This window comes from Antennarius striatus, chromosome 2 (genome assembly GCF_040054535.1).
Source record: "Antennarius striatus isolate MH-2024 chromosome 2, ASM4005453v1, whole genome shotgun sequence".
In the NCBI taxonomy this organism is placed as follows: domain Eukaryota; kingdom Metazoa; phylum Chordata; class Actinopteri; order Lophiiformes; family Antennariidae; genus Antennarius; species Antennarius striatus.
In genome coordinates this window covers 22,876,422-23,117,256 of record NC_090777.1, presented here as the reverse complement: position 1 = coordinate 23,117,256, position 240,835 = coordinate 22,876,422, and the positions used below count along the sequence as shown (strand labels likewise).

At 45.9% G+C, this 240,835-nt stretch overlaps 3 protein-coding genes and 1 long non-coding RNA gene across 12 annotated transcripts; 3 read left to right on the top strand and 1 right to left on the bottom strand.

Moving 5' to 3' along the window:
* The first annotated feature begins 58,627 nt into the window (after positions 1 to 58,627).
* On the top strand, positions 58,628 to 195,228 carry plxna2 (plexin A2). The gene is made up of 32 exons (XM_068326421.1): positions 58,628 to 59,287; positions 79,551 to 80,883; positions 84,977 to 85,159; positions 118,406 to 118,540; positions 136,831 to 136,931; positions 144,218 to 144,341; positions 146,204 to 146,357; positions 147,822 to 147,918; positions 149,187 to 149,301; positions 150,134 to 150,334; positions 150,412 to 150,508; positions 150,613 to 150,812; positions 156,082 to 156,233; positions 157,846 to 157,963; positions 159,505 to 159,641; positions 160,135 to 160,302; positions 161,274 to 161,367; positions 164,831 to 165,070; positions 165,357 to 165,500; positions 165,619 to 165,853; positions 167,441 to 167,583; positions 168,771 to 169,039; positions 176,566 to 176,632; positions 176,803 to 176,949; positions 177,561 to 177,720; positions 179,762 to 179,865; positions 184,323 to 184,422; positions 186,828 to 187,018; positions 187,100 to 187,269; positions 187,351 to 187,563; positions 187,855 to 188,005; positions 190,249 to 195,228. The coding sequence occupies exons 2-32, from the start codon at positions 79,684 to 79,686 to the stop codon at positions 190,342 to 190,344; spliced, it is 5,706 nt and encodes a 1,901-aa protein (XP_068182522.1). The 5' UTR covers positions 58,628 to 59,287; positions 79,551 to 79,683; the 3' UTR covers positions 190,345 to 195,228.
* An 11,918-nt stretch (positions 195,229 to 207,146) lies between these two features.
* On the top strand, positions 207,147 to 220,277 carry cd34 (CD34 molecule). The gene is made up of 8 exons (XM_068306016.1): positions 207,147 to 207,404; positions 215,665 to 215,745; positions 215,856 to 216,076; positions 216,200 to 216,277; positions 217,529 to 217,640; positions 217,740 to 217,792; positions 217,912 to 218,079; positions 218,798 to 220,277. The coding sequence occupies exons 1-8, from the start codon at positions 207,329 to 207,331 to the stop codon at positions 218,987 to 218,989; spliced, it is 981 nt and encodes a 326-aa protein (XP_068162117.1). The 5' UTR covers positions 207,147 to 207,328; the 3' UTR covers positions 218,990 to 220,277.
* A 4,738-nt stretch (positions 220,278 to 225,015) lies between these two features.
* On the top strand, positions 225,016 to 234,028 carry LOC137604331 (uncharacterized). Of its 2 annotated transcripts, none has more exons than XR_011037455.1 (5): positions 225,016 to 225,364; positions 226,392 to 226,474; positions 228,471 to 228,520; positions 233,144 to 233,221; positions 233,896 to 234,028. It is a non-coding gene; the product is annotated as an uncharacterized lncRNA (long non-coding RNA). The 2 variants fall into 2 exon arrangements; XR_011037449.1 differs by having other exon boundaries at positions 225,020 to 225,364; positions 226,409 to 226,474.
* On the bottom strand, positions 233,954 to 240,482 carry LOC137604272 (C4b-binding protein alpha chain-like). Of its 8 annotated transcripts, none has more exons than XM_068328329.1 (14): positions 240,331 to 240,482; positions 239,573 to 239,663; positions 239,270 to 239,458; positions 239,059 to 239,158; positions 238,879 to 238,952; positions 238,623 to 238,802; positions 238,355 to 238,534; positions 237,870 to 238,049; positions 237,433 to 237,501; positions 236,999 to 237,046; positions 236,606 to 236,663; positions 235,501 to 235,561; positions 235,259 to 235,381; positions 233,954 to 234,905 (listed from the first exon to the last, which is right to left on the bottom strand). In XM_068328329.1, exons 1-13 carry the CDS (start codon positions 240,367 to 240,369, stop codon positions 235,289 to 235,291), a joined length of 1,362 nt encoding a protein of 453 aa, XP_068184430.1. In that variant the 5' UTR covers positions 240,370 to 240,482; the 3' UTR covers positions 233,954 to 234,905; positions 235,259 to 235,288. The 8 variants fall into 8 exon arrangements, with proteins under 8 accessions (XP_068184430.1, XP_068184420.1, XP_068184450.1 ...); XM_068328319.1 differs by having other exon boundaries at positions 235,285 to 235,381; XM_068328349.1 differs by lacking the exon at positions 240,331 to 240,482 and adding an exon at positions 239,908 to 240,281 and having other exon boundaries at positions 235,285 to 235,381.
* Positions 240,483 to 240,835: the final 353 nt, after the last annotated feature.

The following is a 240,835-nucleotide window of genomic DNA, read 5'->3' as shown; positions in this document are numbered from 1 at the left end:
GACGGAACAAAAAAAAAAGGAACTTGGGAAAAAGTTTGAGCAGTTGAAGGCCACTCATCCCATGAAGCGGCCTTTTTATTCAGTATCTTTTAATTATGAGTTAAATACATGAAGGTGACTCACATCATCAACGCAATATGATGTGAAGGTCTCAGTATTATCTTTGGGAAGGTAGAAATCCGCAAAGAAAAGCACCTTTAGTTTTTTCTGTTGGAGTAAAGCGGAGGTGAAACGTCTCCAGGGACCTGACAGACTGGCCCGACGAAACTCTGGGATAATTATTGACTTAAACATCCCCACCAAAATATTTAAATCTCCTTATTTTCTAAGTTGATACTCCCGCAGGAGACCACGCCACCAGTGTCCGTCCCTCACATCCTCAATCCCTAGAGGACTGAAGTCTTTTTCCAAACACAGGACGGCAAAATGACTAATGAGGGATTTATCTACTTCCCTCCTTTTGACTTGTGCACTCCAGCTCCTCTTCTGCTCCCGCATTAGCATAGTTTTTGTCCACGGCGAGATCATAATCCATTTGCGTGTCCTTGAATGTAGCACAAGGAAACCACCAAGTCTATAATTTTATGTCAACAGCCCCCGAAATCATCCCACTGTTCGGTAATCCAATTATAGCTATTCTTCATCTTGATTCAAATGAGGATCTTCCCCCTCCGCCTTACCACCAGATCAGCGATGTGGGGGGTTGTTAAGCATGTATTACACACTGTGGGTGGTTAGCCACAAAGAAACAGCAAGACCCCATCAGACGGAATATTCCACTGCACCTTCATTACCCTCTGGACCACTAACATATCCCAGAGCTAATGAGAGAAATATTTCTAGGCTGGAGAGAAATGATGTGTTTTCTGGGACCTGGACGCAAATTGACTGGGAGTTGAAATGTTCTCCCGCTAGTTTACGAGTCGTCCTTTTGAGATCATCTCCAAAAAAAGAGCAGCTGTTATCTCAGTCACAACTGTAGTCAACATTAGTTTTAAAAGACAACATCAATTACGATGTGTAATCCAAAGCCCCACGCGAGAATTCTGAGAGGGACGGAGAACTCTCTCCGCAATCATCCCAAATATCTTTGCACTCTTCATCCACTTCCTCTGTTTCTCTTCCTCCCCGCTTCATTCACCCCCCGCTCCCCTCTTCAGAGATCGTTCTAATTGCCCCTGATGAGGACGGGGACTTCATTATCCACTCTGCTACAAATATGAGGTGAAATTGGTCCTCCGGTCCCATAGGAGGTGCCCTGCTCCAGCTGGTCTGACTGGAGGAGGCTCTTCTGGCCCAGAGTGGAGACCTTCATGCAGAGTTCCATTCATTTACACGATGAAAAGTGCATCGCGGCCCAATTTCAAAGGCTCTCCAGCAGATTATTTACAACTGCTCATATCTATAGTCCTGCAAGAAAAACAGCTGCTGATTGAAATCTCTCTGTTCCATAATCATGAGCTGATTAACATGTGTTAATGACTTCTGAGATGCTAATTGAGAAACGGGGTTTACACCACAAATAAACAATGCATCCATCCAGCAGAGGGGAGCTGGTAGCTGCACATCCCACACGGCCCGTCGCTCCCATCAGACGTAAGTTTAATAAATCATGTCGTCCTGTCAGAGCGACTGATAATTATCTCGGTTCACACTCTGAAAAATTTCTAAAGGATCCTCGAATGTTTCCCTCTTTCACTCATTACAATTACGGCTGTCTCCTCTCTCATTGGAGCAGATTAGCAAGTCTGAATGTGATGCAGTCGCGGGGAAAAAAAAATAATGTAATGTCGATTGCTAATTGAAAAATTAGAAAGTCAATTAGAGGCTGGAGATCTAATTAAACCGGAATTGAATGGAAATCTTGCTCCACACCCAATCGCGCTCTCACTTTCTCTCTCTCTCTCTCCGATGTATAATCTCCTCCAGGCTCTGATTTGCTTGGTGAGCGAATGCAGCGCTCCTCTGTGTGTTTGCTACAATGCAATTGGCTTTTCTAGCGGCGCAATCTGACAGATTGATTTGGATTCAATCACAGTCCCTTCCCTGGCTGTGAGAAAGATGAAAATAATAATGTAAAGTCATTACGTGGACGGGAAGTCTCCAAACAAAGAGGCACCTTCCTGTAGCCCTCCCTCCCTCAGAAGGCCTCATAGAATAATTTTCTAATTCCAGTTGGTAGCTTTACGGTAGACTCCCATGTGAGCCGTCACACCTCAGACGTCTTACTTAATGACATTGCGGTTATTCTTTTAGGAGATGATAGCAAAATGAAGATGTCACTCACGGCCAGCGGGTACGTGTGCGCCCGATTTCGCAGCTCATCAGTTCAGCTGTCAGACCCGGAGGTGAGTCGAGTCTGTCTTAGGTTTACCAAGCCTTCCGGTTACATTATTGTTTACCTGATGGGGGGGGGGTGTGGCTAATTATAAATAACAACAGCCTGTAGCAGCAATAGATCAGTGAGACTGACACGCTCCAGGTTCTGATGCGGGGGCGCAAGATCTCTCCAACCAAGAGCTTCTTCTGTCTGATTGTATATTTGAATGCAACACGTTCTGGGCTCTCTTGCTTCTGCTGACCCCTCCTGGATTCATTCCCAGCCCTGAACATTTTTTTTTATTTTTCCTGCCTGGAGATCCATCAAAATGATTGATTGAGCACCGGGTTTGAATATCTGAATAGATGGAAAGTGAGACACTTATCTAACCCGACCACACCTCGCCGATGCCGCGTATGAAGCGATGATTCATAGGAATATGGGATGTACATATTAAAAACCTGCTGCTGCTGCTGTTTGTTTGTTTGTTTGCAATCTTGAATTCTGAATAAAAGAACAAATTTAACTTCATGTTGTTGGAAGCAAGATTCCTGGTCGCCAGTGGATGAACTCTACTGACCTTTAACACCTACCTATAACAGAAGAACACCAAGTTCTCAGATAGGTATAGCCTATATAGAAAGATTTAGCAAAGTCTATACAAATACCAGTTTGGAGTCTTTTGATTATGGACCCCCACTTCTATCCCTGTGCTTCATTAAGTTAAAAACCTCTGCAAACAAACTCAATAGACATTTGTCCACTTTGGGCTTGGCTCCAGTAAAGCCATTTATCCCCTCTCATTATCTGAGGCATCCTCTCTCACCAACAAGGAAGGCAAGGACGACCGTCCTCCTTCGCCTCTCGGCTCCGTCTTCTTTTTGTTTTGGGTTGTCACCGGGATGCTGAAGTAGGAAATACTGGATTTTCTCTGCAACAAGTCTTTATAATCCCTCTTGGAATCACCTGAGGTGACGACTCGGACTCTTCTTTGGTAGTAGTATCCACATTTGATTGTTGTATTCTTGAAATCATCCTCAGATTTGGAATAGAATTTTCTTTAACATCTCATTATTCTCTTACCCGATCAGAACCTTCACGCTCTCTTGTTGTCAAATCATTTGTGATCTTTCAGACTTTTACAATCTCTCTCTTTTCGGTTTCAATATCCCCCCCCCCTCCCGCCCTCATCCTTGGGTCTGCATGCATGTATATGTATGTGAAGTGTGTTGCGTTATGGAGGATTTTTTCTTTGGTCTTTGTCCTTACAGAAATCGAGTCCTAAATGGATTTCTAAGAATATTATACATCCGTTAGTCCCCCTCTTAGGCAGATTGACTCGTGGAAAAAAAATGGTGTAATAGTACTTTAAGAAGCCATTAGGGAGTCAACAGTAATAAATTATGAACAATACTGTAATGAGCCCAGTCCCATAGAACTTATTAATGATGACTGGTCACAGACACTTAATTTAAAGCATTAACTCTGATTCATTTGTTAATATTTATCAGAATGGGGGGGCTTGAAGGAATGTTATTAAGCTCGGAGCTGAAATTACTTCTGCTGCGTTTTTCCAGGAGGACCGTAAAAGGAACTCTCCTGCTTGTGAGCTCTGAATCTGACCTAACCCCCGTTAGCATGCAGCGAGGCCCGGAGCAAATAGGAGAGTGTGAAAAGGAATGAATCGTCTCTAAGGGTGTGAGCGTGACTTCCACAACCTTGGTAAAGGTCAGAAGGTCACAGAAGTGACCTTTGGGCAGCCTCTGGCGGGGGCAGGCTCTCCGGCGTTCTTGTAGTCCCACTGAAGGAACATTCACATCATTTGTGGAGCGCGGCGGGGGGAGCACAGGGAGGGTCTGCGATGGAGGCAAAACAGCAGTGGTGAGGGGGTCGCAGTCTTACTCAGTCTGCCTCGACTCCCCCCGACCCGCTTTGTCCCCGCAGCTGTCCGTGACAGGGCCTGGAGAGAGGGTCAGGGGGGAAGTCACTCCCATCTGGTACAGTTGGATCAGCATGGTCGGAGACGGGAGGGTTGGGGGTCATGTGTCCCTCTGCATCAGTGACAGTGATGACACCCGCCCCACTGGGGATAGCCTTTCTGGTTAGCTTCAGAGAAACAGGCTTTACTTCCCTAATTTATATTTATATTTTTATTTTTCATTCAGATCATGAGCCTCTGATTATTACAATATCTGCTCCTGCTGTTAGCGTTTAGCTCTTAAGGTGCTAATTATTACTTCAAATGATAATTCTTTCATGTTCGGTCACAGACAAAATACACTATGTTTGCATTTTATAAAGGTCAGCATCAAAATGCTCCTTCATATGTGATGATAATTTAATTACGGGCACAGCGCTGCTCGTCTTCATCCATCCATTTGAAGGCCTCGTCTCTGGTCCGACCAGCTTTTTTCCCCCACATGGACATCAAATCCTGCAAAGAACGCATTTTTTTACCACCCGCCGCTGAAGATAATGGATGGGGCGAGTTTGTTTTATGTAAAAGTGCAATAATTAAACCATAAATAAAAGGATAAAAAAAAAAAAAATCCACTTAAGATGAAAGAGCAGAGAAGAAAAATTAATGGACCAGCCTCAGTTTCTTCCAGTGAAATAGCTTCTGTACAATAGAGTCATCCGGCTCTTGTTCACCTCTACTAACAAAAGAACTACATTTTATATTCGCACAATAATTTTCCAGACTTGATTACATCGTTCATCAAGAAATAGACTCAGTTTAAAAGTTATTTTCTGAAAGTTGAAAGGTGGCTCAAAACCGGATTCCACCTGCAGTGCTTGATGAAAATTTTACCGCCTAATAGATTTATTGTCTTGGAGCAGCTCAAATTGTGACGCCTCCCGGTCCTACGGGAGGTTTGAGGTTTGTGGAGATAATCGGCCGTCCGGGTCAACACTCCTGGCTCCCCTTTGTACTTCAAACGGATCCGGCGTGCGTTTGATGTATTTTTATGGATTATTGTCCAGTTTGAAATTACATTCCGTAATTGGCAAAGTATCCTCCTGATGCAGCAGCAACTATACCTGAAATTGTGTGTCTATCATAATTAATCTGAGGAGTTATCATTAATAAAGAACTCTCTGAGGCTTTATTCGGGAGATAAAAGAACCACAGCCAGAGTTACACAACGGATCAAAAGGAAAAATGAGATATGATATGTCTCTGTGCCGGTTTGTCTCAACCTGCGTGTCTAATCCCTGTTTCGTGGCTGATGAGCTGGTGGGTAATTACTTAATGGGGCCGGGGGGGGCATGATTTCACCTTGTTTCCAGAGGTGATCCTTGTGTGAAGGGCAGAAACACAACCTAAAAGGTGACACAGATTACTAATTATACCCAGTCCTTGTTAACTGCAGGGTCGGCGAACCGTGCAGGCCATCCTGCCCCCTCTCTGCCCCCCCCCCCCCCGCCCCCAGCTACGTAGTTCTTAATTACAGCGTCATGGAGACTGATTACTTGGCAGGACTTGTTTTACATGTGTTATAAAGGGAACAGGAATTATAGTAGGTTGGACACTTAATGCTGCGTTTACATCATAGGAACAGAAGAATTTGTTCAAAGTGCATAAAGTACATGAAGAGAAGAGATAAATCTTTATTTTTCAGAATCTTTATTCTACTTTCAGAGAGTGCTTTCTGTTTGGACGCTGCGTCAAATCTACGTCTGACTTCTCTTTGTGGCCATTCCAGTAAATCAAAGTGAATAACTGTGATGAAAGTGAACAAATGAAGTCAAATAAAACCGGGTCACACGTCACTGGAAGGGCATCAAATGGGCACTGGAATGGAAATAATTTTTTCCCTTGTGTCTCAAAGAAAAAGGGGGAAAATAAAAAGCCAGTCAGAAAGTACGTTGTCATTTTGCCTAAAGCGCCGCTAACAAAATATAGGTCTGCATGGAAGTTAAAACGACAGCAGGGGGTCATTCATTTTAATGTCAAAGGACAGGTCTTTGGTGGAAAAGCGCTGAGTGGGTAGAAAAAAACAACAGGAGATGGAAAAGTGGTCTCAAAACCTGAATTTGATTAGATTTCTTTTGAGTGGAGATATTTCAGAAGTGAGGGAAGAATATATTCTGAGAATTAATCCGTCATTTTTTTCAGGGAATTAAGTAAAAATTAAATTAAATTAAATTAAATTAAATTAAATTAAATTAAATTAAATTAAATTAAATTAAATTAAATTAAATTAAATTAAATTGAAATATTTTATCATTTTAATCCATTTCTTACTTGTGATAATTGTGGTCTAACTCGATTGGACTGAATAGTGTAATATTCATAAAGAAGGGGATTTTGCTGATAAAATCTGTGGCCTAATGGTTTCTTTTTGTGAAAATAAACATATTTTATTACAAACTATATTTTAATACAGCTGCAATTCTAATTAAAAAAAGAGTCTTGACATTTTGCTGTTTGCACAGTCTGGATGTTTATGAAATTTTTTCACCAATCCTGAATTTCATTTCAGGATTCACGTTCCGCCGGTCTCCACGGAAATCCGAGAGAGTGCGAAAAAAAAACCCCCCACAACATCTTTCCATGTGCTTATGTAAGCTGATTCCCACCGGAGCTCATTTAACACTTCTGTCAGTTTGGAACAGCTGCCCCAGAAGCACATCTGCTCCGAGTGGACCAACAACTCCCCAGAATAAACAGCCCAGAAGTTATTCTCACTGCAAACTGTTGAAAAACTCAGGAAAACTATTAGGAAGTATTTATTTTTCCATGTTCCACTGAATGAAGGAATCTTGTCCACGGTTGCCCTGGAGACCACAAGGATGTGAGGCTCATCAGAGCGAGAGAGAGTCTTTCTCCGGGGGGACCATTAAGAGTCAATGGTCGCCATGTTAACTCAAGACGCCTCACTTCTCCTGTAAACATGTAACACAGGTTTGCGTGACGAAGCACACGGGACGGGTAAACGCTTAGTATTACCTGTCCCACTAGCGAGCATGTAATTACACACATGAGCCTGTGGACATGTTCAGACTCATGTAGTAACAGCTTGTAGGAGACGGTAGTACCATCAGTCTGGTTCGGTGAAGACTCCAGAACAGACGTGATGACTGTCTTTAAAAAGACAGTTTATTTCCTTTTTCTTTTCCTTACTTTTCCTTTCATGCGTCCCTCTCCTCTCCACCTTCCAGTATTTTCCACGTCATGTCAGAGTTTTGATTCCAAACCGCTGTTTTTTTTCTTGCTTATTTCCTGTTTTCTGTATGTTGTTTACTGATAAACAGCCCTGTCAGCTTGTATATCAGACAAACAACAGCAACGACAGTGGCTTCAGGCCTTGGCCCTGTGGGATGGTCATATCTCTAACCCCCCTCCCCTCCCTGCCCCCTATGGGCCCCTGTAGGCCTGGCACATGTGTGACATATTTGATTCATTACTAATGTGAACAGATGTTTCTGGTCCATCAGGTCAGCTCCCGTCACACTGTTGTGTTCCCGCTAAAAGCCCGTCCACACAGAATGAAGTGATACATTTACAAGAGAAGGGGAAAAAAAATATTTGCGACCACGAAAGGTTGACAAACATCTTCAACATGGCATTGATACCAATGAAAAGTAGAAATTCAACGTATCTGTGGTAGACATGTAGAAAGTCAACATTTTAATTAGCTTTATGATGAATTAATGAGCATCAAGTTGTGTTTCGAACAAAGAGCTTTGCCTTGGCCTTCATGGAGATTGTTAATTTGATTGGGAACGCGTGAACGCAGCAGTGAAACCGAGTCTCTCTTGATTCATTACCAAATTAATGAATAACTGGCATTTCTTTGTGATGCATAAGATCTAATGATGCTTGCAATGAAAACAAACGCACCCCTTTGATAGAAAATCCATTTATACAACGGCGGCCATTGGTAGGTCAAGATCATTATTTTTTTTTAACAGGATAGCTCAGCGGTTTTGTTCTTTGAAAACAGCAAAGTGAGGCTGACTTTGTGTTTGTGTGGGAACCCGAGTGTCCATCTTCATTATCACCTGGTTTGGATCCACAACCGGCCCCAAGTGTGAGAATACCGGACCGCCGTTAATCAGGGAGCAAGAGCGACTGAGTTGTGGGATACACGAAACTAAATGTCATCTCTGTCCTTGGTAGCGACAGGCTACGCTAAAAAAAAAAGACTATTAGACAATTATACATGCAGAGAATATCAGTTTTCACTTGAAAAGGATAATAAGAACTGTGGCTGAGATGTGGGGGCTTTTGTTCTAATGAGATGGAAAGGAAAGGCTTTACAGCTCATGGTGAAGGTCTAATTAATCAGTCTCTGTGGCCGTTTCCCGCAGCGGTCCAATCGGGTTTCAGCCGCCGGAGCTTCAATCTCACTTCCATTGTTGGAAATAGCCCCATCATAATAACACGACCGTGGATTGATCGCCGCTCGGCTCTGAAGGGAAATGCACGCGGTGGGGAATAATAACTCTGGATGGGACTCAATAGAAATATTTTATGCAAATGGTGGATTGCTAATCATTTCAAATTTATTCCGATTCGGTGGTATTTTTCCATCAACAGGAAGCAGCTTGACGGCAGTCAAATGGCGTTTTTATATTTACCCGTACTCTTGCAAATGAAGGAGCAGGGGGACCATCGATTTCTGTCTGAGGTGAGAACGGCTGCTGAGAGCTATCTGGTCCTCAGACATAAAGTCTGCTTCCCGTGGCTAATATAACTCAGCTGGGATGGAAACAGACTGCTGTAATAACACTTTACATCTGCCGCTCTGCAAGGTCCCACCACCATGTTTGGGTTTGGGACCAATAATCTGATATCAGGCGATACTAAACACAAATAGGAACATGACGAAGTTGTTCCTCTGAAGTTTTTAAGATACTGGCTAACGCTAAAATATTCCACTGTCCTGGTAGGACTTGTTCTAATGTAGCCACAAGAGGACACAAGCCAGTGTCTTATTGTGCCAGTCCCAAGCCCGGATAAATACAGAGGGTTGCATCAGGAAGGGCATTCAGCGTAAAACTTTTGCCAAATCAAAGATTCGAATCAAACCTATGACTTCCATCCCGGATCGGTCGAGGCCCGGGTTAACAACGACCGCCATCGGCGCTGTTGACCTACAGGGATTGTTCTGCGTGTGTTAGAGGTGACAGGATTGGATCAGCACTCCCTCTGGATTGTGAAAATCTCGGTTTAAGTATTCAAGCAACTTCCCGAAAGTACGAAAGAAAGGAATATGAAAGATATGCAAATCAGATTTTTGTTTAAAGATACTTCTAGAAATGTGTGAGTCAATAGATGAACCACATAAACAGGATTTATAATTATTAAAAACAGGTGTTTGAATTGGATTCACCTGCTGTCATGATGACGCTGACAAACACAAACAAACCAGGTTACGTCGATGACTTTTTTATTTCTCTTTCCAATTCTCTGGTTCATAAACTCTCAGTTTTATCTGCTTACCTGCCATACTTTTCCATACTTTTCCTTCTTACTGGCGCAAGACGACAAAATTCCAAACAGGCTAACAGGACACTGTTATCAAGGCTTTCTCCTTCAAGCGTCCTTACCTCAGATCCTCTCCTGTGCCGTCTGGCTAAAAGCTTGTGTCAGTAAAAGTTTTGTGCCTTATTTTGCAGCAGCTGGTGATTTGACCAAAAGCCACCCGGCAGGCTTAACACCGCAGGCCTCATTAATGCAAATCTTCCTTTAACAGACTGATTGGAAATTTTCTCCTTCCACTCCACGGCGAGGCTGTTGGAAACGCTGGAACAAGGTGAGAACACGGAGAGTTTAAGTAGACGGGGCACGGGATTTTAAAGCCCGGGTGTGGATCAAGCCGCCGGTGCACACGCAGCCAAATCCTGCGAAGGGATGAAATTAGAAACGTGGTGCTGGTTTGGCGTGTGCATTTGAAAGCATTTGCTGCATTGCATTTGGAATGACTTCCAAATATCTGAGGGTAATCATTGCTTGTGTCGCTTGGGTTGGAAGTAAAGGAGAGAATAATCATTTTAACAAAGGCGAAGATGCCCATTATTTCGAACGTGCTAAAATTAGCTGCTGTTACTCAGTGCGCTTGTTGTTCTTTGTCTTCCTTGTCACTCCAAGGCTCTTGGAAGTTGGCCCATCATGCTATTCAGATAAAGCTCACAGTCACCAATTAAATTGACATGGCCCAACGGTCGCGCTGCAAGTTTCATAACAAGGCGAACGCGAACATGAACGCTTCACGAACGTGTTTGGTAGTGATTTAGTTTGTGTTCGTCTGATTCTAGAACACGTGCAATGAGTTCACATGACCTGCTGGATTCATAGTCATTTAAAAGGTTACACCCACCTTCAATATGTGCACTTCCTGTTTTTACTCCCCTCTTTTTTCGGTCCATTTTGAACTGAAAATTTCAGAAAAACTGCCCCCCCCCCCCCATGGCCTAATGTGGTAACTTTAAACAAACATCATGTCCACACAACTGAATCCCAACGCAAACGCTCATTACCGTTTGTCCCGCCGTGACTTTAGGCGCCGCGCTGAAGCGTGTCCGCATTGTGTTTCTAACACATGGATAAACCGGCTCCTCTGGAGAGCTCAAATTGCGAAGGGAAGCAGAGAAGCGCCGTCACATGACTATTTTAGGTTGGAGGACGCCCTCCTAGCCACCGCCGGTGTCCGTCGGCCCCCGTCACTCCGTAATGAGGGGGACTCGGCCGAGGCTGCAGGTTAAGATTCTGCCCGTCTCCTGGAGGAACCATGTCAATATGGATTAGGGGACTGAAGTAGCCCTGGAGGAGAAAAAAAAATCCTCTCCCATCTTCAATTACAATAAGCAAACAGCTCACGGGAATGAAAGGCAGGGAGGGAAGGGAAGGGGGCGGAGGGGGAGTCGAAGGGGATGCACTCCCCCAGTGACGGGTTCAAACCACACAGGACAAAGTAAACATTATTAGCTGAATAACATTTTCAATTAAATATAACCTGCGAGCTAATGGAACGCCAAGTCAAAACTTAATATGAAAAATAACGTGCAATTACATCCTGGTCCTCAGGACGGGACGGCCCGGAGGATTCTCTCCGCAACCTGAAGGTATGTCTCAAACTACCTCTGTTGAATTCAGGACACAGCAGGAACGTGCTTTTTCTTAGATTACAGTCCCATTACCGGGTCCTCTTCCATTCTGCCGCTACGCTATGGGCTATTACCGGCGCCATATTGAAGATTGTGCCCCTATGATGTGTTTATGGCGCATTACAGTGCAGCTACACTAGTCTGAACATCTGAACTGTCTCCCCCTGAGTGTTCTGAATGATAGAAGGAGAATGAAAGGGTTTTATGACACGAGTCCAGGTGCTGCGTCTGAAGCGGGTGCTTCCCATCTGCTTCCACCTCCCGCTTGTTCTTCTTCTTTTCTTGCGTTCAGTTCGGTTAAGGTTCTGAACAAACGTCAAAGAAGAGTTTTTACCATTCCAGTTCTTGGCATTCGAGCAGTTTGTCATCCCCGAATAGACGGAACGCCGTTTCCACCGGGATGTGCGATGAGCACCGGTGGAAAGACATCCTGTTGGTGCGTCGAAGCGCAGCAGCGCCGTTTGGGTCGTAGCCCGAGCTAACGGTCCGGCGCCAGCCTCAGAATGACCCACAGGATTCACACGTTAAGGTGTGTGAGCACCTCTGTAGGGACGATGGGTGGAGGGGTGCAGGATGTTTGGCCTCCACCTACTTTAACTGTTTTTTTCTGGAGCGTCATTAATATTTTAGTGCAACAGGCCCTGAGCCTTTAGTGGTGTATTAACACCATAATTACAGGTGCTAATACGGACTCCCCAGTGAGGGGCAACCTGTGTCCACAAAGTGTTTTGGATCAATTTTTTCTGCTCCTCAGCGTTAAATGTTGAGGTCTTTGGAGTCAAGTGGACGAACACCCACCAGTCTGAAAGACGACCTCCCTCCCGGGTGATAAACAACTTCCATCAAAACGTGACAAATGATTTCAGCACTTCTTTATTACAGCTGGGGAAGAGCTGCGACTCTGTTTAAATTGCCCGTGCCCCATGAAATGAAGCTGATAGATGGCAGTCCAGTGGTTGTGGTTCTGAGTAGTTCTGGTGGAGGATGTCACATGGTTTGTTTCTGCCGCTGACATCTCTAAATGTCTTCAATCAGGCGGAGAGGTCACGCAGCCATTATCTTAATCGCTCATTATTTACATCCATTACACCCATTCCACTCACACATACCTTCAGTATATTTCAGCGACAAGAAATTATACCGCAGTGGGTTTGTACAAAAAGATTATCATTCATTTTGCTTCAATACCAAATATGGTGTTTCCTGTGGCGGCCATGGGGGAGGGCGCTGCATTGAAGGCTGTAGGCGGGATTCCTGGACGCCATGTGGGGGGGAGATATGGTTGTTGCCACCAGCCACCCCTCCAGTCCTGGAACAGGCCACATGGGCGCGGGGCTGTGGGGCCTTGATGACATTATTGGCAGGTGGTGCGTGAAGCTGGTCGCTTCTGTTAGGACCCTGACGGCAACACGTCTGACCAAAGTGAAAGACTTTGTTCACTAACCAGAGTTACAGGGAGGAAGGTGTGTAAAGATGTGTTTTACTATACAAGAGGAAGTTCCTTTAAGGTATTTGTGAAGGTGATGGTAATATCTCTGCAGCTCCAGATAGTATAATAATATAATATAATATAATATAATATAATATAATATAATATAATATAATATAATATAATATAATATAATATAATATTCTTTATAGTTGTTTTTTGAAGAACAGAGCGTTTCTCTATATTCCCTCAATCAGTCCTTGGCACAAGGTTAACCTGTTCAAACATTTGCAGCTTCTAATTCATGTCTCAACACGAGCCGATCGGACGATTCGGGCCACTATTGATCCGGCTTTAGCGGCAGCTGGGCTTCATCTGGTGCTCCAATACTAAATTTCATTTGTTGAAAGAATGATTTTGATGTTTCCACGATTTAGCTTTCTTTAGAGGACAAACTGATATGGATGCTAACAGTGGACACACGTCAGCAGATGTTCATATTGACGGCTTGTGACGACAGTAAAACAAAGAAGAAGCTTTGTGAGAAAGCCTTCCTCAGTTTGCTGATTAGAGTTTGTGTTTCATTCGTAATCCTTCTCGCATATTTAAACCAACGCTCCGTCTGATCGATGCGACTTAATGCTGGAGTGTGAAAGATTTTCCTGCCAGGAATCTGTCACAGATTTCTCCATTTCTCCAACATTTATTTCCTCTCAAGACGTCGTCGCTGTTCCATCAGATACACTTTATGAAAGGTGCATTTTTCACTGGAGAGAGCGACTCCTCTTTTGAAGACTCCTTTTGTCAACGAAACCCTCCAAAAACGACAAAAAAACAAAAACAACCCTCCATCCAACAAAATTAAAACCCTCTGACAGGATTGCTACTGCTACCCATATGTTTTCTCATAGATCTCCACTCTGGGGGCTTCTTCTGCAGCTGTCAGCCTGTCATGGAGTCCAGGTGAAATCTTAAATGATGGACAGGAACATCCCGGAGGACGGCGACGGCATTAACGGCGACTCAGAACCAGAACCCGGATCCTCATCCGGCTCTACCTGATGCTCATCAGGACGAAGACGCGGGGGCGCCTCGTAAAATATACCTGCAGATGTTCGCTTGCTCTCCTTCCCTGGCAGGTTATCTGGAACAGATTGCATCTCCTTAGCGCCGACACATAGGTGCTGACACACAGACAGATGGGCTTCTCGCTGCCCCCTTGGTCTCCCCCTAATGGCGTCAACGAGGATGGATGGACTGATGGATGGTCATCGCCCGGCCTGCTGCGTATTTACTCCCAATCTATTCGTCTGGATCTTGTTTACCCTTGATGAATAACTTCTAATCGTGTCTGATCCCGAGCTCGCGGCCAGAGCCAAGACGAGTCAATCCTGCTGCTGGTTGACTTTCCTTCATCATATTAGTGCTAAATATAGATAATCAATTTATTTCTTACCATGCTGGAATATTTCTGTCACGTGACGCAGCTGCTCATACTGGAGAATGTAGAGGCAAGCATCTTTTTCAAAGATGCTACTTTGCATTTCTACGCTTCAGTGTGTTGTCGGCAAGCTCAGTGTGTGTGTGTGTGTGTGTGTGTGTGTGTGTGTGTGTGTGTGTGTGTTTCTGGCAAGCTGCTGTGCCAGGCTGGAGAGGGAGTCAGGAACAGTTCCACAGATCCAGGCATTAAACTAATGTGCAGGGATCAGGGGCCAGCGCCTCGCAAGCTGTCTCTTTGGCTGAAGGCTGGAGCAGGAATGGGCAGCGAGTGTGCGCCGGAGCCGGAGATGGCACGCAAACCAAACACCTGCCCGAGTTTTTCCCATTCCAGGCCCCATAAACACACACTTCCGTCCACCCGCTGTCTCCTCTGGTTGTGATTAGCGCCATCAACAATGGACGCAGGTGATGAGATTAGCGCCTTGATGGCCAGAGGGGCCGTTGAGGATCGACCCGCTGAGAGTGGAATCATGGAATTGTGCAGGGATGCGGTTTTTCCCCAACACACGATGCCACTTGTCACGATTTATCTCTGATTTATCTCCTCTTTGAATGGATGAAATCACACCAGAAACATTTCTAGACTCTCACATTCAGATATAATACCATCTAGATGCAGGCAGGATGAATAACTCCAGCTGGAGAGACTGTTATTTTTATTCCCAGTGATGAATTCCTCTCGATGGCAAAAAACAAGTTTGCCTGATTTTTGCTTCTGAGTGGTTTTTTTTTTTTTCCCTTCATTTCCTCGACTCATCTTTCTGTCCCTCTAATTTTGTGTCTGATCCGTCTCTTCAGCTGCAGGCGTGAAATAGTAGGGATGCATTTGTTGTCACACCGCTGTCAACTTTTAGCCTCTCGATTCCGAGAGTGAGGAGAAAAAAAAGATAATAAAGCCCCGGATCTCCCTCGGGCTTGAAGGATCGAGACTTTTCAAAAGGATGTGATGCAGAGTTTATTTCCACCGTCAGACGAGGGTATCGATATGCAGGATGGAGATGATGTGGTTGCACTCATACCCTGATGAAATCTGCTGTTAGATTTCCCCCCCAGACTCTCTCTCCCGTCACGGATGTCACAGGGAACGTCATCAATTCCGCGGCTCGTGAGAGACTTACAAGGTCTCCTCGTCTGGCATTAGCAATTATCGCCGGCGCGGAAAAGGTCAAGAGATGTTTTTCAAAATGCGACCCGGGCCTTCGGCTGACGGCTTCGCTGAAATGTTGTCATGTATTTATCGGTTTTCAAGTGAAAGCAAAGACCAAAGTAGGAATTCTTGACATCCTGACGTTTTATAATCAAGTCCCTCCGTATCTGTCCTCTTGTCTCACGGCGTCGTCTCTGGTTTTTTCGCAATTCCACATGAATTTCCAAGTGTTCTTTGTGTTGGAATGTTCAAAAATGGGATAATCGGAACGGGGGGGGGGGGGTTTAAACGGTGCCGCTCCTATGTTTATTCTAACACACAGTTATTTTTAATTTCCGTAATTGGTGGTAGATTTCATAGATGCAGCCTCTAAATGACTGAACTGCTAATTATACAGACCTTTGGGGAAAATATGATATGCGGCAAGCTAGAAAATGAGTTCCCCGTCTTTGCTGGACATTTAATTGTCTTTTAGGTTGATAACAGAATATCGCTGATGTGCAGGAAACATTAAAGATCATTTTAATGTCATCTTACACATCATAAAAGAAATGTGTGTTTCAGTGTTTCAGGTAACATACATGTTGGATAACCTTTAAGTTGCTTATCAACATTTTTTAATTGCATTTGGCTTCACTCAAAGTCTTTATCTTGTTCATTTAGCTGAGACTGTGCCATTTGTTTGGGGAGGGTGAGGTTAGTAGCCCACTCCTCCGGTTGGATTGTAAGTGTTAGTCCTAATGTGAGCCTAATTCATTTCACCCCTCAGCGGTTCGGGCCTCGCCTCATCCATCTCACTTAGAAACTGCACGGCCAGCCAAATGCCCGTTGTATAAAGACATCAGCTTTATTACACTGTCCAACACAAGTCGGCTAAATTATTTATCTTATTTAGTTATGGAATCGCAAGTAACTGCAGCAGTCTGTCCCATTCGCTGAGGACGAATAATAAAGATGAATAGGGAATTTTTTTTTTCTTTTTAAAGGCCACGTCTGTGGATATCAGATGTTGTCTGTAGACAAACTGTGATTGGGCTTCCTGTTCTTTTTAATTCAAACCATTCAGAAAAATAAAAAATAAATAAAAGGATGTTACAGCAGAACCGGAGTTCTGCTCCCATCAGCGACTCCTTAGGAATATTTAAGGAGGGAAATGAGACAAGCCCATCTGATATCTTTGATATACAATGCTTGCTGGGATATGTTGTGTATTCACTCCATACCTATGAATGAATTCCCTGTGAGATGTGTGCATTCCTTCCTCTACAGATGCTATCAGTTGATGTCCTATATCTTAAAAGTCACGCAGCTCCCTGACATCTGCTGCCGCTGAGTGGAGACGACTCCCAGAGATCCACGCTAACGTCAGCTTTTGTTTTGGGTGCAGAAACGTGTTGAAACAAATTAGCGTCTGAAGTTTCTGGCCATCCGAAGTCTTGGTTTACTGTCGACCGCCGCCACCCCACCTCTCCATCCTCCTCCTGTAACACCTGTGCTGATGTAATTGGCTTTGCTTTTTTACTTCTCCTTCGAGCAGGCAGCAATTACAGCCACACACAAGGCCTCACCGAAGAAATACACAAACACAAACCCACTCCTCCACCGAGCTGGTGAGAGAACCTTTGAAAAGACATGACAAGAAGACAAGACTGGAAATAGAAGCTGTGGGGAAGTTATGAGTGGCCTCCGATTCAAAAGACTCATGAATAAATGCTATTTTAAGAGACACTCGTTGAGAATTAAGTGTTCGCCACTTTAGACGGATGGAGAAAATCTGCTTTTAAATAAGATATTTAAAAGAAAAAATACAACTATTTCGAATATTTTCACAGCCCTGAATGAAATACGGTCATTTGAGGAAAGACTTTAATGGGCAAAATGGTTTGGAAGCAAACAACAAGAAAAATAACCCAAAACAAGAAGCTTAGCCTTTGGGGGAAAGTCATCAAGGCTCCTAAACAGATTAAAAACAACCCTACTTTAATTCACTGGGTGGAGAAGAGCTGCATTCTCCTGAAAGAACCTTCATCCAACAGTATTTTTAGGACAATCAGGAGGAGGTGTGAGCAATTTCAGTCAGAGGACAGAGGAGGAGAGAGGAAGCTCTCTGCGTTGTCTTTCATCTCCCTCTCCGTGTGATTAATGCCAGCTAAAAGCCCTTTTGACCTTTCTGATAGATTTATGGACTTCACGGTACGATAACCGACTGTTTCCTAGTGCATTCATTACTTCTACATTGATATTTGTCACTTACCGGTTTCTGAGGTGGCCTTTCCCTTCTACATGAGTCCGTTGGTTCAGAAGTTGATTGGTTCACACCCCCTGCCTCTGTCTCGTCGCTGGGAGGTAGCATTACACCTGGAATCACTTCCACTGGTTCCATCCTGGAATGGCTGATCTTTAACATAACCTCCTTTAGGTTCTACTTTAAGCCAAACGGAACCACTTTTGTCACAAATTACAACCGATATAATAATAATAATAATGTCATCATCTGCTTAGGTGTCCTTTTGGATCCCTGATGCTGTTTTTCCCCCTCAGAGGGGATATGAGACGCACCTCATCCTAAATGTCTTCAGCCCTGACTCGTCCTCATTGCCAGATGATTGTTTTTGCTTCCCGCCCACAGCTTGCACTCTGCGTTTGTATGCAGCATTGTATTTTTTTCGAGTTGTGTTGGTTTTGCATTTATATCAGGTTAGAGTTTATCCTGTATTTCTGTTGTAAATTCCCCTTAGAGGTGGTTCCTACGTTTATTTTCTACTTTGCCCTTTGTAGTGGATTTTTTTTGCTGACACCTTGTGTATTTTTGAATTTTACCTGAAAGGGGATTTTCTGTTGGACTTTATTAAGAAATTTGTGTTCTGTTTTCTTTTCTGCATCTTCTGTGAACATTCCGTAACATATAAGTAGTAGCAGCTTATTCCCCTTATTCTGAAACCATAACTACAGTTTAATTTATTCGTGATGACTAAACATTAATCGTATATGTTGAGGTTTGAATCACCGGTTAAAGTTGCGTTGAAGTTACACAACGACTCAACACTTTCAGTTTAGATGATCTGGTTCTTAGACTTTTCCCGTTGGTTCTCCGGCTGCTCCACTGCAGCATCAAACGAAGACGGGGCGTAACACTTAAGATTAATCGTCTGTTCTGCTCGCCATATTGTCAGAAAGCTGCTCTTATTGTCGAAAATGGGGCGTAACACATTAAGAAGAATGATCGCACGATATGTGGCTTTGTTATTCAGAATCTCTCCAGTGAATCCAAACTTCTGTTGTTAATGATTATGGAGTTCTGTTTTCCCTTTCAAGAGGGGGCGTCCAGTTCATCCTGACATGAAGAATTCAAGTTGGAAACTCACTGGTGAGCCTTTCTTTTCTGGATTTGGAGCCCAAACTTTCCCAAACAGGAAACCTGTGCTGGAAACTAAATGCTAGTTGTTGTGTTATAATTTGAGGTTGATGTCTGACCTCATCTTCCTTGGGCAGAATGGTTCCGATGGCCTTAAACAGCTAAAGAGGGCTTGCTCAGCTTTCTGCAGTCATCAGCGGTGGTTAGTGTCATGGTTCTGTGGGGATCAGGGGCACCGCCTCAGGCGACAAACAGACACTGCATGATTTACACCCATTATTTTCTTCTATTTTCCAGTGAGACATGAAGATGGAAAAAAAAAAGTCCTCCCTGCACAAAATATCTCACACAAATGTAGAAGAAATAGCCTCTTATTTCTATGCTCAAAAATTCAAAAATTAATTTCCTGGGAAATAAAATAATATAAAATAATATAAATTTTTTTAGGACTATTAATAAAATGAAGATGATAATTTATGACACACAGTATTTATTTTATCAGACAAAATAACCGCAACTTCATTTTGAGTTGATTTGGAATTTGCCATTAATTGAGGTGTATTTCAGGCAAACATCTTAACGCTAATTTAAAATGATGACATTTTTAATGTTATCAACAATCCTGATAAGCTGATTAATTCCTTCCTTTTGTCTTCATTGCTGTTTAAAAAAAAAAATCAATCAGTAACTCATCCATCAGCTAGCGTTACAGCTGTGATCAAATTCATTGAGTCTCTCTCCAAATAATCCATCCTATCTATGAGAGCAGAAGTCGGTGAGATAGGCTAAAATTTTACAAGATTGAGTGAACACAGATTCCATTTCACGAGGCTGCATCAGTCGTCCCTGAACCTAACAGGTCCGGACAGCTATGTTTCTGTCTCAAGTGAATGTCCCGTCGCCTCAGACAAACCTATCTTAGAATTTGGATGACGTCTAGCTCTCAATCTTTGTGAGTAAGCGCAGCCAGGTCCCAGGTAGACACCGTGAAATGGGCATGGCTCTGGATCACGGCGCAGGCCGGCCAGCCTATGCTACCCGTAGCCGGCCCATTTACCACGGCCCATTAGTACGACCGTGCTTTGCTGGCTCTTCATCCCCGCCATTCATTCATCCTGCGACGCCGAGGGTATTTGACCACACTAATGTTCAAGGTACTCCGCTCGGCCCAGTAGGTAGCCGTGGCGCTAATAGCCCGAGGCTCTGCAAGGCTGGTAATGACTACAGACCAGGCTAGACATGCAGGATTGATAGCTTTGATTAGATGGGGCATCTTAGGGAATGTGATGCTTAGACTTATTGATTTGTTTTGTATGCAATATCAATCATGCCGCCAACCACATATTGCAACATTAAGGATGCCTGCCTGACAAATTTGTTATGAACCACCCGGCTACTGTCGTTTAATTGACAAAACAGATGAAACCCTATCATACAATATGAGAAATGAGGATGATGAATGACGTCGATGAGGCACTGGTCATTACGATCATATCAGTTTAAGAAGCTGGCTGGGTCTAGTGCTACATCAGCCACTGGAGTGCTAAATGCGCTGTGATATTGTGTACTTGTGTAATGTAGTGTACGACTGCCTGCTGTGCTGTCTGCACATGCAATATATATGTTGTGTGACTGAGCTTGCTGTAATGTAAGGGCCACTATTTCTGTCATTCGGTGATTTATTGCCCAGCTAGGCGCCCTATGGCCTGGCTGTACCCCCCCATTCTCCCTCTTTGGGGTGCAGCAGTCACATCACATCGAAAAACGGCCCAATATTACCCCGCTTCGCTTCGCTGATGCCAGCTGACACACCAACGCGTCTGTTGACGCCATGGTCTCATGTTGGAAACCTTGCCGTCCAAGTATCGGAGCAAAAGGTTAATGTGAAAATAGATTAAAACCCCCGAGAGTAAAGTGGGACTATGTTTCACAAATCTTTACAAGTACAGAGCCACGCCGTACGTGAGGTGTAGGCCTCGCTGTTAGCTACGTCCTCACCGCGTATTCAAATGTCAGATCAGAAAGGAACTGGGGCGATTCTGTCTGGAACAATGGAGGACCGAGGCGATGACAATGCTTTTCCTGCTCACCCTACTCCATATTCTCAGTGAGTCACTTCCTGTCTGGAAGTAGTTTTAGCTGGGTTGTGCTGATTAGAGGACAAATTTGGCCCCGGAGCTATCCACGGTTGTACGAAGTTGACAAGGCGTGAATGCCACCTCATCCTTTGACCAATTTTCTTCTGCACCGACACCGGCGTGCGCCTTCAAGATTACAGCGATTCTACCGTTTAATCCCCCTACCTGTCATGGAATTTGTGTGCATCACTCAACAACAGTAAGAGACCAAAGTGGGGCCAAGATACATTTAATAACTGCATAAGTTCTTTTATATATGTATTAAGTGCGCCCTCGTAACTCGCGATTAATGCGTTCCAGGAACCACACATAAATAACAAATTCCGTGATATAGCGACAAACAATTTATTCGATTATTTATGGTAATTTAAACGTTTATGAACCCTCTCCAAACTGATATTAACCCACCTTCTACCTGTGTTACCCTTTCCCTCACTCTTATCGACTTTTTAAAGCACTTTTGTGTCTCACGGAAGTGCGTTGCATTCAGAGACTCACAGACTGTGGTGCCGTCAGCTAATAGAATGCACGTATGGTATCATGTGACTACCTACAAAAATCTGTGATGAGGTGAAATCACGAGTGTTGAGTCGAGTATTCCAGACATTCCCGTCCCTAAACCAGGACATTTCACATGCACCCTAATCGGCCTATAAATTATTTACCCTAATAGGGAGGAGCTTTCAGGTCAGCACCGTTAACAGATGTACATATTTGATCATCTGCAGAGAAACTTTTGGTTTCAAGCTTATCTGATTGCAAAAGTATTTAATTTGCACACAGATATAAAAGCGCCTACATCTGGAGGCTTGTGTTCATCCTGCGAATGTGTTTTCCTTGTGGCTTAATTCCAAACAGCAGAAGAAGACGAGGCCGTGCATTCATGGATATATTCTGCCACTTTTCTACTTCAGTGCCTCAAGCAGTGGGAAAAAAAATATGATTAATGCTCCTTAACCACACATGTTCATACTTAAATGTTATCATCTCCGATGATGCCATGTTAAATAATTCAACGTTCTGTGAATTATTAATGGCTGTTCTACTGTCTTGGTAAATGACGATGTAAATGTCACACGTGAATGACTTACTCGATCAGAATCTGATCTTGAGTGTAAAGACATTAGTCGGTACTGAAATGCGGGGGTAATTGGATTGTTATTATTCTTTCTGAAGATACCTTTTTGTCCCAGGAGACGTCAGACGCCAGGTAAACCCTTCTTTTTAATCCTTAAAGCGAGGCTATGGAGGATACAGACTGATGAGCTTCACTTTTTTGTTCAGCTTGGATTCTTTGACCCCGAGTGTTCAGCAGAACCATCATCTAGCAGCAAGCAGGCTAGTTGGAATTATTACATCAATCAGTAGTGGGTGGTCAGGGCCAGCAAGGCCTTCTCTGCCGGTCTAACATAACCACAAATCATGATATTTATGATAAATGTTAATTATATTTTAATGCATTTTCTTTAAATAAATATATTAAAATATGTGTATAAATATATAATTATACATTTGGATATAATATGACATAGGCCAACACTGGGTCAGTGTTGTATTTTTAAGTTAGAGAGGTTTTATCCAATCAAAATTCAGCTAGCTTGTGTTGCCAGGTTGAATGAAATCTGCCCAGGACCTTCAGAATCTAGAATGCAGGTTTCCCTGCACTGTGAGTGAACGGGAAAATATAGTTAATAGACAGATGCAATAGCCAATCAGATCACGAATTGGTGACGCTAAGGCCTCATAGCTGGCCTCATGTTCACCTGACATGTACGTGTCCTGTGATTGGATACTCACTCTGAGAAGGCGGTGCTCTGCAGACGCTATGCAGACGCACATTTGAAGAGAAGCTATAGTGAGACAGGGTCCGATCCCTGAAGGAGCTAATCTGTTGTAGCTAACCTGAGCTAGCTAACCTGTTCTAGCTAATTTAAACTAGCCAACCTATTCTAGCTAATGGAGTGTTCTTGAGGAAAGAAAGGAAAATGGATTTTGTGTTTAAATAAGCCTTTTGAACTGCTGTTTTGGTGAGTACAAGAATTTTATTTATATAAGTTTTCATATTTAATGTTCTTGTAATTCAATTTCATTTATATCAAATCAATTGTAAAGAAATAAAATGACAAATTTTTATTTTTTTTAAATGCTTGCTCTTCTGCAATAAATAATGTGGTGCATTTGCGCAGCTGTGTGATTGTAGTGGAAATACACAAAGAGGCTTGTTTCCCTGATGGAAAAAAGCTTGTTTTATAGAGATGATGCAACATCTAGTAGTGTGTTAGTGCACAGATAGTGTACCATGTCTGTGTTTTGTTTCTCTAGCTGTGCTGTCATAAATGATGGTCATTTCAGTCGGTTTTGTCAGTCCTGAATGCTACATAGGTGGCCATGCTGGGAGCAGCTTATAGTATTAATGGTTGTTTTTATTAAAATTTGACTAAGGAGAACATCACTGAAGGCCTAAGTGTGAAATGCACAGCCCAGCACTGACATCAATGAGCCACCTCTGACAGAAATGTTCCCCTATTGGTAATTCAGACAGGAAGCCAGTAGTGAAACTCACCTATCTTTCCTTTGTGGACACATACCTCTGATCATTTAAGGTCTTTGGTAAGTTCATCAAAATGTCATCACCATGTGGTTCTGGTCATCAGGTCATCTGTTGACATGGGTCCTTGGAATTGTAGGCACATAAAATAGTTAAAACAGAATAAAACAGTTTAAAAACAATAAAAAATGATAAAACAATAAGCAGTTTTTGAGCTAAGCTATGGTAAGTGACGGCTGATGCTAAACAACAAGAAGTATTTTTCTTGAGTATTTATGTAAAAAAACTGACAATTAAATAATTCATGACGAATGATGGTCACCTGGTTAGCGACATGCTAACATTTCACCATGCTCAACATATTAGAAACTTGGTGATCAAGAACTGAACTGTAAAAAAGAGAAATTTGTGAAGAAAAATGATTGGATAGAGCGACCGCATTATAGAATTTGAGGAATTTACTTATTAATATAAGAGAACAAATTACTCATTGTTGTTTTATCGACATTGTTCTTTTCAGTAAATGTTCACACATTTATTTAGTATTAAGTCTCTTCCACCTATTCATGACTTAGTTAATTTATAGCGCACTTATCCTGCCAGCTAGTTTCATTACATTTTATTTGCTATTGTTCTTTGTGAAACGTTCTAAAATTATTAAAAACTAATGTATTTGTCTCATCCAGCTCACCAGAGGACACATAATGCGTTTGATAATTACTGCAAAGAGCCATCTTAATGATCTGTTCATTATACTCTCTGTAATATTCCTTAACAAACAAAACAAATGATTTGTAGCTCGTATGGCTGCTTTCTTTTTAATTATATTTGCTGAAACCTTCACAGCTGTGCCGCCGACAGACAGATGTGGACTCGCGTTTGTCTCGCTTTGCTTTTTTCCACCTTCCTCTGCATCATACTTCACGTTCAGACCTCATCTGGGCCATTGTTTCATCAAGGGGGCTCCACTAAAGTGGTTATTTTCGCGCTGACTCAGCACGCCATAGGTCAAATGTCTCTGCTGAGCCGCATTTTGGAGGCTTCAGCTCCCAGGTGTCGCCCCCAGCCAAACAGCCACAGACTAGCCACCGGGGGCCACATAACTCGTGCCGCCGACAACTCCCAGACATCTCTGTAATTTAAGACGTAATTCCCTTTTCCTAGGAGCTATATAAAATCTATATTGCAACCATAAACAATCTGGGCTTTCCTGTGAGCCTCCCCATCCTCCGCTTTATGTATGCAGAGATGTTATTGGAGATGTGCAACGGCAAGCAGTTCTGTTTCCTGAAAGGCCGAGCAGCAATAAAAGAGGGGGAGGTGAGATTGCACCCCCCTTGATGGAGCAGGATTTTAGACTTTTTTTCTAACCTGTAGTGTGAATTTAGTTCATTTCTTAGACTTAATAAGCAGAACAATTGACGTGTTGATTCTGTTTCATTGAACACATGTAACTTATAATCTACAGGTTGAACTGTTTTCTCTTTTCAAACTTGTTATCGCCACCGCCGCTGATCCGGTTGACGCTGTAATGAATATATTTATATATGATGGCCAGGGTCCTCATTATTTCACCCGCTCATTGTCTCATTGCGGAAGCATTTCTAATTTTTTTTAACTTTTTTTTTTTTCTTCCTCTTAGAGCAACGGATCCTGATCCATGGACCGTAAGTGAAATAATCATGTCATTATTTTTTCTGGTTATTTATCATTTGCCTGACAGAATGTCATAAGCACTGAGCTTCAGTTTTGTAGTGTTCTGCACTCCAGCTAATTATACAGACACGAGTCTCCAGCTAGCATAACGACTTGCTCATTGTGGCAGCTCCATGTGTCGGCTGCTGCCGCCGCAGAGGCTCCAGGCATTATCCCACTTCAGCCTGCCACCGGTGTCTCTTCCCATTCCATCTCATTGCATTAGTCATTAAGCCCGGCACTGACACCACCCATCATATCATCGCCTTAATCACATCTGAGCTCCAGTGTGTACATATGACCATATCATTAACAGGGACTCTCGTCCCTTCCCCGGCGCTCCGCTCCTTTCTACCCTTCCTTCCTGCTCTCCTTTTATTTCCCGTCACAGATTTGACCCTGTGATTCATCCATCACAGACGCTTGTCCAGCGTCGCCGCGGTGACAAACGACTTCATGGTGATTCATTCCATGATCATTTCCACCAGCTCATGCAAACTTATTCATTCTTTAGGGGCAGGTAGTTGGGGTGGTAGGGGTAACTAACAGAGATGGAGTACAATGTGGGTTCCCCCCACCTTAACAGACTTCTGCCATTAGCCCCCACCAGAGCGACAGATATGATACTGGTGGTATCTCCTCTCTGCTGGGGTAATGATGAGGGAAGTCTGGCCAGACACACTGATAGTAGAAGTGTGTGTGAGTGTGTGTGTGAGGAAATATTCTGAATTTTGTTGAGGAGGTGATTACATACACACACGCTGTCAGCCGTCTAATAAAGTCTGGTAGCCCCGGATTTTGTTTCACGTTTGTATGAATGCTCTCCAATGCAGCCACAGGGACATGTCTGTGTAAATGGAAGAAATACTTTTTAAAATTTCCTATTAAATAAAAAAAAACAAACTCCAAATATATATTTATCCCTGCAGAAAAATGCAATGAAACATTAGAAATAGAAGCTAAATGACGTTTTTCTACAGGTCTATGTATGCAACGCGCCGGGCCATCCATCTTTTAAAAAAAAAATTCTTTCCACTTTGCTCTTTCTGACTAAGTGATTCTAATATATGAACTGACAAATCTAATTCAGGCGACAGAGTCTTTTCTCTCTCGATGCTGGAATGCTCTGTTTTATTTGCTCTTCACGCCCCCAAGACGTTGCATTTGACTATTTTTAGCCACGCAGCCCTTCAGACGCCGTCGTTCCTAGACGTGATGCATAAAAACGGCTTTCATCCGCTCATAAAAGTGTCGAGGGGCAAAGTGCAATTTCATTCGGTTGTCTCTTCATAATGCGTTCATAGTGCAGCCCGTATTTTTTTGTTCGCTGTATTGTGACGCAATGCTAATCGCTCATCGTTCCTTAGCTGTGTGATCTTCCTTTTAGAACACATTACAAACCACAATGGATTGCATCGATGGTGGAGGGGGGTGGGAGGTGGGGGTGGTCTGATTGATTAAATGGACAAAAGCCTTGACATTTTATCACTGGAGGTTCTCTCTTTGTCACGGCTGAAACAAACCAGGACGTCAGAGGCTCTCATACATGAGACGTTTGTGCTCCACAACAGATCCATACATTATTGTTTACATCTGTTTTCATCATGAAGTCCAGCAATAGAGAGAAAGACCAGGTGCCGCAGGAGCATCCCGGGCCTTGGTGGTGAATCCCTGTCATATCCATAATATGCTCCATTATACGTCCTGATTGATAATTGCCAGCCTGTGGGTCCTTCGGAGACGCCGTGGTCGGCACCAATCACTGGTTTATATGGGATTAACAAAGCCGGAGCTGCTGGTAACTGACAGCTGCCCAGTCCCACCGGGGACCCACCTTAGCAAGCTGATGGTATTTCTGCACATTAAATTTTTTTTTTCCCCCTTATTCCAGCAGGTGTGAGTCGGTAATGAGCTTTGCCAGAGTTCTCATGTCTTCAGAGGGGATGATGGGAGATCTCTGCTCAGCACCCCGACAAGATAATACTGCAAAATCAAATATAATTACAGCTGCGTGTCAGCGCCATCAGAGGCGGAGTGCGGCGGCAGCGGTGAAGGCTGCAGCTAACGACTATTTTCATTGTCGATTACCGTGTTGGCTCTTACGGGCCCCGGCGATGTACTGAAGTGGACGTGTTACATGAAATCGCGTGGCATTTAGGTGGCCTCCGCTTTTCTCCCAGCATGGCGCAGCGGGAGTTAATAACCTTTTTGAAACGGCTTTCAAGTAGAATTATTACCCCTGCGATAAAGGAGTTGACTGAGAATAATTAGCGACAAACAAACCAGCATTATTATTATCAGTGTGCGGATGTAGATGGCGTCCTTCATCGCCTTCATTAACATTCAAAGGAACTGAACTCTGCCGTTAACGCTTCTCCTGACACGATCTCTGGAATGAATTACATCTAATGTGGCAGCAAAACAACTATTTTTAGCTAATCTATCAACTTTAAGTCTATTATTGTGGTTAATATGCCTAACATTACCATAAATGTTCCCAACAATGTTTAGAACCTATACCATATGTGGAATCAGTACGTAAGGAAGGAAGATATAAGCAATAAAATAAAAACACTTCTGTGGATTTTATCTACATCAGGGCTTGTTTATCAAAATTTACAGCTTTCAAGTCTCTATTGAAAGAAACCCCAGAAGCACAGACGACATATTGTGACCTAAGAACAGTTTCTTCCTGATGCACCTCTTCAAGGAAAGTCGGCCTTAAGCTGCCCGCTCATAAAAACATGCAATAACGCTGAGCGGCGCCCAAGCCGCCGCATCCCGGTGCAGTAATGGCTCCCATCTCTTTGTAGCATTACTCACAATGAAATATACTTCTATCTGGATACGCTTTTAGTTCAACTGGAGTTCTTTTAGCCGATGGCTCAGTAAAACCAGAGGCTGACACTGAGATGGAATTCGTGCTCGTTGGAATTCCCAGAATTTATACATCTTTTGACTTTGGTGTCAAAATGAACTTGGAATTAATTGAAGTCTAACGTATGATTAACAAGCAGTATCTGTTGGTAAACTCACAAATCTCTGTCACAGCAAGGTTTGACAAGCTTGTGTTGATTTATATTTCAAGTTTGACGTTGTCTCCTCTTCAACTTTTACTTTGCTTTTGCAGGAGAAAAAAAAAGTAATGAAACCGTCTGACGTATGGAAACCTATTGTTGGTCAAGTTTGACGAACATTGTTCATAACCTGGGAAAAAAAGTAATTTCATCCTTGTTTTGATGAAACTTCCTCTTGCCGGCAATGGTGCCGCAGACTTCATCCACGGATGCAATTATCCGGCTGGCCTCCTGACTTAAAGCAATATACGGCAGGAGGATGGCAGCAGGTATTAGAAACACACCTTCCTCCAGGAAGTTCTCTACTGTTTCTAGAGTACAAAGCATTGGGTTGCTAGTTTGTGTTGATACAGAGGGTAACTGTTACAGCTAACAACTGCGTTATGTACAATCAACCCACTTTAGTGGACTTGGAGAGTATTCTTAACCAGATTCCACCTTTATTTCTTAAATAAACTCCATTTGGTAATTTTGGCTTCTTTGATGGTTCAAATGGAGATTCTCTCTGGCCTTTATAAGATATTTGTACTTTGTTGTATTTCTATATAATTTGGTGTTTGTGAGATGTTATACTTATTTTGGTGTGTCGAGTAGGCGGGGCTTAACCCTGCATACTCAGTGGATCTCTGCTGATTTTAACAGTCCCTAACATTTTATTCATTTTATTATTTCATTTTATTCTTGATTTTAATTACATGGTCTGTGTGCATGAACTGGATTCTACTAGTGAAATGCCAGTGTGGCTTTCTGAATTCTAATGAGCGCGACTTTGGAAAATCTCTTTTAATCTCGGCACGAACGCACGACATAAAGCAGCAGGGATATAAGGAAAAAAACTGTTTCACATCTAAGAAAGTCGGGCTAGCCTTGAACCAACCAAGTATCTGTCTAGTAAATACAAATTCTAAATTCAATGACCTCAATACAAGTGACAGGTCCATCCTATTAAAAGGTCTCTCCCCCCCTGTCTTTGTCTCTGTGTAAACAGATCTTTAAAAGGCGATGAGGTCGCCCCGGCCTGCGCTGCTTTATCTGCAAAGTTACGATTGTCTAGAGAAGATGGCCCCGGGCCATTGATTTGTGATCCCTCATATGAACACAGGCACAAACAAACACACCCACCCTGTTTCGGCTTTGTTCCCCATCTTCTTCAGGCCTTCTTAAAAGGTTAGATCTGGCTGGTGAAGGTTGCAGACGCGGGCGAAATATGAAAATGGGACATACACATAAGCGAAACGTCTCTTCACAAATACAAAACACATGTAAAGAATATCTAACTAAATCTACGTCAAAAAAGTAACCACAGTAATTACATCATTTCCTCCCATGGCCTGCTATTTCCTGTCAGGCATCAGAGGCCTGACTGTGTCAAATCAATGTCAAATTTGAATGTTAATAGAATCTTAAATTATTCACAATGCAGTTGAGCCCATTTGAACTATTCCCTGACTCCAAATGACATTGTCAGTATAAATATATGATGGAGAAATAAGGGCTGAACTGAGATGTGTGCTCAGTGGAGAGGAGACGAGAATCTGTGATGATGGCGATAATAATTCTGATCATCTAAAATGATTTTATTAAAGCACTTTCAATAAATTATATATGATTGAATGTAAGGACGACCAGTAATCTAGAAGGAATTACAGTTTTATGTCTTTATATACATATACTGTATATGGCAGCTTGCTGTATATTAAAATACAGAGATTTGATTTGGATCCGACAAGTAAACATGAAAGTTATTTTGATTCAAATATCAGTCACTCCTCAGCGGTACCTTCATCACTAATCCGTCTTCTTATTACAGTTTGAGCGACTATTTCTCAATAAAAAAGTTTCAAAATAAGCAAGTTGTTCATCGTTCGCATGCTAAAATAATCTGTGTGCTGAAACTTTCTTTTGGAGTCACGCGGCGCCGGGGCCACGGGGTAGACGGCACCTTTGAATGCAGCCGCTGTCAAATTCATCAGTTGGACTATGAGAGCTCAAAAACACAATATCACAGTGACCTTTTGTAATGCTATTTGCTCCAGCGCCATGTCTGGGCTGCTGGCACCCTAAGGTGCCAAATCCAGTTAGCATGCAAAGTGTAAATGCTAATACTGGGAGCTAACACTGCTACGAGTATCCGAGCTGCCGCGCTAAAAGGTTGCAAAAGTGTTTTTGAATGTAATCAGATGTGGAATTAATGCTGAAAAATCAGGAGGTAGTGGATGTTTGAAATGCAAAATGAGTACAGACAATAAGGGCGCGAGGTGGGGCATTTATGGGGAGTTATGGGGAGGATGAAATGTCATTTGTGAGGGACAGCAGCAGATTAATGCGGACCCCGAATAAGCTGGTGGCAACATCTCTGAATATGATTTATCAGAGCGGAGAGGAAGAGCTGTGACTTTCAGTGAATTACAAAGAAAAGCATTTATCACTTTTATTAGTCACAAGTATTTGGTTTTGCTATTCAGCCCGGAGCCATCAAAATAAACACGGCCGAGCAAGTCTGAGAGATTGGAGGCCTAATGGCGGCGGCAGAGAGGCACATTTTGATGTTCCAGATGTTTTATGATGAGACATAATGGCTTTCATGAAACAGCAACTCGGGCTGTAGCCAGGAACTATTAAACTGTCTATAAGCGCCCATTTGAGAACAACGTACCACCACGGAGAATACTAAACATCTATCACGTAATTAGGGTGGGGGTGGGTGGGGAGCAGGCGGCTCTGTGCACCATATGTAAAATCAAGACTTTTGTGAAATCCTAGATGTGTAGGAAAATTACAGCAAATGGTGATGGGAAATGACAGCTATCATCATTCTCACATCCATCTGCTGGCATCACGGTTGCACCAATCGCCGGGCCCGCTAACGATAACACACAGGCGAACCACCTGCTCACGCTCACGCCGCGGGCGGGCCTCCGCCGATGGCGACCCCGGAGCAGAAGTTCGAGCGCTCGGCTCACAGCAAATATGATGCAGCCCTTTGTGGTTCATCCAACCTGTGCATTGAATTCTGGGAACTTTCAGCCCAGATGGTGCATCCCTTTAACTTCCCAACACGTCCTTGTTTTAGTTGTCTTGACCTTGACGGCATTCTCCCGCTGTTTCATATGCATGCTTTCATGCAACCACATGTCCCTGTTAATAAAGCCGCTGCGCTGTCCCGTCTTTTTTTTATTTTTTATTATTTTATTATTTTTTTTGTTGCTTCAAAATATTTGACAGGCTTTGAGAAACAACAAAGCCCCCACACTTCAATCAGGGAAATAAAGCACACACGTGCATGGGATCGAGGCGTGCACGGTCTCACCAATCGCGCGTCGAACGCTCGGGATGCAGGAAAACAGACTCGGCCCGGTCAAACGCTGTCACGTTCAGCCGGTGTGTGGCGTCCCTTCCCTGCGGCGCAGCCATTTAATAGAAGATCCCCAACTGTGCATGGTCAAATATTAGTTTTCCCCATCCTCTACCTCTTCTTCAGTACATAACTAGAGGGGTTCACTCCCCCCCTTCCTCCCCCGTCTCCCCAGCTTATCCCCAAACTGCTCCTGCGCTCATTACCTCTGCAGGATTGATGTTTTCTTTTCATAAAGCGCCGGGCTGATATCCCTCGGATTTAGAATTAATAAAATATGAAGGACATTAATATTCCCAGCGTTCACGTTTTTTCTATTATTACAGGGGGTGCTGGTGACACACCTGCTCCCCCCCCTCCCCCTCAGGCCTGTCAATCACCCTCCAGGTATGCCGCTGCCTCTCTGCCCCCGTCGGGTTGGAGGTGAGCGCCGCTGACAGACTTCAAACAGCCCCTCAAGGACATTAAAGGGCGGGCCCCTGACACGGGAGGGGCGCTGCTCTGAATCTACGATCTGTTTGTTTTAATGTAAACTGTGGGAAATAGCTTATGCTAACACAAAAGCTAATGCTACATTACTTACAAGCTGTGGTCCGTCTTGGTGTGACGTTGTTGGATCTCTGGTTGTTTCTTATCTCGACTTCACGGCTCATCGTTTCTCCTCTTTCCCCTGACGGTGTGTTCCTCATTGGACGACTAAGCGATGTGTTTTTCGTGAGTCCGTACGCCGCCAGTCGTGTTCGACCATCAGGCAGACAGCGGGCTCCAGCCTTTCTCACAGGCCGTCCGGCGCTGTGGCTGGAGGTGGGTTTGTCTGACAGTCTTTAAACATGACAGATAAGAGGGAATAATTAATTTATCAGAGCAGGCCAGACTTTAATCCCTGGTGTCCTGGTGATAAGGGAAGGTTTCTTCTCCCCTGATCCCTCTGCCGATAGGGCCTTTTTTTTTTCTTGGTGGGTTTCCGTTAATAAGCCTGTCAAAGAGCCACAAGACTCTGGGGTCCGTCCCTACGCAGGTTATCTCGCCTGCCACGCGTTCCCGTCTCCTCCCTGACAGCCGACAGCGACCGGGACGCCGGGCTTTTAAAACCCCAGGAAGCCAGGGGCCTGTCGGCTTCTCAGTGAGGCGGCCCTGTCATTTAAAACCTGCTAATTCAAACATCAGGTGGGTCCAAAACCTTCAGGGAAGTGAATGCAGTCCTAATGGAGCACATTCTTTTACAATTCTCTTTTAAGGCAAATAAAAACATGGTTATGCTGAGAAAACACTTGTTTTATAACCATACGCCGTTCTCTGAGCCACACTGATTGGGTTTATGCAAGTTGAATTACGTATGTTTTCCACCTTCTATAGCATAAAATTGAATAACAGACGTAGGACGATGAAGCCGACTCTCACCATAAATGTACAAATGGTCACAGTAGCTGCGGGGAAAAAACAGAATTTACGGTGTAAGCAGATTTTACTTGGAATTACTCAAAAATATTACATGCAGATGACTGTTCATCCTGGAAACATTGCTCTGTTGTCCGCAACATTTCTTCCTTTAGGCAGAGCCATTTGAATGAGGAAAGACTAACAATTAAATGTTTGGGATGCACAGAGAATGTCCTCGGCATTAGAGATGCAGCGGTGATAGCGGCTTGTTTGGTTTTTAATTCGGAGGCTGGAGGAGCAGCAGAGGAGGACGGGGTCTCATGGGAGCGACGGCGTCTGCTAAGCCGCAGCAGGCATGGTGGCCTCTGTTGCTCTGTGGTCCTTCATCATCATTTCCCTAAAGCCTCACCTATTTTGCAGGTTGACTGGATTCATTATCATATTGTGTATGGGTCACGAAGAGCCCAATGATGTCGCACCACCCAAGCAAATGTCTATTCTCAGGTAATGTAGTGGAGTTATACTCCAGATTGTGGGGTTTGGTCTTAGAATAAGAACATATCCCCACCTTAGATGTCGTGGCTTTATAATTTTGACCCTATGATGACTGATTTTCGTATCTCCGATATTGCGTTTTACTATTGATCTTGTCGACCCTGCTTTTTATCTTTGAACCGGCAGACCGGTTTACGCACCACAATCAGGCCAAGGTCAGTTCTGAATGATTCACTTTGTTTCGCTCTGCCGGTCCGTCTCCGTCTATTTGTCTGTCTTCTTGCTAACCGGAGCTCTTCAGCTTTTTCGATCTGTCCAGACTTAAAAAAAAAAAAAACATTTAGCCAATGCCTCTCCTTATCTCTCTCGGTCTTCTAATCTCCTGTGAGCCTCAGGAGTGGAGGCAGAGGGCCTGTCATTGTTCGGGGATGTGAACCTGCAACCCTTTCAATTTCACCCCGTGCTTCAAAAGCCCTTCTGCCTGGACGAGCTCACGTCCAGGACAAAGGTGCCATTTGCTTTTCATTTCCTCCACGATAAGAGAGGAGAGAAAGTATTGTATATTGTAATGCTCTCTCACCTTTTTGACATCAGCAAAATTGAGGTGCAGGCAAGGGATCAATACAAATTAAAAGCAAATACAGAAAAAAAAAGTCAGTTAAGAAGAGGTGCTACATTACCATGTTTGGGGATCTATGGGGTCTGGTGTCTCTCAGCCAACCTGTTTGTTCAAGAAAGGACAAGGAAAGAAGTGGAAAGTTAAAAACCTTTGAATTTTCATTGATATCTCACTCAAACTTCCTAACTTTACCATCTGCATGCCGCAGCTACCTTCTCCAGTAAGTCATGTTGTCATTTCTCTTCCGTCCTGGTTCGACCAGAGATGCAGCTGCGTCGCTATTGCAGCGAAGAAACAACATTTTTGCGCTCGCTGCTTTTATTCTTGCCTTTGTGCAATGAGGCGAGCAGCTGCAGTTATTTGATTCCAATGTTGATTTATCATAACATCCTATTTTCCCCAACCGGACATTCAACTACTCACCATTTCACTTTCCTCTCCTGGCATCATTTCCCCTTTCCTCTGCTGCATTAGGAGAAAGCTGCAGTGTGATATTCCGTCATTATAGCAGCAATATCTACACAACATTAAGCAAATTGCATCTGGCTGGCAACATGTTCCAGTGCCTAAGCACACCTCAGGCAGGTGGCCTTGCATCCATCACAAGCAGCACTGCCAAGACTGGTCGGCAGAATGAGCAAAATGGCTCCTTGTGGTAATTGTGTTTCCAATGCAGTGGCTCGATAATGTAGCATGTATCCACAGGGATGGATGGAGATGGAGAGAATTAAGATGCAGTGTTTATTTTAACACCGAGACTGCAGCTTCGGTTACTCCAGGTGGAGATACGGAGCTGCGGCGGTAAAACACTGGAAAAAGATATAAAAATCCTCACAAACCCTGGAGTAATGGTATAATCTGTTTATGAAATGTTGTCTATGTGAAACCGCTACCTGCAGTATCAAATTTAACATGAACTAACCTCTGAATACATAAAGAAAAGGCCCACGGTGTACAATTTGAAACACAAGTTAGCTACAAATGTACGTAATGCAAAACAGCAATTAAATTCTTAATGTTCCACGTGGTTGAAGCTTGTGCAAGGCCAAAGTAAAGTGTAACTCAGGCAGTAGTGAAGTCTGTACTGGATGAGCAACATACTAGTGGTGTGGCGATTCATTAGCATTACCATCAATCAGTATTTTCTTTTTAATTTAAATATATCCATAATCATCCTCTTGGTGTCTCATTAGCTCAAGCCTGTCAGTCATATTTGAGTAATACATGGCACATGGAAGAAAGAACTCCAATGTTAGACTTGAAATGAATTGTCTATGCTAATGCTAGCATTTTTGACAGAGACTTTTGACAGATGTTTTGATTATGAATTCCTCAGGTGGGCAATTTGCATGGGTAGCGTCTTTAAATTTAAACTCAACAAGTAATCACATCCATCCAGTAGCATCTATCGTCACTGTTAGCCTATCGCCTTGCTGCTGTCTGTTTAAAGATCACCATCTGGACCTGATACTCATTCATGCTGCTGTTATGAGCACCTGTCATGTGTCAGTCTCAGCAGAGTCATCAGCCACCAACACCACCAGTGTCTGGACTGCATGGGGTAGATGAGTGAGCGATCTCACGACTATTTTGTAACTTAGCAATCACAAGAGGCAATCAACCAAAGCTGTGCCAGTTTAGGTGGTGTCTGTATTCTATTCCCACATTATTCTAAAGGTGAACACATTGTGACCCAATGACAACCACCCACAGATGCAGTGACATTTCCACTCTCTGTGTGTCTGAGCGGAGCCGTGGGATTACCATCAGTACAAATTAAGAACAAATAAAGGATGCAGGAAACAGAAAGGAAAGATCTGGATCTATTATTCTCAGATTTATGGCCCACTGATCCATAGCAGATCGGGTCAGTGAGCTAGTGAGTATGCATTCTAGCAGCCTCATTGCCGAATCACCTGCCAGTCAATAACCTATTTAATTTAATGTCACAGCCCATATGGCAAAAGAATATTGACAAGCTGGAGAATACACCTTCAAGAGGCCCCCGGCTGCAAGTTCCAGATAAACTGCATGTGAAAAATTCAATCTTGCTTCCATGGATGCCCCTGAGTCCTTACAAATTATTAAAGCCCCCAATAAAGTATGGGGAGAAACTTACAGCTAAACAGCTAACGTCTGTGGTTGGGGGAGGTCACTTGTGCAAAGACAAGCTGCTATTCCCTCAAGTCGACCTGTTCCCAGTCACTAACTGGCCTTCATGAATCTTTCACAGGTGGGAGATGACATTTCAACTCTGACAAAATAATTGCTTGAGTGTAGGGTTGTCACTGCATTCCATGGTGTGGACTGACATTTTGAATTTGTGTCTGTTGTTTTTCTTTAAACCTAAATTCATACATTTTGAGACTGGTGGCATCTCCACTTGAAGTTTCTTCCAACTTGGCGTAGAAGCCACACAAAGAAGCATCTTTGTGCTCATCTCAGAGACTTTGTTGGCTGGATGACATCTGAAGGTGACTCCCTCTACAAGTCTACATTTCTGATGCCTCTGTCTTGTCGCAGTCAATAAGCCATTTAATCTTGGTGCTCAGCCGAGTCGATGCAGCCGATGCCGTGTCCGGGGCTTATGCTAGACAAGACAAGGGTTCTGCCCAGACCTGATAAACCATTTTCATTTCCTTGAGCTCCTTTGTCTTGCATTTGGTTCAGAGAAAACAGCTTTTGGCTTGTTTCAATCATGGATGCCTCTTTTTAATGAGCTGCTTTAATCCTGAGCGACGAACGTGGCTCGCCTTTCAGCGTGACAAAAGTGCTAGATTAGAGGATTACTCACATTTATGTATTCATGTACTAATTTATGAATCCAAGACATTCTAATAAACAATGAGGGTTGGGGCTTGCTTTAATGTTTATATCAAAAGCTTGTGTTGCACATCTGATGTTGCTAACATGGGTCATTCCTTTGGGATTATTCGCCGCGGTGTGCTTCTGTTTTCACGCTCATGTATTTGTTGAAATGGCAGACTTACTTATTTTTACTTGCTGCTAGTATAACTATTGAGGATGACTATCATCATCTGTAATTCTGCAAACAAGAAGTTGTATCTCCAAAATTAGAAAAATAAGAGCGATATATATCACACTCATTACGCTCCTTTTTAGAAATATACAGTATGTGCTAGTGTCTATTTATATACGCATGTGGAAAAGAAGAAAAATTTCATCGCATTCTGCCTGCTTGTTTGATCAGATTCCTCCTCTGCCCGCAGACATTTCATGCAGCAGATCATTAATGTTGCACCGCTAAGCTAACTTTTCATGGAGCCATACAATTTACATGTCATTAGAGCGGACTGACAGGACGAGCAATAATAATTATTCAAATTATTTGTGAATGGATGAATAAAAATTGCTTTGAATGAAATATACTCGTTTTATAAGGATTTGTATGTTTGAATTTGATTGAGAATACACTCTTATTTTTTAAAATATACTGTATATCGTTCTTGTGTCTGTAACATGTGTGTTGTAATTTTTGAGTGAAACAATCAGTATGGGGGTGTTGGGGGTGGGGGTGGGGGTTGTTGGTGTGCAGGCAGTGCAGCGGGACGCCTCCCAGGCTCCCCTGGATGTGACCACAGAACATCTCGGTAAATGTGGTCAGACAGATGAGTCTCGCCTCAGAGCGCAGCCTCCCAAGGGCAGAGGGACATTTTCTGGGGACAATATGGGGACCGCAATGAAAACACCCCCCCCCCCCAGCCCATATAGACACACACATTGCAGTACTGTGGTCTTTTTCCTTGTCCTCTATTTCACACTCCCCTTCTCTCTTAGCTAATTTCCATGAGTCTGAGTGCTGCAGTAAATGCCTTCTGCCTTTTCATTCTGTTACAGGTCAAAAGATTTGACAAAGTTCCAAAAGCCCAGTGGCGCAATATGAGGGAGCGAAATAGAACAAAATGTGACCGGGTTGTACAAAAGAAAATGATCACAGAAGTGAGGAAGCGCAACGCCGAGAAGGTTTTCTGAAGGTTTTATAAGGAAAGCGATAGCTGGACGGACAAAATAAAGCAACCATCTATGATGCTAAATGATCCCACTTCATATACCTTGATTAAATATTACCATATGCCTGTGGAGGAATTTATTTTTGCCAGATGTATTTCCTGTTTATCCCCCTGTACTGCGTCGTCACCCCTTTGAGTCAGGCTGCGCGTCTGTCACTGTGGATTGGTACGTTAGTCTGTCTGACAGATGAGTCCTTCCCTCAGAGCAGGGACTCTCTCTCTCCGAGGAGGTGCAAATTTCCGCACATCCTAGCATCGGCAATCATGCATAGTACCTTGACGAGAGATAGCCCCCCCCCTTCACTTGATTGACTGGGATGCTAACATGAAGCGAAGGCTATGAACACCACGGGCACAGGAACATAAAAACCGCAGGCGTCCAAGGCCTGTGCTCGACACAGAGAAACACGCTTGGACACCTATAACGAATCACAGCACATTAAGAGCTCATCTATATCCTCCCTTCTCCTGTACTTAATAATGGGAGTAGCTGATATCCATGGCTGATCTCATTAGGGTATGTCACAGAGCAGGGGACAGGTTGCCAGTGAAGCTGCACTGACTGGGTATTACAGTTGATTACCCAAACACAAGACACTCCATCATGAAGAAAGATGCCTCACCGGCCACTTCAGAGGGAGGATAACGTATTCAATCAAGGTTTTCCTTGGCATGGGCAGAAGAGGGTCAGACACGATTAACTTTCAAGGGGTCTGGTGAGAATCAGGGATAAAAGCACCCAATCAAGTCGAGCTAATAAATTTTCTTTTCCCCCTTGTTGCACTGCTAAAGCCAGTTAGCGGTCGATCCAATTAAGGCTTTGGTTCAGACCTGGTATTGTCCTGCAGGCGAAGAGCAGGGGAGCAGGAGGAGATCTCTGTGGAGGGCTGTCGGTCACACCGGGATTGTTTGACAGTCAGCTTTGATTGCTCCATTGCTCTTTGCGGGATTCCTCCATAGGTGGCTAACAGGCTCAGTTAAAGACAATCTCTCTGGCTGTCCTCCCCCAGTGGGGACAAGCACAGCTTCCCCCCGGGCTCAGCGGGAGGCTGATTGGCTGAGAGACTCACCTCGTGCCGGCGAGACGTGGAGAGGAAGGACCCGGCGGTCCAGCTGTTTGATTAAGAGCGGGAAGCCATGCGGAAAGACCTAATGTCTTAATTGGCATGAGTGGCGACGGACGTTACCTGACGAGACTCATTAAGCAGAGCAGGGTGAAGAGGCTAGCGGCGTGGACAGTGAGAGGGGAGAGATTTCAAGCCATCAGCGAGACCCCTTAGCTGCCTTCGCTGACACCCGTACCACTCCGTCTGACACAATCGCATAATGAGCATTCAACAGTAATTAGCGACTGTTTACAACCATGTACGCCGCAAACACAAAGAGAGACAGGATCTTTGAGTTCTAGGCAACATGGCCATTTTAAGTTCTGTCACATGTCTGTGACTATAACCCTCGTGAGACGGCTACGTCAACACGCACAAAGAAATAATTACAGACACATGCGTGTCTACACAAACACAAAAGTCTTCCCCCTCGGGCTGGCCCGGCAGACGCCAGCCGTTGTTGAGAGACTCGTGTTCATCTGCACAAAGTGAAAAATGTTTCCTCCACTGCCTTTTTCAGTTTGTCCTTTCAGCATGTTTGAACCAATCTTTTCCAGGTCGCTTCACCCAGTAAAGTAAACTCGAGTCGTCCTGTGGCCCCAAACATCAACATTTCAGGATGAGGACATTCTCTTGGTTTTCAGTGTTCTGCCCCCGTATCTCTGCCCTGGGGTGGCAGCGAGAGAAGTCACTTAACTTCGTCTTACTTAGTCAGTTTGTCCGTATATTCATGGGTGTACCAATAGAGCATGGCCGCCACTTTGTTTGTGTCATCGGCTGCGAAGCTCCTCCATTTCTGTTGTTGACAGAACAATCAGTGGAAACATTACATTACCGTAATGCTGCTGGTGCTCCGTCCTACCGCTGTAGGTCATAAAAAGGACGGCTTTTATCGATAAAGCTTGTTTAATAGCCAATCTCATATCTGCAGATTAATGTATTCTGTACAAAAATTGCTTTGATTTACTCAAAGGTTGTCGTAACACATTGTCGGCTTTTAAACAGTGAAAGTGTACTTGAGGAACAAAAAGAGGGTTTGTGTTTTTTATGTACAAATCAAATTAGACATAGACATTTTTATTCATCTTTCTACTTTTTTTTTGCCCTATCTCTCTTTTCATGCAAAAAGAGAGATAGGGCTGACTGCACATCAAAACATTTTCGAATGTCAATGAACTCACAGAAAAGTGTCCAAACCTTACAAGGCGTCCCAATCCTCAGGTGGATTTGAACCCAAGACCTTCTTCCTGTGAGCCAATAGTGCTATCCACTCAGCAACCATGAAAACCAGTCTGTATAAATTGTTGTTCAAATGATCGCTACCTCAGCCAACCTCTGGCTCGTCATTTAAGTGTGAGGCAGCGACATACGCCGCCTACATGTGCGAGCCGAGCCCCCACCGTGGGCAACACTCATTCTGCAGGGCCAGTTTTCCTGGTGGGCACGGATTCCTTCAACTGTCCGCCCACCAAAACTCATCATCTTAATTGTCCCTTTTGTTGATGCAAAATTCAATTAAAGTGGCGGGGACCATTTTGAATTGATTGTGAATAGATTTCCCTGCTCGGCTGTCTTCATCCATGACAGCTGGAGGAGAGTTGATGTACTGTATTAGACAGAGTGTGTGTACGTTTGGGGGTGGGGTGCGTGGGGGAGGGTGGACTTGAAAAATGGTTTTGTTGGAAAAGCGACACACTGGTGACAAATTGTGTCTGCATTGCCCACCCTCTGTTTTTTACATAACCTTGCTGTTAGTACATTGCGTATCTGTCTCCTCACATTTACTGTAGTTTTGTTCAATTGCTCACATTAATTCCTCACTGGTAGGGGGGGGGGGGTAAAGTCGAAAAAGCACTAAGAAGCCCTTATTTTTCACATGGTAGCACTTGCTACTCTTTTGAAAGCATGGCTCTGCAACTTAAACGTTGAATGATGATGTTTTTGGTCCCTTTGACCTTGACTCACTCGTACACGCAGCCCAGCCAATATTTAATATGTTGCATTTCCCAAACCCGTCTCTTGGGATGCCACCAGCACTAAGCGCCTGTGGAGTCAGACGGGTCGAGGAGGTGGGGGTCTACCCCTGTCACGCTGGGCTATGCGGTACTAAAGCACGTCTTAGCAGCCAATGGGGTCGGATCAGTAGAGTCAAATGTCGAACTAATGTCAACTAATGCGACTGAAATGTATAAAAAGAATAAAACACATAAAGGGTGAACAAGACTCTTGATCTGCTATGTTCCCATCAACGACAGAGAGGAAATGAATTTGACTGCTCGGTATTGATCAGTTGAGTGTACTACCTTCCTGACTTTGAAATGCTGGACATCCCTTTCCTCTCTCCTGAATTGATTTTTGTCTGAACCCAGTTGGAACTTCAAAACTTCATTGACCTCTAGTCCATTATTATTGTTACTCACAGGCCTTTCCCTTGAGAAAATGATCTCAGAGAACGCTGCCAAAAACACTTGCCTAATTACCATTTTATCCATGGTTTTCATTCTCCAAGTTTTAATGTAGATTTGAAATGGATTGATTTTTTTTGTCTCTTTTGAAGGTACTTTCATTTGCTAACAGTCAGATGGACATATGGAAACCTTGGGCCAAATTCTGTGTACAAGATCAAATTTGGATTAAAACCCAGCGGGACACATTCAAACATGTTTTCGTATAAATTACACAAACCGGTGATACATACATTTAGAGCTGGCACACTTTCCCCTGCTCTTTTACCCTTTGTTAATTACAGGCTTGGCTTCACAGCAGGGGGTTAATGTAGAAGAGGAAGCTGGAGGCTGATCCACACTCTACCATCCACAGGCCTGCTACCTGGTGCGTCTCACAATCTCCTCTCACAACATAGGCCATCAATTCTAGAAAATGAATTTACCAGCTAAAGGAGGATGGTATTAAATGAATTTTCTTTTTGGGTTCCAAATGATAGGGAGAACTATAATCAAGAATGTTAAAGCAGGAAGACCAATCCGTACAAGCGGGTCGTACTATGTTTTTCTTAACATCCTGCCATTTCCCTGGACATCAATTAAGTTATAAGGTTTTGGTCACATCTGTCTAAAAGCACAGCGACATGCCTTCGCTGCCAGCTAATCATCTTACTGAGCCTGTTCTGTCCTAATTGAACTATTTTAATTAAACAGAATACTTCTCAGTATCATTGACTTAAATTGACTTTATTTTGATGGTTTTGATTTTATTTATCTGGCATATTAAACAGTTGACAGAACCCAACACCACAAGTGTGTATAGTGTCTGAAGGCGGAGACTCAGAGACAACCTGAGAAAATAAGATCCACATACCTGCAGGGTTTGACACCAGATATAACAGAAAATGTTCATCATCTGATTTATTTTTGGTCGACTGACCTTTTTTCCAAACATGTAATATACATTTGCACAGTTGCACATTATCTGTATGGATGCTTCATGGGTTTCCTCCACAGATGGACCGAAGCACCCCCTCGTCAATTTTATTAGCTGAATGCTTCCTAACACAAATTAAGGCTTTATTAAATCCTAGTCTCTTCTTTAGTCTTTTTATCAAGTCTTCGATGTCCACGCACATGTCTAAGGCTTATGGAATTGTCTGCACTTGGATTAGATGTGGCATTCCTAAATAGAGGGATTATACCATCACTTCTCTGATTTACATCGCACAGGCTTAACTTATTCTCACATCTCAATTAATCAAAAAAACAACGTTCTGTTGTAGTGATTGATTAAAAGGTGCAGAAAAAAAACATGAATTCAGATGCTGACTTTGCTGTGATGTAGGACATTTGTAATTGTACTCATGCACAGTAAATCTCCCGCTCTGTTCACTGGAACACAACAGTCGCATCTCGCCTGGGAAATACACTCCATTATTGCTTTGGATAAATAAATAAATTTAATTACATCCCATGTACTGAATAACTCGCCCCACTCTCTCTCTCTCGGCTGTTTCAGGGTGATTAATGCCACGGAGGGAGCAGTAACCACGGCGCAGGAGAGACTCATTGACATTAAAGACATCCTCATACCTGCTCGTGTTGCAGCTATCAGTGATGGAGTCTCTCTGACATCACAGAGTGAAAAGTTTCTAATTCCATCCGGGTTTATTGAGGTGTCAGGTCGAGGCTGCCGTGAGCTCAAACTCCAATGGCCTTTCTTGACCTGAACTTCCTGTCTCAATCAGGGAAAGTGATTGCCTGGCTGACTGCTACCTGCCGTCGTCACTTTGTAATTACACTTACTTCCATTCAGAGACACATGCCAGGCAGCTCTGACTGGGAGTTGACAGCTCCCACTGTGGGACTAAGAGGCTGGGCATCGATGAGGGACTCAATGAGGAGGGACTACAACAGGCAGTCGAGTGATGTTGTGCTACCTCTATATTTATTTCATGACCAAACGACACCTGTCACTGAGTCTCACCTTTCCATCATCTCTTCTGGGCTTTCTCAATACATTGTATTAAACAATCGGTTTCTCCCTCTGAGCTTGTTAAGTATTCATGTCAGATGATTCAGAGGAAGGCTAGAAGTTGTGTGAATACCGCCGACGGGAGGGGAAAAGTGGCAGTAGAGCAGCTCTAGAGATGCAGTTATGCTGCTGTTTCCCAAACAAAGCACCGGGAGCTTAAAGTGGTCCTGCCCAAACAGCTGTACCACTTCACAAGTTCCACCAAAACGGTCCATATTTACCCACCCCAGTTATCAATAAGTTAGTGGGGTAGAATGGAGAGACTGTATTGCTTCCTGTTTAGAGGAAGATGTTTAGAGGAAGACCTTTCTACAAAACCTTGTCATTTTAAGTAAAAACTGTGGTGGTGGCGGCAGATGACTCTACCAAGACATTGCAATGTCAGGGTCTTAAAAATTTGTATTCCAACAAATAGGTTGGCGGCTGGTGGTGGCGGCTCATCCGAGTCCGCTGAGCCTGATCTTTGCCATGGTGACGTCACCTATGACTGTGCCACCCCTCTGATGGTCTTTGTACTATCTAATGAAATACATATATCTTAGTGATATCCACTCATTGTTTCCCAACAGCTGTTGACGTGAAATTAACCTTTCAGGCAAACGGTTTCTCGATTCTGACAGAAGCATTGGTTATGGTGAAGAAGTGACAGTTTGGAGTTAGATGGCAAACGCTGGGTAAACATCGCCATAATAACGCATGCAACCACAAATAAAACATTCAGCTGGAACGCTCAGGAAAATAACACACAAACCAAAAGTGACGAATCACAGCTGAATGCCTTGACAATGCCTAATTTATCTGTCATGTCTGCGGCATATGCCTCAATTAGAAAGTAATTTTCTCCAAATGTCATTGTTCAGCTCTCTGGTCCATTTTTCTCCCTATCCGCGGCGGTTCAGCCCCAACAATGCTATACATTAGGTGCATTATCACTGGCTCCAGGGGACGTTTGATCACAAAACATCAAATCCGGGTTTCTAGCGGACTGCAAGGAAGAAATTTGGGCCAAGGGTTATATATGATGATGGGCCATCTCACTGAATGGAACCCAATATGGAATGACTTTCTTCAGGAAGTGTAGAAAATGGCCATCAGTGCTGTGGGCCAGAACAAAGAGCTTCATCGTGGTCTGTTACACTGGGAATAATGAGAAATCAAATGAAATTGCAGCAAGGAAACGGCTAAAAGCGGGAAGGAATGGTCAAGGTTACACAACAGCTGGAAATGTTTTGAAGAAGTAGCTTATTTCTGTCGTTCCTATCAATAATTGCATCGACTTCTAGAGGCATCGCATTTCTGCAGGACAAGCAAACACGCATGTGCTGTAATGAGCTTTTTGATTAAGAATGAAAATTTGCCGGCGGGGGGAGAAGAAGAAAAAAAAAAGTCTCGCTCAAGACTAATTTCTCTTGTGCCAACTCGCTACACCCGCCAAAGTCCACGGCTAATGCTAACAGGCTGCTGTAGCCAAGTATCCTCCTCCAGCCCAGCCAGGAAGTCAAAGACAAGCACTTTTGTTCATTGCAGATGCATCTGTGTGCATTGTTATTTAAAATGAGACGGCTCAGTCAGAGCTATTTATCCTTTGAACATTCCCTCATGCAGCTGCCGTCAGTCGACTTTGTGCTCCGAGGATATGAATTCATGTCTGGGTGGAAAAGTGAGGAGAATTGCCTAAAATTGAGAGGAGGCTATTGTTGAGAGGGCACTAATGGGGGATGTGTTCCTCTGTCACTCCTTGGATAAGGTCTCTGCCATCAGCCTCATGGTTAACACGCTCTTTTTGTCACACCTCAGCCTTGTTATCTATTACCTCCCCCCTTTCTATCTCCATTTCACCGCCTTTGTGTGTCTGCGCTTCCTCTCCTGCTCCTGTCGTACGATTGGCCCATGTGCAGAGTTCATTACTCTCTTCCTCGCTTCATTACAGCCTAAAGATGGGCTGTCATCACCACTGATGGCTGTGCATTAGTGTTTCTCTCTCTCTCTTTCCCAACTAGTATGACAGGACACCCAGCGTAGCGCAGCAGGGTGGCAGCGGCATGCGACATTTGCATGTTTTTCTGGTCGATGTTACTATTTCGGCGTTCGTCACCAGAACCCCCCTTAGAGTCATTATCAGCAGAGGCAAAAGTCACCTGCCTGAGAGACATCTGAGTAAATTGAGCAAAAAGGATCCAAGAGGGAGGAAGAGAGGAGACGAGGAGCGTTCTAATTAAAGCCAGTGGTGATTTTGGTGGTTTTTGTCTTGGTGTTTTGCCTTGAAGCTTCAGGGGCCCGGTAGACTTCCAACGGAGGTGTATTGGCGACTCGCTGGGGCTGCATGTGGAGATAATCAGACTCTATTCAGATGAGGATCAGGGAAGTTTGTTAGCTGGAATCCTCAGCAGCCTCTCTATGCCATATAAACACCAGGCATTCCATCGCCTGGCGGGGAGGCCGCCGCCAGCGCCGTCGCTTTTGGGGATGACGCAGATGAAGCATAGTTGCTGATTAAATTACAGCTTTGATCAAGTTGTTTTCTTTTGAATCACTGTGCGAGTCGCAGCAGCTCCGCATTCTCCTTTGGGTAATCAGGATGAACAGAGCTCAGAATAGTCTTATGACAAGTCATCGGGCCTGATTGAAGGCTTTAGAGGCGACATATCAGTGAAGGAGCCTTAAACTCTCAGTATGAATGCACATAAATCACATATATTACAAAGGTATGACATTTCATTGGAAAGAGAACGACTTAGTTTATCTTTTTGTGCTTTTATAGAAATACAGTGCAGCCACTTTCTGTTTCTGTCATGCTATTAGCGCCTTCACTGACCTGTAGGGGGCGGTGTGGGAGTCTCAATCCTCAAAGTGTCAGACAAATGAGAGTAATTTTGCACCTGTGTGAAATATACCCTTTCATCTGGGGTATGTTCAATAATACATGCTACATTGATTTCCAAGTGTGGAAATCATTTTGCTGCTGTTGATGGCATTTTTAAAGAGACATTTGTGTCTTAAATCTTTAATGAATATGCAAATCGGGCATCTTATCTCCTCTTTTTTGGCTACAGTCGTCAAAGCCTCTGCAGACCGAGGAAACCTCTACTCGTCGTGTTTTAGTAAATCAAAGCCGGCAGTGACGTGATGCTGGATGGTGGTGGTGGTAAATCTGCGGTTCTACAGTCCATCTGTGGCAGAACAAGGAGGTTCCTGTGTCATTACCCACTCCACTGCACTAACATCCTCAATTAACAGCAGCCAGATACTGATTACATGTTTGCAAGATGCTGCCCTGCCTCCGTAACTCTGCTGGGCTTCACACTGCTGGCTGAAAGCGAAGGTTTGGGCATGTATGTAAAGGAGGTGCACCTTTGGGTGTCACTCATCCTGCAAGGGAAGTAAAAAACAAACAAAACCTGACTCAGGAAACAACATAATGTGTCCAGGTGTAAAGGAAGTTACGGCATGTTCCTCCCCCCCCAGCTGCATATGGGGAGCATAATCAGTTAGCGTTGACCTTGACTTGTGCCATTAATTCAGTGAGTAAACTGTCAGCCTTTCCCGCCAGCTGTGCTTCAGATTGTAACTTCCCTGAAGGTTAAGCACTCCTTGTAGGAGTTTTCACTTTTCTTTGAGGGTGGGAGGGATGTGAAGCCAAATATCTGTCAGTCTTCATTACTTTATTACTGCTCCGGAAAAACACGAAGTTACATGAAACATGGCATGACTTTGGTTTTTCCAACCAGCCTCTAATGTGTGAATTGCATTTTCCGTCTCAAACTTTTCAAATTGAATTTGCATCACTTTTATCACGGCATCTGATGCATATTCCATTTATGGGCATGCAGCACTGATTGGAGCAGTTTGTTGGGATTTTTTTTTTGCTTATGTGCAAATGAGTTACTTTTATTTCTTAATGTGAATCCGCCGGATCAAGAGAATCAAATCTGATCCGAGCAAAAAACCGTAACCGACAAGTGATGCTTCTCATGTGAATGAGTTGAGTTTGACACCTGTGTTTACTGGAAATATGAGCGATGTTCAGTTGACACCCAACACCACTCCGAGTCTTGTTTCGATCATGGCTGTATGAAAGCATCGAACTGAAAGAGACAGAACCACCAGAATCCAGGCGAGCGAGGCTGCACCACGTTAGGTATCAATGGGATAGAAGTAGGTGAGCAGCTGAGCTGCAAAGCCAGGAAATTCAATTAGTGCCAAGCGCCTGCCTGCATTCACTTTATTATGTAGGGGCTAACAAAGTCCTCCTGCTTTGTGAGATAAATGAAAGGGCTGCTGTCTTTTGTTGGATCCAGCAGACGCTGCCTCAGATGCCCTCCGCCCTCCTCTGGTCTGCTGGGGGTGAAACGTGAAGCACTCAAATATTTCTGAGTTTTGCTTAAGAGAATGTCTGACCCCCCCCCCCCCCCCCACCAGCCGTAAAATTACATTAAGGGTCCTCTAGTACATTAACCAGTGGACAAATCAAATTGCCATTTCGAGAAGAGGATCGGGGTTAAATGAGCCTTTCAGGAGATTTGGACCCAGGCTGACTTTTTAAAAGCTCATCAAGCAATGCACTTATCCTTGTGGCGCCCTTTGGACCTCGGCACCTTGGCTCGGTGTCTCTCTGTTTGCCAGGACGCAACGTCTTACACCCCTTTTTGTTTGCAGTGCGACAGACCTCAATCAAATAAAGCGTCGTTGATTGAAGCAGGGTTTAACCCCCCCCCGCTACACTCCCCGCGTGACGTGGATATCTCAAGTGAAATGAACTGGAAAGGCTGCTGTCATGAGATGGCAAAGGAGATGCGGCGCGAGGAGGGAAATGGATTGTCGTCAGACCCAGATCTGACTTTTGATAACAGGCGAGCCGGCCTTTGTGTGAGCGGACACACTTATGTGCTGTTAGCAGGGGCAGTCATCCTCGGAGTGGATATGAGTCGTGTGAACCGTGAAGGGCGCAGGTTAGCGGAGGTCAAATGCTCACTCGCGTGTCAGCTATGTTGCAGAAACTGGACTGCCACCTGCTAAACGGGAAAGATTATCTGCAGATAACTGATATGAATGCATTTGAAGACCACATGTGTTCCTAAAGCAGAGGTGGCCGAGTGTGTTTTCATCCGTATGATGCATCCCTAGAGACACAAGGGGGTATTGCCCTCTGATTTTAATGCATATAGAAAGACATACACTGTTTATATCCATCTTTATGCATTAAAGATGGATATAAATTGGACCAAATTGAGTCCAACTTCTGTGGGACTTTTGATTCCTTTTTTTTCCCAACTTCAGGTTGAAAACATCATCATTTTATTTCCCCCCAAACAGAAATCTGCATTCGACAGATAACACCTCCACCGTTTCCCAGGCGAATCTGAGATGTGTTTTTCCAGATGCAACAGCAGTCTCTTATTTCAGCGGTGGTCTCAGCAACTAATAAAAGCTCCTCTTTTAGATTTTGCTGCAAGGGAGAAATGAAAATTCCTCTATCAAAAGAAGAGATAATAAGATTCATTTGGCAAATTCAAGAAAAGTGCTATATAATTCGTATAAAAATTCTTCTCTGTTGTTTAGTAGGAGCAAAAATGACAGGATTGTTGTGCAGAATTTTTTTTACATCAGCCAGCTTGCTGGTTTTCATGTATATAAAGGAAAGCATGGGTCAGCGCCACTGCTGAAGATTGCAGTCTATAACCGAATTAGTGAAATCAATCTTCTAAAACGAGATCACACTCACGCCCAAAAATACCCATTCCATACTTTTAGCGTAATTTCCCACACAGTTAAGTTAATTTAGAGGTTCTGTACTTTTTGCTGTGAACAAAAATCCTACTCTAACTGTGCAAGACTTCTTATGCCGTCCCAACTGAAGCGCCCTGTGATATTTTTTAAGCTTTGGGTTCGGTCTTTTGCCCAAGGACGCTTCAACATGCAGCTGGAGATCAAACTACGTAGGTTGGGATTGGCAGACAACGCCTTCTCCTTCCTGAGACGCAGCCCTTCAAGTGACCTATGAAGGAAAACGTACCTTTATTTGAGATTTAAGACTTTGGTACATAATCAGTATTCATATTTTTGGCTAAGATATCCATTTAGTCTAATCAGATTTGGGGTGCTTTACGCTATTAGACATTTCTCTTATGTAAATATCATGCGGTTTCTCTCGCTGGATCAATAAAACCCTTCAGAACGTCAGCTGGACCGGACCACACACAGCGTTTCTCCTCGCTCAGATGTATTTACGTCTGACTTTGGTTCCTTCCAGCTGCTCACATCTGTGCGAACAAGCAGAGCTGGAGCCGTCGTGAAGGCTGTGAATGGCTCTCTTGAATGGCTGTTGCCTGGCAACCTCAAAACTCTAGGTGATTGAGGATGTCCAGTTCCTCTGTGAATGGGTTGGGTTAAGTGAGGAGGAGGTGAGTTGGTTGTGAGAGCACAAAACAGTGATGTCTATTTAATTTCAGATATAAATGCTGAAGCTTATACATTTCAGAAGGGACCTCAGCTTGATAAAGATTAAAAATACGAGGACATCTCCCGTGAAAGGGAAGTGACGCAGCGTGACCAGCAACGATGGTCAACAAAACAAGCGGTGTGTTATTTTTTAAAAAGAACAAGCAGACAGCAGATATAAATGCATTTATAATCAGAAAACAAAAAATATGGATCATCTGGCCACTGTCATCCAATCATAGCTACAGGCCTCCAGCATCAACCTATCATGTTGCTGCTGTCTTTTTCATCTGAGTGTGTAGATGTCCAGTTTCTCAGGTCATTCACTTTTACATGGTCATCATCTCCGCCATGCGCTCAGGCAAAGCGTCATGTGTTTTGGTGAAGCCTATTTGCGTCTGGCAGCTCTGCACATCGTAGCTGCGTCTTCCAGACCAATTAACCCGCATCTGCCGCAGGTTACGGGTCTCTATCCGAAGTAAGATCTCCTCATCGTTTACGTCTGCATCCATCTGGCTTCTCACCTGGGCTCCACCTTGTGTGATCATTAGCGGTGGAGATATGAAACACCCACATCAGCTGTAGGAGTCAGTTTCACCTCCCTGGATGTTCACGGATGGCCTCGGGGATCATCACTGATTACATGGTTACCTCCTAACTTCCTCCTACCATCGCTATTGTTGTTACTTTCCAAACTTTTGACTCTCCATCACCCTCTTGTGGGTATATTGATGTCTATGTAAAAGATGCTTGGAAGCATGAGGCCATTCAGACATACACTTTTTGAAATGGATTTGTACAAATTTACAAACTGTAATTGAAATCCGTTTAAATCGTTCATTCAGAGCTTGCTAGAAGAGGTAGTACAGTAAGCTGTTGATGGGGGGGCGCTAATGTATTCCCGTATCATTTCTTCTGAAGTCTATAGGCCTACAGCTTGTTGTTTTTGTGTCTAACTAAGCTGATTTATGGATGTTTTAACTTTAAAACTTCCAGAACACAATCCCCAGGAGGAAACGCTCAAAGTCAAACAAGCCTAATGATATTAGTTTTCGGGTTAGCCACGAGCCATCGTGACTAACAGTTTCCTTATGTGCTTAAAAGCTGAGGCACAGAAGTACCGTTGCATACACCACAAGTGTGTTTATGCTTTTTAGTAACGTGTGATACACAGTGTCACCGTGACACCGTCCTACCGTACAGCCAAGGGCAACTCATCCTAATTGCTGCAAGAGATTCAATTATGATCCAAATCTGTCTTCTCCACAGGGGGACAGGAGGTGCAATGGGACATTAGAGATGGATAATTTACTTTACTGTCAAGAGATGTACAGTACCACTACTTTTATCCTCTACAAAATACACACATGCTGCTGTGCGTGCATCAACACGCTGCAGAAACCCCAACAACAGGAAGTGCTGTAGGTCTCAAAGCGCTGCATACTCCCATTCTCCTCGTTTTTTTTTCGTCTTCTTCTTCAATGTCCCATTGTGTCGCAGCTCCATTAACTCTATATTTCTCGCCGGGAAACTAGCTTCACGCTACATTAGCAATATGGCCTTATGGATTTCACATTAAATGACTTTTCTTCAGAGAACCCCAAAGATAATAAATACACTCAGGAGGGGTGAACGATATCTAAACATCTGACGCTTTCCTATCTGCGGTCTCAGCCTGATTGGACCAAGCAGCTTGTGAAACAGCAGTTGTGTTTTGTCACTCAAGAATCAATCAGTCTTGGTTTGCAGGCAAATCACCACTTGTGCAGGAAAGACATGATGGAACTGCAGCTTATTCTGTCCATCAGCTGAGAACGGGAGAGAGATTGAACGGCTCTCGACCTTCAGGAGTTCACGTTGGCCCTCGCCTAGTCGCCGCTTTCCATATAGAAAGCTTGATTATCTCTCTTTACATCTGTTTGCAGAGTAAAGAAATTACTTGTAATTTGCTGTTCTGGAAATCTGTTCTTTGATCGGCTGATGGAAAGGTGAGCACAACCTCAGCTGTGAGTAGGTAATGGTTTCCAGACTGGTGTTTCTTGAGATCCCAGTGCTGTCTAGTTTGGGGAAAGAAGGATGTTAAAGTCTGGGATGTTTTCCAACAGGTTTCTGGACCGGAGTCCTTAGAGGGTGAAATCACCCTTTGATGGCGAGGTTCACCACCTGGATTTAAGCTGCAATTAAAACACTAATTAAATGCCTATTCTCTCTGCTTTTTGGTCACGATGCTAAATAAGGAGCTGTAGCAACGGTGCTTCCACTCCACTCCCTTGAACTTCCGCAGATCCAACCTCCATGTTGACATGCTCCATAAACATTTAACTGCCATCTTTCAAGTCAGAGAGGCAATATTGGTGTTTCTAACAAGTTTTTTTAGGAGTACCAACATTGCAATTCACACTGAGAATGAATCTGGTAATTAGCCACAAGCGTCTACAGAAATAAAGACGAGTGCAAATTGTCAGGGGGGCAGAGGTACAAGAAGGTGGACTGAATATTCGTTTCTTGCATCGCTGCCACATTTAACACAAGCAAGATGATCGTCGGAAATTCGCGTCAGCGGAACTTTCTTCAAAGATCAAGAGGAGCAAGACAGAAACATTAACGATAGACTTCTGCCAGTCGCACAAAAAGACGCCGTGCTTAGCATTTCTCCCTCATCCTCCAGAAAGTAGCTGCGACAGCATTTTTCTCATAGACATTTCCTCTGACCACAACATTATGTTTGCCTCACATGGAAAGAAAAGAAAAACACAATAAAGCCTGGAAGAAGTGAGGATCCGTGCTCCTGGAGCCACCTTTGAAAATCAGACCAGACTCCCTGCCATTGTCGATGTTTGGCGGGGGTAGCCTGCACAAAAACAGCAGCTTGACTGAGGATGGGGGGGTTGGGGTTGGCCAGTCACGGGTCCCCTGTGGAGTAAATAGTGATGCTAAGCAGGTATAAACTCAAACTTTCCCAGGAAAACCAGCGATCTCCCACCCAGTCCGCATCGATGTGCTTGTGGAGGACGTGAGAATACATTTGTGGCTCTCTAATGACGGAGTAAAGGTATAAAAAAAGTAAAATAAGCAATTGTGTAATTAAAGGGAAAGCAAAGCGAGACAAGCACGCATTAATATCGACCCTATAGGAGTAATTGCATTAGCGGTAATGGAGGATGGATTATGAGAGAGTAAATAGGGAAACTCAGCAGAAAAGTAAATACTGGGGTGTTCAAATGATGCCGTTGTAAAAGCGCCTCAGAATGTGCGATGCATTAGAACAATGTTGGTTATAAGGGTCATAAGGGTCCTCTCTTTGTCAGCACGCCTTCAAAAAGTCTATCGGTATTCTTTTCCTCCAAGCAATGGGGTTGAAGGAGCGCCGTCAGCTCCTGACCTCCATCCCAGGGATTAATTTCCATTCTTGTTTATTTATGCCTTAAAAGCATAGCTGGAAATAAATTTTGAATTGCTGCACGTTTCAGTGCGTGTCGGGTTACACCTGCTTCTGCCTGCATTCAGAGAACATTTTAAAGGCAGTCCTTTGGCCAAGACGTCCATCTTTAATATCCGTTTTTTATTGATAATGATGGCCGAGAACTACAGGATGCGTTTGGCGGTGCTTCACAGCCCCTTCGACTGTAAATAATTCATGATTGAGAAATGAAACTTGGAATTAATCGAATTTGAATTTTAATCTTTAGGAGTGGCGAGGAGCGATTACAGGACTTAGCCGGATGCTAGCGTCAATCCTGCTGTCGGACAGACTCTCTGCTCCTTCGGCTATCTCCTGTCGCGTACTGATGATGAACGTGGACCTCGTGGTGGAAAAAGATGAGCGTGATGCAGATTTCTTTTGTCTGCATGTGTTTGAATTTAAATGAAGTCCAGACATTAGCCAGGATTTACCTCCATCACCTCCACGTCTTTATTTCCTGCCTACGGCACCAAGGACAGGAATTATAGAGTTAATGACTATGTCAGATTGTGATGCTGGCATTTCCCTATTGACATCTCCAATCCCCTTTTACACTCCATATCTGGACATGCCATTAACCGGGACCCCTGTGAAAGGCCAGGCTGGATTAAGGTATTACCACGATTGTATGTTACCTTTCGGGCAGGCAGGATGCCTAAATCCCCCGTCTGGAGCAGATCAGACTTCCGGTAAGGTCTCATCAGTCCCACCCTTCTGCTTCTCCACCCTCCCCTCGTCACACCCAGGAGCTGAGGACATGTAATGCTGGAAAATAATGATTTTGTCCTCCCTCTCTTCCCTCCTCTCATCCCCGATTCGGAAGTGGCTGATTGAAACGACGTGGAGCTTTTTCTGTCAGGGAGCCCAGAGATTTCTGTCTGGCGCCCAGAAGCAAATGTCAGATTGGCGGCAATCCGGCAATATTTTGTTGATGTATCTGGCAGAGTCCCCCACCCCCACCCACATACATCTGGTAGGACAAGTCTACTGTTCTTATATCTGCTGCAATCCAGGAAGTAGCAGATGCCGGATGGCGGCTGGATGTGTTGTTTTCTCTCTCTCAGTTCGAGGGGCTCACAAGCCCGAAAATCAGAGTTTAGTTCCGCAGGCGGAACAGCAAACCCATCCGACGCTGCCAGTTGTTGGGATTTTCCTCCTCTTCTTTGCAAGATACTACGGATAAAGCAGATTGTCTTATTTTCTCCGTGACTCTCATGAGTCAGAAAATGTGTTTGTCATTGTTGCAGAACGCACCCCCCCACCCACCCACCTACCCATGAAGGGTGAGGATATCCAAGGTCTCTTGTTAGTATGCAAAACAGCGCCTCAGAAAAAAAAAAATTGCACCGTGTCTCATTTTGGATTTGCAAAAAATGGAGAAGAGATGAAAAAAAAATATGCAGGACATTACTGTGTTAAACAGTTTGGTTCTGCTTAATGGTGACTCTTATGATTTGGTCAGAGGGGGGCGGATCAGGGATGATGGAGACTTGTGGAGGAGCTTGTTCCGGGGGCTGCCTGCTATGCTAAGCAGGGCCCACTTCATCGGAATGAGAGGTCATCCCCAGAGGAACGTGGAAATGCGACTAATTAAAACAAAATGCTTTATCAAGAGCCTCGGTGACGTGAGCGGCTCCCACTAAAATAAATAGCCGGCAATTTCCTGAGATTCACATTCTGATAAGCGTCTTATTAAAGCAGGCCATCGATCTAATGCAGCTGCTCTGCAATATGCAATCTCCCTTGTCATCCTCTTCACGGCCGTCATCCTGTGTGTGTGTGTGTGTGTGTGTCTGTGGTCGTCCCGCGTGATCGAGTGATTAGCGGCGCCGCAAACTGTGAGTTCACCTGTTTCGTGAGGCGTTTTGGATTTTGCTCACCTCGCAGTTAAGCAAGAGTGTGAATTAGTTTGCGCTCTGGGCACAAAGTATTTAATTGTTTTTTTATATCATCATTATTCATCTTCTCTGACGGCTCAATTGTGGTGCTGATGTGTTGAAAGATCGACCATCTGTACTTTTTGCTCTCTCTCTCTCTCTCATCTCTCTCTTCCCTCCTTCTCCGTCTTGCTATTTCTGAGCCGCCATGTTCCCACTCTGACGTCTAAGGCCACGGAGTCACGGCGCCAGGCGGCGGCGGCGGCGGCGGCGCGTGGAAGGCCTCCAAGCGAGGACGAAAGAGAAAAGAAAGGAAACAATTTATGACAACACCTCTTCCGGCAAACACATCAGAGCCGCATGCAATTACCGCGTCTCCTGAGATTCCATCTCTGTGGAAATTAATTGCCATTTTAATTTAGTTTTATCGCCGACAAATCCAGCCGAGCTTAAGAGATACCTCCGATGAGAGATGCGTGTTTGGACCGCAGATCAACCGCGTTACGTCCAATCGTACATCAGGGCGGCTGGTTTTCCCCGCAGAGGGGTTAAAAACAAAAAAGCAACCTCTTCATAACGCCTTCGCTACAATCGACCCTCTGACATGCCTCCGCGCTCCGGATGAGGTGATCAGCCAAAACTGGCACGAGTGCGATGATGTCATTTCAGCTCTACTTCCTGGATGAAATATATATCCTTTATCCTACGACTCCGTGAAGATTGCGATGATTTGGTGCATGTAAAGGGTCGGTTTAGTTCGGACACACATGGACTGTTAGAGCCGGTGGAGATGGAACGGGAATAATTGGAATCTTACAGTATGTGTGAGATTGACAGTTTGTTTTTTTCCACACAAATGTTTCCTGGCATTTGTTTTTTCTCTCCAGTGATTTCTTCCACGGTTTGGAGGACGGGGGGGGTGGGGTGGAGGGGGGTAGTTTCAGCGGAGTCGACAGGTTGCCACGTCCCCTCGTGATGTTTCTACCGTGGCTGCAGGAAGGGAGCGTTAAACGCATCGACAGACGCCTCTTTGAAACCGTCCAACTTAGTATGAAATCACCGCATGCGAACACTTTGATCAGCAAATGGTCCAGCGGAGCCCCCCCCCCATCTCCCTGCATTAGCATCAGGAGTCTCAAAACCCTAACACACACACACACACACACACACACACACACACACACCTGATGATTGCTGATCTTCCAACAAAATAAGCTTTGTGCTTTGACCGCATTACCTTTATCTACCGTCACACCTGCCCCCCCCCACACACACCCCCTCCACACCCCCATCATAAATGCAGTAATTAACCTCCTCACCCACCTTGAGCTTTGAATCCCGCGAACTTCTGCCTCACGCCTTGTTGTTTCACAACTTTCTTCATCGAGATTCCAAATGCCAGGATCGACACATCTGACCTCTGACCTCTGATGACATAAAGCAGCTCATGCTCACACTGTGCGTGTGTGTGTGTGTGTCCTTTCAATCTTCTTCTTCTTTTCCTTTCAGCTTCTCCCTTCGGGGGTCTTCACAGCGAATCAATTGCCTCCATCTAACCCTGTCTTCTGCATCCTCTTCTCTCACACCAACTACCTTCATGTCCTCTTTCACTACATCCATAAACCTCCTCTTTGGTCTTCCTCTAGGCCTCCTGCCTGGCAGTTCAAAACTCAGCATCCATCTACCAATATATTCACTATCTCTCCTCTGGACATGTCCAAACCATCTCAGTCTGGCCTCTCTGACTTTATCTCCAAAACCTCTAACATGTGCTGTCCCTCTGATGTGTGTCCTTTCAATATGAAACTCAAATTCCAATCATTCAAATCTGAGATTGTTCCGAACATGGCCGCGAGCGGTGACTTTAAAAAGTGTGTATTTGATCGCTCCTGTTGCCAAGAGCTGACAGAGATCCATTTGAGAGGCTATGGTGGAATTCCAATATGGACGCCCTCCAGTTATTGACCCCAGCTTTAAGTGGGCGCTGTGCTTTTAGTGTACTTACACTGGTTGCTCCACATCTTCTTCCTCCTGGCAGTTTTGCAATACTTTTGATGCCCCCCCCCCCTCCCTGTGTTATTGATGCATCAGAGGATGTGGATAGCCTACTTTTTGTCATAACCCTCTGAGGGCATGGATGCAGAAACATAAAGGGTCGTAGCATTGCGTACCCATTCCAATATCCACCCATTACAGTGATGAAGGAATATATAAATACATTTTAATGTTCTCTGTCACGAAAAGGAAGATAAAAGTTACTGGTTGCGAGCCAATGTTGATGAAATATTTATCATATATGAATAAAAATGACGGACATGATCGGCAGAGATGTTGTTTTGTGTCATCCGACTGAAATAGACGCAGCTGATGTTCAAAGTATGAGCAGGAACAGAAGACAAGATGCATAAATATGAATTTTCCACGGAGCACTTATGGATGTTTGCTCCCATGACGTCACCAATAGAGGCAAAACTTTCGGGATCGGATTCATTTCCGAAACTGGAACGATGTGGAGCCTGCTCGGCTCTGATGCTGAGCTGAAGGATGATTTGAGCCACGGATAAAGATGGAAGTGGAATCAGAAATGAGAGACAAGCTGAAGTCAGATGGCGAGGAGACAAGTCGGCGGTTTGTCCCATAGATGGCAGTGTTCTAACACGAACAGAGTTCAGCGCGTCCTGCTTACAAAAACTCCATGATGGGGTCTTTTTCAAAGACATGAGAAGCAGCATTCAACATTTATCTGATTAGTGTTTTTAAATACATTTGGTTGGGAAGATTTTTTAAAAAAAAATTTTTAAATTGAAGATTATTTAAATGAAAAATCCATCTTAACTCAAACATGTTGGAAACTTCATGCGTGTATTCTTAATTCTAACACCATCAGTTTTTAGTCCTGCGTTTTAGTCAATGCAGCTTTACAAAAAAATCTATATTTTCTTTTTCTATTTCAGTCTGGAGGCTTGACACGACGCTTTAGGAAAGAAGTGTTTCTTTAACATTTCCATTATTAATTATTGGGGCGGACGCGCTCCGTGGCGGGGAGCGTGAGGGGGCTGGCTCTGAGCGCGCAGTTGTGCCACTGGCAGCGCACTTCCACTACTGTATGTACACTGATGGAGCCGCTAATCTGTGTCAGTCCGGCGGATCCCCGTGAGACTGCCGCGCTGCGGGTCTGAAGTGGCGCTGCGAAAATTTAACGCTGTCGGACGATGATGGCTAACGCAGCCCGGCCGTGACGCGCTGCACACCGGTGAGGAGGACGCCGTAATCCCCAACTGGAGGAATGTGCCGTTCCACCGAGATGGTCTCAGTAAAGTAATATTTGGAGATCTGGTCAGACGGCGAAGGCTCGTCTGCTAAGTTTACGCACTGAATTCGTGATTCATTGGTTTTTATTTTTCTTTTTTTTTTTTCTTCTTTTTTTTTTACTTGAATGAACGAATCCGGCTATTTAAAGGCTTCCCCCGAGACGAGGATTTTTTTTTATTTATTTATTTTTTTGGACGAACCGGTGAATGTGGATTCACCGCAACACCTCTGTAAACGCGTTTTGTTTTTTTTTAACCTATAATGTTTGGAAAAATTTGGGGTATTTTTTTTCCAGTGCATCAGTTAAAACCCTAGAAGAACCAGCGTTGCGCAGGACTGGAGGAGGGGGGGGGAGAGAGAGAGAGAGAGCAGGATAAACCGGAGATCCAGTCTGAATGAAGAGGTGAGTGACGGTCGGCGCGCCGGGTTGAGGTTGATCTGCCTCGCAGAGAGTAAATATGTGTTTAAACCGCACACCGCTGCCGTGTGTTCCACAGTGTTCCACGCTTGTTGCGTGGAGGGCTGATTTCCGACACTGCGGGGAGACATGTGAAGAGAGACGATTTTTTTTTTTTTTTTTTTTTTTTCCATTTTCAGGTTGCAACCCTCTCATGAATTCAAACATCCTGCCTCAGCGTTTCAGAGCAAATCTAACCTGGATCATCATTTACAGGTGAAATAAAACTCACAGCTGGACGCATCATCCAGTTGGATCTTCGTCCTCCATCTACAGCAGGATTTACATTACAGCCACTTACTCCATTCCCATTCATTACAGTTTAACTGCCTCCTAATTCACCAGCATTATCGAGTTACACTCGATGTGATGCATCCATTTAGCGTCGTTCTAGCAGACGAGCCTTGCGTCTGGAGTATTTAATGAAGTTACTTGACATCACAGAATTATTTCTTCACAAAAATCATCTTATCCAGCATCCACAGGGTTTAGATTTTTTTTTAAAAAAAGAAAGAAAGCTGTTTCTGAACCTTGGTTAGACATTCTATTCCATCTGAGCGAGCAGAGTCTAGTTTGAAATGATTGTCAGTCATTCTGGGTGATCATGTGTTATTTTCAGGCGGTGGATTCAACACCTGTCGGATATCCCCCCCACCCCCCAGTGTTAAAAACAAAAGCCCAAAAAATTGCAGCATGGATGGAGGATTCGGATCCAGTCTAGACCTCGTCTGTCCCCTTCCAGCTGAGGCACCTACAAATCTTCATTCCCTGACAGACCGCCGGCTCTCCGGCAAGGCCCCCACATGACAATGACCCCTAAAGAAAATAAATGCCGCCTTAAGTAGAAAATCGCTTTGCATTTGCATAAAAATAACTTGCATCTGCCACGGTTGATGGGTAGCATATTAATCCCTCTGCCCGTTCAATCAAAGCCGCTTCCTTCCTGGAGAAATCTTTTTTTTTTTCAGATATTTCCAGCATCTGAAGCGTGACCCCCCCCCCCTCACTCACATCATCGTTACAAAATCCATCTCAAAGAGAAACGGGGGTTTGTTTTGTTTCCACAAGGGTAGGAAGGGCATGCCTTTGGAAGAACAAACCAGCACTCAGCATTAGTTTGATTATCACACGCTGATTATATTCACCTAATTAACTCCAATCTAGCCTCATGGAAAAAAAAAAAAGAGACTCGGCTGATTATGTGGTGCCGCCACCGAACAATCAGCCCCCACGACCAGCAGCTGGTGAACGAGACAAATATATAGTCATCATGTGCTAACCCGTAGCAAAAGGACAGGGGGTGAACGACTCCGGCGTCGATCGTAAAACGGACGGTTTTGTTCTCTATTTTAAATCATCAAGGATCCAAAGCGTTGCTGTTTATAATTTTGCTCATGGATCACTTTGAAGCGGCGCCTTTGAAGGCTCCTCGCCGATGAGGAGCCTCCTCAGAACCACGACATCACATGGTCGTCCGATCGATGAGGTTAACCTAGTGCAGCTGGAGAGGAACGGTTCTGACCGGACAGACTTAAATCAGGCTTTGAGGTTTTATATCTCACTGCCTCCAACCCTCCCCACACACCACCACCGCCATCCCCTCTCTGTGGGTGCCTGAAGTCATTTTGATTGGATTGGAGTCAATTCAAGACTTATCATTTCATCATTTTATCCCAGGCAGCACATTCTGGCGTTCTTTAATTGTGGTGTTTCATCTTGACTTTGGGAACCGAGACACCTCTGAACTGGTCACCTCATCTTTTGCCCCCCCATCCACCCCCTCCATTTGTGACAAACTCTACCGATTGACTCTTGCAACTCAAGAGCGTCCTCTGTTGATGAAGAGCGGCGAGGCCAGACGAGGAACCGGAGTTAATTAAGGGGCCAGAATGCGAGCGCTTGACCTTTTTCCCATTCTGCTAATTCCACTCAACAATTCCGATGGCGCTGCTAACTATTTTTTAACCGCATCATTTGCTGCTGAATTACTTGTTACGGCCTCCTCTGTGTGCTGTGTCACCATTAGCGTTCGCACACAGCACATTGCTCGCCTCTTCTCTGCAACCCCCCCCACACACACACACTCCCAACCCCCACACCCCCTTCCCTTTAAGGCAGCCAGACTCACCACAGTTTAGCTTGAGAGATTTTGACAAGTCGCTACGCATGCAGGCGGAATCCTTGACCTATTTCTTAATGAGTGAATACTGCAAACGCGCTCAGTGGCCGTGTATTCCGCGTACCCCTCCCTTGCTTTTACAGCAACACCCCCCCCCCCATTATCCTAACTGTCTTTTGCGTGCGCACACACTTGCAAACACGCAAGCACATGCGGATAATGGTGCTTCTGTGAGTTCACTGAGTCATTCTCCCACAGATATGTAGGTCCTCCGTCGCCCATATATCTGCTGGAGTCTGCAAATAATGAGTGTTTGTTTCAATGAAATTGCCCCCCAGCCCCTTACCCACCCACTATGGGTTGTTTATCTGAGCGTCTCAAAGTCCAGCTGTCACAACAGAGATCTCAATCTCTTTGACCCGCACACTCTTCGCCCCGGTCGGCCTTGTTACGTGCGCATTCGCGCCCGGAATCCAGGTTCCATGGCGGCTTGCGTTTGCACCAGTGTCGGCACAAGGGAGACCTGGATCGACGGTGACATTGATCAAGTGGAGTGCAGCCGGGGAGCACATTTAGTCTTGAGAGGGTTCTGGCTCCTGTGGAAAGCGAAAGATCACAACCGCCTCTGTCTTTTCATCCACGCCGCAGTCTAATTCACTCATGTCTGGCGTGTTCATTGTGTCATCTGTGGATGAATTCAACAACACAAGTTTCTCTCCCCTTCTCTGGCGTTTGGAGAACAGAGATAGTCTCTCTATGCAACAATTATGGCAACACATGTTCTTCGAAGCCGTCGCTGGTTGTACAAACGGCGCTGAACCGATTGGTTTGTCTCTCCACATCTGGCTAACGAAACGGAACCGAACTTCGTGGCAGCGGTTGTACTGGTGCAACAGTATTGAGCGAAAAGTTGACGTTGAGGGAATGACGTCGGGCAGCTTGCCCGCATTGAGTGATATGGACCAGTCTCTGTTTTCACAGAGATCCTTGCTATTACTGGGTCTGTGTTAGAACACATTTGACGACCATGTCCTTGTGATTTGTGTCTAAGAATAGAATCCGGTGATCCGTATCCCCTCGTAAAGATGTGGATGAAATAGATCTTAAGGCACGGCGCGCCATTTCCCCTACCGCCCCTGAAATAAACAGTATACTTTATTTATGTTATTTACCCTGTTTGTCTGGACTCATTCCATCTCTGCTTGGTTTGAGAGACTTTACTGCATTTTCTTGTCATTTATGACCACATTAGCTTCTCTCCTCTGCTCTCTGTCGGGATGGGCACTCAGGCGTTTTCTAACCTTGTCTCCTGGGGTGTTCGTTTCTCCAGACACGCTGTAAGGGTTTTCTTTTCTTGATGGCCAGAACTGTCGCACCAAAGTTCATTTGTCCGCTAACGGCATTAGCCATTGGCTGCTTTGATCAAATTGCTGTTGCGCCTCATTTTTCCTTCATGTTTTCAAGGTGCTAGCTAAGAAGCGTCTTCTGCTATTTTTTTTAATAACATATAGTCATTTATTACTGTATGGACACTGACCTTGGAAATGTCCAAATTCCTCTCCATAGCAGCCCCCCCCAACCCCCCAGGCGGGAAATGCCACAGCATCACTCTTCGATAATTCCCTTATAACAACAGATGCTAGAAAAACACCACAGGACGACATTTAACAGCCCAGACATGCCGCTGTAGCCATTTTCATCATCTTGAGTAGTTGTGCTCACCGCCTTCAGCGACTTATTGAATCATGGAAACCGTTTTACAGCGATGACTACCGGCCTCTGCATTGTTAAATCGCAGCTTTCCCAGTATGAGCAACACGTAGAACCTACTGCAAAAATCAATGCCACTCCTTTACATTTCATTTTTCATGATACACAAGACGACGTTTTGTACTTGAAAGAAAAACAGCCACCATTTCTGCTGTAGTGTTTACTGCACTTGACCCCCCTACCACCACCACTATCACCACCCCCCATCCCTGTCGGGGATGTTGCTGTGTGTGGCTCCAGCCAATCTTACCCGAAGACCATTGGGGAGCGATTAAAATTTGTCCCTCCACCATGCAGGTGCAACAGTGGCCGGTTTGGATCTGTTGAGGGACGCAAGTTAGCAAAGACCCCCAGTGTGGCAGCTTGTTGAAACAAAGCCTTTTGTAGGACCACTAAATCCAACAGATGGAGACACGGACAGGAAATGAAACTAGAGCGAAAGGGGAATAAAGGAATTTAGCGGCGCTAGCTTTAGCGAGCTACTCCTTTGGGAAGCCTAACACCCTCACAATGCAGCACTGGCAGAATTTAACTGTTCTGTCGTTGACATGCTGCGAGAGCGACTCTTTGCCCTTATGCGAGTGAAGAGGGGCGTTCTCTCCAGGGCCCGAGAAGCCTTTATTAAGATGTTAATGGAGCTGCCTTCATGACACATTTCCATGGGATGGGATCCCTTGCCTCCGCCATTCTGAACAGTCTCCGTCTGCCAGCAGCAATCGTCAGACTCTCCACATTCCCCTTCCCAGGTGCTCTTGCTCTTTATCTGATCCTCGCTGTCAGAAGCCATCCTGTATTTTACCATGTGTAACAAAATTATGAGATGACTCCGATAAGGGCGGCAGAGAAACCCGCAGAATAACAAGTCTGGCTGTTTGTTTGTCACCAATCATCACACGCTTTGGAAGTCAGGCCGTCACCCCAGCCATCCACGAGGGCCGCTGTGCTTTCTAGCCCCAAACGCCGTCTGCCGGGTGCTTGTATTTTCAGGACACCACCTTTGTTGCTTCCCCTTCGTCCGCCCAAACACCTTCAAGTGGTCCTTCTGGGTGCAGCCGGCGCAACAACAGAAAGACAGGAAGAAAGAAAGACCTCAAGCTCAACATGCAAATGCATCGACTCGCTTCATTTTCCCGTTCTGAAAGGAACTGGATGCTTTGTTTCACCCGTTTGTCTTTTTAAGAAAAAAAATCTTTTCACATCCATTTGAATGTAAGTCAGTTTTGCTTGGTGCCGTCAATAATCGATTAGCCGGTGTCACTGGAGGGGGTGTGGTTTTGTTTGGTGGAGACTTGACAATAAGTGAGCAACAAAAAGCAATGAGAGAAAGAAAGAGTGGGAGGGGGAGCTGTGCTAGACGCCAAGGGGCAGCTGTCAGGAACAGATGACAGTGTGTGTGTGTGTGTGTGTGTGTGTGTGTGTGTGTGTGGTGTGTGTATTTGTGTGTGTGTGCTACCTCTGCATGTGTGTTTTTCCTTTCTACTTTGTTCAGTTGTGTGTGTTAGTGTAGAGTGTGTGCCTGTGTGGACGGTGAAGCAAACAGGTGAACAAGACATGCAGTGCCCACACTGCCCCCTGGTGACGCGGATGCCCTTTCCTGCCACTGTCGCCATGGTTACCGCGGAAAAGGGGTGCACGCATTGATTGTCTAGTCCACTCATGTGCCATAGGGGAGCTCAGCCAACGGCAGCAGTCTCTCCTCGCCGCGGTAACGCATGCAACTGCGTTCATGAGCTCATTATGGACACCAGCTCCACGAGCAATTTCAAAGCGGCGTGTAATTTTCTTACAAGATTGATTCACGCTTGTATTTGCTCATGATTTGTGACATCCAGCAGCCTCCTGTATTTACATCCGCTCAATCCTCTTCATGTATTTATTGCGCTGACTTTCCTTCCTGCCAGAATGGAGGAAACCCGACACTGTAATTGTTTGCCGGGGCTAAGCGGCATGTAGATACCTGCGCCTGTGCTCGCTTTCATTGTTACCACTCTGCAGCCGAGCATCACCTCATCTGGGCGGAGAGCTCTTCTCGACGTGAGACGTTAGCCTGAAGTCATTCCCTTCAGCCCTCACAAAGGAGAAGAAGAGAAGTGAGGGGAGAAATTTCGGCCTTCCAAATTCATTCCCGACTGAGATAGCGAATAGATTTACAGACAAGGTTTTCTATCTCCAGGCTTGTTCCTTCACACGCAGGCTGCTAATAAACTTTTTCCGCTGTCATACACCAAAATAAACCGTGTTTAATTGATGAAGGAAGCCGTCGAAATTCCTACAGCTTGTAAATATGAGATGTGCCCCACTGTGGTATCTTATGTTCCTTTAATGCTAGCAAAAAAATGAGTTGCCTGGCACTTGCAGAACATCAACATGTAACTCTAAAACATGGAAAGTTCATATTTTTTTTAAACTTGAATGCTCGGTCAGGCTGTGACGGTACTAGGAAGGAAAGATTTTTGTGGATGCTTAATGAAAAAAGTTTGGTTGAAAGCTAGTGCCGCCATCCCTCAAGTACAGACTCTTTACTTTGGCCCAAGGTGATTTATAGAATCCAGGCCAGGGGAAATGAACTCCCCCTTGGGATAACAGTTATGTTTATGTATGAACACATGACTCTGGTCCGCACACTGGAGCCAGAGTGGGAAAAATAGGGATGAAAGGTACTTAAAAAGGGAGACAACTTGTCATAGAGCCCACACAAAGTCTATGAGGGTGTGTTAGCCTCTCCTCAGGCGTGAAAACCGTTAACTCCTCCTGTATGGAATTACTTTTACTCCTTATTCTGACCTCAACCTGAGCTTCGAGATTGCAGCTCGATACACAATAAGAATAGAGCTTTATGGAATGTGTGGGAACAATAAATCCTGTTTTCCCCTCTGAACATTTGCAGGAGTCTGTCTTATCAAATGATATCAACAAAACGGCCATTGTGAATCACGCTGCACAAACGGAGCTGCAGTAACACAGCTCCTGCAGAATGACGGGTATTTGTTCCTGCCAGCCAAACATTATCAAGATGAATCTATCAGAGGGGGGAAGTTAGATGCTGTTGTTTCGCCGCTGCTGCTTCCTAGTGCCCCTCGCTATCAAAGGGAAACACTGCCTGTACTCGGCAGAACAGCGGGAGCTCGCCCAGACAGACGCATTGTTCTGCCCGCCGCCGCAGCCGATGAAACGCGACGCACGGCGGCGTTCTTCGCGTAACCTCTGGAAATCATTGAGGTCGAGCAAAAGCCGCGTGATGAGATGTCACGTCGAGGTCGTCCCCTCTGCAGAGACGGAGGAGAGTAAATGAAGACTGTTGTTTTGGATGTGTCAGCTTAGCCAGAGCACTACAGATCCTGGCGTTGTCACCGCAGACGCTGATCAATTATGACCGCTCTGAAGCTTTTAGCCACGGGAGCTCGTGGTGGAAGAAAGGAAGGGATGTGAGCACAGAGTAGGGAAAAGGCAGGAGAATGGACAGGTTTGTACTTGAAAGCAACGATGGAGCTGCCATTCTTGCCTTACCCTGTAACAGTTTGGGATTTACACTATCGGAAGCTAATGGCGTTAACCAGCTGATGCACTCAGGGTGAAGTCATTGTATTGCTGCTATGACCTTGATTTTACCTTTAATTCTATATTCATCTCGCTGAGAGAACAAAAGCAAAGCCGTGAATTAAAAGGGAAAGATTCCAACTCGTCGAAATAGGCGTTTCTGTTTACCGTTAAGTACTTCGCAGGGGCCTTGTTGCTCCCGCCGCCGCCGCGAGCCACCTTCCACATTTTGTAGAGAGCATGTTCAGCCTGACAGGGGTGAATAGGTGAAGGGAATTTGAATTTCATTACAAAGCACGTACGTGTTCCAGGCGTATTTGCTCTGAACATAATGTTGAATATAAAACATTTGCTTTCGCCGGGATTCCTTAATGACTACAAATAAGTTTCAGTAACCACCAAAGACGAGTGAACGGTGCAATGAAAGGTTCACCCCCCTCACTGCTCATCTTTTCTTTTGGAGAGATTCCCATAAACGGTTGATTCTTTGCTTTTTTAAAGCTGGTGATTAAGTGTCATTTCCTCTTCATCTACCGTCCTCCATTCTACCCTATCTGTGTTTTTTATTTGCAAGGCAGTGGAAGAAGGAGCTGACTGGAGGTACGCCAGAGGGGACGGGCGTGTCGGTTTAGATGCTGGGAAGTGTCAGTATATTTTCATGTTCACCTGAATTTCGAGACCTCGGCCTTAAGATTAGAAAATCCAGCCTGAGGAGGAGGGGGGAGGATGGGCTTTCTGAGGAGCGTCTCAACGTCAGGAATTCATCGCGCGCCAGTGATGACGGGCGTGATAAAGGACACCTTTCCTTTGCTTATTTTGCCAGCGTTTGTGGGTTTGGTCTCACAAAGCGTCAGGTTGTGTGTCTGCTTTCCCGACTCCCCGAGGCAGCAGACGTGTACAGTAGCTCTGTGTCAGGGTAAACAAACCCCACCTTTCTTTGAACGCTGCTCAAATAAGAAGCGAGTGAAGCTAAGAATGAAAAGAACGCAACTGCAGAGAGAATGACGGCCCGGATGGTTTGTGATCATCCTTCACAACCTGCAAGGAAAGGAATAGAAACTCATTTAACAGAAACAATACTGACAAATGAAACCAAACCATGCAAGTGTTCAATAAAAATAATGTTTTCATCGAGACTAGGCTCCTATACCGACCTCATCGAGGTCAGGGGATAGTCACGTCCCAGGGAACACAAAACAAGGAGAAACTGGGAGGTGTTAAGTCAGTAAGAGAAGAGGAAGTGGAGGGTGCTGTATGCCGGGCACGCGGTTAGATAAAGGAAGCACCGGCCCTGCAATCTCATTGGCTTCTGGATGGACGGGGTGTGCGTGGAAGCAACAGCGAGTCCAAATGTCCTAATTACCCCAGTTCAGCGCACATTAGCCACCCCCCCCAGCTGCTGCTATTTATGTTAATGGTGAAATGCTGAATGGGAATAACCCCCCCCCCCACTCAACCTCCTCCTCGTCATTACTTTTTCTCCAGGGCAGCAAATAGTCGATTTTATCATTCTTCTCCTTCCTGTTATTGCACTTTTCAGAGTATGATTATATATTTTGCCTACTGCTGATGCAGTTTACGGGCAGTGGCGGCGGCGGGGACTGTTTTCCTTGGCTTTAATAGCGAGCGCCAAGTCATTTACCCGGTGTTTTTTTGCCCCCCATCTCCCAAATAAAAAAATGACATATTGCGGTGTTAGAAGGAAACACACAAGGCTGCCCACCGCTGTGTTTTTGCTGACTTGTAACGCAGGCCGTCATTTCATCACATCCTTCGCTGCGGCGTGCTTATCATGGAGAGGTCTCAGTCGGCATTCTCATTTATATGGAGAGGGGCCTGATCACTCGCCAAAGCCTCATTTTACTGCTTCACTAAACTTGCAGCCAAGTATGATCACTTTAAAAGCGGCAACTCTCCTTCGGCTTCATCATCTACGTGTGCGGTCTGAGGAAAAAGTTAATGCGAGGTAAAACCACCGCCGAGCAATTTAAATGGCCTCGGTTCGGGAATCGCTCATACTGACCAGGAATGGGAACGCTCTATTCCTTGATTTATTTCTAGTTATTATTGCTCTGTCTGTTAATGTTCTCCATCGCCCTCTTTTTTTCATTTAATCCCGCTTTTTCCCTCTTTAGTCCTCCTCTCTTCATCTTTTTGTCTTCCTCTCTTTTGGCGCTGTGGGATCTGCCTCGGTTTATTAACAATGAAACAGATGCTCGTTTTAAATCGTCTTACTAGCAGAGATTAGTCTTTGATCAAACTTAATGCTTAGACACTAACTTCTGCATTCAGAGCGGGGCCATGCCAGAGAAAGTTGACTCGGGCGACGTGGAATTTCTTAGGAGCATCCAAGCCAGATACGTGGAAGTTTTAAACGTGGTGCATTCAGAATTATAGTTAGTTTCCCACCAGAGATGGATTTAGATCATTCCTGCTGTGAATCCCAATTTATTCCCTCCCTTCCAAACCGAGTTATGCGCATGTGAGTGTGTGATTACGTCGACGGCATGTCTTCCGGAGATCCAAGGTCTCCGCCGGGCGCCTATATCAAGATGTATAACAAGAACAGACAGTCGTGCGAGGCTTCGCGGCACCGTATAAAAGATGCTCTCCAGTGTGTGTCTAAAGAATATGGATGGCCTGACTATCTCTGTGTTAAACCTACAGAGGAGAGCTTTGGTCTATGGGGGCGTGGGGGGGTTAGAGTAGTGGACAGCTTGTAGTAGCTCTTCATATGGCTCTGACAGCCAGGTACCTTGTGTAGTATAAGCATTGCACATTGTCACGGCGTCACCTCTATCTCATTCCAGACTACTTGAATTGTCTCGGTTCACGAGAAAGGGCAGCGCAGATTTACCGCAGGTATATGACTGGAATGAAAGAAGGACAAAAAGCAGACTGGGCAAATAATATTCTGGGCCACCGAGGTTTTTCTGTACTGCTCAGTTGTGTAAGGTCACACACTATAATCTCAAGAAGTCCATGGGGCCATTTCAATTTTCCTTCTCGTCTCTGTGACTTTGAACTTAATGAATCCTGGACCTTGTCTTCATCTTATCGTTTGGTCTTCTTTGGATTTCATCATCGTTGGACGATAATGCTCATAGGGGATGCCGTCTTCTTCTCTCATGTGTCGTGCAGTGCAACACTCAGCCTTCACTGATATAGTGAATAATATCGTGCAAAGCCTTTACGGTGGAGCGCACTATTTTTCATCGTAGACTTTCGAGGTCAGTGTGTAATAAATGTGCTTTGTAGTACTTTGTGCATGTCTGCTGTACTCCAAACTGCATGCTTGTTGATTTTCAAGGAATGTGCCTTTTCTCTTTTATATTTTGGAAAGAGACATGAAATAATTAGAGCATTGTTGTTATTCTGTTATGTTTGGCAAAGTTTAAAACGGCCTTTCTAAGGCTGTAGCGTTGATAGAAAGGTGCCGACCGTGGCGACTCTCAGGACACAAGCTCACAGGAAGTCAGCCAGTGCTGATTTTCCACCGCATCCCAGCCAGCTCTGCATCCTGTACGGGGTTCACACGGAGCGGTACCGGAAGCCATGCCTGCGCCCTCCAGCACTGATAGTCGCCCAGCCAAGCAGCCAGCTTGCTCTTTGAGCTCCGTCCAATCCCATCCTGTCCTGTCCTGGCATGGCCCGGCAACGGCTGCTGCTCTCCAGAGGACGATGACACTGCTGCTCGCCGCGCCGCTCATTACTGCTTTATCATGCATATTCATTGCGACTCCAACTTCGACTTCCATAAAAATGCGGCGTAAAGTTTTCTCTGGGATGCGTTTGTGACAGCAGTTTTTCAACTTTGCATCCCTGTAGGATGGAATTAAATCATTTCTATTTATACAGCATTCAAAACCAGTCGGTGCTCCTCTAGGACGCTCACAGCCTAAACAATCAATCTGAGGTGTAGTCTGCTGAATTCAAATAAAAACATTTCAATTGCAAAGAATATATATTCTGCAACAAATGCAGTCAAACATTAGATCTAAACTGATAAATGATTGGACAGAAAAACAAGATTTCTGGAAACAGCATAGATGACTCCTCATTCTCACCCCCTCCCTTTCTCCCCCCATCCTATTCAAAAGGTTAACTGATCATTACTAATGTTTCAGCTCAGAAAATCCATAAAGCATCCACTAGATCTTTTCACTCCCGTCCTTCTGTATTCAGACATTTTTATCATGTTGTTTAGAATCTTCTGTTTCTACTGGATTGACTTAACTGCTTCATCTCTGGAAACTAGAGACAGTTTGATGGTTGGATGTTTTGCTCTGGATGTTTTACTATATTTTGTCCTCGGGGCGCAAATGTTTAGCTGGAGTTTTGGGGAAGCTTGGATATAAAATATATCAGCAGTCCCCAACTTTTTTTGTGCCGGTTTTTGTGCCACGGACAATATTTTCACAGACTGACCTTCATTTGCTCGATAATCGTTAACGACGCCAGGACAGCTGTAGTCTAATAATAAATAATCCGTAGTGTATTTATGTAAAATACAGACTTAAACAGACAACAGACAACCTTTTTTTCTTTAATTAATAATCAACATTTCTGTAAACGAAATCATTGTAAGAAAATTATATAGCGGTGGTCATATGACAATGAATGAATGAATATATTAAAAACTCGATTCGACTGCACAGATGAGGTTTATTTTGAAATATAGCGACTTACAATTACTGCATTCAACTTAGGAGAAATACTGATCAATAAAGGGGTGAACAAGTCAATCAAATAATAATAATTACAATAATGAGAATTAGTGGTTGGGGACTGCTGATCTAGGGGTTACGGGACACAATGACACCTGAAGTGTGTTCCGTATGTCCGGTCTACTCAGCAGTTTAGTTTTCTTTACGGTCACTACAGAAAATCCCGCTTCACAAAGACAGGAGGTTGGAAATGGAAGCTAGTGTAGCTCATAGTGTGGCCAATAATTATGCCACCAGTGGTCAGACATCTCAGTTCAAATAAATAGAACTGAAGTCGATATGCATTTTGACAAATTCGATCAATTTTTTGACTTATGGCCATCTGGATGGGAAAAGACATTGATTATCTAAAGGTTATAGTTTTCCTGAAAGCGGTCGCTTAAAATCTAGCCTTTATTCAGCCTGTAAAAATAACTTCTGTTCTGTGTTGTCTGTACAGAAAGCAGCATTCTGCTTACAAGGCATGAATCCCTCTGAGTGAGTAATCACCTCATTTCCTCACCACATGCTGTTATTGCCTCTCATCCAAACGCAGATCGGGCTAAGTAAGTCGCCACGGACTTGATTTTGTGGCGCTTTATTACCCACGATGATGCGAGTGGAAAGCTTTCCACCATAAAACGGCCTGATTCTCTGCAGACATCACAAACACTCGGTTCTGTCATGGAGTCTTATCTACGCGACTGTTTTAAACGCTTACGCCTGCTTTTGTGGCAGTAAATCACAGTCACGAGAGTGAGATAAGGTAGAACAGTGTGTCTGCGTGGCGCTACTGTTGACCCTCCCGACACGTGGACTTTGAGCTCCAACTGGAGGAGCCTCTTCGACGACCGCCGTCTCTTCAAAAGGGGAAACTGACTGCAAGCCGAGTGCTTGTTTATGCTAGCTTGCTGTGTTTGTCAGAAGGTCAGTGACGGAGCGTGGCCAGCTGTAAACATCATTAGCCCAGAGGAGAGAATTCCCTAGAAAATTTCCTGCTGGACTGAATGAACCCAAAGAATTGACCTGGCAACGTATGTGATGATTAACAGATGAGTGCAACACCTGAAAGGAACATAAACCGATTGATAGGACTTATTTATAGATTGAAAACGGAATGTTTTCACTGTGTTGGATAAAGAAGTTGATTTTATTTGGAATTAGTCTTTAGTAAATGGCTGCGGTTGCATGTCTGCAGTGCGTCGAGTTAGATCCCAGCCCTGGTTTGGGGTATTGCACCTCCTCTCACTTGAAACAACACACATATAATACCCGACCTGTCTACCCCATCCCCTTTAAGCCCCTGAGGTACTAACAATGATCTTTTACTTTGTTTTGATGGAGGCGCTGAGCAGACGAGTCTGTTTACTTCTGTGTTTTCCACTACCTGGATTTTGGCAAATTCGTGCGAGCCTCGTTTCATCCTCTCAGCTGGCTTGTGATTACAGAGCTAGACCGTTGCTATCTCATACTGTAGCAGCAGAAAATGAAGGGATTACTTTGACTGGCAGCATTCCAGTCCCTTTTTTCTTCCCCCTGCTGCTAGAGACTCTTACATAACCGCTTTTAGATTCTCGCTGGGCGAAATAACTGCTTTTGTTATAATGAGCAGATATAGTATGCATTTAGACCAAAACAATGGTGCTATCCACGTTGTTGTGTCACCTCCTTCTCTCAACATGTCTTCGTCCTCGCAACGCTCCGTCTCTGATCACCCCCGCCTCCCTCCCGGCCGTGCCAGCCGGGTGGTGTAAATTTGCTCCAGATAATGGTGGACATACTGAGCCAACTTCTGGAGTTGTGGCTGCCGCTGTGGATGTAACGGATTGTTACCCAGCTGGACTAATGGCTACATGGCTCACTTCCTCCCTTCATTCCTTTTTTCTTCCTTCCTTCCTTCCTTTCCTTCTGTGCCCACCATTCCCCCACTGTATTATCTCAAAAAAGCGAGGGCTCTACTTTCCATTGTCGCCGTCGCTCACTTCCTGTGACCATCATTCACTGCTTCCATCCTCTTATCTCACTTTCTGTCTAGCTGTATTTTATTGCTCCTCTTTCTCTTTTCCTCTTGCCTCCCCTTTCCTTACACCTTCTTTGCATCCCGTTGGCAGCAGCCGCTGAGCCACACTCCAGTTCAGCTCCGATCTCTGGGAGACAAATGACGAAGTGGGGGGGGGGGTCATTGGCCATGCGGGGGTTATGTATGGCTGCAGAAATGGAAGATATTTCTCTTGTGTGATGCTCTTCCTTCGTCCACCTTTCTTGAAACGGACATTTTTTTTCCAAAACGGGTGTTTGATCTCCAACATTTCTCTCACTTGTTTTCTAACTGTGGATTTAACCCGATTATTGGACCAAAGCTTCAGTTCATCAGTGGCTGGTTTGGGCAGGCACACACAGGAGGTCATAGTCCAGGGTTTGTTTAGCAGAGAGCAGCTCAGTGGGGAGAGTCCATCGATAAAGAAAGCACATCCATCACACACCCGTGCACGCCGACAAACATTCTTGTAACGCTGGTGCTTGCACGCACACACACAAACATGCAGACGTGCACCTTTAGTAGTGCTCTCGCTTTGTGGGTTAATGTCATCTGTATCTCTTAACCCGCCCGTCCACATCACGCCCAGCCCTCTCGTTATGTTCAGCTCCACGGCGCATTAATGACCGCCGGTTTATGTAATCTCTTTGCAGCAAGGGCTGCACGAACTGAGCCGTTTGTTCTTTCCATTCCGGTCTGCTCCACATGGGATGCACAATTGACTGCTCTTTCAGACCGATGCCCCTCTGGCTGCCTGTTTGCACCTGCTACCTGGTGTACCAGCCAAGTTCTTCAGTTGGCCAGGTCCGTTTGTCTGCTCCAGCAACTCTTAAATGTGTCACATGTAGCCCCGAAGAAGCAACCAGAACAAGACAGCGGCCAGCGTGTCCCACATTATGACATCTCATCTAAACCCAACGCTGGAGTTTAGAATGACGTTGGTGTGATTATTAGTCCCATAGTTATTCAAGAAAAAGTATTAGCTCAGCAGTTGATTTGGTAAGATCTATATGGAGTCAGTCAGACCCCTGATTGTGTTCCAATCAGGTGAGACATCTGATGCCGTGGCCTGGTGTGACATCCCGCTCTGTTTGTTTTTTCCTCCCCCCCGCCAAGGATTCCCCCCTCATCTCTCGCTGAGTTGCTTTACAATTCAGATTTATGGAAATGCCTCCTAATAGAAAGCTGCTTCCACCGGATGACAGACAGCGATGAAAAGGCATTCGCAGCGTAGGCGCTGGAGGTGGGACTGCCTGAAAGTTCCCGACTTAGGATTCAACCTTCCAATTTAATAGGGAACGCACGCGGCGGCGCTCCGAGTCCTATCAACAGAAACAGGGAATGTGCAAAAAAAAAGAAGAGGTGTTATAATTTCCGTACGCCGTGCAGCACTCGTGTCTCCGTCTATGTATACACATGCCTTTGATTGGCGGTGTGGGTATTTGCTTGTTCAAGCTTGTACAAGAGTGAATACGTCTTTGGCGGCGGTGGTGGCGGCAGCAGCTGTGGGAGGGGAAACCAAAAATCATTAGAATAACAATGCCATTGTAATCTCTCTCAGCGGATGTCATAGGTTTTTAGGCGTAATACCAGCGTGTGTGTGTTGCTCAAACACACTTTGAAGTGCCTGAAGAGGGGAGGGGCTGCGGCGGAGACGGGGTTAAAAGGAAAGATTAGACACACGTGGCCATGTTTGCATTCCGGGGTAAGTCGAGAGTTGGTTAATTCCTTGTTGTGATGCGATGGGGTTTTTTTGGCCGGGTGGTGGTGGTGGTGGTGGTGGTGGGGTCTTAATGATCATGTGTTTACATTTACTGGAGTAATAGCTCCTATAGGTGCTGAGAGGCTGCTATCTTTGGGTGCAATCCGGTAAAGGGTCATTGAAGGCCTCCCTGCTGCCATGTATGTCCTGTAATACAGATATGACTATTCAACAAAGGGTGCTCTCTTCATTCACCTCAGAGGATTCACTTTATTGTGGATAAGTGTGCTATCATTTGCAAAGCGGCACAAAATTATAGCGCTCGGTGCCCAGCCAATATTATTTTTAAATATAAACAAAAGGAAATTGTACAGCGTTTGGCATCGACGGTGTCAAAGCAGCAGCAGCAACATAATGAGGGATTTTAAATCATAGAGGAAAGTATTCAGAATAAATTCCTCCCTTCGACACCAAAGCTCAGGATGCCAGACAGTGACATCATCCAGTTGTCGGAGGTCTTATGGTTTCCCGGAGTGTTATCCCTCTTCTTTTCTACTGTATCATTTCATTGCGGTGGCTGAAAGTAAAAGATGGATGTAGAAAGATTTGTTTCCTGGAAGCTGATGGATGGAGTTGGCACCGGAGCAGAGAAACCCATTTCCTATTGAGACAAAAGAATGTATAAATATAACTCTGGCTCAACAACTGGAGATGCCAACGAGTCCTCTCATTATCTCTTCTCTTGATAGCAGCAAAGAGAGAAGAGTAATGGACTAACCTCTGCTGCTAATCGCTTTTTTATAGGCTCCTATAGAAGACGCTCTTCCTTCAGGGAAGATTAAACTTTCTATTTTTGCGGTGTAAACGGCCATATCAACTGAAATGCTCACCTCAAAACGAGCGAGATGTCAAAGCTTACTTTCCTCGACTAGCTGGTTTGCAGTTCGTCGTTCCAAAATTGTCTTTTCGATTTGTGGCTCCTCGTTTTTTACTCAAGATTTCACGCTTTACATTAATCGAGAAGAGAATAACACATTAATCCAAGGCATGAAATTACAATATCCCGTTTTCTTTTCCTATCTGACAACAATTCATTCAGCACCATGAACGGATTTTGGTTCACGCTCTTTTATCTTTTTGCGGTACAATTGCAGTAAATATGAATTCCAGAGATCAAGCAAATTTGACTGCATTGTTAAGAAGCTTAGCACGAGAGGACAAAAAACAATCTAAAGAAGACCTGCTGCCTCTGCCAGGCTGACAGAGGTTTGGCTTCTCCCCCAGAGGCCACTTCCTGAAGCCTGTTTTCTCCTGATCCAGCTTGCTGGCTGCTGCGCTGCCCTCAGGCTGTTGTGTCCACAACCCTCAATGCTGGCTTGCATAGCTTATCATTTCACGTTTCCTCATGTCTGGCCTTGCCTATTCCCTCTGCTGCTCTTTAGCATTATTTTGTGAGATAATCAGCCGCAGTGCAGCTCCATTCGATCTCGATTGGCTCGAACCGCTGCCCACTTGGCCGGGAAGTGAAATCACCAGGATTTCAGCACAGGGACCTTCAAATCAGCCACAGAGATGGAGCTCAGGCAGCCGGTGGGACGGGTTTGTTTAACAAGCGCTCTGAAGCAGCCTGGCTCAGTTTTGTGTATGGAAAGTTTTCAAGATCACAGCTTACATTTGTGAGACATCACCAGTGTTTTTCTGTTTCTCTTTCTTTGCATTTCATGAATATCCCCTGATTGCCGTCATAGCAGTCCTTAAACTTGAATGTGGAACCAGGACTTTCTGACGGACAACTGTTCAGTTGGTGCTATTTTAGGAAATATTCACAGTTTTTATGCAGAAAGAACTCAATTTCTAAAGTTGCTGAGTTTTACTTGCAACCGAAAGTTGAAAAAGCTCTTTCCGTTCTCCCTTGCTAATAAATCTAACACAGTCATGCCCTCGTCTTTTTCTAGGTCAGTCGGTAACTACGTTTGAATCATTCCTGGTTGTATTTATATGTTAATTTCCTTCCCGGTGATTCTGACTCCTGGTAAACAAAAGAATGACTCGCCTTTGAACTAAAGAGCATGAGGGGCGATCCGTTGTTGTTCTTGTTCTTTTCAAATCCGACTCCTCAGAGAAGTTTCTGTCAAGGGCAACAAAGAGGTGGTCGTGCAATCACCTTAAACAAAACCTTCATTCCCTCACTCACCAAAAGTGTTTGTGGAGAGTTTTATTTACACCCCCTTTGCAGCCGTTGTCACAACATGAGGCATTAATGTGTATATATCTCCCAATGTCTGGGGGAAGACAAGACGAACAAAAACGAATGGAAGAAAATATGGATGGGAGTAAATGCTCTATAAACGTACGATTAAGGGGTGTAGCAAGAGCTCTAAAGGGCAGAAGACTGCAGTTCTTGAACATAAAGCTGGCTCAGCAGGAGCCTGATTATACCACCAAAGTGATCCACTTTGCACATCTAGCATGTTCGACCTCAAACAAAGGAGCATGGTGGTGCTCGGGCAGCTGAAAGTATGGGTTGGGTTTTGGCCCTCGCTGCTTTTGTAGAGGCAATGGCACTTTTATGACCACGCTCATAAAGTGCCTCTGGGATGGAGCACCCCCCACACCTCTTTTTGCACACACGCCGGGAACAGCTTGACGGGGGCCACAGGACCCGTGTTTATGGACACATGGATCAATATGTTCTCCAAGGGTCTATATTTAAGTCTAAGCCTAGTAGCGTATCCGTTGATCACAGGGGAAGGGTGGGAGGGCAGGCGTACCACAAGATGGCCATTACCAGATTTGGAACAAGGTCTATGAAAGGACTGTCACGGTTCAAAGGGAATCCCAAATCGGCTCTACGCGGTCGATGGCGCTGCCTGGATGTGCAGCCTCTCTCCGCCTCATCCTTGTTTCCTATTTTCAGTTGATTTTTTTAATTCATGGGTCTGTCATTGATTATTTCAGCTGCATCTCTCACCCTACATTCTCTGTTCCCCTCATTTCTGGAAAATGCAAATCGGGAGCGTGACAAACGATGTTCGGCCATCTCCGACACATCCAAACCCCCACCTCCGCCCGCCCGGATTCCTCCCCCAGCTCACCTCCTCCAGTTCCACAGTAATTGCCCTTGTCGGATTGCTACGCCTAATCATACTTGATTTTGGGATGCGCTGCCGTTGTTTCCACTTGTTAGCCTCTCACACTGCTTGGTTCTGATAGAGCACACTGATAATACTGAGGGAATAGAAGCACACACGCAAATATAAACACGTGTATTCCGTATTTTATGAGGACGCGGCGTATAAATCTGATACACCAGCTGATTCATTCAAAGATGATTGTCGTGCCGCCAGTGATTAATCAATCTACGATCTGATCATGTCAGCAGGAGATGAGTCGAATAAAAGGATAAAAAATGAGTAATTAATGCATTTGGATTCTGTAAAACAGACCCATTAAAGACCAGAGAGCGATGGGAGGGATACGGCTCCCAATTTGTTCCCTCTTTGTTCTAGTAATAAGATCCAGACTTTTCTTTCCGATAGACGAGATAATTAACTCCCAGGGACAGGCTGTGAACAGCTCTCTTGGTTTATGGCACGTGCAGCGATTTCAACAGCCCGGGTTTAGCAATGTTTAAATCACAGACTTCACTGGATGTGTGTTTTTAAAGATTGATATGGAAAGGAGCCGTAAGATATGGAGGTGTGACCTGTTGGATCGAGTAGAAGCTGGACGGCGAGTGTGAATGTAGAAGCTGGTGTGTTCATATATATGGTCTGATAGTTATAGTTGGATTTTTCTTGGTACTGTTTAATTTTTATATTCACAACTTTGAATGCATGGTAATACTTTGGCTCAGTGTTAATTCAGGATTATGGCTAAACATGTACAACGAAAAAAAAAAGACCTCGCAAAACTTAATCGATTGAATTAAAGCATAATGAGTCACTGCCAGGTGTCCAAGGCTTTATGTGACAAGTGAGTTGAGTTGGATTTTGTTCTGTTCTTGGAAATCACTTGCTCAGTGTGTGACGGCGGCGTCGGAGGGTGAGTCATGTCAGGCTAATTTCCGTTGCCGTAACCTTCCTCTCTTTCCTGCCTTGTCCCGCTGTGGCCCAGCAACTCCTTTGGAATGTGCGCCATAATTATTTCCTCCTATTGTCTCTTTAAATCTCCATTCCTCTTCTCTGCAGCTCATCGCCGTGCTGTGGATGAATATTGACCTTTTGCGGTCGTGAAACCTCTGAGAGCCCTTTTCCATTCGGTCACGCGTGTTTCCACTTGTAGGACGTGTGAGTCACGCCATCATATCTGACATCTCGTCTTGTTTTCCTTTCTAGAAACATGTGAAGAACCCTGTGAAGGTCTGACCTGCAAGCAAGCCTTCAACATCAAAAAGGAGACGGTCTCCTCCCTTCAACCCTTCATCCGTTCCCTTTGCTTCGTCAGAAGTTTCCTTGCAGGCCCGTAAACATGGCGGGCCGGCGGGCTGCACGCAGAACTTTATCGCCTCACCCTAAAGTAGGATCTACCGCTATCCTGTTAGGCTTTTGGCTCCTAGCGATTCCCTCCTTGTGCGGTGGGCAGACATTCACTAGTTTCCACCCAGAACGACGGGACTGGATCTTCAACCACCTGACGGTTCACCAGACCACGGGGGCGTTGTACATTGGAGCAGTCAATCGTGTCTACAAGCTTTCAGGCAATCTGACCCTCCTGGTTTCCCACGATACAGGCCCGGAGGACGACAACAAGGCCTGCTATCCCCCTTTGATTGTCCAGCCCTGTTCTGAGCCCCTTGTCTCCACCAACAATGTCAACAAGCTTCTCCTTATTGATTATTCCCAAAATAGGCTGCTGGCCTGTGGCAGCCTCTACCAGGGTGTCTGTAAACTCCTCAGGTTGGATGACCTCTTCATCCTAGTGGAGCCATCCCACAAAAAGGAGCACTACCTCTCCAGTGTCAACCAGACCGGGACCATGTATGGCGTCATTGTGCCATCACAGGGCCAGGATGGAACCCTATTTATTGGCACGGCAGTAGATGGGAAGCAGGATTACTTCCCGACGATCTCCAGTCGAAAGCTGCCCCGTGACCCCGAATCGTCTGCTATGCTCGACTATGAACTGCACACCGACTTTGTGTCTTCCCTCATCAAGATTCCCTCAGACACTCTGGCTCTGGTCGCTCATTTTGACATTTACTATGTTTATGGCTTCTCCAGTGGGAGCTTTGTTTACTTCCTGACTGTCCAGCCCGAGACCCCGGAGAACAGCATGTCATCAAGCGCATCGACCAGCGACCTCTTCTACACGTCCCGCATCGTCCGCCTCTGCAAAGACGATCGCAAGTTTCACTCCTACGTCTCCCTCCCCTTCGGCTGCGTGAAGAACGGCGTGGAGTACCGGCTGCTGCAGGCGGCATACCTTGGCAAGCCGGGCCGCGTTCTCGCATCTTCGCTCAACATCAGCGCCCAAGACGATGTGCTGTTCACCATCTTTTCCAAAGGCCAGAAGCAGTTCCATCGCCCGCCGGATGACTCAGCTCTTTGTGTGTTCACCATCCGAGAAATCAACGCTGTGATCAAGGAACGCCTTCAGTCCTGCTACCAGGGAGAAGGAAACCTGGAGCTCAACTGGCTGCTTGGGAAGGAAGTGCAGTGCACCAAAGCAGTGAGTATTAAAACCTGGTCACGCATTCACACAAGCATTTTAGACATTTTAGACGATATTTACTTACTTACAATGTGAAATGATCCTTTACAAATGTTTAGGGAGTGTCAGTCTTGAGATGAGAGAATCTATATTCATTTTTATACCTTAAATGAACAAAATTCTTCATCAGTCCTACAATTTATTTATTTTTTGGCTCTGCAGTTAGCCTAAAAATCACAGCGTTCAAAAATCATCAGAAAATTGAACACAGCAGTCTTGGAGGAGTGGTTTTGACTGTTGCTTGGTATACTCTGTTATCTAATGATACTCACACAACATGTAATTATGTCAAACTGTTTTGAAGCCGATATCAGGAAACATCCTTTTTAGATTAAAACTCACTAAAAGATGATCCTAAATGAAAGAAAATTTATTTTTCTCAGCTGCCATCAAAGTGATAATACTCTCCTTGAAAGCAATCCAAATAAACACTCTTCCTTTCGTTGGGGAGGAAATCATAGTTGTTTGGGGATTGTGTCCCTTAAGTTATTCCGCTTCTGATGCTAATATAGATCACACAACCATTCTATTCCTTATGAAATCCCCAATTATGCTCTAACACAAGGCCATGTATCTGCTGCATGTTGTCAATTAGAATTAAGCGCCTTCATTTTCCCTGTTCCCTGGAGGATAACAGTCCTTTGTGCCTTCATTCCATAATTGAATGAAGAATTCAGGAATATTAAGAATTAATGCTAGCTAAACGTTTAGCTTGTCAGTCTGTATGTGGTTAATGACTGTATATGCAAAATAGGTCCGTGAAAGCCAATTGTACATAGTTTGTGAATGTATTTCTAGGATTTAATGATATCCCTACCCTGGCAATGATGAGGACCACTGATCTGCTTCCTTTGTTGCTAATCCCACCAGGTCAATCAATTGACCATTCTTATTAAAATCAGTAAAGTCCCCATTAGCGTAAAGTCAGGGGGAGCAAGACGTTTTCTCAGAATCATTCTGAAGGGTTTTATTGGGTCTGTGGAGGAGGCATAAGAGGTTGGAAGACGGAGGAGGAGGGAGATACGCTCGGATACGTATCAGTGACAATCCTGAGGTTCAAATTAGAACCTCTTTCCAGTCTCGTCAGACAAATCCCCAATCATCTCTGTGTGCTCTGTGGAGTGCCAGCCATTACTCGCAAAGCTGCACCTCCCACTGCGTTTTCTATGCTTGCTCTGCCAATAACATCCACCTCTCCTTTCACATTATACACAAAGAATACAGAAGCTTTGTGTGTGCAGCCACGGAGATAAGACAATGTAAAATGCAGTTCTTAAGACCGCGTCCTCACGCTTATTGAGAAGCCAATAAATCCATAGTATAATATGGATTATGCAGATAGATGTCAATGGATGAGGAACTCTTAAAGCCTATACAAATTACATTTAAGAGCCGCTGTCAGCCGAGCAGACAACGGATGCCGTTAAATCCTCGGCTAAAGCAGCATGACTGTCTAAAAGTGCACACGTTTCACATCTTGCTTTAAAACAAATAGGCTCTTGATTTATGTTCTCAGGATCTTTAGAGCATCTGAAGTCCATCAAAATTGGTTTGTGAGTCCAAACTAGACAAACCAGAGAGGCACTTTAATGCCCTTGCCATCGGGGTCGCAAAGGATATAGGTTTACCGCCCACCGACGTAACCGCAAATCAAAAACCGCTGGATAAAATTTAATTATAGTTCACACAGGCTTTGCAAAGGTGTGTTTCTTTTAATTACTTTCCCCAATTTACTTATTTTCACATTATTATGCATATTTGACCTTTTCAAATATTTCAGTCTGCTTGTGTAGTTATAGTCCATTTAGTTTTTCCACTAGCCGGAGCGTCTCAGTCCTTGGACACCAATTTTGTGGTTTGTTAACTGCTTACCTCCATCAAGTTGAGACTAAAACACATATTAGTCCTGGTGCCTTTCCTCTGGTTCATCGCTAACAGCAGGTAGCCGGCGAGCTGAAAGTATAGAGCCTTAATTTTGCCTCCAGCTCGCGTTTTCCCTCTGGCAGACGATGCGCTGTATGTACGCTTACATGTAGGCCGAGGCTGGGAATGGAACCCAGGATGAGCCGGGGGATTCAGACACAGCTGCCAATCAAAGATTCATCACCCAGCCGTCTACCATCTGGAGATTCACACCGTCTCTCCAGTCGCTCCCGAAGAGGAGAGCCTAGATGGGATTGTGCTTGTCTCCACCCGGCTAACACCATCATCCCGTCTTGCTTTTTTGCTCTCGCCCCACGGACTAATTAACAACTCATGAGAGCAAACGCTTGCTAGGCTTGATAACACTGATGTACCCCTGGGAGGGAAACTCTGAGAGCTGATATCCTGTCACATCTAATTCATCCTTCATTTCCCACATCGTGTGGAACCATTTATGTCATTGTTTAACAGAGTTACGTGACGCTGACCAGGATGACAACGGTTATTCAACATGACGTTAAAAATGGTTCCATATTTTGAGTCATTTAAGTGGAACCAGTGTAATTCAGATGTGAAATAGACCGAGAAATGTCAGATCTACATTTCTTCATAAGGTTTGCGATAAGGAAAAAGAAGAATTAGCATTAAGAAAAAAAATATTCAACCGCTTGGAGATCAAGGGGATTTGGGAGCATACATCATCTGAACCGGGGGCATCTGGTTGTGTTTTAGAGAGTGGGTGCAAAACACGGGCTGATACATAATACGTGGTCACAGTGGTTGGGGTCTGGCGGGTCCTCCTCCTCATGGAAAAAAATGTGACCCAGTTAAGGTTAAAGAATATTTGAGAGGGGAAGTCTGAACTAGCCAGTGTCCAAAGGGTTATGGTGAACTTATAAAATAGTGATGATGATGATGACGATGACGATGATGATGATGATGATGATGATGATGATGGTGCAGAGTTCAGTTTTAAGGTCCATGCATCCTCAACTACCCGCAACAAACTCAGATTTACAAAACCAAAGACATTTCACTCCACCCTTACCGGTCCCTGTAGACTTTCCTGGTTTATTTTTATTTTGTTGAACAACACACGCGTTCAAGGTTATTTTTAAGCTTTGAACTTATACGGTAATGCCACAGCGGCAAACGCTTACCGACAGGTAGCTACACGTAGCACACGGAGGAAACTCTCCAGATGAAACAGAATTAAAGTTGGTGGAAATATTTCCTGACAGCTCTGAGAGAACTCTCAGAATCACGCTGCTTTATTCTAAATGTCTCGGTATGAACCTGGACCGTCTGCTTAGCCTTTTACATCTGGAGAAGAACACGGAATTCTAATTGGCGCTAGCTTCTGCTTGATTTTGTTGCCGTTTTGGGATATTTAAATAATCAGTGACGCCTCATGCACAGCTTTTTTCCACTAATAGAAGCTTCTCAAGGTCACTGCATGCAATTTAATAGATGTTTTCCTCCTGTTGTGGTCATCAACCCATCCATGATTCTCACCTTTTTGACACAGCGAATGGATCTGATCGTTCCCTGTGAGCTTCACCTTAAACCAATCTGACTTTTATGAGGACTAGAGGACAGGAAGTTGTCTTTTCCTTGAAGATGCTGTGTTTGTAATGCGGTATACGCCGGTGGAGGTGGTTATCATGCAGCCTGAGTCCTCCTGCAGAGGTGTGATGATAGGTCAGGGTAATGAGCCACCGCTAGAACAAGGTGGAGCTCAATCAGGCGTGGCTGAAACATGTCTGCCAAGTGGAACAGAAAGGCAAACGTTTGTCTGGTGGGGAGACTCGCCCACACACGCCTCCTTCGCCACCGCGGTCTGACCTCCCCCCCTCTCCCCCGACTCACCCCCACCACCGCCACCCGTTCCGTCCGAGACACTCTGTGACACTGGCATTGTTTCCACACCTCTGACCTTACCTTCTCCCTCCGTCTCACCCTGTCACCTTCATCTTTCCTTCTTCCTGAGTCGTCCTCACTCTCCCTGTCTCTGGGTGACTCAGTCTGTCTTACTCACCACCTCAATATAAGTCAAAGGTCTTCAATCTCATGGTCACCTCACATCATACTTCATTCTGTTCCTTTTATTGTCTTTGTCTGTCTACAGCCGGTGCCCATCGACGACTCCTTCTGTGGTCTGGACATCAACCAGCCCCTGGGGGGTTCCCAGTTGGTGACTGGGCACACGCTCTACACCGAGACCCGGGACCGCATGACTTCCGTCACCTCCTATGTCTACAATGGCTACTGCGTGGCCTTTGTGGGCACCAAGAGTGGACGTCTGAAAAAGGTGAGTTGCGAGTCAGTTCCTCTTCTCACGCCACTGTTAAACACCTTCTGTTGGAGTTTAATTCTCAGTTCATGACTGCGATGGCAACTCGGCCGGCCCAGCGGCTCGTGGGATAGAGTCGCTCTGAAGTGGTCTCATATTGGTACAGATGGATTGTGGTCACGGGGAAACTTATCTCCTTCATATTTAATGCCTGCTGTCAGAGCGCCTGAGAGAGGTAATGGCGATGGCTACAACTCGAAGTAGTGATCATTACCTGTTCCTTGTTAAGTGAGCTCCAGTGTTGCGGTGTTGAATAACTTGCACCGGCCCATTAATTTTAACTGGCACCTTTCTCCTTGCGGCGAAAGTGTAGAGTGGGCCCGATTGCTAAACCGTCTGGTCTTGGTTATAGAACCCAGATGCTGCAGAGGGTTCGGGGCCGCCGGCCAGTTAATAACGATAGATTCTGCACCTCACCTGCAGGAAATAAGGTATGAGATGAGATTTCTCTTTGACAGGATTGAATTGCGAGCACAACGTGTGATGATGTGATGTGGCTTTAGATGATATGAAAACTGAGATTCTCAGTCAGAGGATTCCATTATTATCGGATTGATTTAGAACAGCTGTTAGACTGGCTGTTCCAGACATCACCCCAGACTGCCATTGCTTTGTCTTAACAGTAGATCAAATGCAGAAATGTTAATGATTTGTTTGATTGTAGTTGCATTTTAGGTGCATTGCATCATTGCACAGTATTCAAACAGCTGGTTGAAGGATTTGCATGTGGTCTCTTACCTCCCCATCACGTTGGGCCATCTGCTTTAGGGAAGCAATCATACGGTCACCCCTCCCCAGCAGAGAGCTGCAAACACTAGTTAGATCCCTCTTTTAGCAAGTCATTTGTTCTTTCAAAGTCTTCCCGTCTGGGTTATTTTGGTCTCCATCTATTCATAATTAAATCAATACACTAATCAGGCTGTGGTAGGGGGAATATTCATTCAATGTAATCCCTTGTTTCAGCTGGTTCATAATTTAACATCGTTTCCTACTTGGTTATATTCGATGAGACAGTAAAGAGTGTTTTCGATGCCTCCACGCTCTTGTTTGTAGCTTCCGTGTACTTAGGCTGGCTCCTCAGAGGGGCATGACTGTAACCACAGTAACGCCAAGATGGGGGAGGAATCAACCAAGATATGAGCGAGGCACATAGTGAATGGGTTCCACGGTCTATCAGCCACAGCAGAAAAACCTAGTCGGGCGCTTGGAGACTGATCCACGTGATGAAAAAATAAGACATGGAAACAGCTTCCAGTAGCAGAACATTATGGTGTAGTTTCTGTCACAACAATTAGCTATCTTTTCAGAATGGAAGAGCCAAGATAAGAAGTTTGCTTTGGAATAAACACTAGCCTTAAAAATAATCTTCAAGGTAAGAGATAAAACAAGTTTGGAGTCTTCTGCCGCTTCTGGGCTAAATATCGACCTGAGTTATTTTATCGCTCCCACCACTATGCAAAAAAAAAAGTGCATGTAGGTGTGTTATTGGAAGAGAACCAATCGTGATTTGCATGCAGGCAAATTATTCAAAAACCATTTGAAGTCCACTCAATCTGCACAATGGGCAGAATGACCACAATTTGCCAACCCACTGTAGCAATCTATAAGGTTTCATAGACAATGCTCCCTCCCTCAGGTGTCCAAAGGAGGGCCCAGGGTCAAGGTGACCCAATGGGCCCCGGCTTTCTGCAGGAGCTTATCAGCCTCCTGCAGTTGTAAACCTGGATGCTGCAGGGCTCCTTGAGATTTGAGCATGACACAGCTATGGGGTGACAAGATGCTTTGCTGATGATACCGTTCTGTACTTCCTTCGTGCAGACAGATGGAAAAAGGGTGAGGTTTCATGGTTAAAGGGGTGATCCGTGAAGACCAAAAAGAAAAAAGAAACAAAGTATCAGGAAGAGGCAGAGCTACAAGAAGAAGGAGGAAGCTACTGGGTGACAGAGGAAGAGACAGTTGAATTGGGAATTTAGTGCCTCCAAAGATTCCAGGGCTGCACCACTGCCTGTAATTGGATTGGCTCCCTTCCCAAAGAATCCCCTCTTCCCTGCCCCGCTTCCCCTCTCAGTCCTGCTCCTCCTTCCCTCCCCCATCCCCTCGCCCTGCTGCAGACTTTCTCCTGAATGTGCTGATGTTTCTTTGGGCTTGAGCGATGGCGTTGGTGGATACAGCCGGCCAGTAGGCCGGTGGATGTGTTGGAGGGGTTAAGAGGGTTAAGGAGGAAACAGATGCTGACTTGAGGAGAAAGCATGTATGGTGTAAACAGTAGAGTATATTATATTAACATAATAATGAGCTATATGAGGGCAGATGGAGTGTTGCTAGCTACCGTTGCTATCACACAAGAATCATGTGACAAATGTGTCACCTGAGTGTCACAAAGCCTTCAGAAAGTGGTTGTGGACTTTTTTTGGTGACTCCCCTGGAGGCGATGATTGATCGTGGAGGGCAGCAAATGCTCACCTCAGCAGAAAGCTGCTTGGGGGGCAATCAATATCACAGGCTTTTTCTGTTGTTACAGTGAAACCAGTTCCAATCAGGACCCAGAACTAGACCTTCAGCCCATTCTTTGCTAACACCAGGAGATGCTTCACTCAGCTGGTCGCCCCAGCTCTGACTTAATGTCCTATTTAAATTCCACAACTGGATTTACATTGATACTGATCGGCCGTGTATCAAACTCACCACCAGCTCCATCCTCAACGCTATCACTCCTATGTACTCGCAGACTGAAAGACCGCTGCAGGCCCACGCCGGTCAAATTATAGATATACAATCTGCTACGCGGTTTATTCTGAATACACATTACCCAAGAATTGCATCATCTAAATTAGATTTGGCTGTGTGTGGTTCACTTTGTGCTTAAGCGAAGTCGTATTCCACATGGGGACCGGGATTGGTGGGAAGTAACGACGGCATTAAGGAGGAACAGCGGGGAGTGCTTCCTTTGATATAGATGGAGATGGAGGGCACTGCTGCACATGTAAAATTGGATGTTTCTAAGGCATCGAGGCAACGGAAGAAAAGGAGAGGTTAAAACTGGCCAGGGAGAAACGCAGTCAGGATTTCCCCTGTTAATCAGAGTCAATTCGCAGACAGTGAGAATGAATGTCTTCCATCATGGAGCAGCTGGGGTCAAAAGCTGCAGAGCCAAACACATACATCACCACGCAGCATCCTCTGTGTGAGTGCTGAGTGAACACCAGAAGCTCACTAGTGATGGTTTGTATCAGCGGTACCATGGATGGGAAAAAAAACAAAAAACATCTTGATGTTGTGAAGCTTTCAGCCTAATTAGCTCCTCCCATCATGCCCCGGTGAACAATCAGGAATTAGTTTGGATAATGCCCCAGGCGGCTGAAAGGGGACACTTGAAAGGGGCGGTTCAGGTGCTTAACCGGACACGTCCTGTTTAACTAGTTAACGTGGCAGATGTCAGTATGGCTGACTCACCTGGTTCCCGTTCTGGTTCAAGTGGGTCGCGCAGGCGGTATTGGAGTGTGGGTAAAGGTAGCAGCTGATACCGGGGCGCTGTGTCAGGGACATAAAACGCTCATGAATGCAAGCAGCTGCTCTGACAGGGTCCTGGTGGACGAGTGGTCAGCCAGCGGTCTGCGTTCCCTCTCGGTGAGACTCAGAGGGTCCGTCCTCATTGGCTATCCTCAGAAAGAATGCGATCTGAGACTCTGCCTGTCAGCACCGATGGCGTTCACCTGCTCGACTCTTTCAGGCGCAGACTGGCCCAGATTTCCACTTGGAGGTGGTTCCCAGATAGGCCGGGAAGATTTGTCATGACTCCAGGCTCTAGAGTTAATCTAGCCCACCTGGATTGTCAGGATGGTAACAGAAGAGGGAAATTTGGGAAGGAAAGCCTAAAAGCACAAAGAATTAATCATTTTTAATGGCTGTACTAAGCGTCTCCATTGTCACTGCTTGACATGCATTAACCTTCAGCTGACAAGAAGAAACACAATTAAGAGCGGTACTTGTTGTCACAATCGCCACCAGGTAGAATTCACTTCCAATCATCACGCATGGAAATTATTATTTCTCACTGAATGCGTTCTATAATAAACTTCACATGGCTTTGTTTCAGATTGAATGGTGTGGTCAAATTAATCACACACGCGGGAATTTAATTGCATCCTTTAGGTAGAACATTTTGTTTTTGTCTGTTAAGTTTTTTTAATATAAAATGAAAAGCAAGTACAATGTAAACTATTTATAATTGCGACTAATATTTCAAAGTAAACAAAATTACGGCAGCCGATACGTTTCCCGATGTCCCGATTTACCTGCGGTATTTTTTAATTACGTTGAAGTATTACAGCCCCGGTTTGCCTGCCCCGGTTTGCCTGCCCCGGGCAATGGTGTTAAGCATGCCCTGCAGAAAGTGCTTTTCGGAGTAAAAGAACATTTTTCCCTGCCAATACAACCTGCAGCACTTTCTGAATGAAGCCATCGCACAGCTCTATGAAGCGCTCTTTAAAGGCTCTTTTTTGTGCTTTGTGAAAAATACACTCTGATCAGCAGGTGGTCTGAACCCCACTGAATATCCATGAACCACTTCAGTAGCGCCAGAAGCTTCAAGGCCTCAAAATTATCTCTAGAGTAAACTTCAGAATTCTAATTTTAAATGCTAATCAGAAAAACGACGTGCGTTGTTGGTTTTTAGTTATCATAACCTTCCATCGCCCGGCTTGTTCATCCGGTTGCGTACCGGTGGGGTGTCTCTGTGACCTCTGAGAACCCGGCCTCCACTTGACCCCCTCCTGTCTGGTTCTTAACCCCCCCCCCCACCCCAGATAAAGAGTCAGCTGCTGGAAGTTCCCGGCCTCATCAGCAGGCTGTGTCCTTCATGGCTTCAGAGTAGAAACCTTTCTCGGCATTGCTAAACCCTTCATCGTGATGAGGCCGGTGGAAGACCGCCCCTCACCCCCCGCTGTTGCATTCAACCAAGCCTTACATCTGCTTTTAACTTCTCTGATTTACTCTCTCTATCTGTCTTTCCCTCCATCTCCATCTCTCACTCCCTCTTTCTTCTGGTAGTAGTGAGTTAAATGCAGCCCCACTCCTTTTCTCCCCCCCCCCCCCAGTCCACTCTTTCTTCTAGTTCCTTTCTACATCTCAGTCCCTAACTCCCACTGTCTCCCTCCTTCCCTCCCCTCTTCAGACTATTATAGTGACACAGCCTACCCTGCAGTGATCTCATTAATCACGTTCAAACAGTTCTCTGTTGCTTTCTCGCCTTCTATCAGTCTGCCTCTTCATTCTCTCCGTCTAATTGCTTGCTCTTTTCTCTGCAAGTGTCTCGAAGGAAGCGTTTTTCATTATCTAACAACTGGAGACAAATATTCTTACAGTGCATACATTTACGTTACAGATGGATTTTATACGTTTCGGCTTCATTTAGCCGGGGGATTTGCTGCAGCGTGGATCCATCCTGATGCAGACAATTCCCAAAAGGCACAGAAACAGAACCCTTTTTTGTCCAGAAAGATGTTCTGCTCGCAGCTTCTTCTCATAGCAGACAACTTGATTCCTCATATTAGGTTTGTTAGTGGCCGTGCCTTCTCTCCTTCTCCTTCTGCAGAAAACAAATTACCCTGTTGAGTGTGTCCCATAATTGGACTTAACTTCATGAGTGAGATTAATTAACCCATAATTGTTGATTAGAGGCACTTTTCACCAGAGACTACATGTAAAAAGAACATTGCTGCAAGCCCAATCAGCGTATTATCCTGCTGATTGGGCGACAAAATTAGTTGAAGACAGACTTATTTACTTTTCTGCACAAAAAAATTTCATGTTTGCTTTTTCTTAAGGGGGAAAAAAGGATAGATCTAGACTTTGCCTTTGCACTGCTGCTCACAGATGGAGCTTGAGAAATGTAGTGTATCCCTGTGGCGGTGGACTGTGTGGTTTTCACTCATGTTGGAATCAGCGGTGTCATTAGGAGTGGGAAGCCACATCCAAGGCCACTGACTACATAAATCTATGTCTCACTGGTTTCCCAGAAATTAGAATTGTGAAATAAAGACAAAATTTCCAAAAATCTTTCTCCTGGTAAAGAGTGTCATTTCTAATTCACGTGAATACTATTTGTTGCCCACTAATCTTGTAATCGGAATCTTTAATATGCAATAAAAACACAAGGAAAAGCTGCACAGGGAGGCCGACCAATGTTCCTGCTTAGTCTGCATCCAATGTCGGCACCGCAAGTAGAACATTTGAAATTCATAGAAATTTTTATCAGCTGTTGTGATGCAGTTATTGATCTGTTTCTGTGAAAGCAGTACTGCGCAGGAGGAGACCTTGTTATTTTTTTCTCACCTGATGGACCAGTCACTTGGAGAGCTCCGATAAATAATGAAGTTTCATCAAATCAACGAGGAAAAAGTCAGATGAACTCTAAGTAACTCTTGACTTTTGTCCTCTGAGTCGCCAGCTGGTGTGGCGTATGACCGTTTTTTCTTCTTCATCTTCCTAGCCGACCTTGCCGAATCACATAGACTAGACAAGCGACGGACAGGGAACGAGTAAACATCTTTAGGACAGGAAGAAAAACACGGAAATAGATTAGCCAGCAACGTCTGTCAGAGTGGTTGACTGGCTCCGTGCCAGGGTTTATTGATTCGCCTTATAAAGCTCCTGAATGGGCCAGATAATTGTGATTAGCCAATTCATTAATGCTGGCTCTCAGAGTGGCCCACAATTAGATAAAAAGAGGGATAAGAAGGGCGGATTGGGAGCGATCGCAAACTATTTCTTTGTAAACTTGTACAGAAACTTGTACAGAAATCTTTTTGAAGCGCTTGATGAATCTTCTCTATTTTACACAAATCGTAACGATCCTGCTCATTAGACCCGGCTGTGAAACGAAACAAGGCAAAAAAAAAAAAAAGGCATTGTTTATGCGTTTGATCGCATGCATAATGATTCCAGATTACCCGAGCAACCAAAACAGCGTTGCTCTCATCTACTTGGCAAATGCGAGCTTCGTTTTTCAAGAGGGTTTTCAAGTGGTGCAGCGCCGATAGATCTCAGAAATGAGAACTGTTTGGGCTTTGATGATATACTAAACTGTTGTCTGTGTGAAGGCTAACTGAGTGTGACAACGACTAATGTTCCTGTCTGCCCGGCCGACAGCTTTACTGCTCCTCTGTCTCCTACTTCATAGGAGACAGCAGCCGTTATCAGGGCCCTTGGAGTTAAGCTGGTCCGCCTGACAGCATTGTTTAATGTATATCTATGATCACGCGGTGTTTACTGGAAGCTCTTTTTGGCAAACGATTTGCCTGATGTATGCTTTTTAACATTGTGTAGTCATTCTGTTGTTATCTATCATGGATTTATAATAGTAATATGCTGTATTACTTCTTGTTCTGACGCTAAGTGTCTCGTCGATGCATCCTCCCTCTCATTTACCTCTGTAGCCTGTATGCTGACGCTCCGACAGCAAACGATGGAGGCGAGCAGGCCTTCATCATTTTCTCTGATATTCCCCTCGCTACCATTCCCTTTGTACTCGCTCTGTCTCCTCCTCTCTCATTCTCACACGCTCTCCGAGTCTTGTGCTCCTACCGGAGGGCTGTCAAGTAACTCCAGCCTTCAGTCTAATGAACGGTGTTACGGTGCTAATAGCATGTGATAATATTCCCAGCAACTGCTAATCTTCGCTCAATCAGCCTTTACCTGCTCCTCACTTTCACGCCTTGAATGCAATCATACACGCCGGCAAGGCGTCTCTTGCCCCTGACAGCTGTATGCCAGGTCTTGGCCTCACGCTGTCATGAAACAGAGCTGTCAGCCTGAACTCCCTCTTAAATCGTGCATCTGTCCAGCGACGGCGGCTGCAGGCTTAATGGGATCAGACAGTTGCCTCTGCGTTAATATAACACTAGTTGTGTTCGGCAACCTCGCCGTCTCCTTTTTTCAACCTCAGCGCTAATCCTTAATGGCATCTTTGTTTCCTCAAAGAAAAGAAAATCAGAAATTACTGGAGCATTTTCTTCCTTATTTCCCCTTGATGTGACTGAGTATATAGATGTAGCTCATTTTCAGTATGTTACTGCCAGACAAGGAAGGTCTTGACCCTCAGTGCACTAACCGAAGCTCAGCGTCAAGACCATATAATACCATTGCACACAATACACTGACTGGTGACATTAAAACTGTGACATATAGAGATATATAGAGTGTGAGAAGCCAGGGACGGTGGTTGAATAGCGATGTAGACGAGAGAGGAAATATAGTCCATGCAGAGTATGTGATATGTCAGAATGTATTGGTTGGGTAGATCGTTTGATAAGTTCCACAGAACAGGAAAATGGAACGACAGAGTTGCTAGCGAGGGAGAGAGGAAATGTCTGGCCTCCACAGCAGTGTGTGCAGTTGTGAAAAAGGCACCTGCATCCCCAAAACGTCCTTGCCGGGCCACAGAGAGGGCGCAGATGAGGTCACGGTATCAAAGAGCTGTAGGCCTCTGCCAGCCACGGGTCAGCTGAGCCTCCGCTGTTATTCATTAAATCCTAATGGTTAGCAGTTGGGAAAACATTATCCGGGCCTCTGGTAACTTGACTAAAGGTAAGGGTCAAGGCCGGAGGCAGCTCTGAGGCGTCCTCTTGCTCGGTGACAGGGGTGCGCCGTGTCAGATCGGATTAGCGGTGAAGGCGGGGAAGTGATAATATGATGGAATCACTGCACAGCGGCATACCGTCAATGTTCCACCTACAGTATTTACCCTCATTAAAAGAGCGGCTAAACATTTCTGTGGGGAGTAGCGTGTTACTAAGAGTCATACTCGGGTGTTTTTGGCTTATTTTGCAGCCGCGGTTTGGTGCTTTGTGGAAGCAGCTGTTGGCTCAGCGGGGGTGGGGGTGGGGGTGGTGGGGTAGATAAAGGAGGTATATCTGTGTGTAAGTCTGGGTTATTAGCAGACTGAGATAATGACTTAGCAGAAAAACACGACAAACTACTTTAACGGCATTCCGTCAGTTATATTTAAAGACGTGAAGATGTTGTCGACATCATTTCCATCTCTTCCCTCAGGTGTTTTACCTTGGGGGGGGGGTTTAATCTGTTTCTTTTTGACATGTGTACGCAGTGACTGAAGGTTTGTACACATGGGAGTAATATTTTTACATGCTTATTTGTATGAGGGAGGTGCGCAAAAACTCCCTTGATCACACATTCAAAAGACCATGTGTTTCACTCTATTTCGAGAGTGTTTCATCACGCACAAATTCATGCATACACACGATCAAACCCACACCAGGGAGGGGGTGTGGAGTTGGGGGCGGGGGTGGCGTTTTGCCTTCCAACTGATTAGGAAACGAGAAACTCTTGTGTCATGAGTTTTCAACTTAATAAGCCAAGATTGTTGCGGTTGGGTGAACATTTGGGTATGTCTTGTTTAGACTGGATTGGAGTGTGTGTGTGTGTGTGTGTGTGTGTGTGTGTGTGTGTGTGTGTGTGTGTGTGTGTGTGTGTGTGTGTGTGTGTGTGTGTGTGTGTGTGTGTGTGTGTGTGTGTGTGTGTGTGTGTGTGTGTGTGTGTGTGTGTGTGTGTGTGTGTGTGTAAGAGAGAGAGAGAGAGTCATGGGTGTTTGAATCAGAAGGTGTGGTAGATCAGATGACTGCGTCTGCTCCCCGGGATGCTGGGCTGAAAGGGGATAGAGCGGTGTTTGGGTTCCGCCATGCCGGGCCTGTCGTCCTTTTTAAATAAGACACACTTGAACAAAGTGGAGCTGATCAGATTAGCGAAGGCTGATCGGGTTTCTCAGCAGGTTCTTGGCTCCCACTGTCTGAACATCATGAGTGGCAAACGCTGTTTAAACACAAAGCAGAGCAGAGGGACCAGAACCGAAGGGAAAACCAACACAGGTGGTGTTGAGCTCTAGTTGGGAACAGATGATGATGGAACATGGTCTGAATTGTGATCAGGCTAACGTCTAACATCTTGGTTAGGGTATTTTTTTCTTTAACTTGTTCTTTTTGGATGTGGAGAAAGAAAGAAAACCACAATAAAGTGGACCTGTGGGACTGAATCAGATACAATGGCAGCAGGATGAATGGTACCACTGAGTTCTGCTGTGTTCTATTGTTAACTTTGCTCCGAAGAGGAAAGCATTGCTTTTCTCTGGCGCTGATGAACCCACTCTCCAAAGACCAGAGGAGGAGAAAAACAAGAATATCACCAGAAATCCGGTGTCTGGATTTGGTTCTCCGTTTGTTTTTTCTCTGTCATTCTTCATTTTCCATCTACAAGCGTTCCTCGTGTCTCTCCTTCCTTCTCGCTTAATCCACTTTTCATCATCTTTGTCTTCCTCGTGTTGTTTTTTCTCAAACGCCCATCCCCTGTCCCGCCTCAGCCATTCCCTGTCCATCTCCCTCTTGCTCATTCTCCGTGGCTTCTCAGCCGTGATCCATCCAGGCCAAGCCACAATCCCTTATAAGGCCAGTGGAAGCCCCCATCTGGCCTCTTATTTCCATATCGGATCTGTAGTAACAGACAGGGTTTATACAGGATGGAATGTGAGGCTGCCTCCTTGTTGGCTGTGCCACAAACCTGAGTCTGCTCTGGGGCTCGACCTGGTCACGTCCCCTCTCCTTCTGTCCGTCTCCTCCTCCTCTATCCATCTTTCCTTTCACCTCAATTTCCCCACATCTCCTTCCTCTTTTGTCCCTCCACTCTATTCCTTCTTTCTCCCATCAGTCTGTTTATATCTAACCACCTGAACGCCAAAACACGCACAAACGCACCCTCGTCTTTTGGCGGCGTCTTAGGAGGAGCACGTGTTCCGATGACGGCTGTCGCTCCGTTCGTAGCGAATTTCGGCGAAGCAACCGCAGACAGGCAAACAAAGGACTAAGCCGCATCTTAGAGCGAGATAAAAAGAGGAATGCAGTAAAGCCATATAGTACAACTCTGTACAACAAACACGCTTTGAGCGGGCTCTCAGGACATCTGTGGTAGGCTTAGGTTATATTTAAAGCGCTCATTCTTCCTTTCCATCCCATATGTGCTGATTGATTACAATTTGATGTTTCCACTGTTGTTTTCCATCCATTCTGAGCTTTAATATGTAAAGTGTTGACTTTCTTGTGCGTGCGGTTTGGTTTCTCATTGTAGAGAATGTGTTTCTGATTAGGCCCTTTCTCCCTGAGCTTTCAGGCGATGCTTGGCAGCAGGACCTTTAGTGTGACTCCAATCTGGGGTTTAATTGTTTTAAAAAACTACCATATTTGACTCCATTTGTCTTTCTATCCTTCCATTTTTCTGTTCTCTGTCTCTCCTTCACCTCTACATCCATTCCATCACATCCTCTCTTTGTTCGTCTCTTCTCTCCCAGGGACTGACACAAATGGAGGGATAAAGGGATGAGAGGGGATCTCATATAGCCTATAATGCCTATCTCCGTGGGGATCTGTGTAGCTCATTAACCTGTGATAGTCTCCACATTAAAGAGGGGCACCTAGTTCCCGAGGGCCCGGCGGGGAAATGACAAGTCCGGTCTTCTTTTCCTGATATTCCTACATAAGGGAATCATCACACTGGCCTGGCCTCTTCCGGGCTACACTTGCGGTACTTCCTCTGCTTCTTAGCCATGTCAGCCGTGTTATGATGTGACATGGATATATACTACACGTTGAAATAATAGAACCCAAATCACAAGAGGTTTTCCATGAATACCAAGTAACCTTGCTTATGGATTTAGAGGAAATCAGTAATATACCCAGCAGAAAGTCAGCCCGAAACAGACGGTAAGCCTCCGGTTCAGAGGCAAGTCCCAGATTAGTCAAAGTCCTTTTCAGAGCCGGGGCAGCATCATCTGCATTCGGGGTTACGCATTGAAATGTATACAGTAAGTAATTGTCAGTGAAAAAAGCTTAAATCTTATTTGGGCGATGCGTCCCAAATCTGTGTTCTGGTCCCCCGGCTGGCTCTGGTTAATCTGCTCGGAGGGATGGGTGGTGGTGACTGTGTGTGTGTGTGTGTGTGGGGGGGGGGGGTCGCTCAGCTTGTCTCATGTTCATCCGTTTCCCTTTGCAGTACAGAGGAATTCAAAGATAAGCAGAATTCCAATGCCCCGTGGCAACTGGCCACCAAACAAATAAATGCTATCAACTTTTTTTATTATACGGGGAAATGAAAATATATGCAGATGGAAGGCCTTGCTATTTATCTTTGTGAAATTCTCCTTGACTTCCTCTTCCTTTTTTGTTTTTCTCATTTCCTTCTCTCTCTGTCTGCCCTACTCTCTGTTTCCCCTCTGCCTGTGTGAAGATCTCTCAACCAGTGGTGCTAAAGTAAATAAGTTGAACTGCATCACTTTAATGTCAGAAGCCATGTTTTCCACTACAGTGATCTCTTTGTCTGCCGCTGCCTGTATTTTTCTCTATTTTTGACCTCCCTCCCTCTATTCCTCCCCCCTCCACTGTCTGACAAGTGGATGTTAGGGAGTTATAGCGACCTGGAACAACCTCTAGATTCTCCTTCCACCACTGAGACATTTTCGTCTCGCCTTCCTCTTCTGCTGTGTCTGGCAGCTTTTATTTCCTCCGGTCCATCTCTGGTGCTAAGAAATATTAGCATATTATTGCTGTGATGATTTTCATGATTCGCAATTAATGGGTATTTAATGGTTCCCGGGGTCCCTTCATGATGTGGCTAGCCTAATCCAGTGGAGACCATATGGGCAGCGTCCCGACGTATTCCGGACCCAGAGGTGTATTCAAACCGGCGGGGAAGCAGAGCAGGACGTATTTAAATCCTGATGAGCCGAAGGCTTTATTTGAAACCAATGGAGGTTTATTTCTTTGAGATCCCCCGGGACCGGCACAAGCGCTGGAGGAGTCTCCTCTTACAAAAGGTGGATTAATGATCCACTTGGGACCGAGGTGTGAAAGTGGAGCTTTTCTGAGCTCCAGCCAAGGTGACCATAAAACAAGACCACCAAACAGCCGGATGTTCTCATACACACAACGTGGTGATACCGTATGAAACATCAGCAGAATGAAGTTAAAGCATCACTTGACACGCTCACAGTGTTGGCGTAGCTAAATCCTTGAGGATTTAGTGTTTTCCAAACGCCCATAGATCTTATTTCCATGAAGGTCGAATCTCATCAAACAGGCTTCCTTTTTTCTGAAGTCGGGGGACATTTCAACATCCTCAAACACAAAATCTAGGGTTACTACAAAAAAACCCATCTCACCTTGAAAATGAAGGTGTGGGTGTTCTGGATTTAAGCCGCTGTCTATCTGGATACAGTTTTGAGTAAAGTCAGAGCTGGATTCTCCTTCTTTGTCTCAGCTGTCTCCTTCTATTCTTGAAGTGAACCTCATTCAGCCGCTCTGTTAAATTCAAAGAGTTGTCAATAGATCTTTAAATGACAATGACTGTATTTTTAAAGAAGTTAAATTGGCTCCATTCAGAAGATACAAACATCATTCGTTCCGTTGTCTGGTGACCTTTCATTCCCGTTAACCGTCCTTTGGAAGCCGTCAGGCTTTGTCCTTATTCCTTCTTTAGAAAACTCTTTCTAAAGTGATCCAATTTGGAAATTCAATCTTTCTAGGATTAATTGCTAAAGGTCAAGCTACATGTCCGGAGCGTCTAACAAGTCGGCAGTCCACGGTCAACACCTGAGTGGAAAGCAGCCAGAAAAGCTCTTTACTCATTACACTTCCTGTCAATGGAAAGAAGATTAAGACCAACTAAAGACCACGTTTCCTCAATTCACTCTTTTGCATCAACATGATCCACTGAGGCTTTTAATGCAATGCAGCAGGGTTGTGGTGCTAGAGCATGGGTAAAGTTCTCTCTCCTTTTCTTTGTCTCTTTTCGTGCATGGGTGCATGATTGCCGGCCGGTGCAAAAAAAACTGCTGATGCCAGCTTTGTGTGTCCCTTTCCAGGTAATGGCCTGTAGCAGTACCGCAACCCGGGGCCTGCCATAGGAGGAATGACATTTACCGCCACCCTAACTAGCTCATTAGTCTGCTTCACAGTCTTTGTCTCCATTCACTCCTCAGATTAATGAGAATAGCACTATTTTACACTAGCTGTTGTTATGCTGCTCGTACATTTTAGAACTATCAAGATGGAGCGCTCCGATAGTTTTTGGAAACGACTCGATATCGATCTTGTTTTAGCACGAGTGCTCGTTCTGCCCGCCTTGGAAGAAACAATTGATGAGCGCGTTGGATCTTCGCGTGAACCGCGGTTCATTGTCTTCTTGATGAGATATCAGCGCTACATGCTTACCTCCGGTAAGGTGATCTTTTAATCAGGCCTCATCCAGGAGACTGATTGGACCGATTGTTCAGCACTCAGACTGTTGATATCTGCCTTTCACACACACACACACACACATGCACAAACACACACACACACCTGTGTACACGCACCTGGGCACATTCTCATTATGCTGCTTCTTCGCTTGATTGGAGGATCGCTGTGTGATGTTAATACGGGACACACTCAGTCTAATCCTTCGTCCGGATAGAGGGAGAAATGGGGCTGGAGCAAAAGGAGGCAACGGCATTGAAATGACATGCAAATAGCAGAGATGTAATTAAAACCTCAACATAGACCTACCCAACGGCGGCGACTGCATTCAGCTCCCTGCTGCCGTTGACTGACATGGGGAGCAGCACAATGAGATGTTTGCTTAGAAGGCGGGGGAGCGCGGCAGTTACACAGGGATATATACACAAAAAGCAACGGGCTACATGCTGAGAAGTTTATCCAGTCAGGCTGATGTAATGCCCCAGACCCAGGTACATCCCAGTGCCTTTGTCCTTTGAGTTGTTTTCTTATTGATAAGACTTAAATTACAGAAAGTCGACAGGAAAACTAAAAACCTACAAGTCTTCTACCTACATTCGATACGATTCCCCTTCAAAAAAAGCATCTGTAAACGGTGTAGAGTCTATATCAGGTCAATCCTTGGTGACAAAAGCATTGTACAGTCAACCCTCAGTTTTCGAACATAATCCGTTCCAGAAGGCTGTTCGAAAAGCGAGTTGTTCGAAATCCGAAATTATTTTTGTCATTATAAATTAATGTTAATAATGTTAATCCGTTCCAAGTCTAAAAAACAACTTTTTCTAAGTTTTTTTAAAACTATTTTACACCATAAACTGCACTGTATACTGTTTACCATAAATAAAAAAAGGTAGAATTAGACACTTTTTTATTTTAATAAAAGATATCCTATTGAACTTTGAACATAAATGCGCTACGGAGGAAGCATCCTGGGCACTCGAGTTCGCTCGGCTCCCGAGTGAGTCGCGTTCAGGTACGCTTGGCTTCTTTTTGGTCGAGTTCAGAGACGTAAAATTCTCGGATTTTCTGGTCGAAAGCCGATTTGGTCGAGAACAGAAGCGTTTGAAAACCGAGGTTTGAAGATTATAGGAATGAGCAGTGACGTCATCTTTCAAAAGAGTTGTGTTTTTGTCCATTTTAAACGAGGCCAGACTGGCATCAAGTGATTACACTGAAGCTGTTTGTTTCTGTGAACCGCGTTAGAGAGATAACATCAATCTGTAAAAGTACATTAGCGTAAATTTCCAAAGAACAGAATCTTTGTGTGAAGGTCTCATCACATGAAACTCTTGTCTGCTTGGCATCCATGGTTATCTGGAGGCTGTAGCGTCGGTCGGCGCACCCCGTCTGCCTGTTCCTACAGTCGGATCCCCCCCTCGTCTTCCCCTTCACTGATGGACTGTGTCGGTATTTGCAGGCTTGTGTGTGTGCATCATCACAACACCGTCAATGCAGCGGGTTGAATGGTAGACAGTGTGTGACTCATCGTGACTTATTTGGTTCCTCCTAGAAGAGCCATTCAGAAGAATGACCGCGGGCGAAGTGCGGCGGCCTCTGCGTGTCTCTGCTCCGAACAGGCATCAGACGGCGTTACAGGTTCCCACAAGACGCGGATTAGACGGCACATACTCCGCACCTCAAAGCAAACACTCCTTCCCGCTGTATCCATTTCAACATCCGTCCTGCTTGCTCTGGTTCAGACTTTTGTAGAGGATAGCTGGGAGTATGAAACAACCTGGATGTCTGTGTTTAAAACTCTACCGCGCTGTCAGGTTGGTTTAAGAAGACGTTCGGGAATGTTCTGTTATTTTGACCCCGCTGTGCAGCAAAGAGACATGAATCATTGTTGGCGCTGCTGTTTTCTATATTTACTCTTGAACAAGTAATGAGGCGACACTAAAATGCAGCTTGGGGACCAGTTGAATGAAGATTTTTCAGCTTCCCTTTGACTCCCGGCGTGAGACTGTTTTAAAGAGATTTGGTTTCAGTCCCGAAGATGCCCATTTGGCCAGAACCTCACACTCCACTCAACTCCCTACAAAAACCCACAGGAGAGGAAGTGTCCTCACCAACTAAATATGCCAGCTGTGGCCAATCACAGAGCTCTCTCCACTCCCAGCTGCTATATTCTGCTTTAATTGGTCTGGATCTCTGCAGCAGTGCCTGTCCGAAGAGTTGTACAGTCCTTTTTTTATGAGCTTTCAAGTCAAAACAAAAACAACGTGACTGCGCGCTGTTTTTTTAGTTCACGGCCTCCCCATCATTAAATCAACTGCTTATTTCAAACCGCTTCTTCTTTTTTTTTTTCCCCATACTGCTTTGTTAGCTCTGTGTCTGCTTGTATTTTCAGCCTAGTAGTCTGCTTACTTAATGACAGCCTTGCTTTGACTTTCATTGTGTAAGTGTGTGTGTGTGTGTGTGTGTGTGTGTGTGTGCGCGCGCGTGTGTGTGTGTTTGCACATTTTTGCGGCGTTACGAGACGACAAGGGTTGATTTTTGCCCCGGCGGGCTCGTTTTTGGGGGCTTTTATGCGGGTTTTGGGGCCCGTGTCAAACAGCACCAGGTTGTGTGAAGTGGGCCTGGAGTCGTTAACATGTACGAGAGCGGATCGACATGAAGGGGTGCACCCCGTCACAGATCTGTCAGGCCGTCTGGGAGCCCCCCCCCTGCCCCAAACACCATCCTAGTCCGTCAACAGGCGGTAATCCTACTGACACGCGGAAGGGATGGCTTGCATGCACGTGCACATGCATGCACAGACGCGTACACACACTCACACTCGTGGTATGTCCCGCACTGGGTGATGAGGCCTCAGGCACGGCGGGTGAAATTCCTCCTTCATCGCTGTAAAGTTTGGAGTATGTTCGGCGTTAGAAATGATGCCTTCATCGCCTCAGATGAGCAGACCGCAGCCGGCGGGGCCAGGAAGTTCATGTGTAATTCATGAGGGACAGCTGTCCAGGGTCGGAGAGCGACGCCAATAAAGCGCCGGGGATAAAGTGGGATGTGTAATTAAATCATCTATCCCTGTGTCGGCGTGGTTACCCAATAAACAAAACATAGCTCAATTCCAGAGACGCGCCGATTTTATGTTGGCAATGTTCATTTGCATTGCGGCGCTCTGCGCCGGAGCCCATCCGAATGAAATTTAACCAAAAATATCATTTCTATGTATTTAAATTTCCACAAGACGGACATGTTTACACCGAAAAGTAATTCATTTTCCAGCTGTGCTGCATGTTTTCTTGTTGTTGTTTTTTGTTTTTTTTTTTAACATTCTGCGCCTGAAAGAACAAATTATCTGCCTCGACGAGATCAAAGACTCGACAAGGATAAGAAAGCCTGACGCTTTAATTAATTAGTACATTCGTATACCTTAGTTACTGTCTGCTGTGGCTGGTGGAACGTCTCTGGGCCTCGTGAGACAATCATCTCCTCTGCGTTGTTTGTGTTGTCGTAGCCGAGCGACTCGAAAGGGTTTGCCCAGATACCGATCGACTGGCAACAAAGTCGATCGGTAGGTGGGGGGGGAAGGGGGGTGCTAGGCTGAGAGGGGCTGAGGGGATCAACAGGAGGCAGGGGGGGCGGGGTACGCTGGAGGGGGAGGGGCTGTGGGATGGTCTATGTCTGTCTGTTTGGCTGCAAGCGGCGTGTCAGCTGAGCTTGTTCCCTAAACACCCCCCCCCACACCGCACAACACACACACACACACACACACACACACACACACACACACACAACCACATTTCACCTTCCCAGCCGCTCCACCCAATCAGTGATGAACGGATGGTTTGGCAGAGGGGCCGGCACGCAGCCGGTTAGTTCCGCCCCACAGCGACCTGCTTTATTGGGCCTTCATTGGGGATTATTGTTATTGAATTATGGAGAACCCCCCCCCCAAAACCGATGTCTGGAAGGAAGCGGGGACGGCAGGCCTTCACACCACTACTCATGTGTGACCCCCTCCCTCCTCCGCTCAAACCGCCTCGTCCGCCACACGCCCCCCCAACCCCACCCACCCTACCACCCCCCCTCCCCCCTCAGGTTGGACGCGTCTGCCTCTCAGCCAACGCCAGTTACCATCAGATACCTTACATGTGCACACAAAAGCAGGTGAACGAACGCACACACACATGCACACACACACACACACACACACACACACACACACACACACACACACACTTGGATGGCAAAGGAATGCTCCATTTATAGTCATTTGCCTTTTGGCTGGCAAGAAGAGAGAATAAATAAATATAAAGTGTGAGGCTGACGGATGAGGTGTACGAAGGCCATCATATGGGGGGGGGTTGTGGGGGGTATTTCCATACTGCTTCCTGTCTGTTTACCTCAGTCCATCCCTGTCATTGCCCACGAGACTCAGCATTTCCTCACACCCATCTCCAGATACCCCCCCCGCCCCCTTCACCTACCCTCCCCCCCTGCTATGCTGTCTAGCCTCAGCACTCCTCATCCTGAACCCTCACCCATGTCCATGTGTTCACAGGAGGGGAACAGACCCAGACACACACACACACACACACACACACACACACACACACACACACACACACACACACACACACACACACACACACACACACACACACACACACACACACACACACACACAGATCCATGCCTTTGTAAGGACTTGGACGTAATGCCCCTGGAGGATTACAGGAGGTGATCCTGGCCCCGCTGATGTCTGGGACCTGTGTTTACATTGTGGGTTTAAACAGCAGCACGGGATTGGTCGATTTGTGAAGGCGTCATGGCGACACGCCCAAACCGAATTCTTTGCAGGACTATTCATGGGATTATCGTGAAGTAATCTGGTTAAAGACACGCTGTTGGCTCAATCTGAGGATTAATTTGACATCCACAGGAAGTAGTTCATGATACCCTCCCTTACCCCCCCCCCTTTAACCCCTTCAACACAGTTAATTGACTTTTCACATGAGATGGCTTACCGAGGGGATTTAGTGACCTTTGACCCCTCCCACCCGGACTCGCTGTCCACCTACATGAAAGAACACACATCCTGCCGCCGCGGGATTCAAACAGACGACCCTGACGGGACGGATGTTGTGTGGCGATAACGTTCAGGTGGACCCAGGGTTGCTGGGATACGCCGTGCCCGGATGAAACTGAACCCGACGCTGCTTTTCCTGCCGTCTATATTTTGTACCACAGCAGCATGCAGTGGGGGCACTCTGGCCCCCTCGCCATCTGCAGTTGTTATGCATCAGTCTCTTCCCTCGCGCTCCACGCCATAGGTGGGACGGGGCATAACTCAATTTGAATGCACTTTGACCTTTCCTGTTTAACAGTCCCTGCAGGGAGTGTGTGTTTGTGTGTGTGTTTGTGTGTGTGTCTGTGTGTGTGTGTGTCTCAGGAGGGTATCGTCTGTCTGCCCAGTCCTAAGACACAGAAGAGAAAATGCCTCCCCATGTCTGCCAAAAACCGTTAACCAACCAAACACCCCATTTGTCCTCCCTCCTCCTCCTCATTCTCCTCTTGGTTACTTCCCACATATGGACCGAGTTATTTAGCCTCTTGTTGTAAGGGAACAAAGAGAGTGTAAGCAGCGGTCAGAGGGGGGGGGGATGTGGACGCATTATATCAAACGTGCTATGAATCCTTCCCACCAGGCCTCCTCTCATTCCCAGACCCCCCCCCCCCCGTTACCCACCCTCCTCTGCATCCAGAGATGGAAAAACAAGCTGCTGGGTTTGTGTTGACCCAAACATTTGTGTGGTTTTTACAGTAAGAAGAACAAGTAGGAGAAAAATTGGGGTGGGAAGGACGTGAGGGGAGAGATGGGTTTTTTTTCCAGCGAGGGACAGAAAGCCCAGTTGTGGGATAACAGGAAGCCAGAGAGTTCTGGGGGGTGGGGGTGGGGGGGGTTCTGGACCGAGGTGACCGAACACGGAGCCGTCTGACTGGAGTCTGTGGTCAGCGGAGGAAAAAGACAAAATGCATTGTTTGATGTGGGTCTCAAAGCGTTTTGGCGTTCGGCACCTGAGCCGCCGACTCAGCTCGTATTTGAGTGGTTTATTCAAATCAGGGGATCCATTACGGTCCGCTTTGAAATTTCAAATTAAAAGTGATGGACGTTTCGTGTCCGGGAGGATGATCTCATCCTGTGGCGATGGAGAATAACCGTATATAGTAACGCGCTCCCACTTTTTGGATTTCATGGTTGTTTTCTGGCAGGGTTTTTTCTTTTCTTTTTTTTTCGAGTGCAACAGAAACCTCGTTGGCCCCCGCTGCTAATGCTAGACATTACCTCACAAAAGTGGATTTACACGGAGGAAACAGCAAATCCCCCAGGTAATACAAGCACGAATCAGTCAGGCTAGACAGTAGGAAAGATCAAGCTTCCTCCCCCCTCACCCCAACTCCCACCACCCCCCACCCCTCAGTGTGGTTGCTTCCCCCTTTTGTACTTTCACTCTCAGCATAGCTGGAGTGTCAACGTGGCTGCAGAGCTTGTTGTGAAGGGAAGAATGCAGTTGTCGGTTAAATTCCTCGTGGTTGCTCAGCTTGCAGGGTGATGAACGGGTGCAGAAATGCATGCAGCAGCCCCCCAGTAGCCGTTATTTTGGGGGGGGTTTTGTCGCTGCTTCCTGCCTAATTTTGAGCTCTACTACACACAATACATAGCATCAGATTGTGTCTCCTCCCTTAGGGTGTTTGCACATCCCTAATTTTATCACTGCACACACACACACACACACACACACACACGGGGGCACAAGGCTGGCTGCTGACCGGCACTAATGCCCTAATGGTGCTGTCCTACATACTAGCTATGTTAGACCGTGTTGGCAACTTCATTCAGCCGCCCTGAGCCCGAGGCGGACGGCGAGGGTGGGGAAACGTGATCGAATGAGAAGGCTGACTTTAGGGCGCCACCTCAATCCATCGCCGGAGCAGCTTTAAGGAGACATTATGCTTTTTGAGGAAATGAGATGTTAATCTTTTTTTTTTTTTTCCCTTCCTGAATGGCTTCAAATAAAATTCACAGTCTTGAGAGGGAGTGGCGACGAGGCCCGTGTGAAGCCGTATCGGTCTCATTCCAAAATAACAGATTTATTTCAGGATGCCAATGAGGGTTGTCCAACACAAGTTGAATACAGGTATTACTAAGTGTTGTCTGTTTGGTAATTTCCAATATTACCGTAGTAATCGATCTGGAAACATGAGATAACTCAGCTGTCACACCGTCACCAACTCCACCCACTACCTGCCAGTCAAGTTCCTAACCAATCACTGCGCCCAACCAATCACAGCGCATCTGCCAGAAGGAATCACATGACCAATATGGCGTAAGGCATCTGCTATGTTAGGAGAAGAAATAACTATACATGGACTTCCCAGTTAACATAATTTTAGTCATAACTGTTCCAACAATTTTCAATGTTTTTGAGCAGAGTCCAAACAGCAGGAACGACACAGAACACAGTAACGATTTCTGAGTGAAACTAGCTGGCTAACACCAACAGTCTGTCCAGCTATGGTTTCCGTTTGGAATGGGACCATCCATGTAGTATCCAAAATGTTCCTCGGGCATCTGACAAAAAGGGTCTTTAAGTAACTACATACAGTTCTGTTCATGTCGTCAGCTAACAGAACTATCACTTCTCTAAAATGTCTTTTCCACTTGCTCTTTTGACAGCTGCCTTTTCCTTTAACATTAGCTCCTTTCCCAATCTCACCATTAGTTACCTTTCTTTCTCCAGTTATCCTGCTAACATCCACTTACGGCTTCACAATGCCCGCCCAGCGCAATACATGATTTGCCAACACAAAGTCGTTACGACACCACGTTGATTTTTGACTACGTTGAGTGCACTTGGTTTATAATAATAATACATTTGTTTTAATATGTTTGGTATGAAGTCTGATTTCTATACATATTTCACATTGCACAATGTCATTTCAGGTTTTTCCCTTTTTGTGTCATTCTACACTCCCAACAAAAGAAGACGCTAAAGTACAAGAAATAAAGAGTGAATTTGAGGAGAAAATAATTTAATACTAGTGAATTTATACGTCTGTGTAGCAAAGCAATTGTAGTTGTCAAGAAATCTTGAATTCAGGTAGTTAAAAGTACATCGACAAGATAAATGACTTCAAAAATAATCTCTGAACTCAGCTCAGCGACTTGACAGAAATTACAACCAACAACTTTACTTTGATGGAGGCGTTATTTAAGCATCACACAGGAAAAAGGCGACGCCTAGCTAATGGTAGCTGGAATTAGCCTCTGGTTGCATGTAAAGGGAGGCTGCAGCGTTTCTCCTGACAGACACTTTGACACGTCCCAGACATTGCATCGGTGCGAGTAACAAAGTTAATGATGACAGTCTCTGCTTGGCTGCTGGGGTTGTCAGGTGTGTGTGGTGTGTGTGTGTGTGTGTGTGTGTGTGTGTGGTGTTGTGCGTGGCGGCTCATTGTCACGCTGCCGTGGATTACCAGGTAAATTGAAGGTTTAACATCCGTGATGACATTAGCAACATCTGTTTTTCCTCTGACGACAAGTCAAAATGTGTCCCAGGTGTTGACGGCTGAGTCGTTGCTGAAGAACTCAAACTTTAAAATGTGTGCATGGTTGTTTAAAAAAAAAAAATAAAAAAAATAAATGCTGCGTGTGCTTTAAAATAAAGTTGTGGTTTTTTTAATGTAGCTCTCCCAAAATGTGCTGGCGTGCTAAAAACCCCGCTTGGAGTTTTCCCAAATGCAACCTGCAGACAAACTGAGGAAGAGCGTTTTTGCCATCCTTTTGCCTTCTAGCCGTTGGCGTCAGCGTTAGCGTTGCAGGTCGGGCGAGGGGAAGGGCCTCCGTTCATCCGGTCATCCTTCTCCCCTCTCCCTTTGCATATGGAGGAGGGAGGCAGGAGCTTTGCGGCGTGATAGAGGTGTGTATTGACTCAGCCAGGCGATGAGGATGGAATACTAATGGGGTTAATAGAATTAATGGCGCTGTCACCCTTGCTTGGGGAGGACTGCCAGGCCTCTGCCTGCCTGTGCGTTAGCTGATTGCCTTCTGCTTGCCGTAGCTTCACTCCGGCTGCGATTTTTTTTACTACGCCTCTCCGTCTCCGGCTCTTACTGTCACCCTCCATCTCTCCACGCCATCGCCTCCCTTCCCCTCCTCCCTCCTGGCTCCCTCCAGGCTGGGTCTTGCTATTTCTCACCCATTCTCCATTCAAACAGATTAAAGCTGCTTTAATATGGCACTGTAGTCACAATCACCCTTTGTTTGTTCGCTTATTGATTTTATAAAGTGCTTGTGATCTATAAGTCTTTATATTCCCCAGTGTCCTTGCTAGTCGCCTGATTTGTGTATGTGTGTGTGTGTGTGTGTGTGTGTGTGTGTGTGTGTGTGTGTGTGTGTGTGTGTGTGTGTGTGCACCTGCCTGTGTTTGTGTGCTGTTATGTGTGTGTGTGTGTTCATATTTGTGTGCTGCTCCTGAGGCGGGCTGAGTGTGTAATAATGGAAGGTTGACATTTAAAGGAGTGTATTTAGTGCCACTGAATTAGCATACTTTAACTGGCTGGTCTATTCCTTCTGGAGAGAAGCAGGCATTAAATCCTAACATGAGATTGGTGGGCAATTTTAAAGAGCTTTCACAAAGATTCATACGCTACAAAATGTTCCAGCATCGCACACGCAGACCAACACACACACACACACACACACACACACACACACACACACACACACACACCAACACAATCTCGGTCCTCTCCTTATTTTACCCGACTATGTCTCTTCGGGTTTTTTTTTCCCACACTGACCCGAGTGCATGCTGCTCGTCTATTCTGCATGCACAGCGTTTTTTTTCCCTCTCTGCATGAGTTATGAGGGAATGGATGAGGATCAGGGAGGATGCACGTGGGCGTGTTTGGGAAAATTCCTTTTTGGCCAATGCATGTCGCCGCTGATGAACGTCATTCGCCAGGCCTGTCGCTATTTGGCATGTATCATATGCAAAAAGGCCAACGTGGCGTACCGAGTGATTTCAGCGGCGGCGTGAACACGCCTGTGTTTGTCTGATTATGTATTTATGTTGTCATAAATGTACATAGAAATGTTGAGACCACAAGTCATTTTTCACAGTGTTTTCTAATTAGCAGACGAATGAATCAACGCTCGGTTCGTTGCTCTCTCATATAAACCGATTCGCCCGAAAGTCATTCTGCAGTTTTATGCGTGGACGACATTCCACACCAACGCTCAGACGTACTTTACAGAGCGGACGAATAAATGTCAGCCGGGCTCTGCAGGCTTGGCTACATTATTTATGCACAGTGAAGCAATTTTTTTTTGGTTCCATAAGTGATTTGCATTGTAAAACTGGCCTTATGGATGCAGAGAAAGACACGAACATTTATCTTATTGTTTGCATAATTGGGCCATACGTACGGAAACACAATCGCAAGCTCATTAATATGTATAGTGCAGAATCAATTAAGGCGCTGTGGTAATACAACAAATTAAACAAAGGCTTTGGTCATCAGATGATTGCATTCACTTCTTCACTCCAGGGGTCACTACGAGTCAACCAGCTCACCTCCATCAGGTGTTTTCAGTGGTGGAAAACATGTAGATTTGAACCCAGAACCTTCTTGCTGCGAGACAACAGGGCTACCACCCGTTTTAAAACAAATAATTTAAACCACAGCGCTGCACAGGTTGCAGTATTTTTTTTTTTACCCCGTGACAGTAACACTCCTCAGAGGAGCATTATTATCTTTAGAGTCATAATCTATTAATAAGGAATGCATAAACGTGCTGCACTTAGTATTTAATTTAAATAATTTTTCATCATTTTGCATCATATTTTCTGTACGGTGCCTCATTGACAGGCAGCTCCGCTATGGTTAACATCTGAATGTAGTTATTCCAGAATAACAAATCTGACAGAATTCCTTTGTTTTTGCAGAGAAAGCAAAATAAACATGATCGCCGGCTCCACAGGCACAATGTTAATGTTGTACTTTCACATAAAAAGCCGTTGACATATTGAGATAAATCATCTTTAACCAGAGGCCCGACCCGATGCGTCCTGAGAGAGAGCGTTTGTGCAGGAATCCTGGTGTTTTCCTGATGTCGCCACTTGTTAACACTTGGAAAAACCAACAAGCGAAAGTCCCACGGAGGCAAGAGACAAAAAAAAAAAAAGAAAAAAAAAGATGGACTCTCACCTAACAAGATCAAATCTGAGCTGACAACAGCCATGACATCTCAGTTTTCATGTTTCCCTGCACACGAAACACGCAAACGCTCGCTTTCGGTTGATTCCCCGCTGATCTCTTGACCAAGGGGGCGAGGTGTTACCATGGCGACGCTTGTTTGACACGTCGGGTTTTGGCCTGCTTTTCTCGCGCTCGGTGAATAAGGTCGGGCACCCACCCCCTCACCCTCCCCACCTCCCCCATCGGTAACATCGCTGGTTGCATAACCCCCGTCCCTCATAGTTCATCCCGTTTTCTTTCCCCTCCCCCCCACCGCCTCCTACTTAGATTCTGTTGGCCCCACAGAGGTTAAAGGTTCTCAGCTTGGTGTCCATCTCACCCCCTCCTTCCTTCTGTCTCCCCCCCCCGCTGAAACCTCCAAGAGGGTCGTATGCTGCACAAAGCCTGCTGGGAGCTTGTTGTTTAGCAGTAGCAGGAGGTTAGAGGTCGTGACCTCTGTCTCCGTGGAGCTACGAGCGCCTCGGTTGGCGTTCTGGGGTCGATGTGATGTCATGTAAAAGAGGGCGGATCATCTTGACCGCATATGACTGATCCCTGTTCTGGAATCCCAGTCCGGGTCAAAAGACGCTTGCCCACTGGGTCAAAAATCTTTCTTGGGGGAGTCAATCATCCCCTAGTTTTATCAGAGTTGGCCCCACCCTCTGCCTCCTGCGTCATGTGACCTCAGTTTCTCCTTCTTTAGAGAGCAACGTTCTCCCTAACAATACAATCATCAACGGCACGTTCGTCCGCCGCTTGGAGACACGTATCCGAAACCCCTTAACCCCAGCGAGAAAACATACAGTTGGGGAGGGGGGTGTCATTAAAGCTCAGACACATTACAAAAAAAACAAAAAAAACAATAATAAGGTGGACCTGATTGAAGTGTTTTTATAATTGTCGTTTCCTGTCTGAAATCCCGCTGCCTGTAATTTACTCCAACTTATTCTTACCCTGTCAATCTTGTTCCACGTTTAAGTCTCACAAATCCCGTGGGAGAAGCTGGAACAATCCGAGCTAATTCTCCCCTCACCCGAACCTCCTCTGCGCCGCTTTGCGATTCACGTATCTCTGTGATCTACTTTGAAGCGTGCCGAGGGAAAAAACAGGAGGTGTGATATTTTCTTCTGGTTGAGACTGTTTGACACTTCGGTAATAACTTATCATCAGTGCTGCGGCTGTGCGCTGCTTGTTGTCGTGTGATCGGCCTGTCCCTTGCTTATTTATTCTTATGAAATAACTATAGCTTTTCTGTCTTCTTTCAACCTTTGAAACTTATTTTCCTTTTGAGAGACATCTCCATTATTAGATTTCAGGCTTTTGTCGAGACGTGTTTGTCGCTCGTAAGGTGTGATTGTTAAACACGCCCGTGAGAACATGTGTGTTTTGTTTGAATGCGTGTTTTTGTTTCATTCAGGTCTGGTTTTCATCGCCCCGGATTGAAGCGTTAACGCCGGCGTGTCTCCATGGGGAGTAGCCTCGGCGTCGAGTCCTTTCCCGCCAGTTTTCATTCCCCGCTGCTCAACACGTCTCCTCGTATCTATCCATCACGCTTTATCAGCGTTCCTCAAGCTGTCTCTTTATTCGGCGGGGTCATCACGTAAAGGCGGACGTCTTACGGCTTCGGTTAGTTGGTGTTACCAAACACTGGTTTAGCACTATTCAAGTAGAAACAGTATTTTGAGGGCTAAGCAGAAAATCCCTCGTACCACATCCCTCCATTTCTGGCTCCTTCTGAACTTTTTTTGGCCCGGGTCCATCGCCGGCGCTCTAGTCTTGTTCTGGAGCTAACTATAGGCCTTGTATTGTGCTGCTTGGCTTAATATGTGTGTGTTTGGGCTGATTACAGTTGAGGCTTGATCTCATCCCACCGCAGACCCCTAATTCATGCCGTGGTCTCTGGTTTCTATTTGGACTCGGGGGGCAAACATGGGAAAGTGCTGATATAATCATATTCGGTGGTTGTGAGTTACGGTATGTGACTGAGAGAAATGGCCGTGTTGCAGAGCTAAAATGGAATTGAATGAGTTTTGGATGGAACTATTACGGGGACGGCTGTTGTAAGATTGGTTGTTAGGGCTCGGCTTAATGTGATGCTTGTTGAAAATCAGTGCTGACGAGCCCGGCGACTACTTGTCGGGTGTTGTGTCTCGTATTTCTGTCCAGTCGGATGAGTAAAGATGTCCAGGAGACAGTTCCTTTATGCAGAGGAAAGACTTCTTAATTCCAGAACTTGTCATCCTCTCTATTGATTCATAGCTCGGGTCATTTTCAGAAATACTCTCCCGCAATTTAGAGAGAATTGCACTTCCTTTTCCTACTTTTTAACCATTAACCATCCATTTTACTTCCCTTTTCCCTTCTTTACTCCCTACTTGTCGGTCGGCGTGATCCTCTCCTCCATCACTGCCAAGCGACCTCTTCAGCCTTGGCGTGCCCGACGGGAAAAGGCACGTAAGCGCGTATAGGCAAGCAGGCAAACATACGCCTTCTAGGAGATTATATTGTACGACAAGAACAGGAACAAAAGAGAGGGCATGCCGGGCTGCTGGCACCCATCACACACACATATGCACAGCACTTTCCTGCACGCCGCTCGCCACTGACACCGGAATTCTTCAGCCTGACACCAGTGATGGATTAGATGCATTATCGAGGCGGAGAGGGCCTCCGTGTTTTCTGCCAGGGGAAGAAAGTGAGAGAGAGAGAGGCAAAGAGAGAGAGAGAAACACACACACACACACACACACACACACACACACACGCAGATGAATAGTCTGCAGCCATTCCACCTGAAGTAAAGAAATACAAAAGCAGTCGACTACATTTCACGCCGCGCTTCCTACACGGATAAATGAACAGATAGGAAGCATGAGTCTGGTTTGTACCCACTGCTCTGCCAGTTGATTTGTATCTGTGGATGTGTGTGTGTGTGTGTGTGTGTGTGTGTGTGTGTGTGTGTGTGTGTGTGTGTGTGTGTGTGTGTGTGTGTGTGTGTGTGTGTGTGTGTGTGTGTGTGTGTGTGTGTGTGTGTGTGTGTGTGTGTGTGTAAATGCTCATGCATGTTCCTGTATAGGTTGCACGTGTGCCATATGAAAGGTGTTTTTTGCAACCATCGTCAGGGGAATGGACGATGGATCCGTCAAGGCAATGTCACCCTTTCTATGTCTCGTTAAAAGATGTATTACCTGCCTTCTTATTGAACCACTGCATTGGCCATAGATCTGGAGTTCAACCTTAAATATTGGATATGTGATACAGAAGGATTTGCAATAAAAAATAAAAACCTGGCCTTCACAAAAGCCTCCCACATCACGGATCCCTCCTAACAAGCTTCACTGGCTCCCAGAATGCCGACAGCAGTCTGTCACCTGTCATCCGGGCCGAGGCATCTGCCAATCTCAGCATCAAATTCAAGACCATTTACCGAGACCAAGAATGGTCCCATCAGGCATATTTGATCTGATAAGGTTTATCAACTCGAGGGCAGTTAGATTTATTTATAGCCACTTCGCTGTTTGACATCTTCTGTCTTTAGACCCCTTGATTCAAGGGAAGGAAAATAACCCCGACTGTCATTTTTCAGTCCCTCCAACTCGTGTCTTTATCTGATGGAATGAACCGGCAAACAGAGTCCCGTCTTTTCCTTGGTGGAGACTCCTCATCTTGGTCTCCATGAGGGGTTATTGCCCTGAGACGAAGTGAGAGAGAGAGAGAGAGAGAGAGAGAGAGAGAGAGAGCGTTTGCGGCGGCGGTGGCCTTTCCGGGAGTCTAATCCAATGTGTGGGATCAGCCGAGATAAAGGCAATGCCTATCACTTCCAAGACTGTTGAACTGGATTAGTGTAGATGCGGGAGATAGTTGCCAGACGTAGGAAGTTCAGTGTTTGCTGCAGACTCTTTTCTTCTCCCTCTACTTAGTACAACATGTATCCGACTTAAAACATAGAGTCTTCCCAAAATCAGCTCCGATTATACTATTCTGGAACAGGGTGTAGGTGGAAGACCTGCAATTTGACTTAATCCCATCCTGGTACTAGGTGTTAGCACGTAGCGTGGTTGTACTCCGTGGTTTTGGTAAAGGCTCCCATGTGTGGGTTCCAATCTGCTCTGCCAGCTGACATATGGTGATATAATAATGTACACCTCTCACATGGATCTGTATTGGTGTTGGCAGACACCTGTAAACATGTGCGTCCTGTTTCAGAAATACTAACCTCCCTCAAGGCAAAGGTTAGAAAATAGCTTCGGTCCAAATCTGAAAAGAAAGCAGCTCTGGTGTAATCGTTAGCAGCTGTGGCCATTAAAGGTGAAGCATTCTTTAAAAATTGAGTGGCTAATGTTGAACAAACACAAGCTTGTAAAGCAAAGAATGAATCAGTGAATCAGCAAATCAACCCTCAGCTCTGTTTTGCCTCTTAAAGATGTGTTTATTCTGGACTATTTTCCCTCTTATGCTATATTTAAACACTCGATTTGCGTCTCGGCTGCTCCACATGCAGCGTTTCATGGTGCAACACAGAAGTGGGTCATTTTGGGAATGGTTTCTTTAGGGGGTACCGGTACTTTGGGATTCTCCTTCTATCTCAGGGCAGCAGCATCCACAATGCACTGCGACGCCCCGCATTTGATGCACTTTTACCCCGGCTTTATTCAGCACTTTTCACTCAGCAAATTGCTTCACACAGCCTTACACGGTTGGGGATCCAGTGTCTGGCATGGTGTTCAAAACCAGCGAGACCAAGGGAGAGGAGGGAGGGAGAGAGAGAGAGAGAGAGAGAAAGGGAGAGGGGGCAATTTGAGCCGGAGTTTGGTCAGTCTTCAAACGTTTTTCCAGGGTGCTTACATGGTCTGATCAAAAGCGCCCCGCTGGCTCGGGCCCTTGTAGCCACGAGGGGAGGCCTCTGATGCTGCTGCCACCGCTTCCCCCGCCGGCCAAACCCCGCTGCTCGCCGCCCCGTTTAGGCGCGATAGGTACCGCCACACAAAGTTGGTACATAGAAACATGAAAAGTTCCCGTTTTAAATCATTTACTTTTGAGATGTAGCAGCTTGAAAACATTGCCACGGTCAACAGCAGTGAAATGTTAGTCCAGTGGTTTGAATTTGAGGAAGTAAATATGGCGACTCTGCGTGTGTTCCAGTTCTTATCAGCAGCTTTAGACATCCTCTGACTCAGTGGTGCTGGGGGACATGTGTTTGTGTCCTCAGTTTCTCCCAGCATCTTCCACAATCATTCTTTGTTTCTTGTTTTCTGGCTGTTTTTCTCTGATATTTATGGCAGCTTTTTTAAAAATGTATTTTTTATTAACTACAAGGACTGTGGAGCCCGTGGGGTGCATGGTAAATGTTTTTCACCACTCGCATTCGTCTTCGCCTTTCTTCCCCCGTTCCTCAGAGGTTGTTGAAGGAAAGAAGGGGCGGTTAATAGATGCTGGTGTTGAAAAAGGGGGGACTGTGTTAGACCAGACCGATCCCAGGGCAGCTCTCGGGGGCGCCAGGAGGTCGTTCCTGTGGATGTGTTCTCCTGAAATAGAAGAGCGGTATTGTCAGGAGGGCCTGAGGGATGGCGGGGTTTGAATCCAACCTGTTAGCGACCGGCTCGCCCAACTTGATAAATAATGCAGGGTTAAAAAGGGCAGAGAGGGGATAGGTTTGAGCACCTGAGAGACGAGGCGAGGGTAAAGCGATGCTCAGGAAATGAACTTTTCGAACGTGAGAACTGAGTTTTTGACAGAATTATTTTTGGTCCCAGGGTTTTCATGTCCCTCTGCTGGGGGTGATGGCGCCCTGCGAAGTGTTCCGAGTAGACCTCCCCTGCCTTGCCCGCGTCCTCACTCCTGTACCGTGTTGTAAGCGTGAAGTGTTGCGTGTGTGTGTGTGAGTGAATGTGGCACGCTTTACAGTCACCGTAGAGGCGCTACACCTCTCTGTGAAACACATCTGGGGCGTAAGTTTGTTTCAGCGCTTCTTGGAGAGGGGGTGGGGGTGGGATATCAGTTGTGTTGATTTCATTTTCTCTGTTTGACCCATGAGCCGAAGCTGTTGGAGAAAAAATGGATGACCTGTATATACAAAGGTAGAAGAAACAGACGGCGTTAGCGGCCGAGAAACACAAGGTCATTGATTATTTATCTCTTTGTTTACACCTCCTGATTAAAGGTGTTTGCCCAACCCCAGGGTGACCTGAGCATGTTAGTGCGTCACAAAGTGTTGGGCGTGTCTTCTCCTGGTCAGATGTGAGTAAAGAGGCTCCCGGACGGCAGTGAGAGACCATCGGATGGAGATCTGATTCAGATGAATTGCCGGCCTTCGGGTGAAAGGTGGGGGTCAGGTTATCTCCTACGTGAACTTCCTGCTAGACTGCTCACATGACCCCACGCCAGCACGGTTATTGAAAAGGACGACGCTGTCCACCATGAACGTATTCGCTGAGGTCTCCCTCAGCGCTGGCGTGTCGGTAACACGATGAAGACTGGCACGGCCCCCACTTCCTGCCTCCCTCCTCCTACATATGGTTTTCACATATGTCTTATTTTCAGTGTTTGGATTAGCCTGCCAAGGTCAGGCGTAGGTCATCCGTGGAAGGCTCAACCACTTGGAGCCCCGGCCCTTAGCGGTGCCGCCTGCTGTCGTGGACTCAGCCAACCCTCAAGCTTTGATGGCAAAGCACTGTGGGGGTTTTTTTTTTTTGCTTTTGGTGGATTTACATCATATTTCTTTTACTTGACCATCAAGTAGTTTGACACACTTGCACACACAAAGCCATGTGTGCGTGTGCGTGTGCGTGTGCGTGTGTGTGTCCCAGCTGATCTCCGTTTGACGGACATGTGACCTTGACATTCCCCTCCGTGATGCTTTCTGTTGAGTCCGGCTGCTCTTAAGTGCTGTCACCGTCTGAATGGATAAATGAACGCTCTGCTGGAAGGAGGCAGGCGGGGAAGGACAGATGATAGAGCCATCAGCTTTTATGGGCGAAGGAGGGCCCACTGACATGTGACATCACAGAGTCATCTTTCACACCCGGCGTAAGGATAACCCGCGCTGCCCCCCGCAAGATTTACCGTCCTGGTTATATATTTTTTTAGCCAGCAGGATTAGACGAATAAAGAAGAAACAGAGCTGGCGTTGCCCTATCTGGGTCACGTAGCTCGTATGTCATTAGATATGTTTTCCCACTGTTTTTGCAGTTAGGTGGTCTTGGCCTGGAGTTCAAAGCTTTGCTGCAGGAATACATCATTCATCAGGAGAAAGACGGAAGGAAAATAGAGCTAAGGTTTCACAAAGGTTTAATAATATCAGCAAATAATTCTTAACAGTTGTTGTAACCCCATCCAGAATGGAATCAGGGGGCCCTGACATTCACCTTGTGTCATGATGTCACAGATTTTTTTAAAAAATGCGTTCAGAAATCAGTTCCTGTTTTCAGTTCTCCAACCGTCCTCTCGGAGGATCCCAACCCATCGGCGTCTGCGCCGAGCTACAACGATAATGACGGATTGTTTTTCGCCAAAATGATTTGACCTACGTTGCTCCCGTCAATCACTCTTTGTTTTCTCCTTCTCGCAGTCGCGCCGATATAAATAGCGCTGGTTGACCTGTTCTGTGTTCTGTGCTTCTCAGATCCGCGTCGACGGACCTCCTCACGGCGGAGTTCAGTACGAGACGATAACGGTCATCAAGGACGGCAGCCCCGTCCTGAGAGATATGGCCTTCTCCCTGGACCGCAACTACCTCTACGTCATGTCCGAGAGACAGGTACGCAAACCGTGTGTGAGGAAATGAGTGTGTGTGTTGTGCTTAAATGTCAGCGAACAAGTGTGAATGTGTGTGTGCGCTCCGATGGGGCCCCACCTCTCAACATTACTAACACCACCACCTTCTGCCGGCTATAAATAACCCGGGTGGCGCAGCAGGGGACGTTGTGACAGCGTTTGATAATGAAGTAGAACAATGAGGGCAGGGAGGGAAGAAGAGGAGAGACGAGGAAATAACAATGTAGAATGAGAGTGGAGCGAAAAGAGAGAGAGGAAGATGAAGGGCACTCGCCGGCTGACTGGCTGAGGAGGAGGATGAGGAGGGATAGTGATGAGGGGAAGAGGGACAGCTGGAGGAGCGCATGACTTAGACGAAAGAGAGACGCTGGGAGAAAAGGGGAGACGGAATGCAAGGTCATCCTTTCACACTTCTAATGAAGTGACACAGCATCGCTGGGCGGGTGGGAAGCAGCCGATGGCCGTCAACGCAGCCGACATACTAAATAGGTAAAGGAGGCCGGCGGGGGGGGTGGGGGGGGGGTGAAGGAGGAGACAGGACGCTGGGACAGAATGGGGGAGAGGAGCGGGTAAAGGTGATGGGATGGAAGAGGAGAGGAAGGAGCAGTTATGGAGGAGGGTGGCGGCGCGGCCGCCCTGGAGATAGATGGGCTGTCGGCGTGAGGTGATGGATCGCTGCCCCCTCGCTTTTCTCTGATTTTAATACATTCAGTGGTGACCTGGACGGAGTTTACAGGTCGACGTGGTGCGAGGAGGTTATTGAGACAAGAGCGAAGAGGAGCTACAAGCACCGCGCTCCAACCGGTGTGACTGTGATGTCACCGCTAATGTGGTTCTGGTTTGCGTCGCCATAAAGCCGGTGTTGCCTCGTCCTTAAAGGAGGTCGTGAATCGATGACTCCGGAGGTGTGACATTGATTTAACGAGTGAAGATAAGTTTGCACCGAGGCTAAAGTCCGTCTCAAATATTATGACTGAATCCTTTATTTCCATTTGTTCTGCAGGATGAAACCAGCTTTTGTTGTGGTTTTGCTCTGTAGGAGCTATGGAGGGTCAAGACACACACACACACACACACACACACACACACACACACACACACGTGACTTTAACCGTTAGATGTTAATTTTGCATAAACTACATGTAACTATAGACATTTCCTACATTTATTGTTCTCCATAAATAAAAACCTCTTCCCTCAGAATCCAGGTAACATCGAGCATTCGGGGTGAACAATCTCTTCGGCCTTTGTCTCATACTTTGCCACAGCGTCACCCTCCTCCCCCCCTCACACCCCCAGCTATACTTGAAGCGGGGACGTCACAAGATTGATCTAGTCTGAGCTCCGCTTGTTCCCATGTGTCGGGCCGATGCCATTCCAGGCCGTCCGCATGACGGCGGGCTGAGGGAACAAAGACGGGATGATATCAAACGGAGAGCGGGACTGATTTGGCTCCGGTTGCGTTTCCTTCGCTGGGTAACAAAGAGGCCTTCTGTGTTTGGCACAGCGGGAAAGAGAGAGCGCAGAGATGGGTAGACGCTGAATGAGAGAGAGAGAGAGAGAGAATAAATGAACAGGAGAGAGAGAGATATTTGCTCGGCGAGGCCGTGCTCCAAATCTGGTCTTACACTCTGGTCCTCACACCCGTCTGTGTGTGTTGCGGCAAATACCGTGGGATGTGCGAGGTCTTTGTAAACACAAACACATAGACAGGTACCCCGCCCCCCAACACACACACACACACACACATGCACACACTGTTTCATACATGCAAACGCATTTGCGAATATACTAAAGTAACAGCTCTCCAGACACCTTCCTCCCATTCAGCATTCTGAAGGAATCTCTGTAAAGCTTCTGGAGGCTTTTCATATACATATACTGTATAGTTACACACACACACACACACATACACCTCCTGCATATGTATAAATTCTTCAGATGAATCCCCTGCCTGCCTCAAGTTCCACCATGTCGGAATACTTTCTGCTCTCTTTGGTTCCAATCATCTCCTTCCTCCTTCTCCTCGTCACCTCCAAACATGTTTAATAGCTCCCCATTTCATATTCGAGCCACGGCGATGCCCCGTTAAACTGCGCTTTTGTCTCGTGGATGTAATGACAATAGCATCCACCATATTAATGATGCGGTGAGATTGACCCAGCGCAAGCCAGCCCTCTGGAACTGATGAAAAGACCTGGCTGGTTGACTTCTCCAACAGCGGTTGTGTGTGTGTGTGTGTGTGTGTGTGTGTGTGTGTGTGTGTGTGTGTGTGTGTTCCTGAAGGGTGCTGCATCATTGCTGACAACTCTGAGATACATAACACTTTTTGGTCTCATCATTTATCTTCAGACATCTGTAAATACCAGCTCTGATCCTTCTGTAGAAAAACCTCAGGAACTCGCTTGTGGCATCATCTCGGGGTTTTCACGAGCCCCTTCGAGATTTCTGTCTTCCAACCATGTTTAAGACTTCGGTAAATCAGCGGAGCCGCCGTGCGGATTTCTGGCAGCTCGTATGTTTGAGTCACGCTCTGTGAATATCCTATGTGTGTGTGTGTGTGTATGTGTGTGTGTGTGACTGCTTCTATATTTAGACCAATAATCCGGTGATTTTGGCGGCGTAGCAGATCCAGCCTAAAAACTCAGTCATGGGGAGGATAAAAAAAAAAAAAAAAAAAGGTCAGAGCTGTTTCGATTCAGTCGAGCTGCCTTGAAGACACAAGCTCACCCACCCCCATCTGCTCCGTCTGCATCATTCGAATTTTGAAGACATCTCCCTGCATTGAATATTGCATCAAAACCTGCCGATTTCAAACTGAAGCAGGTGTGGCATGTGCTACGTGCTACATGCTACGTGCTATGTGTGTTAACAGGGGGTTTTAGACTGTACCAAAACGTTCTATTAAACATGCAAACTGATGCTTACAGCAGGTAAGAAGGGTATTAGCGTACGAATGCCGTCCGGATCGGCGCTAACCCGCTGGAGGTTTTGCCAGTTCATGTAAATTCACTGCGTTGGACGTGAATGAGCGTCGGGCCTCATCCCCGCCGACTCCTGCCTGTCTTCTTCCTTTCTGTCCCTCATTCATTAGCCACCGCTTGTTCTTCTCTCTTTCTTGCGTTTCCTTTTTTCCAGGATGCAAAGGGTCCTGACGCGTTTCTTCTCAACTCAAACCGACCTTGCAGTCGCGTGTTTTCATGCGTTCAAGGGAGGCTCGAGTCATAGTCGGGACGTGTGATGTGACTCCTCCAGCCGCATTCTCTTTGTTGTGAGGTTATCAACACGCTGCACAATGGTGACGAATCCGGTACAGAACGGGGAAAGGGGGGGATGGGGGTCTCGCGGTGCCGGCATTATCGACATTCATACGAGGCTTTTTCATTTCCCATTGAGGTGGTTTTGCACCGTTACGCCTGTTGGCGCCCAGCGGCAGCTCTCGTCACACACGATTGAGAACCGGCCACTGCATTATGTCTGTCGCTTTGGTCATCGGCCAGAACGCCCAACCTAGCCTGTAATGTATTATTCATGGGGAACAATCGAGATTTAACATCTGAAAGGGGTTTTGAAGTGATACCTGTGGCGCTGCCTTAATTCTTCCTGAAAAAGGTTTTTGAAAACACCTTTGAGAAGGGAAAAAAAAATCAGATGAGAAATGTTACCTTTTCATCACGTCTTCATTAAATCCAAAGAAAAGAGCCAGGTGTTGACTTTGTAACGGAGCTCAATGGTTTTTATGTTTTATGGCTGTGGCACACAAGAGTACACAATAGCCCTTAAAAGGTTTAATAGTGAAATACTGGCCGTCTAACTGCCAATTCTTTATCAGGATAAGTGTGAAATTCCTGCTAGCATGACCAACTGAGGGAAACTGAGCTGGCTTGTAAAACAGACTCGTCTTTCACGGGGGGAGAGACACACAGTCCTCCCCCTATGGAGGCAATCAGCCATGTGCTGCTGTCATTCTCCAATGCACGCTTGACTCTTTAGCAAACATTAAAACCCCCGCCTCATCCTCCATCCCCGTTCTGCCCCCCCCCACCCCCCCCACCCGGCTCCATGTTAGGAACTGCAACATTACAGCTCAGAGATTATCAGGAAAGAAAAGAAGACCTTCTTTCCCAAGCCCAGCAATTTCTTCCAGGTGCTCAGCTGTGAAATTTGAAATCCATGCATGGATTCTTTCTTCTTCTTTTAACCCTTTTTTTTTTATTATGAGGCCTATTCTCGACCTGTTATCCCTCGAAACAGCCCCTCCATCCTTTCCCCAAGAGTTTTCTGCTTATCCCCACCTCCACCATCACCTTTGTTTGACTGGTGTGGCTAGATTGGGAGGAAATGGGTTCAGTGGTTATCAAGACAGGAGGGAAATGGGATTCATTCACACCTAGTTCAGGCTCAGATTAGCTGACATGCTACTAGCTCATCGTTATGCAGGGCTTTCGTGGGTAGGACACGCTGGTTTCATGTGCTAATGGGGACCGAATGCGTGATGGCACATGGCCAGGCTTTCCACTTGAGGTGTTGGCACTGGCAGCGGCATTGGTTGAAGTCTTTTGTTTCCCAGTTTTACTGTTTCATCCTGCACACAATTAGATTGGACTGAGTCATGTCAAGGCCATGTGTTGGCCTGCTTTCTGAAAGTCTAACCATGGAAATGCTTGCATCCTTTCTCTTGGGATTGCAGCAACAATCTGGTCACGAGGTTCAAGAAAGGTCACAACTCCAGGGCGAACAGAAAGATTGATGCTTGTACCTACACATGAACCCGGTCTTTGGTCGCATTGTTTGTTTGTCTGCCATCGAGGCCATCCGACGAAGGGATCCCTCCCCGGTTCTTGACCCCTGTCTTTCTCCAGGGTGGTTTAGCCTGCAGCTGCACAGCGAACAAGACCGTGGCTTGAGTATGAACTCTTATCCCTGCGCTCCTCGCCAATCTGTCCACAACTCGGCTACCCTGCAGGACAATCCAGCTTTCAGCTTGAGAAATCCATCAGCTTGAAAATCTGTAAGGTTCCATGTTCTTCTTTCTTCTCTCCAGTCTTTTACCACCATTTTCATGCGGTTCGAAAACACTGAAATGTTGAACTAGTCTCTCTGGTACTTGTCTTCCCTCTGCCTGCAAAATACAATAAAAGAAAAGAAAGCAAAAGAGAGATTTCTCTCCCACAAATTCCGAGATGTTCTCTTATTCCCCTGTCGTATTTGCAGTTGCGTTTTCAGTCACACAAATGTGAGTTAAGATATAAATGAGGTTTGTGTCAAGGTGGTGGGATTAACAACATGTGAGTCGGCATGAACTACATCAGTGTTTACAGGAGAGAAGTGACCCGAACAGAGGTTTTCGGTCATGCGTGAGGAAACCATGTGAAGCCATGTGCCAACATGTGAACCGCATCCAGCCGAGCAGTCAGGGCCGATCATGAGAGAGTACTACAGCTGGAGTTTAGCTAGCTTCTGTTTCCGACATCACAAGGGCAGACCCCGCCCTGTTGGATCGTCCATCGTGCTTTATCTGGGATCCGACGGTAGGGTCAGTCTGGTTGGGTTGAAGGCCATTAAATCAATCACATGGCTACTTCCTCGCTCAGGTGTTCCATAGGTCTCAAAGCCTCCTCCGCTTTGGAGCCTCGGACTGAGGTTCTTCTCAGATTTTGTTGACAGCTTCTACTTGATATTGACATCCGGACAAATGAGGATAAATTCTCGTGTCAATACACACATCCAGCGTTATTGATGATGCCATTTAGCTTTTCATTCTGGAGACAACACCTTCCTCCCTGAAGCGCTTTTCAGGCTCTCTTAATAGTGAGCTTTGTGTGTTTCCTTGCAGTAATTTTGTGTAGTTTGCTTCAACAGTCTTCACCTTAAACCTTAAATATATATTAGTGAAACCTGCAGCATCGTAGTAGTTTATGTTTTCAGTATGTCTATCCTGTCCCTGCTGTGTGTCTGCGGGTTTTATGACATATTATATTCACTTAGCTTAAAAACCGTGACACTAAAGAAGTGCTCTGTGGTTTAATTTGTGTTCACTTAATATGTTATGTGTGCTGACTCCCAGCTTTGTGAGGTCAGGGGGTCAAGGATCACCCGAGACTATTCATCAAACCCGAGGGGGGGTCACGCAGGAGGTCGGGTGGAGATGGCCCCACCACTGAATCATGTTTTTATAACTTCCATCTGGTCGCATCTCGTCCTGTTACCCATAATCACTCCCCCACCTTCAGCTACGTTGTAGTCATGTTTTACATCATTTGGATGCTGAGGTCCCTTCGCCACCTCCGTCCCGGTCTACCTAACAAAGGCGACTCATTTGCATCGGTCCCAGCGCCGGCATTGTTAATTGACTTAAACCAGGATTAGTGTTAATCAGACTTTGTGCCCTGGAACCATCGGCCAATCCTAACCTCATTATTTGATAGCAGCACACGTCCTGTCAGCTTCTATCAAGCTGTTAATTAATAGAAGCCCGTGTGCCCAGGTCCCAGCGTGAACCCCCCCTCCCCATTCTTCCCTCCCATTACTGGGTAGTGCCCTCAAAGGTCAGCACATAGTAATGCACTATACAAGCTGTGAAGTCGATGAATAGGCAAATAGACTTAGCGGGACGTGAACTCAGACCGAAAACAAGCAATGAATGGCTTTGTTTCCCCGGACTCCTGAATCCCATGCGTGATACATGTTTGGGTCTTGCTTTTACGATCACATCCCTGTCTGCACATCCCTTAACACCTACCTTTAACCACCCCCACCTCCACCCCCGCAGGAGTTTCTCACTGCCCCCCTGACATAATATGAGATAATGAGGAAAAGGATACCTGATCCTTAGACTCCCTGACACCCCTGTCTCTGTCTGTCTGCAGTTTTTCCCAGTCCACCATTAGCCAGCTGACTGTTGGTCCCACAAAGGTACCCCCCCTCCCAGGAGAGAAAAAAATCCATTTTTTATACATGGCGTCTCCACTTTTTGATGCGCCATCGAACCACGAGGGATTCCAGTAGAAATTGAATGGCGGCATGTGGGCGAGCAAGAGACGCAAATAATTACTAATACTTTGAGGGGAATGGTGAAAACTTAGAGGCGGTCAGTTTCAGGCAGAGAATCATCGCTCTAAGCCTCTTGAGCTGAAAAGCAGACCTTGAAATTGGTTAAAGCATCTCTCAGTATAGAAACAGTGGCCTTCATCTCCGATTCAGCTCCAGTTTTAGTCTTTCTGCACTGAACGCAATTCAGAGAAATTAATCTCAAACCCACAAATGAAACAGGAGATATACAAAAATGTACACGCACATTCAAATCTGCTTTTCTTCCACAACCTTGCAGCATTTCATTTAAACAATAACAGTTAATAAGCTTAGATTTTATTGAGTTACTGAATGGCTCACAAATTTGCTGTGAGCCCACGCCGTGGAGTCGGACGCCGTGAAAAATAAACGTGATCTGATCTGTGCAAACCGTTCGAGACGTACGCAGATCTCCGAAGCCAAAGTTAAAAGTCTGTGCATGAGATATCAATATTTATCTGAACTTGAGATGCACGCGCTGGTAAAACCATGTTCAAATATGCAAATTCAAATTCATTCATTCATTCATCAATTTATTGTCTTGACCGATTCAGCTGGAGCCTATCCCAGCTGGCATAGGGTGTGAGGTGGGGAAAACTCTGGGCGTGACGCCAGTGCACCTCGGAGCCACACAGAGACACAGACAACACTCTCACTCCTATGAGCAATTTGGAACGGCCAATTCACCTGACGTGTATGCTTTTGGAGGTGGGAGGAAGCCGGAGAACCTGGAGGGAACCCACGTAGACACAGGGAGAACATGCAAACTCTGCACAGAGCGGGACTCGAACCTGAAACCGCCTTCTTGTGTGGTGACAGAGCTACCCACTGCGCCACCGTGCTGCCCTAAATTCAAATTCAAAAACCTTATTTGTCCCCAAAGGGCAATTGAAAGCACATTAAGCAGGATTTTGGTGTAAAAGTGCAAACATACAGTGTAAACATAAACAGCGTAAACGTACACAGTAAACTTAAATAATAATTAAATAACATCATAAATACACTGTTTATGTTAAAAAGTAATTCAAAACCTAGCTAGTTAAAAACCTAGCGAGTTACTTCAAAAACCTAGTTTAGAACCTAATTAGTTCAAAGCCTAGTGGGTCAGTTAGTTACTTAGTTCAAAAACTAGTTAGTCTATAACCTAGTTAGTTCAAAAACTAGTTAATTCAAAACCTAGTTAGTTTAGAGCCTAGTTTTCTTAAAACCTAGTGGTTTAGGTAGTTCAAATGCATTTGTATCCGTGCGTGGAGTGCAAATGTAACACAAGTTTCTGTCAAGCCTTCCTTTCTCCTCACGTTTCCTCTATGTGCTTTGCATCTTTTGGGTGTATGTTCACACTCGTGTTCATCCGGCGAGCCAACGACGCCGTCCAGGAGCCGTTCTGCCAGAATGATCAGCTCTATAATTAAGAGCTGTGAGTACATCAACTACCTTCACACTCCCCCTTCTCTCTTTCCGTCTCTTTCTCTGTCTGTCTGCCTCCATAATGGCACAGCGTTTGTCTGATCCCTCCCTGCACCTATGCAGAATGCTCATGGCATTTATTGTGAAAGTAATAGCAGTGCTTCACTTCTCGTAATTGTAGGCTTTAATTGCAATAATTATTTACAAGCCTAATTAGAGCTCAGAGAGTGTCAGGGAGAAGCGTGAGTGCTGGTTGAAGGAATTGCGACAGGGCTTGTCAGGAGCCAGGCGAAGAGTAAAGTGAATAGATTGGCAGTGTTTGGTCTATAATTGGGGGAGGCAGTGTCTGCGAGTCTCACCGCCTTTCCCCCCGTCTCTTTTTGTGTTTTTGTGTCCTTTGCCTCTCTCCTCAGTGTCGAGACGGGGCCACAGTCACAGAGTGAAGAGCGGTCTATAATTATCTTTTTAATATACGATAGCTGAGTTCACAGATCAGCTCAAAGTGTGGAGGTGAAGGTTTTCGTTCAGAGGTCTGGGATTGACTGACGGGTGGTTTCGTCTGGCTGCCGGACGCTCCTCGTGCGCCATTGTCACCGACTCCATTGTTGCTCTCGGTGCTCCAGCGGGGCCTCGCTGCGAGTTTGGCAGAACCTCCGGAGGATTTTGTGTGTGTGTGTGTGTGTGTGTGTGTGTGTGTGTGTGTGTGTGTGTGTGTGTGTGTGTGTGTGTGTGTTTTGCAGTCCTGCTGCCAGGTCTGCAATATGCTTTGTGTCTGACGCTCCGGAGGCCGGTCTCTGTCAACAAGCCTCCTGCAGGAGAGGTGCTTCTTTTTGATGGGCTGCACCCCTGGCAGCTCAACCTGCTCTTCCTCTTCCTCTTCCTCTTCCTCTCTCTCTGCAGTTACTTGGTTTTGTGCGACACATTCCCCCCCTTTTCCTTTCCTCTCCTCCTCTCCTTCCTCTTTCTTCTCTCCTGTCAGTACAGCGTCCGATGGGAGGACTCAATCCCACAATGCCGTTCTCCTCTCCCCCGCGGCTCACTTTGACAAAGCTGTCAGCCTGAGCTCCAGTGATGGATGTAGTATTGTACTGCGCCTGTGTGTGTCTGTATCTGTGCATATGTGTGTGTTTATGTGCTGCTGTGTTTGTCAGCTGGTTTATTGATGGCAAAATAAGTCTGGAATCCTATTTTGTACTCATTCTCTTGCAGAAGAATAATATTCACACGCATCAAAATTTATGAATTGCACAGAGTTTGCCCCCCAGATCCTGTTTTGTAGGACTGTGTGCATGTAGGAGCACATGATGAAGTCCACACATGTGCACTGCACACGACAAATATTAGGGAAAAAAAGCGCTTGTTGCTCTTTAATAATAGACCAGATACAGAAGAAGATTCATCTGCGTCTGCTGGGACGCGCAAATGTAGACGCACATTTGCGCGCAAGGGGAAGATGAAGGTGCTATATCTCTGATGCAATATTTGAAGAAGATATTAGAAGGAGCAAAGGCTAGATCGGTACGGTGATATAAACGGCAGCCTGTTGGAGGATCACCCATCTTGGGGACTTGTAAATTGGATATTTGGAGCCAGATAGGGCCGCAGAGCGACGGCGGAGGGATTCACGGATGAAAAAACACGCATGGAGAACGTTGGTAGTGGACAGAAACGTTCACCTGAACTCCCAATAGCGACAGAATCTGAAGTCTTTCTAGACTTGATACGTGTAACCAGAAACGCCGCGTCCCTTGGACTGGATAAATCTTTATTTATTTAGCGTCTTATCCAAACTCGACTGGGGAGCGGTTCATTTGGCTGCGCAGGAGCGACTGTCTGAGAGATGACGAGGAGAAAAGAGACGGGGGGGAGGAGAGAGAGAGAGAGAAGTGAGCCACAAAGGCAGTTTGAGCTCATTATGTTGATTTTTTACTCTTTCCTTTTTCTGCCAAACAAAAAAACAGCCTGGCACTTTTAGACACACCGCTGGAGATCAGTCACCGCTCCTCTCCTCCTCCTCCTCCTCCTCCTCCTCCTCCTCACCTGCTTTCTTTACAGGCAAATCTAATATTTCTCTCCTCGCTGCAGGAGCGCGTTTCCCCTTAGCTTCTGTCGCTATACTGTATATCTGTCACGGAATCAAATTGGATTAAATCATAGGCGCTATTATGAGGTCTGAGGCGCTATTTCAGCTCCACTAACACTTGTAGACTCTTATTAATGCGTCGCAGCAGAAGCCCAGGTGAGGACTGTTTTTGTGCGTGATGCGCGTGCACGTATGCGCATCCCCTCCATTCCTACATCGAAATGTACGCGCACGCAAGCGCGCACCTGTGCGTATGCGCAAACACGCACCCGGTTTGGGATTACGTGGAGTCCCACGCCACCTGATCCGAGATACACTCCTCCTGCTCGGTCTGTCTGGTGGACACACACTGACGCACGCACACACACACACACACACACACACACACACACACACACACACACACACACACACACACACACACACACACACACACACACACACACACACACACAGCTCTGAGAGCAGTGGGGTGGAACCAAACCCTTCATTTGTATGTACATCATGTACAGCATGAGAGAGACTGAGACAAAGAGAACAAACATGCTCACGTGCATCTCACTAACACACACACACACACACACACACACACACACACACACACACACACACACACACACACACACACACACACACACTCTCCATAGATGCCCGTCTACTCTCCCCTCCAAATCAATACCCCCCATTGGTCAAGAGACGTCTACATGCGAGCCAGGGAGGCAACCCCCCCCCATCACACACACACACACACACACACACACACACACACACACACACACACACACACACACACACACACACACACACACACACACACACACACACACTCATCCCTACTGATGTTTGATGGCCTCTGCTGCTTTCTTATTAACTCCTCACATGCTGACTGAAGCACACACCTCATTACGGGAAGCACTGACAGCCTGGATCCACCGAGAGCCCAGAGATGGATGGATGGACAGACAAGCAGACAGATAGGCAGGCAGACAGGCAGACGGGCAGACAAGCAGACAGATAGGCAGGCAGACAGGCAGACGGGCAGACAAGCAGACAGATAGGCAGGCAGACAGATAGGCAGACAACTGATGGCCGAGCAGCCTCCACCCCTTTCACCGTTCCATCATTTTTATGTTTTTTGTTTTTAATTTTGGCTAAAGATTTAAGCCCATTGCTAACGCTAATGAGTATCTGGTGACTTTCTTTGCACATGCACCGTTAGCGTTTGTGTGTGTGTGTGTGTGTGTGTGTGTGTGTGTGTGTGTGTGTGTTGCGCGGCTGAGTGGAGGCAGGTCACCGAGGTTTAAATTCTGCTTGACATAAAAAAACTTGACTCTACTTAAATGCAGAAGGAAGCAATTAGCAGGTTGTGTTTGCAGTAAGTTATGCATGGAACCTCTTGGATATACATATGTAGGGTGTTAGCGGAGCTAGCCGTCTGCATGTTCATGACGTGAGTTTAAAACGTGTCTCTGTGTCGCCTCTTATATCCATGTGAACACGCTTCCACGTTAACATGTTAGGCACAGCTCCCCGTGTCCGTTTCTTAAATGTCAGCGTGGGCCCCTGCTTTGGAGGGGTTTGGGGGGGGGGGGGCAACGTGGTCAGGTAGCATGGATGTAATTTCCTCCTTTTAGCCTGACCAAGCAAAAAGTCCAGCTCGACTGGGAACTGCAAACGGGAGTCGATCCAGGAGAGATGGGGAGATATGTGGAAAAGAAAAGTGCGAAAGAGCTGGGGGGGGCTTTCGTATCTCCAGAAGCCATCTAAACATCTTTACCCAGATTGCATTTGGGAGTATGGGGGTGGGGTGTTGGGGGGCACATGGTATCAGGAATGGAACAAAGGCTGCGGAGGTGTCCGTAGCTGCACTCACGCCTGAGTCGAGGTTAAAGTAAAGTGTGAGGTTATTAGTTAGTGAGGTTACAAGAGGTGAAGATTCCAGGTCTTTGAGGTTTAGTTTAGTTTAGTTTAGATTACAGTAATCCCTCGCGTATTCGCGCCTCAAGATGCACGGCTTCACCTCATTGTGGATTTTGAGTAGGTAGTCACGTGATTCCGTACACGCATTCCATTGGCCGACAGCATCCGGAAGTGCGCTGCATTCCGAGACTCACAGAACGCAGCGCACTTCCGTGTATTAAAGAAACGCTTAAAAGCGCTATAAACAATCTGTAAGAGCGTGGGAAAAGTTCATACAGATAGAAGCTGGTTTAATATCAGTATGGGGAGGGTTCATAAACCTTTAAATTACAGTAAATAATAAAATAGTTTGTCGCTGTATCATGGAATTTCGTGATTTGCAGGTGGTCCTGGAACACATTAACTGCGAGTAACAAGGGATCACCGTAGTTTAGTTTACTTTAGTTTACTTTACTTTAGTTTAGTTTTAATGCTTGGAGCTCAAAGATGTTCAGAAAATGTTTGTATATCAAGAAACCAGAGCGACCAAACGCACAAAATTTGGTCGAACCTCTTCTCCTCGCTCAAAAAGAGTGTTGAAGTCATACATTATTGATACCCCCCTGACCGAATCGACCGGGTCGGATTATTTTTTTCATCCTCCTCTCCGGTCGATTCCCTTCACTCCGCTCCCTCCACCTCCTCTCATCCCCTGCGCCTCCTCCCTCCAGTAGTAAGGCTTAACACACACACACAATATGTGAGCATCTCCATCCTCCACTTTCATTACTGCTCCTGTGTGTCCAGTCCCACAGGGTTGAGGAGACGGGGGTACTCAACCCCCCGGGGGTGAGAGAGGGTCAATAAATACCCCCTTAAATCACCCGAACAGAGTCTCCAGACGCTCGTTTTAGCCTTATGTGCTTTATGCTAGTGGAATATTTGGATGAGTCTGCTAGCATGTGTGTTCTTTATTAGTAGTGCCCCCCCCACCCCCCGTAGACGAACATTCACAGCTAACCCCTCCCACAATAATGGCCGTTCTTCACCTCAAATGTCCTGCAGAACATGTGAACTCTATTATTACCGCGTTAATAACATAGTTATTGTCCCCGGGTCGGCTTTAACATGTAATGACCACCCAGCTCCGGGTTCAAACGGCGGTCAGGACACACACGGCTGACCTGTTACCACACACACACACACACACATACGCACACACACACACACACACACACACACACACCTCCCCCTCCTGTCCTGCTTGGCAGCTCGTCTCCTACCAGTCTGCTGCTCCTGATGAGATGCCAGGGACCAGGCTCGTCCGCGAATGAGGGGATATAGGAGAGAGGGGGGGGGGTGAAGCCCTCATACAGGGAGGGGGGCTGACGTACTAATTCTCTTTGGCACTGAATTTTAATTTTATTTCAAAAGGCAGATTGGATTGTGATAGCGAGGCGGTGGGACACCGATCTGGAGGACGCCCAGCCTGTCCTCCATCCTGGGTTCTAGTCTCCTAAAATCGATGACTAATAATATTCCCAAAGGCTAAATAATCAGTTATTTAGAAATCCTCCGCAACGCAAAAGGTTGCGACCTTCAGAGGAAACGGTAACGCGTCCCATTGAATTCTCCTCGCATCCATTTGTCTGGCGTGAGATCGGTTTCAGACGTTTCTTTCATAAATGTAATGCGTTAAGGGGGACACACAAAAAAAAAAAAATCAATATTTTGCATGTCTTCACAAAACTTGTTTCCCTCAAACGCCTTGTCAGCGCGCCCTCTGACATCTGCAACAAGAACAAAAACAAGCCTTTTCAAAAGCGGTTCGTCGTAGCGTGAAAAGCGAGCAGCAGATAGCGAGCGTTTCTCTCCAGGGAGGAATTCTGTTCTTTATTTTACCAACATGATGGCGATGATTTTTTTTTTTTTTTACAAGTTGCTGTTTTGTGCATGTGTGGCTTTAATTAATGACTGTGTGCTCTTGGAGTGTGTTTTAAGTCGTCGCCAACGCTCCCAGTTGTTGTGGCGCCTTTTGCTCTGCTCAGCTGGAGGGATCGGCGCTTGTCCACCCTCTCCGTCTCTAATCGAGTCGGGTGAGGGTCTCTGGAGACCCCATCACCTCTCTCCTCCAGGCTGGGCCGGTGTGGGACGGATGGCGGCTTTGCTCAGATCTTGTTGGTTGGGGAACAGAGAGAAAAAGAGACAAAGGAGGTGTGACCACTGTCCTGAGGAAAAGCCTCAGCTGGATTTGCTGGATTTAAGAGGAACCAGTCCGTCAGCACAGGAAACTCTGCCCACGGGGTCGCTGCCGGGGCAACGGGCTGGGCGACGCGTAGCGTTCACTAGTATTCATTCATCCAGAAGTGTTCCAGACAAAAACAAGTTTGACGTGGCACAAAAACGTATCATCCTACGACAAGGAGAGGCGTCCTCAGACCAGATCTGGAGCTGCTTACTGTCTGCGTTACGTCTGCGTTACGTCTGCGTTACGTCTGCGTTACGTCTGCGTTACGTCTGCGTTACGTCTGCGTTACGTCTCCTTGTCTCCCTGAACCCAGACAGAGTCTCTGACCTCATAACCAGAACCACTGGTTGTGAAATCCTTACTCTATTATCCTTGTTCTGTCCCTTGACACTGAATTGTGTCCATGAAAGTTGCACGCACACACACACACACACACACACACACACACACACACACACACACACACTCTATACATATAGGTACACACCCCTACGCTGTCTCTCTCTGCTGGAATGGGTATTGTGTTCGTGATCGATGTTCCTCATTCCAGTGACGTGGTAGCCTGGCTAACTCTCATTAAAAATGGATAGGGTGTGTGTGTGTGTGTGTGTGTGTGTGTGTGTGTGTGTGTGTGTGTGTGTTTGTGTGTGTGTGCGTGTGTGTGTGTGTGTGTGTGTGTGTATGTGCACATGTTTAAGAGGAGGTGTCGTTGGCAGGAACTCCCAGAGGCGCCAGCTGTTTACCGTGCGGGGTTCTGAAGGTTTGGGGGAGCGCTGGCGGTGAATGTGGGGGAGTTCCTGAGGTCAGAGCCAGGCCTGTTGCCTTGGCAACAGCTTGCAGTACCGCTTCCCCTGCACTGCAAGTGACAGTGGGATTTTTCTCTGTTTTATCCTCTGGCTCAGCATGGGGAGGCACATCTGGCACCGCAGAGACCGGGGCCTCGTCAGAACACAAAGGGAGCGTTTCCACCGCTCCGGCTTCCTCCATCCTTTCTTTTCTGCTTTATTTTTCTTTCCCGCCCCTGCATCCCTCTCCATCACAGAGGTGTGGCGAGCGTAGCCACGTCCCCGAGTGAGCGGGGCCGAGGTTCCCTAATCGGAGTCACCATTCACAGGTTCACAGGATAGAAAGGTAGCAGGGCTTAGCTTCTTATCCAGCTCTATTATCTAAAGTAGACCCACAGTGGAAGCTCTTGTGGGCTGCAGGAGGCGCCAGGTTGAATCTGTTCAGGGGAGTTTAAAACCCGTTTCACTTCCAATCCACAGCTGTCAGCTGCCCAGGTCGCTCCAGTATGGTCGGATACCCCCCTGCCACCCCCACCACCCCCACCACCACCACCACCAATAAGGCCATCCTTATTAGCATTCTTGTAGCAGAGCGCTGAGCTAACTCAGGTCATCTAAACGTATGACTGAGATGAAAGTTTGCATGTCATCTGTCTTTGTCCTGTCTTTGCACTTTCGTCATGGGGTTGTGTGTTTATGTGTGCATTCATGTGTGTGTGTGTGTATGTGTGAGTGTGTGTTCCTGCTGCTGACACACAAACACACACACATGCATGCACACACAGTGGGAGAAGGGGCTTCATTGTGCAGCCCTGCTGTGTTGAGTGACTGTAGCGTGTGCTGGGCAACAGCTGCTGCGATCGCCGACGACCCCCGGCCCCCGCCCCCCTTCACCTCCACTCCCCTGGCCCACGCTGGTTTATACATCAAACGCACCCCTACAGGATTATAATACAGTATAGTCAATACAATTCACCCCCCTCCCCCTAGTGTTTTTTGTTTTTTTTAGGTTTTGCTCTATATCAACTGACAGCAGCCTGTATCTGTCTGTCTGAAGACCCCCCCCTCCCCAAAAAAAACACGACTGACTTTCCCCCCCTGCTGGCAGCTGTCTCCAAACTGTAACCCTTTCATGGCGCTGGGCCTCTGTGAAAGTTACGCTCTAAGGTTTCACTAGCCTTGCACATGTTTCAGGAAGGATCTAAAGGGATCCAGAGGCTTTTACACACACGCACACACGCACACACACACACACACACACACACACACACACACACACACACACATACACACACACACTCTTAGCGTTTCCATCCAAGTCCCGTTCCTGGTGGGCTTGTTTGTCATCAGTTGCAGCTTCTGCTGCTGATGTGACCTCGTCTGCAGCTCATTACAGCATACCACCTGTTTGTCCCGAAGCTAGGCGACACACACACACACACACACACACACACACACACACACACACACACACACACACACACTGTCAAGGGGACAGGGGGTTAATCTAACACGAGTGTCCGCGGCGTAGCCGCCTGCGTTCGGCCGTCAAACTGCTTTCTTTGTCCCCGGGGCCCGTCTTGCCCTCGCCTTGGGGCGTCGGAGCGGGCAGACAGGTGGACGGGTATTGAGCTTTTTGAAGAGCAAAGACAATCTGTAGAAAGAAAATCCATTAGCTGGAACAGACAGAGGATTTTTCACAGCAGCTGACAACTTTTTGCGAGCGATAGCAGGAACACGATGGATCCATTGTAATGAGAGAAAAGCCTCTGACGGACATCCAGCTGTTATCTCCTCCTGGCTGACAGTTAATTCCAGCTTGTGGTGGGAACCGCAATTAATATCTTGCATATTTTATTTTATTTTTTAAAAACCCACGGGTTCGGTGTGATTCGCACCTTTCATTCACTCAAAGGAGACGCTCATTAGAAATCGATCTGAGCCTTCAGGTTTGACGGACAGGACTGAAAATGAATCTGAAATGCACTTTTTCATTGTGTCACCGTGTGTGTGTGTGTGCAGGTGTGTGTGTGCAGGTGTGTGTGTGCAGGTGTGTGGCGAAGCAGCTCCTGTGGGACGCTTTAGGGCGAGCAAACACACACACACACACACACACACACACGCACAAAGTGACCTCTGATCTGCATAAACAGACTGAGGGCCATGTGGCGGCGCAGAGCCTCTTCTGGCAGACACACACACACACACACACACACACACACACACACACACACACACACACACACATACAACTGACGACATGCCAGCTCAGCTGACGCTCAGCTGAGGAGGTGTGTGTGTGTGTGTGTGTGTTTTTGTTTTCTAATGAAAACTGTGCAGCTTCATCTTCAGTCATAAACGGATGTTTTCTTCTTCGTGGAAACAATCGTTTTCTTGCCCCTCCATGCATCGTGGGTGTTTTTTCACAGGTACACAAGATGCCCCCCACCCCCACATCCCCTCCCCCCCACTGCAGACAAGAACTCATTGATGGCAGAGGAACAGCTTCCTCCAGCCAACTGATCCCACCTGCCTCTCTGGCTTTAGATAAAGGTGACAGTTGTCGGTGCAGTTGACCACGGCGCCGGGACATGCGGTACACCCCCCCCCCCACATCAGGTCGACAGAGAGCTTTAACCCAGTCGTGAAGCCTTTAAGGGGAAGGATTGTGTTCTGTAACGGTTTATTTGTTCTTAAAATACATCTGAACACACACACACACACACACACTTTTTGCATCATGTGATATTTATCATTCCCGCCTCTCCGTGTGCTTTCAGGTGACACAAGTTCCCATCGAGTCGTGTGAGCAGTACGGGACCTGTGGCGAGTGTTTGAGCTCGGGGGACCCCCACTGTGGCTGGTGTGTCCTGCATAACATGTGAGTAACACACCACTCATCACAGTAACACAGGACAGTTAACACACACACATTTTATTAAACAACTCACAAAAATGGTTCCCCCTCCACTAGGAAGCCAGTTTTCCTCCTCCCTGTATATTTGAGGTGTGTTTGATCCGGGGACATGAAGACGGTGTGTGTTCATGGAAATGAAAAGTTGTGCTTTAAAGGTGCGGCGCCGCTTCGACCCTCCTCGCCGCAGCCATGGTGACCGCTCTGCTGCTACAGCAACATGGCTGGATATTAACAGGAAATGAATCCTCTCTGCACGCGTATAAAAAAAATATAATAATAACCCCAAAGAGATGCGTTATTCTACCTGGTTCTCTTTTTTTGCATGTTTGCTGTGCATGGGTCTGAATCTGTGGACATCTACTGTACATGTCATTGTAGCTGGGATTAAGCCCAGAATCCGTGAGTGACACCTGCTGGCCGCCGTTTGTTACTGCAGTAGAGTAAACTTGTGGAAAGCCTGGAAAAAACCCACATAAAGGTGTGAAAAACGCGTCTACCTGAATGCATTGTTCTCATGAGACGATCGATTGAAGCTGGATGAAAAGACGCACCGGGACGCGACACATTCCGCTTCGTCTCCATCCCTCCTCCTTTGTTTATCCGACGCTCTTTTGCTCCCGTCTGTCGGAGCCGACATGTCTTGAATCCCCAACATGTGACCCCCCCCACCACCACACCGCCCCTCCTGAATGCAGCCCCTCTTTCATTAAAGGTATGGCTGAATATTTGTGCGTGTCACAGCCCCCGCCGCAATCATCATTATCGTGATGGCGGCCCCTGCAAAGTGCACTTAAAGTAATTTGCATCACTCCAAAGCTGGGACAGGACAAATAATTGCCTAGCAACAAGGTAATTCAGCATTCAGTGCCTCGAGAAGTGAGGGAGGGGCCGGCGAAAATCTCTGTCTTCTCCCCTGCAGTTTGCGTGCCTTCACACGGGGATGGTTTACCTCGGCGTTAGCCTCTGTGCTGGGCTGTTAATCTGATGTGGTTGTGTAGGAGTTAGGATTGGAATAATTCAGGTTTATATGAGTCGGGAATTCTCTAGTAGCTTCTGCGGTTTTGCTCCCTGAACAGCAGCTGCGAGGGAAGAAACAAATGTTTGAGAGAGCTCGTGCACACGGGTTCGATTTTTGACTACATGCAGGAACACTTGTGCGAACTCCTATACTGTATCGGGGGGAGGAAAGGTCGGCACCCCCCCCCTCCAATTCACGTCAGATCAGCCATCTGTTGTGTCGACTCAACAGACCCTCGTGCCACCTGTCCCTGGTCCTAATACCCCCCCTTTCTCTGCTGCGAACCCCGCCACCGGCGAGGTCTGACCCCTGTCGGCCGCTCCTCCTCCTCTTCCGCCTCCTACCGGACCGTACGTCAAATTAAAACATTCAAACATCGTAGAAAGAAAAAGATTGTACCCCAGAACGAGGCTGAAAAGTCAACGTGTCGAGAAGATTGACAGAAACAGCGTTTGTTTTTTTGTTTTTTTTTAATCCGCCTTGACATTTCCATACCTGATGTCGCCAGACGAGGCATTAATGGCACGCTGCTGCCACTCACGGCGAATGCGTCTCCCCTCCAGGAAAATTAAAAGAATAAAACACAAGAGTTACGGCGAACATAACTCCGGCGTTGTCAGTTGGAATCCAGATGGCGGCTAATGACAGCTCCTCAGGCCGGACGTAGATCAGCGACGACAACTTTCCATCCGGCGAGGGGGGGGGAAAACGTCCCGCGGAGGAAGCAATAGCAGAAGAAGAAGAAGTGGAGACAGATAGAGAGAATAAAAAAATAGTGAAGACGCATATTTACGCACTGGAATGGTAGCTACTCCTTCTGTTTGCAAAGCATTCTGGGATTTTTCTGCCAGCCCTCCATTTGGAGTTGACACCTGAAGATGTCCCCTAAAGAATCGTGTCACAACATCCTCTGGGGGGTGGGGGGGGGGCGTTGGTGAGGCCTTCTTTCCCTCGTCTCATTCCGTCCCTCATCATCTGTCTCCTAGCCGTTGTTGATTTATTAAAAATCACCTCCCCGCCGTCGTGTTTGCGTGTTCCTCGCCTCGACGCTCACCTCCCATTTCGACTCTCTCCCCTCTTGAATAAGCTCCTCCACACTCCAGAGACGGTCGGCTCGCCACACATAAACACCCCTGGCTTTGATCACCCCCCTCCACCCGTTCCCTCCTTTCTTTTACAGCTGCCATCCACAATATCCATCCTCTTTTCTTCTCCTCCAAACACAGCAACACCCCCCCCACACCCATTCCTCTTCCTCTTCCTCTTCCTCTCCTGTCCTGTGTTCATGCGTGTGCGCTCATTGAAGTGCGCTAGTCCACGGTGGCTAATTGGGAACACAGGAGGACATTAGCTTGCTTGGCGATGATGATGAGGGAGGAGAGAATGCGAAGGAGGCGCGGAGCCGGCCAGGAGTGGCGTGTCTGCCTCTGCCGTCTTTTTCCTCCTCCCTCTGATTCGGCGTGGTGTGAGACTCAGAAGTCCTTTAATTACCAGCAGCTGCCAGGCATCGGCCGAATGCATGAGGAATGAGGGGGGGGGGGTGAGAATGAAGGGGAGAGAATGAGAGCGTTTGATGTTGCGAACACATCGGCACCGACAAAACCCAGCCGCATTTTTGATTGCAGCTCAGAGCGAGCTCATCATGTCGAGCGCTCTTCAATCCGGTGAATGGCTGTTCCAGCCGTCTGCTGACCACCATCCAGAAACACGGAGCTCCCTCTCCCTCTCTCCCTCTCTCCCTCTCCCTCTCTCCCTCTCTCCCTCTCTCTCTTTCTCTCTGTCTGATTAGCTCTCTAATCACTCCTAGAAGAGGCTTTTCCATCTGAAAAACGTCCCGGATCGCTCTGCCGTGCCTCCATCCACCCGGCTCTGATGAGATTTGTTAGGATGAGCCACAAGAGTTACTTTTTTTTCCTCCAAACGCCAAATTTCATCAATCCGTATTACAGTATTTTCCGCTCTAGAAGACACATCTGATTTATAAGGCGCACCTTCACTGGATGTCCTGGATGTTTTTGGGAAAATTAAAGGCTTTTAGTTGCGCCTGATAGTGTGGAAAATACTGTATTTATAACAAGTGACAAATGATGCGTGGTGTAGTTGTGTGACGTGTCTGAGAGAATCTGGTCAGTGGGTCAGAAGTCGGTGCTGTTTTGGCGTTAGCTAGAGGCTAACCGTGCAGCGGTGGATGAGTCAGATGTAAGCAGATCAGTGCCTCACTCACACACCCACACACACACACTCACACACACTCACACACACACTCACACACACACACACACACACATACAGCTCGTACAGCTGCTCCAAAACAACGTTGCTTCCTTTAAAGATCCATGACTCTTATTTTGGAGGAATTTGAGACAGGAAGTAGTCATTCATGCTGCTTCTTTTTTTTCTTTTTTTTTCTCTTTAAACCAGAAACTACAGATTATTGGTCGCCGTGTTCATGATGCGTTCACGTTCATCGCCGTGACGCTGTAACAATCACTTCTAATTTAAGCGGCGGCATCAGCAATTAGCCTGGGCCCGTCCTGGATGTCAGACTGCGTGTCTAATGGCCGACTCATCGGCCGCAGCCAGCAGTCAGACGGGGCCGCATCCATCTTCCCAATTGGGCTTAATGAGATATCGATCACGAACACGCGGGTCTATCAATATTTCCATAGATTCCGAGCGGCGCTTCAACACGGCGGCTACACGATGTCTGAAATATCGCAGCAGCGTCACGTCGGAGCAGAAATTCTTCATCACTGCACAGATTCCTCTGCCTCCTCATCCCTCTCCTCCTTTTCTCTCCACTCAGCCCACGCCAGCTTCACAAAGCGTTATGCAGAGCGGCGAGCATCGCCTCCATCTCTCTCTCTCTCTCTCTCTCTCTCCTCTTCCTGACCTCTCTCGGCCTCTCATGCAGAGACTGACACACTCGGGTTTGCATAAAACATGAGCCTGCACATGAGTGGGCCTCTCTATGTTTGCCTGTTTTTATACGACAGTAGCTTCCAAATCCACGAGGAGATGAAGCGAACAGGTTGTGTCCGTCCTGCGTCCCGTCGGCGGCGCCCCGCGGCGACATTATCAGCCGCCACAGGAGCACCGTGAAGGGCGGAGACGGTCGGTTTTTCGGCCCCCGACGTGAACTTTGTGTTCCAAACTGAGCTCTCGACTTGAGCTGGTGAAGTTTTTCCATCCCTTCCTTCTCACTCCTCCTCCACTCCTCTTCCCTTTGCATCTCCTGCATTTAAATGGATGTTATCACGCTTGAAGGAGGCTGCCGGAGAAACGAACGCCCTGCATCGCTCATGATGAGGACGATGCAGCACCAGGAGGGAGGAAGACGAGGATGCATAATGTTTCCGTCTTCCATGCGTGCAGCCGGTCTTTATACATGTTTGCATTATCGTGATCATTAGAACGACTTCCTCCAAACGCAGGAAATCATCCAACATTCTCCAACCGCTTGAGAGAAGGATGGAGACGCAGGCGGCGTTCCCCGCCCGTCTGGCTCTCCTGTGCCGCCGTGGAGGCTGGGATGTTTGCCCACGCTCCTGGAGGTGCTAATAAACGTGTGAGAGATTCATTACCAGGGACTGTATGCTTTTATGCATATTAATGTATATGTGCACACTCAGTGTGAATGTGTGTCTGTTTATGTGTGAAAGTGTGTCTAGATGTCCATCAAAGCTTAGAGACGGCCCGTATGGAGGAGGTGAGTCAAGACACAGGTATCGGCAGAGCTGACCCTGAGTCCTGACCTCTGTTGTCAACGGAAACGGCATCAAACATGTTCTTTTCTGCTGGTGTAATGATGGAGGTGCGAGCAGACGCAACCACTCGTCTGCGCGTCTGCGTCTGCGATTTGTAATAAAGAAATGCGTGCATCACATCCTTCATCGCCACGTGTCTGCGTCAGCGCCGGCCCCGCCCCCTCAGGGATCGAGTGATGCTGCAGGAAACGTCCGCCGAGATGCCGAGGGACAGGCCAGGACCAGACAGGAGGGCGGCGTTCAGGAGGAGGAATATGAGGCAGGCAGGATTCTAGTCAACACTCAGCTAATGAGAGAGGCAAGGGGTCAGCTTCTAACTACACAGAGATAATGGCCATCTCCTGAAACCATGGCAACAGCAGCCATCCTCCGCTCCCTCCCTTGCGCTCTCGTCTTACTTCACCCCTCTGAAATGGATTTTTTTTTTTTTTTAAATTACAGCGAGGGAAATCAATGCTAGCTTTTTGTCAGTTAATGACCGTCCAGTTTTTTGTTGTTGTTGTTTGTTTGGTTGGGTTTTTTTTGCATCCGCACCCATACAGCTGGGAGACATGCATAAAACATGGCGCCGCCGCCCGACCCTGAAAGAGCACACGTAAAAATGTCATTTTCTGCTGCCGCTGAGGATGGAAAGGAAGTGCCAGACGGAATAATGCCTAACCGAAGAAATGTGTACTTACCTCCACCTGAAGAAGAGTGTGACAAAGAGGGAGAGGCGTGCAGAGAGAGGGGAGGAGGAGCGAGGAGAAGGAAAAAAAAAAAATGGGGCGAATGCGGCGGGCGATGGATTCAAATGTGCAAAATGAAGAGATGGGAAGCGAAAGCGGGAGCATCACGTTGAAAATGTAGAAAGGATTCATGACGGGGCGTGTTGGGGGGGGGGGGGGGCAGGTAATCGCTTCAGGAAAGAGAAGAATCACGCCGCTGCGCTAATTCTACACATTCCTGCTCTTTAGACTCCCTAGAGATCCTGTGTGTGTGTGTGTGTGTGTGTGTGTGTGTGTGTGTGTGTGTGTGTGTGTGTGTGTGTGTGTGTGTGTGTGTGTGTGTGTGTGAGTGTGTGTGTGTGTGTGTGCGCGTGCGCACCTCATGTTTGTTCATGTGAGGCTGCTTGAAATGGCTTGAACTCCTGACAACATAATTACACCCAGAGGCTGAGGATGAAGATGTAGCTGAGAGGCAGTGTGGGTAACAGTATGATCTGGGCCCTAACGCAAACACACACAAGGACAGACACACATGCACAACCACCCCCCCCCCCAACAGCCCCCACCTCCCCCAGGGGAGTGGAGGGGGGGTTGTAGTGCCACATGAACAGCGGCTGACCCATCAGAGTCCAATTAGAGCGTCTGTGAGCAGACAGTCAGTTAGCCGGACTCTTACCACCGGGTCTGGGTGGAGGGGGGAGTGATCTCCGGCACTCGTCTAATAAGAAGGAGGCGGCGGCGGAGCTTTAATGAGGGGTCCGGTGGATCGTGGCGGCACGCGGCGCTTGATTTGGCGCCTGACCGATCAGATCAGTCATGACTGGACGCTGTGAAACGTGCGTGACTGTTGGGTTCAACCTGTCAGAGCTTTGTAGCTGTTAGTTCAGTGCTGGGGGCCACCAAACAGCGTCCCGTGGGCCGAATCCGGCCCTCGAGAGTTGTCCATCCAGATGGCACAGGTGTTTCTAAAAGATTCTGTTGTATGGAATGATTCAGTTTATTTATTAATCAGTTCATACATCTCCCATCATCATCATCATCATCATCATCACACACACCATGGGTGTGAGCATGACTGGTTGTTTGTGTTTCTCTAATTTTTCTTTTTAGGTTAAATTTTTAAAACAAATCTTGTTTGTGGCCCAGCAGTGAGCTGGCGTCTCATCTGGGGTGTACCCTGCCTCTGAGCCAGCTGAAATGGGCTCCAGCAGATCCGAGAACCACAAGGAAGATAGGTGGCGCTAGATCTTCTTGAATCCAAGAAAAAGGATGGATGGATGGATGGATGGATGCCATCTTCATTTCTATTGTTATTACATCATATCTTCTGATGATTTTTAACCCTTTAAAGTGTGTCTAGACGTGGGAGGAGGTGCTGATTATGCCTCTGTTTTACTGGTCTTCACTGGTTTTACTGGTCATGTGTGTTTTGTAAAACGGTTTGAAGGTTCTGTGTCGTAGATCGCACATGTTGTTGAGTGTGTGTGTTGACGTACGCCATATGTTTGGAGATAATTGTGTTAACAAGGACACAACTCATCCAGACTGACGTCACCATAAAACCCGAATCAACACAACAGACTAATAAACAGCAATAAATCTAAGAGAGAAAAAAACACGCCTAAAAACATGTGTTCCCAAAGTTAAGACGATCAATCATGCATCCAGCAGAGGTGTGCTTTCGTCCTGTTTAGTTTTTTTTATGTTGTTTGTGTTTACCTCTAACCTGTTTACCTGTTTGTCCTTGTCGTCCTGCAGCTGTTCTCAGAGGAACCGATGTGAACGCGCCGACGAGCCGTACCGATTCGCCGCCTCTCTGAACCAGTGTGTGAAGGCCACGGTTTACCCGGACAGCATCGCCGTGTCGGAGCCCAGCGTACCTGTGAGCACACACACACACACACACACTTACACACACACACACACACACACACACACACACACACACACACACACGCCAGGAGGTTTTAAGTGATACCTGGTAGCTGTTTGTTTCGTCTTGATTGTGCTTGATGCATAAACATTAGTTGGGGAGGTTCAGAGGAGCTCTGCATGGGCGTTCCAGCTGGCATATGCTCACTTGGTAGAGAGCAATCAATATGTGTGCCAAGACCAGTTTGCACTGCTGGGTGTGTAGGAGTTAAAGTTTCCCGAGTGCAGCGAGCGACTCCGCTCCTGCGAGGTTGTGGTGAATGCTGCACAGGCACTCGTGTCGACACGCATGTTGAGGTCAGCGCATCCAAAAGACACACAAAGAAAACACACTTTGTTGTGTTGGGACATCCGTAGCGGCTGTCTTGGTCTAAAAACAAAACGTGCAGCACGGGTTATTATTGCTTGTAAAAAAAAATTTTTTTTTAATTCTGCTTTCCAGCACCAGACCTCTGACGGAGGTCCGGTGTGCAAAACAGAATTTTATCAGATGGGATGTCAGCGGTGGTGGTGATTTCCTTCTGATCCTCTTCACGGGAGCGCTGGGAGATCGAGAAACACAAAAACAGAAATCTTCTTTTTCTTCTTCTTCTTCTTTTATTTTAAATTCTGGCAGCAATTAGACCGGACCGGTACCGTCAGGGAGGATAGGAGAACAAAAAAGAAAGCAGGCTTAACAGACTGAGATGAGCTTATTTTCTAAATCAGACTGTTGTGTGTGTGTCAGTGTGTGTGTGTGTGTTTGTCTTGACAGAACGATGAGAGCTAATTAATAGGAGAGGTGAACAAGAGGCAGTGATTGCAGTGATTGCTGCAATCAACAGTCTCTCCGACTCACCTCAGAGCGAAGCAACACAAACACGGCGAAAAGTAAAAACAGGAGAAGACGAGTAGCCCCTCAAAAAAACATAAATATAAGAACTCATCCGTCCTCTCGATGGGTAATCCGGCTAACGAGATAGGCAGCATCATCGGCCGCCGAGGCCGTCGGGGTCTCTTGAAAAAGGCCCCGCAGTTAAGCCGCTCGGCCCATCGCCGCCGCCCCGCGGCGTTTAGTGAGAGGCAGATAAAACAAAGAGAAAACTTCAAACGACGCGGCCCCAAAAATAACCGCTAATGGAACAAGGCTCTGAAATGTCATGGTGATAATTATCCAGGCTGCCTCTGTAGAGCCGGATCACACGCCCCGTGTGCAGAATACGCTTTATTTATAGTCGCAGCAGCTGAGCGCTCCGGCACCGGTGTCACCGCTCTCCGGAGGATGACTTCAAACGCCTCGGTGTGCATCTGCATGCGTCAGTGTGTGTGTGTGTGTGTGTGTGTGTATGGTGGGGTTTTATGTATCTTTGTGAAGGGTGGAGAATGAGGTATCAAAATTTAAAAAAAAAAAAAACTGCCCCAAACTGCTGGACCTCCATTCCAATCACAACGTCGGCTTCTGGGATTCTTTAGGTTGACATCTAAACGTCTTCCTCACGATGGCGTCGATCAGATTTTTTTGAAAAGACGCAGCCACGCTTCTTGGCAAAGCGTATGGGCGTCTCTGGTTTCTTTTTGCTCCTTTTGCATTCTATTTGGAGCTCGTTACTCTTCTGCATTCCAGACACAGTGTTTTTCACATCTTCCCCTCAAGACGATCAGATCTCATCTTCGCCACGGATGAAAGCAACGCCGTTCGTTTTAGAATGTGTGATCACAATTCCGTTCAGGTCTCCTTTTTTTTTTTTTTTTTTTTGCAATGTGGCGCCAAAAAAACTGCAGGAAAAAAAAAAAAAAGTTGACGCCGTCCGTTTTTTGTCCCGTTTCCTGCAGCTGCTGGTGAAGGTGAGCCACGTTCCAGACCTCTCTGCCGGCATCACCTGCTCCTTTGGCAACCTGACAGAGGTGGAAGGGCAGGTCAACGGCAACCAGATCCTCTGTGTGTCTCCTGCTGCCAAGGATGTCCCGCTCATCCCCACCGACCAAGGTAGAGAAAACACACACACACACACACACACACACACACACACACAGGTACGAGTGGTTCTCTTCTAAAACGTTCCTGTAAATTCCCGGGAACGCCGATATGATCGCCTGATCGCATCCTGATCCTCCTTTATCCATTCAACACTCCGACTTTCACGCGCGAAATCCAAAAACAAGCTCCGCCCGGGCTGCTGCTCGGTAAAAATTATTCGGTAGAAGAATTCGACTTTTAGGTTTGGATAATAAAGACACGCTAAGATGCTAATCAGCTCCGACGTACCTCCCTAATCATCTGGTGACCTTTCCGCCGTTTCTCCACAAATGCACAGCGGCGGATCCGCCATTTGTTTATTTGCAAACACATCTGTCATCTCGGACGCCCACACCTGTTGTCTGACAGTAAATACCTGTTGTTTGCCAGCCAAGATGGTGGCAGGGCAGCGAAACCAAACACACTGAATAATATATTACGTGCCGGATGTGGAAATCGCTGTGTTGTGTGGGTTCGGTACTCCTCCTCCTCCTCCTCTTCTTCTCCATAAGTAAATGACAATGCTGTTTGCCCAGAGCTCCCGGGGGGGGGGGGGCGAGTGCATCAGGCTCTAATATTAATGTTCTCCCTGAGGTAAATGTCAGCTCTTCCTCCATCCATCTAGTCATCCATCTAGTCATCCATCCATCCATCCATTCCTCTATTTCTTCTCTCCTCCTCTCTTGGCCACCTTCCCTGTTCTTCCCTCTCTCTGCTTACACCAGCATTCTTTTTTTTTTTTTACTCCGGATCCATTCCCATGGGACTTCTTCCTCCTGACCTTCCCACCATCCTCCTCCTCATCACCGATCAGTTGCACATCGATAAGAAATGAGGAGGGGAGAGGAGAGGAGAGGAGAGACTTCAGCGATGTGAAGTTTTAAAATAAAGACAGATAGAAGCTACGTTTCTGCACCAAAGGAGGAAAATAACCTCCTGCAGGAGGTTTTGTGTGGACAGGAGCCACTTTGTGCTGCTAAACCCTGCGAGACAAATGTGTGATGGTAGAAGTCAACGATGAGCCGAGGCTTCCTGCTGCAGCCTGGTGCGAAACAGATCCCCATTCCCAACAGGTGCTGCAGAGAGAACAGGGCACGGAGGGTCATTCAAGCCTCCTACACACAGAATGTCATCGGAAATTCAAACACACACACATATGTATGTAACACACGCACACACAAACACAACTACACACACACACACGCATATTTATGGAGTCTGTACCCTCGTGGGAAGAGATAAGACGCTGTTTCCTTACAGAGAACAGAAGCACAGCCAGAACTCTCTCCACCAAAACAAAATCTGACTCCCTTTCTCACGATGGTGTTTGCTTGTTAGATAATATTTAATCACGTCTGCCGTTCTGATGTCATACAAAGAGGTGTGAGGATGCATGAATGTGCAAAATGTTTCCTCTCTTTTTTTTTTTTTTAGATTGGTCAGGAGTGGAGCTGAGGCTCAACTCGAAGGAAACCGGTCAGATGCTGATCAGCACCGAGGTCAAGTTCTACAACTGCAGCGTGCACCAACTGTGAGTACACGGAAACCTGCACGCCCCGCCCCAAACCGGACAATCAATGCACGGAGAATTCATTACAATTCATCCCTACCTCCCTCTTAAAAATAGCCCCGGTAAAGAGTACAGGGTAACGTGATCGGCTGCTGCACCCCGAGATGGTTTTTTTTTTTGGTGCTAATAAAGCATTCAGCATCGAACACGACAGTCGCCAGTCGGGATGTCACGCTTCTCTTCACGCCACATCCGTCCCCGACTCGTGAGTTAGTGGAAAGCAGGAAGCCAAGGATGCTAGTAACACTCACAGCATGACATGTTATCCTGATGCTACCCCCTTGACGTCAGAAACACAAACTGCTCCTCAGCGTCGCATCGCCGTGCGCTGTCTGCCTCACACGGAAAACAATTACCAGCTCTCGCATCAGCTCGGCTAATCGGCCAAGACAAACAGGCTTGTGCATTTTGCTGCACATACACACACACACACACACACACACGTCCAAATGCACAAAGACAGATGCATGCACTTGAAAAGGGCACGCGCCCCATCCCAACTCTCTCTCCCCACACCCTGCAGACTGAGCTCGTAGCGAATCAGACCTATTCTTCTGAATTAATGCGCTTGCCAGAAATCCTTTCCGAGCTGTTGCGCTGATGAATACTTCACAATAAGCGAGTATCGTAGTCTTATTTCAGAAAGGGGGGGGGGTGGATGGATGATGGTGATGTTGTGTGTGTGGGGGGGGTACTGCAGTAAATGCTGTCATTTAAAAGTGTGTGTTGTATTTTCTGAGGCAACATGCTGGTATTATCCACCCATGAACCCGACACACACACACACACACACACACACACACACACCGCTGGAGTGTTCTGAATAGAAGAATGTTTCCTTGGAATAATAAAAGTTTGAGTGCAGAACTTTTGCTTTTGCACTGTTCTCACTGCTGTTATGGGATGTCGTGTCCTCTGGCCTCTAGCGTCACGAACGCACAGGCATTAACATATCGTACGTGCCAATACGCCCACACGCCAACTAACAGATGCTAACAGATGCTAATTACAGCGACTCCTTCGACAATGCAAGGCTAATGGTGTTTGAGGGATCAAGCTGAGGGAGAAGCTCCACCTCGTAGCCGTTCGGTTGCCGCGCCGACCGCAACAGCAGGCGGTCCAGTTTGGGGTCGGTAATCATTTCCTCCATGACTCTGCTGCCTCTCCTTGACTTTCTCTCTCTGTGTGTGTGTGTGTGTGTGTGTGTGTGTGTGTGTGTGTCCATGCAGGTGTCTGTCGTGTGTGAACAGTGCTTTCCGATGCCACTGGTGCAAATACCGCAACTTGTGTACCCACGACCCCTCCAGCTGTTCCTTCCAAGAGGGACGAGTCAACGCCTCAGAGGTGGGTGGCAAACTGTCAAACACACAGAAACGTAGACGTGTTTTTCATCCTCTTCTCTCCATCTCTCTCTCTCTCTCTCTCTCTCTCCCCCTCTCCGTTTCCTTCTGCTTGCATCCTGCTCTGTGTTCCCAGCTCCGTGTCGGCCTCGGGGCATGTCTTCAGAAAAAGACACCCATCTAAGCCCTTCCATTTCCGAAATTGGCGTTTCTGTCTCGGCGTTCTTGTTCTGTGCAACAGCAATTAACACCGTATTATCTCTGCGTGTCTTAAGGACGATGCCTGATCGCTCTGATCCAGTCAATCAAGGGGGCCAGTGGATACACATTGCTCACAATCTGCCCGTGCATTTGCTTTTTTGCTTTTTTTTTTTTTTTTTCATGCTTTTTTTACTGGCTTCTGAATGCCAGTAACATTCAGAAGCCAGTCAAACCTATGACTGGCTTCCAAATGCACTTATTTTGGATTTGCTGCAGCAGAAGTGTTGTTTTCTCTTTCCTAAACTCATCGACTTCCACTAAAAACAGCAGAGCGTGCTAACAGCTCCTGTGGGTGATAAGTAACGGCGCACTGGATGCTCAGTGGGCATTACTCCTGCAGACTTTAGCTTCATAAATACATGGCGCTCGCAAACAACTGCATTAATTAGAGCGGCATCATGAACAAAAGCTGGCCTCTCTCTTTATGAGCACTAATAGCGTCTTCTGTGTTCCGATCCTGAGAGATAAGGCTGCGTTCAGGAGTTATGGATGTGGAGGCTTCGCTTTAACCTTGAATTTATTCCTCACACTGTGACGATAACGTGCGCTTCCCGCCCGGTCGGCGTTTCCTCCAGGACTGTCCCCAGTTGGTGCGCTCCGAGGAGATTCTGATCCCCGCCGGCGAGGTGAAGCCCATCACCTTGAAGGCTAGGAACCTTCCGCAGCCTCAGTCCGGCCAGCGCGGCTACGAGTGCGTCCTCCACATCCAGGGCGTCAGCCACCGAGTCACCGCCCTTCGCTTCAACAGCTCCAGCGTCCAATGCCAGAACAGTTCGGTAGGTCGGGCGTAATACATGCACCAGCTTCTCTTTTTGGGCTCCTCTTTCACCGTCATCCTCCCTCTCGCCTCCAGTATCTGTACGAAGGAATGAAAATCAGCGAGCTGCCGGTGGACTTCTCCGTGGTGTGGAACGGCAACTTCATCATCGATAACCCGGAGAACATCAAAGGTAAAAGGATCCTCCAGCGCTCCATGTTTTTTTTTAATGATGTTTGCATATGTGTGTGTTTTAATAGTGTGACATTTGCGTTGATACTTCCTGTCTTCCCACAGTGCACCTCTACAAGTGCGCGGCCCAGCGGGACAGCTGCGGCATGTGTCTGAAGGCGGAGAGGAAGTTCCAGTGCGGCTGGTGCAGCGGCGAGGGAAGGTGCACCCTGCGGCACCACTGCCCCCCCATCAACCCTTACACCACCCGCTGGCTCAATCTGTCCACGAAGAATGTCAAGTGCACCAACCCACGCATCACTGAGGTCAGCTCCCACAATCCCATTGGTCCGTCCCGCCCACCCACACGTGCGTCGCTCCAATCGACATGCAATGATCGGATGAAACGTCCGCTGGTGTTTCAGCTCTCCGGGTGAAAGCTAACAGCTTGTGAAAGCTAAATGAGCTGAAGCTAAACGCAAAAGCTAACAGGAAGTGTTCTCAAGATCGCAAATGGGCGCTGCTATCCTGAATTGAAAATTGTTTCCCACTAGAATAAAAAATGAACCTTCTGCCTACAGATCTATAACCTGTTCTTTTCTTTTCCGTCTTTTTCTTTTTGCGTTTCTTTGTCTAACTGAGAGAATATTTGTTTTTGTGTTTTTGCAAAAGAGGCAAAAAGATCAGCAGCATACACACATGCATATGTATGTATGTGTGTATGCTTCTACACCTGTGTGGCTGTGTGTGCTGTGCTGACAGGTGCACACTCGTGTGACATTTGCCTTCAGGGCCCTGAGAAATACACACACAAACACACACACACACCCGCGTCTTTGACACCTGCCTTCCCTTTGTGCTCGTATTTGAATGTTTTTTGTCCTTTCACAAGGTTATTACAGCGCTTTGAAAATAACAGTGGCACCAGAAAAGAAAGGGAACCATTAAATAAAAAACAGACACAAAAGGCTGGAAAAGTTTGGTGATTCATGAGGGGAACAATGGCAGCGACTCGCCTTCTCCCACTGTTTTTTTCCACACTTTGCATCAACGCTATTGAACGGCTGGACTTCCTCCCATCTCGGCAACGCCGGGGTCGTGACCTGGAAGTGGTTATTTGTTTTCCCATAAGTAGGTCTCTGCTCGCTCAGGCCACATCCTCGTCCCGCCTGGCGGGGTTTGCTGTCACGAGGGAGTCAGACCAGGAGGACGTGCTATTTAATTAGGCTTTGGTAATGCACCAGTGCATTGTGGTTAACCTCCCAGACCCCGCTACCTCCACATTGACTCATTTAGTTTCTCATTTCCTCCATTCCCACATTCTCACGACGGACTCCGGCCAATTAAAAAGTGAAGTTAACCGCCTGCTTAATTGATTAGCTGTACTGTATGCAGATCAGGCAGAGAAATAAAGCTTCTATAGATTCTGCGCTGCAAACTTGAAGTATCAAATGAACAAATTGAATAAAAGTCCACTTTAACTTTTTTTTTTCTTTTTTTTTTTTGGCAGCTCTAGGTGTAATATACCTTGAATTTCAGGATCTATCTGTTATCCAGAGGAGTATCGATTCTAAGTTCTGGCCTGCTTTAACTTGACAGATTTTTGCCCTGAGATATTTTGAGAAGCGTAAAAAACAACATTCCAACTATCTTCAATATCTGCAGAAAACATCAAGTTTATGTACCAGTTTGACAGACTGATGCCCGTCCTCTACAACCAGGCAGGAATCCATGATACATCGATGCCGTTTAGCCCACCTACAGTGTCTGAGTGGTCTGTACCGTGGTAGAAATGTTGGGTTGAATGGAAAAAATGATCCCCAAACACTTTTCAATAAAATGCTAAATATTGATGCAACAAGTACAACATTGCAGAGGAGCAACAAAAACCAGTTAAATGATGGTCGGTAAGGCTTTACGAACTTGACGGGGCAAGAGTTTTTGGCGTGAAGTAAGACACAAAGACACAGAGTGGGGGAAGTAAACCCTTAAAATGTCTGTAGGGGGAAGACGAGCCGCCGTGGGTCGTCTGAACGCGGGCCTGCTTGCAGCAGTAGGAGGTTTTCATTTGCATGATTCGCACCGGCGCGTACTTCCGTATAAACGCAGACGTGCGGTGGAGTCGATGTTTGTTTGCGCCTCGTCCTACCCCCTCCGTCTCTCGGTGATTACGGTTTCTTTAAGGAGGAGGTGTCTCGCCGGTGGGCTGAATTTTTTAATAAATTTGGTTTTGATTGTACGCGGCGAAGCCCCCGTCATGTGCTGATTTGTATACATACTAGCACATTAGTCGATGTGCCTGCCACGAGATCGTCCTTTTTGAATAATTAATGTTTCTATTAAGTGCCACGATGCCTCCCACCACGGGCCATTAATATTGAAGAGATGTAAGCCCCCGCTAAACAGCAGAGGGAACGACATCAAATAAAGCTGGGAGTTGGTTGGGCAAATGAAAGGCATCTCCTCGATAGACTTTGGCTGGAACTTCTACAGCAGAGGTTTCTTGTGTCCCGGTGAGGCTGCACATTCAGTTGTTTCCATAGGATTCAAAAAAAGGTATGCAAACCTGTTATTATAGTGAAACACCACAGGGATACATTTCATTCCAGACTGCGGTACACCTGAACTCTCCTCCCCTGCAGGTCCTGCACAGTATGATCAAACCGGCCAATAGAAAGTTCAGAAAAATGAGTCTTCAGCCAGACAGCATGGAGTGCAATGCCAAAGTACCCTCTCCATATGCCAGAATGTCCTCTTCAAACACAGTACAAGTATGCTAATTGAGGGAAAACACAGTTCTCCACAAATACCCCCCTCCTTATCTAATCATTGCTCCTCTTGTTTTTCTCCTCTTGGAAAAACTACTTTTCATCAGCTCCCATATATTGTGGCCGACTTCAAGATTTAAGGCCCCCATAAAGTATTTAGGATGTAGTTTATTTGAGAACAAGCGATCAGTGGGGTTTTTATCAAGCCCATTAAATACTACTCACAATTAAATGTGACATGCTTGAATTAGTCTGAGCAGAGTCCAAAGACAAAAAGATTAGCTGTAAGCTCCTAAATTGCATCAAGGGCTGTTTAATTTCTAAAACAAAATATCCTGCTATGACACGAATAAGAATATCGCCTCTGAGTAGTGCGGTCTAATACTTAGAGAACTTCTTTGGAGCTTCAATAAGATTAAGCTCCAAATAATATACAGGGGAAGTATTGGCGTTGCACATTCTGAGAAAAGATTGCACGATTAAACCTTCTGAGCTCTTCAATCGTCTTGGAAAAATGTCGTTGGACTCTTCCAGCTATACCGTAGCTGCAGCGACGTGCTGGGCTTGCATCGCCCGGAGGCAGCTGAGGCAGTGTGTCGCCTTCTGCGCTCGGTATTGAGTTTATCCTTGGCTGCATCAGCACAACTTTCCCCACCATTACTTCAGCTGAATAAGTCAACACTGCGCTTGACAGACCTCCCCGGGCGGTTCAACTCTGCAGCCCTTTCTCCGTGTCACCATCGCTCTAGTGTTGCTCGGACTAGCAAATTTTCTTCCCCAAGTACGACTGTTGTTTTGTCTTGATTGGAATCTTAATTTCCAGATTCCAAATCATGAAGCATTTCTTGGGAAACGTTGATGTTTCGGCGCCCAATGCTCCAGCCGGGCAAATTATTTCAGGAAAAGGTGGAGAGTGGAGTGTTGTGTTCCAACTGATGGACGTTTTGCTTGGAATCACCCTCAGCTGTCAGTTTGTTGACGCCGGACTGGCTGACACGTTGCTCGGGGAGCGTCGGATGGGAGCAGTGGGAGCATATGCATGCAGGCCTCCTCTTCCCCTTCCCTCTAAAAGTCTGTCTGTTAAGACAAACAACAAGCCGGTGCCCGGAGGAGGTGGAGGATGTGTCACCTAGCCTGGGGGAGACGAGATGCCGAAAGACAGAGAGGGGGAAAGACGGGAAACAGATGAAGAGTAAGAGGATGTTGGAGGGGAAAGATGAACAAATAAAGACAGTCTTTAAAAGCGATCTATGGCACGTTACAACTGGTCATTAAGCTCGATCGGAGCCCAATGTACAAGGAGGGTCTTTTATGGATGGAGTCTCTGTGTTTGCGTAAGACTTGCAGTCTCAGGGACAAAGAGCGTCGCTTCTTCGTCGTTCCTCCTGGCCCATAGACGTCGTTGTGTGAGCCTTTGAAGTGAGATCATCGTGACTCTTCCACAGGGGAGCTCAATCAAACGGGTTTCTGGATTAGTCTTGTCTTCTTGTGCTTGGCCCGCCCGTGGGAAGGGCTCAATCAACCCCCATAGGGTAGAGGGAGGAGGTCTCGCAAGGATTTAGCACACCCATCTGTCGCCGTCACTGCCTCACCTTTTCTCGTAGTGGCGTCCACTTCCTCTTCCTGATTCATTCGGTACCTTTCCTTCCTCTGTTGTCAGAGTTCCCAACCTCCCCGCCGTTTGTCTTGTATTCTCCAATAACCTCCTCCTCTGTTTTGTTCTCTCTCAGGCCCTTACATCTCTTACGTAACCATCGCTAAGTCTACTCGAATAGCTGCTGCCGTCCCCTGACATGGATATATTTAGCCATTATGCCCCCCCCCCAACCCCCCCCCCCATCTATACTATGCAGGCCCAAGCAGTGATAAAAGATTCATGTATTCAGACCCTTCAGGCACTGCAGTGACACACTTACTTTACATCCAGAGCAATTAATGTCCACTGAATCTAGATTACAACGCCGGCGTCCCAAAGGGCGACCACAATACCCTAGTGGGTATTGGGGGGTGAGGGTGGGGGTGGGTTGGAGCAATACTCAGAGGGTCCCCCCCATCACAAAGCATTTTGCGGCTCAGTAAGCGGTCACAACCGTCGGTTTTGTTATTGCCTTCTGCTTGCATGACCAGTAATAGCATATTGATTGTTTGCAAAAGCACGATCGGCTCAACACGGCGGAGTTACAGTCACCTCCTCCCATCTGCCCTCCTCCTCCTTAGCGTCCTCCGGCTACTTTTACTTCACCTTCTGCCAAAAATTTCCTACTCTGTTGGTCTTTCTTTATCTCCTCCTCCTCCTCCTCCTCCTCCTCTTCTTCACGATGACGTCGGCGGGGCTCTGCAGCATCGTGCCACCCTGTGCCAAGGTCATACCGGGCTGCCATATTCTATTTTATGAGTAGGTGATCCCCCAATAAGCATTAATAGGATCCCTTCTTAAATTTATCGCCCACGGTGACGGCCATAGATTTTTCGTTGAGGTCCCTCGCTGAATGTTAATAAACCAAATCCCATTGTTTTTAAATTAAAGTTTCTTTTCCGGGTTTTATGGTTGTATAAATAAATTTTTATTACGTGGTTTTTGTGTGATGCTTTATTTAGACAGGAAGGGAAACATAAAATTAGCTAATGCTGTGCGGTTAGCGTGCACTCGTGGCGCAATGACTCATGGCGTTGTCCTGACATCCTGTGGACTCGGGCGCTCCTAATCGCTTTAACAGCCACCTGGACCGTAACGGCTGTTTTGCCCCTGAGCGTCCGGGCAAACCGGTGGCCCGTCGTGATTTCGCTGTTTTCTACTAAAAGTGCTTTTGCATTTCATGCCCTGCAGGTGACCCCAGAGGCCGGACCCCCGGAAGGAGGCACCCGGGTGACCATCCACGGCACCAACCTGGGCCTGGCCTTCTCGGACATGGTGGGCAACGTGGAAGTGGCGGGGGTGAGGTGCACTCCTGTGGAGGACGGATACATCATCGCCGAGCAGTAAGCGCTAGCGTCATGGCTTTAAAGCTCTTAATGAGAACTATTAAATCCGATATAAATAATAATAAACAAACTGGATGAAAGGTTTAACAAACAAAATAAGCTTTTCCACCGTTTTCGCCGTAATGAAGACTGGAGCCGGTCCAGACAGCCAGGCCCCGACATCGCTTTCCTTCCTCCGCAGCGCGGCAGCCCTGTTCCCTGTCTTTGTAGCTCATCTAGTCAACAGCAGCCTCACAACAGCTGTGTGTGTTTACTTTTGTTTACCTCCCTAATTGTCCCACGCTGTGCATGCATCACGTCAAAGTCTGTCCCGTTCACCCCGAACTAATGAAACACCGTCAGCGATTCGCAACGTGCCTGTCTCCCTCTGGACAAAACACACACACACACACACACTAAAAACACACACACACTCCGAAGGATGCAGGGTAAGTAGCTCAGTGCCTTATGGGCTTTTACCCTCCTCAGCTCACACGATTATTCACCCCAAATATCTATTTATGTATAGATTTGAATGCCGCTCTTCTTGTGGACACTGAGTCTTAATTCAGTCACCATGCTTTCTACTGCGGACTGGATCCAACCAAAAAAATTCTTATTTGTTTTATGTTTCTACTTCAGAGGATTTTGTGAGAGCTTCTTATGCTTTGAAAACACACACACACACACACACACACACACACACACACAGGTTTTTGTTGTTTTTTTTTAGCCGAGAGAACGTAGACTTCCAGCGGACTGCTGCCCCTCTGCAGCATCTTTGTGGTGCATTCTCATTAGCGACGACTTCAAGTAACCCTCAGGTGTTACACAAAGAACCAACCACTCTGTAGAGATGTGGAATATACGATGGGATGTTCACTTTTGAAAGCCAAACATTTCTCCATACGTGTCGGGATCCTGGTGGGGAGGTCTGTCAGCTCCATCAGCGAGCAGATCCTCCTTGGGTCGGCGTCCTCCACGGAGTTCATCCTCTGAATCCCTGACAGTCATTTGTCGTAATTCAGATGATCAATGCTGGAGGAATAATACGTCTCTGCTCCACTCCTCCTCTGTCGCTTCCATCTACCTCGCCACATATTTTATCTTTCTTTCCATGCTGTGATTGCTTCTTGTACTTTATTACTCCCTGGCACCGGCAATCAATAGACGTCCTTGTTTTATTATGTCATTTGATCTAGTCACCTGCAGCGCGGCGTGACACCTGATCACATAGAATGATAAAGCAGTATTGATCCCGCTGTGTGATTTATATTAAGAGGGAACACGCTGGCACGGCGCCGGTGCTGTCAGGAGCACGGTTGTTGGATGTGAAATTTACTTCACTCACATTGGATGTGCCAACTGAGGAGGGGGGGGGGGGGTCTCATTTGAAGACATTGAAGAGGGGCGCCTGTTGAAATGAAATGAGTGAGACAACTAAAGAAGGTTCATTTGATAATGGAGGACCAATCGATTTCAGGCAGAGAAGAGTTTCGATTACTTTCTCTCAACTTCTCAGCGCTTCCAGTCGTTTTTTTGTTGTTGTTTTTTTTTGTTTTTTTATTTAAGAAAGGTGGAACCCTAGAAGGTTCCATTTGAAGAAATGCTTTGTCGTTTTGTTCCGTAGGATCGTGTGTGAGATGGATCCGGCTCATCCTGACAGCAGACCCGGTCCGGTCCAGCTGTGTGTTGGGGAGTGTCGGCCGGAGCTCAGGACTCGCTCCTCTCAGCTCTACTCCTTTGTGGTAACGACTGCAGTCACACAACAGAACAACAGCGTTAGAGGCTGGGATGCAGGGAATATATGGAGTGGAAGGGGTTCCTGGGAAAGTAATTGTTTTTGCTCCACAGGCAAATTATGATGTGTGAGTTGCCATGACGATGTGCACATAATTAAGCAACGCAAACAACATGCTTAAGAGCTTTATCAGGAGGCGTAATGATCTCTGTGCTGATGGTGTTTGTCATTATTGAAGTACGGCCTCTCCTCCTCCTCCTCCTCCTCTCTCTTCATCTTTTTCTTCTCCGCCTCGTTGTTCAGAATATTATGCTTTCACACAAAAAAAAACAGCCAAATGAAATAAATAAATCCTGGACACAAAATAATTAAATTATTTGTCCTGTTTCAGCAAAATTACCGGTATGTGGAATTCATATCATTTCTTAAAGTGAATCATGAATAAAACCATTCAAGGGGTTGATACTTTCACACATAAGACTCCCAAGTTACTCCCAAATAATAAATAAATAATAACAATAGTAATAATAAAATAATAATAGTAATAATAATATTGGAACTTAATTGTTAAATTTCTTTCTTTTTTTTAAATTAATTTACTTGTCTAAATCTGAAAAAAGTAGAAATCATAAAAATTATTATCAGAATAGCTGATTTAATTTTTATTTAAATCATCTGATCAGCTTAATGCAATGAAAAACTTGAGCCAATAAAACAAAACTGTCCAAATCGGGGGGAAAAAAATCTGAATCCCGTGACGCAGCTAACTGCACATGAGAATAATCTACCTTTCTGTTTGCGGTGTACGTCTGATCACACCTTCACCGTTAGCGCTCCCCTTACAATTAGCAGCAGCTGCTAATTACTGCTGCTGCTTTCACGCTTTTGCTCGCAGGTTTTGTCATTCCTCTCGCCTGCATTTACGTTTCCTGTGGATTCTTCTTCGCGCTTCGTTCTCGACTTTTTCTCGCTCTGAACCGACGGCCTTCCTTTCCGGCTCGCTGTACCGGAACACCTGAAGGAAGAGGGCCGGGCTACATGACGGCGTTTACACTTAGTTCTTTTTAAATCGTCGTTTTGTGTTTGTCCTCAACGAAGGCGAGCGCGGACGCCGATCCGTGTGCGTCCTGCTGTGTGTGTGTTTTCCTGTATGACAGCCTGTCTGCTCGGATATTTCTCCATCTGTCGGTGTGACGGCGGGCGAGCTGCCTGCAGCTGTAAACACTAGTTATTTTCAGAAAGTCTTTTAAAAGCTTTGCTCAGACACAAACCCGGCAACACATGACACACAGGAAGAGGATCTCTCAGGGACTGTAAGAGCTCCTGGTTTTATCCTCTTCTCACCAACTCGCGTTGCACTCCGCTGACATCGGCCTGGCAATATGAATCACTGTGATTTGCGAGGAATCGGTGATAATGCATGAATGTTTCACCATGTACAAAACACACGCTGCCCTCTTTTCTGGGACTATATCTCAATTTTGTTTCCTGCTTCACCCCTCCCTGCCGGAGTAACTCCTTTTAACCTCTCTTTCTTTCTGTTTTCAGACGCCGACTGTCACCGGTCTGTCCCCGAGCCGGGGGCCAGAGTCAGGGGGCACCAAAGTCACCATAATGGGAGAAAACCTCGGCGCCGGCAGCAGCGTCAGCATTCAGTTCGGAAACCAGACGTGCGAATTCTACGGGTAAGAACTCCCATAAAAACCGCTGCATGTTAGTCCATAAAGTTTAATTGGCTAAAACAGCCTGAAACAGAGAAAAAGAGGGGGTTTTTTTATTGCTCCCGAACAAGTGTGAAAGACACAAATATGGATGTAAGGCGGTGGAACCGATGCGCTAACAACATGTGTCGACACGTGTCACCTGCATTAAGTGTGAAAGAAAAAAAAACAAAACATCTGAGCTTAAAAGAGAACGGGAGCGGAAACATTTCAGACCTTATTCATCTTTATTTTCTGCCTCGCAAACGTTGCGATCATTGCATTTATAGCTTTAATGCGTTCTGATAGCTGCACATTTCTTCTTCTTTTTTAATGTTACCTGCATCACTGTCAGACACACTGAGCACTGGTAACTGTTTGTACAATACGTCAATCTAAATGAGATTTTGGTAACCTACTGCTTCAGTCATGCCGTTGGACGCAGGTTTAAATCATTACTATGGTCTTCCTCCTGCAGGCGGACCATGGTGGAGATCGTGTGCTACTCCGCCCCCTCCCTCTCCGGGGTCGGCCCGGTGCAGATCAGCGTCAGCGTGGACCGCGCCCAAATCAGGGAGAGCCTCACCTTCGAGTACATAGAGGACCCGACCGTCCAGCGGATCGACCCGGACTGGAGCATCGCCAGGTATGCTCCTCATCCTCATCCTCATCCTCATCTAGTCCCGAGCTTCTGCCACCCAGACTGAGGATTTACGCACCCCCCCCCCATCGCAGCTTTAGAGCCAGACAGTCCTACCCGCTGCCAATAAGCAAACACACGTCAATATTACACTTTCAATTACTGCCTGCTTCTCTTCTCCAATTAGTCTGGATCTGAGAGTCGCAGCTCGCTGATTGGAGCGCCGGGGCGCCGTGGCGACTGTGATTGTCCTATCGAATTCGGCGTTGATCCATCTGTAAAGTATCTTTGGCAGATAGATAGACACACTCCATACAGTCCTAATTAAAGGGAGGCGAAGGGAGAGGATGAGATGGGGGGGGGGGCTTTGTAGTCTACAGCAGATGGCTTGGGCTTACAGAGGGAGTGGGGGGGGGAGCTGGAGGAGCGATGGCGCAGAGGGAAAAGAGAGGAGGAATAAAGGGGTAGAGCATCATAGATGGATGGATATCAGATGGACCTCCAGGGCGGCGGAGTGTGTGATGATGGGTAACACACACACACACACACACACACACACACACACACACCCTCACGCCATCGTCTTCATTCACCAACAACTAAAAACAACACAAACAGCTGGAGGCAGAGCGTCCGCCGCCCGCATCCTGGTAGACGCCGCCGTGACGTTTTAAAAGCCCGATCCACACCTGTTGACGGCGACGAGTTTAAAACGTTTTGTTTTTTTAAAAAGCGTCTCCAGCTCCGTCCTTCACTTCAAAGGCCGTTACTTCCTGAAAGAAGCTGAGCATGAAAGCCGGTTTGATGCGCTTATTTTCCCCCGTTGGAGCCGAATCACATCCGGATACGTTCCTCTAATTGTTTTTGTCTCTTTTTACTTCATTCCTGTTCTTATTCCCAACAGAGAGGAACATTTTTATTCTCGCTTTTTATTCTGGCTTTTTTTTTTTTTTTTTCATTCTGCTTTCATCTTCCAGTGGCCACACCCCCCTGATGGTGACAGGAACCAATCTGGACGTGGTCCAGGAGCCCCGGATCAGAGTCAAATATGCCGGCCACGAGTCTGTCAATGTAAGGACGCCTTACGCACACACACACACACACACACACACACACACACACACACACGCCGGAGAACGAACACTAACTAGGCCACGCTTAACTCACCAAACACCGCTGTTCAAGCACGGCTAATGATGTTTAGCTTGTGTTTAAAAAAAAAAAAAAAAAAGGACAATCTTCCCTAACAGCCCCTCCAGCTTTCTACGCTTCCCTAACTTCCACTTGAACTCAGTCATCTCAAACACTCCAGTGAGCATCTGAGTAATGCAGCCGGCAGCCAGAGTGTGTGTGTTTGTGTGTGTGTGTGTGTGCGCACGCGCTATTTAATTAAGAGTTCACCCTGAATATTCCAGCGGCTAAATCTCAGCTCCGCGTCCCACCTGCTAAGCACCGCTGTGTTTAACTCTCCCACGAGTCGCCTGACCTGTGTGTGTATTCATGAGGATACAGAAGGTGGAAGGATGGAGGAGTTCGACAGGGGAGAGGCGGGGGGGGTGTAGGAGGTACACATGATCGGGAGCGAGGAGGCCACTAATGGGTTTCAATGGAAGATTAAATGAGGTCAAAAGTCTTTGGTCAGCATAAAGAGCTCTTGTATAATCAAAGTCTTGGCTCTGGGAAATTGTTACAAATCTCATTTGAGCCCCCCGTCCCGGGGCTCTTTGTTTAATTAACGGAATGTGATTTCCTCTCGGTGGTGGGGGGGGGCACAGGGGTGGATGGGATGAATGGACCAAAGGGGAGAAGGGTAGTTGGACGGAGAGAGGATAGCTACGTGTCATTCTAGCTGTACGCGGAATATCCTGCTTCATGTATGAGGAGGACAAACATAATTTGGAAAAAGCAGCAAAGTGGAAAAAATGTAGCTTAAAAGGAGTTAAATGATAAAAATATATATATATACAATCTCATAAAACATCTTCTCTGTCCTTCAGAGACACAAATTCATGCAGACGAGAAAAATCTTTTTATGCCAAAAGGAATAAATTGATCTCCAGTTTAAAAAAAAAAAAAAAAAAAGGAATCATAAATTTTTCTACTGAATTTATTTGCACCATTTATTTATTTTTTATTTAAAAAAAAAAAAAAGAAATAGTTTAACCAAGAGCAAAAAATACTGAATGAATGTGTATGTAGTGAGACCCCAGGTGATAGTCATCAAGCTCCGCCCCTTTCTACCTGCAAACAGCCTGCAAACGAAAACAGAACCATCCGAACCGATGACTCCCCGACCCTTCTCTTCTCCTACTCAGTCCATCTTATCTTCCAGCCCCCCCACCCTCCCTAACCCCCTCCCTCTGCGTCTCTCCACGTCCTCAGCCAGAGACCTTTGAACAGTGGAGTGGGCTGCAGTGGCGCTAGATCACCGTAATGTATTCAGCCAGAGGGGCTGGAGCGCCGCCTTCACACGCCGGAGGACACAGATGAGGCCGTGATTCCAATTATTTTCTCTAACTGTTGACCTCAATACACTTTATCAATAATGAACAGCGTTCCTAAGACTAGTTGTACAGTATAGACAGCTCAAATACATGATAAGATTATATATCTTTTATATTTGTGATATATTTATAATCTCCGTAAAATTCAAGCAGGAAGCGGTCGATGGGGATTAAAAAAAAAAAAAAAAGGTTATATCTGTCTGAGGGCAAAAGTCACGCTGAGGTGTTTTGGGTTTTTTTTTTTAATGCGGCCATTTATTGCCCCGCCTCATCTTCTTTATCAAATCCCACAATGCCCCATTTACCCGACTCCACCCCTCCATCGCTTCGGATTTCCACACGTCACACTCATCTCCACGCTCCCTGAAAAACATCCTCCTCGATAGCAGCCCGTTTTCTATCCTGACAGTAGTCAGCTGGGATTTATGGAAGGAGGGAGGGAGGGAGGGAGAGGACAGTGTGAATAAAAAAAAAAACACACACAACAGTATCCCTCCCCAGCAGAGCAGATGGTAGTCAGAGCCGCAGTTGACTTGCAAATGCCTCGCCGTTCCTTCGTGACAGTCACGAGGATGCAGCCGTAGCATCTGGGCCTGTCTGTATCACATGTCGCCATGCCAACGGGGGAAACAGCAGCCCCTGTCAGACTCGGCCTGAAATTCCTTTATCCATTAAACCTTTTAATTCTCCGGAGGGCAGTCTGAACGAGCGGGGCAACGAAATCCCTGTGATTTATTCCTCCAGTAATCGCTGTGTGATGAAATAACAGTTCGATAACTTGATATATATATTCATATAACGCATAGGGAGCCCGACTGAGTGAGAGCTCGTCAGGAGGTCTGTCTGCTTGTGATGTCACAACCCCAGGAAGTGGAGTGTCGCGGCGGCTGTTGTAATCAATCACTCCTAAGCGCTGTCTGCCGGCCAGCTGTTAAGTCACATAGTACTGATAATCAGTCGATTAATCATTCAGTCCATCGACGGATATTTAATTGGAAATTTTAAGCATTTATGTTGAGTTAAATTCTGGCTGAAGGCAAAAAAAAGCACAACGGGATGTTTTATATCACGGCCAAGTGAATATTGGAAAGCGTCAGAGTTTTGAGGTCTAATTTGCCAAAAATGATAAACTAATAACCGGCGGATTGATCGGTGATGATGCTGATCATTAGTCACCGGCGAGGACGCAGTGGTGCATCTTTTAAAATGTGGTTGAAACAATCCAACACTCCGATCTGTGTCTGAGAGACGAGTGAAGTCAGGAGGCCGGACCCCCCCCCCCCCCCCTCTGCTCCACCTCCGAGGTCGTCCTCCGCCGCCCCCCCCCCTGTGCCACGCCGGCACAATAGAGATGGCAAAGCTGCCGGGGGAATGAGTTTGCATTGATCTCCCGAGCAGCAAACAGGTGTGGGTGGGGGGGGGGGTCACTAAAGCTGAGCAGCTTTGATGATATTTACCTCTAATTAAGTTTCTTCCCCAGTAAAGGAGTGAAGGGAGATTAAAACAAAAAACAACCTCTCTCTGTCAGAGTCCTTCGCCGCAATCCATCCTCCCCTCCCCTTTCCTTTAGAGCCGGGCCGGGGAGGATGGATGGAACACAAGGGGGTGTGGGGTGAGGGGGGGGGGGGTCTGTCATCTGGGAAAAAGCAGGGAGGTGTAATAAAAGAGCCATAGCTCAGCCTTTGCTTGGGGAGCTGAAGGAGCGTCGCCTCCATCCTTTGTGGCGGTTGTCCTCCAGTGTTTTTCAGCGCGGCAGAAGTGGCGATTTATTTTTGTTTTTTACGGAGGCTTCAGCTCCAATAAAAATGGATTAATGACGAGTAACAAATACTTGTCCCTGGAAAAGAATGAGCATTTTATATTACAATTACTGGGCTGCAGAGCTCCATGTTGGTTGTGTGTGTGTGTGTGTGTGTGTGTGTGGGGGGGGGGGGGGTTAGACCGAATCACGTTTCTTATTTCATTTGACGGCACCTTGGCCCGACAAACCGGACTTCCCATCCTGACGCTCCATCTTTTCCCTCCCCCAGGTGTGTAAAGTGTTGAACACCACCAGCATGAGCTGCTTTGCCCCCTCCCTGACGGCGGAGTACCGTCCCGGTTTAGACACGGTGAAGCACGCCGACGAGTTCGGGTTCATCTTCAACAACGTCCAGGCGCTGCTGGTGTACAACAACACCAACCTGCTCTACTACCCCAACCCGTACTTCGAGCCGCTCAGCGCCACCGGCGTCCTGGAGCAGAAGCCGGGCTCGCCCATCATTCTCAAGGTACAGGAAGTCCACATCCTACGCATCCAAACCCCCCATTCAGACCGGCCGCGTGCGTCTTTTATCTATACTTTTATATATTTAACTGAAAAACATACAAGAACACATTTGAATTTTCATCTTGATTGCCAGCTGTTCCCACTTATCGCCACGGCGATGTGTCTCGCCTTGTTTGATGTCGGTATGGAGTCGCACTCAGATGCAGCTGTGCCCAAAAACACTGGGATGTAATTCGCGGCTTCGATCTTAATTTCGCACCCTGCTGTCCGTCTCCGCTCGCCCACAGGGCAGAAACCTGGTTCCCCCGGCAACGGGAGGGGCGAGGCTTAACTACACCGTGCTGATAGGAGAGACCCCCTGCTCGGTCACCGTGTCGGAGAGCCAGCTGCTGTGCGAACCGCCGAACCTCACCGGACAATACAAAGTCATGGTCAGCGCCGCCTTCCGCTTCACCTCCACCCATTTTTCCAGTGAACATGCATGAAATTGAGAGGAAAGTCTTTAAAAGTAATGGATTACAGTTACTTATTCCGTCTCCGTCTCCTCAGGTCCAGGTGGGCGGTCTCCACGTCTCCCCCGGCGCGGTCCACATCATGTCCGACAGCCTGCTGACCCTCCCGGCCATCGTCAGCATCGCCGCTGGAGGAGGCCTCCTCCTCATCATCGTCATCCTGGTGCTCATCGCCTACAAGAGAAAGTCCCGTGAAAACGACCTCACCTTGAAGCGCCTGCAGATGCAGATGGACAACCTGGAGTCACGGGTCGCCCTGGAGTGCAAAGAAGGTTTGTATGAAAACGTGAACGCTGTCGGATGGTCGTCGATTTTGCATGACTGGATTGCACTTCTCTGAAGACTGTAATGATAGAACCAGCATTACCAGTGAGTCAGGCACTGGTAACCCACAGCGCCCGTTAAATCATGCATTGCAAATGACTCCGAATGCGGGTCAGGAAGTTGTCATGGTTACATTTCAAACAAATAAAACACTTAGCTGACTTTTTTGTGACCTGTCTCGTCATCTAATGAGTTCTTTCCGCAGTTCTTTCCACATTCTGTTTTGGATGCCGTGTGCGCACTCGTAAAACTGAACCCACGAACGCTGAGTTCCTCATCAGAGGAAGAGGAACCTCTTCCTCCTGCTAGTATGTCTGGTTTCCCCTGAGGGGTAATTCCATGTTTACTCACAGCTTTCAGGGCCCGATGAGAAGTTTCGTCTCAACGTTATCAGCACCAGAATCAAACGAGGCACCGTAGACACTTTGACCTTTAACCTTCTGCCCGGCGGGAGGACGACAGATAACCTCCGTCTGCCCTCTGAGCAGCAGCTTTGTGCTGAGTTGACGTGAATGCGTCCAGACGGAATCGTCAGATTGACCCCAGATGTCATCATGTGGGTCGTTAGAGCCGAGAACTAAGACGGTAGAAGTGAAGTGGAGGTTTGACAGGACCTTATTATTTATCCCCTGTAGCTGTACCTGTTATTATGCAGTAAAATAAAAAAAAAATCTTGCAACAAATTCTTCCAGAAGGGCAGAGAGGCAGACGAGGTGAACAGTTGGAATCAGTCGAACACGAGCAGCCTGGGGTACAGAAGAGATTAATATTTTAACCAATGGTGTTGGCCAGAAGTCTACTGCCCCACAGGGTGGATTTAGACGGGCGCCGAAGCTCCTCCTTATGAGTATACACCCTCTGCGAGCTGTTAACCAATGCTCCGGTGTCTAAACACATGTGTCGTGGTGGTGGTGGTGGGGGGGGGGGGTGAGGCCAGGGGCCAGGAGGTGAGAGCTAAGACCGGCTGTGGAGTTTTGAGGACGCCGTTAAGGGACTGCCGCTGTTCCTGTGATAGGCTGCAAACAGGGGGGGGAGCCTCCCCCGAAGGCGGCGAGGTGGTTTCATCAGAGCCGTGGGCTGGAGCAGGAGTCGGTCCGGATGGAGCCAATTAACCAGTGCTCATCTGCAGCCTCACACTGAGATGACACACACTCTTTGGGGCCTCAGCTACAGCCAATTTACTGGCTGCTAGATAAAGATGAGTGAGGAAGGGAGGTGTGTGTGTGTGTGTGTGTGTGTGTGTGTGTGTGTGTGTGTGTGTGTGTGTGTGTGTGTGTGTGTGTGTGTGTGTGTGTGTGTGTGTGTGTGTGTGTGTGTGTGTGTGTGTGTGTGTGAGCGATATTGAGTTTTTCCTGACATGAAGACTATCTTGGGCTTTAACTGCCAGCTTCATAGCGATAGTAAAAACCCACCAAGATGAGAAGCGGTTCGTATATTTGCTCCTCTGGGGTTAAAGGATGGTTTTACTCCTCTGCCATGTCTCAAGCGTTCCCTCCAACCGGAATCTCTTTCTTGTCCCCCCCCCCTCTTCCCAGCGTTCGCCGAGCTGCAGACCGACATCAATGAGCTGACCAGCGACCTGGACAGAGCCGGCATCCCGCATCTGGACTACAGGACGTACGCCATGAGGGTCCTCTTCCCCGGCATTGAGGATCATCCCGTCCTCAGAGAATTGGAGGTAACAAGAAAGGGAGAGATTAAGCAGGGGAGAAAAAAAAAACTGTAAGGAAGGGCAAAAGAAAGTCAAACTGAGGTAAAAGAGAGAGATAGGAGAGTGAGTGTCGACGACTCTTACCGCCCTCCCTGCAGGGTAAGCTCCATGGACGGCAAAGTGCCTGAAGGGGAAAAGATACCAGTGTGCCACTTATCCCTTCCACCCTCTGGTCTCATACACATCCCAACACACATCAGCATCCACGCCTCACATGCAAACCCCCTTATGGAAAGTAGGGTCCCAGCACATGGCTATTTCATCCACCAGTGGCTGCAGCATGAGGGGTAATGAACTGAGTAATTCCCAATCCTCAGGCAGGACTGTCGGTTCCTCCATTGGCAGAAAAACTGGCTGGTTAACACTTCTCGTCCTTTTTTTTTTTTTTTTTTTCGTTCAGGCTTGGAGAAAACGCTGTGGGAATGAGTTCATTTTGTGGGGGTCCAGAGGATGAAGCCGTCAGGCGTGAGAAACCCAATCGTGATAGACGTCCACCGCTTTATTTGTTAGCTGAGAGCGTGGCGGGATGGGATTGGTTCGCCAAGGTGTGGTTAAGGCCTCAAGCGGCGTCCGGACGAGATCTTCTTTTTTTTTTTGTGACGCTGACTGGATATACAAAAGTTTTAAGAAACGATCTGTACAAATACAAAACAAACAAAAAAACAAAAAAAGAAGTTGCTTTGGGGTCGTCTTACCCCAGCAAGTTACTTGACATTTGACAGCGAAATGGCAGCTAGCTGGAGATGTAATGCTTTCAACGGCGCCGGGTCAATAATTGATTAAGATCTTCTCAGTTACTCACCATGAGAGGGAGCCTCTGTCTGCCCATAGTGAAACATGAGCGAGACTCTTGGAAAAATCTTTATTCCATGTGAGACAAGGTCAAGAGGGATGTTGAAGAGCAGAAGTCGTTTTTTTTTTTTTAAAAACCGTCGGCTCGTCGCTGTTTTAACGGAGAGTTTTTGGTTTGGGTAGCCCAACAGGTTTGGTGACTCACAAACGGAAGTAAGGCAACAACTCCTGGCTTGCAGCAACCCTGAGAGGACACACGACAAGCTGTTACACATTTATGCAAAATATCCCCGGACATTATTATTCTAATTATCTCTGTGGGGCTCATGAATTAGCGCTAACACGCTTCGTCCTCCCTCCAGGTGTCAGGAAACGGCCAGCAGCACGTGGAGAAGGCCTTGAAGCTGTTCGGCCAACTCATCAACAACAAAGTCTTCCTGCTCACCTTCATCCGGACGCTGGAGATGCAGCGCTCCTTCTCCATGAGGGACCGCGGCAACGTGGCGTCGCTCATCATGACGGCCCTGCAGGGGCGTCTGGAGTACGCCACCGACGTCCTGAAGCACCTCCTGTCCGACCTCATCGACCGCAACCTGGAGAGCAAAAACCACCCCAAGCTGCTGCTGCGGAGGTAAGACGGCGCCATCGGGAGGGATTTTAAGACGGAAAAAGGTTTTTTTTGGGTAGAAAAGCTTGTAATATTTTTATTCATACTAGTTTTAAAATCTTTTTTGACATTAAGATGATTGGAAAAATGCAAAAAAATAAAGACATTGCGCCCAGTCGTACTTCAAGACGCCTCCTAATCATCAGGAACAGTGTCTGCTGCACAGGGCGGATTTTTCAAGCCGTTCCAGGCTGTAGGAGGAGGCTGATAGATGTAGGCAGATGACTGTTAATTGAGGCTCTTGGTTCTTTTTCATGTTGTAAGATGCATTTTGAGCTTCCCCCGTGTTCTCGTGTACATGCTTCGCAGAATGAGGCCGGTAATGAGTGCATCTGCATCACGCCGACACAAACGTCGCGCTCCATCGACGCTCTCGCTCCCCACGTCCTGACAAACCTCTCCATCTTTATGCATAATTCCGTATTCGCTCCTCTTGTCTCTCTCAGCGCCGGTGTCAGGCTCGTTTATCCTCCGGACCCTGGCTTCCCATAAAACATTCAGTCGTGGTTACTTCATTTTTATTTTTTCCTCTCCTGTGTACATTGTTTTCCGAGGGAGTTCGGGCAATGTGCTAAAACTTTAAACACCCGCTAGGTCCTTGCCTGAGTATCCACCGCTGCCTTTGGGGAGTAAATCATTTATTTTCAGCTGGTTTCCCATCATAAAAACTTCATATCGATTCCCAGTTTATAACCGGTTTCCCCCCTCCATCTGAAGATCAGATTAAGGAACCGCCAGATGGGAAACACAAAGCGAGACACCCAGAGGTGGACAAAAAAATGACCCGGCATCAAACGGACGGTAGAGCGATGAGCAATCCCACCGCTGCGCCTCGGAGGGATTAACATCATAAAGTTTTTACATTTAAATTAAGGGATTATGGATTTGACACGGCTCTTTGCCGTTGTTGTCTTTTTCGTCGGCTGTTTAGAGAAAAAAGCTCCCACTCGAACCAGCTGGTTCTCACACACACACACACACACACACACACACACACACACACACACACACACTGTGATGATAGTCAAATCGAGCATGTCTCTAAACGGTTATTGTGTTTGTGCGAGGCGTAAAGAAGCGTTTCTGCGCTCTGTCGTCGCCATTGTTGCCACGTTTCTGGGGTCAGTCGTCTTTTCTTTCATCTCTCCTCCAGTCTGTCATTATTTCTAACAGGATAGCGAGATGCTACGTCGGCTAAGATGAACTTCTGGCTTCTGGTATTGATGAATTAACAACACATACGTAGATTTCTGTGCCGTTTTTGCAGGTTATATCGCGGCTGTTATTTGCTCGTTTGTTTTTTTTTTTGTCTTGATGTTTGTGGAGCGAGGATCCGAGTTCTGCTGGCCTTCACTGGAGCAGAGGTCACTCTGAACGTTGCTCCAAATGAATTATTAGTCGAGGCTACAGGAGAGAGCCGAAACACAGGAAGCACCTACAGGTCACACAGTCCTCTTCCTGTTCTCATTTATATTACAGCGGTTTGAAAGTGCATCCCGAGATGCGTTTGACTCGTAGCTCAGCTTTTTACTAGAAAGGAAAACGTACGCGAGATGACACGCTCGACCTCTTCAGGGGAAACCGTAACCACGCAGGCCTTTACAGACAAAGATTGCAAAAAATAGCTCCATCTGTCACGGCGCCTTAGCATGTTGCCTCTCCTGCTCTGCTCAGAGCCCTGCAGGAGTGATCAAAGTTTAATGCGTACAACAGATCCAAATGGTTGTTTATGAAAAGATAAGGCCAGCGACTTTCTAGACATGTGTCAATAAAACCCAGGAAAACAAAGCGCTGGATTGTCTTTTGGTGTTTTCCGACCTCCCCAGACTCCGTGGCAGTCAGCCCCAAAACTATTTGTTCTTACTGAAGACTTAAATCGTTACAAAATAGGTCATATAACATTTTCATTAAAAAGATATATATATATATTTAAGAAAGGCAAAACAGCCTCAGAGAAAGCCTGGGCGCTGTCGTTTTTAGAAAGTGTTTAACCAGAGTAAATAATCTGTGCTACATTTAGCAGCAGCTACGATGCTCTTATTTTATTCCCAGCAGTGGCAGCGTATGCTAGATATTAAACAGCTGTGCCTCGTGTCCATCATGATGAAGGAAAATGTCACCCAGTAGAGTTGGTTTTGCTCTTTTAATGAGATTTAATGGGAAGGAAAAAATACGGAGGATTGCCCAACCGAGACTTTAAGATGGAGACGGTTAAAACCTGATTTAAAATCAAGCATGAACTCTGGATAGTAACCCTAAAATAAAAGCATGATCTCATTTCTGCTTGTCAGAGCAGGTGAAGAGACGTCTGCGGTCAAAGTCCTTAATTATTGATGGAAGGACAAGTTAAACCTAAAGCAAAGGCAGGGAGTCTGATTCAGCTTTACGATTTTGACAAATAAACAGATTATTTCAGCAAACTAACTGAAAGATCTGAATGCAGAGAAAATTTCCACATTAGGTGGGTGGGATGTCGAAGATTCTACATGTAAACTCCCTCTCTGATTAGCATTAATGCTACGCTACGGTATCTTTACTTCACTGGGAATGATTCCATGGACAGTCACCATAATAAAAATGACCATGATCACTCCTGGCTCCCTCTTTTTCTGAAATACAACGGCCAACCAAGTCAGTCCACAACATACCATAAAAACGTCCCCGGAACCAAAGGTGGACAAATATCGATGCCAAAGTGCAAACCCAGCAAAAATATCCACACCCCCACACCCACCCCCACCCTGCAAACCAAGAGAAATGCTGCTTTGGTTCTGCGAAGCCTCTGCCAGTATCTCATTGGTACATCTGCTGACTTTGTAGCCCTTAATATGCTTACAGTCGGTCATAAATATGCATTTCTCTTGAATTCCACTCGTTTCACCGATCATTTGAATTTCTCTCCCGTCCTTGAACGAGTCTGAAAAGGGCTGAAGTGCTATTTTACGGAGTGGGAATGAATGCATGCAACAAAAAAAGAAAAAGAAAAGAAAAAGCCTCTTGGTGGATTATGGGGGATGGAAAAACAAATCATGGGGATGTATTTGAGGAAACAGTTTGACTGCCTAACAGTTACAGAGATTACAACGAATGCGTCTCGTGTCATTGGCCGCCTGTGATGGCGAGCCGGTTGTGTTTGAATTTCTCTACACCATGCTGTAGTGGTGCTCCGATGGCTGCTGGATCCATTTTCTCCTTCCATCAACCAGTCAAAAGGAAGCAAATTACAGCGTCTGAGTTTCTTGTGTTTATGCAGAGCCGTGATACCCCCCCCCCCAGTCAGTTGAGTTCCCGGAATCACATTTGAAGGAATGCACTCCTGCTCTTCGGAGGCGTGTTTATCAAAGAAGCCGGTCTCTTTGGTGTTTAAAAATTTGTGATGTCTTCCGCTCTCTTTGTCTTGATAAAGAAAGATCTTTAGCTCGCAGACACTAAAAGCTTTTTGAAAGCAATATCTAAGGTTTGATAATGTGTTTGATTTCATCGCTCTCCGGCGCGCCGAGTGGAACCGATGCCGAACCTCACGCCATATCGGGACGGCGCTTTGCTGCGTTTGTGAAACCGCGTTCCCCTCGCCCGACTTTATTTAACTGATGACGCTCTGTTTTCGATTCCTTCTGTCTTCTCAAGTTGTTGCAGAGCCGTTCTTTCTTTCCCCCCCACACACTTAGTTTCTCTCTCTTCTTTATAATGCTCTCTTAATGGAATCACAGAACGCCGCTTCTATCACCTTGAGACGTTTCAATCTTGTATTATTTTTCTCCTCAGCATTTTCGTAATGAGATTTCCGCCCATGCAGAGCAATGGCGTACGGAGTTATTAAGAGAGGCAGTATTGTGTTTGGCATTAGTTTCATTGGAAGACATTCAGCTGCCTGCTATTATCGCACCCCCTTTACCCTCTCCGCCATTAGGAGACCCGAGATGAGGGGACGGGACGCTCCTCTTAAACGCTATGCGGGATAATGAACTCCTGGCGTTCATTAATGAAACTCAATTAATAGAATAAGGGGTGGGGGGGTGCAAATGAGGAGGAGTATAGAATGAAAGGAGACATTCAAAAGGAGAGATATAAAGTAGGAGTCAGCTCAACCCCGGCAAAAAAAAAAGCTTTATTTGACACCCTTCTTAGGGACTTGCTGAGCTTATTAAAATGCTTAATAGGTTCCATTAACTTCTAACACACTGGAGTCTTACACAAGCAGGGAGGGGCTCACTGGATGGGGGGGTGGGGGTGTAAAGGATGTTAGACAATTAGACAAAACAAATTCACAATCATTTAAACACTAAACGAGTGTTGTTGTGGTGTTTCTCCATCTTCTGGCTTTTCCGCAACCTAGATGTGAACTAATCCATCATCTTTCACACACACACACACACACACACACACACACACACCTGCACTTCAAAGGGGCGGTCGCTCGGTGCTGCAACCCGCTGGCCGAGGTTGACGATGGATTGGCCGGCGGTCTCATTCACGGAGGAATCGCCATCAAGCGCAGAAGGCAACGCAACTCACAGGGCTCACAGCGTTCCAAATGAAATATAACCTCTGTTCCAGCGCTCGGAAAGTTCTGTCGGCCGTTTGAATGTGGGGCGAGAATGAAAGAAATTTCCCCTCCATCTCAGTTCAAAGACTTTCTGCTTGCTTAAAATTTCAATGAAACACGTTTCAGGTGGACAAACTTCACAACGTGAAAACACATTTTTCAGTTCCGCGTCAAGGTTCTGACCTCATCAGCCCCCCACCCCCCCACCCCCCCGTAGTTATGGTTTTGGGGAGTGATGAGGACGTGTCATGAACCACCTGACCTGAGCAGACAGGTGGAGGCGGCGGCGGCAGCAATGAAAGGCAGATCCGACCAATGGGAAATTGCTTGTGCTTAAATAGTCCTACGAATTGGGAGTGTGATGGCAACTGGGGAGAATGAGGCATGTCCGGTGTGTGTGTGTGTGTGTGTGTGTGTGTGTGTGTGTGTGTGTGTGTGTGTGTTTGCAGCAATGCAGTGTTTTCGCTCCATTAATGCCGGTTCTCATTTCTTCCCAGTTTAGAAAAGTCGAAAATGACTCACCGCATCACGTCTGTCAAACCTTTGCGAGAACACTGCTGACACGGAGCATTGGACCATTTGGATCTGCAACACAAACACACACACACACACACACACACGAACACACCGGCGTTAGCCTCCAGCGCAGCGACACAAACGCTCCTCGGAAAGCGTTTCTTAAGCGCCGCGTACGAGCGTCGGAGCACCTGACAGCAGCAGATTTTTAAAGGACGCGTGTTAGCAGAATCTGTGCGATAGTGCTTTAATGAGACGTATAGAATGACTTTTTTTTTTTTTTGCTCGTCTCATGGCTAAAAACCTCCTGGGGATTGTGTTTCAGTCTCATACTCTTGCTTATACCCCTCGAACACGACTTAACGCAATTATCTCCATAATAGCCATAATCTCCCTTTAGGTCCATTCAAAGCCTGAATGGGTGTAATCATACCGAGCACTGTTTAGCTCTGAGAGGCTTCTAGCTTGTTTTTTAATACCTGGCTGCTTCCATTCCTCCTAATCCCCCGCTTCAGATCGGTGCTTCACGTGGCCCCTCCACCACCAGCTTCCCGCTCCATCGATGGAGTCTTTTTAAAATCGAAAGAATTTCCTCTTGGATTGGTGCGTACGCATCTACGACTTGACCGGCGGATCATTCTTACAGCCTGTGTTGCTATGGTAATGACAGCCATGATGGGAACTAGAAGCAGAAGTGCTGTTTTTGTTGTTTTTCCAGGCAGTTTTTTTTTTTTTTTTGACAGTTTCTGGAGGTAGGTTTGCGTGGTTGTCAAAAAAGCGAGGTCAGGAGCGCGGGGCAGAAGGATTCCTACGTGACGAGGCGTTGGCTTTCCATTGCTATTCACCTCAGGTGTTTGTCCGCTTCAGCCGCGGCGAGGTAACCCTTTCATCTGCGCTTCACGCTTGTTAACCGTTCCCACTTGACTGTTTGGTATTCTTGTCCCCCTTTTTTTTTGTTTTTTTAAAGTTTAATATCTGTTTGTGTAGCAATGCATGATGTTGCTAATGAGGTGGCGAGAGGTGTTTGTTTGGCTTCCCAAGCAGAAATTGCAAGACAAACACAAACACACACACACACACACACAAAAAAAGTATTTCCTGTCCCCTTCCTGTCTCTTCCTGTCCCCTGTGGTTGGTATAGTGGAGAGGTTGTCACGCACCGGTGTGGTTCTATGCCCAATCAAGCCCGGCAGCATGCTTGCACCACCGTGTGCGATTGACGAGGTAGGGGGAGGAAGAGGAGAGGAAATGAGAGGAGAGGAGACCATTTTCGCTGTGATCAGGTGTTACCTGGCTGTGACAGCACTCCTCTCTCAACAGCTGAGGCTTGTCGCAGCTGCCGATGTCCCGCCGTGTTCATCCACACGTGAACGCACACCCGTATGCGCGCGCACACACACACACACACACACACACATTTGCGCACCCTTGCATCTTCGTGGACTCAATCAGACACTTTTTTTTTTTTTGTGGTGTGCACACAGATGCCCCATCGCTGCTGCGTTCAGGGCTGTTTGCTAACGGTGTCTCGGCATCCTCGCAAAGCTCGTTCAAACCCGGGCGCGATTTAGGATTTCTTTGTTATCGTCACTGTGATGTCATCGTGTTTATGACATCACGTGATATGTGATAGAAGGTAGGTGTGAGTGTCTTCAATTTGGACTCTTGAGGGAGATAGAGTTCAAAGATTGTGTCCTGAGATACAACAAGATAAAGATCCGTCCAGAGTCCAAACGCTGGTGGTGGTGGTGGTGGTGGCCGATGACCCTGGAGATCCTGATTAGTGCTGAAGTTGGAGAATGAAAGCATGCTGCTGTGCTGTTGGACGGATGTGAGATGCTGATGAGAACAGCTGATAACTACATCAATCTAGTTTTAGCAGAAAAATTAAACTGCGCGTGTGCGAAAGGTTATTTATAGTAAAGTCTGTGTATGCACACGAACATAGCCGTTCACAATAAAACTACTCGTAAAGTTTAAATCATAAAAGGTTGCATCCAACCTCTGCAGTAAACAGAAAAGGATAAAACCAATGGGTGAAGTAAAACACACTCCAAAGGAACACAGATAGAACACCGGCACCTGTAGGGAAATTAAACATCAAGCTAGATAAAGTGCTTGGAGTGCTTTAAAAATATCTGCACCATTGCGCAATTGTTTAACCTGCTGAGTGACGCGCGGCGCTGCGTTTGGAACACAAAAGGCGGTGGACGTCTTCAGGATACGTGCTTTTTTTTGGGAGCCTGGATGTTCTGATTTTAATGCTTGTAAGTCTTCTGTGAAAAGGAAAGCAATTAAAAGGAGCCGTTGCCAGGTTGACGGGGGTCCCATAAAAGTTTAAGGTCCTTCTTTTGTAATCTATTCGTGCACGTGACTTCATAAATTATGGTGGTCTTGTATTATCTAAAGGTATTTGATGTCGTTTCAGGACGGAGTCGGTTGCGGAGAAGATGCTGACGAACTGGTTCGCCTTCCTCCTTCACAAATTCCTCAAGGTTGATATTTATTTCTCTAATTATTCCTTATTTTTTTTCTGCCTCTTATTAGATAATTCCCGTAGTTCCCATTCACTGGCAAATTTCTTGTCGACTGGGTTTTATTTTGTGAAGTTCGCTCATGTGAGAATTTGGTCGGGGGCGGGGTTTGTCTTTGTGTGTGTTTGCAGGAGTGTGCGGGGGAGCCTCTGTTCATGCTGTACTGCGCCATAAAGCAGCAGATGGAAAAGGGGCCCATCGACGCCATCACCGGAGAGGCCCGCTACTCCCTCAGCGAAGACAAGCTCATTCGCCAGCAGATCGAGTACAAAACCCTGGTCCGTCGCACCCCATGTTTGCACAGATGCTCAAGCAAACACACAAAGACCGCCTTAAATCGCAGTCAGAACAGACTCATAAATAGCTTCCAGTGCTACTAATGTCTTAACACAACCTTTTTTGTATTTTGTTTTTTTTTAGCCATGGCTAATAATTTACAAGCTGCCATTGCCACGTCTGCCATGTCGGGTGTCTTTCTTCCTGTATGGGGAGGAATTAACTAATGGCCCCACATGGCCCAGTGTTGGTCCAACATCAGGGGAGTTGGCTGTGGAGATTAAAACACTCCAAACAGCCTGCCCTATAGCACACACATAGAAATACACTCACACAGCCAGCATGTGACACGACAATGCTCTGATTGCCCCGGCTGGGAATTTGGCTCATTACGCGTTAATGCCCCGGCAGAGCTGGAAATTGGTGTCCCGCCGAAGGTGTGAAATTAGATTTGAGGTTGCCAGCGAGAGCGGAAATGGGTTCCCAAAGCTCCCGCCACGCTCCGAGAAAACTCTAATGAGGGCGAAGCCGCGAGCTGGACCCGCATCCGGGCATCCGGATTGAGCTCCTCTCGCCTCCTCTGCTTGACTCTCTCCTGTTCCGTACCATCCAGATCCTGAACTGCGTGAACCCGGACAATGAGAACAGCCCAGAGATCCCGGTGAAGGTTCTGAACTGTGACACCATCACTCAAGTGAAGGAGAAGATACTGGACGCCGTTTACAAGAACATGCCCTACTCTCAGCGTCCACGGGCCGTCGACATGGACCTGGGTACGGTGCAGACACACACCAAAAACACACTTATACAGACACCTAAATGTGAAAGATGTACTCAGATCTTGAACTGCACTTGAATAAAAATAGAAATACAGTGTGCCCTCATTACATGAGGTTAATGCGTTCCAGGAACCACACGCGAAGAACAAATTCCGCATAAAGCGACAACCTATCTTATTATTCACGGTAATTTAAACGTACTGATATTAAACCACCTTCTGTCTGTATTGCCTTTTCCCACACTCTTATCGACTTTTTAAAGCACTCACGAAAGTCTGAGACTCACGGAATGTAGTGCACTTCCAGATACCGTCAGCCAATAGAATGCGCGTACGGTATCACATGACTACCTACTAAAAATCTGTGATGAGGTCGCGTGTGTTGATGCGCGAATGCTCGAGGGATTACTGTAGCAGTAGGGACAAATAATTATAAAATTTGAATTATTTATTTGCTGATTTAAATCTGTGTAAAACAATTATTCATTGAAGTTACAGAATTGCTGTAACACAGAAAAAAAAAGTTTCGTCTGACGTGGGCTGAAGTAGAAAATAAAATTTACTGATTTTAATCAGGTAGTCCTTGAATAAATGTACATGATTACTTTTGTTACCCCGGAAGCGGTTGGCGAGTCGTCCACAGCGACAGATGAACGTATCAGCGAGGTGAAACCAACGCCTGATCGTCTGTCGGTGCATCAGAGCGATCAAACCTGCTTCAGCAGCTGAAACGTGCTTCTGCTCGCCTCCCATCTAAACCGCCAGGCAGTATCCGCGTCCTTCCGTCTGGCTGCCTCCGCGCCCGATTAGTGCCAATAAGACGCGGTAGATGAGGGGTTGCCAAGTGGCGGCCCAGGGACCGAATCTGGACTGTCAGAAGCTTCCCAGGCGCCTGGAGACGTAATGAGGGAGAAGATGAGACTGTTATTAGCCTTCATCATCGAGGTAGAGACAGATAGATGTAGCGCTTAAGCTGATCCTTGTAAGAAATGGCAGACGGCTTCGCCAACCTGACGTCTGACTCCTCCTCCACCCGGTTGGCCGCATCCTTCCTCACCGATCCGTACCTCGCCATTCCATTCCTGCATACCTGCAAGTCCTCTGCAAATCTGCACGTCATCCATCACGGCAGCTCATCGATCGCCCTCACCGTTGCTCTACTTTTGTCGATGCTGTGAGATTAATTGTGGATTTGTGCATCCGTGTGATGGTGTGTATCCGTCTGCATGTGTGACTCCTGGACTGCTTTTTGTCGCGTTGGAAACGCAGGCGTATGGAGCGGTCACCTGGCAGAGGTATAGAGTAATAAAACCCAATCAACAGATGAGAAAATCAGTGATCACGCCCAGCATGAGAGACACAATGGCTGTCCACATTCCCCGTCAACACTCTTATTATCATGTCATTACTCCACAATGAGCCATCAGCCACCACCTTCCACCGCTTACGGCCCCCACCTGTTTACCCTCCCGCTTCCTATTTTTCCCTTTGAAAGGAGGTGATTTTCCCCTAGTTTGCTTTTACCTTCTTTCTTGTCTGCTCCACTCCTCTTTTCTTTCTGACCGTGATGGGCCGACCGCTGAGTATGCAAATGATCCATTTGCATATTCACAAGTACCAATTAACGCGTACAGTCTGCCTGCATATACATCTTAAAATTGTTCATGTGTAATGTTTAATTAAGATGAATGTCATTCTGGTCTACGAGAGGCGGACGCATGCAGAGAGTCGTACAGGATAACATCTCCTGATATGTACTTCAGTGAGGAGCTCTCGCTTCGGGTTGACGTTCTCCTGACAGGAAGTCAAATGAGGTTTGAAAGGAGGTGTTTCAGGAGGTCATTAGGAAGTCGCCGTGAATTGAGGTCACAACTCGCAAGGAAACTCTGAAAGCACACGCCAAAGTGTTTCTCTTTATCCACAACGGAGTTGGAACGTCTCGGGTTTGGAACCAGCTTTCGATAAAGATGTTCACCTTCCATCGGATGGATGGATGGATGGATGGATGGATGGATGATGACTTTTTGTTTCCTCAGAGTGGCGTCAGGGGAGGTTGGCCCGTGTGGTGCTGCAGGATGAAGACATCACCACCAAGATAGAAAACGACTGGAAGAGACTCAACACTCTCATGCACTATCAGGTAAATACGAAGAGTCGGATTTACTTCCAGGCTTTAGCATAATCTTCCTTAAATGTCCCCAATTTTGCCCCTTTTTTTTTGTCCAGAAAGGCCTCATTTCAGATCAATTTGTGCCGTGGTGTTTGTTATGGAAATCTTAACACATACCTCACCAAACTTTGATGTTTCCCGCTCTTGACTTTTAGACAGACAATTTACAGCTCCTCATTTGCATGCTCTTGCTTGGTGACAAAATAGAGGACAATTACCGTACAGGTGGCAGAAAAGACAGACCCTCAACATCTCCAGCAACACTCCTCCCTCCTCCCTGAAGAGACGAAGCTCCTTCAATCAGGAGGATGAGCTGTCTCTCTCTCTCTTTCTCTCTCTCTCTCTGTCCTGATGACTCCTTACAATTACTTCAGTGTGGAGACTCTCAGTTCACACCCACCAATCGGAAGGCTTTGTCTGATCACCTGCTGCCTCCTGTTGAACGGAGGAGGAAAGCGGATTGTGTAGCCATTGAATTTTTAAATGAAAAAGTGAGACCATGAAAGCAGAGATGATAAAAGATGAATAAAAGTATGGAAGAAGGTGAAGCAGAAAGTGAAGGATCTTCCCAGGTCGTGAATCTTTTGCACGGCTTTTATTAATCAGCCGGGGACGATCTGCATAAAGCTCGCATGAGGCCCGGCTGCTCCTGATCAGGAGGCGGAGTTGCAGCTGAGGCCGGGGTTGGAGATCAGGATGGAGTGATTAGAAATGTCTTTCAGTTCTATAATTTGGAACCCTGCAGCTCCTTCTCTCTTTGCCTTCCTCCATATCGCATCAACTTTGTATCCGCCTACATCCTGAAATGATACCTTCACTTTTTTTTTTCCACTCACTTTTCCTTCACCCGTTCCCCGTCTTCTGCTCATCCTCCCCGTTGTCAAGCCGACAAGCGTTTGTTTTTTTTCTCGCTCTTCTTCATCTCGCTCTTCTTCTCTGGTCTCCGCTGTGCTTTAATCCTCGATGAAGCGGTTTGGGGTGTTTGTTTCTTGCACCTTGGCGAGATTCTGTTGTTTTTCACTCTAATGCACGTCACAGCGTGTCTGCCGTCGTCAGCCGTTGGGGAGACACTAAGGGGTCGCCACGGCAACATAAGTACGACCGTTTCCCTTTGTCGCTGGCTCAATAGTAGATCTAAGACCCGCTATTGATCACGGATCTAAGGGTCTCTGCGCCGAACGTAAAACCTGACTTCAGAGGAGATGCCAGTGGGCTGTAGGGGGAATGTGGAGATGGAGGAAGAAGAGGAAGAGCTGGATGGAGATGAGAGTAGGTTGGAACAACATAGCCACTTGTGCATCTTTGCTGTTGTGATGAGCTGGCTTTCGTGTGTGCGTCACATGATAGGCAATTGTGTTGGCAGCTGCAGTGGCACATCTGGTCGCCTATCTCAACAAGGGAGCATAGCTCATTAGGCCCCAGAGTGAGGAAGATGCTCAGAGAAGAGAATACGTGTGAGGCTGTAGAGGTGTCCAGAGAGAGGATGTGCATCACCTGGGAACCAGGAAATGTATTAAAATTCATGGAGCCTCAAAGTCCCACTGGTTATTTACTCTGCCTCTCGGGAAATAATGGTTTACATAACCCAGATATAGAAATGTACACCCCCCCAACACCCTACCACAACATCAAAAATGCACAAATTTGAAATGAACTCAGAATTTTTATTCAAATTCAGCGCATTCACAGGAAGTAATCCCATCTTCCCACTCCCCTCTTTATAAATGTCTTTCACCGACAGACGGAATCATGATCAAACATGCGTGTTAACACACACACAGCACATCAGGGATGTACACACAGGAGTTAAGATAAAAGATTCATGAGATTGGAGAGTATTTTGGACTGATTGATCGAAGGAAAGACTGTCATCACACGTTCTTTTCATCTCCGCCTCCACCGGGCACCGTCTTCCTGATATGGTCGCGTTAACCTTCCTTCTGCCGGATAGATCTCGGAGGCTTGCGTTGCTATGGAGAGAGGGCAGTGTTAATGATTCTCATGAGCAGGAAGTCATCATGAACCGTCTCACTGCTCGGGTCACTAATGATGAACAGATCTGGGCTGTATTCCCTGTGAATAATTGCGTTGACGACATTGGGCAAAGTGTTGATTAATACCAGGTGGACTGTGGCTTTTGCACCGTATTAGTATTTGTTAGCCTTGCCCCTTTGTGGGCAGTGTATTTGTCATCAGGAATATTACTCCTAATTAGCAGATATGTGACAGTAAAGGGCAAACCTCTCCCTGATTCCCTTTGCGTGAGACTTGGTCCAAATATAAAGTTCGGAAACTTTCCTCCCCTGCTGCCGGGTAACCTCCATCTGTCCTCTTCTCGGAGACAGTCGACACTGTTGATCACACCAGGATGGCCTGCCGGCTCGCTCCTGTTACCTACCTTGCAGACATCAGTCGGGGTATTTTGGGAAATTTTCGACAGACCCAAAAAACACAAGGCACAGCATCTAAATTTGGGCCTGTCTTGGCTTACCAGTCTTTCTTTTTGTACATTTAAATAAAAATCTCGGACCAGTGACATTAAAAAACTATGTTTCAGGAATTATTTCAATGAATATACAATAAATCCAACTATAAAGGCAGACACATTCCCGTTGAACTCTTCAGGACACCCAGTAGTGAGTTACATTCACACATAATGCCACATTTCCTCACGTATGCACCAGTTGTTTCCAGGCTATGGGATGGAATCGACCGGTGCGATTAAGATCTTGATCTCAGGGCATAAACCCAGGATAGAGGGGGGCAGATGGACCAAAACTAGGCCTGTGGGTCATGTGGTGGATGGCTAGGTAAAGAAAGATAGTGGCTGACCACACTCCGCTGCCTGGTCTCCACGGCGCTGTCTAATGGAAGGTCTTATCACAGGCAGGGCCCACAGCCCTTATCACACCTGCCCACTATCAGCCCCACACTGGATTATCCCTGAAGGGCGAATCTGCACGCCTTCAATCATTTAGTCTATCACAAGGACCCATCTCTGCTGTAGCCTTTCTGTCAGCCATGAAAAGCACAGAGAAAGAGTGAGGATGGAGGGAGGCGTAAAGAAAAGGGGGGACAGAGAAGCTATTTCATGCTCCTAAGAGAAAATGTATCACAGGAACAGCGGCGGAGACTTCACCGAGTCCTCGCTGTCGGTCGGTCCATGCATCACGAGCAAAGGGTAGGCAAGAGGATCTGCAGAAATGAGGTACAGGAAAGCAGGAGACAAATGAGAAAAGGGTGAGCCGGTAGAACGAGATGGGTCAAAGATGTCAGTTGTAGGTGGAAGGTGGGACGCAAAGGTGAGGAAGACAATTTGTCATTTCCGTCCAAGAGGTCTGGGCACCGGGATCCATCCAGATTTCAGCCCCCAGTTTGAAGTGTGTCTCCAGTGTGGCCAGAAGAGGTCAGATGGCAATCCCAACTAATATCAGAGAGGAGATTAGTTTGAAAAGAGTGAAAGAAAGGGAGGATGAGACGCTCTCAAGAGTGAAATGAACTTTAAAGATTGTCCATCCCACTAACTTTCCAACAAAGCATGAGAAAGAGAGCTGTAGCAAATGGAAAGTTTCCGTTTTATTCTCCTCACTGAGCTTTTTCTTTTACAGCCTGGCCTTTGGTTTTTTTTTTGTGTTAATTTCCCCACCAGAGGCTCATCTGTTTCTCTTCGCTGGTCGGAGGCAGAAATCCCTCCTTGGGGTGGGCCGTAAATGCCAGCCAACAAGCTGTTTGTTGTCTCGGCTTTCAGAAAAGAACCACGAGATCTGTGAGCTGTGTTTTTGAGTTTTCTTAATATGCGATGTTGTTTTGGTTTTTTTTGGTGTATTTATAGAACATTTCAATGATTTATTGGACTTTAATGGTCTTTTCACATGGAATTCACTCGGTGTGAAACTTGTGAAAGAACATGTCTTAAAAATAGATTTCACGAGCATCCTTTCCAATGTTGTTTGCATCAGTTTCTCTCATCTTATCTGAAGTGAGTGGATCAAACGGGCCATGAGCTCTTCATAAATATAAATCACAGAGAAAGTAAAGATTGAAACCTCAGGCTCTCCTGTACACATCTTCTTCTATTCATCGTTCTCCGACTCTGTTCTCTGTTCGGCTTTAATGCTATTTTATATCACCTTAACTCATTTCTCTAAAGATGTGAAGCGAACGCGTCGAGGCTTACGACATTCTGCTTTCTCTCTTCATGACAGCCTTTTCCTTTTTTCCTATGTCTTTGTCTTCGTCTCTTTCACTCTTCCTCAGCATCTTACGCCGGCTGCGAAGCGCATGTCATGTCTCCGAGGCTTGAAATGTCATGAAATGTCGTGTTGAGTAGAACCATCACGCAACCGCGGGGCTGGGAGAACAAGCAGCACAGATACAGCTTTTTTTTTCTTTTTTTTTTCTTACACTGTCTAATTGCTCCTTTTCAGGTGTCAGACCGGTGCGTCGTGGCTTTGGTGCCCAAACAGACCTCGTCATACAACATCCCTTCGTCTGCCAGCATATCTCGCACCTCCATCAGCAGATATGGTGAGTTGGTTTACAAGATGACTCCGTCGTGGCTTTCACATTGACTGCGGAATGTCAAGAGTGTGTTCATAAAGCAATCACGGCTAATCCAACCCTTAATTGTGTGTAAATGAAAGCTCGCTGTCTCCGAGATACGTCAGAATGTTCCTTTTTTTTTATAAGAGCTGTTAGAATGAAGCCAAATCCTCTTTGGCCGAAGCAACGGCCGGTTCTGCTTTGAAATCCTCCTCTTGCTGTGGAGTGTCTCTTTGCAACCTTTTTCTCCCTCCAACTGTGCATCCGCTTTACCGTCGATGCCCAGAATCTTGTGTTAGGTGTAAGAATGGAGAAAGAAAGTGATGAAGACGGGACTAGTCATTGTTTCACTTCAGAATCCTAATATTATAATAATAAAGATGCATTGATTACAGAACACAGTGGGATCCCATTTCCCTGAACATTGCATCGATGCAGATGCAGCACATCCTTCAGATACGCTTGAAGTTTGCATTGCTAGGTGCCAAATTTGGTCTCACACCAAATATTCACTGCAGAACCAGACAGCTTGTGAATGCCAATTATTCTGAGCATTCACACTAAGATAGACGGATAAATGAGCACAGCCAATTATTAGGATTGTGCGTAGAAAGCGACTTGAGGACACAGACAAAGAGCTAAAAGTACCCTAGTCCCTCCAAGTACTCACAAAGCTTATTTTTGCTTATTTCTTACCTCAAAAAGTACTTCATCGTCAGTGCTTGTACTGGAAATCAACGTGAAGTAGCATTCATGACGAAGATGATTTATGATTGCATGGCACTCCAGAATGAATCCGCAAAATGAATCTGTCCATAATTTTATGAGTAATCCTCCTAAGAGACAGGCGGGCAAACCCGTGCAAGTACTCATTGGTGGGAGGTCATGACCTCAGAGTGCAATAGCGCATTCATGAACTACGCAAAGCAGAATAGTCTGCAAAAAAATAGGAACCATTGTCTTCATGATGCTGTTTAGTCTAGATTGTCTTCTAGAGAGTCGTCACAGTTGCTCTCAAACGCCTTCGTCTCTAGGGATATGTTTATCCGTCGAGAAACGACGCCGACCCGCTGAGAGGCTGTTCTCCCTCTCATTTCTCCTCCTCTGGCTTTGGAGTTGAACGTGATCGGCATAAAATGTAGAGCCTCTGCTGGCATGTGTCTGTCCTCCATCAATCATGGTTGGCACAGCATGCACAGCTGCACCTTGACACCTGCTGATGGATTTATTCCAATTTAACATTCAACACTTAGCATCTTGACTCAATTTGGGCTACCCATTCCCTCCTGTAGCCTTAAAAACCACCCCCAAACATCCTCCTCCACCTCCTGGTTATATCCAGGAGCTGTGGCCTTCAGGGGAAGGGAAGGGTTTGCTTCGGGTTAAGGGGACTTAAGGGTTCTGGAAGGATGTTAAATCCAGTAAAAACCAGTGACTGGATTAAGATGGGATTTGGGACTGCAATCCACCCAGCACAAAGACACATATATCCAACCCGTCTTGTGCTCCCTAGCGACCCCTCCAGAGGTTCGTGTTGGTCTTATTTGAAAGGAGTAAGTGACTGTATTTCAACAAGAATCTTTGTTGTTCACCTCCTCCTTTGAAGCCGGGTCAGAGAAATCCTCATTGAGATCCTCAGATCCCGTATCCCCAGGGGGGGGGGGGCGCTGCCACGAGTACAAGCTGGCTAATTAGGAAACGGAAACCAGCGTCATTCAGACCAAGTGAAGACCAAGGAGGTGTGAACATTAGAGCAGAGACGAGGAGGATGCATGGATGAAGGAGGGTGGCGTCGGTGCTTAACAAATTAAGGATCTTTTGATGCATTGATTAGAGTGTGACAGGGACATTTTAGCACAGCGTTTGTACAATGTGGAAGGGAACAGCCAATTACGAGTGCTTTTAAGTGGCGCCAGACACAAGCGTGTCTCCGTCAGCGAGGCAGCGAGAAGATGAAATGGAATAAGAAGAGAAGATGAATGAGAGTAAAAAAGAAATAATTATCAAATAACTCTCGACAGGGAGAGATGAAGGAAACGGGTAATATATGTGAAATATTTTGTAAATACTTTTGTCCTCAAAGGGCGACGGGGTCTTTGTCCGCTCGTTTTATGTATCATCATGGAATCCAGTGTCAAGAGGGTATTCACTGGGACACCTGGGACCACAACTGCACCTCACGTTTAATCGTTTGCTCTTCAGTTTGCATCATCCACCATCTGAAGCTCCTTTAGAGCATAGCCTACTACAGGAAGTAGAAAGGCAAATGAATTGATATTGAAGGTGCAGGTGTGTGATAAAGTTGTGCAACGCTGCCCCTAGAGGACGTTGGGGTTTGTTTTTTTTTGCAATAGCAGTTATTCACTAATTCCGCCTCTCTGTCCGGTTAGACTCTTCGTTCCGCTACACGGGCAGTCCGGACAGCCTCCGCTCACGTGCGCCAATGATCACCCCTGATCTCGAAAGCGGCGTGAAAGTGTGGCACCTGGTGAAGAACCACGAACACGGAGACCAAAAGGAAGGAGACCGCGGAAGCAAGATGGTCTCCGAGATTTACCTGACCAGGTTGCTTGCTACCAAGGTGTGTCAATGTACTTCCATGTGTTTCAAAACGTCGGCATGGCCGTGTTCCTGCTGCTAACCTGTAAGCTGTTCTCCCCAGGGTACGTTACAAAAATTTGTCGACGATCTCTTCGAGACGTTGTTCAGTACAGTCCACCGGGGGAGCACGCTGCCCCTCGCCATCAAATACATGTTTGACTTCCTGGATGAGCAAGCGGACAAACATGGAATTCACGACACGGATGTGCGTCACACGTGGAAAAGCAATTGGTAAGAAGGGTGTAACTGGTGCAGTTTAAGCTCAATTTAAAATTCAGATTCAGATTCACATTTATTCTTCTCTTCTTCCAGCCTGCCGTTACGTTTCTGGGTGAACGTGATCAAAAACCCGCAGTTCGTGTTCGACATCCATAAAAGCAGCATTACGGACGCCTGTCTGTCTGTCGTAGCTCAGACTTTCATGGATTCTTGTTCTACTTCTGAGCACCGCCTGGGCAAAGACTCCCCATCCAACAAGCTGCTCTATGCTAAAGATATCCCCAATTACAAGAGCTGGGTAGAAAGGTAGGAGCACATGATTCTCTTTGTCGTATTTTTCTGTATCCTCTCATAATAAAACTGAGATCTGTGGGATATTGACTCATAATTGTCTTTCGTCTTGCCTGCACCTCTCAGCCTAATTCTGTAAAAGCCCTTTGAGAGGATCTGTTACAGACATGCATTGTTATCAAAAGTGATGCTGTAGCAAAGAAAATTGGAATATATCAACAATTTAAGTCTCAGTTGAGCTCTTTAGATTGATTTGGTGAGTCTCTGCAAGTGATGCCAAGTGTTGGTCCTTGTCGGGGTCCTCAGGTACTACGCCGACATCAACCGACTGCCGGCCATCAGCGACCAGGACATGAACGCCTATTTGGCAGAACAGGCCAGACTCCACTCCACAGAATTCAACATGCTGAGCGCTCTCAACGAGATCTACTCTTACGTCAGCAAGTACAGCGAAGAGGTGAGGCATATGTGAAAGCGCCCCCTTGTGTTCCATTCAATGTCTTTCACTGCATTAATTGCATAATTTCCTACCAATAGGTTGTATTATAATTTAAAGTTGTTCTCTGGTGGATTTGAACTCTGACCCCATTCAGTGTTTTGCAATTTCTTGTAATTTATCATTTGTAATTTATACTCCCCCCCCCAAAGTTACAGACTTTACCTGTAGGGAAATCCCACATGCTAATGGCATAATGAGCTGCTGTGTTAGTAGATCAACGATTAATTACTAGCAGATTGTGAACTGATCATGTGACACATATTCACCCCCCCCCCCTTGCTCTACCGCACATATATCTCGCCTTTGGCGTTCTCGTGCTCCTCATAAGTGGCAGAGGTTAGTGAGGTCACATCAGAGTCTTCGGCAGACTCCCCCCCCCCAAAAGCCCAGCGGAGCCGAACGAAGCGGCGTGAATGTCTCCACGCTCTCGGCACGCCGCTCAGTGATGTAGAGCTGGATCTCTGATAAATAGGTTTTCATGAGGAGAATCACGGGCATCGCAGGCACTGTATCACAGGAAGTGTAAAAAACGAGGGAGGAGGTAGGGAAAAAGAGAGCAAGAGGGCATTTATGAAGACATTCTGCTTGTAATGTCAGCTTCTCCTCTGGGAGGCATTAGCCTGACCTTTCTGTTGGGCCACAGTTTCTCTCTCTTTATTGTATATTTTCTCCCTCCCTCCTTCCCGAACACGACTACTCCTTTTAACTGTTATCCTGTCAGCTTCCTCTTTACTCCGCCTGAATCTCTTTCCTGCCTCTGCACTTGTAGCTGTCTGACGGCTGCATGCTGGATATGTACGCAGGCGTGTTTGCTTTTGCGTGAGACACGCTTTATACGTGTACCCCATCACGCCTGCAGTATCTGCTGCCTCTCTGAGTGCAGTGCATAAAAGGCTAACGGCTGTTCATCCTGACTTAAACCTGCACAAAGGACCATGTGTCAGGCTAACCAGGCTGGAGCGGCAGCCCCACTCACATGGATGTGGGAGATGGCGGCTAGAGCTGCACCTGCAAACACCGCTGCAGATTAATAATAGATCCCTATCAGGATGCGGAGGAGGAAATGTATTTGCCAGCCTTTAAGAGCACTTAAGCAGATGAGTGGAAGATGGTAGGTGGGCAGACAGATACTGCACAGGCGGCAGACAAAGGATTGCCATGCTAGACAAAAAAAAGAGACGTTGTTGGAATGTTTCCCAGATGACAAACAGACAACTTTTAACAACTGACAGAACAACCAGAAAAGTGTTGCACTGATTAAAAGAAGGATGCATTTAAAAAAAAAAAAAAGAAAGAAGTGAAAGCGTTGCTCGTGTTAGAAAGAGCTATGTTAACATTTTTAGTAGATACAACCTGGGAATAAGTTCCTGTCAATGATAAATACTTTTATGAACCTTTATTTTCCTTTTTGCTGAAAACAGAAAAATTTTTCCTTTGCTTTTTAAATAAGTTCTGTGTTCATGGGGAAACATTTTTTTTAAATAAAGGAATCAATAACTGAATAAATAAAATAAAAAATGTTGTAGTACTGATGCCAGCCAGTAGGTGGCGGTATAGTCTCTCAAACGTATCTTAAATTCTGAGTGACACATTCTGATATTTCGGTATGATATTCCTCTTATCTCAAAAACTTTTAAATTAAATATTGAATGAGAGAAGTGGATTTATTATTTAGTTGGAATGAGTCACGTTTCTGTTCGGTGCGGTTTTGTTTGGTGTGAAACGGATCCGTGTTAACAAATATGTTCTGAAACGAAGGCTGCAGGGCTGGAACACAAAGCTGCACATCCAATGTGATAAAAGCACAACCCTTGTTGTAGCTTCGTCTGTTTGGTATTCATATTAGAGACCTTTGTCATGTGCTCTGGCGTCAGTCTGACATAGACTCACCCTGACAGGGCAGACGCTCGCGAGACGACGAAGGGGAGTGCTTGTCTCAATCCCTTTTGAACCCAACTTGACAAATGCCAAATTTACAAGCAATGGGCTCAGAAGATGAAACAGCAAAGGCTAATACGCTGCGATTCCTCGGTGCTGTAAAAAGACAAAGGCGGTGATGTAATTCTGTTCCTTGTCTTTCACCCGCTGCACAAACCGATCCCTTTTCAATGATGGGAGAATGGACGCGGTATGCGGATGCAGTCGTCGCACTCGTCGTGTTTTCTCTGCCTGGTGTTAACAACTGTTTCGCTTCTGTGCAGATCACGGCAGCCTTGGAGCAAGATGAACAGGCGAGGAAGCAGAGGTTGGGTTACAAGGTGGAGCAACTCATCTCCGCCATGTCCCTGGAGAGCTGAGAGCAGCCTACCACCCCCCCCACACACACCCAAACTCTCCCCACTTACACTGCTGAAAGACAGACAGACTGAACCGCAACTGCTACAAGACCTCCCAAAAAGGTCATTACTTACCTCTCATCGTGGGAGCTGCAACCATGAACCAGATCTCCACGGCTGCATCCACAGCCAGTCAGACATACAACCACTTTAGTTTGTAATCCTCCCACCTCCCTCCATGGCGGCACCAGCTGAGGGCACGCAGACTGAGATGGAGGCCCTGCAGCTGGAGCCGATAATGGCATAAGGAAAGGAACGCGAGCGCAGGAGGCGGCAACACGGCTTGTATTTATTTTTTGCTGCATTCGTTCGATATTTTCCTCGGTTTGGCAGGAAATTGTATGTTCTACACGAGCGTGGGCGTGCATGAGTGTGTGTTCACGCCATGCCGATGAAGAACGAGTCCTGCAGGACTCACTGAGAGCAAACGCAGAAACAAATTTATGCTCTCGTCCACCATGAACTCGCATCTGAATGTGAAATCAAGATGGAAAGAGAAAAAAAAAAAAAAAAGGCAAAAGCAGATCTCACATTGGACAGAGTTCACGTTTGGATTTCTTAGATTTTATTTTTGTACAATCACATTTGAATATTTTCAGTTGCGATTGAAATATCAATCCAGGAACCCGTGTGTGTGTGTGTGTGTGTGTGTGTGTGTGTGTGTGTCGTTCTATAAAGACATCAAGTGTAACGCTAGCTGAGGGCTATGAAGGCGAAATACAGGCTGTGGTCCATGTGGTCTCTCGCTCCTTCCCTCCATGAACTGTCGCTCACGTGACATGGACGAAACCCAATCAGACGTGTACAGGAAGGCGTGGGAGTTGTGACCCTCATTGCTGGAGAAGCCACTCATGGTGGCGGCCGGCATGCTTGCACCTAAACTGAGGATGACGGCGATGAAGTCGGTAGTGAACGCAGAAGATGACCTGAAATGTCTCGGATGTCCGTGACTCACGGGTCGTCAGATGCACCGGTTGATATTTGCCAATCAGTGTCTGTGAATGTAGAAAATGGTTTGTTTTTTTATTTGTTTGTATGTGTGTCTATTTTAGTTTTTGGCAGACTTACAGGGGCTCAGTTGAACTGACGCCCCCATAGATGTTTGCAGTAGCTCGTCAAGTGAACGACTCCATTCGTCCGTGTGGGCTCCGGCCCATCTGACCGCTTCCCCAACATTGTTTACCCTAAATCCTGTTTCTGATTGGAGGAAGGCGTGGACCGTTTCAGCAGCGTGTTGCGCAACTCTCCTTTCTCAAAAATCACTGTTTGCATCTTTTTTGGGAACTTGATCAACTATATGTATATTTTGCATGCATGCTTTCGCACATCAGAAGAGATGTGAGGGTCCGTTCAATCGATTTCTATCAAGTGCCAACGAGTCACGCCAGCTCCGGTTAGCCAGTCCAGCTTTTCTGGCCGCTGCCGCCCATGTCCTCAGTGGACATGGATCTCATTTTAGCCTACAACAAAAGATCCTGTTGTCTCACATCACTCCTTAAAGTGTCAAAAATTGGTTTCCGCTTTTATCAGAAGGAACCAGGTTGTCTCAGTAGAGGTTTGAGGGCAAAACTCACCTGCAGCTCAATGGCCAAATGAAACAGGGCGTGGCAGCGGTCGAGCGAGCTAGGCAGTGGGTGAAGAGAGGGAGGGAACAGAGCAAATCAAATTAAATATTTAATTTTCAGCAGTTATGTTCTGAAGCACAAACACCCCCAGTACACCCCCCAAGAATAGAGTCAACGTGCAGGTTTCATCCTTTGTGCCTCTGCTCGACCTGCCTGGACGGATGGATCTCGACGACTTGGTGAGAGACTCAGTAGCTACATGCTAACCGAGTCCCGACCTTGAGGTCACGTCGAGCATTCCATAAGGGCAAATTATTATTGAAAATATAACAAAGAAATTAGGCAGAGAGGAAGATCTCTTCAGATACAAACCCCATCATGTCCAATGGGATGATTGAGAGATGTTGGGTTGACAAGTTGCAGCATATTGACTCTACACTTACGTCACTGGAACAGCGATTTTTAAATCTCAACGAAGGGTACGAAGAGAATATGAAGGAATAAACATGGGGGGGGGGGGAACACAGATGTGAAAAACGAGTGTTTCACGTCTCGTGGACATGACTCCTGACACAAACCAAAACATCAGACACCTAAAAGCTGATGTAAACTTCCAAACTTCTAGCTGGATGACAACACACTGTAGACTCCATCTTCTGGATAAATCATTTCTTCTTCTGAGATGCATGTTTGCTTGTTGTTTACATCAAGTACTTGAAAATAGGTAGCATTAAAGGTTTGCACAGAATACTGCAACTGTGCAGAGAGCATGACAAACACCAGTAGTGGGCGAAAGGTGCTTCTTTTCTCTGTGGCCTTACAAAACTCACCTGCTTAGTGTTGCTGATCTTATTAGTCCTATACTCGGGCACAGTCTCTCTGACGCCTCGTAGCCCGATGGTTTTTCCAAGCGATGCTCCGTCCCACTAAGAACCGTCTTAGCGAGATAAAGTAAAAGGAAAGGTGAAGAGGGTACAGCCTGACATCGCCTCGCTCGACACTCAGCTCGCCTGAACCGTTTGAAGAGAAGTGTCTAGAAATAAGGAGAGAGAGTAGTGGAGTGAGAGAGAGACCCCCTTTAGCTCTAGTTTCTTGCTCCGGCTTTGAAGCCTGTCTTTGATCTGAGTCGGTTGTCTTCACAGTGTGATGTGGAGATGGGAAGAAAAAAAAAAAACCAGAACCGACAGGCAAGGAGAAATGGAGGATGAGGTCATGATTTACACGCTGTTAGCATGTCTGGCCAGTAGGGGGTGCAACAGCTCACAGTAATGGTGATGTGTCTCACAATACCACTTTTTTTTTTTTAGTATAATTACACCCTACATGTGTTGTGTGGTATGTAAGCATCAGGAGCTGCATTTTACACAAATATCACACCAGTTTAAAGAAATATCTGCTGTCTGACTTCATTTGATAAAAAGAAAATGAATGCAAAATCTTACCTCATCGGTATTTCCTTGTATGTTGCTGTTCCTGTTGCTTCCTCACTGGTTGTGTTCTTGAATTTGAAAGTTTCCACGGTGGAGTAGAGAATGGCGATGGTTGAGTTTGACAAGTATGGGATTGGAGAAGCAGCAGCGGTGCAGATCATATCACAGCTTCACAGCTCAGATCATTTTCAAATTGTTAAAAAAAAAAAGAAAGAAAGGAAAGCTAAGAAAAATGAAGCTTGCTTTTTTTTATTACTTAAATAATATTTTACAGCATCACTTAAAGCAAAGAACTTTTGCCCACAGTCTTAAATGATGATGAATATGCTGACAGTTTTTAATGGTTTCCTGTTTTTAAAGGTCCGGCACAAACTAGTGTTCCCTCATCTCTTGGCTCTCGGTCCCGACAAATGAGAGCGAGGTTGTTGAAAATGTGTGGACATCGTCGTATGGCTGTCTCTGTGTGGGACAATACCGACACACAAAACAAAACAGATTTGTCCATCATTCTTCAGTCATCAGTTTATTTTACAGGGACCTAATAAAAATAAATAAAGGCTGGGATTGTGGATCAAATAGTTCTGTTATACCACTACTGGCCACCGGGGACAGAAGTGGAAAGACTTGTAATTTGTTCCCTCATCTATGAAAGCGCCTTCTCACCACACAATAAACATCTTGAGGTACACATCGGCACACAATATGCAGTATATACACAAATCATAAAGCTTCTTCCTTTTGATTAAGGTGTCTTCCCAAATTCAGCGACTAGAATTGTATCCTCCTCATACCTCACATTGCTTGTATGGAGTAATGCTTCTATCATTTTAACAGGACCTAAATGCCTTTTTCCTTTTTTTGCAAGGGATGAAATGTGTGTTTATTAGAGTTTAACTCTCCTGTAGACAGAATTGTGACAAACACAATCATTTATATCAGGATGTTTCCTTTTGTCTCATGTGAGGGTTGTTGTTTTTTTTTCTTTGCATGACTTTGAATTCAGTTCTGCCCAGTATTCCAAATTAATCTGTGCCATCATTAGTCTTGCTGCAATTCTTCCCAGAAGTCTGCGCATCCACGTCTTATATTACAGCTAAATGCACCTTTTTATGAAAGAGATTTTTTGTTGTTGCTAGATATAGTTGTTGTTTTTTTCCATGCAATTATGTCTTGGGCAATTTTCATTCATTTTGAACTGGGAAGTTTTTTTTATTCTTTCTGCGGTGCAGAATCCCGTTTGACTGCCCGTGATGTGAGATGAGAAAAAAAAGATGCTCACGGACAAAAAAAACCTCATTTCAGCTGGAGCTGACCGCTCATTGAAGATTTGCTTTGTGCACTTTGTTGCTCTTAGCGTAACGTGTTGCCAAACAGATGGTGTCGTGGTTTTGATTGGCGCGTGTCATTCTTTATACGAAACGAAGCATTTAATCAGCGTTTTTGTTTGCTTTGTTGCCTCCAACAGAAGAACTGAAATCCACATCAGTGTATTACCCCCAAGTCAAAATATCGGCAAGTATAAAAGTAGTATCCTTACACTTTAAACACATTGTAAACAAAAGCTTTTTACACACTGGAGTTCTGTAAAATATACTGACAATGATGATGATGATGATAATAATAATGGCTGTCTGTTCTTGTTTTATAAAAGTGTTGTGAAAATTGTAAGAAACTTAAAGTATTTAAAAAAAAAAGGTTGTTCTCTTGTTTTTTTTAATTTGCTTTGGTTTTGTTATGATAATATATTATTGTGTACCTATTGTAAATATGAAGCACACCTATTTTGCAAGCCAAGGATTCACTTTGTACTGTTGTTATATATAAATAAACTTTGCTGGTTAAAAATTGCATACGGCCAAATTCTGTATTTATGTTTGTTTCAAGACCTTCCAGATGAGAAATCACAGTGTTAAAAAAATGAACTGTTTCTTAGGCAAAATGTTCAAATAGTCTTATAAACTGGGGGGGGGGGTTTATTTCTATCTGATTTATCAGTTATTCTGTCCTACATGATGACATCTGCGATATGATGGTATTTCAATCATGAAAGTCATCAGCTGGCTGATAAAGTTTCCCAGAAAATGTGCTTGTCAGTGGAAGAGATCCTTTCCATCCTGAGCTTTTCAGCCTCAGACAGAAAGCCACAAGTTCCAGAGTTTGTAGCTCACCCTGAATCTAACTCTTCTCCATCTCCTTCCTACTTCATTAACCCACCCTCAAATTACCTGCCGCTCACACTTCCCCCTGGAGATGGAGGAAGCTGACTTTCAAGCCTGCACCCTAAATTCTTCCTTGGGATTTCCGTCACTGCTGTTAATACTAATTGGTACACTTTGCTATCACCTCTAAATATTTCCATCTTATGGTGAAGCCAGTTGTGGTCACTGTGGAACACGTCCTTAGTCCTGCAGTGCTCGGAAGGGCCCATCGGTCTGGGTTGATCCTGAGATCGTGCTTTCACATCCTGGCTTGCGGCTAACAGAATAACCCGCAGTTGTAAGAGGCTGAATGGTGGTCATTTGTCTTCATGCAAGTCTGTTAACTCAGACTGGGCTCAGCATCTCTGCGCCACAGCAGAGGCTGAAATTACATTAGGTCACTAATGGAGGTGTGGGTCAGTGTGTTTAGAGGGAATGAAATGGCCCCAGGGTCAGTGGATCCGCAGACGAAGACCCCGACCACTGGGCCACAAGCTCTTACCTTTTAATATCCAAACACGTTTTTGGATCCGCTTCAATATTGATATTAAAAAAAAAAGAGTCCTTGAGCAAAATGTTGTTTCTAATCGCAGTTACAAAGTCATTGTGATTTAACTGCTGATGGCAGAGAAGCCATCATTCATTTGTGCGTTCAGGCCAACCTGGCTGAAGTGGATTCGTCGCACCAACGATACATCTAGAAAAGCGTTTCCTAAATTTGGAGTCCCTACGAGTCCTGCTCCCGTTTTTCCTCCAGGGAAGGTCTAATCCCCGCTGCCTCTAATCCTGTACTGCTGAGACCGATTCAAATCCACACGGGACTTAACGCCCTGTAATGCCTTTACAAGTAGTTGCGTAAAGCTGACATCCCATTCGTTCTGGTAGGATTCTCAGCCTGGATTACAAGGCAAATACTGAAATAATTAATGTGAGTCGGTAATAGAGGATGCCAGGGGTGATTTCAGCCCAATTTTGAAGAATGGTTGGGTATTAATTTTACAAAAACACAATCTGTGATACATTGTGTTACCATGGTGCTTCATCTTTATTTTGCTTTTGCAGCTGTTTTAGACTAGTTTAACCCTGCATCAATGGTATGCATCATCACTTGCCATGTAAACCTTCCAAACATGTCTATACATGAAAACCCATGCATAATTTATTTGCAAGGCTTAGTTTGACAATAACAAAAATGTAGAATAACACCAAATGTTTCATTATGTTAATGTGTTCCTCCAGGGCATTCATGAAGAGTGGAATAGCAATGAATTGAGTATTTATACTATGCACTGACTGTACCCTTGAGTTTACATGCTTCCAGCATAAATACTTCATCTCTGGCAGGAGGAGCGTACACCTCTCTGGCCCGATGGCTGACTTCCACTAAAGTGCCAGAAGCTTCAGGCTGGAGTTGAATATATAGTTTATCCACAGTGGGCAGCTACAAATATGGGCTGATTGGGCATTCTTGCCAGATGCTGCGATTAAGATTAAATCTGGATGTTCTGCCATTTTTTATACGAATGTCTCTACTTACGAATTTTCTACTTATGAAACTTCTCAGCAGGAAAATATTGCCTCTAGTTCCGAAAGAAATTTCGACTTACGAAAGGTAAATATGGGCTGATAATCACAGCTCCAGCTCCACTCCACTTTCAGTGATTTAAAGCCTGAAATGAAATGCAGATGTGTCAGAAACAGATCAAATGTTGTGTTTAGGCTCAACCATTGACTGATACCATTAGCATGTTTAGCTAATAAGCCAACTCTGTGCTGCAGCAGCCAATCATGTTGTTCAACAAGCTTAGAGAATACTAGTTTGTTACTGGTTATGAAAGACGTCTCCCTTTCTTTTCCATCCATCCATTTTCCATCTATTCTTTTCTTGTCTGCTGGAGGCCATCTTAGCTGGCTATGGGCAAGAAGCTGGGTACACCCTGGATGAGACACCAGCTTATCGCTGGGGGAGGGTTAAAGCCAAGGTTTTTGTTTTTTGTTGTTGTTTTTTTGTTTGTTTGTTTGTTTGTTTGTTTGTTTGAAGAACAGCACCCTAAAACATCTGTGTTTTATCTACAGTACGTAGATTTGAGATACTGGCTCATCATCATCCTCATCATCATCATCATCATCATGATAAGACCTCACAATTATGCAAACACACATCAACAAAAAGGAAAAAAAAATCCAGCCATTAATGAGCTGCTTTTCTGCAAACACACACACACACACACACACACACACACACACACACACACACACACACACACACACACACACACACACACACACACACACACACACACACACACACAGAAAGTTTCCCCTTGACATTTGCTGACCAGTTCTTCCCCCTCCGCCGATCTGTTTCTGCTCTCCGGGCACAACTCGTTCCCACTTCCTGACATGGTAATAAGACCGACTGACAGCTTCCTGTTGTGTGGCCTCTTCACGTTTTGCATCGCGCAGCAAAAAACGAAGAGGTGGGTCGGAGTCGCCTCTACAATCCAGCGCCCCCGGTCCACCTCCACCAACTGTGCTGCCACTAAAAAGTGCAGGCGTGGGTATTTTGCAGCTATGCAAATGAGCAGGGACATCAAGATACACAAGTGCACCCAGGAACGGAAGTGTGTTATGAATATTAAGTCACAGAGCACACATTAATTGATTTTGCTTGTGTGTCTGTGCACACACACTTGCTTATAGCAGATAAACTGAAATACCCCACTGCTTTCACAAACAGGGTGCAGGTGAGGAAAAACCAGCCAAATTTCCCTCGCTGCAGTTCTCCTTTGCATATCCAGATGTTAATTACCACAGGAGCTGGTGTGAGCCAATCAGCGGGCTGCTGGAACAGCTTGCGTGTCCCCCCCCCCACCTCCCCACTGGACGCCATTTCTACAGTTATTCCCCCGGCTGATAATAAAGATAATCACCTCCGATTTCCTTCATGGCCCATTTTCTCCTGCTCACTTCACAAAGGCCAAAGCGCCGCTGTCTGATTTTCCACGCTGAGCTCTTATCAGCGCGCCAGGGCTGAGGACTCGAGTCAGGGGCCAAGTCCCCACAACACCTGCCACACACTCAACCGGGGGTTGGGGGGGAGGTGTCTCAGACACAGGAGTGGGGGGGTAATGAGTGTGAGATTATCCATCCGGTTTGTTGGATGAGTCTTGGATGAGCATAAGGTCAGATCAGATGAGATCAGGTGACATTTGTTATCGTGTATAGAATAACGGTGGGGGGGGGGAGTCTTGCAGTCCTGTTCAGATGGAATTAAAGCAGGATTTCACAGCCTTGAATATAAGACTGGAGCCATTAAATCAGTAGATAATCATCAGACGGTTTGGGAATGGTTTATTCTAAGCTGAACGACAGTAGCCTGGAAGTTTAACATCTGATTTACATCATCTTTATTTGTCATTATGATGAACAAAACGTGTCATTTTACTCTTAATCTGCTTTAACTGGCGTCTGTGGTTGTTAAACATGCCTTGTTGTCACTGTAAATCTGTTTGATACCTCTTAAAACAAGCCATCTGTTATGGGCCCATACAATAGATCCAATTCCAGCTCTCTCTCTCTCTCTGTGCCCCCACCACCTCCTTTCTTCCTCCATCCTTGTGCTCCCTTGAATCCATTGTCCAGATAGAAACGTGCCTGGGATAGCAAGGGCTTGCTTCTGGCACACTTCTTTGAGAATTATTTAAGGCTTAGGAGTTTCTGTGAAATGAATATTTGATGTGGAGGACCTGAGCGTCTCCAGACGAGCCCTGAGCAACACTTCAGAGTACGACTGGGGTGAGGTGTGTTGCTCCCTGCTTCAAAACACACACACACACACACACACACACACACACACACACACACACACACACACACACACACACACACACACACACACACACCTCATCTTCTCATCATCATGTGCTGAAGATATTCCAGACATGATGAAACCTATATCATAGAGTCTGGAGCTCATCTGATCTCGGATGTGTCTTGTCTGGCTTATTTTTTGCAGTGTTCCTTTACTAATTTGATTTATTACCATAAGACAATCTTTTTCTTCTGCTATACGCTTTTCCAATCTTCTCATGTCTTCTTCTGCCTGTCATCCTCACATGACGTGTTGACATGATCACTGCATGCTCTCAATTTCCAGAATTGGGAGTCATGGACCTCCAGGCGATACATGTTGTAGCCACAGGATGGCAGACTTGAGTCGTTCAGAAATCTCTTCTCTCAGAGATGTTCTAAAAACATGGTCCTCTGCTGCCACCTCCCGGTCAGCTGTGGGAATTGTTTTTTTTAGTTATTTCAGAAATGGAAATAAAACTTTTTCCTGTAGCTTGGATGTTAATCTTATGTTAAAACCTGTATTTGGAGGTTTAGTTTTAATTCCAAGTCTTTTTATTACAATAAATCCGATCCATTACAGAAATGTCAAACATCTGTTTCGACAAATTTCTATTTGGACTTTATGTAGATTTTAATGGGGTCCTTAGAGACCATAATATCTGTCAGTATTGGGAAGACGGGCTAGAATTACTAACTTTTATGTTGCAATGCCAGTATAAGTGCCAACAGTTTGACTTATGTGTCAGAACTTCAGAGATGAATCGAACAGATACTTGTAATGCGAGTCATCTGGGCAGCCAGCACCAAAATGAATTAGGCCTACAGACCTTATCTGGACATGTGCTGCACAAGATGTCAATAGTGTTGTTGTGGGCTTTTGTCTGCTGCCGTGCAAAGAGCAGCCTTTCATTTTCATCCAGTGAAAAGGATGTCTTTCTAAACCGAATATTAATTTCATGCCAATGACTGTTTGCAAAACATAATTAGTGCTTTTTTTTTCTTTATCTCCATTTCCCTATCCTGCTTTTGCTGTTGGTGCAAAGGAAAGCCAGACAAATTGTATAATTTGGACATTAAGGACTAGTTAGTGATTGGAAAGTGTATCATGAGTGGTGAAATACCTCTTGGAAGTATTTAATGATCTGGTCTCATTTTCTTCCAGTCTTTTTTTTCTTTTCTCTTCATCAATATGCATAAACCCATTTTAAATCAACTCACAGAAAGATTTAAAGCTCCCGGGGTTGCAAATGTGAATCTCCAAGACTTAAGGCACACCCAACCTTCAAACCTTGAGCATAAATCACTTCAAGATGTCCAGCAAGCCATCCAATCAGAGCCAATCAGGGCTGGTTACAGGGCTGTAGAATTTGTCCTTTTCAACAACAAAAAAACAAAAAAAAACCAGGAAAGGACAAGAGGAGACAGGGGACGAGGACGAAGAGTTGGAAAGTGTGGTTTTGTTCCGGAGTAAAAGTGCTGGCTAGCCTTGTTGTGCAGCGTCTTTGACCACTAAGACATATACGAGTGTGCGTTTGTGAAACTGCTGCACGCAGTAAATGTGTATGTGTGTGTGTGTGTGTGTGTGTGTGTGTGTGTGTGTGTGTGTGTGTGTGTGTGTGTGTGTGTGTGTGTGTGTGTGTGTGTGTGTGTGTGTGTGTGTGTGTGTGTGTGTGTGTGTGTGTTTTTCGTGCGTTGGGCTGGGTCAACCATGGGACTGATTTTATGAACAATAGGAGTAGGCTCCCTCCAGAGGGGAGTGCTAAATGAGAACATCTGTATGGCATCAAGGCGATGGAGAGACTGCAGGAGAGTTTAATGTGGGAGGAGAAGGAAATGGAGGATTTCTGGCTTTTGGACTCACAATGATGTTTTGGAAAGTACAACAGTGCAGGTCATGCATGACAGAACTACAGATTGAGAGAAGGAACATTTCTCCATCTCCACACCAAATGATCAAAATATTTAAGATTGTATTTATCCTTCCTGCAGGATGTGTTCAGAAGAACTTTTTGGTGAAGATTGTGTTGACACAGAGCCGTTTGTTGGCTCTCCCACCACATGACGTAATAACACATTGTGCTGACGCCTCTGTTCTCCTCAACAGGACCTGTCGGTGGTGTCGAGGTAATGCCACGGTGACATCATATCCTGAGAGCTGTCTCGGGTTTTGTTTTGAGCAACTCCAGACCCGACAGTGAGGGATGGATCAAATCTCCAGAGCGCTCGTGAGAGGCCTGGCCGTTGTGTTCCAAACCCTCACCTCAGTTTTGTCTCTGCATGTTTCTGTTTCCACCCAGATCCCCCCCGGCGAAGAACTAGACGGTTGCTGGCGAGGAAACACTTCCCCACGTCTCCCCTGTTTCACACGGTCTTGTGTAACAGACATGGAAGGAAGGGCACGGGGATACCACAAGCAAAAAGGTTGAGGGTGAATATAAATGCATTTCCCTGCTTGTCTCTCAATGGGTTCGGGTCAACGGTGGGTCTGTTTGCTCCCTTCTGGTCGGGGCCGGGTGGATGCTTGGCTGTGAGGATTCATCATGCACAGGGAGAATGACAGGAAACAGAAGAGGAATTTCAACGCAGGTCTGGCGATAGATGGATAGGTCAACAGGAAGACGAGGGAGGAGAAGAGCCGGTCAGACTGAATGGAGAAGATAGGGAGGATTTTTCACTGTTTCCTCCATTCCATCGTTCGAGTCATTACTGAAGCATCATGCATGCACCCACATTCCAGCAAAATAAAAGGAAAGTTTTTCAACCTGGAGTGATAATTGTTTTTGCATCAAATGATCACAGCAGAATTCATAGAGAGCATCATCTTTGTTGAAAATAGGTAATAATAAATTTATTTCTTTTCAAATTTCACAGATATCTAGGAGAAAACCAACACTGTAGTATTCAGCATATGATTCTGTGACATGGGCAGAAGCACATGAGGGGAGATATTATTATATATTAGGAACATCAATAGCAGAGTCACCAGATTTCTTACAGTGTTGTTGAAATTCATGCATTTCATTGAAATCTGAGCTTTTACCCGATTTGGACCAATCACGAGTCAGTCATGCTCTTATGTTAGCTCTGTCCAGCAGGATCCAAGAAATAACAAAACACCAAAATCTTGAAAAATAAAAAAATAAAATAACAAACAGATCCCCGAGGGTCAGATTCTCTGCTACCATGTGCTGTTTCTCATGATTTCCTGCCAGTACCCCGCTCACTGAACAGAGATTCTTTGTCCATTTATAACCAAATTAAGTTAAATGTTATGATAGGGTGGGTGACTAAACAGTGAGAAGGGAAGAAGAAAGAGATGTGGATTCAAATCAACAGAAATAGTCTGCCAGGCCTCAGCTGGTAGCAAGACAGAGACAGTCACATTCAAGGGCTTTGAACCAGAATTTTTTGCCAATCGGATTAATAACGTTTCCGGTTTTGTGTTCCATCCATAAACTGATGTTCCTGAACCGGTTAGAACAAAAACATAAAGTTCCTGAACCGGTTAATAACGTTCCTTGTAAATATAAATATGTAGGTGCCGTATTTTGTGCACCATAAGACGCGATTAAAAGCCTTAAAATTTCTCAACGCTGCGCCTTTTAACATTAAGCGTTCAAAAATCTGTAAAAATGTTTTTGTGTGATTTTAGTCAGCGATCCGCCAGATCGACCATTGTCCACCGACATAGGACGTATTACGTCACTACGTACGCTGGCAGCGATGGACCAATCAGAGAAGGCTCCGTCCGGCACACCTCCAGTAGGTACCGGTGTAGGGTATATACCGGTATACCGGTTACTGTACCGCAGGTATGCTGTTAACCACATTTGATTGGCTGAAGACCCCCGACGATGACGTCAGCGGAGAGACACGCTTATGTAAACTCCAGGCTAGCATCGGTGTAAACAGAGCCTTTAAAGTTAAGCTGCGTGTCGTTGGAGCGATGGATGAGAGACGTGAACAAACACGTTTACCAGGACTGGGGGGCAGTGCCGAGCGAGTTACACCCCCACAACATGTGGTGGATTGTGGATCCTGGACTAACGAGTCTGCTCAGACCAGGCGCTCAGCGGTAGAGAAACTACCGAGATATTCAATGAGGACTTCAGAGGATTTAGCACAGATTTATCAAAAAATAAAGAAATAAAAACATATTTTTAAAAATAAGTCGGTGTATTTTATTAAATTTAAATACGTAGCGCAACACAGTTCAACCACAGTCAGCTTTTTGTTTCCGTTAGCAACCGTGAACCGACCAATAAGGTGCGCCGTGTGTCCGGTTAAAGTACAGAAGTAAACTCCGTTATTTAGACTGCGTCTCTTTATACAATGAGCTGAATGGTGCGCAAAACACAGTAACTTAAGGACTTTCAAATTGGCAACTAAAGCAATTAGTTTATATACTATAGACTATAATTATAGATATGCCCCTACCCCACAGTAAACAGTACCACAGCACTACATCACTGCTTTATGACAGTTATATCACTGTAGTTAAGGCTTATGCCTCCTACTTAGACACTACATGAAATAAGACAAGAATAAGTTCCACCATGTCATTTATTGCTGAACAACAGATCTTCATTGTTCTTCTCCCATAGCTCAGTATTGCTACATAGAGCTGGCAGTACGGGGACACACTGCTCTGAAAATGACTGCAGCCAATGAGTTAATGTCTAAATCATACATTTCTCAGATCGACACACTGCAGTGTTTACCTGTTATGATTAAATGGTGACTGGGAGACCTCCCTTTTCCTAACTGTTGCTGATGGCTTCTACTTCTCTCTGCTCTCATCCCGCGTCCCAGTGAATGACAGGAAGTGAAACATCAGGTCAAATATTTTTCTCAAGAACGAAAAAAAAACAAAAAAAACAACGGTATTAACCGGTTTACAATTATTTTCTGTTCCGATTCTGTTCCAGAACATTAAAAAAATATATAAAGTTTCCGGTTTTCGTTTTCGTTCCATGAACCGGTTCAAAGCCCTGGGTTTAGTGTGGACTAGTAGTTGGACAGGTACCAGTTCACCGCCTGAGCACTGCTGATGTGCTCCTGAGCAAGGCACCATCATCCAACAAGTTGTTCTTTGGGGTGTATCAGATAGGAGCTGCTCTAATATTACCCTCTATCTTCTATCTTATCCGGTTCCTGAGTGTACAAGTTTAAATTTGACCTTGACCTAATTTTCTAGTTTTCATCATCTCATTTTCATCCCCTTTGTCGCCCGGTTCGCAATGGTTGTGAAGATATTTGTTGGACTGCCCAACGGACAGATGAACACAGAAACACTGACAATTACAATTACTTTGAATGGGGATGTAACAAACCACACTGTATGATTACAATTATATTTTGTTTGGTTTCTTTAAATATTTTCCTACTATAACTTTAATTGTTTTTTAATGTAATTCCACGTGCATGTGATTATTTTGTAATGTGCTTTTTTTGTGAATCAACGTGTTTCTAACAATGAAATGAATTACCTGTTCATAGGTGAAGCCCGTCATACGCGTTACTTCCGCGTAACTCTGGCCATTAAAATTTACATAGCGATCTGGATTGAACGCTCCTATTGGCTGTTATGTCACCTACTTGAGCCAATAGGAGGGACCAATTTAATCATGTGACCCTAGGTCTCGCTAGCAAACATGATGCCGTAGTATTCGATAAATAGAGAGTTTTGGTTGATTAATTTTGGAAACAGAAGGTAAGATGTCAGTTTTTTTGTTTTTTTTTACAAATTCTAACATCAAATTCGTACACGGAACTGAATAAATTACAGACTCCAAGGGGATCCTGAAAATCCGGTAGTTTATTATGAAAACACGGATTAGTTTAAACCTTAATTAGTTTAAGACATCGCGGAAGATGAGGTGAAAGGTCACAGAGGTTAGAGGTCAACATATGTAATTGAGCTAAAACGAAGCTCCATTATGAGCTTCTTGTTTTTGAAGTTTCTTGAGCGTTTCGGTCATTAGTTTATTCATTGTTGTGGGTCTGTTTGAGCTTTAAGGCCTTTATATGAATTTTTTTTTTTTAATGGTGTATCGGTAATGACAGAAAGTTACTGGAAATCGTTTTGAGTCTCAACAAAGCCTTTTTTTTTTAGATTTACACAATCTTATTTTGAGAATTTTCATTTATTTATTTTGACTTGGACAAGGATGATTAAATCAGCGTTTTATTAGGTTGTCTTGTAACTGATTAAATGAATAATGTCAGCGATGGTTGTCCTCCTTTTCAATTTTTTATTTTTTTTTTGTGTTAAAAAAAATAATAATAATAAGGTCCGTTCCCAGAATGTAAATTTTAAAAAAAAAATTATTTTTTAAAATCCCATCCGGTCGGATGCGTGAAGGATTACCAGCAGGCCAGACCGGCTGTTCTCAGATGCCATCCTGATTTTGGTTCCAGCCTCAGATGGTTTCATTGTTTGACAAGAGAGTCTCCGGGTGGCGCTCCAAAGCCCAGCGGTTGGTGGGGCAATGCTTCCAGATGTGGCCTGCCTGGTTGTTCATGTTCTAAGTGAACATGAGCAACATCAGGGGGGAAAAAAAGACCCCCAAATCAGTGCAATGGTTTGCTGCCTTTTACTAATGTAGCATAATAACAAGATTGCATGTGATGTCATTGTGTTTTTGGGTTTTTTTTAAATGCTTTCTGCAGGTGTGTACAGTATAGGAAGTGTGAGTGTGTGCTAGTCCAATTCAGTGGATGACTCACTATGGGGTTTGTCTGTCTAGGGACGCACAAAAAATGTGGAATGTGACGCCATGTGCTTTACAACCTCTCAGCTGTTAACAGTACAGGCAGGAGGAGCATCTGTTGTTTACTATGTGTATCTTTATGACAATCAGCTTCTTCTTTGTTTGTTTGTTTGTTTGTTTGTAGATTACTTGGAATTTTTTCAGGAGGTCTGTGCATTTAATTTAAAAAAAATATTTTTTTAAACTTTTAGTGAGTTGGGTTTAGTTTCACGTGGGCTACCCGAGACCATAGAACTATTATAGAGTATACAGAAGACGCAGAGACTTAAAAAGGTATGTTGGGATTTTTTTAATACGCCCACACACACACACACACACACACACACACACACACACTCCCTCTCCAGCCTCCTGTTAAAAGTTTTGAAATGTGTGAGGAGTGTTTTTAAATATACCTTTGCTGATTTAAAATTTAAAATACATAATTTTTACCAGATGTATTGATTGTATCTTTGTGTTCTCTTTAAAGCAGCACCCTCCCCCCAGCCTTCTGGGGCACTGAGCCTTCAGTGGAACAAGGAAAAAAAAAGAGAATAATAGTTTGCAAAATGATGAAAATAAAGAGGTTCTGCATGTAGAACCTCCGCACTTGAAGAAGAGTTCTCTGTTGCACGGGAAGCAGCTGGTATTTGTTCCTCATCTACTAGAGATGGCTTAAAACTTTCCTAAGTTTTAAATGACCTACTCCAACCCCCCCACAAAAGAACATCCTGCTGAGCTTTATCTTGACTGCAGGTTTGTGCCTCAGGGGTTTAGGTTTCACCCTCTTACAATGTCATCCTGGTGACTGCTGGACATTCCCCACATTTTCACACACACACACGCACACACTGTTGAAGGAGGAAGCGGGAACGGCTTCGGGGAAGCGGGTTAACAGCAGGCAGCGAGACGAGGGGTGTGGAAAGAGGAGAGAGAGAGAGAGAGAGAGAGAGAGAGAGAGAGGGGCCAAAGGAGTGGAGGCATATAAAGAGCAACAGAACACAAGTCTGGCTTCATCCTGCTTGTCTGTCCTGCTCGCTTCGACCTTACAGGAAACACCCCCGACCGTCGCCACACTCACCCATCGCTCACCACACTTTTCACTCTCACACACAGTCCCGCCGGCTTGAGGGTGACCAGAGAGGATGGCCATGTGGAGAATGAATGGGCTCTGGAGGAAGATGGCTGGAGTCGTGCTGCTCTGCGCCCTGTTGCTCAGCAGTGAGTACTCCTTTTGTTGGCTGCAGCTTCTTTAGCAGTTCTGATGAAGTCCACATGTGGTTTCTTTCTCCTGCTGAAAGTTATTCATGCACACGCGGCCTCGTGTTTTGTGTTCTGAGATCACGGTGCACCAAATTTGTAGATCGGTGTGTTCATATCGACGGTGGCTTTTTACAAACTCATCGGAGGGAAGGTGTGTGTGGGGGGGGTGATCCTGTATGCAGATACAAGCAGGCATGGTTAGCGGCGGGGCGGTTGCAGACACAAAGGGTCTGCTGAGCGGTGGGAATTTGCAGTTGAGAGTAACTAAACTCTACGTCCCGTCGGGTTCCTGGTCGGGGCTCGAATGTGTGTAAAGCAAAGTAAACAACTCCATATGGATGCATGGGCGCCTTTTTTTTTTTTTTTTACACTAAGAATAAGGACAGGCCCATCTGTTGCATCAAGATATTTCACACACATGTGTGTGTATGTGTGTGTGAGGGCCATGTGATCCACAACACATGGGATTCACCCAAGTAAAAATAGTTCCCTTTTGTGTGTTTCCTACAGGAAGTGTGTGCGTGTGTGTGTGTGTGTGTGTGTGTGTGTGTGTGTGTGTGTGTGTGTGTGTGTGTGTGTGTGTGTGGGCTCGCTGGGTCGTCCACTCCAGAGTTGGTCTGAGGGCTGAGGCTAATTGCAGGGTGATGCATGGCTTGGATGAGGTTACTGCTTGGCGACTAGATCTAGTTCAGTGAGAGGAGAAGGCCTCCGTAAAGCCGTTGAGTCCCTTTATTTGGGGGAGGGGGGGTGACTGCTTTAATAGGGAGGAGATCATGAGATGTGTTTGTAGTTTGCACAGTTACTCGGCCGCCACACACCATCTCCATCAGCAGCTGAGCAGAAGCGGTAATTAGATTGACATGGAAATCTAATTAGTTTGGGCACTGCCCACAAAAAAAGCCACAAAACAAGGAGAACATTTTAGGACACAAATGGGTGCCAGACATTTTTTGTTGTTGTTGTTCATTACTATTGGCTGCTAACTCGCTCCTTTTCTCCGTAATTAGGATTTTGAGCACCGACCATCTGGGTTCTTGCCACGGTTAATGATCCTGATCACCTGTTGAATACGATCTTGCATCCCTCCCGTGTCTGATTCCTACTTTACATCACTCTGGTGTTGTCTGAAGCCTGCCGACCCCGACCCCCCGTCTCCACACTTCACCACATCCAATAGCCATCCCCCGATCACACATTCCTGTAAAATTGTTGACACTTGTGTCCAACTTGCGGTACGGCGTGAATTTGCAGAGGCGTGGCCACATGTGGGCTCCCGAAAACCAACCAGAAGAGCCTCTCGCCTGAATGTGTGCGACGGTTTATCTCACCTACACCCGGCTGCTCGTGCTGCCCTGCGTGTCGCTCAGAGGAAGCTGTGATTGGTTTGGTGATGGAGATGACTTTAATGGTGCGTGGTGGTCGCGAACTCAGATAGCGAGGCGTTCTCCTGCAGAGCTGATTCAAATTAAATCGGTGATTCATCAGTTTTGGTGACAGCGGAGCTGAATAAGCCAATCATAACCCTGTCTAATAAACATCATGATGTCATAGTGTCAGCTGGGCCCAATAAGCAATGATTTCCAGTTGCATGCAGTTTGCAGCATTTGCAGTCTAATAAATGTGACACGTCGGTTCATTTGATCATTTTAGTGGAACCATCTCGTCCATCTGAACTCAACGATGATCTGTTCCGTCTAGAAGATCTTGCAGGCCTCTTGTCTTTGATGGTCCAATTTTCGTAACGCGTCCTCTTCGGCTAAGAAAGGCAGCTGAGCCCAGAGTACTGTAGATGGTTTTTTACCCGAGGCGTGGTGATGCTGAAAGAAGAGGTCCCACTGAAATGCTTTTAGAGTTTAGAGTTATGATTTCTGCTGGTCTAGTTCTATTATCCCAGAAAAAAGGCAGATGTCTCCGTGGCAACATGTCAAAAACAACAAGATGGATAAATACATAGTAAGGAGGAAGAATAAGTCTGTTAAAGCCTGCAGATATAAAATCAGACTGACTGTTAGAATGGGTTTGAACCAAATGAGGCAAGGTGTTCATATTTTTTACAAAGAGCGACGGGGCGGAATTACGGCTCAACGTTCACGCAAACAAGCGTGAAGACGAGGTGGAACGAGAGGCTTTGACGTGTTTATCAGCGTAAACATCCTTATCACACGTAAACAGCCAATCACCTCCACCGCTTGACGAACGCATTCCATCTCTGCACACGTTTTCCCGCTTCCCATGGCTGTCACTCAGTAGTTATGCAAACGTGCAAATATGTAGCCCTGAAATGGGCACGGACTGCATTGTTGGATGATGTCATTCCGCGCCTCTTGGAGTACGTTGGGAACCGTTTGTCTCGAGATTTCAGGGGAAAACCCGAGTTGTAGATCTGCGCTGAGGAAGGGGAGGGTGACGGGGGGGGGGGGGGGGTCACGTCTTTCTCATTCCAGCGTGTCGTTTGCAGCGGCGCTAAGTCAAGGTCATGAGCCGCCCCAACGGACCGCGTGACAGCATTTGTGGTCATTTGAGGATGAATTTTACACGTTCTGGGGTGATTCGTGCAGAACGGCAGGTAAAAACCTTTTGTGTAGAATCGTCATCTGACACGAGGTTGAGTGTTGAAAACAAACCGGCTGCAGCATCGGTATCTCCCCCAACACAAACGCACAACAACTCAGACGGCTGTTACTCCTTGCCAACGTAAACAAGGGCCCGATATTGCCGCTCAGCGTCTCGTGGCCCTTGGCGATCGGCCAGCATTCCTTCAGTCCCAGATTGCGATGGCGAAGCTTGGATTCACGTCATCCGCTGCAGGGCGTGGATCTTTTTTATGTAAGCCTTGGCAGATAGTGGTCTTCTGTCAGGACAGGGTGTGTGTCCACTTGGGCCTGAAGTGAGTTCACGTCGTAATTAAAGCAGGAGCCTGCGTTCTGTCCGGCTGCCAGTTGGCGGCTGTGATTCGTGCGTGTCAGAGAGTCAGTCGGGTCATCCCGCAGCTGAAACCGTTCAAGTGTCCTAAGCAGCGCCGCCCGTCAGCAGCGGTCGATCGCTTACCTCGCCCGCCAGTCCTCCGCCGCAGTAACAAGCATTTTCTCCATGTCCGTTTTAGGGCGACTCATTTCCAAAGAAAATATATTAATGATAAGAAAACAACGCCGCCATCGCCGCAAACTAAACCATCAACCAGGGAAAGGGGTCGACTCGGAGGAACGGATCGTGTAGCAACAATATTTACGTAGAGAAACGGTCTTAATTAGAAGCAGACGTCGCGTTAGCGTTCACATCTTCCTTTTCCAATTACCTGCTGTTCCGTTGAGCTTATTGTTCCCCGTCTTGTTTCCCGCTGCCGTGTTACAGCTGTTGGTTTTTACCAGCGGGGGGGGGGGACACCTTCGTTTTCAGTGTAGAAACTTTTGGCGGGACGAGCGACAAAAAACCTGAAGCCCAGGATCGACTCGAGTCCGGCTAATGACTGACATGGATTCCATAAGAACCCAAGGTGCGTTCTTTGTTTCTGGCATCCACCTCCCCAACACCCCACCCACACCCCCCAATCCTACAACCCCCTGTCGTTTCATGATAGAGAAACAAAACGATCCTCTATGGCTTGATACCAAACAGCGGCGGAGGGCAGGATGTGTAGAGCGCTTAATGTGTGTTGAATAACCAGACGGCCTGTCTTTATGAGGGGGTGGGGGTAGTGGGGGGGTACGCTGTTTAACCTGGGGAATAAAGGCACTTAATGAGCCTCGGCTGAGGCCCTCTGACTGCCAGAATAATTGCAGTGGGTAATTAATGTTCAGTTTGAGGCTCATTGTTGAGGCCGGCGTTCTGCTTCCTAATTGAAAACACAAGACTCTTCGTGTTTGACTTTGGATTCTTTATTCATTTATATAAACAGTCCCGGTGCAGTTTTCCCTCTTTCTTCAGCAGAGTTTACCCCATCAGATTATTTCCATCAGTTCCCAGCCTTTCTGTCCCACTCTGGCTCCTTCGCCTCCGTCGTGCACGAGCCAGATTTGTGGAGGGCGATAGGTTTCAGTACCTTTTTACAACCTCTCCTCGCACAGTTCATGTAGAAACAGCAGCTGGAACGCGTCCACTGACATCTGCTGCCGCAGTCCAGCGCCGGTTCCGACGCAGAGGGGAGAGCGGCTCGCCGTCGCCGCCGCCTCTCTGAGTGGCTGGCGTTTCCAGAACGGAGGGGCGGGCGCAGGAACAGGTTTAGGGTTTCACCGGCCTCTCAAAACTATTTTAATGAGCAAATTAGGGGCTGAAGACAAACAATGGAGAGAAGCCTCCATCAGTCATAATAATACCTTTTCGTTCTTTGCTTTCAGCCACACAGAGGACCTGGTCTGATGGGTGGGAGGGAAATTATCACGTCAAGATTTTTGTTTTTACAGTGCAGAGGACAATATTACACTGCAAAAAAAATTAATAAATAAAAATACAAGAATAAACAGATCTGTCTATCATTAATGTATCAGGAAATCATGACAAAAATTGGTTCAAGATATTAAAAAAAAATCTTCTAAACGTGATCAATCTCGTGTTTTCAGGGCTAATGTTTTAAAACTTCACGAGTGTGAAATGTGATAATACCACAATTAATGTGGAATCCATCTCCACAAGTGTGTGTCTGTATCTCACAGGCTGTGTGTGCGTGCATGTGTGTGTATGTTTGCGTGCGCGTGTATGTGTGTGTGTGTGTGTGTGTTATCTGTAGCCTCCAGCATGTTGACCTCAGCCGTTAGCAGAGGTCGCCGTGCCGCGCGCTGTGACACCTACATCCTGCCCCAGGATGTTCACAGATAAAACATTCCATAAACCAGTTGTTAATTCCTCTTAAATTTTTTTTTTTTAAAACGATCTTGTGTTTGGTTTAAAAACACCGGGGGGGCGTGGGCGATGTGGAAAAGTCAACTTTTGCCACCAGCCTGTGCAGAAACCAAAATAGTTCTCATGTTCGGGGGGTCGGAGCGAGGTGTACCTGGTGCACACAGAACAAGCTGAACAATTCTCTTCATGACTTATGGTTTGATGAGGTCACGTTTCCATCCAGAGAGACTCCCTGAACTATCATGAGAGACGTTTTTCATCCGTTATGCATCCGAACACGAGCATTGTTTAAATCTTTATCAGGATATTTTATAGTGAATGTAGAACTAATGGATTAATCCACAAGTAAAAACAAGGAGTTGCTGCCTGAACCTCATTTCCCTCCCTGAGCCTTTTCTCATACCCAGAATTCCCTGGAGGGTCTGTGAGGCAAAAGGAATTCCTGACCGAAGCCGGAGTTGCGTTTCTGTGAGCGAGGGATGAAATCGAGAGAGAGGGAGACTTCAGGTCATCTGTAGACATCTGGAAGCAAAGGATGATGGGAGGAGGGTGTGGTGCATCGCGACAGCCAAAGTGTTGTCTCTGTAGTCTGGGTGGGGTCAAATACACACACACACACACACACACACACACGCTTTTGCATGATGTCAACGCCTCGACGGTGCAGCAAATGTAGAGGGAGGGAAGGCGCTCCCCCAGGAGTCTGCAGCTGCTGTCACCTGCTCCGCTCTTGCTCCCACTGCTCCAGCTTATTATGGGAAGGCATTTCCCCTCCCTAAATCAGAGCGCTGGAATAGCAAGACGGGTAGAAGATGGCTGTCGCACCGGCTAGCTGGGCGGATTCCACCGCGAACAGAGCGCTTGACCCGCCTAACCGCCGTCTTTAAAATAATGACGAGAGAGGCGGCAAGAAACTGAACAATACAGCCGATGGTAGGGGCACAAATGGGGGAGGATGTGTTTCCGTGATCTGCTGTAATTCTTCAGGTTTAACCAGTTGAGAGATGCATCGGAGTGGGATGTTTAAAATCCAGCAGGATTCCGGAGAATTAGATCTGAAACTTTTCTGCGCTCCTCTTTATGCGATCAGTTTTAACACCCATGTAAAACCTGAAACCGTCGCTCTCCAGTCCAAACGGGGGCTCGACTACTGGAACACATTTTTTTACGAGATCATGTCCATTTCAGTTTCCAGTTAGATTCATTTTCAGAGTGGAGCAGAGTCTGAAATCCAAGCAGGAAGTCATGATGTTAATCTCAGGGTTGTTGTGTTAGAAACGATAAATCTTAATCTGTAATTAATCCCTTCTTCAGTCGTGAGATTCTTGACAATTCTTGGCTACATTTTCAACAGGAATGATGTTAAAAACAAGCGTCCACCAGCTTCCATCGGTGATTCACTGTTGACTTTTTTGTGCTGTGTAACTTCATTCGATGTCTCGACCGCAAACAGAAACATTTTCTCATCAGAACAGACGTTTATGATCCACAGCGCGTATCAGTTCCCCTCTTAAACACAAGATTTAGTTCTCTGTATCCGGCTGCTCGCCGCACGTCAAGGACTGGGACACCCAGGCTGAAGGCTGCAGGGCAGCCGGGGCAGGAAATCCCATTAACATTTGAGGCAGAGACGAGGGCTGAGCCCAGAGGTCAGATGGAGCCCCCGGCCGCCTTAAGGACCCCTGAGTGGAGGTGTGATGCGTGTTTGTCTTTGTTTGCCTTGAGTCCAAAGACTTCATGTTCATGCTTGATGGCACCAAATGGAAAAGCATAGAGACTGGTCATGTATCCGCCTGTGTGTCATCTGAGGGTCAGCACGTCACGGTGTAACGCAGGAGGGTGAGTGTGTGTGTTTCCACGTGCGTACAAGACGACTCCTTCATGCAGTGGTTTACACGGCACTAACTGACTTGACAACATGAGTGGTCGAGCCTTAACGTTTAAAAATCTTTATACACTCGAGGCTCAAACTGAGGTGAAACATCGTCGCTCCATTAATCACAGCAGCTCAGGCCAAAAGCGATTATCAGACGGCTGTAAAGCGCCGTTAAACATTCTGATCCCGTTTCCACCGGTTAGCATGTCGACTTCCAACGAATTTGGATGGACTGCAAAGAAAACACTTATTACGGAGGTAACAGTGGAGCGGGGCAGCGAACACATGTTCCCTTTGACTGCCGGTTTGGGTTCAGAGCTCAGACGGTGGTTATGTTGTAACCCGCTGTTCTCTGAGTGAACGGACTGACGGATGACCCGATGGGCTCAGTTCCAGGACCTTTGACCCCCATCAGCCCATGTTTTTCTTTTCTTTATCTGTTTTTCTTTTAGTTTTCCTTTCCTTTTAAGGAAGTGGGCGTGGCCACATTTGCATCTGCCGTGGACGTAACGAGACGGCACGAGTTGAAAGCTCCGCCCTGCAGTTGAACAAGACGATATCTTCGTATTATGGGCTTGCATAGTTAGCATAGTATAGATTTACCGTCATCATTTAGCCAGAACTGCCTCATGTGACCTCACAGAGTTTGTTCTTACTTTTCTTAACCTTTCTTTGCACCACACGACTAAATCTCAAGATTACTGCAGAAACCGGATCGCTCCCGGAGGACAAATGTGTAGTCGGGAGGTCACGACCTCTGGGCTGAGCTGTTTATTTGCATAGGCTGCAGACAGTGAGAATTTGCCCATATGTGACTGCTAATTACTTAGAGCCCCTGAAAACACACGGCAGTTTGGTTTGACGTCTTTGGGTTTGGGCGTTGGGTTTGCTTCAGCGGGCCAAGCTGTCCAAACCAACCCTCGGTCCTGACCTCATTCACACAAACATTCCACTGAGTGTGTGCTACAGATTTCATCCTGAGGTACCGTCCATCTTTTCCCCTTACCTCTATAAAACATGCCTTCATTTCTTTCAACCGTTTTCGACCACTTCACGGTTGGGTTATTGGGTTTTTGCAACCAGAATAACCAACAATGACTGTTGAATGAGGCAAATCAGGTGATATAAAATCATTTCTATATTTTTTATGTGCTGACTAAAACTTTTATATATTATTTGAGCAAATACAATCCGAATCTCTCCAAAGATGATGAACATATTGGGAGGAAGTTCCCCCTCTTGTTCGAGGGATGAATTCATGCCTAATCAACTACTTGTTTGTTTTAAGGTGAATCAAAAGACCGTATCTGTTAAGTCATTCACTTGAGCTTCACCAAACTCGACATCTGTGGTAATATTGTTCACAGGATTTGGGTCTCAGTTTCGTTAGCATGTAGGGTAGGGCTAAACCTTTGACTGTAGTTCCTACAGGCGTCACAGAGCGCTAACCGATCGATTGGAAGTCAAAGCATTGAATGTCTTTCTCTGTGTCTCCTTTCCATACAGATGAAGTCATTTGTCAAGATGATGCACCAGAAGACGCCACAGATGTTCCAGCTGATGCAGACGCTGCAGACGCTAGCGCCGGTAACAGCTTTGATTAGCCTGCAGTGAAAAAGCTCCACATCCACGTCTATGAGAGGCTTTGAAGAAACATTCCCGTGTTCCTCGCGTCATCCTTCCGTTGTGTTTTTCAGTGACAGACGTCCCCGATGCCACCGCTGCTCCGGACACTACCCTTGCACCAGAAGCTGGTGCCGATCCCACCGCTGCAGCCGGGGATGAACCCGTTACTCCTGCCGCTGGAGACGTGTCTCTTCCTCTGGATGTGGTCAGGGTTGTCATGGATGGTGACAGCCAAGACGGAGACGCCGGTCCCACCGCCGGGGATGATGCGGGTGCACCAGCAGACGAGTTGGTGAGTTGATGGAGATATCTGTTAGTATTTCTTCATCTATTTCCTATAAAAGGTGGATATGTTGTCAGCAGTTCGGTCTATATGTCATGGTGTCTTGTCTAACCCGGCGTCCCGTCTCCACAGCCTAATGTCCGGTGCGTCACACAGGACGAGATCTCTGAAAGCAACGCCGTCAAGCTTGAGGTGACCACAGCTGACTGTGTGAGTATGAGATCAACTTGTTCCTCTGAATCCACACCACCTACATGCTAGGAGAACCTGAACCTTCTGGCCCCCTCACCTCGGGTCCACTAGACGGGTCTTCTTCCACTCAGAGGAAGAAGATTTGATAGTTTCAAAGATCTTCAGTTGATCAAACCAGATCCTTCCTCAGACATTCCCCAGGCGTTGTAAATCTTTAACTTGTCCTCCAGGCAGGAGACAAGTTTTGAGGAGGGGTGACGTTTCCTCTCTTTCTCTGGAGCCCTTAAAAGAAAACAAGGAATAGTGAGGGCGTGGCGTTATTTTCTAGTGAAGACACATGCTGTTGTTTTTCTTTTTCTTTTTTTCCTCATCAGATGCTTTGAGAAGCTTCTGAAAATTGTCATATCTGGAATCTTCTTACTCAAATGTAGATTTCGCTTTTCGCCATGCGATCGACGCCGTTTGATAAAACATCATAGGGTCCCATCGCCTCGTCCGGCGAGCCAGGACCATCTGTAGAAATCATCTGTCTGACAACCTGAAACTAAACATGGCCTTCAGCGCCAGGAGACTCCGCCAGACGACCGCTTTTGAACGGACGGAGCAAAATAAATGAAGATGAATAAAATGCAGGCTTTTTTCCCCCCCCGGGAGCCAAGCTGAATGCATTTTGAAGGGATCATATTTAATAAAGCAACAATGACCTGAGGTAGTGGAAAATAGGAAAGTCTGAATAATTCAATCCTGTTTCGACTGAAATCAAAGTTTAATTACCGTCTGACAGATTTGAGAACACTTTCATGTCGGCTGTGGAGTTTGTTCCATGTGTTTACTCAAACTTAACTTGTGATGGGCCACACTGAGGTTTTACCCTCTGAGCCCCCCCACATACACACATACACACACACACACACAGATCGGGGCGTTACAGCCGAGCCCAGCTGTGGGCCGACTCCAAGCACAACGGAGGATTCAGGGTTTCCTCAAAGCGCTCCTCTGGGAGTGACGAGCGCTGCCTGCTTCACATTACAGAACATAAAGAACGTTCCCAAGTCGTCAACCGAAACAACGTTGCGCAACCCGGTGACATCATAGTCCGAGGTTAATGTGGGAAAAAGACGTTGCTGTCAGCAACTTTTCCGTCCCGTTGGATTCCGTCTCCGGGGGCCTTCGTGCACCGCTGACCGGCAGCGATGAACATATATCACGACTGACCTCATAAGTCAATATGAAGTATACCTCGCTGAACTGTTTCCGCTTTTCTCACAGGAGGAAACCAAACGGGTCATTCTGGAGAATCCAGAAACGTGGTGCCAGAAAAAGATGTGCGACCTGAAAATCTTCCAAGATGCCCAGAAGGCGCTGGTGGCCAGCGACAGCGGTGGGTGTCCGGAGCGTCCATCTATTCCTGATAAACGCTCATGTGCGACCCTGAAGGTCTGAATGTGAGCTGATTTGTTCTTTTTCTTTGCCGCTGCAGCGAAGCTGAGCGCGTTGGCTGAGGCGTTCAAGGGCGACGTGGCCAAAGACAAAGTAAGACGCTGAGATCCGTCATTCACCCGCCCAGATATGCTCCATATGACAAATACTGCGTCTGTATCGTGTACCGTGTTTGAATTGACCACAACCGCATCTCTGTGACTCGCCTCCAGCTCGGGGCGACGATGGTCGAGTCCCCGCAGTCATCATCACCGTCGTCTTCATCGTCAGGCTCCTCCGTGTTCGTTGGGGTGCTGGTCTCCGGGCTGCTCGCCGCTCTCGCCATCACCATCGGTTACTTTAAATGTCAACGCCGGTCGGACGGCAAAGGGGCGCGGCTGGTGAGTCCTCACTCTGTGTAAAGTGTGTGTGTGTGTGTGTGTGTGTGTGTGTGTGTGTGTGTGTGTGTGTGAAATGATGCTGACTTCTTGTGTCCAATTTTTTTCACCTGATGCATTTCTGTTTTTTAGTTTAGAAGTCTTCTTTTCATGGCCCAAAATCTCTTTTAAATGTATGAGGACATTTTTCAACATTTTTTTTCAATCTATGTACACAAAAAATAAATAAAAAATACATGTAACTGATTTCCTGCAGTGGAGGGGCGGGGCATGAGGGGGCAAACGTCATAAAACTGTCCAGCCTTGCCTGAAGTATCGGCATCATTCCAGTTTCTCTTTGTGTTTACAGCCTATAGTTTCATGCTACATTAGATCCTGTAACAGCACGTAGGCTTTCTAGGGGGAAGGTTTGTGTTTTACAACACTTGAAATCAAAACCACACTATTTCCTTCCCTCAGAATCAATCGCTTCCAGTGTTTTAATTAGGGAATATTGTTGGCCGGCCTTCACAGAGAAAAGCCAAAAAAAATGGAGAGCGTGCATAAAGCAAAAGCCCCACACCCTCCTCTGCGCCGCCCCCGTCCCACTGCAGACGCAGCTGCACCACAAGATAGAGACCACATTAGAGATGTTTGTCTCTGAGCAATAGTGGAAGGGTGAGGGGGGGTTAAGTGGCTGACAGAGACCGGGTCGTCTGATCCAAGACGTTTTCCTTTGCAGGCGGAGGAGGCCTATCCAGCCGACCAGGAGAACCAGGGGAACACGTTGGTGTCGGTGGCCCCCCTCAACCCCCCGCCAGAGACCCAGGAGAAGCCCAGCGTGAACGGAGAGTCCACCGAAGCGGCCAAGACCCAGACCCCACCCCCCACCAATGGCCACTCCACCGCCAAGACAGCTGACACCGAAATGTGAAATAGTTCACACATGATGGCAGCCCAGAAACTACCCCCTTCCCTACACACACATACACACACACACACACACACCTGTGCGAACCCATCTCCCTTTCTGAATCCACTTCTGCCCAATAACCAAGTCCACATCAAAGTGGATGTCTGGGATTCCTACATCAGCGCTCCTCCTGTTACCCCCCCGCCCCGAACCCCCCCCCCCCATCTCCCCCTTTGCCTCAACAAACATCAGGAAAAACAGTCTGATGACGACGATCGCCACGGTGATGATTGACGACAGTACCGACGAAGGCTCCGTCCCTGGGTTGTTGACGGAGGGAGAGGCGTGACGCGGGCGGTTCTAGGTGGGGAGTGTCTGCTTTAGCATCAGCACTGGTTCCCACGACGACCACGGCCTCCGCCTCCACTGTCAGGGGCTGTGAACACACAACAGAGTCTCCACATGTCATCGGCTTCAAAGCCCCCCCAACCCCCCTCAAGGCAATAAATTCCTACACAAACACATGAATGAAAATGTTTCTCAGAAATCTGTACATAAAAAATCTCAGAGAAAAGAAAACAAAACCAACAACCCGTCGAGCTGTCGGCGTGACAACGTGACTTTTGCGCCTGTTTTCCGATGCATGTGTGATCAGGTATACTTGCATCTGTACTGTACATATATCTGAACACGTGTGCTTGATGATGATGATGTGACAGATTTGGATTCTAGTCTGAATGTGTCACAAAGCCATAAAAAAAAAAGAGTGAACTCTTTTGTAAATTGAGTTTTAATGGTGCCATTTTATTATTTTATGATGTTGTTGTTTTGAAGTAAGGAATTCTGCAGATCTATCCCTGCACACTCGTGGGGAAAACCGATCCCAGAGCCAACGGGCCTTGACTCCGACGGACTCCTCAGAGCCTCCGACTGTCGGCGTTCATCCTCGTGTCAGCGTTACTCTTTACAATATACTCTATATGCTTTACTCCTAGTATCCTATGGAACGGTATGTATACTGTTAGGTGTGTGTACTCACACATCTGACGTTCTTCCGATGTGCCAAAGGTTTTCGTGTCTGCTTATGTCGTACTAAAATACTGTATGTTCTCCTGTGGCACATTGAGGTCACACAAGATAATGAGATGCATCCAAAGAGTTTCAAACTGTAAAAAAAGAAAAAGAAATGTTGATGCTCAGTTTTGTATTATTTCACCGCTAACATTCCAATGTGACTGTTTCATTTTACTAGTACTTTGTGTTTGAATCGGGGTTGACTTGAAAAAACAATAAATAACTTTTTATGAAACGTCGTGGTTTTGAGCTGTTCTTATTTTTTCGTACAGCTGGAATTGCGAGCGCAGGAAGAGAAACCTGGTTTTGGCGCACAAACCTCCACCTGCACGCATGAACACATGAGCACATCTGTTCCCCACACAACCCCGTTTTTAAATCCCATGCAGGCAGTTCCCACATCTGGTTTTCATAAGCGGTAGTAATGACATCACTCCTCTGCTGTTTCGTCCTTCACGGGTTCGGGTGTGGCGTCAATAACATCCAGCAGCTGTCCTGCGTAAAAGGCGCCGGGTCGGGACGCACAGACTCGCTGCGCATCCTCAGAAATGCGTGTTTACTGTAATTATTCTGCGTGACGAGTCGATGTGCAGTCAGAAACGACCTTTCATCACAAGATCCACCCTCGTGTTATTTCCATGCACTCCTTCCACGCTCTGCAAGAAAAATGTTTCTTCACAGAAAATAATAATAAATGCACGAATTTCGATGTTGTGCGGTAGAATCCGACGTGATCATTGCGGTGTGTTCGATCAGACATCTGATATTTCCAGCCTGTTTTACCTTTGAGATGAATCCCCGGATGGAATCTTGTTTTACAAATAGTAGATAAATGACAGAAACGGATGCAAATATCAAGTTCACTTCTATGTGGATCTTCACCGCATGCAGGGACGGTCCACTCAAAACACACACACACACAAAAAAAACCATCCATATTCTCCCACCCAGTGCCAGAACCGGACCAAGACAGTCAGTATCCTACTTCAGAATATGCATAATGTTCAGTACAAAGCCAAAGAAGTCCCATGTTCCACCGTTAATGGATTGTTAAAGCATAAATGCGAAATCTATTCTCTTTTGAAGGGCTCTAATACATCATATGTTAATATGGAAAACAATATTTTGAAAGGGTAAATCCAGGGCTTTGCATGTGAAAGCAGATATGCACGTGATTAATGATGTGTGAGTTCATATTGAAGTTAATAGAGTGGTTTGTTGTGATTGAGATGTTTTCTGATTGGCTTGGGAAATCAAAATAAATCAATACAAACGTGAACTGGCCCTTTAAGGGGTTCCACCCATTGGCCCCTGCATCCCCACAGCATCCCTGTAAATCTTTTCCTCCACAGCGTTTACTCAAAGCCACTCAGCTCTAGATGCTCTCCTCCCATCCTTCATCCCATCCAGCTCCCAAACTCCTCCACCCATCACTCCTCCATCCAAGCCAAGAGTAGCGCATGTGTGCAGGAATCTGGATGTATGAACCCAACTCAGCTGGTTGTTTTTATTGTGGGGTGGCTCCTCTTTTATTGTAAAGAGCAACAGCTGCCAAATACGTCATGTTTTCCTTCTAAATGCCAAAGCACGCCTCTTTTAAACTCATCGATGGTAAGATAATATCAACAGGGATGGGAGGCTGTGAGGGAAAGCACACCGGAGGCCAAATGGGACCCTGGGGTCAGAGGGTGGGGCCTGCAGCGTGAGCCGGTGCTGAAAATTGAAAGCTGATAAACCTCTGAGTTCATAAAAAGGTTACAGGAATGCCTGAGGGCTGCGTCGGTTTAAGATTTGCATCGATAACATCTTTTCAAAAACCAGCAAGGTTCATAAAAAATAGTATTTGCTGCAAAATCATTACCTGACTCCTTCTGCTTTCCGTGCGGGCAGAAAATAAAATGAGACACATTTACCATGGAGATTCCGCTCAGGAACGTCATGCATGTTGTTGACGCTATCAGGAAAACTGTGAAAAAGAGACGGCGTGACCGCTCTGAATTCAAACCCATAACAAACTCAGCTCTGTTGTTTTCTCACGGTAGAAAAATACATCACCTTCATGGTTAGTTATTTCCACAGACACAGAAGTTATGAATGCTGCGGGGGGAGACTTCACTTAACTTTTATTTTTCCTTCCAGCCTGAAGAAAAACTATATTCTTTACAAGATCAACCAACAGGTAAAATCAATGCAACAGAAACACATTCAGTCCAGTATTACAGCTCAGGCCTGCAGTAGCGGTGTTTGGCCACTTGAGGGCAGCAGAAGGAGCGAAGCACTGGCCTTTAATATGTTTTACGAAACCAATTAGCAACTAATTTCCCGTCGGGACGCCTAGCGGACGAAGGACAGTATTAGCATCTGTTGAGGAGATAATTCTGAGCGCTTTTCTGTATGTGAGTACAATTTTTAAAAATTGTTTTGTGTGCTCACTGCTAACTGCCGGGAGAAATGTGTTGCTAACAGTTGCGGTTTGGGCTAAGCTAATTAGCATAAGCTAATGTAGTCGTGTTAGCTGTTAAATAGTTTCTTTTTTTGAGGGCATAACACATAAAATGTAACTCTTTTCGTGACATTTTGCTAACATATGCAAAAGTCATACATTTTGGGGTTTTTTTATTTTATTTTCTCTTTTTTTTTTTTTAGGAAAATATGAAACTATTGTGTGTGTAGAGTGTTAAACTAAGCTAAACAGGTTGTCATTCAGTTCATGTTTACTGACAATTTGTGCTGATTGCTTTTGTTTACATTTAGCAAATGAAATATTTTCTCACCTCAATCTTTAAAAGAGTCTTTGAGGATTCTAAAAATATCACCAAAAGTTTAGCACCTTAAAATGAATAAATTAGACATGACTTCTTCTGTGACTCCCAGTGTGAAGCAATTGTCTTACAAGTACAGTGTTCAGTTTAATACACATTTATATTCCTATTATATTTCGGTCTGTGGTGTAAAAATGGGATTGCATAAGGGATAAACCTTAAAATGCAAGGATATAATTTAATATTACAAATAAAATGTAACGCAATCCAGATAGTTATACCTAAAACTTTTTTCTTTTTTTTTTAAATTATTGCTTGTCAGTATAAATGTTTTCAGAAGTGATTTACATTTAGCGAGCTGGAACGTAACAAGGACTCCCCAAACTGTTTGCCTGTATTTTGTATGTCAGGCACAGGATTCGCTGCTTTGAAGCGCTTCATGATGATCAGTAAATGGAAGAATTAAAGCTCTGAATGGTTTGATTTGGCCTTTGGAAGTGACTTGAAGAAAGTTTCAGAAGTGTGCTCCGCTTGAACTTGATGAAATGAATCATGTTTGTAATATCTTGGCAGCATTTAAAGAGCCTTTTTTTTATGTAACACCCTTGCTTGAATGCAACAGTCTGCATCCACCCACAATTCAAAGCACATGACAACCAGAGAGAAATTAAATGTACTTGTACATTGAAAAAACAACATGTATTGAAGGGAATGAACTGAACAGGATCCACACTCAGGGAGGGGCTCACTGTAAGAAAAATACTGGGCCCCACTGACTAATGCTCACATGAGGGAGTGACCAGACACTACCTATATGTTACAAGACAGAGGCGTCAGAGACAAGTCAGGGTTAACTAATTTAATGCCAGTTTACACTTTCATGGTTAGTAAACTGCAGATTTTTATCATGTGACATATACTTCACATTCACTGCTGACCTTCAATTGTTTTGTGGCTTCTTTCAGGAACTTCAGAAGTTGCTCAAATCTGTGTCAATATAGAAAGAATGTGCTGAATTTTAAAGAGAGAAAAAAATACTAATTAACACGGGCTTGGAAAGTGAGCCCAGATACTATATTTTGTCTCCATAGACACCTAAACAGAAAATAACTGCAGAAACTTAAATTGATATTCCATCTGTTTCCTGCGCATTACTCTGTGCTGTCATCTGTTCCCAACATCTGCAGAGGGAAACAATCTGGAAGGCATTGTCTCTTTTTTCCATCTACAACAGTCCAGAGAAGGCTCATCACACCCTGTTGTAAAGGGCTGACCATGCTGTTAATTATATATACAGTATATATTTTAAATTTAATACATAATATATAACACTGCACAATTTCGTAGCATGAGTCTAATTTAAATGAAGCATGAATTGTTGATAAAAGATTCAAAGTAGGTGCTGTGGTATGCAAATTAAAAATATCCTTATTTTGAAACAGACACATATGCAAGATTCTAGAACTAATTAAATCCACTAGCGCTGAGATGTTCCAATCTCTGGAGGAACTGAAGCCTGCAGAGGAGTTGGGATTTGATATTGTTAGGTTAGGATGCCCCCTGCTGTGTCCTCATGAGTGAACAGAGAGCACAGAAACAGATCACGACAACCTCCAGTCTGCATGCCTTATTGCAGGAGTTAATAAGTTGAACAAGGCAGGAGTTGAATAAATGAATTGTGCATATATTTCTGTTAAAATTCCGTTTTCAGATAAAGGGGCTACAAACAAGTGGTGTGTGTGTCTAATATAAGAATGATGACAAAACTGCCCTATATATAGATGTTTTACTGGTTTGAAAACTTTTTTTAATTTGGGCCAAAAATAAACTTTTGAATGTACATGTGTGCTAATTAACTACAAACTGCATTAGAGGTGAGAAAATAATAATTAAGTCAATATAAAAGATGCACTTGAATTTTGTTGCATTGATTAATGGAATCAGTTCTCTGGTAATGATAGTATTCAGATTACTTTTAGACACTACCTGAGTTACTTTATTGGGCTGTGATTTCTTGATGGCGTTGATTTTCTGTGACATAGTTGGTACACACTAAGCTTGCTTGGCAGTGTTAACTGTGGTACATAAACATTCTGTAGGCTGTTTGTGACACACACACATGTTCGGCAATGAAACACCTGTATGTCTGATCACCACCTGTTAATTTAACATTATTTTTATTGATTAACAGTGTTTCCCTCGGGTACAAAAACGTTTAAAACCAGCCGCTGAGCTCAAAACGACAGAGCAGGAAGCAAACCCGGAAGTCCACGTCAGGTCGTCATCTCGTCTTGTACTGCTCTCTGTTCCGTTCTGCGCATGTTTGTAAACATGCGTCAAAAGCACGTGATCCCGTCGACACCTTTCCGAGCTGCATCCAATCGGGAAACGGGGGTGTGTGAGGTGGGCGTGGCTTTGTCGTGTTGCCGTGAAAACAGCGATGTACAAGATGTTCCTAAGTGCCGGGCACGACTGTGGATTTAGCAACAACTGGGAGGCGGATGGGAGGTGATGGCGGAGCGACGGGGGTAGAAATAGAGAAAGAGGCTCTGGTTTATCGGTGAGTCGCTTCCTTTTCACACAGAATGTTTTATTTACATCCAGAGAAGCCTGTATGGAGGCTCCTCTGCATCCACCGTGGGCTGTAGGCTCTTCCACTAACCTGTAGGCTCAGCTTTTTATTCTAGCGTGACGTTTCCTCCATGATGTCATTTCGCGCGTTACTTCTCTGACACCTAATTAATAAAAGGTTTTTTAATAATAATTAACCTCCGTTTGTGAATTGATTGATACGTAATGTTACCCGGAAATAAAGGAGGAATTTATTTGTCAGCTGTTCACGAAAGATGTCTGTGTTGATTTTCATCTACGCCAGCGAGAGGCATGGGGTCAGGGTGGGATGGGGTGGGTAGGGTGGGTGGGGTGGGGGGGTGCTCGATGCCTGCTGCAGGAGGATGTTGCGCACTTCTATTTACCTCCGGTAATCGGTGCAATCATGCGGTACAGCGGAGCGACTTAATTTATCAGGCGACGTTAGAATTGTCTTTGTATGGATTTTTGTGGATGACGGAATATAATTAATATCTCTGGATGTAATAATTAGAAGTAGTATTATTTTGATTTAAAGTGTCAAAGAGGGAAAGAGATGTTAAAATGAAATAACTCGTCAGATAAATTTTCTGACTTTTCAACTTTTTTTTTTTTTTTTTTTTTTAGATTTTTACCACAACCTGCTGACTTTGAATTTTGTTCCTGCTGCAGTTGTCAATAGTTAAATGTAAGGATGTAATATGTGATTTAAATCATGAAAATGTCAAATAATTCAGTCATCATTATTTTCTATCAATGGACCTCAAACTGAAGTTTTTTTAAAGATTGATTATTTTTTTCTTATTGACACAGATTTCTTGGAGAGAGGCTTTTCTTTTTAAAAAAATGTGTTATTGATCGTTAATAATGGTTTGTTGTTATTTGTTTGTTGTGCCCGTGCCATCTGAGCTTCATCCATCCAGAGGTTTTCCGTCATACGCACTTTTTATTCCTGATGTAAACAAACCTCCAACAGTAATGCTCGTGTCTGACACCAGGTGGCGTGTTTCTACAGGGTGAGATCTTCACCGTGCATGAAGTCAGTCTGTGCTCTAGAATGAGGATATTAGATCACGTGAAGGTAAACCAGCTCATCTGTTTGTTTTCATTCATTCTCTCTTCTATGACATTAAATCTGTGGAACGATTGATCCTCTTCGCCTTGGAGGAGCAGTAAAAGAAAACGTTCAGTGGCCTTCCACCTTGTTTCCATTCCTCTTTTTTTCATACGTAACTAAGGTGTTATTTGTGACTTTTTGTGTAAGATTGAGTGTCAGTAGACGCCGTGTACACAAAGACAAATGATTCAACGGTGCTGCAGCTCACTGTTTACATCGTGACGGTTAAAAACACATCACCGAGCAGGAGATGGACGTGTGAATTATTGAAGAGCAGGGTGTGGCCATCTGTTGTAAGGAGACATATCACCAAAATGATAAAAGTTTACAAGTATTCTATCTGTACAAAGGTCTTCTAATTGCGTCACGCAGAGTTTACTTTAATCCGTCTCCATCAGTCAACAACAAGCCGGGTAGTAACCGATGAAAGATTCACCTTTTAATTTCCTAGCAACAACAGGATGCCCTATTTTCCTAAATATACTTGTGGGAGCCAATTGTTCCTGAAACAGTTCAAACCAATACGGCTGGTGCTGACTGGGCACCTTTCCAAGGCAGGGATTAAGGGTTAGGAAGTGGAACAGGCATGGCTGATAGATGACATGGCTAAAATTAACACGCAGCTCGGCGGACATGGAGCAGAAATAGCCAACAGGAAGGCCTTGCACTTGGATTGTAACGTTAACCCTAAAAAACGTCACAGCGGGAACGCCTGTTCTCAATGCAGAACAACATCGAAACAAGACGTCCCAGGTTATCAGCGGCGCTGGAATCTCTGTAAAGATTTGTTATCGATGTTATAGAGCCAGCAGAGGTTTATGCGATCAATTGAATAGATATTCAATAGGCCCTGTGAAGGGATGCTTTTTGAAGTGTAAATCTTTTAGCCAATCTTCTTACCAGGAAATGTGGCACCAAACACAGTCCTGGTCTGAGTTTGTTATCTGGAATAGGACGAGACCTCAGCGTGCCGATCGATACCTCAGCATCTAGCAGCAAACCGGCTTTGATCCTTCAGATCTCTTACATTTCCCACACAGCTCCAGGGCGAAAGCCGATTCTTTTACCGATGCCGGTCTTTCTTGGCGGTGTAAGGTGAAGCTGAGGGTCCCGTGTCCCCCGGACTCCGCTGGAAAATTAGGGCACTAAAAACTACAAGTGTTTCAGGGTAGAAAATTTACAGTCGCATGAAATTCCAGATGGATATCTCGTCTTGTAACACAATGATAATGGAGATTTTAATACCTACAAATGGAGTGATGTCCTGCTGGGGAACTCACATGTAAACCTAACAAACAGTTTGCTAGTACTGTCTTCCTCCAAGATTTTAGAAAGCATGAATTATTTATGAAGTCACTTGTAGAATGGAAACATGTCCATATCCATAATAAATAGTTGTGGTAAGCTGACAAAGGCAGAAACTTTTTTCTCTACCTTTTGTTAACCGACACAAAGCTTTCGTTCCAGCTTAGAAATAAAAGGGACTTTATGTTTCAGACTGAACTAATTGGCAGAGCCTTGTTGAGAACAGACGCGCTCATAAAAGAGACAGAGTGAAGCTTGTTCCTCTTATTACCCCGAGGGACGCCGCTCCCGAGCCAAAACTACACTTACACAAACAGGCTAATTTCACTTATATTAAACCTTCTGGCATAGCAGATCTAAAATGTCTTTCCTCAGACCAACTGTTGCACAGTTATGGTTTAACCGGCGAGAACTCAAAGTTCTGAGTGCTTATTTCGATTTGAATTTAATCCGTTATTCAGTAGTTTAGTCTCACTGTTATCCACCAATAACCGGCTACATGACCAGTAGTTAGCGGAGTTAGCTGTCAGGCTACAGATGCATAGTCAGTAGAATCTGAATGCTATCAGTCCAGTGAGATCATTTCACTGATTAATTATTTTCTTTTTCTTTTTTAAGTGTTTGCTCTAAACTCCCACTTTTAATCATTCCACAGCGCCGTCACCTGATGCACGAATGAGGAGTCATCTGATCCAGATACGCCAGGTGAAACAAGAAAACAACAGTTAACAGTTAACACAATACACTAAAATATCACACTCTCCAGTTTTCTTTTATAGCAGCCAGCGGCCGGTGGGCAGAATCCGGATCCCTGTGGGACTCTCCCATCCGGATCAGGAAGCCTTTGACCTACAAGAAGAAAACAGGCTATTATTAGCTTCAGTCATCAAAGGGATGAGCAGGATAAAATGAAACCAGGCACAGTATAAAATATTATTCTCTTATTAGTCTAAATCATTCCTTAGTTTATATCAGGGGTTAATTATAAGGGACTCATTTTAACCAGAAGCAGCTGCGGTAGGAAACATCTGACAGAGGAAGTGTGTTGCAGTGCGGTCGTGACGGTCAGTCGTCTCACGCTGTACGCATGTCTCAACTCTTGCTGCACTCCAGAGGCAAAAAGTTGTAACGCTCAACGAGGAACACTTTGTATTTTACGTCAGAAATCACCATGGCAACGGTCATGTTGGTATTACAGAGGGATTACGTAACACTAACCAGAGTAAATATTGTCCACATTCCCTTTGGTCTACATTCAGAGATAAGTGAAATCCCTCGCTAGACGGCGGTTTGAAAAAGAAAAGAAAAACAAACGGCAACATCTGAGCGTTTATGCAACGGGTACGTAAAGCAGCGATGTGCCTTTAAAACTAGCGTTAGCTCGTCAGGTGATCGAGGAGCCGCGGCTCAGCCCCGCAGACGGAGGAGCCAGAGTCTGCCTCCAGCCGACAGCAGAGGGGAGAGCGTCAGAGAGGAGGCAGCAGGGTGGGAGAGAGACCCACTTAGAAAAGATCTAGGGGGAAAAGGGGACATCCAGGTGGGGTACCGGGAGCCCTGGTGGTCGGGGTCCCTTTAACTGCTCTTGAGGCAGCTAGCAAGTGTGTTTGTTGCTCAGCTTGATCAAGAAGTTGCGTCGCATCGCCACAACAGTGGTGTAAGAAGCCCAGAGAATTAAGTGCTGCGTCACACCCCAGCATGATTGTGAGCGCATGTGCGCAGCCGTGCTTGTTTGTGCATGCACGCAGGTCCGCTCTGTCTCCGGTGTGTGTTTGTCACTAGGAAGCAACCGTCTGATCACAGTTTGTGCTGCTGCAACGAGATGAAAATAAAAGAGTGCTTGTGTTGGAGGGGTGAGCAGAAAGACAACAAGAGAGGGAGGGTGGAAGAGAGAGAGAGAGAGAGAGAGGAAGAGAGAGAGAGGAAGAGAGAGAGAGGAAGAGAGAGACAGAGGGTTTTGGATTAGTTGCTACGTCACTTTTTCATGTCAGGAGAGAAACAGAAGCTCAGATATCAGAAGCCCAGAGTCATCGGGTTTTCCACCTGAAGTCGACACAATGGTTTCGGACAACCTCGACTTTTTGCTCCTCTTCCTCCTCGGTAGTTTTGATCTGCTCTGCCTGTCGCTACTATCTGTGTATGTGTGTGTGCGTGTGTGGTTCCTATGAGCTGATGTCGGGAGTTTCAACATGGACGCTGAAGATGTGACACAGTTTCTCTAGGTCTTGTTGTGATAGCATGGTAAGGTGTGTGTGTGTGTGTGTGTGTGTGTGTCTGTGTGTGTGTGTTGAGCGGCCGGAGACAAACGGGTCGACAAAATAATGATGTGGCAGGTTCTTAATAACACACCTTAAAGAAAATGGGCGATTACAGTTGTGTTACTGTGGGCTGCATAAAATCATGCCTGGTGCCGTCGGCCGGTTGTGACAGACTTGAACACACCAGAACAGGAGTGTGTGCGGCTGCAGACGGACGTCAGGCGTGTTTGTTGGTGGATTTCACCAAGATGGCGATCATTTTCCCGTGACGTCTGAACACGAGGTGTGTGTGGCGTTCAAACTTTGGCCCTCTTGCTGTGATGGAGCTAAAAGACACTGGGAGGTGGGGGGGGGTAGCAGAGATGTAGATCAGTGGTGTGTCGCTGTCAGACAACGGATCATCTCGACGACTTCGGTTGGTGGTACTTCTGTCATGTGGTTTGTTTTCGACCGCGCCCCCACCCCACACCCCACACACACAAACATGCAGCGGGGTATTCAGCAGAATCCCTCCCCAGGACAGATTTGTTCCTGTGTAGTAAGGAGAGACGGAGATGGTGACGCAGTTGTTTCTGGGTTGGACTTGTCTTCAGCCAGGGTACAGCTTGTCTCTCTCTCTGTCTCTCTGTCTCTGTCTGTCTGTCTCTCTCTATCTGTCTCTATCTGTTTATCGCCGACTGTCTCACAGAACTGGAATAGCAGAAAGGGCTAAATGTCACGGCTCAGGATCAGAGAGAGGAGAGGAAGAGATAGAGGAGGTGAGGAGGAGGTAGGAAGAGAGAGCTTGTTTTAGTGACTCTGCTTTGGCCTCCCTCCAGCTCTCATCGCCATGGACTTCCTTAAGCGTCTGCGTCACCGGCCAACTGGGCAAAGCCGGGTTCTCATTGGATGGGCGGAGCTCCCACTGGCATCCACCACCTGCACAGCAGCGCTGGATTGGTTCAGTGTAACAAAGAGGGCGGGGTTTGCCGTGCGATTGGTCGAGAGGGTTTGGTCTGTTATAAAAAGTCTTTGCTGTTTCAGAAACAGTTTCTGTTGGTGCGTGAAGGTTTTTGGAGTGTAAAAGGTTTAAGGTGTTTGCTTTTAATTGTTAAAAACTTAAAATGTGGCTTTAGAGTTCGGTTTTCATGAGGAGAATCACTGCTTATGCTTTTTTTCTGAGATGATAATCATGCTTTTATCCACACCTTCCTTCATAACGCCTCAGACTTGAGTAAATTCAGTGTTTTCCAGGTTCGATGTTTATGAAATCCTCGCTGAGTTACATTTTTACAAGTTCATCGATCTCCAAAAAACTGCATTGTCCATTGCGCAGGAACCTCCTACAGTTCCTCAGTGATTTGTGAGCTAGTTTCTAGGAAATAACGTTACCCAGACCTCCTTATCTCCCGACTCGGACTATAAGAGAGCTGCTCAGCAACGACAACGACGGCACAAAAACGAGTGACCTCCTTGATTCTCTCCATCTTTTCTCACTGGTGGTCCAACACTGAAAAGACGCCACATTTGTGAGATGATGCAAGAGCGTGAGTTGCTGCCCATAGTCTGCATTGCAGCTCCCGCTTCTCCAGTCAGCGTCCTTCTCTCTCTTTCTCTCTCTCTCTTTGTCTTTCTTTCCCCTCTTGCTCTCTTCTATATGTGCTGATGGAATCATATGGCAGTAACACCCTGTATGCTTTTGTTTCTGTGCGTCCAGACGTTACGGCGAATCGTCCGTAAACATCTCAGCACCAAACCGACACAATTTCAGCTGGGATATTATGGGATGTCCACATCAGCACATCACCCGAGTTCTCCCCAGTTCCATTTCGATAACGCTGATGTCTTTGTGTCGTCTCATCCCTGAGAGGCGTCGCTGTTTATGAATGAGTTAACACCACGCATCGTTACTCTGCACGTCTGTGCTCCGCACTTTAACACCAGGTGGAATAGTGAGAGCTGTTCCCGCTCAGACAGCTTATGCGTGACTTTTTTATATACACATTTTTATGTTGAGATTTGTTTACCAGCTTCAGCACGATAAAAAGATCACGTGTGTAACTAGTGTTGTATCCATGGAGACAGCCGTTTGTGGAAACATCATCTCATTGTTGCCACATAGTGGTATCAAAAACAAAGGAGCTCTGTACGGTTTATACAGTAGGGCGCACTACTACTTGTGGCCACTAGGTGGGTCCACTGATCCAAACGGGCTGGACCCACGCAGCATCCAGAGCAATGTTTTCTTTCATTAAGCGTGTGCAGCGCTAAGCTAATATGCTATCTGCAGCTTCCAGTGCAGTTTGCTCAGGAATATTGTTGTCCTCTGTAAATTAAACTCGCTGTGAAGATATTTACCCCCGCGGATCCCCCCCCCCCAGCGAGATTCCTAGTCCTCCAGCTGATATCATTGACCGCTCTCCAAAGGCCTCGTGTCCCTTTAAATCTTTTATAAGCATTACATAACAGGTCCAGTGGCACAGGAGCAACAAACAACCAGAAAAAGAAAGCTGGCAGGGTTGGGTTGAGGCAGCCAGACGGCGGAATCAGACACCTACCGACACACGGGCCCTACCGATCGGAGTCGTCACTGTGGCTACAGTCAGACACACACAGATCGTTTCGTACACACTCACACACAAAGACATGACTTTCGTCTGAACCCTGAAAAAGATCTTAGAAGGTGGGGATAACTGTGAAAACCTCAGTCCATTGATTCCGATGTGTCTGGGGCTTGGCCTGTTTAATTTAGCTGTCATCTATCTATCTGGTTAAAGATACGTATTTATAGGACTTGCCATCGTTAATGCCAAGAAGCGATGGGAGACGGTGTGTGTGTGTGGGGGGGGTGGTCTGCAGGGATATGGGGGTTTAGCTTGACAATAAACAGTCAGTTGTTCTTTTACCTGAATGGAAAGGGCTGAAGCTGCAGCAGGTAAACATTGGGAACAGTTGGGTAGTTCTGCACTTTGTTGACGTACTTGGCAACGAGTCAGTGAACTGGCCACTACCTGTCCTGGCCCCGCCCCCTCGTCGTCTGCGTCATGGCTCTCGCTGCCAGCGATTTTCACTTTCCTACTTTTTTTCACCACAGCGGCGAGAAGCATCGATGTGGAACATCTCACCGGTCTCTGGACGCAACTGGGGGAGGATGGCTCAGGTGGAGCTGTAGGTGATAAATGCTTTTTCCCGTTATTTTCTAGATTGCACCGGATGCCTCCACGGGATGCCTCCGCCAGAAGTGCCCCCTTTGGAAGCTGGTTTCAGGTGGTGGCTTAGAGTTCTGTCATCCATCTAGCACCATTTGAAATCAGTGTTCTTGGGGTGGGGCGTGTCTTTCGCTCGCCATCAACAGCTGGTTGAAAGTCGCTTCGCTCTGAAAGGTACCAGCCCTCTCACCTTGGAACCGGCAGTCTGGGATGGTTCGACAGAATTTGTCCTCAATCCAAGGTTGACTGATTTCCTTTGGTGTTCAGAGTCTGCTCATGTTTCTAGCACCATTTGAAATCGGTTACAGTGAAGGACGCAGCTCGTCTCGCCTTCTGGATTCAACACGGGAGTTCTGACCGACATCCGGACCCATGTTTGTCCTGGACAGTTCTGAATAACAGGGAGTTGTAGTTAAATCATTATAATGCATTAAATGACTTAATGGATCCTACATGCTTGTAATAATTGGACTTGTCAGTACAAGTACCCCCTAGTGTTCAAGGATGTGTACTTCTGATGTGTTCAGGTTAAACACACATGGTGGCACTGTTGTAGAAATATTAGAGGAATTGTTTTTCAGTCTCGATATAGCAAAACTGTTACTCATGAATGTTCGGCATGTTTTCTTATGTTCAGAAACATGAATCCAGGCTGAGTCTAAAAAGACACACGAAGAACACGGCGACACGACGAGGAGCTTCAATCATCTGATTTTATTTAACCTGTTTACAAAAGGTGCCAACAGAGGAGTTTCCTACATCAATACAAAAACTGTTGCTGCGATGTTCTGATACACATTTTAATTCAATAAATAAAAGACGAGAAACCAAGCAAGTGCTCACAGTCTGCATGTTCATTATGTAACATCAGACATTTAACATGTCCTAACAGAACCCCTCTGGTATGAAACAATCAGACACTAGACCAACACTGTTCCTGGTTAATGATTCCGCATCAGGAACAACTTCATTAGTCCATCGGGGTCGTCCCCGACTCCTAATCATTTAGCATCCTGTAACCAACGCACCACCATCAACTTTGCTAAAGCGGCTTAGAAGTTTATGCAATTCACAGAAAATCAAACACAAAAGAAGCCAAACATTTTGGTTTCTGATTTAAGGCGTGTGACTGAAGCCCATCCAGGCACTGGACTCGATGCTGTCCAACAAACACGACAGTCGGGTCTTGAACGGAACAATCCACCTAATTTATTAGCTACAGGCGCTAGCTGCATTTAAGGTGAACTCCGCTAACATTCTGCGCTGGGTATTATCCAGGCCAGGCTGCTGCTGCTAATCAAGGTGCTGAAGCCAACATGGAACCTGATTCCTTCATGATCACAGAAGAAAAAAAAACGCTCGGAAGATGATCAAATCCACCCAATCAGGCGGAAAGGGGCAAAAGTAGTGATGAGAGATGAAATAAAAAACCTTTTAATCTGAGGGCTGAGCTGGTTGGGTCTGATCGGGTGATTCTGCACCTCAGCTTCAGAAACACGTCAAGGACGCTTAATTCGCACGTCGTCCACGTGTGTGCGAGGGGGTGGGGGCGGCGCAGCTACATTCAGGGTAAGGCTGCGTTCCTCTTCTCAACCCGTCGTCTTCACACCAAGTAACGTTGGACCAACATGACCATCATGACGTTTGCTGCAGAGAGAGAAGGAAAGACCAAGAACTGAAAGACGCTTTTTAAATCAGACTGGAAGAACCTCTGCATCCCCTGTGAATGAACCACGACGGACGGGTCCTACGGGTCTAGTGGGGAGGATTTAAGGGGGGGTCATGTGACGTTCATCATTCACAGAATTGTGCTTTTATTACCTTTGAATGAGCCCATCAAATATTAAAAGTGAGAAAGGTTTTACGGGAGCCCAGAGGAGACAAACCAAGGCTGTTTTTGCATTTGTCTGCACCCAGATGCCCTAAATCCTACCCACTAAACCTCGAGGAGAACCGACCCTGGGAGGGGGGGGTGAGTTAAAGACAAATATCCTGCATACAGCAACGTATAAAAGCTTCTGCCCACATCATCACATATTATTCCTCTTCACAGCGGCGGAACTATCCAGAGGGCCCCCAGCCTCTCGTTCTTCAGCTGGGGTATGCTCCAGCCCCTTCTGATCCTGCAAAGGATAGGGGGGGGGGGGGGTTATAGATAATAGATGGATGCCGTCCTGCTCATCACATCATTATCTCTTCATTGAGTGGGCTGGAGTGTGCTTTGGACGGTCCATCTTCTTACCGAGAGCGCTACTTCCTCGTCAGCGTTCGGAGAGTTTTTGTCAGGCTGACCCCTCCCAGAGCTGTAACCAATAGCGACCAGTCAACATTTCTGTTTATGTTCCACCACGTACACAATTAATGCAAGCTGCACACACACCCGTACTTCATCACCTTCACCCACAAAAGCCCATACACACAGGACACCAGACCCACATTTAGAAACACACCGCTGCTAACATTAAAAAGACCCAAATTGAATTATTTGAGATTCAAAAAAATTGGTACCGGTTTATTTCTGAGGGCAGACGTTAACCGGTCAGGACAACGTCATCGCATCAACGTGGTGACGTTTCATTTCCGATTTAGAAAAGTCAAAACGTGGAAAAACACACAAGCCTCCGCAGCAGAAAGAGTCGTGTGCTTTTCCGCCAGAGTTCATGGCCTCACCTCAGCCAATCATTGGCCCTACAGGCGATTCCAGCGGCCATCAGGGCGCCGTGTTGTGAAAGTTTGATAGACATCAAAGATAGACATCAAAGTTTCACCACCGCTGCCTCAGGGTTCACGAAATCGGAGTACGTTTTAGACACTCTCCTACACAGCCAGTCAGGCCCAAAAGTCTCCACCCTGACAGGAAGTTAAATTTGTTTCCTGACAAAACTTTTGTAGAAATCAGATGCCAGATATCACTTTTTTCTGCCAGGAGTTCCTCTCATCCTCAGCTGATGGTCCTCTTTTCTCTTAAACCTCTATTGCAATTTCTACTTTCATTTTTCTTGACTCTGTTTTAAGTGTGTGTCGCCGTTCTGGATTTGTTTTCCCTGGAGGCCTAAAGCACCATGGAGGAGAGTGTTTTATGACAGCAACCCATTAAAACTGTCCCTCCAGACGCCGCTGGCTTCTTGACGACTGGTCAAATTTGAGGCGATAAAAACCAAATTGCAAAGTTACACAGACAAAATTAGGATGTGGTAACTTCCTGGAGGGACTGCCTTTGTGATGGCTTCAACAGTGGGGTAGAAAAATACCTAAAAACACCTTATAAATACACAGAATTCGACATGCAACGTGTAGTAAGACGGATGAACACACCAAGTGCTGTTAATGTTAACAGCAACAGTTACCCTTTCATTTTCTTCCAAAGTTTCCGGCCTCCAAAGAACAGCAAACAGAAACCTCCCACTATCATGGGTAGAATAAAACGGAAGATGTTTGAGACAGAATAAATGGGGAAACACACAAAAAAACAAACACAGGCCCAGAGGCCTACAAATGCATCGGGTGAAATGTGACACCATGCAAACACAAAAGCTGTGGAATTACATAAATACACCTTTAAGACAATCCTGTTAGAGCAGTAACTCAATGACTGTTCATTACAGCAGCGTGAACATCAGGACAAAAGCAAATCGATCCTCTCAAAAGAACGTTCTCCTGAACACATCAAAATCACCTTCAGGTCAAAGTTCACACTTTATGTTCACGATATGTTGTTGAGGGATGGAAATGAAACTTACCCCCACCAGCGATGCCCAATCCTGTCGCAATGGAGTTTCCATTACTGCCTGTAAATATATATATATAAACTTAAATTCTGGGGGAAAAATTAATTTTCTATATTAGGTCATTATTAATAAAGTATCAATCAATCAAGCTCTCCATCTATCTAAACTGTTGGAAGTGTTTTTTTTATTTAATGTGTTGGTATTCCTTGGCTGTAAATACAGAATGAACAATAAACAGCAACACAGCACAGAGCTTGTCACGTGACTAAGAATGATACAGTGATCCTATTGGATGTTTCAAACACAATTACACTGAGGAGATATAAGAAGGAAACATTTCTTCTCTGATTAGCTGTAATTTAGGAGATTTCAAATTATTTTCAGTAAAGTTTAGAGCAACTGTCTGACCCAAAGCAGAAGGGCTTTAGCGTTAGCATGGGCTCTACCTGGTGCTATGGTGGTGGTGGTTGTGGTGGTGGCGGTGATGACAGGAGGTTTACTTGGGATTGTCTCTCCTGCAAAGAAGACATCATAGCGTTGGTGCGACATCAAGTTCAAACAGATCCATTCTGATCACGTACTAAACTGTAATCCAGATTAAAAACCGTAGATACACAGAACGTATTTAATCCAAGATTCACACCTTTTTGTTTCCTTTTTGAGAACATTAAAAAGTTTCAAGATAAATCCATAAAATTCTTTACCTTTATTTTGTGTCGGGACTTGTGCGAAACAGTGACAACGCGAGACACATGCAAATGCAATGCAATTAGCATAACCGATGTTAGCATCTTTACATTGAAGTGATTCCTACTGCAGGTTTTTTTTTTTTTCTCTTCATTCACAGCTGAGAAAACAAGCTGCAAAACATTAAATCACTTACTACTGCATTTTGGAGGAGCCAGTTTAAACGTTCCATCATCTGAACATGACAACCTGTTTGATCCAATCAGAGTAAAACCCTTTTGACAACTGTACTGAATGTCTTCTTGGTACCGATATGAGTCTTTGTTTGGACTGAATTCGCCGTTTGGCACCGCAGGCGGCGGAAGACAAGTCACCGCTGGAAACAACAAACATTTATCACAACGGAGTAGGTAAGAGGGGGAGAGAGAAAATGATGGAGGTGGGCGGAATCAATATTTACAGAATATTATGGATTCATCTTGAAAATTTTTTTTGCCATATTGATTTAATAAAGAATCATTAAAGAGTCATGTGAAGAAACACCAAAAAGAAAAGTGGAACAGAACTACAAAGAGCGACTAAAGAGACTCTGATCAACATATAGAAAATCATGTATCACACACACACACACACACTTCATAACTAAAACAATTCCGGATCCCAGGCCGTTAACGGACTTACGTTCACACGTCAGGGGCGGAGGCAACCACTTGCTATCGATCTCACAAACCAGGTTGGGTTGACCGTTCATCTTGAAACCGCTCAGGCAGCGGTAGGTCACCGTCGCCTTGAATCCATGTGGAGGTCGTGAGCCTGTGACCCACTCCGCATTTTTAATGTCAGGGTCTGGACATTCAACCTCTGCAAGAAAAAAGACTCGCTCAGATGGAAAGTCCTACGCACGTCCAAGGTGAGACGTTAAAGTTAAAGACAAAGTGAAAACACTCACTGACGCACGTCGGAGCGTCGGGCTTAAAGCTCCCGTCTTCTGAACACGTTATCGTTTTGGCTCCATTCAGAACAAAATCTTTCTGACAGCTGTACTGAACGACTTCTCTGTATTCGTACTCGTCTTTGTCTGGACTGAATGTGCCGTCCACCAACAGAGGGGGCGGGTCACACACCACCACTGCAAATATAAATAAACACCGTTAGAGCAGGAAACAAACCGTTTGTTTTAGTCCACACTGACAGAATCAACCAACCTTCACAGAAAGGCAGCCGGCCCATCCAGCCCTGGTCTCCACAAGTTATTTCCTGACTACCCACCAAAATGTACCTGATGACAACACCAAAAAGAAAGGATCGGATTAACATTAGCAGCTGGGAAAACCTCTGCACCGACCGGGAGGAGATGCTGGTACGCTTTAGAGTTCATTACTAACCCTGCGTTACAAGTGATCATAATTTTATCACCAAACTCGTTCCCCATGGAGTAATCAATACGTCCATTAGTCACCTGTCCTGCAGATCCACAGCTCTTCCCTGACAAGAAAGGACAAATAAAAAGATTGCTCTGTTAAAGATGCCTGAACATCACACGGATATCAGACGGATAGATCCAGGGGTGAAGAAATAGAAGTGGATGATATTCACTTTGACATGTCAGGGTCACGGGGCTCCAGGTCCCAGCGGTGCAGGTGGTGACCCCCGAACCCCCTGCAGACCTGTAGCCAATATTACAGATAAAAGTCACTTTGGTCCCCTCTGAGAATGCTTGCAAGAGGATGTCGCTATCCTTCAAATCCATGTTGGGTCCCCGGACGGGTGCGGTGCAGTTCTGAGCTGCAGCGAAGAAACAAACAAGAGAAAGTTGAACTCCAGTATTTAGGACAATTTATCATTATCCCAAACACGAGCTTACCCACACAAAGTGTGTCACCGGATTATGACGCTCACCTTGGGCAGGAATGGCAAAGCTAAGGCAGCCAATTAGTAGGAAGTATCCGAAAGCCATGACGGGACGTCCGGGTGTGAAGCCAAACAGTGTCTGTCGGGGACAAATGTAAGTAAGGCCATCGCTGCATTAACCTCGTTTACATGACTAAAGCAATTATTCAATTTAAACAGGGCCATCTGGACGGAACACAAACACAGATAAAGTAGGTTATTAGATTAGATTAGTTTAGAGAGATATAGATTTAAAAAATCTGTACAGTTAAACCTACATAGATACATAAATAAAAGCAGATTTAATAACCGTCCCACCAAGCTCCATTCAGAATTTGTCCTACCTTGGCAAATAACGTGACGCTGCTTCCGAGGCGAACTTGACGGAACAATTTTACAAATGATCTGGATCTATATTTCTGTCTGACACATTCGGCACACTAGTGACACACTGACGCGCAACGGAAGTAGATCTATGAGCGTGTTTGTTGTCCTTGACACATTCGTCACAACCAAAAGTCAAAACTTAAAACATCTAGTTTTAACAGATAACATCCTCCCGCTGAAATAAATTTATTTTAAAAAATTCTCCCAGTGTTTTAATTCGTAAATGTCGAAATATTCTTTTTAAAAACACTAAATGGTGACAGTCCGCCTGTTTGTTCGGCTGGGTTAGCTAACAACTGTTTTGGTAGCATTAGCTCGCTATCGGTTTTAGCTCGGTTCTGGTTCAGCCGGTTCTAAACGATTCGAAACGGCTTTCTTACCCAACTAAAGGTGAACTTTCGCGAATGGAGCTCCTGCATCCGTGACGGAGAACCTGGTTCTGCGGGTTCGCCCTCCTCCTCCTCCTCCTTCTCCTTCGCTCCGATTTCCAGTCGGAAGAGGGCGTGACGTCACCACTGGGGCGAAAACGAAAGTAACCGAATAGCGACAAGTAAAAATGATCAATTAAAAGGATTGATCAAAGCTATTTGTTATCGATATCTATCAATCATCAGTAAACCTTTATTCAAACACGACTTTTCATACAAGAAAAAAAGTTTGTATTACACAATAAAATGATCAAGACAAACACCAGAAGTGATTCGGACCCCCACCCCACTCCTAACGCCCCCCCCGCCATCTACACGAAAGGCAAAGATGAACCTGTATGACGGGAATGACGTCACACGCCATCGCGAGGTCTATGAAAATGACAAAATAAGTAAATAAAGGAAATAAGACCAAAAAAAAAAAAAAACTCACTAGATTAAAAAAAACCATCAAAAT

Bases quoted from the DNA above. Each gene is read 5' to 3' on its own strand.
- plxna2 (XM_068326421.1), top strand. From the start codon at position 79,684: ATGGCGGGCCGGCGGGCTGCACGCAGAACTTTATCGCCTCACCCTAAA. The intron at 159,642-160,134 runs GTAAGAACTCCC...TTCCTCCTGCAG, and splicing joins CAGACGTGCGAATTCTACGG to GCGGACCATGGTGGAGATCG. The intron at 160,303-161,273 runs GTATGCTCCTCA...TTCATCTTCCAG, and splicing joins CCGGACTGGAGCATCGCCAG to TGGCCACACCCCCCTGATGG.
- cd34 (XM_068306016.1), top strand. From the start codon at position 207,329: ATGGCCATGTGGAGAATGAATGGGCTCTGGAGGAAGATGGCTGGAGTC. The intron at 216,077-216,199 runs GTGAGTTGATGG...CCGTCTCCACAG, and splicing joins GTGCACCAGCAGACGAGTTG to CCTAATGTCCGGTGCGTCAC. The intron at 217,641-217,739 runs GTGGGTGTCCGG...TTGCCGCTGCAG, and splicing joins GCTGGTGGCCAGCGACAGCG to CGAAGCTGAGCGCGTTGGCT.
- LOC137604272 (XM_068328329.1), bottom strand. From the start codon at position 240,369: ATGCAGGAGCTCCATTCGCGAAAGTTCACCTTTAGTTGG. The intron at 239,664-240,330 runs GTAAGAAAGCCG...TGTCCCCGACAG, and splicing joins GAAAGTTCACCTTTAGTTGG to ACACTGTTTGGCTTCACACC. The intron at 238,803-238,878 runs GTTGGTTGATTC...TTATATTTGCAG, and splicing joins CCGGCTGCCTTTCTGTGAAG to TGGTGGTGTGTGACCCGCCC.